We start from the raw sequence: 288358 nt of genomic DNA on the forward strand, positions 1-288358 counted from the left end.
AGTACTTCTTTTATGTGCTTCTGCTTAACTCTAAACACACTTCAAACTTAGTGCTTATCAACTTTGGCATTGCCTATCTCCACTCCAGTGCATGGGGAGCCTTTGTATTTCAGCATGCACCATTGGATCTGGCTGTGGTGGGTTGAGTAAGAATGGCCCCCATAAACTCATATATTAGAATGCTTGGTCCCTAGATGGTGGAACTGTTTGGGGAAAATTAGGAGATGTGACTCTTTCACAAAAGATATGGCCCTTTCAGCAAATTAATGTCCCTGGAGGTGGGCATTGAGGTTTCAAAAGTCCATGCTATGCCCAGTCTCATTGTCTGTGTCTCTACTTTATGCCTATGGATCAAATGTAAGCTTTCAGCTACTGCTCCAGCACTGTGCCTGCCTACCTATGGCCATGATTGTCATAGACCCACCCTCTGCACTGTAAGCAAGCCTCCAATTAAATACTTAACTTTTATAAGTTCCCTTGGTCATGCTGTCTCATCAGCAATAAGAAAGTAAGTAACTAATGCCCATTAAATATTTGATGAAGAAAAAAGGAATTGTACAATAAGTTAAAAGGAAGATGAACTTAAAGGGAATAAATGTAATACATTTCTCACAGGTCCTAAGGACCAGGATAATAAATTGTGTCTTCACACCAGTCCATGTGAAAACTAAGTAGATTTGTGGTTTGCCAGTGACTCACATTAGAGCCAAAAATGGGATATGACTGTCAAAGTTAGAACAATAACTTTTACTACCTAACCCTTCACAGCTAGAGTTCTTAAGAGGTGATTCCAGACATCAGCATGAGACAACCTTGAGAAGTCATGTAGAGCATTTCAAATCTAAGATGGCATCCAGTTAGAAATTATATAAAACTTCCATAATTGTCAAGATGAAAAGGTGACTGAGGACCATTGAGGGATGCTATTGATTGAGAAGACCCATTTTACCTTCAAAGAAAAGTATGTGTTTAAATTTGATGAAAAATTAATACCTATATCTTTAGATGGATAAAAATTAATATCTGTATTCCACCATTCAGTGATATTCAACATAACCTCACCATCAATCTATTGGCAATGCTAAGGCTAAATACAAAGCTCTTGAATAACTCTGATTTTTAGTATTCCTTTTGCCTTTTCAGGTTATGCCAAATTTCTCTGTTAGCCCAGGCAGTGCAACAAAATATCTATCAGCTATCTATCTATCTATCTATCTATCTATCTATCTATCTATCTATCTATCTATCTATGCATTTGTCTGTCTGCCTAGAGGTCTTTCTTAACATCAGTTCCTCTTGTGCTAGGACTCTATTGTAAGTCCACATGGATGAGACTGGACTCGCATCTCTGAACCTTTCTATGGTGGTTTGAATGAGAATGGCCATGGTAGGCTCATATGTTAAGATACCTGGTCCCCAGTTGATGGAATTGATTGTGAAATATTAGGAGGTGTAACCTTGTTGGAGGACGTGTGACACTAGGAGGCAGGTTTTGAAGTTTTCAGAAGCCTATGCCATTACCAGTTAGCTCTCTCTCTCTCTCTGGCTCATGCTTATGCATCAAGATGTAATCTCCAGCACCATGCCTGCCTGTCTGCTGCCATGCTCCTCACCATGATGGTCATGGATTCTAATCCCTTGAAACTGTAATGCCCAGATTAAATGCTTTCTTTTATAAGTTGCCTTGGTCATGGTGTTTTATCAAGCAATATGTACACTAAAACACTTCTACTCATCAATGAAAGGTTATAGTAAATAAGTTAATTGCCCAGAAGCTTCTGGCATTGAGAAAACCACTAACTGTTGGGCTTCTTAATGTAAATGAGATTTTTATGATGCCCTTGCTGGCCCTGTGCTTTGGACACTATGAACTGGAATTGTTGGTGACTCCTCGAAGATTAGCTTCTGCATCCCACTTAGTATCATCAGTACTATACTGTTTTATTTTGAAAAGCAATATTATACCTGCAAAAAGAGCTTCTCCAAAAAACCACTTCATCGTGGCTTGAAGCCTACTACAGTATTTAAAGCACACTCCCTACTTGATTACAGCCTATAGATCATTTATTTTGTCAAATATCTGTGGTCATTTTGAGCCCAGGTTTGCCTTTTCCCCAATTGCAGAGGATACATACAAGCTCCTACACTGTCAGCGACCAGGCTCCCTCCCTACACTTCTTCCAGGCAATTAATGTGTGCTCAGGAAATGCAAACTCATTCTAATATATGCCTAAGTAAAACAGAATTAGGAATAGAAGTAATAAAACAAATAACTAAACCTTAATGCCTAAAGAAGATAATTGCAAGCTTCTCGATAGCACTGATAATCTCATTAGTGCATATCAAGTGTGGACTTGATTCTCTGAAAGCACTCTAAAGCATGCATAAATGTGTAACAAGATAAAATTCAGATAGTAACATACATTTTAGTTATCCAGAGATAGTTTATAATTGATATCTGTCTGAGTCCAGACTAGAAATCAGCAAGTTATTTAAAAATAACACCAGAGAAACAGAATGAATTACTTGCTTGCTCATTGCCATTAAAACACTAAAAATTTGTGTAACATAAAGATGTGGCTTGGGGGATGAAGAACCAATAAACCTAGGAGAAAAGGACAATGAAGGAAGGTGAGAAGGGACATATAGACACCAGAATGTTTGGTGCTAATGATGAATATGACAAAAACAAACAAAGAAAACAAAACAGGACAAAAACAGACTAGGGCAATGACAAGGGTACAGTGATCTGTGTCAGTGGCTCAGGTATGTCTTCAGGGATGGACTGTAGATATTTGCACTCCACTGATTTGACCCCCCAAAAAGATAAATGAAGGCAAAATGTTGAAAGGAAAAAGAAAATCAGAAAATGAAATTCCAAAGAAACTAAGGTGAAGGGGGAGAAAGCATGTGGTAAAAAAAATATGAAGCTAAAAATATTGTAGATTTATCTATTTTAAGAGGTGCTTGATGTGATGAGGCAACTCTAGTCATAATTATGCACTCAATTCCTAATTCAATGCCCATCACATTATGATTGTTCAAGATTTGTATGAGTCAGGATTTGTGCGTATGTACATACGCAGGCATACTTCTATAGAAACATGGGGGAGGGCTAAAAATTCTTCTCATTAGAGAAACAAAAACCCTGGTCAAATGTATTCCTGCCTCTGTTACACCAAACCCCAATAATGCCCCTCTTCTCAGGACCATGGCTTTCCTGTCTATATAGCATCCATCTTGCTCTGAGTCAGCTTGTACTAGTCACTGTATTTTCTGCTCACTCCTACAAGACAAAGAGCAGTCACATTATGTTAGCACAAAGGAAGACACACAGTAGGTACATGAAGATACAGAGCATCTGGATTAATTGAGTGGAAAATCACAGAATTCATTTTTAATTGAGCTCTTTTGCACTTTACTAAATGAGCTATTGACAAGTTTTCTTTAATTTGCAGAAGAGTGTAGAAGAGATTCTTCAAAAAACTAAAAATAGATGTACCATATGACCCAATATGTTTTTAGATAAATAGAAGCTTGATTTTTTTCTTCAAGGAATTATGTTAAGTTACAAAATAAGAGTAGCAACCTTCCAGCATGATGGCTGAAGGTTACCTTTAATTTCTTTGGGGAATATGTACACAGGGCTGTTTATTGACCCCCTTGCTACTCCCAGAGAGCATCCTGACCCCAGAGGTCATATTGAGAACTGAAAGATCCAAGGACTAGTCAACCTACAATAGTCATAAAAACTTTGATTTACACATCAATTTTGAGCACATATTTTAGGTCAAAAGCCCATTTTAAGGCATCATTATCAGAAATAATTTTTTGTCTTCATATAATATTACAGGGTCCCAATGTTGTCTGTAGGGTGGATATTATCTTGCACACTGAAAAGAGTTCCTAGAAGTTCATTGGCAGACCAGGGACTTGAAAATGATAATGGCGCCTAAATTTGAATAGCACAACCTAGTCTAAAAATACCTCATATTCATTGCAGCATGCACGTCTCAGAGCCATCCTGTGAGGTATAATTTAATCTATTGGTTTTAAGATTAAAAATTGCAGTTCAGAAAATTGAAGTGACCCATTACTATTAAGTGAGATATAAACCTGTAAATATTTCAAATACTAACTCTGTCTACAAACTCCTGTTCCTCAGACTCACCAGCAAGAACATCTTGCCATACTCCCCGTGATAAATATTTTTAAAGCTCTTATCTTTGGGCTCCTGTCCACGGCTTATTCTTCTTACCCACGAACCTTCATGCCAGGTCTGGTCAGATGAACATGAGAAATTTACCCACTATAAGCTTCATTTCATCTCCATGAAGCCATTTGAGGAAATACATTTTAATAATAATGTATGCCTATTTATTTGTGCATTTTATTAAACTGTACTTTTCAAATCCAGCAAAGTTCTGGGCCTAGTGAATATTCCTATTTGGAATTTCTGTCTGACTAAAACCTCCATTTCTGCTGTATCAACTTCTATCTTATCTTGGGATTTAACTCAAGTTTAATGGTCTTTGTTTAAACAACTGATCATCATTTTTTTGCACATTCCAGTTTCATGGGTCTAGCTACTAAAATAATTCAGTTTATTTCTCTGTTTAAAAGTAATATAACAAAAGAAAAATATACTTTCATATCTTCATATGACACATACTTATTGAGTCACTTATAAGCCACATGCTCAGTAGGTATTCAAGACACAAAGGTTAGTACAATATAGGGCATTGCCTCTGGACATTCATAAAGAAGATCAGATGCATTAAAAATGTATTACTATACTATGGGACAAGTATTCTAATAGTTTACTCCTTTACAGTTCCCCTTAGTGACAGTACTGCCCATTAGAAGACGATATATAACAGGTTATAGCACTGTGTGGCAATGTCCTTCGTGTCATAAAATAAGTCATCCCCCCCGTTGTAAGCATGCTTACTTTACTTCCCCTATTCCCAAACCTTCCTAAATTTACTTATCTTTACTTTTTAATAGCATCATCACCCAGCTCATTTCTCTTAATTGATAAGGTTTCCTTCCTAAGTCTTTGGTTGTTTTATGTTTTGATTGTTGTTCTTCATCCATCTCATTTGACTTCTCACGATCATGTTTAATCTAGAAATCCCAACTGTCTCTTTTTCACTTATGACTTTCTTTTATTCTTTCATCCAGTCCCATGCTTTCTGCTATCATATATTCACTAATTATATTGAAATAAGCATTTGTAGTAATAGTCCTTACTTCTAGGTGATTTTATTGTTAGATGTAAAAAGATATTTTCTTGCTAAACATCTTAAATATGCAAATCTACTTCCAATAACAAAGAGTTATATCTAAATGCCTAGTTTACTACCAACCCTATTTATTACCTATCCAAAGTGCCAATTTCACTGAAGCTGAGAAATCATGATTTAAAGCAATTATAAGTACTTAACATTCCCAAACAAATATTTTGCTTCATTCTCAAACAACAATTTTGAGCATATGAAGTAGGATATGGTTGGACATGTCTGTAATCCTAGTACTAGGAAGGCTAAAACATGAATTCAAAGCTAGCTTAGGCTACATATTGAGACCAGTTTCAAAAGAAAAACAGAACAAAGAAAAGGAAAGAAAGAAAGAAAGAAAGAAAGAAAGAAAGAAAGAAAGAGATGAGAAAGGAATGAGGGAAAAGAATGGTCAGGAAGGAAAAAACCAACAGAAAAGAAGGCAAAACACACATACTTACATGTGTGCATCCATCCATCCATAATATATACCCCAAACCTATACGCTCAATGACTATTTGCAGAAATGAACAACAGTAAATCATCTCTAGCATCTGTGGCCCATATTCTGAAAACTGGAAATCAGTTTTTACTATTTCTCTTGGGCATTCTCCCCAGATATCAGCTACATCTCCTATTTCTCTATTTTTGACAAATATCAAAATTGTTCAGTTTTGTTAATTTTTGCTGCCCCAATCCAAGTTTGGCTTCCAAAATCATCCTATTTCAATTACTGAAAGAGCCCCCAACAGGTTTCATTGTATATCCTCTAATCCATTCTTTATACTAAGTCCAAAGAAAACCTTCTGAAGTATAAATCTGCTTATGTTACTCCAACATTTTGCATCTTTCTGATTTTTTAAAAATTAATATATAATTATGTTATTACCCTCTTCCCTTTTCTCTCTCCAACTTCTCCTATACAGCCCCTGCCCCTTTGCTCCCTCTCAAATTTATGGCCTCTTTTGCTTTGTTAGCATTACACATACATATGTGCATAAATATATAAATACAACTTGCTCAGCCTAGTGTTACTTGTATGTATATGATTTCAGGGTTGATCAATTGATATTGGATAGCCAATTAAGGGGCTTTTCCTTGGAGAAGACTATTTCCCCAGCACTGAGCAGTTATTAGTTGCCTGTAGTTTTTGTCTATGACTGAGGTCCATGAGATTTTCTCCTTCCATGTTAGTGTGTATATTAGCATTGCCATTGTTCAGGACTTGTTTAGGTAGCCATATCACTGAAGCTTCATGGGTTTAGCTTTCCTGACATCTCTAAGGGACACAATCTCACAGTAGATTTCTTGATCCTCTGGCTCTCGAAATCTTTCTGCCCCCTCTTGGGCAATGTTCCCAGAGCCTTAGGTATTGGAGTTGGGTTCTAGATGTATTTCTTGCACCTGACACCCCACTATTAGTTGTTCTCTGCATTTTGACCAGTTGTGGCTGAGAAAGGAACACATGCTATTATGAATGCTAGGCAAGCACTCTGCCGCTGAGCTTTAACCCCAATTTATGTAACTTTTCATGTCTACTTAGAAGTAGTACCACTTTATCATAGTATAGATGTGGGCAAACACATGGAACAGGTGTGGTCAGTTAAACATGCAATATGATATTTTACCATATTTTTATCAACGAAATGTGTATTGAAATCATACTAAGTTATCATTCCATAGTTTTCAGAATAGCTATAATAAAGAGACTGAGAATACAAAGTGCTGGTAGGTGTGTGGATAAGCAGGAATGCTCACACACCTGTAGTAGGAATGTTCACTGGTTCAACCCCTCTAGGAAAATGATGTCATCTACTAAAGTCGAACATCTATTTCCCTTATAATTCAGCAGTGTCACTTCTAGATATAGATCTAAAATAAAAGATGTATACAAAATACTAATTATAAACACAAATGTATTCACATATATAATGTTAAGTATGGGATTATGAATTAGGTGGCAGAGCTATTGTGCAAATTGGTTATAAATATTTCTTTGCCATTTTAAAATTTTATTTTATTTAACAATTTTTTATTTATTTTACATACCGACCACTATTTCCCTTCTCTCCTTTCCTCCTGTTTCCTCCTCCCCCACTCTCACTCACCCCCTCCCCATCCATTCCTCCATCTCCATTCAGAAAGGGGCAGGCCTCCAGTGGGCTTGCACAAAGCATGGCACAAGCTGAGGTAGGACCGAGCTCCTTCCCCTGCATAAAGACAGGTCGAGCTAATCCAGCATGAGGAACAAGTTCCCAAAAGCTCGCAAAGTGCCAGGGATAGGTCCTAATCTCACTGCCTTACAAACAGACCAAGCTACACAAGTGTCACACACTTGCAGAAGGCCCAGGTCAGTCCCATGCCAGCTCCCTAGCTGTTGGTTCAGAGTCCATGTGCTCCCACAAGCTCAGGTCTGCTGTCTCTGTGGGTTCCTCAATCATGATACCCCTGGCTTGTACAATCCCTCCTCCCTTTCTTCAGGAGGATTCCTAGAGCTCCACCCAGTGCTTGGCTGTGAATCTCTGCATCTACTTCCATCAGTTACTGGGTAAAGGCTCTCTGATGACAATTGGGGTAGTCACTAATCTGATTACAGGGGAAGTCCAGTTCAGGAACCCTCTCCACTATTGCTGGGAGTTTAAGTTGAGGTCATCCTTCTGGATTCATGGGAGTTTCCCTCGCACCAGGTTTCTCCCTAATCCTAAAATGCCCCCACCCCACATCAAGATGCCTCCCCCTCCCAGCACCCCTAACCTGCTCCTTCAAGTACTCATCCCCAAGTTTACCGAGGGGGATCTCCCCTATGCCCCCCTCCCAGGGAAATCCATGTACCCCTTTTTGGGCCCTCTTTGTTATCTAGCCTCTCTGGGCCTGTGGATTGTAGGTTGGTTATCCCGTACTTTATTCCCAATATCCACTTATGAGTGAGTACATATCATGTTTGTCTTTCTGGGCAAGCGAGATGACTCAGAGGTTAACAATAATGGCTGGTCTTTCAGAGGTCCTGAGTTCAATTCCCAGCAACCACATGATGGTTTACGTCCATAGGGTCTGACTCCAGTTTCTGGCTTACAAGCATACATGCAGGCAGAACACTGTATACATAATAAATAAATATTTATTTGTCTTTCAAAAACATTTATTTGTGAGTGATTGGTTGAAGAAAACTAATTGTTAAGGAGAGATATACATTTCCTATTACAGGCTCAAGCTATGATTTCCCTGTAGGACCATTTATGTAGACTGACCTTCATTCCTATCCCAAAATACAACCAAGTTGTATTCTTGTGTCTGAGCTGAGATGACACTCATTTCAAGAAATACATCCTGTTAATCTTTTCAGAAAAAAAGCATTTTCTTGTGTTGATTCTTTGTATTGTATGTTTCAATTTAATTAATTTCAGCTCTGATTTTGAATCTCTCTTCCTGTCTACTTTGTCTGGGGGAGTGGTTTGTTTTTCCAATGATTTCAGCTGCATGATTAAGTTATTAATTTGTATCTCATATGTTTCTGTTCTGTGTAGGCACTTAGTGCTGTGAATATTTCTCTCAGAATGCCTTCATTGTGTCTTATGGTTTTTGGTATATTGTGTTTACATATTCATTCAATTCTAAGAATTTTTAATTTCCTTCTTGATTTTCCCCTTGATCCAATTATCACTCAGTAGTTTGTTGTGCATGAGTTTTTGTACTCTCTGTAGAAAGTTGCTGCTGATATCCAGCTTTATTCAGTTGTGGTCAGATAGAAGCCAGGGTGTGATTACAATTTTCCTGTATTTGTTGAGACTTGTTTTGTTTCCTAATATGTGGTTCATTTGGAGAAAGTTCCACAGGCTGCTGGGAAGAAAGAGTCTTCTTCAGTGTTTAGATGCAATACTCTGTAGACATCTGTGTAGCAAGCTTTCTTGTTGGACTATGTTTGGATCACTACACCCCCAAATAATGACACTGAGACTTATTATTAATTATGAAAGTTTGAACATTAGTTTAGGCTTGTTTCCAAGTAGCTTTTTTTCCTTTTTAAAATTTGAATTAGAAATAAGATTGTTTTACATGTCAATCACAGTTCCCTCTACCCCCTTTCCTCTCCTGCCTCCCACCAACCTCTATCACATCCCTTTTCTTCTCCCCAGGGAGATTGGGGGCTTCCATAGGGGATCTTCAAAGTCTGTCATATCCTTTGGGGCAGGGCCTGGGCCCTCTCCCATGTGTCTAGGCTGAGAGAGTATCCCTCTATGTGGAATGGGCTTCCAAAATCCATTCATATACTATGGATAGATACTGATCTACTACAAGAGGCCCCATAGATTACCCAGGCCTCCTCACTGACACCCACTTTCATGGGGTCTGGATCAGTCCTATGCTGGTCTCTCAGCCATCAGTCTGGGGTCCATGAGCTCCCCCTTGTTCAGGTCAGCTGTTTCTGTGGGTTTCTCCAGCCTGGTCTTGACCCCTTTGCTCATCAGTCCTCCCTCTCTGCAACTGGATTCCAGGAGTTTAGCTCACTAGCTCTTTTATAAAAATTAAATTTATTTATTTATTTTACATCCAGCCCAAATTTCCCCTCCCTCCTCTAATCCCAGCCTTCCCCCATCCACCGTCTGTTCCCACCCCCCAATCCACTCCTCCATTTCTGTTTAGGAAAGGGCAGGTCTCCCATTAGTATCAACAAAACATGGTATATCAAGTTTAAGTAAGACTAAGTATGTCCCCATATGTTAAGGCTGGACAAGGTGAGCCAGTGTGAGGAGTAGTGTCCGAAAAGCCAGTAAAAGAGTCAGAGACAGCCCCTGTCCCCACTGTTAGGAGTCCCACAAGAGGACCAAGCTACCCAACTGACACATATATACAAAGTTCCTAAGTCAGTCCCATGCAGTCTCTTTGGTTGTTGGTTCAGTCTCTGTGAGCCCCTATGAGCCTGGGTTAGTTGATTCTGTGAGTTTTCTTGTGGTGAACGTGACCCCTTTGGCTCCTACAACCCTTCTCGCCCTCTTCTTCAGGATTGCCTGTACTTTGCCTAATGTTTGGCTGTGGATCTGCATATGTTTCCATCAGTTGCTGCATGAGGCCTCTCTGATGACAATTAAGCTAGGCACCCATCTGTTCACAGGAGATGGCCAATTCAGGCTACATGTCTGCTATGTCTAGGAGTCTAAGCTGGGGTCTTCCTTGTAGATCCTGGGAGATTCCCTTGTACCAGGCTTTTTACATGACCCCCAAATGCATCCTGTTTCCAGTAGTCTCTTTCAACATTCTCCTCCTCTGTCCACTTACCCACCTGCAGCCTCAGTCCACTCATGAAATCTCTTCTATTTCTCCTTCCCAAGGAGATCAGGGGTGCCCCAGCCTCTTGTTACCTAGCCTCTCAGCGGCTGTGGATTTTAGCATAGTTCTTTATTTTACACCCAATATCCACTTCTGAGTGAGTACATACCATATTTATCTTTCTCAGCCTGTGTTACCTCACTCAGAATAATTTTTTCTAGTTCTATCCATTTGCCTTCAAATTTCCTGATGTTATTGTTTTTAACAGTTGAGTAATGCTCCATTGTGTAAATGTACCACATTCTCTTTATCCATTCCATTATTGAGGGACATCTAGGTTGTTTCCAGGTTTTGGTTATTACAAATAAATCTGCTATGACAAGTGTCCTTGTCGAATGATTGTGCGTTTTGGGGGTGTATGCCCAAGAATGGTATTGCTGGGTCTTGTAACAGATTGATTCCCAGTTTCCTAAGAAACTGGCATAATGACTACCAAAGTGGCTGTACATGTTTGCATTCTCACCAGCAATAGAGGAGTTCCTCTTTCTCCTCATCCTTGCCAGCATGAGCTGTCACTTGTGTTATTGTTCTTAGCCATTCTGACAGGTGTAAGATGGAATCTCAGAGTTGTTTTGATGGGTATTTTCCTGATGGGTAAGGATGTGGAACATCTCCTTAAGTGTTTCTCAGCCATTTGAGATTCTTCTGTTGAGAATATTGTTTAGATCTTTAATTGGATTATTTGGTTTGTTGATATCTAGTTTCTTGAATTCTTTATGTATTTTGGAAATCAGCCCTTGGTCAGATCTTTTCCCATTCTGTAGGCTGCTATTTGTCCTATGAATGATGCCCTTTGCCTTAAAGACTCTTTTCAATTTCATGAAGTACCATTTATTAATTGTCAGTCTTAGTGTCTGTGCTATTGGTGTCCTGTTCAGGAACTTTTCTACTGTATCAATGCATTCAAGATTATTTCCTACTTTCTCTTCTATCTGGTTCAATATATCGGATTTATGTTGATGTCTTTGATCTACTTGGACTTGAGTTTGGTGTGTAGATATAGCTGTGGATCTATTTACATTCTTCTACATGATGACATCCAGTTAGACCAGCACCATTAATTGAAGATGCTTTCTTTTTTCCACTGTATAATTTTGGTCTCTTTGTCAAAATAGGGTGTCTATAGGTGTGTGTATTTACATCTGGAATTTTGATTCAATTCCATTGATCCACCTGTCTGTTTCTATGCCAATACTATGTGGTTTTTATTACTATAGCTCTGTGTAGAGCTTGAAATCATGGAAGGTGATACCTACAGAAGTTCTTTTATTGTATAGGATTATTTTAACTGTCCTGGATTTTTTGATTTTCAATATGAAGTTGAGTATTTTTCTTTCAAGGTCTATAAAGAATTGTGTTGCGATTTTAATGTGGATTGTGTTGAATCTATAGATTGTTTTTAGTAAGATTGGCATTTTTAGTAAAATACAGAAGGGCCTGGACTGGTGTCTTATAGATTCTAAGAGACCGTGGATGACAGCCCAGACTACTATATGCAGCAAAACTGCCAATCAGCATAGATGGAGAAAACAAGATATTTCATGACAAAATCAAATTCAACAACATATATACACAAACCCAGCTCTACAGAAGGTACTAGAAGGAAAGCTCCAACACCAGGAAGGTAACTGAACCCACAAAAACACAGGAAATAAATATTCTCACAGCAGTAAAACTCAGAGAAGGGAAATACACACACACACAGAGTCACAGACAGACAGACAGACACACACACACACACACACACACACACACACACACACACACACAAACACACACACACAATCTCTACCAACAATAAAATAACAGGAATTAACAATCATTGGTCATTAATATCCCTTGATATTAATGGACTCAATTCACCAATAAAAAGACACAGACTAACAGAATGGATATGAAAACAGTATCCATCTTTCTTCTGCATACAGGAAACATACCTCAACATCAAAGATAGATATTACCTCATAGTAAAGGGTTCGAAAAAGGTTTCCCAATCAAATGGACCTAGGAAGCAAGCTGGTAAAGTTAACCTAATTCCTAACAAAATAGACTTCTAACCAAAATTAATCAAAATAAATGCAGAAGGGCATTTCCGTTTCATCAAAGGAAAAATCTGCTAAGATAATGTCTCAATTATGAACATCTATGCTCCAAATACAAGGGCACCAATATTTGTAAAAGGACATTACTAAAGCTTAAATGACACATTGAACACCACACACGAATAGTTGGAGACTTTAAAACCCCACCATTGGACAGTTTGTCAAGATAGAAAGTAAACAGAGAAATAACAGGTATCATGACTCAAATTGACTTAATAGGGATGACTCAAAGCAATTCCACTAAAATCAGGAACAAGACAAAGTTGTTCACTCTCTCCATATCTATTCAATATAGTGCTTGAGGTTATAGCTAGAGTAAGAGACAATTAAAGGAAATCAAGGGGATACAAATTGGAAAGAAAGAAGTGATAGTATCATTATTTGCAGATGATATGATAGTATATATAAGTGACCCCAAAAACTCGACCAGGGAATTCTTATAGCTGATAAAAACTTTTAGTCAAGTGTCTGGATACAAGATTAACTCAAAAATATCCATAGCCCTCCTATATACAAATGATAAATGGGCTGAGAAAGAAATAAGGGAATCAATACCCTTTATAGTAGTCTCAAATAATATAAAATATCTTGGTGTAACTCTAATCAAGCAAGTGAAAGACCTAAATGACAAGAGCTTCAAGTCTTTGAAGAAAGAAATTGAAGAAGATATTAGAAAATGGAAAGATCTCCCATGCTCATGGGTCAGTAGGATTAACAGTAAAAATGGCCATTTTACTAAAAGCAATCTACAGATTCAATGCATTCCCCATTAAAATCCCAACTAGCTCTTGTAACCTCATTAACCAATATTTTTAAATCTGTCCCGTCACTTAGTTACATATCCTTAGTAAGGCACATCAAGTCTCTGGTAAAATCCACATGCCTAGTATCCTCCTTCTCTTTCTCTCTCTCCCTGGAAATCCTGCCTAGCTTCTCCTACCTAGCTATTGGTCATTGAGCTCTTTATTAAACTAGTCAGGAGGTTCCCTAGGCAGAGACACATCTTCACAGTGTATACAAATACTCTGCAACATTTTCCCCTTTTTGTCTAAATAATAAGGAAAGGGTTTAACTCTAACACAGTAAAACTGTATATAATAAGAACAATTATCACATAAGAATTACATTTACAGTTCTAGTCCATTTGTATTTGGCAATTTCATAGAAAATTCTCTATTATCTATCCTATCTTGATGAGTCCGAAGTTTTATACCTAAACCACTTTCTATCATAACTTGTATTGCCATCCTAAAAATAACTTTTTAGACTTTCAAAATATTTTCTTAGATAAACAACTTCAGCTTTTATGGCTCTCAAACTTTATAAACTTTATATATATTTTGTAAATTTCTCTTTTTTAAAAAATTTGGTAACAAAGAAAGCAGTATAACTATCTAGTCTTCAACCCCCATCAGAGACCCAAGAAGGATAGAATATTACCTGAGTAAACAGGAAGTGCAGATCAAACAACTTCCAAAACTACAGTAATGATGGAAACAGCTGCCTGCCTGGACAGTCACTCCAAGGGTCCTCTGAAACCTGGGGGCAGACATTCAGCCTACAGGTGTAGAATATCTGACAGACTTTTCTGTGAAGCAGGGAATTTTGAAGGACTATCCTACCTTGTCTTGGCAAAGTCAGGCAGTTGTCTTCTTTTGTGTCCTGCTTCACAATTCCTTTTTTGAAGTAAATTGGTGCTGTCAGGAGCCAACTTGTCTCACTGTCATAAAAAGCCTTATATTATTAAAACATTGTAAATGCCATATACTTTAGGTTTCTGAAGCATTTGAAAACCATATATCTATTTAAAATATATCTCTGTTTGACCTTTAAAACATAGCTAACATGACCATAATTTTGATTTTTGTAGAGAACTAGCTACTAACCTGTCTTTCTTTATTATCCAAAATAGCATTCAAGGACTAGAATTTTATATTTTTACATGAGCTGCATGGATACAATACCTTAAACAAAATAGAAACATATGCATATAACAAAATAACCTTAAATTTGTATCAATATACAAAAATATCTTAAACAATACTAGAAACAAACAGTAGAAGAAAAATAACCTTAAATTTGTATCAACATACAAAAATCCATACCAATGCAAAATATTTGAGACTAGTAGTTGCTTTTCTAGTTTAAAAGTAGATTCGATAATCTACCCTTTTATCTTATCATTCCTATCCCCCTTTTTCTTTTCAGAACAAGGTCCCTGAATCTAATCTCTTTTTCGTACTTCCTCCTTGACCATGGCCAATAACAAAGCACCATATAGGATCCAGACAACCTGTGTATTTCCCATCTTTATATGGCTTTTCCCTTTTATATTACTTTATTCTCTCTTTAAAGACTGCACTTTATTATTTTTAAACTACTTATTTTTCTATGATGGTCTATACCCATTTTCTTTTTCTTCTTCACAATCTAAGCACATTTTAAAGCATGCTCTATTTTTTCCAGTCTGCACCTGATGTTCAGAGCTTCTGCAGAGTTTTTCTGATCACATGAGTCAAACCTTAACCTGGTGGCTGGATAATCCCCCTTCATGTTGATGAGACCAGAGCCTCATGCCTGTAGCCCTGGCTTGGAGCTGGTCTAGCTGCTGTTGCTCTGGGAGTTTTCTAGGTCCATGCTGCAGTAGGCATTTCTACCTAGTTTCCTGCCACTGAGTAGCATACCACCAGCTGCTCATAAACCCTATTCAAGTGCTTGGTAGAAGGGCCTCTTTTTCCCTACTTTCTCTTTTACTTTTATTTAATTAACATTTTTTTTAAAAAAATTGAGAGCTATGCTTTTGTATGCTCAAGCATCAATCCTACCCAAGACACTGTGGTCTCCAGAAAGCCTCAGTTATTTTTTCTTTTGCTTTTTAAAGGCCCTATGTGGATTTACATGCTCGACTTCGGGCACCAAATAGAGCAAGCTTTCTTATCAGACTATCTGGATTGCCAGCCCCCAAATAATGACACAGAGACTTATTATTAATTATGGAAGTCAGCCTTTAGTTTAGGCTTGTGTCTTACTAGCTCTTATAACTTAACACACTTAAAAAATATCTACATTCTGTCACATGGCTCAGTCACCTCTCCTCAGTACAGCATGTCTGACTTGCTCTGAGTCTCTGGTGAAATCTGTGCAACTAGATTCCTCCTCCTTTTCCTCTCTCTCCCTGGAAATCCTGCTTATCCTCTCCTGCCTAGCTATTGGCCATTAAGCTCTTTATTAAACCAACCAGAAGATGCCTTAGGCAGAGACACATCTTTACATTGTACACAAATATTCCACAACACATCTGTTAGGTCTATTTGATTTTTGATGTCATTTCAAAAAATCATATGGAAGCCTACTGTAGGAACATAGATAGATTGTGTGTGTACCTGTGTAAGAGAGGGGGGAGAGTTAATTTTAATGTAGTAGGCTTATAATAGGACAATAATATACCTACTAGATCCAATAGGATAACAAATGAAAAGTGTCCCCTTTTTTTGTGGTTGTTGGCTAGTGAAATCCCATAGATTCCTCAACATTTCAGGTTAATGCCACCCTCCAGAACTTGATGGCAAGACTCTATTCCTGAAAACACCAGATGCTTGAATTACTGAACATGAAGATATTAAGCTGGTACTGACAAGGAAACTGCGTTCCTACTGGCTAGCTTCCATGGTGCTGGAAGGTTCTGTGCATGATATCAAAGGAGAAAATAATCATCAGCTTTATCCTGCTGTGAACCCTGTGGCCTAAAATAATGAGAGGCCTGGCAAGATATCTCCACTGGTGTAATAGTGGCTTGAGCATCATGAGAGCAACCAGCCACTTTCTGATTGACTTTATGTACCACTCCATAAGATGGAACCTTGGCTGGAATCATTATCATGCCAAGAACCTGTGTGTAAGACAGATATTGGACCCCAGGAGAGAACCTAAGAGTATTCTTTCTAAATGGACACATAGTATTAAGCGGACTCTTAATGACTCCTTATTGTTATACCTATAGATTAGTGAATCTCTCAACCCTCATCAGAGAAGCTTCTATTTGCAGTAGGTGATAATTAACAATATGACCCACAATTGGCTAAGATGCAAAGAACAAGAGGCTAAGGAATTTTCACCACTAAATAGAACATCTATACTGTACCACCTCCTCCCAAGACTCAGGAATTAATATGAAAGAGGGAGCCGTAAGACTGTAAAAGTCAGAGATGATAAATGAATACAAGGAGATACTGTCATCTGCACACAATAAGACAGATGCACATATGAACTCACAGTGTTTATGACAGCATGCACAAGCCCGGTGCAACTTCAAACCAGACCAAACACTACTATGGAGAGAAGAGGTAAACATAAAGTTCTAACTCTAGCCCCTATCTGAGGAGCTTTTGGCAACTGATGACTGTTGAGAAAGAGAAGATCAATTTACTTTAACAGTGTTGCCACTGTCTTGGTGACCACACTCTAGTGAAAGACCACACATATACAAAGACTAGATTTGATAGGGAGGGAGAGAGGGAGAGAGAGAGAGAGAGAGAGAGAGAGAGAGAGAGAGAGAGAGAGAGAGAGAGAGAGAGAGAGAGAGAGAGAGAGAGAGAGAAAACACACATAGTTAGGGAAAAGGCAAGAAGACAGGGGAGTGGGGGAGAGGGCAAATATGGTCCAAACTCATTGTATGAGTTTCTCAACAATCTAATTTCTAAAAAGAAACCTTTTCACAGCTGATACTTAATATCATTCTTTTCTACCACCAACATCCTGTACTATTCACCCTCACATAAACCTGGTACACTGGATAATAAATTCTTGTTTAGGGTCTTATTTACCATGGTAGTCTTAGCATCTGTCACATGTTCTGGCATATAATAGGCACTCAATGAAAGCTGCTAAATGAATAAATCAAAGAAAATTCATTTCTGTGAAGCCATTTCAACATTTCCCAGTGAGAACATAATGCTCTTTCCACATTCATAGCACCTTTTCAAGGTGCTCTAGTCTAGGCTGCCTGGTGTGATAACTAGACATATACTGGCCGCTTCCCTTGCAATATTCCATGCTTTAGGGGCCGGGGTGATGGAGGCAAGTAATTGACCTAATTTATCTTTGTATTTTTTCTGCGACCTACCTTCTTCCTTATTTAGATAAAGCAGACTTCAACAAATGTTTGCTTGGCTGAATTGAATTTCTCTGCTCTCGAGACCTATTGGCACAGAGTTTAAAAATTAGTAATGATTGGTTCATGACCTGGAAACAAAAATAACCACTGCACTAGAAAAAAATGATATTATAAAAACAGATTAGTGACTGGGAAAAGCAGAGAAAATGAACATGTAATATGAATAATTATCTTCTAGTTCAAGATTTTGTAGATAATTTAAGGAAGGTTATTCTGTAGATATAACCATAATTTTGTGGTTATGTTAAGTTATATGATTCTTCTGCTTTTTCTTTTTAAGTTGCATATTGTATTGATTAGGTGAAACTAGAATTAATTTTAGAGAACTAAATGAGAGAATGCTGAGATACCATATGAATACATACAAACACACACACACACACACACACACACACACACACACACACACACAGCTACCTACACGTGGAAAAGGTCATAAATTAGACTTCTTTGTTCTCATCTATTATCTGAAAGATCGCAGTTAACGGAGATGAGTGGCAGCATAATGAATACTGAGTGACACTTTTGCAAGCCACTGATTTAAACTAAAGGCATGCATATTCAGTCTTTGTAATTTGTTGCTTACATTGCACTCTTGCCTAATCACAACTTTTAAATTAAATGGAGTGTTGCAATCCACTCCACTGCCCTCCCAGATTTACCTCTTTTCTTTGCACAGTACATCTTCTATATAGCTTCCAAAAGTTTTCTTATAAAACATAAAGCCCCTCGTGCATGATCATTGCTTAGAACTCTCCAATGGCTTTCCATCATATGAGAACCAAATTCAAAACTGGTACTTCGGCTTGGCAGGACCTGGGTGACTCAACCTCTACCTACTCCTTTGACTATTCAACCTTCTCGTGTCTTCTTTCCATTCTGTGAATAATTCACACTCTTGACATCTGTTGAATTTCTGAGTCCTGAGTGAGTCATTTCCTTGACTTCATTTAGTCATTTGGGATGTGGCTATGTAGACCTACAATCGCAGCAAGTGGGAGGCAGGTGCAGGAGGATCACAAGTTTTAGACTAGACGTGGCTACATAGTAAAACTCTGTTTCAAAATAAACAGAAAGAAAAGTATCTCTGTATCCCATTTTAATCACTTTCTAAAGCATTACCTTCATAGTCCTTGTCACTACATAATGCCATTATATGCTTCCTTATTGTGTCACACTCTTTAAGAAAGCAAGTTCTGGTCAAGAAAGGGCCTTATATAGTACTATATCCTCAGCAGCCTGAATAGTGTGCTTCATTTATTGAAGATGCTTGATAAGTTAGTGAAATAAGTTATCATGAAAAGCACTTAAGATCCTTTATAGTATTGTTAGTGCAATGGCTTGCCCAGAGCTGATTAATTCAACCTGGTTTAAATTAATTGACTGTATATTCATTTCTTTTATTTACTACCGATGATTCTCTAGAACCCAAGCATGTGTGGAACATAGTAGATGCTGAACTAACAAAGGTTAAATGGCTGAAGACATTTCACATCTTCTTTGTGCATCACTGAGATAGAAATAGGTGCTGGAAAAGGGGGTCACAGTAACAAGGAAAGCAGTCCAGGAACCATTTGTTGACTGCCAACAGGCTAAGGCAAAGGCCAGGACTAGTCTCCATGGCAACCATTCAATAGAAAGCATAGGAAGGAATCTATATTAACCTCCTTCTTGGGCCAATTAGAAGCTACAAAGATGATGAGAAAAGAGAGAGGCATTTTTTTTCTGAGGCTCATGTCACCTCTTCTTTTCACTAACAGGGCATAGATCTCCATACTGCTTGCATGGTAGGTTTGGAGAAGGAGGCCTCTCCATCAATCTTGTTCCCACTAGAGTGTTTGATGGAGGAATGAGCAAAACACCAGTTACCAAGTAAGGTGATCCCCTGGGGCCTGCCTGAATCACTGCGGGGGAGGAGTTTCCATGGAGAGGGCTACTTCCTTTAACTCTGTTAGGCCTGGATAAAAGGTAGGCATGAGGAGGAGGAAGGGCCTGAGGTTGGATTAAAGCTGAAGCTTGTAAAGTAGGAGACAGGCTGTGCAGCACCAGCTGTTCATTATCTAGGTAAGTATCTCCTGCTACCCTTGTCTGACATCCGGTGACATCTTTATGAGAAATCCTACGGTTCTATAAAGACTATTCAAAGATTTTTGTTCTAAAAGCACCAACTCCAGATTGCTGCATTAGTTATTCTTCTCACTGTCGAAAACACCTGACAAAAGCAAATTAAGAAATGAAGGTTTATTTCAGCTCAAGTTTTAAGAAAATATCTTATATGGCCCATCATGGAAGTGAAGACAAAAGAGCAGAAGCATGAGGCCACCAGCCACACCTTATGTGCAGTCAGGAAGCAGAAAACAAACAGGAAGTAGGACCATGCTATAAAACTTGAAGGCCCACCGGCAGTGACCCACTTCCTAAAGCAAAGCTGCACCTCCTAAACATCACACAAACCCTCCAAATTAGCACCACTAGCTGGGGAACAAGGATTTGAACGTAAGCCTGTGAAGGATGCTTCACTTTCAAAACACAACCGTCCATAGTCCTCGCTTAGGAATTCTGAACCATGGAGCATTCTTACTGACCTCTGTATCTTTAGTCTAACTTTCACTAGGTGCTACCAACGAAACATGTAATGTTAACACTTAATGAAATGAGGCCATACCGCTCTCAGGTATGGGTGAGAAAGTTTTTATTGTAGGTAAGAGAGAGAGTACAGCCAGCGGCATCCGGAAGAGTCCAAAACAGGGGCAGAAAGTAGTGGACTAAACAATCAGCAATCTGAACCCGGCCATGGGAAGGCCGGTAGCAAGAGAGGAAGTGGGGTGGAGGGGCAGGCAGATCAAGAAAGCCAAGAGGGCAAAGAGAACCAAGAGCGCACGTGGCCACGGAAACAGCAGGTTTACACAAGAATCAGAAGCTGGAGGAAGGGAAGCCCAGCCCAAAAAGAGAGAATTTTATGGTAGGGGGGTGGGGTGAGAAGAGCTGAGAGGAACCACAGGTACTGAGAGAGCCTGCAGGCCAGCATGTGCTTTGGTATGCAAATAGACACCACAGCCATTTGTCCCAGGCTTCCCAGGGACCTGACAAACACAAAGCACCCTTCCTCTAGTTTCCCTAGGCCAACCAACAAATCCTTAAAGCTCAACACAGACACAGCATCCACGATAGAATCTCCATTATCTAGTCCCCTATATATATAATCATAAGCTCAGCCGTATTTCAATTTCCTGGTAAGCAAACTTTCCCCAAATTTCTCCCATGAGTGGTGGTTAAAACGCAGTCCTTTGGCATAGGTACCTCAAAATGCAAATTTCTCTGATAGAATAGCATATGAGACAAAGTTGGTCCTGATACCGAAATGCTGATGTTTCTAGGAGTCCTTGCAAAGTATCAGATAACTGAGAAAAATAGGGTACCAAAGCCAAACTCCTTGAGGGCTGGGACCCTCACTGATCCATTCACTTCTACAAGATGATCCTACTTTTATTGTGTTCTCAATCCTTTCCAATTTTGTTTACTCAGAATGCCCGTTTGCATTACATGCTAACTCTTCCAAATACATATATGCATGACCAATGTGGAAATTGTACATCACTGCCTCAAGTCCTCGATTTCGAATTTTGCATGCAATACAAATTGTCCTTTCCAAGAGTAAGGGAAGTGCGCACTTTCTCTCTTCTCCCCTCTCCTTTTGACTGTTGTCTTAAAGTAAAGGGAAAAAGAAAGCAGAGTGGAATTCAAACTGCTCAAGATCTTAGATGGGAATAAGAACTGGCAGTGTCTGAAATTTCCAGAACTCACTACTGGACAGAACCTGTACAGAAATGATTTGAGAGTCACACTGCAACCCTACTGGGAATTTTTATGATCCTCTAGCTCAGCAGCTGTCATCGCTGAGCTGCTATTAATCAGCAAGGCTCTATTCTTCATTCGTCCTTATAATAGCTTCAATTTTCCCTATCCACAGGAAGAGCCATAGGACAGTGTCCTGCTCACTGAACTTCACCCAATCATCTCTTTATATGCCAGACAGGCTTACAGCCACCCATTTTGTATTAAAGCCACTTACAGAGAGGCAGAGACAATGGTCCTGTGAACTTCTTTCCACTAGGTATGTTTTCTCTTATGATTTCTTGAAGGGAGGAGGCAGTTGGAAGCTTACCACGCCTTTTCCGATAACTCATCAATGACATTCTTATCCAGAGAAGGGCCTACAGGCTGTCACAACTGTCTGTTTAAAAGAAATCCCTGGAAGAAATCAAGCTATTGGAAATCAGGTTCAAAGAAAAGTATTTTGAAGTTGGTAGCTCCAATTTATCCACTATCTTCCCCTTTTGCCAATAGCATAAGCAACCCTTGCCTTCTACATTAGTGGTTTCTGTCCTTCAGAGCATCGATAAGTGAGATCATGAAGTGATCTCTGCATTTTAAAGCGTATTTATTTTGAGTCTACATCGTGTTCCCCACAGCATATGCATATTTTCTCTTATGATTCAATCCTGCTTTACCTGATCATGCCTCCACCTTATTGTAATGGAAATTACCTGAGTGGGTTCCATTACACCTACCTCTACTTTGTACTTTACCATGATACTTCCTTCTTCCTATCCCTAATTTTCTCTGCAACTGTTATTTGTATCCACCCATCTGCACTTTCCTTAGCACTCTGTTGTCTATTCCTCAATGCTCTTTTTTTTTCTCAAGACAGGGTTTCTCTGTGTAGCCCGGGCTGTCATGGAACTCACTTTGTAGACCAGGCTGGCCTATACTTTACAAAGACCCGCCTGCCTCTGCCTCCTGAGTGTTGGGATTAAAGGTGTGTGCCACCACCTCCAGGCAAAATTTTATTTTATTTTTTGTTTTGTTTTTCAAGACAGGGCTTCACTGTGTTGGGTAGCCCAGTGTTGAATCTTATCAGGCTGGCCTTGAACTCACAGAGCTCCACCTGCTTCTGCCTCCTGAGTGTTGGGATCAAAGGCGTGAGTCACCACTGCCCTCCTCACCACTCTTAGCCTTTTTTTATGTAATCAGCAAGCCTATGGAATAAGATAATGCTTGTGGAGTACATGGTACAGTTCTGACACAGAATGACTGTTCATTATCATAGGTCTTCCCAAATATTCAAGCTAGCATCAACACAAGCACTCATGTGTATGCAGCCACACACACACACACACACACACACACACACACACACACACACACACGAGAGAGAGAGAGAGAGAGAGAGAGAGAGAGAGAGAGAGAGAGGCAGACAGACAGAGACAGAAAGAGAGATAGAGACTGAACACTCCATTTGGCTCTTTCTCAGAATCCTCAGCATTTACTTCTTCATAACAATGAACAGCCTTGCTCACTTTCCTTGCATTCCCGGAAGTTTCTGTTATCCATCTTTAGAGATACTATCCATTAGTGTAGCATCCTACTACTTCTTTCTCTTTTCATAACTACCCTAATCTCCCCCACAACTGTGGTCCTATCCCAGGGTCCACAAATGAAATCACTTTTTCTCTGTCTGCATCCTTTCACAGATCACTGGTACTCAAATTATAGTCCATGTATCAGTGCCCATCAGTAAACTGTCAGTTATAATGGACCACAGAACGATAAGCAGCATGTCTAGAATATAAATCACTCACATCACTAAGCATATAAGTTACTTCTCCTGGCATTTTGATAAAGATTTCTAATAACAGAAGAAGAAATGTGTTTAGTTGAAGCATTGTCTCTTCCATTATATGGTAATGTCATTTAAATTTCCTTTATATATTTTAGGAAGCTTCTACAGTACTAGATTTCCTTATGGATTTTCAAAAAATCTTTAGTATTAGTCTTCTCTTTCCACATTCCTTCCTTTACCATGCTCTCCCACACTCTCCTCATTTAATCTTTATATTTTAGTTTCCCTTTTATACCTCCAGGTCCCTGGTCCCTTATGAGCTACCTAACCTCCAAAGGTATTCTTAATGAAATGCACATGTATAAATCTTATCCACATATAAGAGAAAACATGAAATGTTATCAAGATGATATTTTAAATAGTTCTATTCATTTATCTGCAGATTTCATTTTCTTACCAGCTGGATAATATTCCATTGTGTAAAACATGGACCACATTTTTATTATTAATTCATCAGTAGATGGACATCTAGGCTGTTTCCAATTTCCAGCTATTAAAATATATAGCAGTAATGAACATGAATGAGCAAATATATCTGTAGTAAGTTATAGAGTCCTTTGGATACACAAACAAGAGTAGTATAGCTAGATCTTTTGTTAGATTGATTTTCATCTTTTTAAAAAATAACTGTCATAGTGCCAGAGTGGCTGTACCAGTTTGCACTCTCATTTGCAATGAATAAATGTTCCCCTTTCCATGCATCCTCACCAGCATGTGCTGTCATTTGTTTCATTGATTTTAGCCATTCTGATGACTGAGGTTGTTTAACATTTCCTTTTTCACTGTCCATTTCTGTTTCATCTTTTGAGAACTCTCTATTTGGTTCTATACACTGTTTTTAGCTGGGTTATTTGTTTTCTTGATATCCATTAAAATTCTTTATATATTTTAAGTATTAACCCTCTATTAGACATTAACTTGAAAAGATATTTCCCATTCTGTAGTCTGATGCTTTGTACTAATTACAGTGTCATTTAAGATACAGGAGTTTTTCAGTTTTATGAAGTCCCATTTATCCATTGTTGTTCTTAGTGCCTGTACTATAAGTGCCCTGTTCAGAAAGTCTTTTCCTGTGCCAATGAGTTTGAGACTATCCCCCACCTTGTCTTTTATCAGATTCAGGGTATCTGGCATTATGTTGAGGTCCTTGGTTCCTCTGGAGTTTTGTTTTGTGCAGGGTGATGGTTATGGATCTATTGACTGTCTACATGCAGCTGTTCAGTTTTATCAGCACCATTTGTTGAAAATGCTGACTTTTTTTCCCAGTGTGCAATTCTGGCTTCTTTGTCAAAAATAAGGTGCCTATAGTTGTGGGTGCTTATGTTTGGATCTTCAATTCAATTCCATTGATCTATGTGTCAGTTTTTAATGTCAATACCATGCTGTTTTTTGTTACTATAACTTTGTAGTATAGCTTCAAATCTGGGATGGTGATACCTACCAAGTAATCCCCCCATATCAGGAATGGGTCACACCTTGTTGAGTCACTTGCCAAGGGGTCTCATAGACCTCCTCAAACATTATAGGTTATTTCCACTGGTCACATGCCACAGTCTGACAGTAAGGCCCCATTGCTGAAGAAACTATTTATTTATATCATCAAATATGAAGAAATCAAGCTGGTACCCAATTAGAAGCTTCATCCTTATTGAATAGTATTCATGGTGCTGGAAGGTATGTTGCACACTAACAGAAGAAAAAAGTAATTATTGATTTCACCCAACTACAAACGCTGCAACCTACAACGCAGACCTGCCTGCAAGATAAACTGGTACAACAGTGGCATAAGTATTATGGGAGTAAATAACCATTTTTAGACATTGGATTAAAGGCTTACAGCATGATATGGAACCCATGCATACTTAACACTGCTAAAGTGGCTAAGAACCTGAAACTAGATAGGCCATGGGCCCTAGGGGAAATCATATTACTATTCCTATGCCAAATGAACATATCAACAAAATGACTCCTAATGACATATTGCTATACCCACACAGCAGAGCATCACTCAACCCTTCTCAGAGAAGCTTCTTCTTAAAGTACATAATAATTCACACAGAGACAAGTGGACAATGAGAAGAGAATTTAGCTTTTTTCTTCTAGACTGTTTCCAGTATGTGTTCATAAATACAGACTATGCACTCATAGAAAACTTAGGACATTATTTTATTTTTTTAAAAAAATTAGTGTAATTTATATTGTATAATATGAACATCATTATATTTAATGTATCATCCTCAAATTGTTTCTATTCTGTGCCAATGCCATAGAGATAATTTTTATCTTTTAAAAACACTGAAAGTTACCCAGAGTGTGGTGGCACACACCTTTAATTCCTGCACTTGGGAGGCAGAGGCAGGTAGATCTATGTGAGTTTGAGGCCAGACTGGTCTACAGAGTAAGTGCTAGGACACGCTCTAAAGCTACACAGAGAAACGCTGTCTTGAACCAACCTTACAAACAAACAAAAACACTGAAAAATTTTAAATCTTCATGAGAAAGACACATATCTTATTTAGCCACTTCCTGCTAATAGATAATGGTGGAACAACATTGATATATATTCCACAAAGTGCTATATTGTCTTTGGGGATATACAAGAAGTCACAGGTGGATGAATGTAGAAGATGGTGATACCAAAAACTAATAGAAACTGGATGTCTAAATGATTGTAAGAATCAGAGGATATTTCTCCTCACTGACCGCATTGACTGTCAGATAAACAGACATGTCTTTATTCTGTCAATTCATTGAGGCCCTAGGCTTGTTAATTACAGAAGCGATTACTGCTTCTCTTAGCTCGTTTTGAGAAAATAGGTTTCATAGACATTAAAGGCCAAGTGTTTGGAGGTTAAAAAGTGACTGAAACTTAGGTAGCCACAAATGTATAGTTGTCTTAGTTTTTTTTTTTTTATTCTATCCAGAGCAATGCTGATACAACTAAATTAAGTAAAAAAGAACCATGTGCTTTAAAGTGAGTCTAATCATGATAAAGAACTTGTACATCAATCTCTAAAGTCCTTGTAGGTGTCAAAAGCCCTATTCAGAATTTCTGCAAAATATTCATCTATTTTAATCACACTCATATTTAAGCCAGCTTCTCTTGAAGTATCAGCATTAAAAACCATGTCTTATGCATGTAACTTGATAGTTCATTTGGCTTAATTATTGATATTACAAAAGTCTTATTTCATGTTTATTTTGTGACAAATATATAGCAATTCAGTTATGTAATGGGTAAAATTGGGCTTATGGACCTTGCTATCTTTAGCAAGCTCCCCATGTTAAATACAACTTAGGTTCCAAGCTTTCAAATACAGGCATTTAAAAATGCATTAAAACAACATTTATTCTTTGCTTTTCCACATGTCTAAATAAATATCCCATAAGCACATAAAAATTAGGAACATGCCATTTTTATTTCCTATCCTGATGGTCCCAACTCATGGCCATACACACAGTGTATTTACTTGGAGAAAACAGGCTCCATGCCACTGAAGGGAAAGCTAAGAGCTATGTGCCTGTTGCTTTTCCTTTCTCTCTTTTCCTTTCTCTCTTATTTTACCACCATAATTCATAAAAGAGGAGAATATCATGGCAAGTGACTAAATGTGTTAGTCATCTTTCTGTTTCTGTAACAAATACTTGAGATAATCATCTTTTTTTAAAAAAGAAAAGAGGATATAAATTTGGAAAGATGTGTTGCAGGGATCCAGGGATGTTGAAGAGAAGGAGTTGAGGTGGATATAACTGAGACTGTATACATGTATGAAATTTTCAAATAACAAAATAGAAAAGGTTTATTTTTGACTCATAGGTTAGGAGAGTCAGTCTGTGGTTGGTTGGCCATATTGCCTTGGAACCATATTTAGGCAGTGTCATAGTTTTGCCAACAAGGCACAAACATAGACATACCCAATAAGAGGGAATATCAACTAAGGAATTACCTCAATCAAATTGGCCTGGAGGTAGGTCTCTGGGTGGGGGAACATTTTCTGGGTTGTTGATTGATGTTGGAAGGCCAGCCCATCATTGTAGGCACTTCCATCCTTAGTCAGGTAGGGCTAGTTTGCATAAGAATGGCTGCTGAGGAAGCCACAGAGAGCAAGCTGGCAAGCAGTGTTCCTTCATGGTCTCTTCTTCTATTCTAACCCTTATATCCTGCTCTAGATGACAGACTACAAAGTGTAAGTCAAACTCATTCCACTACAAGTTCTTTTGGCCAATGTTTTGTCCCAGAAATAGAAATCAAGCTAAGATAGGCAGTGTATTGTGGAAGGAGCGTGTCATAAAGCAAAACTGCTCCCCCCATGACCAAGGAACAAAAGAGAAAAAGAAATGGACAGGATCCTATATTTCCCTTCAAGGACATGCCTCCAACTATGCAAAAAACCCTTCTAGTCCCTCTCTCTGAAAGGATCTACCACTTCCCAACAACAGTACCAAACTGGGAGCCAGGTGTGTATAACAGGGGCCTTTGGGGAGGAACATATGAAAACGGAAGCATCCCTCTTACTCCCTGACTTACCTTCTATGCCTGAATCCTGGAGATAGAGTGATTAATTGGTTGATATCTAGTTGTGAAGACAGTATCTGGCCATTTAATATAAGTAGTCATCATTATGATCTCCCGAGTACACATCAGATTCCTTCAGTTAGGAAGAAAAGTTGAGGACCACTGCCTGAGACTCAGCCTGTGTAAATTTTGGGTTTTAGTTTTTACACTTCCTTGAGGAATGAAGATGGGCTCAGGTGTGCTCCTCATCCTTGACTTATAGTCTCCTTACCCAAAGAAAACACATCGATAAAGTAATGTAGTGTGGGGAAATGCAAATGCTTCTGTGAGGAATAAATGCCTTAAGTAGTAACATTCTCCCCCAAATGGGGACAGGGATACTTTGAGTCATGTATAAGCTTCCAGTACCAAAGACCTCAGTATGTGTGCAAAACTTACGCTTCAGAAACGATATTCAAAACTGTGACCAACCATTCACCTGCTCAAAAATACATTTTCATGTAGGTATGTTCACTCATATATGCCATATAAACTATACAATAACACACAGAGAGTTACTGTACACTAGGTACAAAATAAAATAAAAATCACCACAGCTGTCTATATCAGTGTACAAGAGATACCCAGGGCAAAGTTCATTATCATTGGATTGTTTATGAATGCACATTTCAAAGTGAAAATAAGAGTAGTCTGAACTCACTGGTCCCACTTCTTTTCTGAAATTGTTTCTCATCCCACTTGGAGTGGGATTCTCCTGCTACGATTCTATTGAATATTCTCTTTACAGTCACTAATGCCCAGTATGTGGAATCTAGTGGCCTCTGCACATGTCATTTCTTGACAATGTGGTTCAGACTTTCCATTTCACTGAAGGTTCCTCCTGTCTCTCTGAATATTCATTCTTCTATTGTGTTGATGTCTGCTACTGTGTGTCTACCCCTTCAATGATCCTGTTTCCAAAATAAATTTATAAGACGCTTTTCATGTCATTCTGCAAAATCTTAGGAAAGTCTTCTCATGATTCCAGATGCACATTGATGAAGTGTAAAATTTTATCTCCAACCTGCACATCACACTTTTACCATAAGCCAATATATTCAACAGCCTACTGGATTGTTCCAACTGATTTTTATTAATGACATTGTCACATCTCGAGTCACCTAAAATAGAAAACTTAAGAGTCATATAAAACATTTTCTTCTCCACAGTGAATATATTCAGCTGGTCACAATATCCTAGTGTAGCTTTTTCAGAATTGCCACTTAATCATGTCCCATCCTCATTTGTTTCCACTGTCATTGCTTTTCTTTGAAACCTTATCACTTTTTACATGGAGTTTAGAACTACTTTCAGTATTTTGGAATCCATTTTTGCCTCCTTTAAATTGTCCTTCTTATAGTTTCTTGAGTGAACTTTAGAAATTGCTAATAATGCCTGCATCACACTAGAGTGTTCAATGATAAATCTAAGTACTTCGGCGTCATGAAAGTTCTTCATAATAATGCTCACTTCTTATTCTAGAAAAAAATCATCTAACATTGATTCAATCAAACTGAGTTTCTTGTAGATTCTGAACATGCTATGCTTTTTTAAGGTATCTGTGTCTTTACACATACAATTTATGCAGTTATTTAGGTCTAGGATGATTTTTCTTTGCCATCATGTTTTTTGAGACAAGGTCTTGCCACATACAGCCATGGTGGTACTGGAACTTGATATGTAGACCAGGCTGGTCTCAGGATTACAGAAATCTGCCAGCCTCTGCCCCCTGAGTGCTGGGATTGAAGACATGTGCCTTCATGCCCAGATTCTTCACCATCTTTAAAAGATTATCTCCATGCTAAATGTATCTCCAGTTTCCTAGGAGCAAAGAAATAGCATTTTAGCTTCCAGACTAGTACCTTTTCCAGGCATCTAATCATCACACTTACCCTACTATACCACCTCAAATTGCAAGTAGCTGTGACCAAAGAGAAGTGTGTGTGTGGAACTCCAAGTGCATTAAAAACAGGAAACACATCTTAGGTACTTTTTGCCTCAGATACACAGTGCTTGCTTAAAATTTGGTGAAAGGATGAATATAGTTGGCCACCTAGAAAACCACTCTCCACCTCATGTTCAAGCAACAAGACATAGATGCTTGCATACAGACCTATGAATTTGAAGTACAAACATCTCGGCTCATGGTGAGTGACTATAGAATTTTATTTTGAAGATGCCTAGAGAAATAACAGAAGGTTCTTTAGCTGTAACCCAGAACTACAACAACCAGAAACAAAGTGACTTAGTTACTTATATATTCTCTTTTGTTCTTTATTATGTTCATTCTTGGCACTAAGAAGGAAAAATAGTAGCCATCTAGACAATTGTAGAAGTAGAAGTAGAGGACGGAAGTATAAGTTGACATCTTCGGTCTCATTTACACAATTTTGTTTACATGGACAAGAGAGAACACACATTAGATGTTGTCAAGACTATGAAATCGTCACTCATCATTCTTGTCTCTAGAGAAGGTGAATCACTTGTATTAATTCTATTCTCTGATTTACCCTCAACCCCTTCACTAGTCACATACAAAAAAAATTTCTTAGGGTAGGAAAGTCAATGATGTTTTAGTATATAGTCCATCATTTTTTCAAATCATTGTATCAGAAGTATATCTTAATGAAACTTAATATAACACAAAAGAGATTTACAGAATAAAAATCTATTCAGGACTTAGCAGAACCAAAAGGGCTAGAAGCAAAGAATATCAGTTCTATAGGTGCTGCCATGGCTAATGGCACAAAGGAAACAAAACACCCCATGGAAATCTCAACTAGGTTTGCTGACTGATTTGGTTGTTGGAGTCTTCCTTTGTTCTCAATTGATGTATACTAGAGAGAATATGCAGTGAGTACCTGGGAAATCAGGGCTTAATTCGCTCTCATATGTACTGAATTAAATTTCACAAAATTCACATGCTGAAATGTAACCCCATAAACCCTAACTAACATGATGGTACTTAGAGATTGGAGCCTCTGGGAGAGGTTATCATGAAGGTGAAGCATTCACAATGGAATCAATGGCTTTATTGAAAAAAGACACCAGATCTGCTCAGGAGATCCTGTCCCCTTCCTCTTCTTCTGGATACCATGCATGTCTCTCTTAGAGTACTCCCTGTTTCCCAGCCTCTCTGGCAGTGTGAATTGTAGGCTGGCAAACCCCTGATCCATATCTAAAATCCACATATGAGTGAGCACATACCATGTTTGTCTTTTTGTGACTGGGTTGCCAAACTCAGGATGGTTTCTTCCAGTGCCATCCATTTGCCTGTGAATTTCAAGATTCCATTGTTTTTTTTCTGCCGAGTAGTACTCCATTGTATAAATGTACCACATTTTCTCTATCCATTCTTCAATTGAGGAACATCTTGGTTGCTTCCAGGTTCTGGCTATTACAAATAATGCTACTATGAATATAGTTGAACAGATGTCCTTGTTGTATGAATGTACATCTTTTGGGAATATACCTAACAGTGGAATTGCTGGATCTTGTGGCAGACTAATTCCCATTTTCCTGAGGAACCACCATACTGATTTCCAAAGTGGCTGTACACGTTGGCACTACCACCAGCAGTGGAGGAGTGTTCCCCTTTCTCCACATCCTCTCCAGCATAAACTGTCAATGTTTTTTATTTTAGCCATTCTGATAGGAGTAAGATGGTATCTCAGAGTTGTTTTGATTTGCATTTCCCTGATAGCTAAGGATGTTGAGCACTTTCTTAAGTATCTATCAGCCATTTTAGAATCCTCTACTGAGAATTCTATATTTAGTTCTATACTCCACTTTTTAATTGGATTATTTGGTGTTTTGGAGACTAGCTTCTTGAGTTCTTTATAAATTTTGGATATCAGCCCTCTGTCAGATGTGGGGTTGGTGAATATCTTTTCCCAGTCTGTGGGCTGCTTTTTTGTCTTGCTAACTGTGTCCTTTGCCTTACAGAAGCTTCTCAGTTTCAGGAAGTCCCATTTATTAATTGAGGATCTCAGTGTCTGTGCTACTGGTGTTATGTTCAAGAAGCAGTCTCCTGTGCCAATTTATTCAAGCATACTTCCCACTTTCTTTTTCTAAGAGATTCAGTGTGACTGGACTTATGTTGAGGTCTTTGATCCATTTAGACTTAAGTATTGTGAATAGTAGTAGATATGGATCTATCTGCAGTCTTCTACATGTCAGCATCCAGTTATGCCAGCACCATTTGTTGAAGATGCTTTCTTTTTTCCATTGTATAGTTTTAGCTTCTTTGTCAAAAATCAGGTGTTTGTAGGCATGTGGGTTATTATCAGGGTTTTCAACTTGATTCCATTGGTCTACCTGTCTATTTTTGTGCCAATACCAAGCTGTTTTCAGAACTATAGCTCTGTAATAGAACTTGAAGTCAGGGATGGTGATGCCTCCAGAAGTTCCTCTATTGTACAGTGTTGTTTTGGCTATCCTGGGTCTTTTGTTTTTCCATATAAAGTTGAGTATTGTTCTTTCAAGGTCTGTGAAGAATTGTGTTGGGATTTTGATGGGGATTGCATTGAATCTGTAGATTGCTTTTGGCAAGATTGCCATTTTTACTATGTTGATCCTACCTATCCAAGAGCATGGGAGATCTTTCCATTTTCATTCTCAGCTGATTTCAGAGAGGGAGCTGGGAGAAAGAGATGGGGAAAAGAGGAGAGGAGAGGAAGAAATAGGGGAGCAGGAAGGTTGAGTTGGAGGTAGAATAGAGGAGAGCAGGATGAGAGATATTGTAATAGAGGGAGCCATTATAGATTTGAGGAGAGATCAGGCACTAGGGAGAATTTCTGAGATCTGCAAGGATGACACCAACTGGCAATACAAGCAATGGTGGAGAGGCTACCTTAAACACCCTTGCATGATAATGAGATTGATGACTACCTTATATGCCACCCTAGAGCCTTCCTCTAGTGGTTGATGTAAGCAGAGGCTAAACACTAAACACTAAACTGAACTCCTGGAACCCAGTTGCAAAGAGGAAGGAGTGATGAGCAAAGGGGTCAAGACCAAGCTGGAGAAACCCACAGAAACAGCTGACCTGAACAAGTGGGAGCTCATGGACCCAAGACTGATAGCTGGGAAACCAGCATAGGACTGATTCAGACCCCCTGAACATGGTGTCAGTGAGGAGGCCTTGACAACCTATTAGACCACTGGTAGTGGATCAGTATTTATCCCTAGCATAGGAATGGACTTTGGGAGCCCAGTCCACATGGAGGGATGCTGTCTCAGCCTAGACACACGGGGCGGGGGGGGAGGGCTGCTCCAAATGATGTGACAGACTTTGAAGATCCCCCATGGAAGGCCTTTCCCTCCCAGCTTAGGGGATGGGGGATGGGGTGGGAGTTGGTGGGGGCAGGGAAGGAGGGAAGGGAGAGGGAGCTGGGATTGACATGTGAAACAGGCTTGTTTCTAATTTAAATAAAAATAAATTTAAAAAAAGACACCAGAGAGCTGGCTAATGCCACCCCTTCCTACCTTGAAAGAACACAGTACAGGAAGAAAGAGCCATTTCTCGAGTCTGACCATCCTTACATCCTCATCTCAAACTCCAATTCTTCATAACTATGAGTAATAACTGCCAGTTGTATCAGCATCCTAGTCAGTGGTATTTTGTTATGACAGCCTGTGCTAAGATAACATTGTACACTTTCTCCTACATAATTTGTAATGAATGAAGATAGTGTGTACTACAATATCTACTCTCATTTCTGCTTACTCTTCTGCTCCTCAAGGAAAAGTCTCAAATTGCACTGAGGTCTTTGTTTTACTTGTTTGTCTTTTCTAGGCTGTATTCAAGTGAATAATCAAGACATTTCCAGTCTTATACTCTCTATTCCTGAAATTCTACTGAAAGATTGTAGATAGGGTCACATTTTCCTGATTTCCACCTGGAACTTTCATTTCTCCTACAAGCAAGTTTTAAGCTTGCAATGAGAAGAAAGATGAACATTCTGAGAAATAATAAAGCACAGGAGACGGGCTCTGAGATCTGGAGGCAAGAATAGGAAGAGATAGTCAAATAATTGGGAGGTAATGTGACCAAAGAGGTGATACATCTTTCCAAAAGTGTGAAAATAGCAACAAAGAAATAGGAATGGCAGCAACTAATGTATTGCACATCCATGGCTCTTCTACAGCCCCAATTTGTAGCGATACAATCTTCCTCACAACTTGATTGACTTGGAAAGCACCCATGTGAAGAATTCTATGGTAATGAATGTATCTCCTTTACAGGACTTCCTAAGGAAATTAAATGAAAGAACATAAAGATATTCCTTAATGTGGAACTAACTATTCTTGCAATGATCATTCCATGAATGAGACCTATTGTAGCTGTTATTGTTGGGAGTGGCTATTGCTTAAGTTAGGGTGTCCCTATGATAATAATGTGATACTAGCAGTATTATATTTTCTCTTTTGGTGATATCAATTGTAACACAGGGGGTTACAAATGTGTTGAAAACATGATCATGCTACAAACCTTATTGGTTGTGAGATTTAGTCTCTAGAGCAGTGGTTCTCAACCTGTGGGTCACGACCCTTGGAAGTCAAATGAACCTTTCACAGGAGTAGTCTAAGAGCATAGGAAAACACAGATATTTACATTGTGATTCATAAAAGTAGCAAAATTACAGGTATGGGGTAGCAATGAAAATAATTTTATGGTGGAGGGTCACCACAACATGAGGAACTGTATTAAAGGATCACAGCATTAGGAAGGTTAAGAATCACTGTTTTAAGCTGGGCATTAGTGGTGAACGCCTTTAATCCCAGCACTCAAGAGGAAGAGGCAGGTGGATCTCTGTGAGTTTGAGGCCAGCCTGGTCTACAGAGCGAGTACCAGGACAGCCTCCAAAATAATACAGAGAAACCCTGTCTCAAAAAACAAACAAACAAACAAAGAATCACTGCTTTAGAGTGAGTAAAAAAAATTCTGTGGACTGGGAAAAACTGAGCACAGTAAAGATGTCTACTTCTATCTCTATAACAGGAAAATTAAGTTTTTATATTTATTAGTGAGGCTCCTAATCCTTTACTCCATTTAGTTCTTAGAGAGTTGCAAACTCTAAGCAGAGTATTGGTGGATTCTTCTTTGAGAATGTGATAAACTCTAGGAAAAAAAGGGTGTTGATATCAGCAGGATGTGGTTACACATACCTGTAATCCCAGCATTTGGGAAACTGAGATACAAAGGATCGTACATGTAAGTAAAGACAGCATGGGGTAAATAACACAATTCTGCCTCAGATCAGAAAAGAATCAAATAAGTAAGTCTTTTTAATGCAGGTGGGATTATATGCCTTGTTTATAAGATAGCAGAAAAGACAAAGTTGCTAACTTAACATTATATAAGGTCTGCCTTAGCAGAATAAAGCCAGGACCTTGGTTTAAGGATTTGGTGAAATTAGAGGTAATGCCAGAGAAACCTACATGACAAAGAACTGCCAGAAGCCTTAAGGAAATTTGACTAGCACAGTGAACAGGCAACAAAGTGTCAAGACTTCAGTCATATAGCCATAGGAAAATAAATTCTGAAACCAACCTGAATAATCTTGGGAGCAAATTCTTCCCCTTTATAAACTCCAAATGTGATTGCATATATTGATTTTTATGGAGAATCTGATAAAAAGATCCAATTGCATACACATGAATTCTTGACAGCAGTTATGAGTCTGTCAATGTGTATTGTTTAAATCACTAAGTTTGTGGCAACTTGCTACACTGCAATAGAAAGTGAACACACTCCCAGCCTCAAGTACTAAGTAGTTTGTCCTTCTAATTAGATTTTTAGGAACTTATTCATAAACATATATATAAATAATCATAATTTATATGAAAGCAGCTCCTAAGCTAACAAACAAACCAAACACAAGAAAAACATGGGGAAAAAAGAATCAGATCAACATTAATGACCACCATTATCTTCAAAGAGATGAGTGAATATATTGCATCTACCAAACAAGAACAATGTGTTATAAAAAAAAACAACTCAGAAAACAAAATTGTTCTTAAAATTCCTGTTCATGAATCCTTATCATAATTTGTTTCATAATAAAAATCATTACGGTTTTGTCTCAGGTTCCTGGAACAGTTTCTAAACCTTTGACATTTCTTCAATGCTAGACAACTCTTTGTTCTTCATGTTAAGCCTCTAGAACTGTGTTTGAACTTTTGTCAAAGAGGTGATTTAGGGTGGGCCCCTGGATTATTATTTCAGGAAGAAACCTGGCCTCAAAATACCAAATAGCATGATTAAAGGATTAAGGCTTTGAATTAGATAGTATCAACCCAAACTTACCCCTCTCAAGGTATAGGAAGACTGGAATTGGAGAGTTCAATTACGTGTTTCAATCAACCAGGCCTATGTAAGCAAACCCCAATAAAAACTTCAGTTTGGGCAAGCCTCCTAGTTGATGAACATTATTGCTCCAAAAGGATGATACATTTAGATTTCATGGGGAAAAGGCACAAGAACTCCACAATAGAGACTGTTGCAGGCCTCATCCTATAAAGGTCTTTTCATTTTGTTAGTTATGATTGAATTGGTTTTATAGAACTCTTTTATAAAAAATTGCTACCATAAACCTAATACTCACATGAGTTATGAGTTATTCTAGAGAATTTTCAAGCCTCAGAGCATTGTTGAAATTCCCAGATGTGTAGACAGTTGGTTCTATGGTTGAATATTTTATGGATGCTTGGGACCTTGTGGCTGGCATCTCAAGTGAGGAAAACCTTGCTGGGTACCAAGCCCTTAACCGACAGAGTCTGCACTTTAGATAGTGTCAGAATTATACATCAGTATCACAGAAGAGTTAGAAGGTAAGGCTGAGAAAAATTTCCAGAAGTTAGAGCAAACAGGCAGGGAAAAAAAGGCAAAAGTAGACTGGTGGCACACACCAGTCATCCTAGCACTTGGAAGGCTTACAGCAGGAGGACTGTAACTTTGAGACCAGCCTGGACTACAGAATGAGACCCTGCCTCAATAAAATGTAGCCAGCAAGTTACAGTACCATAGACAGAAATTCCACATAAAGAATTACATGAAGTCTAAAAGACAATAGAAAAATCAGAGAAAAACTTAAGTAATTCAAAAAAATTGCCAGCGAGTTTTAAAATGGAAAGTATGCACAGTGTCCAACATAGTAGGAGGTGCTAAGTATGCACAAAGAGATATTAATGAGATGTTGTACACTAATTGCCAAGCAAAGAAAGTAATAGGTTCTAGAGAAAAACATTATAAGAGATCAGCAATTAGCATGGTTTCAGACATCTCAAAATTTTTATAATTTCCTTAACAATATCTAGAAGAATATTGTGAAATACATTTGCAATTACTAGGGATATCAGAGAAGAAAGCTTTATGGGTTTAGAGAATAATTGGAATAGATTGCAACAATCTCAAAGGATTTCTCCAAGAAGATAAAATTAATAGAAGAGTCTATCTTCATAAGTTTGGTAAATATTTAGTCAACTGAGGAATGGGTTGTAGATGAGCTACTACTATATGTATAAAAGTAAACATAAATAAGACTGTTATACCGGGTGTTGGTGGCACAGCCTTTAATTCCAGCACTCGGGAGGCAGAGGCAGGCAGATCTCTGTGAGTTCGAGGCCAGCCTGGTCTCCAGAGCGAGTGCCAGGATAGGCTCCAAAGCTACACAGAGAAACCCTGTCTCGAAAAACCAAAAAAAAAAAAGACTGTTATCCCTCTCTGAAGAGTGGATGGGGGTTGGGGTGGGAGAAGGTGGGGGGGGGAGCGGGAAGAGGAGGGGGGGAATTAGGATTGATATGTAAAATAAAAAAGATCATTTAAAAATAAATATCACAGAACCATGAAAAAATAAGACTGTTATCAGCTCCATTAAAACAAGCATATATACAAGAAAAGTAATCAAAGTATGCTATATAACTCAGCTATAGAATGTGCATAGTCACAATAATAAACACTCTGAATAATGATCTAACCAAATTTTAGGTAATTGTGCTTGGACAGTGGTAGAATGGGAGGTTTCTCCCTGTGTGTGGAGACTGAAGGTAATATTGATCTAATCTCTTTTCATAAAGAAGCAATAACCTGAAAACTTATGAATTAGCTTTATAAGTATATTATTTAGCTTAGCAAATCTGTTCTAAATAGTTTCTTCTGGAGACCAGATAATGAAAAGGAGGGTTCTTACAGATGTGATTATATCACAAGTAATTGAAAGTTTTATTAGAATTAAATAAAGTTTTGGAAAAATAAAAACTAATTTTAAGTGAAAATTCATGAAATAACATCAAATTGCTTAAATTCTTCATCGACTCAGCATTGCAACTTCTCAAATTTCTATGGTCCTTTACAATCTGAATCCTACCTAATGAGCTTACTTCATCTCATGGTACTCTTGCCTTTGATCTTCAGGCCTTAGCCACTCTGGCCTTCTTTCTTTCCCACAAACAAGTTTGTTCTCATCTGAGAACCTTTATTACTTGCTGTTCCCTCTGCCTGGAATTGTTTTCTCTAGATCATTTTAACGCTGACTCCTTCTTTATTCAGGACTCATCAGTAAGTGGCTTCTTCAGAAAAACACTCCATAAACATATAATGGCAAACAACCTCAATCAAATAAAAATTGAAGTCCAGTCTCTAAGTCAGTTGGTCGTGCTTTGGCAACAATAGCAATGCAATGAAGATAAAACAAAAGTTAGAATCTAGTCTAGATTAAAGGAGACTAAAGAGACAAAAACTTAAGTGCAATCTATAATTTTATCCCATTTTTACAAAGAACCTGTATAGAGATCATTGTTTTGGCAAATGGAGAAAATAAGAGTGTGTATTGTATGTTAAACAATATGAATTTACTGTTGTTAGTTTTTGTGCATTTGATTATTACATATTATATGAAGGAGAATGTCTCTTTTCCTTATGAAATACATACTGAAATACTTCTAGAAGCAAAATCAAGATGTCTAAAATTAACTTTGAAACAAGGGGTTTGGGAGAAGGAAGGAGGGAGGGGGATAGAGGAAAGAAAGGGAGGGAAAGAGTGAGAAAGAGCGAAATGGAGCACATATTAAGCAAATACAGCAAAATGTTAATGTTTGGTGAATAATGGTTAAAAAAATACTTGAGTATTCATTTTATTATTCTTATACTTTCCCAAAGTGTTGAAAGCTTATCAAGTGAGTAGAAAAACAATTTTGAACTTTATCTAGTAGCTTAGCTGTTGATATTTGTGTTGGCAAAGTTATTCAAAAATTGTTTTTAAACTATACTATAAGTGTAAGCAAATGAATAGGTAAATCGATCCAAGAAACCTTTTTATGAACTTCCTATCCTATTATCCTATTTGAGTTTCTTTTGCTGTTGTTGTTTGCATCAAACTTACCATTTTCTGAAACAATTTCTGTGTATGTACTCCTTGACTGTCTAATCCTTGACTGTGTGTATCACTCCAGCCCTATACTTAGATGTTATTTGAGCAAGGATGGTGGTGTGTTTTGTTTATTGGTGATTCACCAGCATCCAAACAAGTATCTACTGTGTCGTTGATATTTAATATTAACTGTGGAATGGATGAATGAGGAGATCCCAAGGAACTCTAGAGTCAGGCAGTGTTGTCTTTATCCCAAGGCTAAGTTAATTTCTTGAGACTCAATTGTAAAAGGGTTTTGTTATTGTAGAGTTCTATGAAGCTGAAAGGGGACACTTGGTCTAGTTGTAGCATGTGGAATGTGACTGATGGGAATAGCCACTTCCAAAATTTGCAGTAATCCCAGCGGTTACAACCAGAGGAAGTAGAGTTAAAACCAAAAGGTACCTGGTTATACATTCCTGAAACTCCCTCTCTCTGTTTCTCTTTTACTGTGTGTGTATGCCTGTGACATACATGTGTATGTGTATATGTGAATGTATGTGCATATGTATATGATGTATATGTACATATGCGTGCATGCCCTGGCACATACATGGAAGTCAGAGAACAACTTTCAAATGTCAGTTCTCCCCTTCCACCTTGTTGAGGTAGAATTCCTCTTATTTCTACTTTGTTTCTTACTCAAGGCTAGGTGGGTCACAAGCTTCTGAGAAATTTCCTGTTTCTGCTACCCAACACACTTTAGGGGTTCTGGAATTACAGATGTATACCATCACATCTGGTTTCTTCATATGGGTTCTGGGGATTAACTTCAGGTTATCAGACTTGACTGACAACAAGGAGTCATCTTTTTGGCCTGAAACTGGTTGTTTAAATGTGTTAATTTCATCTAAAACAGTTGAATTAAGTGACATCTTGTTCCTATAAATCACTTTAATTGCATAAATATTTTCATCGTGATTCCTTTTCACACAGAACCCAAAATAAGTGTGCACTTTGAGTTTAAGTCTCAATGAAGAAAGAGAACTACAGGGACAAGGAAGCAGCTAGGAACAGAGTGAGTTATCCACAGAAGGAGAAGAAAACCGTGTTTCTAACAATTCAGACGATGAGCACTTTTGTGTTTGTCTTAAGTTTCTTTCCCTACTAGTTTCCCTCACCTTTATAACTTTCTCTCCTTGGTTTGATAAAAAAAAAAGAGGTGTTTGTGAAGAATGGTAGGGCACCAGTGATCTCTTGGGCCACTGTCCACTCCCACCCCTGGGGAGTATATTCTCTTCTACTCTGAAATAAACAGTCTTCTATACCACGCGCTGGGTGGTTTGGTCTAAATTCTTTGAACAGAGATCATAAGGTCTAGGGGCCATGGGGATCCAAGAACAAGATCCTAATGATAGCTTTTTGTAGTCCCACCAAGTTAAAAGCATAGTTTCTTCATCATCATTGTGCCATCCAAATCCCAGGAATTGCCAGCTGGATTCATCACTTCTGTTTTAAAACTTGTGAAGGAGATCCTCCTGAGGAATAATTTCCTTTGGATATTTGGGGAAGTCATTAAATGGTATTGGTATTAAATCCTTGTCTAACTGAATAGTGATTAAAAGCCTGACTGTTTATTCCTTTCTGGTTAAAAAGCTAATCCTTTTTAAAATGTAAAAGTATTTATTGATGATACACTTATAGTATGCATTCTCCTTTTCTTTACTTCATCTCTTCATAACACCTTTCACAGTTTTACCTTGCTACAACAGAAATGATGATTTGACTTCCTAAAATTACTCACATAACAAGCATCCATATTTTTATAGAAGTAAATTAAAATGTTTACGTTTTTACCTGTTCTATGACTGACAAGAGTGACGAAATAACTTAAAAATTTCCTCTTATTTCCTCGGTTAGAAAGTAGCATTAGTACACAGGATTTATAATGGCTTTGGGTGGTTAATTTGTATTTATTCATCATATAAAAGAAGTTTGAAAGTCTGGTTTTAATCAACATTTAATTCTATTGAAAAATGAAAATTTCTATCTTATTTAAACACTAGACAATAATTTGCACAGGATTTTGTTGACAGTAAGTTTACAGAAGTAGTTCATGTTTGTTCTTGAACAATTTAGAAAAATATAAGGTATATATAGTTAGTTTTTATATGTTTTATATACTAGTTTTATGTGTTTTTATAGTTTTGTAGTTAGTTTTTATGGATGTAATGATTCCTGTATCAAAAATATTTTGAGGGAAAATGCATTTTTACTGAAGAGCTTAAGACTTTTTTCCTTGACAAAATTCCCTAAGCAATACTGCAATTATCAGCCAGGCAAGATATCTTGAAAGGCACTTAGATCTTGGGGTTAACCAATAGCTATCAAATTTGAATCAAGGCTCTCTCAAGAGGAGGGAATTCAGGCCTAGTCCTGAAAACCTAGACCACTATCTGTGGCTGGTGAGGCCATGAAACCAAGAGTAGAACCTACTACTGCCACTTTCCTAAGCCAATATAATTTCTAACTGCATTCTAAATACTTGAGCATATCTCTCTCCCTCTCTCAATCTCTCTCTCTCTTTCTCTCTCTTCCTCTCCCTCTTCATGTATATAATGTATATATATAAAAATAGATAGATAGATAGATAGATAGATAAAGATATAAGTGTAGCTCTCACCTTTCATCAAAGAAAGTAGGCTTTGATGTAGAGGAGGAGAGTAGCATCTGGGGGTGGGTTGGGATATGATATTGGGATTAAAAGTGATTAAAATATATATGCATGTATGAAATGTCATAATGGCAAGTAATATATGCTAATAAAAAATTAAATCTACATATTAAATAAAATTTACATTTAAATCTAAATTACTTGTAATACCAAACACAACCTAAATGTTTAACAGGCATCTTTGATTGTGGCCAGCGTTTCTTTTATGTTCTCCTATATTCAAAATGAAAATTCATTCCTTATATGGGTCTAAGACTGCACCAAAGATATCAGTTATGACAGCTGTTAGGTCTTTGGGCTCTCACCCACTTCAAGTACTTCTGAATTTCTAGTTATCTCCTCTTTAAGAGGATGATTGTAATAATTTGCAACAGTACATTAACCATGTCAGAGATAGTTCTTTCATCTTAAGAAAATGATTACCAGATGGGATGTTTTGCAATGGCCTTTTAATTCAACTCAAAATATATATTCCTTAAAATGTTACTAATGTCTCATCTGCTCTATATGATGTACAAAATCATATTTCGATCATAGCAAGCATTATCCTACTTGGCAAAAAGCTTTGGAAATGAATCTTTAGATTTCCATGGTGCAACAGGCTATGTCTATTATAATCTTATTAATAATACTATTAGTCTTTCAGTATTTAACAGCTGTTTTAATTTTTTTTTCCATACAGGGTTTCTTTGTATTGCTTTGGAGGTAGTCCTGGCACTCACTCTGTAGAACAGGCTGATCTCGAACTCACAGAGATCTACCTGCCTCTGCCTCCCGAGTGCTGGGATTAAAGGTGTGTGCCACCAACACCCAGCTCTGTTTTAAATTTTTAATCTCCTATCCTTTACAGTTTCTTGTTCTCAGATGGCCTAGCAACAGTTCAACTCCAACTGTTTAGGTGTCTTGGCCATCTTCTGAGACCTGAAGAACTCTCTACATAGCTCAGGATAGCTGTGAACTCACAACTCTCTTGCTTTAACCTCTGGGATGCTGTAATTACAGGCATGGTCCACACACACCTTTGTTCTCTCTCTCTCTCTCTCTCTCTCTCTCCATCCTTTCTTCTCTTCTTCCCTCCTTCCTCTTATTTCCTTCTTACACTTGTTAGATGAGTTACATTGAGTTACAACCCCAAAGTTACCATTTTTCTTTCTGCCATATCTAAGCCATAGTATGTCAAAGATGTTACAAAGACCTGCAAACAGCCCTCAGATCCACAACCATCTCACTACTACCTGCCTACAAAGACTTTTTCTCTCACCCTCCGATCGTTTATCATTAGCTAAAATTTCACATTAGAAAGTCCATTAGCATGATTTGTCCGTGAATAAGCTAGTAGAGTGGAGCCCAATGTACATGTAGGAGGCTAAGCTGATTTTGTCTGGGGCTGGAGCACAAATGTTGGCAATACAGACCTAAAATTACAGGTGGCAGCAGAAATGAAAAGTGGTGATTCTACAAATGACTCCAAATGAACTGGGTATGACTTCAAGGAAACAAAGTATGTAAGTATATGCTTCCAGAATAAAATATACTGCCGAGAGTAATTTTTCTTGCCAGGCATGGTGCCGCATGTCTTTAGTCCTAGTGCTCAGTGAGTTCGAGGCCAGCCTGTTTTACAAAGAAAGCTCCAGGATAGCCAGGGCGGTTACACAAGGAAACCCTGTCTCTGAAAAGCAAAAACCAAACAAAAACCAAACAAACAAATAAACAAAGAATATTTTTTCCAACTGAGTGGTTTTACCATATCACTACCATGCTAAAACAACTTCTATTGGATCAATTATCTTTAAAACAAAAAAGTGTAGTCTTCAAATACTTTTGACACCCTGTACTTCTATTACTTACTTTGCCCTAACCTCTCTGCTCGACCCTTGGTATGGTCCCCTGTTGTCAGTCAGCCCAGCTCACTCTCAGCATAGATTTCCATTGTTTCCTTTCTCCTTTCCTACAAATATTTTATACTTATCCCGTGCTGATCTTTGTTAACTGACTAATAGAAATCGACTTCAAGATATGCTTCTTTTCAATAAGTCATCCCTACTTTACTGACAGCATCACTTGACACTTTGTGCCAGAATACACGGAGCTACAGGAAGAATTTACACAACCATTGTCTTACAGCCTCCAGGTCAGCACTGTGATCTGGTTTTTCTCAGATGGGAGTTGAGAGACACAAGTTCTAGATAGCTGTTCAACCACCAATTATCTCTGTGACCTAAGACATAGTGCTTAATCTCACTGGACTTGTGTTTTCTTGTCTATATAAGTCAAGGGGTAGGAATGTGCAATGGAAGTCCAGACTTCCTTTCTCACACATTTGTTATGAGGCTCAAGAGAAATAATGTATTTAGGTGTAGTTTAGAAGTCAAATGCATTGTATAAACACAACTTTTAAATCTACAACCCTGTATCGCTTAAGCCCTGGGAAACCTGAGTGAAGAGATAATGGGTTTGCATTCTAATCCCATCTAAAATGTCAGACTCACCTACCTTCCCCATAAATGTTGTTTATCACCTCATCTCTATTTTATTTAGAAGATTATTACAAAAGATTCTATTTTGGCTTTGAATATTGCCAAGGTGGCAACATGGGGAAGATAGGCAGCTGCTAAGACTCAGAAAAAGGCACCTAATTCATTCAAAATTTCTGTAAAATGGAGAACTTAAGAAATTTAAAACTATTGGTCCAGGGCCAAGGGGCCCTCTAGCACTGCATTATCACTCAGATTCAATAATGAAAATGAAATGAGAAAAAGAAAGAAGAGCTGCAGTGTTGTAATGGTTCTCTGGCCTCTGCTTAAATGATCCTTGGCTACCTGAAATACCAAATTCTGCTGAAAAACACTGCAGAAAAAAAGATACCCTACCCAGTAACCTGTAATGCATGAGCTGATTAGCAAACATTTCCTAAATCTTTCTCTGACCTCATCGCTGGATTAGAGTTTGAGGAAGATACACAGCATCTATTCTAAGCAAAGCTTTTTCTGGTTTTGCTTTTAATAAAAACAGGTTATAGAGGGGAGGAAATATACTAGTTGCAACAAAAGTGCCTCCCAAATCAGGCTCCAATCAACCATTCTGATTCCCTGTTACCAAAAAAGACATACATAGAGCATTGTATTCAAAGCTAGTCAGAAGAAAGAACAAAACAGACAAATAAAATCAGCTCTTTCTCTCAAACTGTGACAGACATCTTTTGAAGCATGGAGAATTCATTTTAAAAGACTCAAAACTAATCATAATACAATTCCAGTAGTATATAGACCCAGCAACCTACCCAAGTGGAGCAAAAGCTGGACACAAACAACACCCAAATGATCTTGGAGCAAGAGATCACACCATAAATTTCAGACTCATTATGACTGAGCATAGACAGAATTATAAACAAGAGTTCGCTGAATATACATACAGTGATGACTCCAAGTTGTCTCCTAGTGCTGTCGTGCTTGGTGACAAAATCGTCTGTGTCAAAACCCAAAACGCAATCTTATTCTGTGACTGCATAGCTTTCAGCTTTTCTGACTCCATGTTGAGGCTTTGTAAAGGAAACATTTAAATGCAGGACCCAAGTTCCTTCGAAGGATTTTTTGTTTGTTTGTTGCTTGTTTTGTTTTTACCAGAGTGTAAAAACCTGGAAAGTGACCCCAAGCCTAGGTTTAAAACTGGATAGATGTAACACCTGTGGGTTTCAGTTATGGACAGTCATGGTTAACACAGCTTGGTGTGTGTGTGTGTGTGTGTTTTGAGTGTGGGATCAGAGAGAGGAGAAAAATCCCAAAGAGGGGGAAGCAGGTCGACACATAAGATGGATTTATTAGAAAAAGGCCTGCCAAGTAATAGAGTTGAAGGGCTCAGCTCCCCCGTGTTTCTCCCATCCTAGAGGTTAGAGATGGTCCCTGTGCTGGGCTTTGTAGCTGTCAAGCAGTGTGACTTGTATTTAGAATGATAGGTTTAAGTAAAGATGCTGCAGCAAGTGTCAGAGAAATGCCGACTGCATCATAGATTCTGGTCTTTGGAGAGGGATATATTAGACTGCCACAAGTGGCATTCATTGCTAAGATGTGATGTCGAGAACAGAAAAATACTGCAGATTCTAGAAAATAATTGGTGACTATCAGCTAACAAAGGAATAGGGACCAGCCGATGTTGCACTCTGGAAAAAGATTGATGGAGGAGGGGCTGCAGATGGAGGGCTGCCATCCAAACTGCAGCATTCTCTGTGTGGGAGATAAATTCACTTGTCATATTTCAAATTAGGTTTATAGGTATTCCTCCCCCACCTAGCTGTGGCTTGATGGGAAGACTTCTCAAATTTTAATTCTATATGGCAGCATATTGGCGTCTAAAGTCTAGGTCTAAGATGATGGTTTGTAGGTATGTGTGCATGACTAACAAGGACAGAGCTTCTAAAGTCTCCTAATGTCGTTGGAGGGAAGGGTGCTGCTGCAGCAACCTGTCCTTTTTGCAACACATTTTTCCATCTCTGATGTCAGAGTGCTTCGTGAGGCTTAAAAATAAAAAAAAAGAGGTGTGGGTGTTGGAATTATTTTTTTCTCAGTCCAGGACATGACCACACACACACACACACACACACACACACACACACACACACACACACACACACACACACACACACACACACACACAAGTTAGATTAGAAGTCTTGCAGATACCTAGGAAGTCCAGCTTAAGGCAGAAGACAGTCTCTCCTATGGCAAAGCCTAGCTAGACAGATGCCAGATAGCTGCGGAGATCAGCACAGCCTCAGCTGCTGAGCTCGCAGCCTAGCCACCACCACCGCCAGGGCACACACTCTCTCGCCTTGCTGTCTGGCGCGCTGGGCTGCATCTGCAGGCTGCAGAAAGCCAGGGCTCCAGTTCTCCCTCATCACACTTCGTTCTCAAACACCTCAAAACCGGTACGGAATAGCAACCTCCTCAACTAATGTGATTTAGAAAACCGCAGGCAAAATAAAATAAACCGGGGGCTCAGAAGACTATCAGAGGAGGTTCTCCCCACCCCATCCCCGTCTCTCTTTTCCCAATCTCTGCAGGCTAATTTCTTTTCCTGGGTTAAATAAAAGATATTACTTGTCCATCCTGACTTGGAGATTGGTAAGGAAGTGGATAGGGAGGGCAAGAGGTTGATCCCAGGCTAGATCCACCTGCTGCTGAAGTGAGAGGGCGATTAACTACCTTATGGAAGCTATTAAAACCAGCAGCGGCTTCTGTAGAGTGTAGAAGGATTGCAAAGACCCTCAACTTCTCTCTCTCTCTCTCTCTCTCTCTCTCTCTCTTCTCTCTCTCTCTCTCTCTCTGTGTTGTGTGTGTGTGTGTGTGTGTGTGTGTGTGTGTGTGTGTGTGTGTCTTTGGCTCTCCGTCTCTCTGTCTCTTCCTTTCTATCTCTGTCTCTGTCTGTCTGTCTCTGTCTGTCTGTCTCTCTCTCCCCCATTTTTGTCACTAAAGAGTTAACCCCGGCCGGGCTCCAAGTCCTCCCCACAAGCCACTTCACTCCCCCTCCTCTTTTTTGCCCCCCTCCCTTCCCGCGCACGTCGCTAAGAGGTCATCAAGCGCTCTGCCCAGTCGCGTTCTCAAGTCTTACTCTTTCCCGCCCATCAAACCCGTAGCTGCTTACGAAGAGGTGTGCGCTCACCAAGGGGCGTGTTCCAGCTCCGGGAGACGTTGCGCGCCCCTGGGTTAGACCTCAGAGCTGCGCTAGCCATGGAGCGAAGCGGGTGCAAAGTTTGGCACCCTGCAAAGGGATGTCAGATAAGAGTGGGCGAACCGCCTGAAGGCTCTTTAGCCTTCCAGTTTTAGGGGCGCTGGCTGCCTGGACCCCAGACGGCGTGCTGAAATGGACGGTGTAGATTCGGCGGCCCAGGGCACTGCCCAGCCTCAGGATGGAGAGCAGGCGGCCGAGTCCCCGGAGCAGCCGCCGCCGCCTCCCGCTCCGCCGCCGGCTCCTCCGCCGCCGGCTCCTCCACCAGAACCAGAACCTGAGCCCGAGCCTGCTCTGGGACCCTGTCCAGAGGCGATTCCAGAACCAGACACAGAACCAGACACAAAATCAACTCCAGAACCGGCCCCGGAGCCGGACCCAGGACCAGACTCAGAGCCGGACCCAGAGCCGGACCCAGAACTTGTCCCAGAACCGGCCCAGGAGCCGGTCCCAGAATTTGCCCCAGAGCCGGCCCCAGAGCCGACCCCAGAACCTGCCCCAGGTCCAACCCTAGAGTTGGCCCCTGAACCGACTAGAGAGCCTACCCCCGATCGTGACACAGGGCTAGCCCTAGAGTCAGCCCCAGAACCTGCCACGGAGAGGGCCTCAGAGTTCTGCCTTGAGCTAACTCCAGAGAGTCCAGAGATGAGTTTAGCACTACAACTGTTGCAGCTTCAGTTGATCGCGGCAGAGAAAGGTCTAAAGCCATCTCCAGTGCCATCGCCCAGACCGCAAATAACATGGTCCAGAATAAAGGTAAGAAAAAGAACCCCGGGGGGGGGGGCGGCAAGGTGAGGTCGGATGGCTATGGAGTTTGCATCCATTTGGCTGCCACTCACTGACCAGAAAGATGTAGGAATGGGAGAGCCTAGGGAAGCGGGAAGTGGTTGGGAGGCGGGAAGCAACATGTGGGAAAAAAAAAAAAGAGTAAGCTGCTTGGGGTTAGGAAAAGAGGAGACAGCAGAAGTGGGAGTCAGAATTGTTTCCCCCATGGGAGGAAGTGACAGTGCAGTGGGCATCTATATCTTGAGAAAAGCCTTGAGAGGCACCCCCAGGGAACGCAAGATACCTGAAGTATTTGGGGCTGGCTCAAGGTACTTAAGTGGATGACACTGAGGGAGGAAGGAAATGGGATACACCTCTGCCATAGTCACTGCCGCAGAGGCCCAAGCTGCAGAGCCTCTGCCTGCTGGGCCCCCTCCCTGCCACTGAGGAGGAGGGGGCACATCAGCTGAAGGTATTCTAGGGAGGTCCCTGGTGCCTCAGTCCACTGCAGGGCCCTGGTACTCCAGGCAGAGGTGAGGGGAAGGGCGGCGCCCACGCGCACTGCAGGGGAAGGGCAAGGTTAGCTGGGAGGAGGGGGAGAGCATGCGTGTGTTGTAGGCACCATTCTGTCTGTCTGCAGGATTTACCAGCAGGTAGGTGCAAACACAGTGATACAGAGACGCAAGGCGTCACAAATCGGGCAGCTGTCATCCCGAGCCAGGACCAGTTGGAATAGTACTGCAGTCTGTGTTTAGAGACGTGAAAACACGAGTTGGGTTTTGTGAGCAGAGTGTGTGAACCGCAACTTTCATCTCTCCCGCTCTACAGCAATTCCTTGTGAAACACTGCACTTAACTCGGGGCGGGTGGGGGGGGATATGAATGAAGGGTTCTCTGGCACCAATCGAAGCTAGAGGAGGGAGGAAGGTTTTCAATGTCTACCTCCCATCTATCTGATTTTCTCCCGTTCTCCGGTCCACACAATCTAAAACGTGAAAATTACGATAGTGCCTCACTTTTGCTGCCCCCTAAGAAAAACTCACAAGCAAATAAACACGACATGCCAACAACGACAGCCCCATCCTGCTGCTTGGCAGGGCTAGGGACATGTCTTGGGGATCCTACTGCTGTGGACTGCACACTTGTAGAATGCAGACTGCAGGGGTGTGGGGGTAGAACTGGCATCATGAAATAGCTTGCCAGGTATCTGCAGTGATAAAGTCTGCAGTGAAAGTTTCAAAGAAGACAAAAGGTTGGAAATTTATTTAAATAAATACAATGCAGTGATAGTGACCTGGACAATTAAAAAATCAGGGATGGCTCTTTAACCTTCCAGCAGATACCCTTCCTCGGTGAGATTTCAAGAAAGTGATGGTGGGCAGCTAACCAGGAAGGTCATCCTAACCCCAAGGCTAACTGTTGTCTCTTTAGAATGGTTTGTACTAAACTGGTGAGTGGGAGATGAGCAAGAATCACCTGACCCGTGGCCATCTTGAGTGAAATTTGGGAACCAGGCTGAATAACTGGCCTAGCTCTGTAATTACCTGGATGATCTGTGAAGGCATCTTCCCTTGGGCCTCAGGAAGGCAGACTGGGGGCCAGGACCCCTTTTCCCAATCCCCAGTGAAAATCATTCCTTATCTCTGAAAGAATATTCTACCAGCTTGACTGGAAAATGTCTGTTGCCAGCTATAGAGGATCAAGGCAAGGGAATCAGGGTAGTTTCATTTATATTGTGCAGATCCACATATACTGGCTGGTGCCTCACTGATGTGAGACGGCATTCATAGGAGACAAAGACCCCAGGGGGTTGACTTTACCCTCAAAAGAGTCAGGCATTTGTTAACTCCCATTATCTATAGAATGGAGTTAGGAACCCTAACTATCCATCAGGAAGGACCTGTAAATAAACTACTAAAGGCTCCTGCAGATTCCAAGGATGCAAAAGATGTAGGTAAATGCTCACATCGATAAGGAATTCAGTTCCTCAACATCTCCCATGCAGATATGCAATTGCCCTCTGGTGCAGTTAGCAACAGTTGATATTCAGTGATAGGGTCATTTTCTTCTGCATTATTTCAAGCAAGTGGCACCTACAAATAGCTGACTTGCATCTTAACATTCAATACAAATAGATTGTCTTGTTAGCTGGGGTAAGTGTGTTCTCAAATACTGCCTCCTTGAGGAAATCTTGGAAAAACACAAACACACACACACACACCATCTCAAGTCTCAGTTTCCAAAGAAATCCTTCAAAGCAAGCATGAAACTAGCTTGTAAATTTAAAAGAAGAAAGAGGCAAACGAAAGTGGCTGAGAATATGACTGCAAGTTTTTCCCAGGTAATATTGCTAGCTGGTATTTCAATAAACAAACAAATAAATAACCACCATTTTCCTGTACTCTGTTCTCTTTGGAGCATTTGGTAAGGTTTCAGGACCTACTAGCTGCAGTTCTATGCAGACACTAGAGACTGCTAAAAGGAGGCTCATGCTTTCTTTTGCAGTAGCTACCAGGGTCACAGGTTGTGAACCAAACCTATCTTCTCCCCCCCCTTTTACAATGTTCTGATTCTCAGGAAATGCGATTTGGCCTCCCACCTGGTGGCAGGAAATGTAAGTAAGGATGTGTGAATTGGTTCTTTAATGACATCATGACTCTCTTGGGGGGCCTGGGACTTATATGAAGTGGATCATAGTTGTTTCTCTCTCCTCACTTGTGCCTGAAGAAAGATGGTTTGTATTTTTGTATTTTTGATTTACTGGATTTTGAGCAGTTATAAAATTATAATCACACAGTATGAGTGACTGATGAAAATGTGGGGAGAAATACACATTTGTGACTTATTTGTGGGTGGATGGGTTTGTGGATCCCTGTTAATGACTATGCAGTAATTACCTTCACCCAGAGCTATAAAAATACAGCTTTTTCCCACAGAGCTGATGCTTTGGGCACATATTTCCTAATAAACACAGAATTTTCCAAATATTATCATTATGTGTGTTTATTACTGAGAAAATAATTTTTATTATTTTCTGAAAATAAAATAAAATTAAACTAAGGTTTGGTACCACCAAAATAGCAAACATTTATCATGTATAATATTGGGAAAGTTTTTACTTGATTATTTTATTAGCTTACCTGTTTCTGAGTTTCTCAAAAGTAGGGATTATCTTTCTCAATGACTGGTGCAATGCAGTACTCCTTGATTTTGCTCAATAAGCACTTGCTGAAGCTTGGAACCTATCAACGCCATTTCCAGCAACACAGAGATTGCTGCTGAGAATAAATAAAAATAAATTCTCATCAGTTCAACATGAGAATTAAATGCTTATTTAAATAGCCTGATATAGATATATACATGTATATATCCCTTAAAGAAATGAAGTCAATTTAATAATATATTAAATACTCCAATATATATATAATAGACATGTATATATGAATTTGTATATATGTATGTATATATATATCTGAAAGAAAAGAAGTCAATTTACTAATATTCATAATTGGCATTGAAAATATGATTAAGAGAAATATTACTAGCAATTTTTAAATGTTAAAAGTGTCTTTATCTCAGCAGCAGCAGACTACTAGTGATGTTGTTGGTTTCAGGGGTAATGCTTTTCTTGAGTGCACAGAATATCTGCAGTAACCACGAACAGCTTTAGGGTTGCAGATTCAGATATTTAACCTGTTGAAGGTCAGGATGAAATTACTTTCTTTCCTCTTAGGTTATTTTACCATTTATTTGGTATATTCTGAGAGCTCCTGAGTATTTACTGCAGAATGTACTTGAAAAAATAATGAGGTATTTGGTCAGTGCATCTTTTCTTTCTGAATGTATAATTCTTACGTATTTATAAAGATCTCCAGCTGGGGCTTCTGAAGGTCTGTAGTCCAAAACGAAGGACAGAACCTTTTCCCACAATATCTCCTGAGAAGAGGGGAAAATCTATGGAGGCCAAAGAGCATTGTAAGAAGGCTTGCAAAATATTTTCTGCTAGTATGGTACTTTACAATTTATAGAATGATTTCCTCTGTGTTGGTGACTTCTTTACTACTCTGAAGAAGGCAGTAGGATAGCTAAGGACAAAGACAAAGCCAGATAGCTAAGAGTGTCTATTGATTAATTTATATGTTGTGGAGCCTTTATAATATTAATACATTGTTTTGTGCAACACATAGGATCCTCATTTATCTAGAGACAGAGCTGACATATTTCCAAAGTAATGATTCCTGTTCCACTTCTGGTGCTCCCAGAGGGGCTAGCATAGAGCAAGACCCTGAAAAGAGTAGAAGTGTGAGATTCTATTCATCTCAGAGACACTTAGGGGTCCAGAGGGCAATAAAGAGAAATCCTGCTATGGAAAGGGACAAAGTGATCAACATTGCCAATGCCCACAAATTATAACTGCCTCCTTGAAGAAAAAGTAATTGTAAGGATTAAAAAATAAAGAAAGCAATATATTTCAGGGAGATGTCCCATCCTCATCAAAGCAAATAAACTTTAGTCCCAAAATAAAAAAAATCAATGTATGAGTATTTTATTAAAAATAGAGATACAAGCACCTTAGTTATTAAAATTGATCTCTAATCAAAACTTATAAAAAATTTCTTAGCCATCATCAAGTCCCACAAAGGAAGTGAAAAGGAGAAACTGTCTTAAACAGTATTTGGACTCTTTAAAAAATCATGGCATTTATACATTTTGTGTGCACTCCTTAGCCCATGCCTGTTCTTTAATGCAAATTATGGAGGTGAAAACCAGTCCTCTGAAGGAAATCTCTAGCTGCCTCTGAGTTGCTCCCTAGCAAAGCTCCCAACATTGTTTCTTCTGGTTCCAGAGATGTCCAAGACAAGCAAGTCCCTCAAGACAGAAAGGAGGTGAGCAGCTGTCAGGAGGAAGGGCAGAGAGGCACTTCATTTAGGAGGGGCAAAAGTTTGAGACTTAATTAATGCTGCTGGTTGAACACACACTAACCCACAAACTTGTGCACATTAAAACGGCTAATCCCACGATACGTGAAATACATGTTTTTGTTTAAATTGGTGTTATTTATTTGGTTTTTGGTTTTTGTTTTTTGAGAGAGGGTTTCTCTGTATGACAGACCTGGCTATTCTGGAACTCGCTCTGAAGATCAAGCTGGCCTTGAACTTACAGCGATCTCTCTGCCACTGCTTCCCAAAGGCCTGTGCAACCACTGCCCAGCACATCTGTAATTTTTAAAGACAAGGAAAAGTAAAATATTATCCTTCAGTTTCAAGATAATGAATTGATATCCCCCACAAACACATAAAGAAGGGAATTGCAAAATTATCAAAAGATTCTCTTAATTTCACACACACACACAAAAACAAAGACAAACAAAAACATCTTTTATTCATTCCTATCCCTAATGGTTAACTTCATGTAAAAAATGGGAAGTATTTTAAAGAGTAAATACTCTCAAAATCCCCCATCAATGGAATGTCTTGTCTCTTTATATATCATTCTCTTCTCCCTCTCCATTGTCTCACTGTAGCCCCAGATGGCCTGAACCTTGTTTTGTGTATAAAGCTAGACTCAAATTCATGCCAGTCTACTTGCCTTTTCCTCCAGCATGGTAGAATTACATATGTGGATCTAGCCCCATGCATTTTCACTTAAAAATAAGTAAATAGTAAAACAAAGAGTCCCTGATCTGATAAACATTTAATTTCCAGGGAAAAGAAAAAATAAAAGAAATAACAACTGCTCCCAGGTGACGAAAGCACAATTGCCTAGTCGTCTCTTTAAAAATTTTAGTTTTTAAAGATGTGTGTGTATGCGTGTGTGTGTGCGTGAGCATCTGTGTGTATGTGCATGTATGCACTTGTGTGCATATAGCTGCCTGTAAAGGCCTGAAGATGACATTATATACCCTGGAGCTGGAACTACAGATGGTTGTAAGCCACCTGATATGAGTGCTGGAAATTAAACTCTGGTCCTCTGAAAGAACAGCAGGTTCTCTTAATATCTATGCTGTATCTCGCCAGCCCCAAGAACCTATTCACAGTGTAAAATTGCTGTGAGCTTATGAGGCTTCCATCTCTCACTGGAAGACGAGGCTTGCTAATTAGTCTAGGCTGCCTGGTCAGCGAGATACACTCGAGATACACTTGAGAGATAGTCTCCCCAGCACTGATATTACGTGTATATTCCATCACTCCTAGCTTTCCATGTGGGTTTTGGTAATGAAACTCATGCTTTCATACTTGCACCAGAAGCACTTTATACCTTAAGTTACCTCCCCAAATGTAACATGTGATAGTGGAGGGGCTATTGTTAGTGAAATAAAACTAATTCCTCTTGAATACAAATGCCCCCGCCTCATAAAGGGTCATGAACTTTGCTGCCAAAATATATTTTAAAAATGCAATTTTATTTGTGTGTGTGTGTGTGTGTGTGTGTGTGTGTGTGTGTGTGTGTGTGTATGTGTGTGCGCGTGCGCACGCATGCACACATACACACAAACCTGTTCCACAGCGCCTTTAATGCTCAGAGGACAATTCTAGGGAGTCAGTTCTCCCCTTATATCATGTGAGTCCTAGGGATTGGACTCTACTCATCATGGTTGTTGGTAAGCATATTTACCTACTGAACCATCTTACTGGACCAGTTTTTTAAAGAAGGAACAAAAAAAAAAACAGTTTCTAGTGGGAACTGAGCCACATTCATCCAAACTTAACAGCTTTATTATTAATATATTATTCTTTTAAAAAATGAGTGGCAGATAGAAAAAGTAGGGAAGAAACAGAAGCAAATACCAGAATGTCCATTTGAGGAAAGGCACCCCCAACCTAACAAAGGCCGCTACTTTCTTTCTCAAAACAAGTAAGTGTATTTAGACATGATCAGGTACGTTCTGGGTGGTATAGCCATTTGGGAAATGCATTAGAATTAGAAAGGGGAAAGAAGGTAGGGCACACATAGGAATTTTAAAACCTTTTTTCTTTTTGGCCAACAAAGATGTCCCCACGTTTACCAAAGTTCTAGATACTTTTTTCCAGTGGGAGATGAGGAAGAGATTAAGAAAGAAGGAAGGGAAAGATGGGAAGGAAAAATAAAATGAGAGCAAGAGTCTCTGGTCGACATAGTAAGCTCCAGGACAGCCAGGACTACACAGACCCCGGGGGAAGACAGAGGGAGAGGGAGAAGGAGAGGGAGAGGGAGAGGGAGAGATAGACAGACACACCCAGAGACAGAAATGCAGAGAGAGGGAGAAACAGAGATTGACAGAGGAGACAGTGAGATAGACAGAGACAGAGACAGAGATTGACACACAGGAGACACACACACACAGAGACAGAGACAGAGACTGTTTCTGCTCTAGAGATGAACTCAGGGCTTTACTGTGCTAGCCAAGCACTCTACCACTAAGCTACATCTACATACCTACCCGATCTCTACTGCTTGAGACAATGTATATTGTTCCTGGCCAACTCATCTCAACCCACAACAAAGTGGAAAAAACCACAAAAATTATATGACCTCTTCAAGAGGTAGAAGTACACCCAAACATTATTTGTATTTTATTCTCTGTGCTTTTGTTTTGTTTTGTGCTTTGGATTATGGTACAGGGTCTCATGGAGCCTCAGCTTGTCTCCAGTGCAGCTAAGGCTGTCTTTAAGCTTATACTCCACTTTTCACCTCCAAAATGCTGAAATTACAGGCACACGTGCCTTGCTCTTTTAAAATGTTTTTTTTTTTTCCAAGACAGGGTCTCACAATGTAGTTCTGGCTGTCCTAGAACTCGCTCTGTAGACCAGGCTGGCCTTGAACTCACAGAAATCCACCTGCCTGTGCCTCCTGAGTGCTTGGATTAATGGCACGAACCTCTATTCCCAGTGCTTAGATGTTTATTTTTAAAAAGATTTTGTGTTTTATGTGTATGTATGTTTTGACTGAATGTACATCTGTGTACATGTATTGCAGTGCCCTTGATGACCAGAAGAGGGTGGCAGATCCTCAGGAACTGGGGCTACACATGTTTGAGAGCCATCATGTGGGTACTGGGAACCAAATCTGTGTCCTTTGCAAAAGTATTCCAGAGCCCCTCTTTTTGTAAAAGAAAAAAGGAAAGGAAAGGGCTTTTAAAGGAAAGGTGCCTTGAATCTAACTTTATAAAACAAATTATTTAACAGTGGAAAAGGCACAAGCTTCATGATCTGAGCTTGATCCCTAGAATCTAAGCTGGAAGGCACCTCTCTCTCTCTCTCTCTCTCTCTCTCTCTCACACACACACACACACACACACACACACACACACACACACACACACACACACACAGAGTCATCATCATCATGTGCACTTTTAAAAAGAAAGGGGAAGAAAAGGGCTTTCCATGGAAGGCCTCCAGTGGTATTAAAACTTGTGGCCATGGTAGTGTTTCTCTATAAGTCTATTTTGTTTTTGAGACAGTATCTTGCTCTGTTTCCCATGCTAATCTAGGGCTCACAATATTCTTGCCTCAGTCTCTCTAGTCTTCCAATTGTACATGTGTACCACCTTGTCTTTCTTCTATTTTTAAAACTCGTTTTTTTCATTTTTTAGATTTATTCACTTTATGAGAGGAAGAGGGCATAAAATCCTCTGGAAATGGAATTATCAATGGTTTTGAAACACAATGTGTATACTGAAAACTGAACCCAGGCCTTCTGAAAAAGCAGAAAATTCTCTTAACCATTTAGCCATCTTTCCATCTTCTAAAATATTTGCTTTTAAATTGCTATATGAAGTAATAGATTTCAATATGACATTTTTATCCATCCTTAATTTTGGCTAATCTTCCTCATCTACTCCTCTCCCTCATCCCCATGCCTGATTCCAGTAATCCTTTTTTTCACTTTCACATCTCATGTGTTCTATTAACCTCTTCGATACATTTCTTTAATATCTCCTTTTCCACTCTAATGCAGTTAGAGTTTCATGACCTATAACCACACTCTCTCTCATAAATGCAAACACACACATATTCCACCAACAGTGAATAAAAGTCCTTTCCCTACATCCTTATCATCCCTTGTTGTCATTTATTTTCTTGATGATTTTTCTTATTTGGGTGAGATGGAACTTCAAAGCAGTTTTAATTTGCATCTCCCTAATGACTAAGGATGTTGTACATTTTTTTAAAAGTATTTACCATTTTTAATTATTTTTTGAGAACTGTCTGTTCAGTTCATTAGCCCATTTGTTCATTGCTAGGGACCTTTTTGTATTTAAGTTTGGAGTTCTTTATATATTCTACATATTAGCCTATTGGCTGTAATATAGCTGGAAAATATATTTTCTATTTTGTAGAGGTCTGTTTTTCAAAAATGAAACCCTCCCACCTAAGGAAGTACTTCCTTGGCACCATGAAGGTAAGAAGAAATAAGAAAGAAGAGAGAGAGAGAGAGAGAGAGAGAGAGAGAGAGAGAGAGAGAGAGAGAGGACAGCAGAATAGAAAAAAAAAAAACCTTTATCCTAAGAGGAAAAACACTCAAGAGAGAACACATTTTCAAAGATAAAGATAAATTCTCCTAACCCAATACAAATTGGCTATAATCTCAATAACATCATTGAACATTCTTGCCATAAAGAGGTTTTTCAAAACAAAGAGAAAAATAAAAGGTCTTTTTTTCAGGCCTGACATCTGATAACAGAAAGTACCCTGTCCACCCAGCCCCTCCGCAGACTCAGGAATATAAAAGGAAAGGTAATAAATACCCTTTCTGAACCATGCCAGTGAACCTCAAATTTAGAACCAAAGCCTAAAGGGCAGTACATATTTAATCCCAACCTGGCATCCGCCCCCCAAATAATTTTGACTACATACCCCATCATCCAGGAAAGCTGAAAGCTCAGGCAGGCAATCCTCTCTAAACAAAACAACAATTAGTAAGGTAAATCCACTGAAAAAACATAGACTTCCTTTCCATAGCTGACCAACAGGACTTGGCTAATGGCTACATTATTATTTCATGTAATACCACAGTGAGTCTAGAGTTTAAAATAGAATTTAAGACAGTAACATTCTTACTACTAACTCCCAATAGGACACATACCTAGCAGGCAGTGACCCTTACCCAGTCTCATCATGGGGGCTGACATTACTATCTTTGAGCAGGCCTCTCATCGTGTTCTGGTTTCAATGTCTTTTCTTGTTGGGTTTGATTTCCATGGATTCACAAAATACTATTTATAATATGAAAGAATTTTAAATTCACATCTTTATTTAAAAATAAATTGGGCATTTGCTTTGTTGCTGTATTGCTGAGCATTGTGCTAAAAACAGTTTCCTTACCTGTTCAAAGGATCACATGGATGATACCTACATTTAGCAAGAGTGATAAATGATAGATCCAGATACCTCATGCTTTGACAAGGTATTCACTGTGAATAACCAAGTGTCTCAGTACACCACATCTCAAGCAACCAAGCAAACAAAAATTCAGCATAATGAAGCTGTACTAATTTCTGAGAACATGAGGAAACAAGAAATCTTCTAAAAAATCAAACGAAAGTCTTCTAGCACTCCATTGAGAAATAATAATTGTTAATACCTTGCTACATTTTTCTGTTTGTTTCAGTGAATATGTTCCTGTAGTCTACATAGTAAGACTTCAATGAATGTACAACTATATCTTTCCTCATTCTCAATCACCTCTCTGCACATGCAGTTATTACATTGTGTTAATTATTTTTGGAAACGTGATAATTTTCGCTTAAAGTTCATCTGGTTGAGCTTCTGTATGATATGATTAATATGCATGCAGTTGAAATGCAACTGAGGTATGTATTTTCTGTTTAAAGCAGTATGAGTACCCATTCTGCAAAGAACAGTTGTTATGATTGCTTCTGTATCAAATGGCAGCTTCATCTTGTATTTACTTTTAACACTCTGGTAGATATTCAGATTTCATTTGTTCAGCTAGCTTTTGTAATTTTTCCTTGAAGAAAAGGAGCTGAAACAACCCCCCTATTCACTTCCTCATGTAAGTTCACAAAAGAAAAATATCTAAATTTCTGCAACACTATTGGACCACTTTTCATGATATGCAAATTAAAAATCAGACTGAATTTGAGTAAGCTGGTAAATGAGGTACCTAGGTGCCAGAACAAAACTGAGAGTGGGGTTATTTGTTTTACCACATGCTTTGCCATAGTATTCACTGTGTTAAAAGCTAATTCTCTCAGCATTCTTTTTGCAGACATAATGGAAACCAATGTAATGCAGGAAGGTATGCTAATTTCAGAAAATATGACTGATGACTTTGTCTATAATACACAGTTATGTTTCATATTTAACTAGGTACCACTGACTGGGAAAGAAAATATATCCCACATGTGATGATATTACCAACAGTTGTGAAGAAATAGGAGATTCAAATCCATCCAGCTTTCATTAACCAAATGTAGTAGACAATTCAGAATTAATAAACTATATACAATCCAAACAAGGTTGAATTTGAAATTTAAAAGGCAACTGTAATGCATTACTAAGTCAGATGAGAATAATCTTCAGCCTTGTCTCTAGCACTTAGTAATTTTCATCTTCCAAAGCATTATAACATTTACCATTTAAGCCTTTTGTTTTAACGAGTTCATAAAAGAGATTATTGGTCCCCAAGGACAAGGATTCCTACCTCATTTCCCTCAAGCACAGGATCAGGGACAGAGGCTCCTAATCAATACCTACTGCTTTGCAGAATACCTCTGAAATGAGTCAGTGGGCCTGGAGACTAATAAGGACATGCATAGAGCCCTGCTCATCAGAATCAACTGACTACATTTCCAACCATGAGCTGGTCATGGTAATGTACATTTGTAATGTCAGCTCTTGGGAGACAAAGACAACAGTATTACTGCAAGTTTGAGGCAAGTCTGGGCTGCATTGGAAGTTTCTGGTCAGCCAGGACTACCCAATGAGACCCTGATAATAACAATAACAACAAATTCAAAACTTCAGTACCTTTTTGTTTTCCCCTGCAATATCTCTACCTGTTCTCTTCTGGGATTTTTGAAGCTGGAGTCAGGGAATAAAAACTACCTGGTGAACAAAACTTGCCTAGCAAGGCCTGAAAGTCAGGAAGGGCTTCCTTTAACCCTGTGCTCTGTCAGTCTCTTGAAGTTGGAGAAGTCTTCACTCTCTAAACCCTGCCTCTAACAGTTGTCTCTTGAGTGCTTACATTAGAAGGAACTTTAGTGTTAATCTGCTTTGATAAACATCATCTGCATTTATGATCTACATTTAATATCCTTCCATCATTTATTTCCCTCACTAACATGTTCCTTAGTATAAAGAACAATGTGATATTGTTTTATTAAAACACCTAAGCATAAGCCGTAAAGATATTCCTTTCTGTTGTTTTGAATTTTTGAGACAGGTTTGCACTCTATGCTTTGGAACTTATGGGTCTGGTGAGCTTCCTGCCTCTGCTTCCCAAGTTCTGGAACTACAGGTATGAACCACACAATGCCTAGCCAGCACAGAATTTTTTATTTCAAAATCAAGTTGGTACCCTTCTCACAAACTTCAATTAGTACTTTCTATGACCCCAATTTTTCCTCCTATCAGGCTTGAGGTAAATATAGCATTTTTGGTTACTGTTCTTCCCTTCTTCTTTGTCTTACTCTTAGTAGAAAATAACATATTCTGCCTGACTGCTTGGACTAATGAAAGTGCTGGTCTTGACATATATATGGCCTCTTTTGTTTTAATATACTTAACCAGTGACAAGATCTCCAGGACCTTTTTTGGGGGGATGGGTGGGTAAAATTCACTTTAGTCTCACATGGAATAAAAGCACATCAGTTAATGGGCTTCTTATCAGCTCTCACCAGTGAGTCCTTTTTGTAGAACTTCCAAAAGAGCTTTACTTTGCCTTCCTAGCAGCACGTTTTAAGAATTTCTTGAATTTTCTTCTAACAGTAGAAAATAAACCTAGGAACATTGAGAAGTTGCTTGAAAGAGTGTCTTGGTCATAAAAGTCCCACTCCCTTTGAGCCCATGGTGGCCATTTTCATTCAAACCACCACTTTCCACTCCCTGGCCCCCAAAGGCTTATAGCCATATCATAATGCAGAAATGTATTTAGTCCAACTTCAAAAGTCCCCAAAGTCTATAACAGTCTAGATTCTGTTTAAAAGTGTAATGTTTGTTTTGAGACTCGTGGCAATCTCTTAACTGTAATCTCCCTGTAAAAATCAAAATCAAAAATCAAATCTCATACTTCCAACATAAAATGGCACAGGATATATATTACCATTCCAACAGGGAGGAAATGGAGCATAGTGAGGAAATACTGGACCAAAGCAAGACAAAAAACCAGTTGGACAAACTCCCAACTCTGCATCTCCATGTCTGATGTTCAAAATGGTCTTCAAATCTCCAAATCCTTTCAGCTTTGTTGACTTTAATCCACTTTTTTCTCTTGTGTTGTGTCTGCATCCTGTTAGCAGCTTTCCTCAGCAGGTATCCCATGGCTCAAGCATCTCCAACATTGTCTCTAAGGCAATCCATGATTCATCTTCATAGCTTCACACAATGCCTCTCTAGGCCTCCATTCAGGGACATCCTTGACACCTGACTGGACTCAGGGGCTTTCCTTAGTCATGAAGGGAGATTCCATAACCTCTTCCTTCCTTCCTTCCTTCCTTCCTTCCTTCCTTCCTTCCTTCCTTCCTTCCTTCCTTCCTCCCTCCCTCCCTCCCTCCCTCCTCCCCCTCCCTCCCTCCCTCTCTCTCTCTCTTTCTTTCTTTCTTTTGGTTTTTTTAGATAGAGTGTCTCTGTGGCTTTGGAGGCTGTCCTGGAACTATCTATTGTAGACTAGACTGGTCTCGAACTCACAGAGACCGGCGTGCTTCTGCCTCTTGAGTGCTGGGAATAAAGGCGTGTGCCACCACTGTCTGGCTAACCTCTTTCTTTTATCATTGACTCTAAAGCCAGAACCATGTGGCTGAAGCTGCCAAATTCAGCTGCTAGCTGGGGTTGGAACACGGCCCTCTCATTCAAATACATTCATTTCCACCAGCTTTCTATTTTTGATTGTTTCCTTCACTGCCTAAGCTTTGCTATCCTGGAAATAAATCTGTAGATCAGGCTGGCCTCAGACTCAGAGATCTGCTTGTTTTTGTCTCCTGAATGCTGGGATTAAAGATGTACACTACTACACCTGACCCTAAGCTTTTCTTTAATTCTTTTTCACAAATTGGAAGCTTAGCTGGGTGGGGTCTTACCCTGAAGTCACCATCCCTTTTCTTTAAGCTTTTGATCTCCTTGAGCACTGGACTTAGCTCCATTACACTTCCTGGTGCTCCTTTTCTCCTCAAACTGTATGTTTTCTGTTTTTACTTGCTCAACTTGCCCCTTTTCATTATAGATCTGCATAAGTATGGCCACTAATAACCAAGCAACACAGTCAATATTAAGCTGCCTGAAAATCTCCTCTGCCAAAGCTGTTAATCCAAAACTCTTCAATCTGCCTCAGACAGATTTTTTTTGACAAGGGTAAGAAGCAGCCATATTCCTCATCAAAATATCACAAGAAGGGTCTCTAGGTGACATACTAATTTTCTTCTCTGAAACCTTTAACGGGGCCCCCACAGTTCAAATCACCCTCAGCACTATTGTCTTCTATGCTTCTACTAGTATGGGCCATTAAACCCTGCTTAAAGCATTCCACTGCTTTCCTAATCCAAAGTCTATATTCTGCCAAGAAACAAGGTTAGTTATATCACAGCAATACTCCAGTCTATGTTAGCAATGTATGTCCTAGTCAATGTTCTGTTACTGTGAAGAGACACCATATCCATGGCAACCCTTATAAAGGAAAACATTTAATTGGTGCAGGCAGACATGGTGATTGAGAAGGAGCTGAGAGGTCAAAATCCTGATAGGCAGGCAGTAGGAAGATAGAGACATTGGGTATGGCTTGAGCTTCTGAAACCCCAAAGCCCACCCCCAATGACCTACTTCCTCCAACAAAGCCATACCTACTCCAACAAGGCAACACCTCCTGATAATGCCACTTCCTATGAGGCTATGTGTGCTATTTTCATTCAAACTGCAATAGCAGGGCCTTTTATCCAATGTAGTACAACATCATAGACTGATTGTGTATGACAATTAAACCACTTTAAGTACTGGATGATATTATATGATACATGTCTTATAATACAGCACTTAGAATGCCTGAAAAATTTGACTGTGTTTTTTTTTAGATATATAAGCTCTCACATCACAAGGTTTTATATAGTGAGAAACCACGTTTAGAATCCAGTAAAAACCTATCAACTTAAGTATTACAGACTCTTAGAATGTGTTAGAGAGTGAGATCATTTAAGTAGTGTTTTAAAAAGCATTTTAGAGCTGGGTGGGTGGTGTTCACCTTTAATCCCAGCACTTGGGAAGCAGAGGCAGATGGATCTCTGTGAGTTCGAGGCCAACCTGGTCTACAAAGCTACACTGAGAAACCTTGTCTCGACAGATTTTTTTAAAAAGCATTTTAGTAATAGAATTTTGTTGTTTTCTTAATGAAATTATAAAGGAAAGTGATGTTAAGATAAATAGTGATTCTTCTCTTGTATACTAAAAGGAGTTTGTAAGTGAATTGCCTTCCCGATTATTTACTTTAGGCTGATACGACCATGAATTTCCACACCTAATTCATTACTATATCTTTAGCAAGGAAGCTGGCAATACAGCAGTGCACTGAATAGAAAAAAAGAAAAAGAAGCAAGTTAGAGTTTAACATTTGGCTCACTATATTCTGAGATAGATAATACACCCATGGCAATATGGCCACTTTTTGAAAAACTTTCTACATCTCTTTCACCCGAGAATGTTAGAAGAATCTCATAAAGTGGGTTTTCATGGCACTGTTTTTGGTTATAGGAGCATAATTACTGGAAGTTGTGTTCCTGAGCAAGGACATCACACCAGGTAAACTGCAAATATATCTACAAATACATGGTAAAAGCCAGTATAAAGCTGTAAGCCTCTGTAAATATTTAAGACAGAAAAGTTGTTCCAAGTCCTATAAAATGGGCCTAAGTGTAGAATACACATTGATTTTATAAGAGGCCCCAGTGTGCTATAAACTGTACATGAAGCATATAAAAGAGCCAATTGTACATAAATTGGATGTACTGTTTATTATTGATTCAGAATTTACACTCTGCCTGCATCCAGAAAGCATATGAAATAGCTTACAAAATCAAGCGCAATAAAAGAGGGCAATTGAGCACAAATACAAACAGGGCAAAACTAATTCAAAGCAGCTGTGTATAAGACCTAATCACATACGTGCTAGGTATAACATGAATTACAAATTCAATTAGGAGTACTTTTGTTCTGCTGCTTCTGCTGCTTGGGGGACTTTAGGGAATGATTTGAAAGATTTAGGCCTCTTTGAGTTGGTATTTGAGGGAACTGAGCTGATACCTCATTTTATGCATTACATCTTCTTCTAGCAAGCTGTAGCAACCACAAAATGAAGACACAACAGACTGCTGCCAAGACTGTGCTGTGGGTGTTAATCAGTTGGCCCCTATAGATGGCTGCGGGCTTGGGTTACTTTGGCATGCCTGCATTTTTCTAGCATTCTAGTGAATTTTACTATACAGCACATTGGTGACCTTTCCAGAGAAAACCTTGCTCCATGATCCTTTGTAGCTGGAGGTGCAAGAGTTTGAACTCTGTAAGAATAAGATCTTTGGAGCCCAGCCATGGCTTGCCCTTCCACAAATGGTCGCAGAGCTCCCTTAGAAAAAACACAATAATATCTGGATCAAAAAGTAGACTTTAATCTTTTATTTTTAATGGGCATATGTTGATTATTTATACACACACACACACACACACACACACACACACACACACACACATATATATTGGGTAGTTGGATTTCTAATAGCTATATAGAGTACATAATGATCAGATCAGAGGAACTGGCATATCTGTCATCTCAGGCATTTTACTAGAGAATTAGACTTTAAACACACACAAAAATAGGAACATGCAAAGGATTATTTATTACACTATAATTCACGTATGCTTCTTATGACCACTTTCTATGCTTAGGTATGCAGATAAATTTTAATATATCTGACCCTGAAGAATGCTTTGTAATTCATATGCCTTTCCAGTAGGTGATGGCATGGTGACTAGGTAGGACTGTCTTTTTAAAAATTTTATTCTTCTAACTTAATATGCAAAATAAGGAATTTCATTACAATATTTTTGTAAATATATCACTGAATCTTGTTCTTATTTGTCCCCTCTCCCCATCCCTCCTCCTTCCTTTTTATTACTAGTTCTGTTCCTTCCTCCAAAGGTGTTTCCTTCTGCTTTCATATCATATGAATTCATATGTACATAGAGCTCTAAATTCTGCATGTAACAAAAAATGTGATCTGTTGTCTTTCTTCCCACATTATCTTCTCTTGCCACTACCTCCCCATCTTCCTCTCTCTCCCTTTGTGCTTCCTTCTCCCCTTTCATAGACCATAAAGCTATTGTATCTTTCAAAGTGTTAAAATTTTTCTAACTTTTCATAGAGGTACTGTATGTACTTGGAGCAGTCCTTGTATTGACCATGTCATCTTGAATTATTAACCTTTAGTTTTGAACATACCTATTTTTGAAAAATGAAAATAATGATCTATCAATCACCCCCCCAAAATTTATTAAAATATTCAAGCATAGCCAAACTAAAGAGTTGTTTCTTTTTTACAGTACTGGGATGGACCCTAGGACATACAAGACATGCTGTTTACCACTGAGCTATAGACAAAGTCACAAACTAAAGTATATTATATTTATTTTTATATAAAGGTTATATTTATTATTTATATTTACGATATAATGTCACAAAGAGTAGCATTAAGCAAATAGCTATGTCTCATTTGGTAATTTGGCAATCTTCATTAATCTTAACTGTTAATCAGAATTTAATCTAATCTAGTTATGGTATTTTTTTTCTTAATTGGAAAGCTCTTGACTCATTATCTTAGTGTAAGATTTTTCTTGTAGGCTGTACTTGAATTTGGAGACAGGTGTCCAGTGTTGTTTTTTTTTTTTTTCATCAGAATTGAGAAATAGCAACGAAGATTTGATGTTCCTTTGGTAGTCCAAGTTGCATCCAAGTGGCGTCCCACTGATTACAGGAAAAGCCTTAATTTATTATGCTAATGCCTCTGATCAGATTAGCAGCATGAGCTTGAAAAGGACTTAGCCAGGGAAAAGAATATCAAGAACAGAACTCCTAACAGCCATCTTATATCCAATCAGAAGGAAGACCATTTCCCTTCAATGAAATGGGTAACTTCTACCATTTCTAGAATAGATACAGGCATTATTACATTATAATTTTGTCATTGTATAGTACATTAAGGTGTCATATCTAAGGTGCCATTTTCATGTCATAGATATTCTAAGTATGTTTTTATCCTAATAGTTGTCTGGTAGATGGCCATCAAATTCTCTAACAAACTCAATATATTACAACAATTTCTGACAAGTGCAAATAAAGTATCTATTTTCTCTAGTGTTTACAACATTATTTTATGAGTTGACCTCATACTAAATCTTTACACTTAAACAAAATGCATTCCTTAATAAGTTGCAAGAATTCAATAATCCATATACTCAGAACTGATTTCTAAAAGTAGCTTATTCTATCTCATATCACATTTAATATAAGCATAATTTTTAAACAAGAACTTATAAAAAGGATTAAAATTTGGAATATAAGGGAACATATAGCCATGGATGCATGGTGGTACATTCATCTGAATAGCAATTTAGGGGAATATTTAGTCTACTCACATAAAATGAAGGGAGGGAGGGAAAAGGGGGCATGCATCTCTGACTGTTCTGGCACCTTCTTGCCCAGCCTTCTATTTAATGTGTTTTCAGGCAGTGAGTTTCCTAAAGTTTATATACTGTTATGTGAGTTAAATTAAAATCCCTTCACTGGAGGATTACTGCTGGCAAATACCTGTGCTATGTAGATGTGAATCTGCTCAGTCGTGTATGGCTGTCTGAAAGAAGCAAGATTTGAGCAGTATCTAAAGATCTGATAATTTAATGGACAGTTATTTAAACAGAGATTGATGAGGCAGAAGGGATGTATTTTTTAATTAAATGTTTTTTAAAGATTTTATTTATTATGTATACAGTCTTCTGCCTGCATGCCTGCAGAGGGCACTAGATCTCATTCAACGTGGTTGTGAGCCACCATGTGGTTGCTGGGAATTGAACTCAGGACCTCTGGAAGAACAGTCAGTGCTCTTAATCGCTAAGCCATCTCTCCAGCCGTTAATTAAATGTTTTATTTATTGACATTTTCATATATGAATACAATTATTTCCACATTCTTTCTCCTCCTCTGACTCCTCCCATGCCCCCCAATTTCTCTCAAATTCATGACTTCTTCTGTATTATTGTTCCATTTATCTATGTATATGTATGAGCATATATAATATGTATGTGATACATATGATTACAATCTGACCACTGAGTCCAATTAGTGTTGCTTATATGTAAATGTATTTAGGTTGACCCCTTGCATTTGGATAACATATCAGGAGGCTCATCCTTGGAGTAAACTTATTTTCCCTCTCCTAGAAGCTACTGATCACCTGTAGTGCTTTATCTAGCCAAAGGAAAGTTACAAAAGAGTGCCAGAAAGATTGTAAGAGCTAAAGGACCACAATGTTTGATGCATGATAGTGTCTTCTAAACAGGATGGAGAAGCTGTACCCATCAATTCTCAACAATATAGATACCTAGGCAAGACCCACATAATGAGAACATCAGTCAACTCAGATGAAGGGATTTTATATGACCACACCCCTGGGTCAAGCACTCCAGGCAATCAATAGTGGCTGAGAGGAGAGTCTTAAGTACAGACAAAGGATGATGATAGTTCATCAATCCTACAGGTACTGACATTAGTGGAAGTTTTAGTGTATCAGTAAGAAATGCTGGAGAAACTAGTAGAAGTCATACTGCCATCTATCTTGAATGCCAGGTGAGGGAACTTGTGTTCTGTTTTATAAGCAGTTGAGAATCTTACAAGGTTTTTTCTTTTCTGTTTTTTTTTTTAGTTGAAAATATCCATTTAGGTTTAGATTTAAGAAAAACTCTCAAAATGTAAGATGGAGTGCACAGGATGACTTTGTAGATGAGAACATCCATCTGGGTGTAAGTAAGAGGTACTGAGGACTTAAATACGCCACAATAGGTCCAGGGAGTAGTTAGAAGAGATGCCTAGAGGATTTAGTCTATAGTTGATTTCATGTGGATGACTTCAGAAAAGATAAGATTAGAAGATGATTCTGAACTTTCTGGCTTGGAGCTGGAAAGTTTTAGAGAACACAAGAACAAGAGTTAGAAGATTAAGAGTTAGGTGAGGTTTTGAGTCTGAGATATTGGGGAAGCTGGAGCTCAAGTTGGTGATTAGAGAAAATCTAGAACTCAAGAGGTAAGACTTGTATGTGCATGATTTTCCATGAAAGGTGATCAAAGTGGGAAATGTCCACCTACTACCCACTTTATCAAAAGCAGTGAAATTTGCCAGGCGTTGGTGGCAGACGCCTTTAGTCCCAGCATCCGGGAGGCAGAGGCAGGTGGATCTCAGTGAGTTCGAGGCCAGCCTGGTCTCCAGAGCGAGTGCCAGGATAGGCTCCAAAGCTACACAGAGAAACCCTGTCTCGAAAAACCAAAAAAAAAAAAAAAAAAAAAGCAGTGAAATTCAACCAATAAAGGGAGGTGTGTGGGAACAAATGTCTTGGGAAATGGGTAGGGACACACACTTGAATTAGAGGGTATATTAGATGGTAGAAGAAAAGGAAGAATATGTGATTTTTAAAAAGAAATATTAAAATAATTAATGTGTTACTGAATAAAATGCAGGTGAGCTGCTTTCTGGGCTTTCATGATCCAAGTCTTCAAAAGTACAGAAAAATACTGTTTAGGGGAAAGAAAGCACAATAATTATCATGCTACTGATAGGAGGAGCATGAAAATGCTTTGCTTCTGTTAAAATAATGAGAATATAAGTTTATCAAATTAACATATATCAAAAAAGATTATCTATAAAAATATATCTATCAAAGATTCAGTTTTAGTTTTACACACCTAATAACTATTAGATAAAAAATAGAGCAACATTAAAACATCTTTAAAGAGAGCAAGCTAAGATATTTAGGATATTATTTGTTTATTCTGAAATGTTCAGGGAAAGTAGAAATTTTCTTCTAGAAAGCTTGTCCTAGCCAGTTACCTTTGTCTTTCAAGTGTAAGTTGTATGAAAAGCATTCTAAAATAAATGGCTGCAGAGGGTGGAGGAAACAAAGAAAAGTCAAATCAAATAATCAAGAGATAAACTAATAAAAGGTTTAATAGGGTACTAAAGGACCAACCATTTGTTAGTTAGGGGGAGAATAAAATATGTAAACTCTGCATTCTCATTTGGAAGACAAAAAGGTACATGGAGATAGGTACATAGTAATTCAAGCAAAGTTGGCTTGGATGTATATGTGGAGTACAGATAGTGGAATTTCAACAAATGGTGCTGGAAACATTGAATTTCAACATGCAGACTAGCATACTAATGAAACTAGACTTCTGTCTTTGACCCTGTCTAAACATCAACTCAAAATGGATCAAAGACCCTAATATGAAACTTTAGAACTCCTAGAGGAAAAAGTGGGGGAAAACATTTCAAGATATAGACATAGGCATGAATGTTCTGAAAGGGAACCAGATAGCATAGGAAATAATCCCAATAATTGATAATAAGAGTGCTTGAAACTCAAAAGCTTTTGCACAGCAAGAAAATTAGCACTTGGGTGAAGACACAGCCTACTGAGTAGGAGAAAATATTTGTCATCTATACATCTAATACAGGTTTAATACTCAGGATATATAAAGAACAGAAAAAACCTAAATATCAAAAAGACAAATGATTAGTTTGTTTAATTAATTAATAGGCCTGTGAAATTAATGGACAGTTCTCCAAAAAGGAAGTACAAATGGTCAGTACACATATGAAAACATGATTAAATATTCTTAGCCACCAGAGAAGTGCAAATTAAAACTATACTTGTTGTCAAGGCTGATAACCTGAGTTCAATTCCTGGAACCCACATAAAGGTAAAAGGAGATAACTGATTCAACAAAGTTGTTCTCTGACAGATCAACACACCCATACTGTAGTGTGCACACTAGAAATTCTTTTTGTCTGTTTTGTGTACCGCTTGGCATACCTCTGGAGGCCCTTGTCATGCATTTGTAGAATACTACTACTACTGCTGCTGCTACCTTTCTATGTGCCTCTGACATTGACGTTGGAGTTTGTGTCTTCAGAGCCTTTTCTCCAATAAGCATATGATAACCATGAAATGATATGGCACTTTTTTCTTTTTTTCTTTGAATTAGAAACAAGATTGTTTTACATGTCAATCCCAGTTCCCTCTCCCTCCCTCCCTTCCTTCCCTACCACCCCCCCCAACTAAAACCCTATCTATCACATATCCTTTCTGCTTCCCCTGGAGGGTGAGGCCTTCCATAGGGTGTCATTAGAGTCTATTATATCCTTTGGGATAGGGCCTAGGCTCTTGGCTCAGGGAGTATTCCTCTATGTGGAATGGGCTCCCAAAGTCCACACCTATGCTAGGCATAAGTACTGAACTACTACAGGAGGTCCCATAGATTTCCGAGGTCTCCTCACTGAAATCCACATTCCTGGGGTCTGGATCAGTCCCATGCTGGTTTCCCAGCTATCAGTCTCGGAACCAAGAGCTCCCTGTTGATCAGGTCATCTGTTTCTATGGGTTACACCAGCCTGGTCTGGACCCCTTTACTCATCACTCATCCTTCTCTGTAACTGAATTCCTGTTCAGTTCAGTGAGTAGTTGTGGGTGTCTGCTTCTACTTCCACCAGCTACTGGATGAGGACTATCAGGTGGCATATAAGTCAGTCACCAATCTCATTATCAGGTGAGGGCATTTAAGGTAGCCTCTCCTTTGTTGCTTAGGTTGTTAGGTGGTGTCATATGGCAGCTTTTTAATGCACTATTTGATTTTTTTATAGTGCCTTAATCCAACACCCTATAACCTGGCATTGTCATCCCAGTCTCATCAATTTATCCCCATTGTACAGATGAGAAAACCTAAGGTAAAGGACTAAGGATAAGAGTCAAGTTTAAGTTCAAGTTTAAGTTCAAGATGCCCAAATTCAGAATAAATCTCCAGTTTAACTACTTAGCCAAGGATAGTCACTTTGATCCCAGAAATTATCCAGGAACTTGTAAATTAACTAAGATAGCAGAGTTGATGTGCTATGGAAGTAAAATAAATGAAAAATGTTAATAAAATAAAATAAAAAGATAATGGAGGATACCTGCCTTCATTTTAGGACCTTCTTTAAAGCTAACCAAATCCAGAGACTTAAGATGATATATACTTTTAAGGTATTTATAATGACTAATTAAAGCTAACTCTTAAAATGCTTACAATGATTCATCATTTAAATTGTTTGATAATGCCCGAGATGAAAATTCTCAAAAAGTATTTAGTTCTTGAGATTAAAACTACACTATTCTTCAGAGCTAGAGAGATGGCTCAGCAATTAAGACTTGAGCCCAATTTGGTTCCTGGCACCTACACAGTGGTTAACAACCATCTGTAACTACATTTCCAGAAGATCCAATGCCATCTTCTGATCTCATCAGGCACTGCACACAGTAGCACATAGACATATGTGTAGGCAAAACAACTATAAAAAATTAAAAATAAATCTTATTTACAAACATACTAGTCTATTGGCATTGTCCCAGAATTGAGATGTAAGAGACAGATTCTATGCCTTTGTGATTTGAGGAAAACCTTTTAACCTTTCACTTCATATTTGAAAACAAGCAGATTTCTTTTTTTTTATTTTATTAGTTCTAGTTAGGGAACGAGCTTATTTCAAGTCCCTTCTCCCTCTCCCTCCCCTCACCCCCAACCCTCCTTCCCCACCCCCAGTCTACCCCCCACCCCATCCACCCACCACTCCCCAGGCAGGGTAGGGCCCTCAACTGGGGCTCTGCAAAGTCCACCAAGTCTTCCTATGCTGGTCCTGGGCCCTTCCCCATGTGCCCAAGGCCAGAGTGTAACTCTTCACATGGGATGGGCTCTCTTCTTGCACCAGGGAAAAATACTAATCCACCACCAGAGGCACCCTGGAGTGCAGAGGCCTCCTTATTGACATCCATGTTCAGGGGTCTGGATCAGTCTTGTACTGGCCTCCCGGACAGCATCTGGGGGCGATGTGCTCTCCCTTGTTCAGGCCAACTGTTCCTGTGGGTTTCTCCAACGTGGTACAGACCCCATCGTTCTTCATTCCTCCCTCTCTTCAACTAAATTCCCGATTTTGGCTCATTGTATATCTGTGGATGTCTGTCTCTGCTTCCATCAGCCACTGGATGAGGGCTCTAGGATGGCATAAAGAGAAGTCATCAATCTCATTTTAGGGGGAGGGCTTTTAGGTTATCCTCTCCACCATTGCCTGAATTGTCAGATCGTGTCATCCTTGTAGGTCTCTGGAGATCTCCCTGGTTCCAGATCTCTTCTCGGGCCTATAGTGGTTCCCTCTGATATGGTATCTCTCATCCTGCTCTCTTTCTTCTAGTCTTCCCCCAACTCAATGTTTCTGCCCCTCCATTTCCTCTCATCTTCTCCTCTTCTCTTGCTCTTATTGTAGCAGCTCCTCCCCCCCCACCCTCATGCCCCCAATTAGTTCGGGAGTTCATGCCACTTCCATTCCTGGGGACCATTTATCCCTTAGAGTCCTTCATGTTTCCTAGTTTCTTTGGTGAAGAGCATTATATACTGGTAATCCTTTGCTTTATGTCTAAAATTCATATATCAGTGAGTACATACCATGTTTGTCTTTTTGTGACTGGGTTACCTCACTCAGGATGGTTTCCTCTAGTGCCATCCATTTGCCTGCGAATTTCAAGATTCCATTGCTTTTTTTTGCTGAGTAGTACTCCATTGTATACATGTGCCACGAAAACAAGCATATTTCTAATCAAGATATCTAGGAAGCATTTTAAAATTGTACGTTCAAAGATATTTTGTCTTACAATTTCTGTAGAGTACTTTACATACCTTCAAAATGCATGTAACATCAAAACAAAGTAGAATTTTTCAGAAAAACAAGTAGAGAGAACTAAGGTGTAGCTCGGTGATAAAGCCCTAGGTTTGAACCCCAGCATGACAATAAATGAATAAAAGAATAAATAAACAAGTATATGAAGACATGGTTAGAACAAAGATTATTGCTATTTAATCAGCTCAGGACTATGTTTTACTTCTACCTCTGCCCGATGTAGTATTACCACAGCAGTCTAAATCATATCCTAGGGTACTGTCTGTGCAGTGGTATAGCACTAAGATGGCTATCATCAATGAGAGGAAATTTTCCAAGATAGTGAAGAAGGCTTTTTCTATTACATTTCCCACCTTCATATACTGACTATGGGAGGGGAAATGCCACAAACATTTTTGAATACTATTTCTATATCCAACATTTTAATGTCATTGTGAATAAAATTGACTTATTAAGCTCTACTCCTACCAGAGTAATAATGCCTCTGCTCCATAAATAGGTATAAAGGTGTGGAGTGTGAAGCTAAAGTAAAGGAGTTTCAGTGTTGTTAGTGGACTTTAAAGGAAGACACAATGGAGTTGAGATCCCAGCCTAGTCTTTTCTTATCTAGGTGACCGTAGGCAAACCCCCCATTTACCTGGTCTTTTTCCCATTTACTTTATGAAATGAATAATTTTCACCTTACAAGGTTGTAAGGATCAAATAAAATTAAGTACTTAGGCTAGTGCTTTGTAACTAGTCAATTCCTAAACACAAGGTAGCTGCTATGGTATTTGAGACACCGATTTTGTTCAAAACAAATGCTCCACCTGCCCTCTACCACTGCTCCCCTTCCATTTCAGAAGTGTGGCCCCCTATGCTGAATAAAGCAAAAAAGACAGGAACAAGAGTATCATTGCTTCTTGACAATGTAGAGTCACATATCCTGTACTATTTCTACATTTTCTTCATTGTTGATGTTTTTCACTACTGGTGATTGAATACAGAGCCTTGCATATTCTAGGCAAATACTATACCACTGAGTTACATTTCAAGCCCCTTACTGTGGTTTTCTTCTTCTGGTTAAAGAGAAGTGTCAAGAAAAAGAATTGTGTTTCAGCTCAACAAGGACTTTTAAGAACTTAATATGCCTTAGTATGAATGTGACGATGAGCTTCTTTAATCATGGAATGAAGAGCTTTCAAAGAATAGTATTAACTTGACGGCATCTTTTGAAGAAACTTCTGCAGAAATCTAAGTGCTGAGAAGTTATTTTCTCTTGGAGGCCCACTTAGGTAGATAATTCAATACTAATTCAATATCCATATAGTTCCCTGTTAGATGGATGAAAGAAGGGCATTAAATTCCAAAGCTACCTTTGTCATTCTTTCACATTGACCAAAAAAAGTTGTTCTGGGTTGCCTTTTCCCTTTTGTAGCAAGAGTTGTTCTGAATCTACTACCAAATAATACTGACAAATGTATTTTCCCAGGATTGCCTTGTAATTTGACATTACAACATAGCAAACGTGACAGATCCAGTATATGATATATGCTTTCATATCTAAGGGAAGAAGTGGGGAAGAAGACAAGGGTGTCCTGTCTTCTTCAGATAGTGATAATATTACATTTTGTACTATTAATAGACTAGAGTTCTGGCATGTTTTTACAGCCTTAACAAAGTTATCCATGATCCTGTCACTGGATGAGACTTGTAGAATTAATTGTTAATTGGTAAGGGAAATAAGCAAAGATGAAGGTATTTATCCCATGATATATTTTAGCTGTCATAGAGGAAATTCATAGCAGAGTGTGTCTCTGATCTTCTGGAAATTCTTAGACTCAGTAGTTTAACATTGGCATTTGAGTGGTTGTGGATGTAGCCAAGTTGGTAGAGTGCTTGTCCAGCATGCATGAAATCCATAGTTTTAGCACACACCACCACATAAAACTAGGTGTGGTGGTGTACAGCTGTAATTCCAGCATGCTGGAAGTAGAGGCTGGAGGATCAGGGAATTTAAAGCCAGCTTTGAGTACATAGCATGTTCAAGGCTAACCTGGGCTACATGAGACTCTGTCTAAAAAAAATTAAGTTAGGTGACATTTGAATTCAAGGTATTTTAAAATAAAGTTTATTTTTAAAATACTCATATATTCATACTGCATTTACATGGCTCTCAGTACCCTCTTCTCCCTTCAAGCCCTCCCATGCCTCACATTCACAGTTTCTTTTTCTTTATTATTGTTATGTATATACATAGTCATAAACAAATGAAGATATATGTAAATACAAACCTCTGATTCCATTTAATGTTTCGAACATACGTGTGTGTGTGTGTGTGTGTGTGTGTGTGTGTGTGTATGCACGCGCATGTGTGTGCGTGCGCACCCACACTCGTGTGGGCTTAAGGCTGAACACTTGGTATTGGACTAACTAATAAAAGGACTCATTCCTATGGAAGACGATTCTCCCTTCTCAGAAGTCTTTAGTTGCCCATAGCTCTTCATCTAGGGGTGAGGCTCCATAAGATTTCTCTCTTCCACAGTAGCATGTCAGTTGGTGTCATTGTTCAGGTCTTGTTTAAGCAGTCATATTGTTGAGTGCTCATGGGTGTGGCTCCCCTGTCACATACAGAAAAGACAATCTTACAGCAGATGTTCTGGTCTTCTGGTTCTTAAATTTTTTTTCCATTCATTTCTGTGAGGTTTCCTGAGCCTTAAAAGTAGCTCTTGTTACTTGTGTTGTAGACGTGTCAGCTGTGGATGGCCACCCCATAGTCAGTTGTTCTTCAGATTTTGACTAGTTGTGGATTTTTGTGATGGCCTCCATCTGGTGCAAAAGAAACATTTTTGATAAGGAGTGAGAGCTACACTTACTTGTGGCTATAAAGATAAGTAGTTAGAATGCAGTTAGGAATTATACTGGTTTAAGAAAGTAGCAGGTATACTTTTTCCTGAAGGTTATATAACCTCACCAACCATGGATAGTGGCTAGATTTACAATACCAGGCATGAATTCTCTCCTATTGAGCAAGTAAGCCTTACATCAAAATAAACAGTCATTGGTTATTACCAAGCTATAAGTGCCACTATTGCATCTTTAGGGATATCATACCAGCTGTATTTGTCATTTTCATGGTTAATAGGTGTCATAGCTGTATAGGACTATTGATTGGTTTCCTCCCTTGGCAGCTTATATGCACCTTTTGCTACTTTGAAAGCTAGTCCTTGGGAAGAAAGCTTCCAGGTTAGATCCAGTTTGATTCCTAGTAATGTGTCTGAAGGGTATGGTGTCTTCAGCAAACCTTCCAATTCTGGGGAGCAACCAAGGACAAAAACAATAGCCTATATTGTTTGGAGGGGTTCCTTGGACTCTCCCAACCAGCAACTCAAAAAGAGATTTCTCATGCCTGGTACTGGGCTTCCTTTTAGATTGTCTATGGCTCTTGGGGTGGGAGGAATTATTTCCCCAAATGGCATAACTTCACTATACATATATGCATCTATATCATAATATTTCAGGTAAATATAAAATAATCTAATTCTCTATGGTTTTTCAAACATTGTTAGTGTTGTTTATCCCTCCTTCCTCTTTCTCTCTTTGTATTTTCATCCCCAACTCAGTAAAAGCCTCTGCCCTATTTTCCCTATTTTCTCTTTCATATCATCCAGGGCTATTATGGTAGACAATGCTGCTTTTCCATGGTTATATTTTCTAAACACAGCTCAGAATTGAGGCAAATGGTTATAAATAGCTGTATAGAGGCAGCATAGTGCTTGTGGAAAGTGTGAAGTAGCCCAGCTTATGTGTTACCCTACAGCAGGATCAGGTTCTCTCCCCAGATGACACAATGGAAAGCTGCTACTTCAAGCCCACTAGTGGAACAAGGTCAGCAAAACGGGCAGCAATATTTCAATATACACCAGCACTCTACCCGCCTGCATTAGTGCCCTGTAGATGAAAACAATGACTACAAACTAAATAGCTATATGATGAGATGCGACTGCTGGAAGCTTAGAGGATGAAGAAAAGCCTCTGGGACTCAGCATGGTTGGATTGTCGACTTGTACTGTGAAAATATATGTGTGGACCATTCGAAGTCACAAGCTTTCAAAAACAGGATGCTATTTGACACATTTAGTCCAATCCAAATCTTTGTTGAAAAACAAAATCAAACAAAAAAAAAAACAGGTGGCAGGAATACTGGGCTAGAGTGGCTTCAAGGCTAAGATTTGTATGTATGACTGGTGCTTATCTGTAACACAGAAAGCTAGTGACTGTATTTTCCATGATCTGAGAGAGAAAAACGATAAAGTTCAACTCTAGGTCAAAGGCATTCCTAAAAAGGGGACCTTGATTTTTTTTCAGGGTGTTTTGTGAAGGAAGTTACAGCAGTGTAGTCTCAGAAGTCAGCCATGAAGACAGTTGTAGGGGCTGCTGGATGTCCCTTTGCATGTACGGTTGAGCAATCATGCCCATTTTGTAAACTGCAACATAGAAAAGAGTAGTGAGCCAGTTTAACTTGGAAGACTGGAACATTCTACTGTTGACTTTTCTTTCTGAGGAGCCTGGACATTAAAGTCTATGCATGACCCATCACATTCTTTCTCAGAAGCATTATAGAGTTTCTGCTTTCTGGCATATGGCTTTTTCTATCTCTGGACACAGAGAGGAAAAAGAAACAAGTGATTAAACTATCTAGCTTGCTCTCTCATCAATGTCTTCTAGTCCCATAACAGAGCTCTTCCTTAGCAGTTTTGGTGGTTTCCACCATAGCAGGCATCCCCTTTACTCTTTGGTCATTGATGGGGCATTTGAGTATTTTGTCGACTTTGGGAGGACCTTTCCCAGCCTTCACTTGTGCAGGGAAACTGTGCAAGCTGTGATGAAGGAGAGGAGCCTTCAAATGGGTAATGTCTCAGAGGCTTCTACTTCCCCTGTCTTGTCTCTGGACTATCACCCTAAGGGGCATGTGCTTCTTGTTTTTTTATGAAACCATGTTGTAATTCTCACTTTGAAACTGGGACTTCCTGTCAAGCACCTTCAATGTACTGGTGACTACTATAGAGGGCAACTGATCCTTGTCTTGACCCATTAAGCTGCTATTAGGACTGACAACAGTGATCACTGCCTTACACTCCCGTGTTCTAAGATAAAAGGGCCCAAGACTCAGTGTACGTATAGATGTCATGTAGTTCATTCTCATATCCTAACAATTATTTTGGCAGAGTTAGTCCAGAACCCATGTCCCTACCTTCCCCTCACAGGTCTCAGGGCAGCTAAGACTATTATTCCTAGGGAATCCTGCAGAGGGAGTTCCAGGTTAGGGAGTAGGAACCTTTAGCTTTTGTGGAATCTGGCTTCACCACCTTTGGTATTCCTTGGACTGTGACTCACATAACACACCTGACTATAAAGGGAGCTTAGTCATCTAGTGCTCATTGTGGCTCTTTGTAGTTAAGAAGGTTTTTACAGACCTGCAAAAGAGCAAAGTGAGTCTATCAGGAAGCAGACTCTCTCTGCATATTTATGCACATTAAGATAGATTTACCTCTGCTAGTCTGTTGGTCTTCATTTTAGTATGAGTTTGTGTTTCTATGTAGGAGTTAACATTGTATTTTTTAGTCAAGTCCTGTGAGAAACATCTCAGGAGAAACTAGTACAGCAATTTGTTTAGAAAGTACTTCCCACCTCCAGATGTCCCTAAGCAAGCTGTGCTGATTACCCCCCCCAAAAGGGGGCCAATTCAAATCAAAAACACTGGAGAAAGCTCCCAGAAGATTAAATAGCCTGATTTAAGATCAGCCATCTAGAATCTAGGGTAAAGTATTAGTGCTGTAGATAGAGATCCTGAAGATGAAGTGGAAAGACAAAAAGGAAATTTAGGAAAACCTTTTATAGATGATCCTTTTCCTTAAAAAGGATATTGTAACTCTTGCTATGGTGCCTAATTTATCTCTCAATGTCGGAAAACACACAAGTAGTTCTTGAATTTGAGCTATCCAAGAGTCTAGGAACATTATTTTGTGTTTAACAAAGGTTCAAAGGTCTATCTAGAGCTGGGGGTTGGTGGCGCACGCCTTTAATCCCAGCACTCAGGAGGCAGAAGCAGGCAGATCTCTGTGAGTTCGAGGACAGCCTGGTCTCCAGAGATAGGCTCCAAAGCTACACAGAGAAACCCTGTCTCAAAAAACAAAACAAAACAAAACAAAAAAAAAAGTGTATCCTGATCCCAGTAATAAACTTCTTACAATATTTACCTGGAAATAGACTCAGAACACATAGTGTGCTGAGTATTTATTTTTAGATCATCATTATGCCACTTCTTTGGAAAAAAAACATCATGTAATCCCAGAAGTCTTTCAAAACTGAATATAGGAAATTTGGACCTCTGTCTCATCATTCTTAGCTTCCCACTGAAAAGCCAAGCAAGTTATTTGGACTCTATGTCCTGAATGCAAGTGACTATTGTGAAGATAATGGGAATTAGCAGTTATGTACTAGTACAGAACATATGGCATCAGAAAGCCAGTCCTGCAATAGCCTAAGCTGAGCCTCAAGAATTAGCCTACATGATAACTGGTCAGTGCTTGATGATATAAGCTAGAATCTGATTTTCCTTGTAAAAACACTTAAAGTCAGTCTTCCCCCATGAGTTCCCTGTGATTTTTGACTCATGTTGTCTTGCCAAATTAGAAGTGTTAGGCATTTGTTAGGCCTTGATGCTCAAATGATGTAAAGGTAAATACTGTTTTTTTTTTTCTAGAAGAAAAGGGATTTTATATTTTAGAAGATTTGCTGTTGTGTTACCACATCAATTACAAGGTTATATAAATCTAAATCCACAGATTTATATAACCTTGTGAATACAGTAGTTATGCTTCCTTATTTAATCTACATGGAAGTAAACATAATTTGAGGATTCATAGCTTTCTAAGCTATTTCTCTTCTGCTCATACCAGTTGTGATAAATAAACTAACTGGATTATGTATTTCCATGAATTGCACCATAGTGTAGATGAAGTAATAATTATGCACAAGTATAATCAGAGCAGCAAGCTCTAATACCTGTAATTAGATCAGCCAGTGAATGTACACACGTGTATGCATGTATATGTGAGCACACACACACACACACACACACACACACACACACAGATACATACAATATACATGTGTACCCACATAAACACTTCAAAAGATGTGAACACCAGAAAGAATTGCATGGGGAATATTTCTTCAAAACTAACATATACATACTATACAACATTATGCTATGAAAAAGCATAATCCATAAAAATAAAAATCTGGGGCTGGAGAGATGGTTCAGTGGTTAACATCACTGGCTGCTCTTTCAGAGGTCCTGAGTTCAATTCCCAGATACCACATGGTAGCTCACAACCATCTGTAGTGAGATCTAGTGCCCTCTTCTGGCCTGCAGGCATACGTGCAGACAGAGCACTCATACACAAAAAATACTTAAATAAAAATTTTAAAAATAAAATAAAAATTAATAAAATAATCCCCATCAAAATAGAAAGCATTTCTCTTTCCTGTGAAAGGCTGTTAAAAGAAAAAATATAAATTACAAATTAGTAGAAAAATTTCTTCAAATTACTTATCCAACAGAGGATTAGTATCTAGGGTCTATAAAGAATTCTAAAATTTCAACAACAAAAAAGCAAATTTTCAGCTGGGTGGTAGTGTTGAATGCCTTTAATCCCAGCACTCAGGAGGCAGAGGCAGGCAGATCTTTGTGAGTTTGAGGCCACCCTGGTCTGCAGAGTGAGTTCCACCACAGGCTCCAAAGCTACACAGATAAACTCTGTTTTGAAAAAAAAGCAAATTCTCCAATGGAAAAATGGACAAAAGACAGACACTTCTATACAGACGTTTCATCCAAAGGGATATATAGATAACAAAAAACACAAAAGAGATGTGGGATAATAATTAACAATTAGGCTAATGTAAACTAAGACTATAGTAAGATACCACTACATAATCATTAGAATATCAAAAATAAACCATAGTGACAGTAATACATGCTGAGAAGTCTATATAGAAGCTGCATTTCTCGAGTATGGCTGGAGAAAACTTAGAATAATGAAGCTACTCTGAAAAATAGTTTGGCCAATTGTTTCAAAATTTAAAGTTTATCATGTGACCCAGCATGTACACCATTGGACACATCCTCCAAAGATTTAGGTATTTATTTTCAGGCATAAATGTGTATTCAAATATCCATAGTGGCTTTATTTAAAATAGCTAAACACTATAAATGACCCAAATGTCCTTCAGTGAGCGAATAGTTAAACGAATTATGGTGCATCTGTATAATAGAATACTCTTAAAAATTGCTGACTTTAATGAGCCTAAGTATTAATGAGCCCAGTTTCCAGAGGATGTATACTGAATGATTCCATTTCTGTAATAACAGGGAAACAAGGTCTAGAGATGGTGGGAGCCACTGCTTAGAGAGTAGATGGGGCAGAAGGAGTGAGCATGTATAAGCAGACAACTTAAGGGAGTTGTGTAGTGATATGATTCAGTATCTTAATGTGGTAACAGTTACCCAAAACTGCACACATGTCTCATTTTGTTTGTTTGTTTGTTTTTTGAGACAGAGTTTCTCTGTGTAGTCCTGGATGCCCTGGAACTTGCTCTGTAGAGCAGACTGGCTTTGAACTCACAGAGACCTGCCTGGCTGTGCTTCCCAAGTGCTAGGATTAAAGGTGTACGCCACCACTGCCCAGCTCACATTAAATTTTATAGAGTTACACACACACACACACACACACACACACACACACACACACACACACACACACACCACACACACATTCATGTAACTGATGAAATCTGAATAAGTTAGTAGACCATATGGACTGTATCAATGCAAATCTCCTTTTGATATTATATTGTAATTATACAAGATATTTGGCAGGATTGGGTGAAGGATGACTGGGATTTCCCTGCATACTTATTTCTTGTGAGTCTATTAAATACTATCTAAGTACAACAGTAACTTTTCTGAATGCTTTTGCTTTTTATGCAGGAAGTAATTTATTTGCTTTGTATGTAAAGATGAATTCCCATTTAGTCATATCTGTGTAGTTTTGTGCCTCAAACAGTAAATATCTAGTAGTATATAAACAAAAATTAGTAGAGCCTATGACATAAAGATTATTAATTCTCACATGCAGGGATATCAAAGAGACTAAATATGTTCCAGGGTTTGGTTTGGGGTTTCTTGGGGGTAGAATCATTAATACGTTGTGGGAAATAACCCTGAAGTGATCTCCAGTGGTCTTTACCTCCTAGTGTTTACTTCTTTGTATACTTCCGTCACCTTCAGAATAATCTGAGTCTATCACTCTATTTTCTATTCAATAGAACATGGAATTTAATTTAAATGATAATGTTGCCATCAAGTAAGCTAGGCAGTCTTTTCACTTAATTAGCTGTACAGATAAACAGCCATGAAATATGTCATGTTGGGGAAGCCATGTAGCAAGGAACTGTGGGTAGCTTGTACATGGTAAGCAGGGCTTCCAGCATGTAACTGAAGCCTTAGTGATGAAACTATAAGAAACTCAATTCTGCTAACAACTTGAGAGAGCTCGGTCTGATGAAACCCTGAAGCAGATGACTCACACAAGCTGGACTTCTAACCCACAGAAACTGGGAGATAACAAATGGAAGTTACTGCTACATTTGCAGTAATATAACCTGTACATCATTCCTCTGTAGAGTCCTAGCTGGAGCAAAGGCCACAATCCACACAGACCTACTAGGAATGGTCTCATCAGTGTGAGATAGAAGAAAAGTCAGAAAGAACAGCTCAACACTTTATTGCGATCATGTCTTGACATAATATCTTTTCTTTTTCCATAGACATGACTGAGACCAGAGTTAAACTGTAATGAAGAAATAGGACTATTTGTTTAGGATTTTGTGGTAATTGGTTCATAGCGATGATATGACTAGTGATAATACATTTATACTTGTAAAATGTCTAATACATTCATTGAAATATATTTATGTAAGGTTGAGTGATTTGTCTTCAATTAAGAAAACAGCACCCAATCTCATATGTAAGCAAAACACCCCAACTTAAGCAGAGTGACTTTTTAAAGTTGATATATGACTACTTAACATATTTCTTAACTCTTAGCTGTTCTGAGTTATTTATGAAGGAATATTCTTGTGGTTGTGAAAATAAATGAAGTATTTTCATTCAAAAATTCAAAACAGCCTCTAGTAGGATTGGAATACAGAACTCAACTAATGATATTGCTACACCCATATATCAGTGCATTGCTCAACTCTCATCAGGGAAGTTTCTTTTTGCAGTAGATGGTAAATTAACACAGAGACCCACAACTGGACAACATGCAGAGACAGAGACTTTGGAGCACTCAGCCCTAAATTGGATATCTTTGTCTCACCTAATTCCTCAAGGCCCAGGGATCTATATAGAGGAGATGGAGGAAAGACAGTAAAAGTCAGAGGTTTTGGATAACTTCCAAAAACACCCAAGCATTTTCTAGACACAACAAGGCAGATGCACATAGGAATTCATAGAGATTATGGCAGCATGCACCAGACAAAAATCTTAGTATAGAAAAGGGGAAGTGAATACAAAGTCCTATCCCTAGACAAGGATCTAGCAATTGATTTGACATGTTCTAGGAGAGGGAAAGTGAATTTCCTTCAGTGGAGTGACATTGGGTATACCAACCTCATGTCACCAGATAAGAAAGACACGAAGAAATAAGAAGGCCCATCAAGCTGGGGATAATGAAGTAGAAGTTCTTCCCTTCAAAGAAAGCCATGAGGGTTGCAGGCAGACAGCATTTCCTTATAACTATCCTCTTTGTAATACCTAGAAAAAGTTCATTAGCATAGACTATGCCTGTCCTCCATGTACTAACTATATTCAAAATCATTTTGTTTTCTCACTGCTCTTGTGTTAATAAAGCAAAAAAATTAGTTGTACCTGGCAGAATTCAAAGCAATGTAGAATGAACAGTCCCTTTATCTGTAGCAAAGATAAAATGATGAAAATTTTAAAAAGGAAAAGAGTAGGGTTATGGATGTGGCTCAGCAGTGGAGCACTTGCCTCGCATGCATGAGATCCTGGGTTCGAATCCCAGTACTATAAAAAAGGAATTAGAAATTAAAAAGAAAATTGTGCCAGATGGTGGTAGTACACACCTTTAATCCCAGCACTCAGGGGACAGAGGCAGTTGGATCTCTGTGAGTTTAAGGCCAGCCTGGTCTACAGAGTGAGTTCCACGACAGCCAGGGCTACACAGAGAAACCCTGCCTTGAAAAAATAAAACAAAAAAAGGAAAAGAAAAAAAAAACATTTGTAAGGAATAGCTTAAGTATGTTGCCATCCCATATTGCTGTGAGCAGGGAAATGGTTTTTTAAAGGCATAGTTTACTACAACTCTCTTGAGACTTCCAAATCCTCACAAATAAGAACATGCATTCATCGGGTGTTGGTGGCTCACACCTTTAATCCCAGCACTTGGGAGGCAGAGGCAGGTGGATCTCTGTGAGTTCGAGACCAGCCTGGTCTATAAGAGCTAGTTCCAGGACAGGTTCCAAAGCCACAGAAAAACTCAATCTCGAAAAACCAAAAAAGAAAGAAAGGAAGGAAGGAAGGAACAAAGAAAGAAAACATGCATTCATCACTCATCAGTATGGAACTATATGTTTAGATTTCCCCAAAACACATGAGTGACAAAGAAGAATAAGAAAGAATTTGGGGCCTGGGCATAAGCTCAGGGGTAGAGCACCTGCCTATCACACACAAGACCCTGGGTTCAACCCCTATCACTGAAATTCCTGGCAAGAGTTCTATTTTGATTTAGTGTAAATACATGATGGAAGTTGTTATGTAGATGCAGGCTTCTGGGATCTCTCCAGCAACATCACAGATAAACCTTACTCTTCAAACAGTTTTCTGTGCTATAAAATGGTCCTTGTGACAGCAAGTCATACTATATTTAACTAGCTTTAAGTTCTCAAGGTTAGACTTTGAAAGGTCTAACATTGGGACCTTGCTGTATAATTGGCCAGGAATCAGAACATACTGTGAGTATAGTTCCTACTAGGTAAACAGTGGTGATACTTCACTCTAGTCAGATTTTATCAGTTCTTGAGTCTGTGTTTCCCCTAGCTATGGGTAAAGGCATACAATAGAGGAGGATGTTTTCAAATCATTCAGCCTTTCAGGTCTTTGAAATTTTTCTTTTTGTTTTAATACAAACACCAGAGAGCATTATATTTGAAATGTCAATGTTCTACATTTAAAGAGACAAAGACACTCATGTTCACTAACTGTTCTAATGCAGCTTTCTCAAACCTAACATTCCTTTCCACTTACCTTAGCTATTTGTACTGACATAGCTGTTCTGCTGATGTTTGAGGTTCAACTTTTCCAAACAACCTCACATCTCCCTGCAGATGAGGGTCTTTATGTAGTTGGCAGGCACAGATTCTTTTACAGACTTCAATTAGGTTTTCTATTTGTAATCTTTGTTTCCTTTCCCAGTGATCCTTGTTCTTTTACTTGTGAAAAGTAAAGAATCTCTGCTTCCATGAACTAAATGCATAAAATCCCAAAGTAGCGCAATCTCTGGTTTACTATAGATCCACTGATCTTGTGCTATTCATACATAAAGTACACCCCAAATTTAGGACAAAACATTGATATCCCACTAAGCCACAATACCCTGCTGTAGCCTCACATACAGCTGCACTTGTATTCCAGTTCCAGCTCCAAAAGTGTTACCTTCCCAAACACAGAAAGAAGCACATATTACTTTTCTACCCTCACCGTCCATGATTTCATGTCTTATCTTCATCCTTTTTAGCATTAAATGTAATTACATTTGTTTTAACAGATTAAAATGCTGAGGCTTATAAGTTAGGTGACTTTCTCAAGGACACACACCTAATGGGGTAAGTTACGGGTCAGAGTTTCAAATCCACACTTATCTGAGTCCAAAATCTACATTCCTTTTTACTATACTAAATTTGTTTTGCCTAAATATGTGCTCAGATATATCAAAATATTCAGGTGTCTCCTGCAACAGTTACAGCTTTTAAGAGCTGGTTGATAAAAACTGGATTCCTGGACACTTGAAAATACTCTTTTTCTCATTGTCTTCCCTGGATGTGATTTTTCCCCACTCAATTTGACTTTACAAACATTCTTCAAATGTCTCCTCTGGGTAAGTTGTGGCATTGTGGGTACTATTCCTGTCAGACATAACTCAGCTATACCCTGTAGTGTGATTTATCAAGAGAATTGCATGCTGACTTTGCCTTCTCAACCTGCTCAGTTTTGACATAATTTGTGTCCTGGGATAAGGGGCTATGCATGAAGTCTTAAATTTGGTAGGAAGTCATTTTTTGTAGTATTTTTTCCGTTATATTTTGGCTTCCCTTGATAAATCAAATGCCAAATTTCTATAACCTTATGCACAGTTCCTTTTAAGGAGATGGCAGCATGGGGAAGTGGTATAATTTGCTTATATTGTATGTTACTTCTAGCATCAAATTCCATACAAATATTGCTATACAAATGGCGAATGAACTTTCGCTAATCTTGTATAGCCTCACAAACTATCCACCTTCTCACATGCAATCCACCTTATCACCTGCAATCGATATTCAGTTTTCATAAGAGATGCACTGGCAGTGGCTGTAGCATGGAATGTCTATAAATTCATGTAGGCTTTGGACTCAGGCAGGCTTGAATTCAAACTCCTCACTCTTTGGAACAGTGTATGATCTTGCAGAAGTGAATCTACCATTCTTCTAGTTTCCATGTCTGTAATATAAGAGAGATAACACTACCTTTCTGTGTTGCCCTGTTAGCATTAATGAATACAGAGTACCTAGCAGGATATTTCAGAAAAGACATACATGTCAAATGCTAGTCTGCTTAGAATGCTACTCTTATTTACACAAATAAAGAGATAAAGGGGACAATAAGGGCACAGCTGAGTCTCTGTGTTTCTCCATGCTTCAGGGTTCTTTTCTGTGCACAATGTCATTAGTGAATTTGCTTCAAACTGAACTCTCCCTTGCCCCTCCCTTCCTTAAGTCCTGTTCCCAATTAAAGTCCCTCCCCCTCTTCCAGGTCAAAATTGCCAACTGTTTATTTTGTGTGTGCACAAGATTCAAGACTAATTGTTCTTCAGATTGCCACTGATGACAACACTCTTCCCATTTTTAGTGACTGCTGCTTTGTCCCTAGCCGCTGGGAACAGAGAGCTGCACACATTGATTAGTGTATAATGTAAGAGCCAACCAAACGGTGGTGTAGAGACTGTTCCAGGACCAGTAGGAATTCTATGCATCATTGGTGGGGGAATGAACATCTCATGTCTTCCACAAGTCTGTGAGTGTTTGCTGCCACCCCAAGCTAAGCCTCTCATGTAATAGAAATGTACTATTCTTGTTTCTTTGCTTTGTTTCTTCCTCCCTTTCCAGCTCTATCCATGATCTAGTTCTTCTGGTCCCCCCTCCTCTTTCCTCCCTTATTAGTTTATTTGTACTTTTCTGGTCACCATTTTTGGATAGGCTAGCATGAGCTGAATAGCACAAGATTCAGACTCTAGTCAGCCTTGCTTAAGTCCTGAGCAGTGGGTATTTGATTACTGTAGTTAGTGGCCATTTAAGAACAGCCTTAATCTCTTAAATACAGCCTGCCTAGAGAGGAGTGGTGGTGATTTTACAAGGTGTTTGCCCACAGGGAGACGTTTTTTATAAAGTTGCAGATCTGGGCAGTGTTTCATAAACTGTGAAAAGGGTAGCAGTGGACCTTCGGGTCAAGCATCAGAACCAGCTGTGAGAAGTGGCTGCCTGGAGGGGAGGCTGCTGTAAGACAAGCACTCCAATATTTTTCAATAAGAGCCTTATGGGATGTTTTTGTGCATCAGTTGCATGACCAAATTATTTTTTAAAATGTTATGAGGAATCACTCGAATCACAGAAGACTTTCCCTTTGGGTCCAGCATGGCATTCTCTTCATTAACCCAGAGGATGTCTGCTGGTAGCCCATTTGATTACCTCGTACTTCCGACCAGTAATGATGGCAGAGGAATACTACAGAATGGCAAGAAAGTAAAAATCAGCTTTTGATCTACAAATTACTTGTTAAAATAGTATCACTCACAGAAAGTACACAAAAATCTGGAGATGACTAGCAATCTAAGCAACAGAGGAGAGGCTACCTTAAATGCCCTGCCTGATAATGAGATTGATGACTGTCTTATATGCCACCCAATAGCCCTCATCCAGCAGCTGGTGGAAGTAGAAGCTAAACAGTAAACTGGAATCCAGTTGCAGAGAAGGACGAGTGATGAGCAAAGAGGTTCAGACCAGGCTGGTGAAACCCACAGAAACAGCTGACCTGAACAATGGGGAGCTCTTGGTCCCCAGACTGATAGCTGGGAAACCAGCATGGGACTGATCCAGACCCCAGGAATGTGGGTTTCAGTGAGGAGACCTGGGAAATCTACGGGGGCCGCCTGTAGTAGATCAGTACTTATCCCTAGCATAGGTGTGGACTTTGGGAGCCTAATCCACATACAGGGATACTCCCTGAGCCAAGAAACACAGGGGTGGGCCTAGGCCCTATTCCAAAGGATATGATAGACTCTTCTGACCCCCCCCCCTATGGAAGGCCTCACCCTCCCTGGGGAGCAGAAAGGATATGCAATAGGAAGGGTTTTAGTTGAGGGAGGTTGTAGGGGAGGAGGAAAGGGAGAGGATACTGGATTGACATGTAAAACAATCTTGTTTCTAATTCAAATAAAAAAAATCTGCAAAAAGATAAAGAAAACAGAAAAAAATCTGGAGATGAAGTAAAGAGAGGCTTGTACCATTTTATTGAGTGACCCTGTGTATATCACTTTCACGAGTCACATTGATCCAAAAACAAAGTATTTCTTGCCTTGTTTATCCCTTAAAGCTGACTTCAGAATCAAATAAAGGTCTTGAAGATCAGCCTACAAAAAATGTTATATAAATTAAATAGTGATTGCTTAACTACTTTAGCTTTTAATATTAAAACAACATCGGCACAAGGCCAACAAGCTTTGATTTCTACCAACAATCCTTCTATCAGATGACTTCAAGTATGGTCTCATTTCCAATAAGGCTAGGTATTTAAATTTTTTTGTTTGCCTGAGGAAGTAACTGGTCATTCATGAGGAGTCTTAGCATTTCCATGTATTGATCCTTTAGAAAAATTACTCAGTCTTTCCAAGATGTGGTCTGTGAAATGGGATTATCATGACATCTACCTTTTAGAATTGTTTTCAGGGTCAAAAGAGATAACTCATACAGTATTTTTAGTAAGAGTTTTTCCATAATAAGGGCTCAGTGAAAACGAGCAGTTATGAGTATTGCTCTTTCCTTGTAGTTGTTACTCCAAGAAGCTTGAGACAGGTAGCTTCTTTTTCTAGAGATTTTTCACTTTTGTTACCAAGTCAGTGATTTATCTGGAACCAAGGCCCATGACAATGTTTTTCTTTGACACATTAATAATCATTGCTCTCCCCTCCCTTTCCTCTCTAGGTTTAGTGATCTGTGGAACTGCTAAACTGTAAGGCAATTTTGTTCATGCAGGGACAGTCTTCTTAAAGACAGCAAGACTATCCACATCTTCAAGGATTGAGTGGAGCATACTTTCATCTGTGTATATTCATGCACCATACCCCAAGACAATCCCACCCTTGAGCTGCCCTTAAATTTGACTCTGTTCTCCCCCTCATTATTCAGTCTCTCCCTCCTACTCTCCTTCTCCTTCTCCTCCTCTACCCATTTTAACCACTTACACACAAACACTAGTGAATTCACCTGTTTAACCTTTCCTAGTCTACCAGTGCCACTAGAAGCAAGTAGACTGAAACTGGTTTAACACCTGATTCTGTCTGCCCTATTCATAATTATTCTCAGTGCCATACCTTGAGGCTAAGAAGATCTTGAAATCCAAATGTCCCCTCTTTATTATCTAGCCACTTTATCAAGGACTGTTTGTCAGTTGAGTAGCTGATGGGACCAGTTTAGCAATAAGGCAATCTGCCCAAAACAGAAGTAAACATTTACTACCCAAGAACATGTGGTCTTTCTGAGAGACATTTAAAGACGCAGTTGGATAAATCAGAGCACAGACAACAGAAGTTGCATCTTCGGTGTCCTGCTGTTCAAGTGAGTTGTAACCAGATGAACCACGTATTTGCAAGGGTTGCTTTTGGTTTTAGGTTGAGAGCATATCCAAATAACTTTTAGATATTTATCATACTTATTAGATAGAGGCAAAAGTCTTCAGATTTAGGAGTTCCTAATTGATCCTAGCATGTTGTTACAAGGTGAAACTTGAAAATATGTGAAAAATTGGGATTATGACATTTCAGTTACCTGACCAAAGGACTGTTTCTTTTGTTTCTTCCCTGTTTGTGAAATCATTTGTAGAACATGATCTTTTTCAAGAAATTTAACTAGACCATTTGCAAGCATTACTGGTCCATTCTTTTTCCTTCAAATATTAAAAGGAGGCCTCCAGGAGGGCCTGACACTCAAATCACATCTTGATGACTTATACAGATGCTTGATGAGAGGCAGGCAAGTAGAGTCAAACAGATCACGGTTCAAATCCCAGTTCTGATATCCACTCTGACTTAGAATTAGTTACCTAACTTCAAGTCTCAGCTGTGCATCCTCTTCATCTGATGCTTTCTACTTTCACCTTAAGTGAAATAATGCAAGGGGAAATAGGCACTTGTCAGCTAGAATTAACTCTTTTTCTGTGGATGGGAATAGTCGAACTGAAACTTAGAGAAGAACTTGTCATTTTTTCCTGCTTCTAATGAGGCCATCAAGTGAGCCTTAATGGTGGGTTCAGTGATCTTAGAAGATCAGATTGAGATAAAGAGGCCATGTAGCTTGCTAGTGGCAGCCTACAATATGCAGTTTGAGCAGAGAGTCCTGAGAGAAGGAAAATGTTAGAAACTTCATCTTTGAAGGGTGATAATCATGTGAAAGGGGGAAGGAAAAAGCATTTGGAAGGAGATATTACTTTGTCATCTTGTAGAAGTTCATGGTATCAGAGAAGTAAATTGGTATTCTGGCCTCTCTGATCCTGGACAAGTTGAAGACCAAGATCCAAAATATTCTGGTATTTTTTCCTTAGAGACTTTGTATGAACCCAGAACTCCCTTTTCAGCAAGCAAGCACTGTTGTAGCACCAGGAGCTCCTGCTAAACTTTTGCTTACATTATTGCTTTCTCATCTTTCCTGATTATAAATTTCTACCTTCTTCACAGTTTGAAAATAACCTTCCTCCCCCCAATGGTGGTCTTTACTTTTGTGCATTTGTAGAGCAAAGCCAACCTTCTGCGGGAAGCTACCTTTCCACACAAACTTCCAATTCTCTAACTCCCTTCTCCCACTCAGGAATATTCTTGAAGTCAACCCATTTTTCCGATGGTCTTTTTTTTTTCATTTGTTTCCATGCTTCCCCTTGAATCCCAGAACTCTGCCCATGTTCCAGGAGGTACTGTTAATGTGGAGCAAATGCAATAGCTGTGGTTACATGAAACCCTCATCACCCCTGAAAAGTTTTAAGGAGCCCCAATCCCATTGAAATAGGCTGTCCTAAAGCCCAGTCCAGGTTCCCCCATCCATGTACTGTTTGATTTGGATACCAGCAGCCCCCCTGCGATCCTGATTTTTTTTCACCTCCAGCAAGATAGGGTTAGCTCTGAAAGTTGCAAGGCAGTTTTATGGTGAGAGCATAGACTTTGAACTCTGTAGGCCAGCACTCACATCCCAGCCCTGTCAACAAGCCATTGTAAGATGGCTTAGTTATGGGTGCAAGCCGCTCTGTAAAAGACAATCATTACCATGGCTCTGCAGGGCTGGGGGTCTGCTGAGTCCTGCATTCTTCCCAGTTATTGTTAGACCCAAGTCAGTTACCAAATGCCAAGTTATCACTTTCTGGACTTTGGCAACAAGGGCCTAGATTGTTTATCTCCTCCCCACCCTTTAAGCAATTAGTAATTCTTACCATTCTTAGAAAACTCAGGGAATTAAAAAAAAAGGAAAGAGGGGTATACTAGAGATCAGAGAAGACACAGACTAACAGGCTAAACTTTTAATGTTTCTGTCACTGAATTTCCTGCTCCCCCTTTTAGCTATCCCAAAATTTCTAAGTGTTACAACTTTAATATCCCAGTGGATTCCTTTTTTGTCACCAATTCTTGATATTCATCTTACTGATTGCTCATGTCAGGGAACGACACTTATATGCAGAGGATTATTGAAATGTTGTTTAATGGAAGGAGATCTGAAACCACCACCCATCAATAGTAAACCATATAAATAAGTAACATTCTATCTACACAATGAGATGTTATGCAATTGTAAAAACAAATGAGGATGCAACACATATACTGAGATTATAAGCGCTCCCTGATATATTAAATGTAGAAATCCAAGAAACATTGTACTCAGAAGTCTATGAATTACACTGAGAATGAGAATAGATGTGTATCATACATTTGTACATGTTTGTAAACTATCTTTTGAGTGATGTGCAAAGGACTAGTTAAAGTTTTTTACATGCTTTAGAAAACTAAATAGAACATCATCCTAGGTTTTTCTATTTTTTACTGGCAACGAATAGAAACCTGGATGATCCCCAACATTTTTTCCTTAGCATAAAATGCAGTAGAAGTAGTTCACTAGTCTGTACTGCCTTGTCAGTACTAGGATGACTCACAGCTCTTAGTTTGTCTGTGGCTGTCCTGAATTTAGGGCTGCGACTCATTAAAAAAAAAAAAAAAAAAAAAAAAAACAGGCAGTACTTCTCCCTACTTCTCATCCTTCTGTTATAGCACCCAGCCAGCCATGGACTAAAGTTCTCAAAATTGGTACAAGTAGAGTCTCAGCCTCACAATTCACAAGAAACAAGGAACCCCGAGTGGCAGATATATGCTCTGCAGGGTATCCTCATCTAACTGACAAGGAAATTGAGGCTCAGAGAGGTTAAGTGATTTGCCCAAGGTCACACAGCTAGTAAGTGCTGGAGCCAGTCTGTCTGACTCCTGCCAAATCAACAAGACCCTGGGGAATGTAAAGCTTTCACAGAAACAGTGGCTCTGGCCTTTCTTAAAGCCTAAAGCACCCAGAGTTGCATTTTAACTAAATCAAACACTGTTGCTCTGAATCGACTTTGGCAGGCCCATTACCCCCACCCCCAAAGCAAAGAGAATAGATGTTCTGGGTTCGGAGACTGAAGGAGACAAAAAGCTTCAGAAGCTGCCCTCATAGTGAGGGTTCAGTTCTTATTTGGCGAGGTGATCATCCGTCAACTCAGCCCAGCCTTCTTCACAAGAGCAGTGAGAGCAAATAGGACCGAAGCATATGTAGCAGGCTGCTAACAGGTACTGGTGCATTGTCGTGATGTTTGCCTACTGTTTCATTGGGTGGGAGTGCAGATCAATTTGGCTATGTAATAGGGGCTCATTTTACGAGGAAGGAGAATATAATTCCCCAGATCCTCACAAGCCACAGAAAAAAGAGACATAGCAGAGAGCCGAAACTTTGGGGACTTGGGAGGAAGATAAGAAAAGGTCATGGCCACAGCTGTGCTTGCGCTTTCTCAATTAAGCAACAGGCAGAAGTTAATTGCCTGTAGGTAATCAGGATCCTATTGAGATATTTTAGATGTTTTCTAAATATGGAGCAAAAGAAATGCTCTCCATTGGTATTGACAATTTATGTGCGCCGAGTCTTTGAGAGTATGATGAAGAAAAAATCCCTGACCCTGGGCATGGGGATTTCTAGAAGTAATGGATTTAAGGATTGACTTATCAGACAGAATCCAAAATGAAATGAAGCTAGGTTTTCCAATATTCTAGCCTTTCTTCAAGAGCTCTACAGTTTTGATAGACATTTTGTATGAACACTGTACACGGGCCCTGCTTACCTATGCTTCTGCATCCAGCACTCTCGGGATTTGAATGAAACTTAGTGCATCTGTAGTGTTTGAATTGTGGGACTATAGATGTATTATCGACCAAAATTATCACCACTACAGCGCAGTCTTCCTGAGTTATGTGGGTTTTAATGGCACAGCTGGCAGGAAAGCCTGAGAGACCTGTCTGCAGTGTGCTCAGGTTAAGAAGCATCAGATCGTGGGTGGCATGGCTTTTCAGTATGTACAAGGACCTCGTTAGCACTAACTTCTGCCTACTTGGTACAGTACAGATATTCACAACAGGAATGTGACAGATTAGACAAGGAGGATTATGCCTCTTTTTATTAAATCAGTGATGTCTCCATAAATATGGTCAAGAAGATTTTGTTACTTAGTGTCCCATTCCTCAGTCCTTTTATAAGTAACTTAAAAACTGTTCTGACAAACATTTCAGCCCCAGGATGCTGCAGTCTCCAATGTTTTACAAAGCAGAGCATTATTTAAGAGGAAAACTGTCAAATTATTTGGTGATAACCGAAGAAGAAAAATATCTGGGTAAATCATTTCAAGGAACTGTGGAAAAAATATTTTCAATAAAAACTAAAAGTAACAAAGAACTAAGCTCGTGGATTTTTCCATAGGGCAGAATTAACTAGAAGATGCTACCTAAATATGAATTCTAATTAATCTTTTAGTCACCCTTGGATTGTTACTTCAAAAAAAAAGCAGAACTTCCTTCATGCTCACCATGGAACATTATGTCTCTAGAATGATAAGGATGGCTAGTTGGCCCTTGGGGGAGGCTCATTAGCTCAGTTCTACTAATGACTGTTCAGAGCTGTTCACAGAACGCAATCCCAATTTTAGCTATCTGTGATCAGGTCTTTTAGGACAAAGTTTAGTGGGGGTTGGGTGGGGTTTGTGTTCACTGCGTAGCATACATACTAATTAACCAGGCATTCCCACTTTTCTTGTCAGAGGGAGAAAAAGCAGAGTCCACCACCATTTTGTAATTGCAGGTTGAGAAAAATAGTGGAGAATTCCAAGCCTTCAGATTTACTATCAGGAAATTATAGACCACACCGTGCATGGCAGCCCAGGGAGGGTAGTGAGATGTGCAGTCTGCAAAAAGCAAATGGCTGGGACGCATGGGAAGTTCTCCTGGGACAAAGGCAGAGCTCTACCCTTAGCACATCTATCTAAAGGCTAGCCTTGCCTCTCTGTTTGCTCCTTCCAATCACCTCACAGACATTTGTTCTGTTTGGTGGTCCCGAGCAGTCAAAGTCATTTTCAATGTTTGTATCTCATTGACTTGTAGAAATTCCCTGAAATTTGCTTCTACTTGTTCAAGCTATCATCCTGAGGTTGCCTTTAGAAAAAAAATGTCAACAGTTTATTTTAAAACACAGAAATACACTGAGCTGAAATCTGGAACCTAGTTGAAGAGAGGGAGGAATGAAGAGCGAAGGGGTCTGTACCAGGTTGGAGAAACCCACAGAAACAGTTGGCCTGAACAAGGGAAAGCATATCGACCCCAGACGCTCTTTGGGAGGCCAGTACAGGACTGATCCAGCCCCCTGAGCATGGATGCCAGTGGGGAGGCCCCTGCACTCCTGGGAGCCTCCGGAGGTGGACTGGCGTTTTGCCCTGGTGTGTGTGGGGGACTTTGAGAGCCCATCCCACTTGAAGGGATGCGCTCTGTCTCTGGACACATGGGGAGGGGCCTAGGCCCAGCACAGGAAGATTTGGTGGACTTTGTGGAGCCCCTGTTGGGGGCCCTACCCTGCCTGGGGAGTGGTGGGTGGATGGGGTGGGGGGTAGGTTGGAGGTGGGGGAGAAGGAATGGGGGTGAGGGGAGGGAGAGGGAGAGGGGACTTACATGTGAAACAAGCCTGTTCCCTAACTTGAATTAATAATAATAATAATAATAATAATAATAATAATAATAATAATAATAAGTAAAAAAATAAAAAAAAATAAAAATAAAACAATGATTGGGTTAGTATGTTAAGTTTTTCTAAGAGGGAGTAGAGTTTGCAAAGAAAAGGACTGTGGCCACTTTTAGTTCTTAGATATCCAGGTTTGGGTACTCATATATGTTTGCCTAATGATATAGAGCCTGTGTTTAGACATTATCTCTACTGTGCATAAATTACATAGACATTATCTGCCTCCAACTTGGTAATGTGTGTCTTCCATGAATAGACTTCATATGCATGAGTACTAAACTTACTGAAACCTCCTCTGAAGTGATAGCAGCTATAATTCAGACATTGCAAACTCTTTGCCTGGCAGCTAGCCATAGCTTGAAAACTGTTTTCCTTGCATTAAAATGTTTTTTCCCATTAGGTGCTACCATTGAAAAATTGTAATATCTTCATATAATAAACCAGGGCTTGCAATTATGAATAAAGTGCCTATAAACATTTGTGGTGCAGATTTTTACAATGATTTAAGTTTTGCGTGTACTTGGTATATTCCAAGGATTTCGATTGCCAGATCATACCTTGATTTTACAAGAAACTGACAAACTGTCTTGCAAATGGCCTATAACATTTAATATTCCTAACAACAATGAATGAGAGTTCCTATTACTGCACATCCTTAGTACTATTTGATGTTGTTGGTATTTTAGATTTTAGCCATTCTAATTCATGTATACTATATGTATATATAAATTTTAAAGTTACTTTCTTCATGCTTGCTAAATATTACACTGTGCATCTTAACTTACCAGAATCCATTTCTGATTTATAATTTATAGTAATATATATATATATATGTATATATATGCATGTATATGTATATATGATATATAACTTAAAGTGATATGCAGAAACTTTGCTCCTACACAGACTTGCTAGCTTGAATGGCTCCTTAATAGTGCAGATGGCCCAGAGTTAAGAGTACTTTACGCTCTTCAGGAGGAGCCAAATCCAGTTCCCAGCACTAACATAGGCCCTGGAGTAGCAGTTGTATTTGGGATGGCATGTGGATGGAAAGGATGTAGTCTAGAGATAGATAAAATAGGAATATGAGAAAGGTAATTATTTTTCCTTCTTGCTTATAATAATATCATAAAATAGCTGCCAAATGCCTGGACTAAAATCTGAATCCTCTTGGGATATTACATGCCCAGGTTACAATGTAAAAAAAGATCTTGGTTTAATAGCCCATTTTTAAACAGTGAAGGTGCTTTTCAGAAAAGAAAGTAGATATTTAGATAACCTGGTAGGCTCAGTTATAGGTCTTTAAACTAAAAATAGGGGAAGGGAAATATTCAATAAACTGATAATACCACATGTGAACTCCCTCCTGTGGAACAGGGCTTAAGTCCAATCAGAAAGTGATTGGTTAACTCTACAACCTTAATGCTTCTATTGTACTAGTGGACACATCTTGCCATGCAGGTCAGTATTATAGTATGCAAAATCTGGAACTGGATTAGGTGATTGATGTCTTTTCTGGAAATACATCTTTTAAACATTATCAATCAATTAAAACATTTAAGATATACTAGTTAGGCTAAACAAAACACTTCTTTGGCCACATCATAGTAAATTCTGATTTAGATGATGGAGACTTCACAGGAAAAAAAAAGAACCTTGATTTGGTGAATTTAGTTGTCTGGCTCTTTGTCCAATTAGTCTGGATGAGTACTTCCGCAGTCCTTATGTTGGTTTGTTTTCTATAACATAACCCAGAATGTCTTCAGTGATGAAGACAATACGTAGTTTCTGTATCCGGTAGGATCAGTCTGTTGTGCAATAACTGGAAAATCATTGGCCAGACAATGTGCTAAATAAAGTAATCAGAAGGTCATTGTCTTTTGGAGTCCTTTTTATGCTTGCTCCGTCAACAGTTGGTGAATCCCCTGAAGGCCTTGATAAGAAATTTATATTTGGTTCTAAAAATATTAGGAAGCTATTGGAGGCTGGTGAGCAGTGAAGAGACGTAATTCAACTTAGTATTCTAAGAAGAATCTTCTAAAGGAACTGATTGGAAGGCTGTATCTAGGGCTACAGCCTTGTCAGTTTAGGAAAAGCTGCCTTTCCTGAACGTAGCCGTTTCCACTGCTACTTGCACTCTCTCGGGATTGTCATTTCTATATTTATATATGTTTGCTTTTCTCTCTACTTTTACCACAAATGGAGACATTCTCCATTGCTTTTGAGCAATATATCCAAAAAATAACTTGAAGGATATGCCACCACAAGCGTTTTATAGTAAGAAAACCAATGCCTTTTCTGTTGGAACTAATTTCCTTGTGTTCTTGCCTGGCCTACAGGCTATTATTCATCAGCTATATAGCAGAGATAGAGTTTTCCAGATAAGTAATTTTCCCATCTGAGAGAACAAATAAACACTCTCACAAATTCATCTAACCTATCTATTGCTATGTTTGTGTCTTTCAGAAAATACTGAAGGAAGGACCCCTGCTAAAGAACTGTAACTCCTTCAAGAGATGGAAGCTTAGATATTGCATGATTCAAGGACAGAAGCTCTACTTTGCACACCATCCTTCGGTAATTATAGAACCCTTTCATCTGCATGAGTGGGTGGGTGCCAAGAAATATGTGGGTACGGAGAAGTCCATCAATAAAATAGAAGTTGAAACCATCTATTCTACCCTTAACTAATCCAAATGAGTGATAGTAATTTTCCTTTGCACTTCCCTATGTCTCTTCATTTTTGTGGATTTCCTAGTTAGTTTCTATATCCAGAGCTGCCTACAAAATTTGTAGTACTAATGAAAATGCAGAACCCTTTATTCAAAAACCAGGAAAAATGTCATTAATGGTACTAACACAAACTGTTTATTTATACTAAAATATAAAGCATTAGCTTATGGTGTTTTAATTTGGTATTTAATGTTATTCTTAAAAAATAAATAATTACTGTGAAATTTGCCATTTAATTTTCATTTGTACCATTCCAGTTTTAAATATAAATATAAGAGCATATAACTTACATAAAGAACAACCATCATTATATAATTTGGGTTAGTAGCTCTTACATGCAGATATATTTTGTTTTCAGCAGTATCCAAAGCTAGCTCTTTCTTTTTCACTTTTTTATATTTTCACATTCTGCCAACAAACATTTTCTGAGTAAATGGAAAAGGCACAGTAGCTTGCTCTAGCTTTCCTTTTCAGCATTAATGGTTGCATAATACAAGGACAGAATAGGAATAAGAATGAATAGAATAGGGTTCCTTGGTTGCTTGTTTCTTAAAAAAAAAAAACAAAATAAAAAAAAAACACTGCCTTTTCTTCGTGTTTGTAACAAGTTCTGGCTCCAACAGAATGTGTGGACTGTCAGTATCCACGCCTGCTCAGTCATAGATATAAGTATTTTGTACTTGCATTACCACCATGATGGAAGCCACTGAAATTCTAAGTTCAGGTATATGATAAATACAATTAGAATGACAAAACACGGGCAGGCATGCGATGATACATGTTTCCTATATCCATGTGCACAGCCCATGTTCTTATTGGGCTTTATTTACAAAGCACAAGCCCAAAAATCAAATGATCAGGAATTTAAAGATGGCAATAATAAAGCATTAGACCAAGTCCTAGGCCATTCTGAACGTGGAATGTTATATGACAACACAGGTTACATAGTGATCAAATAGCCTTGTCTATATTGACAGTACTGATTTCCTGCTGCTAGCTATACCACATTACATACACCAGGAGATACAGACCGCAGACTGGCTGTTACAAGGAAGATAGACAAAAGCTGCCACCCAATAAATTAGGACTTAATAATAATTCATACTACAAGTTCCCCAGGTAGGCTATATTTTGTTATCTTATCTAGCACTAACTTTATATTTGGATGAGTCTGCTGACCAGCCCAAGGCTTACTGCAAATCTACAGAAAAGATTTAGGAAAGTTGTGTTTCTAATTAGTTTTTTTTTTCTATTTGCCACATGCCATATCTACAAAAGTCATAAATCTTAGCCCTCAAGACAAATAAATGGTTGGATCATAACTGCCAAAAATGTTTGTCAGTGTGTGTGTGTGTGTGTGTGTGTTTATCTTTTAATGTCTATTTGCCTAATTAATCAGGTGGCTTCTTATAATTCTCCCTCTATATCTTTCCAGTTTGCACACTGTGAAACAATTGATCTGTCTCAAGTTGCTTTGGCCGAAAGTAGCTGGAGAAATCTTTGCCACGGTTTTTGTGTAAGTAAGATTGAGAATAATGAATGGGCATGGGTGGGGCTAGCTAAGAAGTAGTGTTGTTCTACCTATTTGTTCTATTTTGGGGGATATCAGGGTTAACAAGTCTTCTTTGATTGCAAAGCACTATTATTCATACAAATTTCCACTAGCCTAATGATAGATAAGATGAGTACTAATCATGTTCTCTATCAACGGGCTGCTAGAAAGCCAAGCTGACTTCAAGGGACAAGGGGCCTTTGACTATTATAGTGTTTAGTTGCTCTTCTAGGTAAAAGAAGTATCATCAGGAAGGGTTTCAAGAGACTGATAAGTCATAGAAAAAATTAGAATAACCAAGTTTCATGGCATAATTTCCTTTGTCAGGATAAGTAATCCACAGTGAAATCTAGCCCATAGTGAGGCTGCAGATGAGAATACTTCTGAAAAAGCAGAAGTGTCCAGGGCTTAGTGTGCTTGGGATATTGTACCACTTTGGTCATGCATGAAAATCTAAACCAGAAGAATCACTGAAAAGTGTCAAGTTCACTATACCTGAACCTTACCTTCTCCAAAAATTGTTTTCCTCAGCCTCATCAGTTGATTTTATTAGGGTTTCTCTTGAGGTTAGGCTACCCCTTATCATATTGGAAACACAGGGCTGTTGCACATCAGATCAGATAAAAATTGGATTTGAAATGAAGGAGTGACTATAGTCATTATCCTAACCAGCTCCTATGCCTATCCACCACAAAATCAAGTGCTACATGCAAAAGGAGACAGAAAATGCATGTCAGCATGGTTAACACTATCTTCAGTTTGAGACAGCCATCATTAAAACAAGCAGAGCCATTGAAGCAATGACTGACACCATAGCCAATAGTCTTCTCTCTATCTGTCTGGAAAAAGTTGAAGTTCTTATTGTCTACATCATTAAGACCTTCAGTACTGGATCAGTGAGATGGCTCATCAGGCATAAGAGTTTGTCATGCAGGCTTAGCAATCTGAACTCAATCCCTGGATCCCATCAAGGAAGGAGAGAACTAACTCCTAAAAATTGGCCTTTATACATGGTCTTTGCCACATGTATACCTATACTCACATACATCTTTGTACACACATATCATACACACACAATAATAGACAGACAGATAGGTAGATAGATACATAGATAATAGATAAAATAAGACCTTCAGCATGGCTTTGATACTGTTCCTGGCTGGGTTCTTGCACTTATCCCTCCTTGCCCATGATAAAGGAACTGGATATTTTGACATCTTTTTTGCCCTCAAACAACAAGAGAGGCACTCTGTTGAAGCAAATACACTTTCATTACTTCTCAAAGGGCAGCAGTGAGCAAGTAAATATTTTAGGGAAGCTCATTTTAGAAATGGATGACACATAGCTTTGTGTTTAAGAACGTGGATTCAAAAATCAAAGAATCTGCCTTCATTTTTTTAACTTCTGGGTGACTCTAGACAAGTCATTTAACACCCTTGTCTTTGTTTTCCTGGGTGTGAAAGGGGAAGAATTACAGTGTCCATCTCATGGGAATGTAATGAAGATTGATTGAAATGATAGTCCTAGAAGTGCATTGGAATAGTGCTTGACACGCATGAAATAGTATTAAAGTGTTAATTATTACTATTATAATTATTATTGTCTTGAATAGTTATGAGAGTAGCTGAGGGTGGCTCTGGAAACTTATGTCTTATATTCAAGAAGTGGCTAGGAATATACTTGGTACCTATGTCTAATTTTGTAGAGAATTTGAAGACTCAAGGCAGGGTGCTTTGTTGGTGAAAATAAACTAATAATATGATGTTTTGTTTAGGTTATCACACCACATCGAAAAATCTCCCTGGTTGCACCCAGTCGGAAAGACATGGAAGAATGGATTAACGTCATAAAAACTGTCCAACAGGGAGAAATCTATGAGGTAAGGCAAAAGGTAGCGAATACACACAACTCTCAGGAGAAAATGCTTAAGTGATTACATTAGGGAAGTTGGTTTTCAAACAAAAAACTTTATAGGAAAAATTAATTTAGGTTCAGACCCTGGTAACCATGGAGCACTGTACATATCTGGTAGATATGTCATGGTATACCCAGTAAATGAAATCTATGAGATGTATTATGCAGCTAACTTAGATGTCCATAATTGTTAAGAAAGGTGCAATTGGCAGTTTTAATTCCTGTCTTCAGAATAACAAAAGTAACATTTAAAGAAACTGAGGCTGAGAAAGAGAAAGGAATCAGATTAAGGAGAAATAAGCACTCACCCACATCTCATCAGGGTTCTTTTTCTCCTTCACTGTCTCTAAAATAATCAGAGCTACTATTCAGGCAGTGATCTGGCCTCAGCTAGCTCGTCTGTAAATCTACCACAATTATATCTATATGAGATGCAAGATGGAAAGGATAATATCATCTATTTACTTAGAAAAATGTCTATACGTAGTGAGGCTAGATAATGTTTTTGAAAGAGTATATAAATCTAAGGGAAATTTTGAAGTCAGAGTTTTGGGTGGGATTCATACAAAGTCCACCCTAAACCAAAACTCTTCTCTGAAAGTCTTGGCAATAAAGGAACTAAATGAATATAGTCTTTAAATTTCTTGATGTTACACAGCATGCTAAAAAATGTAATCCAGAAAAATATAACAAAAAAGATTCTTAATGTATTACATAACTAATAAAGATAGAGGGTTGTTTTGGGCATTTAGTCTGGAGCAGTGTGCTCAGTAATAATGAGGCTTAGGAATTAAAAATAATGCCCTTAAGAAGAACCATATTTCCTTATAATCTAAGATTTTTCAGGATTTTGACTACTCTGTGTTATAGCTATACATTGAGCTGTTCATGACTATGATAAGGGTAACATGCCAATATGACTAAGCTGGAGCCTCCAATACACCATGAAGCCTTCTTACAGGCCTACAATGTATAGTGTTTAATTGAGAGTCCTCATAGACTCTGATGGCTTTCATGTGACTTGGAACTTAGTATTGATCTGTTTTTCTTCTCTCTTTCATTCTTTACTGCTGACTCTCACTCTCAAGGAACAATGCCTTTCTCTAAGCTTATTTCAGTTCAAACTGGAATGTTTCTGACACATCACACAGTATTTCCAATTTCAAAAGAAGTCATGTAGGATATTTTGAATTTTAATTATTAGTTTAGGAATGCAAAAATCCTACAAAAAACAGAAAATAGATATGTGATTATTAACTCAATTGAATTAAACACCTTGTTATTGACAACCCAGCACATACTAGAAAAGAATAATTTGCCTGTTTATTCTCTTGGAAGAATTGTAGAGTTGCCTCGGTGACATAAATATATTAAGGAACACTTTCAGCTGCTAGAATACTCTCACTACTAGGACCTTAGCATTTCATCTTGTTTGAAGCTTAAACAAGCAAATATTTCCTTTTTGTATGTACCTTCTCTAACAGTCTTTTCAATCTTCTGTCACCAACAGTGCATGACATTTGTAGTGACCAAAGATTAATCAAGGGTTTAGTGACCTAGTAAAGTAGTGACAAATTGGATAATATATTGTAAACTATATTTATTACCAGATAGTTCTGGTGCCAAATGTGGTGAAAAAAAGGTAGAATTCTAGTTCCTGATTCCAGTGAGTGTTTAGATAGTTAGGGAGACAAGATACACACAAATAGATGCTAGTACGTAAGAGATACAAAAGCAGTATAGGAGTGCAGAAGGGGAAAGGATAAGCACCTGGAGTTCTCTGGTAAGAATTAGTAGAGAAGAAACTTGAACCTGGCCGCGAAAGATAAATGGGACTTAATTTGTTGCAAAGGTTTGAGCCAGCAGAGTGCCCTGAACACAGAAACTGATCCCTTTGAAATGCAATGGGCCATGCCTGGGAAATGTTTAGAACTGTGAATACAAGAAGAAGAAGAAGAAAGAAGAAGAAAGAAGAAGAAGAAGAAGAAGAAGAAGAAGAAGAAGAAGAAGAAGAAGAAGAAGAAGAAGAAGAAGAAGAAGAAGAAGAAGAAGAAGAAGCAAAGCCAGAGAGATGAACTAGGCCTAATGGCAGATGTTTTTCAGTGCCAGAAGAGTTGTATGATTTAGAAATACAGAATAGAGCAGCTGGGGAGATGGCTCAAAGGTTAATGCTTGCCAATGAGTGTGAGAACCTGAGTTTGGATCCCAGAACCCCCACATAAAAAGCTTGGCATTATAGTAGATTCCTTTAAGCACTGGGGCCAGAGAGGTGCAGACGCAGCTGGATCCCAGGAGTTAATTGGCCAACCAGTGTAGCTAAGATGGTAATGTTTAGGGTGCGTGAGAGACCTACCTCACAAAATAAGTTAGGGAGCAATGCATGTAGATACTTGATGGCCTTCCCCACACTTGCATGCAGGTACACCTGTACATATGTATGTCACATATGTACAAACATGTGTACCCCCCCAAAACACAGAAGGGATTAGACAGGGAAAACTAGAGGCTAGAACTTTAGGGAGGAAGTTACATATCACCTCAGGCAAGACAAAGTTAAGTCCCAGAAAGATAATAGAAAAGGGGACAGATAGTAAATGATAATTAGTAAATAGTGGAGTAAGAAGAGAAGCTAAATATAAGAAAAAGACAAAGTGGGACTGGGAATAGAAGTCAATGTTAGAATATATAACCTACCATGTGAGAGGCCTTTGGTTTCATCTCCAGCATTGAAAGAATATGGTAGGAAGGAGTTTTTGACAGGAAGTATTGTTCACCTAAAGGCCCAATCTTAAAATGTTTCTGTTTTTTCCTCTGTAGTTGTTCATCTTTCCCCTTTATTTAAAATAGATTCATTGCTCATACAATATATCCAATCCTCTCTGGGCCTACAGGTTGTGGGTTGGTTCTCATTACTTAATGGCTAATATCAACATATAAGTGAATACATAGCATATTTATCTTTCAGAGTCCCAGTTACATTGCTTAGGATGATGTTTTTTCGAGTTCCATCCATTTACCTGCAAATTTCATGGCATCATTTTTAAATTTTTATTTATTTATTTATTTTTAACAGCTGAGTAATACTCCATTGTGTAAATGTACCACACTTTCTTTATCCATTCTTCTGTTGAGGAGCATCTAGGTTGTCCCAGTTTCTGGAGATTATGAGTAAAACTGCTGTGAATATAGTTGAACAAATGTCTTTATGGCATGGTGAAGTGTCCTTTAGGTATATGCTAAATAGGTATAGATGGATATTAAAGTAGATCAATTCCCAACTTTCTGAGGAACTACCATAGTGATTTCCATAGTGACTGTACAAGTTTGCACTCTGACCAGCAATGGATGAGTGTTCCGCTTGTTCCACATCCTTGCCAGCATGTGCTGTCACTTTTATTATTGACCTTAGTCATTCTGACAGGTGTAAGAAGGAATGTCAAAGTTGTTTTGATTTACATTCCTCTGATGGCTAAGGATGTTGAACATTTCTTTAAGTGATTCTCAACCATTTGAGTTTCCTCTATTAAGAATTCTGTCTATATTTTTACCCCATTTTTTATTGAATCTTTTGATTTTTTTGATGTCTAGTTTGAGTTTTTATATATTTCTTGGAAATTAGTCTTCTATTGGCTGTGACGATGGTAACAAACCCTTTCCCATCCTGTACACTGCCACTTTTGTCCGTATGGCATTGACCTTTATCATGTAGAAGCTTTTTAGTTTCATGAGTTTCCATTTATTAATTGTTCATCTTAGTGTCTGCACTAATGTTGTTCTATTCAGAAAGTCTTCTCCTGTGCCAATGCATTCAAGGCTATTCCCTTCTTTGTAGCACAAATTCCAATTAGCCTTAATAATAAACCTTGAAGTCAGATATTGGGGGGAGCTGAAAGATCAGAGAAGCAAAGCAGCCAGCCACTAGCTCTTATCTCTACCTAAGACTGAAAGGGCGATCCTGTCTCCATGAATACTCAGACTGAATGCTCAGACTGAGTTCCTTTGTCCTCCTGCCTTAAATTCGTCTCTCTACCCAGCCATATCACTCCTGTCTCCACCTCTGTAGTACTGGCATTAAAGGCATGTGATCCCAAGTGCTGGAATCACCTTTGTGTGAGTTCTGCTTCTCTTTTAGACAGAGTTAATGTCATGTAGCCCTGGGTGGCCTTGAACTCCCAGAGATCCATCTGCCTCTGTCTCCTCACTGACACCCACGTTCAGGGGGTCTAGAATAGTCCTATGCTGGTTTCCCAGTTATCAGTCTGGGGACCATGAGCTCCCTCTTGTTCAGGTCAGCTGTTTTTGTGGGTTTCACCAGCTTGGTCTTGACCCCTTTGCTCATCACTCCTCCCTTTCTACAACTGGGTTCCAGGAGTTCGGCTCAGTGTTTGGGCTGCTGATTTTTATGAATTAATTTTGTATCTAGACACTTTGCTGAAAGTTATCAGCTGTACAAGGTCTCTGGTGAAATTTTCAAGTCAGTATCATATCATCTACAAATAAAGATACTTTGATTTCTTCCTTTCCAGTTTGTGTTCCATTTGTCTCTTTCAGTTTCATTATTGCTGTAGCTAAGACATCATTGGCTAGGTATGGAGAGAGTGGATAACTTTGTATTGTTTCTGATTTTAGTGTAATTGCTTTGAGTTTCTTTCCATTTAATTTGATTTTGACTATGGGCTTGATGTGAACTACCTTTATTATTTTGAGGTATGTTCCTTGTATCCCTAATCCCTCCAGGACTTCTGTCATAATGGAATGTTAGATTTTGTTACAGACCATTTCTGCATCTAATGAGTTTATCATGCGTTTTTTGTCTTTCAGTTTTTTATATGGTGGATTACATTTATTGTGGGGGGGCTTTATATTGAAACATCTCTTGGATGAAGCCTGATCATGGTTGATGATTTTTTTGGTGTGTTCTTAGATTTTGTTTGCTAGTATTTTACTGAGAATTTTTGCATCTATGCTCCTAAAGGATATTGGTCTGTTATTCTCTTTCTTTGTTAAGTCTGTATATGGTTTGGAAATGAGAATAATTGTGACCTCATGAAATGAATTGAACAACGTCCCTTATGTTTCTATTCTATTGATGACTTTGAGGAGTATTGGTGTTAACTCCTTTTTGAAAGTCTGGTAGAATTTTGTGTTAAAACCGTCTGTCCCGCTGGACGTACACCTTTAATCCCAGCCTTGGGAGGCAGAGGCAGGCAGATCTCTGTGAGTTCGAGACCAGCCTGGTTTACAAGAGCTGGTTCCAGGATAGCCTTCAAAGCCACAGAGAAACCCTGTCTCAGAAAACAAACAAACAAAAACAAACAAAAAGTCCCATCTGTCCCTGAGCTTTTATTGGTTGGAAAATTTTTAATGACTTTCTATTTCATTGAGCAATATAGGTTTATCTAAATTGTTTATCTCATCTTGATTTTTATTCATTTCTTTTAGATTTTCCAATTTGATGGAGTATACTTTTTAAAATGTGTCCTTAAAATTCTCTGGATTTCTTCAGTATCTGTTATTATACCCCTCCTTTCATTTCTGAATTTGTTAATTTGGATATTGCCTTTGGTTAGTTTGGATAAAATTTTGTCTATCTTGTTGATTTTTTTCAAAGAAACAACTCTGTTTCATTGATTTTTTATATTGTTCTCTTTGTTTCCATTTTATTCATTTTAGTCCTCAGTTTGATTATTTCTTGCCATCTAGTCCTTTTGAAAGTGATTTCTTGTTTATGTTCTAGAGATTTCAGGCAGGCTCTTAAGTTACTACTGTGAGAGTCCTTGATTTTTTTCCCTTATTTTTATGTAGGCACTTAGTGCTATGAACGTGCCTCTTAGAAGTGTTTTCATTGTGTTCTATAAACTGGGGTTTGTTGTGTGTTCATTTTCATTCCATTATAGAAAGTCTTTCATTTCTTTATTTCTGTCTTGACCCATTTTTCATTCAGTAGTGAGTTGTTCCGTTTTCATGAGTTTGTAAGCGCTCTGTTGGGTTCCTGTTGTTGTTGATATCCAAATTTAATCTGTAGTGGTCTGATAGGATGCAGGGTGTTAGTTCAGTTTTCCTGTATCTGATGAGACTTGCTTTGTGTCTTAGTATTTGGTCAATTTTGGAGAAAATTTCATGAGGTACAGAAAAAAGATTTTTTGTTTGGGTGAATGTTTTATAAATATCTGTTAGGTCCATTTGGTTTATAATGACAGTTAGCTTTAGCATTTCTGTTTAGTTTTTGGTTGGGTAAACTGTCTGTTCAGAGAGGGTATTGAACTCTCCTACTAGTAGTATGTAAGGTTAAATATGTGATTTGGACCGTAGTAGTGTTTCATTTACACACTTGGGTGTCCTTGTGTTTTGGGCATAGATGTTTAGAATTTCAGTGTCCTCTTGGGGGATTTTTCCTTTGACTATATAATGTCCTTCCCTACCTCTACTGATTAGTTTTTGTTGGAAGTCTATCTTGTCATATTAAAATGGCTACACCAGCTTTTTTCTTAGGTACATTTACCTGGAACCCCTAGTAGCCACATTTGTCAGGTCCATAGAAAATTTCCTAAGATGAAATATAGAGCCAACAGATTTCCCTAAAAACCAGAGAGTAAACATAAACCAAAGAACAAAACGCCCACTCAACAAAGACAAAACCAGTTATCAGCATCTAGAAATATAGTCATCCCAACTCAGCGAAAACAGTCAGTAACAGCCAGTACAGTATATCTCCACTGGAGTCCAGAAACCCTACTACTACAGGCCCTGAATATTCCAACATAGCTGAAGCACAAGACATTAAACAGTCCACATGGAGATGATAGAGGATCTTAAAGAGAAAAATGAATAAATCCCTTAAAGAAATCCAGAAACACACACAGAAAAAGTGCACATAAATTAATAATACTGTTCAAGATCTAAAAATGGAAATAGAATCAATAAGGGAAACCCAAACAGATAGAATTCTGGAAATGAAAAATTTAGGAATACAGGAACTATAGAGACAAACTTCCCCAACACAATACAGTAGATGGAAGAGGGAATCTCAGGAGTTGAAGATACAATAGAAGAAATAGAAAACGTTAAATCTAAAAAAAAAAAAAAAAACTCCTGACACAAAAGATCCAGGAAATCTGGGACATAATGAAAAGACAAAAATCTGAGAATAATAGGAATAGAGGAAGGAGAAGAAACCCAGCTCAAAGGCCCAGAAATAAATTTCAACAAAATTATAGAAGAAAATTATACTAATCTAAAGAAGCAGCTACCTATAAAGGTACAAGAAGCATACAGGATACCAAATACATTGGACCAGAAAAGAAAGTCCCCTCATCACATAATAGAGAAAACAATAAACATACAGAACAAAGAAATAATATTAAAAGCTTTAAGGAAGAAAGACTAAGCCACATATAAATGAAGACCTATTAGAATTACACCTGACATCTTGGGCTGGAGAGAGCCGTTAAAGGCTAGGCTTTCAACCAATAATATAAGAATTACACCTGACATCTCAATGGAGACTCTAAAAGCCAGAAGGACCTGGACAGATGTGTTGCTAAGTTTAAGAGATCACAGATACCAACCCAGACTACTATACCCAGTAAAACTTTCAATTGCCATAGATGGAGAAAATAAGACATTCCATGATAACACCAAATTTAAGCAAGATCTATCTACAAACCCAGTCCTACAGTAGCTGCTAGAAGGTAGACTCTAGCTTATAGACATTACTACTTCCAAGAAAACACAGGGAATAAATAATCTCAGGCCATACCAGTAAATTCAAAAGAGGAGAAACACACACACATACACACCACCACCACCAACAACAACAAAATAACAGGAATCAACAATTTTTGGTCATTGATATCTCTCAATATCAATGGTCTCATTTTCCCAATAAAAAGACACAGACTAACAGAATGGATGCAAAAAACAGGATCCACCCTTCTGCTACATTCAAGAAACACACCTCAACATCAAGAATATACATTACCTCAGGGTAAAGGGTTGGAAAAATATTTCCCATGCAAATGGACCTAAGAAGCAAGCTAATGTACCCATTTTAATATCTAATAAAATAGACTTCAAACTGTAACCGGATGTTTCTCTCCCACCCACCAGTTCCTGAATATCCAGCCACTCAGAGGCTGTTTATTTACTACAAACTGTTTGGCCTATTAGCTCACTCTTCTTATTAACTAGTTCTTGCATATAAATTAACCCATTTCTATTAGTTTATATTTAGCTATGAAGCTCGTGGCTTGTTACCTCACATCTTGTTTCCCTGGTGGCTGCTGGTATCTCTCTGACTCTGCCCTTCTTCCTGTTTCTCTGTTTGGATTTCCCACCTGGCTCTATTCTGCCTTGCTATTGGCCAAATCAGCTTTTTCATTAACCAATGACAATAAAACATATTCACAGTGTACAGAAAGACATCCCACATCATCAAACCAAGAATATTTATTTCTTATACTTTCACATACAGAAGAAAGAACATTTGTAAAAATGTTGCATAGAAAATTTCTTTTTCTTTTATTTTTCCTAACAGGGGATTGGGTCTAGGGCCTCACACATGCTATACACCTACCTACTTCAGCCTTCATCAATTTTAAAAAGACTTTTTTCCTGTGATCTTGCTTGGGGAAGGCTATTTCTCCCTCTCTCTCATTATTCCTTAGTTGCCAGCAGTTGTTTGTGTAGAGTGAGGCCTCCTGGCTTTCCCACTCTCTCTACATTACCATGTCTACCATTCAGCCCAGGGTTAGGCAGTCCTGGTGAAACTTTATGGACATATCTTCTTCCATTCCTGGGAAACATAGTCTCACAGCAAACTCCCAGTTCCTTTGGTTCTTACAATCTTTTCCCCACCTCTTCTGCAATGAAGATAGGTATATATGTATGTAACAACAGTTAATGAAAAGAAAAGCTATGTATTTGAAAAAGAGCAAGGAGGGGTATATGGGAGGGCTTGGAAGGAAGACAGAGAAGGGACAATCGATGTAATTATATTATTATCTCAAAATTTAAAAAACAATTATTTTATGATTTTTATTTTAAATCAGGTGCTTACCAAGTTGCCCAGGCTAGCTTTGACATTCTGTAGCCTAGACGGGCATTGAACTTTTGATAGTCCTATCTCCATAGAAACTGACATAAAAGCCCTGTACTACCAGTCTCAATAACTCTAACATTATGTAATAGTTCTGCTTTTAATTTTTTGAGAAATATCTATACCATTTTTTCATAATGGTTACATTATTTTCATTTTAATAGTCAAGGTTTCAAACCTCCCTTTGTTCAATATCCTTTCCAACACTTTTTATCTCTCATTTCTTTTGATCATAACATTCTATCAGGAATATGTTGGTATCATGCCATGGTTTTGATTTGCATTTAGTGATTAGTGATACTAAGCATTTTCAATTGACTTTTGCAAAAAGTTTGTTCAGGCCTGTTGACCTTTCAAAGGATTGTGTTTTATTTTTTATTACTTTCTTTTAAGAAACGAAAATCCAATTAAGACATTTCCTCCCTTTTCTTTCCTCCCATCAATCTTCCCTTGTACCCCCACCTTGCTCCCTCTAGAAATAATGGCCTCTTTCTTTTTGATTTTTTTCATTATATGTGTGTATGTATATACATACATAGAAAGTTTAGGATTGTTTGTATGTATATGATTTCAGAGCTGGGTGATTGGTATTAGATAACTAATTAGGGGTTAATCCCTGGTAAAGGTTATTTCTCCTGTTCTCAGCAGTTCTTAATTGCCTGTGGGTCTTTATTTATGGGTGGCACCCCATGAGATTTCCCATTTCCATGTTAGCATTTCTATTGCTGCTGTTATTGTTTAAGTTTTGTTTAGGCAGCCATATTATTGAGGCATCATGGGTGAACTTCCCTGTTTTTTCTAGGAAATACAATCTTACAATAGATTTCCTGGTCCTTTGGCTCTTAAAAATCTTTCTACCTTCTCCTGAATGTTCCCTGAGCCTTGGATATAGAAGCCGTGTTATAGATATATCAGTTAGGATTGCCCCCCCCCCCGTCAGGTGTTCATTGCATTTTGACCAGTTGTAGTTTTCTGTAATTGTCTATGTCTATTTGCAACTCTCTGTGGGTGTAAGAATAAATATTTAGAATGTAGTTAGGGATTATGCTGGTTTAGTAAAGTGACTCACTATCCCTGAGTAGTTGGCTAGGTTTCCAGTACCAGGCATGATTTTCCTCCTTTTGAGCAAGCCTGATAGTGTTATTAGTTACCACCAAAACATGAGTGCCACTATTGCACTCTTAAGTTTATCATGCCATGCTGGTCATTCTTGTGTTTCATAGGTGTTGCAGCTGGTTAGGATTAGATAGCTTGCTCCCCCCCCCCACCTTGGGAGCTTTCATAGCACCTTTCAGTACTATGAAAGCTAGTCATAAGCAGATTTTCAGGTCACATCCTGCTCAGCAACTCCAGGGCCTATGTCCACAGTACAGGGTGTCTTCTGCAGTAGGGACTTACCATCAATCTCTGAGAAACAACCAAGTGTAACTGCAATGGCCTATAGTGTTTTAGGAATCTCTTGAACTCCCTTAAGCAACAATTCAAGAAAGTGTTTCTCATGCTTGAAATTTTATTAGTCTGTAGCTCTTGTGGAGAATATTGTCTGCTTGAGTAAGATAACTTCATTTGAATTATGTATATGCATAGACTTGCATGCATTGTGTGTAATTTAGGTAAATTAATAGTTAATATGATTCCTTATGGGTTTTCAGACCTCCTTGGTGTTATTCATCCTCCTTGCTCTCTCTCCTTTTGTACTGACCTCTTTGCTCCACTGCAATTAACACCCCCTCATTTTACCTACTTCCTCCTTCCAAATCACTTGTATCATTTTATATTCCTCTCTAGTAGTACACTTGTTTTCTTTGTTTTCAATTGATTTTCTTACATATTTTGGATATTAGCTCCTCAGATTTACAAATATTTTCTCCCATTTTGTAGACTCTCATTCACTTTGTTTATTCTGCTGTACTGAAGCTTTAGTTTAGTATCATCCTATTAGTCTGTTTTTGCTTTTGTTACCTCTGCTTTCAAGGTCATGTAAGGACAAACGTTGTCGAAACTAATGTTATGCCTTCTAGGTTTTAGTACTTTTGCAGCTTTGAGTCTTTTATCTGTATCTTTCACTTATTCTGATTTGACTTTTGTCTATGATACAAATGACAAATTTTATTCCTCTGCATATTGACAGACAGTTTTCCCTAAAGCATGTGTTGAAGAAAGATGTCCTTTCTCCATATTGTACTCTAAAAACCTTTGCCAAAACTTGATCATAAGTATATGGGTCTATTTTTGGTTTTCCTGTTTCATTGGTTTATATCTTTTTTTAATGCCAGTACCATGATGTTTTGGTTACAATCACTTTATGTTTTCAAATCAAGGAGCATGATGCTTCTAGCTTTGTTCTTTGGTTCAAGATTATTTTGGGTTCCATACAAGTTTAAAGTAGTTTATTCTGCGTCTGTGGATATGACATTGGACTTTTCATAGGGACTGTGTTGAATCTATAGACTGCTTTGCCTATTATGAACATTTTCATAATATTAATTCTTCTAATCCCAAAACATGTATCTTTCAATTTATTTGTGTTTCCCTGATTTATTTCACCACTGTTTAATACTTTTCACTATATGGATCTTTTACATATTTGGTTATATTCATAGCTAAGTAATGAACTTTAAAATTGCTTTTGTAAGTAGGGTTATTTTCTGAATATTTTTGATAGATCATTATTAGCATATAGAAACACAAATGTTACTTTGATTCTGATTGTATATCCCACAAATTTACATAACTCACCATTTTTAATGTTTTTTCTAGTCTGTAGGCAGTAGATATAGTAGAACCAGATCATCAGCAAATGGAGACAATGTTGTATTTTCCTTTTCTATTAGAATGGTTTAGTTCTTTCTCTTTCCCAATTGTTCTGCTAGGACTTCCAGTACTGTGCTCAAAAGGAGTGACATTTGTCATTCTATTTTGTCCTTGATCATAGAGGGAAAGCTTTCAGCTCTTCACTATCAAGAACTGTGTTGTGGATTCATCATAAATGGTCTTTGTTATGTTTAGGCACATTCCTCTTGTTTATAACCTGTTGAAATCTATCTAGAAGGGATGCTGTATTTTGTCAAATGCTTTTTCTGCAACTATTGAGATGGTCCTATTAATTTATACTTTATTTATCGATTTGATTATGCTGAACTACTTTGAATCCCAGTGAAGAATTCCCCTCGATCATGGTTATCAAACTTGGTTTGTTGTATTTTGTTGAGGATTTTTATATCTTTAGTCACTAGAGATATTGGCCTGTAAGTTAATTTATTTTTGTAATAGCCTTTCTGTTACTTTAGCATCAAGGGAATACAGGCCTTGTAAAATGAGTTTCTGAGTATCGTTCATTCTTTGATTCATTAGATGATGATAATATTTTTTTAGTATTTCTTCTTTACCATCTTGTGGTTATGAGGCACAAACTCAGTGCCTCATGAACTCAAGCCAATAAATTTATCACTGAATTACAACTGCATTCTTTCTGTCTTCTTTGAATGTTTGATAGAATTAAACAGTGAAGGTTTCTGGACCTGGGATTTTCTTTGGTGAATGACTTTATTATTTATCCAGTCTCATTACTTGTCATTGTTCCTCTCTGATTTTCTTTTATTCATGACTCAGTCTTAGCAGGTTGTGTATAACTTGGAATTTATTCATCTCCTTCTTATAGGAGGTAAAGTTACTGACAAGTTACTTAAGTGTCTGGCAAAGACTTACTTTCTATTCCATTTGCAGCTATCATTGTGTTGTGTCTTTATATGACAAATTAAGAGTGAGAGAATTCTGAAGGTTCTTATATAGGAACCAATATCATTAGTCATGACTCCACCCTCAGAACATCATCATTTCCCAAAGGCTCTCTGGTAATGTAACTACATTAAGAGTTAGGATTTCAGTAGAGTGGGGGTGTTACACAAACATTCAATCCATCAAAAATAAGAGTCTGATTGGAGCAATGGAGGGTGTACTTTAGAGATGATAAAAATCAAACACCAACAATTAGGATCTGAAAAAATTATGACAACTGACCTTTCTTAGCAATTTGTATGCCAGCTATAGTTTTGACTCTGTCTTCAAATTTGATTTTTAAAAAATCCGTATCAACTAATAGAAATGCCTGTAATGACATACTGTGACATACAGTCCATGGCTGCTATAACAAATTACCACAAACTTTGGGACTTAAAATAGAAAGATTTACAAACTGGGTATAATTTATAAATCACTATAGTCTTAACACTTAAGAGAAGTTTGAGGTCATCCTCAGCTACCTAGCAAATTTGAGGGCAGCCTGAGCTACATGAAACCCTGCTTTAAAACAAAACAAAACAAAAACAAAAACTAAACAAACAGAAATGTCTTCTTTTACCTTGGAGGCCAGAAGTCTGAAATCAGAGTGTGAATAGAGCCATGTCTCTCTGATGGCCTTAGGGGAGAATTCTTTGCCTCTTCCTAGGCTTTGGTGGTTACTGGAAATCTTTGGTGTTCTTGGGCTTGCCATGTGCCTGTCTAGTCTCTCTGCCTCAGCCTCAGCCTCAGCCTCGCAGTGCTTTCCTGTGTGTTCATTTGTTTTGTATCTTCCCAAGTTGGTCTCTCTGTATGTTTCTGTGTTCCAATTTCTCCATTTTTTATAATATTACCAGTAAGGCACCAGCAAGACTCCTTGTATTTTTTTTTATGTACTCGGTGTGTGTTCCTTTTGGGGGACACATCGAGTATTTCTCCTCTACCTGTGGACATGTAACACCTCAAAAACAATATATCTGCTTCTAAAACCCCATAGTGGAAATAGTGTGGGATACACATTCCCATTCTGAAAGGGAGAAAAATGGAAGGACAAAAAGTTTTGTCAGCTAAAGGTTCAAGTTCATCATTTGAACACTCTGTTTTCAGTCAACAGTACAATGAAATGGTTCTCTTCTGCTCAAAAAAGTATCACCTTTCTGCCACTCTCCCATAATGCTTCTTGTTTTCATCAGAGACTGTACCAGAGGCAGTTCATATTTCTAATAACATTCTTCTTAAGGCCGTATAGTCTTTTCAGTACTATCTGTCTCCAAAATCGTAGTATTTATATTACTAGACTACTGTAAAACCAGTTTGATATTTTTAGTATCTGATACAGAAACATGTACATCTCAGTTCAAAAATCTGTATTCATTTTCCAGTATTGCTGTAGCTAACAAAAACTGAGTGTGCTGAAACAGCAGTGACTTACTCTCTCCTATTTCTAGCAGGTAGAAATCTGGATTTGAGTTCATGAAAGGGTCAGAGCCTCTTTGAAGGCTCTAGAAAGAGAGCACTTTGTGTCTTCCTATAGTCTGGTGATTACAGACAAACCTTCCTATTTCTTGGCTCACCAGTACATTAGTGAATCTCTGCCCCCACTGCCACATGATCTTCTTCTGTGTGTCTGTGTGCTCTATATTATCACAAGGTGTTCTCTCTATTTACACCTCTTTCCATATTTTCTTATTCTTATAAAGGCACCAGTCCTTGAATTAAGTCCCACTTGGTTACATCTGTTAAGATAGTGTTTCCAATAAAGTCACATTCATGGGTACCAAAGGTTAGGACTCGAACATAATTTGGGAGGACATACTGTAGGATGTTTGTCTCCTACCGGCCAGTTTCCAAAAACCTACTCGGAGGCTTATATTGATTACAAATGCTCAGCCCATAGCTCAGGCTTATTACTAACTTGCTCTTATATTTTAAGATAACCCATATTCCTTATTGACACTCTGCCACATGGCAGTGCCTTTATTAACATGGCACGTTCATCTCCTGCTCCCTCTGCATCTGCTGGTGACTCCTCTGACTCTACCCTGCCTCATCCCATCAGTCTCAGTTTGGCTTTCCTGCCTACTGTATCCTGTTCAGCTATTGGCCTCTCAGCTTGTTTATTAAAAAAAATCACAGCCAAACATATTCACACAGTGTAAAGCAATATTCCATAGCAACCCACAAGTCAAGCTACCACACCTACAGGACTAGATACATCAAACTTTCCTCACAGAATAAGATGAACATTTCCTTAACAACTGAACCCAAGAAATGTCCTTTATCTGAACCCAAAAAATGATCATTAAATATATATTCCTTTATAGTTACTACATATTCAAGATACCAAGCAGAATTCTTCATTTCTTCTACTTGGTTCTGTAGAGCCTTGTATAGTCCTTAGAAATTTATTTTCACAATGCTATGACTGTCCATTTGAGAATTTCTTTTCTCCAATAGACCAGGTTCCTTGATATATGTGACTTGTTTATCTCCATAGTGCCAGTGCTTATTATGTTAAACAACATCTAGTCAGAGGTTGCTAATAATTTGGAGGGAAGAGAAGGAAAATGGAAGGAAAAAAGATGTTTGTTTACTTATAGCCTTGGGAATTATAAGCTCAGAGTGCTAATGTCAACACTCTCTGCCTTTTATTCTGGTGTTCCTAGGCCTATAGTATTTCAGGTGTCAATATACAATAAAATTCACAAAGCAATCCCAAATTATTAGCTCATCAGAGTAGCTTTTTCTACCAAAAAACTTCTGCTTCAGTTAACATGTAACCAGCATGACCATGGAGAATAGAGATCAGAGAGCACTATGTGCAAGCTATGTCTTGGATGGGTAATTCCAATAAATAGACTAAGTTTGAACTTAAGTTTGAGCCCTCAACAACAACCCCTTTAATGGACTGTTGTCAACTTCTATCTGAGAGAATGTATTGTTCTTTCAAACTCTTACCATTCCTTTATAATACAGCCCATTATAATAACAAGAATTAAAAAGAACTTTATGAGTCTATGTCTAAACTTTTTTTTTAAAAAAGGGCAGAAAAGAAACTGAGATATTCATGGGAAAAGACAGGGAAAGTCCTATGAATATATATATATATATATTATATATATATATATATATATATATATATATATACAGTCAGGGGGATTCAATGCCTATACATCCATACATCCATACAACTCAAGCCATTGCTGATACATGAATATGCCTTTCCTATAGAGGTGAAAGTCAGGCTGTGATATACAAATGCTGTGTTCTCAGGCATGATAACAAAACTTGTCAAACTTATTAGTATGAAAGAAGACACTAAACAGAATGCCATCATAAGGGCAAGAGCAGTGTCTTGTTAATGATCATATCTCAAATGCCTTGGAAAGTTACAAGCATATAATAGCAATTCAGTAAATATTTGTTTAATAACTTATTGGATGATTAAAATGATTAACCAGGAAACTACTGTAGGTAGTCAAAGCGTGATTTTCAAAATAAGAAAAAGTTCATGAGAAAAGGATTTAAAGGTCTTTCAAGAGTTGTCCAAGTAAAGCAATGTTCTACTCACTTGGTAGTTGTATTATGAGGAAGAGCTAAAACCTTGAAGGTATTCCTTAGCTCTGTGTGTGAGCCCTACCACCTGCTTTTCTTTGTCAGAGCATTTGGATACCGCACAATTTCTAACTCACTCCTTTATTTTGTTTTCTATTTAAAGAGAACCAAGACCAATCAGAACAAAATTTGCTTGGACTAAACTAATATAGTGACTGAAGACACTTCTGTCTTCAGCTCCTATTTGAGATTATTCCCATCTATTTCTTTTACCATTCAGAGGCCAGAAACAAAATGAAATAAAAACAAAAAGTGGGAACTGGACCTACCAGCCCTCTCCTTCACATGCTTTGACACCTACACTGTGGGTTATTTTAGCCCTAGCAGCAGATTTTCTGGTCTTCCCGAATCCATCTCTGTGATTAACCCTCCATTCTTTCTTCTCTTTGATTTGCTTCAGATACCTCCAGCTGAAAACAACCCTTTCCTTATCGGAATGCACTACTGGTATTCCAGCTCTAGCCCTCGGACTCAGTTCTGCAATGTTTGTCGCGAGAGCATTCCTGCCTTATCTCGAGATGTCATCATCTGTGAAGGTACCTTTCTGACTGCTTTAGAAAGCAGAGCTCCCTGGATAGAGCTAGGCACGCAGGGTCTCCTATGGCTTTAGTTTACCGATCCAGTCGAAATCGTTGCTTCTTGTGTGAAGGTAATTCTAAGGGAGGGAAGGAGAAACTAGCATTAAGGGGTGTTCTCATGACTGAAAATAGAGGGTTGGATATAGGAAGATGGACTAAGAAGGATTGAAAAGTAAGAAATTGTTTCTTTCTTACTGTTAATTTTAATGTAAAATGAATAATAAGAAAGCTTAGTTAGCAAAGAATTGAAAGGAACTGGTTCACATTAGAAGTAGGCCTTTGGAAGTGGGTCAAAACTATTTAGAAAACACTTGAATTCTAACCTTTAGAGAAGCTTAGGCAAGGGAATTAGAATTTTCATTGTCACTAGACTCACACCTATTTTTTTCTTCCTCCTTTCACAGTCTGTAAGGTGAAATCACACAAATTGTGTGCTTTGAGAGCAAGCAAAGACTGCAAGTGGAATACTTTGTCCATAACTGATGACCTCCTTCTACCCGCTGACGAAATAGTAAGTAACAGCCATATCCTCCCACAGACATCTTCCCCGACTCCTTTCAAGTCATGACACACAGAGACAGGAAGAATTCTTCCTGACACTAGACAAGCAAAGTAGTCTCTTCCACAGAATCCAATGACCCAATGAATATCAATGAGTTAAACCCCAACTCCCACCTTCCATTAGTCAGTAGCATTGAGGGCAGATCCATGAGACTTTTATCTAATGTTCTCCACGGGTAGTATGATTATCCAAGCTGTACCTTCTCTTATCACTAATTTCTATTTTTTGCTTTTTTCCACTTCAGGAAACCATGCCTCATCAATGGGTAGAAGGAAATATACCTGCCAACTCTCATTGTGCAGTATGTCATCGAATCTGCGGTAGTCATCACAGACTTCAAGATTTCCGCTGCCTCTGGTGTGACTCCACGGTGAGTCTCTTTTCATATCTTTGGTACTTAAAGAAGCTTATTGCTAGAGAAGAGGTAGATTGGGGATTGTCTGTAACTATACAGGGATAAATAGGTAAATAGAGACTCTTACACCAAAATGCATTATATAGATTCCATAGTACAAAGCCCAGTAACTTGCCTTTCCTATATGGCTATGGAGTCTTTGGGAGAAAGATTTAAAAGTGTTTGTAGTCTGATGCTTCTTAATTGATGAAGGCATCTTGGCAATGAGAAAAGCTGAATTCTCAGATGACAATATGAGCAATTAGAAATAAATTCTGGAGACTATCATTAAGAAAGGATTCCTTCCTCATTCATTACTACCTATAAACTTACAATCTTTATTAATGGGTATTAATGATGATAACAAATTATCATTGCCACTATGTATTGAATATCATCTATTCATGATCTCAATCTTTAGAACAACATTGAACTAAGCCTCATTGTCCCCATTTTACAGATGAGTAATGTGTGCCTCAGAAAGTGAACCCAAGGTCATATAGCCAGCAAAATATAATGTCTCAATATATAGTTCTGATAAGACCATGTTCCTAAGTACAACACTACCATGTCTTTGAAACACTGGCCCTCAACTGGAGGATAATTTTGGCTCCAAGAGACATTTTGCAATATCTGGAGTCCTTTTTGATGGCCAAAACTGGACTAGACAAGAAGGATGCAACTGGAATCCAGTAGATTCTTCAAAACGTATAATGCACAGGATAGTATCCTATAACAAGGAACTGTCTGGGCCAAAAATAAATCAGTATGACAGAGATTGAGAGACCCTGATCTTGACTTTCTAAACTTAGACGCTTCTCTCAAACTGAGTTTTCTAAGAGAAGAAGAAACTGAAGTGAGCTTCTTCACTGAAGAGTCTGTCCACTGGCCTCCTGTTAATTGCCTTGAAATAGCCATGTCAGGCTCATGTCCCTAGAAAGTGTAGCTGTTTAGGATGTGGAATGAATGTGAAGAGGTCTGAAATCTAGGAAGAGTGACAACTTGTGGGGAAGTCTGCTTTAACACTTCCCAGCTATTTGACCTTGGGTTAAGACCCTTTAACTCTGTGGGCTTTCATATATGCTCATTTATAAAATGAACTCAGTGATGCTTTTCCTGCCACATACAATTGTTCTAAAGATTGAAGTATAAGCATCAGGATTAGGACTTTGGAAATTCAACTAAATTTCCCATTCTGCGGGCTACTCAGATTGTGTCCTAAGGCCAATGACATCTCAGTACCTGTAGTTGGGAATCTTCAGAAGGACACCTTTGAAAGGGCCAGAGTTCTGCATACTCAGGGATATTGTAGTTTAACAGTAGAATGGTGTGGGGTGGTGCCAAGTGAGTTAAGGTTTATGTAGATAGTACAAAATTTCAGAAAGGGAGAATTGAAATATAAGAGGTCTAATTCTTGAAATGGAACCAAAGACTAATCAGTGTTCTTTTTTGTCTCTCCCCTTCCTTTTTCTCTTGTGCTCTTATCGTTGCAGGTGCATGGGGCCTGCCAGAGGCGTTTTTCCAAGGAATGTTCCTTTGGAAATCGTCGCTCGTCAGTTGTACCGCCTACTGCACTGAGCGACCCCAGAGGCGATGGTGAGTAGATTGACCTTTACTTCAGAAACACACTGGGAAGGGAGGGAAGGTATAAAGACTGGGAAGAAGGGCGGGAATTACTCTCCACAACTAGTAAAATATTTGGGTGAAATGTGAATTTGTATGTTTGCATAAAAAAACCTAACAGTTATTCCTTCAACCTTTTTAATGGCAAATGCTGTGTTTTGGTGTATGGGTGTTATGTATGGGCATGTTCTCTGTAGACTGTCAAAATTGTTTCCAATTGTTCAAAATTAATTTCAGCTTTCTTAACATTTTTTTTTAGATTTTCAAATGCTACCTTATCTGGGAAATGGATTTCATAGTTTTTTGAACCAATGTTTCAAAACCTATTGAAAGCTTAGGTTCTATTATATTTAAATGGAAACTAACACCAAAATTGTAACTAAATATGAATCCAGCATGGTTATTGCCCCAGCACTCTTCACTGATATTTTGTCACTTCCTGGATAATTGTGGTTTATTGAAAGTTCTTTTTCACAAAGTTCTTGAATCCTGCAAAGGGAGATCTAAAGTAGACATTGTACAGCACCTAATCATGATTAATTCAGCAGGGTCTTGGTGTCTTGGTCTAATGCCACAATTAACAATTGAATGGAACATATGTTAAGTATCAAAGAAATAATAGAGATACTCAGATATCAAATAAGTGTTAGAAATATTGACAAAAATATGGGTGCAGACAAACCCCAAGCTATTGAGTGAGTCATTTCCAGAAGTTTCTGAAGGCAAGTGTAAGCATGTGTGTCATAGTACCATATAAAGACACAAAGGTAAATTCACTCAGAGATGCATGAATGTATTATTCTCAGATCTATTCAAATATTTATCTTCATAACATCACCCACTAGACAATTGACTAAAGAGGAGAAGAAGTTGATAATTTGATCAATGAGAGATGGTTGACTGGATAGAAGAATGAAGAGACCTAAGAAAGGTGGAATTGACATATGGGGAAAAGTAACAAGCTAATTACCTGAGCAAATTCAGGCTGCTCATGAAGTCAACCTACTTTTTTTCTTGCCTCATTACCATGCATTCATCCCCTCCTTTTATTGAAAGTAGATTCTTCATACAATATATTCTGATCATAATTTCCTCTCCCTCCATTCCTCCCAGTTCCTCCTTACCTCCCCGACTCTCTGGAACCACTCCCTTTCTATCTCTCATTAGAAAAGAACAGGCTTCTAAGGCATAACAATAAAACATAACAAGATAAAATATAATAAGATAAAATAAAAAACATCTCATTAAATTTGAACGAGACAAACCAACAGAAGAAAAAGAGCCCCAAAAGAAGGCAAAAGAATCAGAGTCCCGCTTGCTCACACACAGGAGTCCCATAAAAATACTAAACTGAAAAACCATAATATATATACAAAGGACCTGGTACTGACCCATGTTGTCCCTTTGCTTGCTGGTTCAGTCTATGTGAGTTCTTATGAACTTTGCTCAGTTTTTTTAGAGGACCTTGTTCTCCTCATGTCCTCCATCCCCTCTGGCTCTTGCACTCCTTTTGCCTCCTCTTCTGTGTGGTTCCCTGAGTCCTGAAGGGGAGAAATTTAATGGGGACATCCCATTTAGAACTATGTGTTCCAAGATAGTTCTATCTGTGTATAATATCTGGCTATGGCTCTCTGTACTTGTTACCATCTGCTACAAGAGGAAGCTTCTCTGATGATAGAAATCAACCTACAACCTTGGGTTTTATGCTCCTGTTTCCTTCACTATTATCTGGAGATAGTTAGCATCCCACAAAGTCATCCCAACTGTATATTAGTGGGGTTAGTAACTATTCTTTGTGTCCAAGTCAAACATGTTCTGTGGTTTCTGTCATTGTAGAAGTTGTTTATATCCGATGTGAGGCTGTTTTTGTCCTACATCACTTCTGAATCTTGTTATGGATCATCAACTACCGGCACTGCTTTATTTTACATAGACGTGCCTGGACTGGCCTGTTATTTTGTGTCATCTAGTGTGCTATGAAGCATCATTTAATTTTGGGTTCTATGGAGGAGCAATCATGGTCCACTTGGATATCATGCTGACAATCCTTTTTTTCTCCTATGTGTTACTTAGCCTGGACTTCCTCACAAAAGGCTTTAAAGAACTCTTTCTTCTTAGCCTTGACAAATAGGCCCTTCAAGAGTAGGAATCCTTCTGAGTCCATTCTATTCTAGGGGAATATTCTGCATTTCTCAGTCATGGAATCTTAATGATGTATTAAGGTTCATATGTTCCAACCTTTCAGCCAAGCTAGAAATCCTTTCTCCAGCAACCAAATGATGACCTTCTGAGGCAGCCTTTGACAGGGCTGTTGTGCATCCATTCCTGCATTCACTGATTCAGTCAAGAGGCTCCAATTGATTGACAAGGTCTCTAATTACCCACTTTTCTCTACTCCATCTATTTAGTAAATTCCTTTAGGGTCCAGCTCAAATCAAGTATTATGTTCTATTGCTTTTATGATGGCCTCTTTTCACTTCCCCAAGTTAATTAGTTCCTGTGCAGTAAAATAAGAACTCACACAGTGGTTATAAACATAATCATGCATCAAATTCATTGGGAAGGATTTATTAAAACACAGATTTTTGGTCCCTACCCTCAGAGGTTTTAATTCAGTATACCTGGGAGATGCCCAATAATTTGCATTTCTGAAAATTTCTTCGATGCTTTCTATGCTATTGGTTCATACATGCTCCATTGTTTACTCTGTGGTCTTAAATAAGTTACTTAATGTGGTTTCTCCTCATTTCTCAATTTTTCCACTATTACTAAAGTTTATTTAGCAAAACATTTCATACAGAAATATACATGACTCAATATTGATGTCCTAGTAAAACAGGCCCTAACAATACTTCCATGATACTATCTCCTCATATGACCACGATTCTACTATTATTCTTCTGTCCACTGCCATTTCTACACATTCAATGATCACATAACAACATTCATACAGACAATAAATCCTCACAGTATTTCCTAGACATGTCTGCTGCCACTTAGTGTTGGCAACTCATTCTCCATAAACTTGTTCAACCTGGAAGGGTGGATCTAGCTCATGGTGCCATTTGTCATTTCTTTTCTCCAGATAGGAAATGATAAATACTCAGGTACATTATAAAGGTTAAATTTATTTAAACATCATTAAAGATTACTTCAGTAGTATAGGAAGGGCAACAGTAAGCAAGACTTATGCCAATTTCGCATCCTTCTGTGGAGTGAAGACAGTGAACTGGAGTGAAACTAGTTGTCCCCTGGATTAGGTGATTGTATTAGTGCAGCTGAACAAAAACATGAGCTCTTTTTAAGAGATTCTTCAGGGTGTTGATTCATATGCTAAAGCCCCTTTATTCTTTTCACACTTGATTCTGCCAAGCCAAGTCTCTATTGTTCTGTTCTAGTATATTTATGTCCTTGAGCCTGAACGTGAAGACCAAGGTGCACACTTACCCATCTGTTTACTCTGACTCACATGACCATTGAGGTCATTTTCTACTCTTTATTCTGTCATCCAATAGTTCTTTCTCAAATTTAGGGTACTCAAACTTTCCATGCCAGCTTTCTGTGCTCTCACCTGAATTACAGAATAAAATTGTGAAACGGCACAAGAAAGTCCCTTGAAGTTGACATCAATCACTTAAAAGAAAACTTGTCAGTCAGGATGTTTACTTGATTATGAACCTATCATTTCTACACTCCAATTCACTATGCTGACTGTTTTGTTCATCGCTGCAACACACTACTGTTACACATATGAAAAGATGACCTCTTAGAGAGCTTAAGCTGTTTACTGTAGTTTAGTGAATATACTGGGAGGGTAACCACCTATAACATACAACTAATTACCTCTCTTATAGAAATATACTATGAAGTATAGTACATGCTCAAAGCTGCCAGATGATTCTGAAACAATAAATTCCACTGTACTCTCATGGTTATTTAACTTATAGATATCGTTAACATAATTTTCAGTTTCTTATTTCTTAATTCTTGACTGGCAAATATATTCACATAGACTAGTAGTTTTCTTTTTAAAATTAATACAAAATCCTTACAAGAAAATCTTAAATGTGTCTTTTCTCTGATCTCAATTTCCTATATCCCTCACCTCAGTGTATTGGTTACTTTTCACTTTGCTATGATCATATATGTCACAAGAAGCAACGTAAAGTAAGAAGGATGTATTTTGGCTTGCAGTTTAAAGGAGTCCAGTCTAGTCCATCATGGTAGGGAAAGTATGGCAATGGGTGACTCTATGGTGGCAGCAACATGTGAGCTTACTTGATCAGTGCAGACCAAGAATTGGAGAGATGGAGGCTTAAACTGGAGCTGGACAATGACCCTCAAAAGGCCTGCCAACCTAGTGGCCCACTTTCTCCAACATGTTCATACCTTCTAAAGATTATTTACTGGCACCTCTGACTAAGGACACACACCAGTCTGTGGGGGATATTTCATATTCAAATCATATCTCTTGGAGTCTGCATTACTTGTTGGGATACATCAGAAAACATCTTGTGAACTGACTCATAATGATTGGCAGTTTCAATCTCACCTATCTTTCACATTGCTTCCTCTAAGCATCTTGATGTCATGTTATCAGGTCCCTGTCATCTCTCTGATGTCATGCTCTCCAACTTTTCCTCTCACTCACTCTTTAACAGTCATACTGTTCCCAGACAACTTAGACTACCCTCTCAAGGTCTTAGCAATTTTTCTTGTCCCCCCAAAAGCCTCTTCCTTTAAAACGTCTGAATTACTCACTCCTTAATTTGCTTGAGTATCATTTTAAATGTCACCTTCCCAGAGAATTAATCTTGGCCACATTGCTTAAAAGAACAAGCTCTACTCCCTTTCAATGTTGTTTTTCTCCATAAAACATTATGTTTTATATTTATCTTGCCTTCATTAAAATAAAGAGTTGTATTTTGTCCACCAACATGAACAAGAATGGGCACAGAGAACATCCTCAATACATATTTGTTGAATGAACAAATAAATGCATGCATGAATGAATGTGTGATGAGTGAATTAATGTAGAGATACCATTATATACCATTTTACCTTTCATTAAAAATTGCTGATAAGGGTATTGTAGTTGTTCATGGAAGGTAATTATATCCAAGCTATACTACTAATGAAATATAGTAGATTCCTCTTGTGGTTGCAAGTTCTGGCAAGCCTTGGAAATGTGGTGCATAACTGCTTATGATGCCTTTTAAAACCACCAGCCAATTAGTGGGAGACAGTCCATAGAGGAAGCTGCCTTTTATTTTGCCAGACACAACAGATAATATTAATGTTTGGCATACCCATGCTACATAGGAGTGAGTTACATGATTTTTCCCTATATGTTTTTTTTCTGGAGCACTCCTAACAAGCCATGATCTCAGATGTTTGAGGGCCTGATATATGTTGATAGTCTTTCTCCTAAAAGGGATTAAAAATTGTGAGTAGGCTTTAAGACTCACCACAAGCTGGTAGGATTTTACTATATAGACTGCCATTTGGTCATTATAACCAATTCTCTATGAGTAGCTTCAATGTTAGAGATTAGTAAAGGCCTCTCTTATTCAAACAATTTATCTGTAGGCTCATTCTGCCATGGAATTGGTGTGATAATGTAAACTGCTCTTTCTTAGCCTTATAGATGTGATTAAAGTTCTTGGCTTTGCCTTATATTGATGTATTATTGTGCTAAGAACTCTGTTGTTAGCTCTTGGCTTAATGACAGTCTTTCTTTCCCTTCTCTCTTGTCCTGCTCCATTCTCACTATGAGCACTGAGCTGGACCAAGCAGAGTAAACTAGCTTGAGGGTTGCTCCTCCTCTTGGGCTCTCAACCTTATCTTCATTTTTCCCACAGAGTTTTAATAACCTTTGGCTGGTGTAGCAATTTCTTCATTAACTGTCTTCCAACATATTTACTTGTATATATGTCCATCTCCCTGTATTCAGGTCAAGGGCTATATCCCTAACAATATCTAATATATCTGGTATACAATACTTTCTCAGAAAATGATAGGGGAATGCCTAGAAATAGCAGAGCAAACATGTTTACTTCCCTTTTAATGGTATTCTCACTTTCCCTCTATTCCTCAATAGCAAAAGATTGGGGCTGGCACTCAGAAAGTCTGTGTAAAATGTGATGCTAGACCATATCGTATCTTGTCTCAATTGCCCTTTTTCTTTTTTCTTTTTGTGTGTCTATCAGGCCAATTAGTGGTATCGCCTGACTTCTGGGATCTTGACTGGCCACTGACTTGTTCCTGTCCCTTGCTCGTCTTCATCAATTCCAAGAGTGGAGATCATCAAGGGATCATCTTCCTCCGAAAATTCAAGCAGTATCTTAATCCATCTCAAGTATTTGACCTGTCGAAGGGTGGACCTGAAGCAGGGTAAGCATGGGCTAAGGGGGTATGGTTGGCTTTACAGAATAGATTACTGGCCCTTTACATTGTAGGCTATAATAGTTTCCTGGGATCAGTCCTTGTACCCCAGCATATATACAAATATATGACTCTGGAATATTTTACCTTTTGGCCCTCTCCCAGAAATCTCTTCCATCACTTTTCCTGCTCCCAAACTTGCTTCATTTTTTTCCAATTGGCAAGACAGAAGACTGTGCTCTTTGAAGTCAGAGGAAGAAGCAAAGGGGTGTGTCACTACAGACTTGTTTTGCTATGGGATCACTTGACAGTTCAGTGCTGGTTCCTGGAAGCCACTGAAAACTATGCAAAGTATTCTTCCTGAGACGCAGCAGATAGCTAGGTTATTAGTGGTTTCCAGAGAAGAGCTAAGCATAAAATAATATGAGCTGAGGCTAGGTCTGATTTCTGAGATTACCTTGTGAAGTTGTGGTCACAAATATACACAGATTCAGAGGCTAACGCAAAGAGAAGGCAGATGGCCTTGTTAGAAGGATGCTAAAGCAGAAGTCTTTAGACCCTACGTACTGTAAGAAATAGGTATAAATTCCAATTAGTCATGATTATTTCATTTTCCCCTTCTTCCTTGCAGCATCTGTATGTTCAAGAACTTTGCTCGTTTTCGTGTTCTGGTTTGTGGTGGAGATGGCAGTGTAAGCTGGGTCTTATCTACAATTGATGCCTATGGATTGCATGATAGGGTAAGTCCCTGGCTGAGTCCATTTAATTGCTAGAAAGAGTGTGGGGGGGTATGGAGCTGTGTGTTTCAAGGAGTTCCAAGTCTGCACTCATCTTATCTACAAGCTTAATAGTTAACTTGGCCAGTCTAAACATGCTCACTTGAGACAATTCTCTAGTTGTTTCTGGGTGAAGGAGAAATAAAGGAATGGACATGAATGAGCCTTCTCTAGGCTTCAAAGTAAAGAGGTGAAAAAGAAGAATGTTCCAATTTTCTTGTGAGAGGAATGATTTTCTTCTCCCAGTCTCTAGAGAGGCATAAATCTTCCTCTAATTTTCTCCATCTCTAGGCCTCCCCTTACTCTTCTGAGTCCAGAATCTTTGTCTCCTGAAGCATCCCCCCCCTGCTGGGCCCCAGCTCAAATAGAAACGGTAGTTATAGTCTTCATTTATAGGTATAGCTATGACTTGCAATAGCCCAGAAACTGAGTTGGTGATGATGATGATGATGATGATTAATGGGGTCCAATTCCTTTGAGAAAATATCATTCGACACCAAGTACCCTCTTGCTAAACTTCCTATAAAGAAATCCTTTAAAACCCCTGGTTATAAGGCCTATTTCTGCCTATTCCTTCCCAAAGAGCACCCTAATGTCTTTCAGTGAGTGAGACATGGTGGAAGGACTGTCGGAAAAGCTTGTCTCTTTTTGTTCTTGCAGTGTCAACTGGCAGTCATCCCACTTGGAACTGGTAATGATCTCGCTAGAGTCCTTGGCTGGGGAGCATTCTGGAATAAAAGCAAATCACCAGTGGATATTCTCAACAGAGTAGAGCAGGCTCATGTGAGGATTTTGGACAGGTGAGTGACCAAAAGGACGTATCCTTGTGCCTCTTCTATTTGTATCATCTTAGTCCAGAAAAGTGCCATTTTCCTGTGGTGGAAGTGCAGACTCATTTGGAAGATCTTGTCTATTGAGAAATTAGAGAGCCATGAACCCCTCAAATATTATAGAAGCCCCTCTCCTCTGCTTAATGATCATAGAGCAGGGGCTTCACAGATACATTTCAAGGGTTTGGTGCATGTTATTCAAAATGTCACTTGTTATTAGTCCAGTGGAAGCATACTGACTCGTGAGAAATAATCTATCATATTATCAGGTTCTCAGAGAAACTTTAAAAAGGGGGAGGAGATTCAGCAACAATTGGCTTTATTTTCTCTGCTCCAGAGAATAAAGAATATTGTCCTCCCATATCCTGAGAAATAGGACTGGTATGGGTTTCAAGATACAAATCTGGTACTATAACAGAGTTTCTTATTCTGTAGCTCTTGGACAAGGATCTGGCATAAATATTTAATAAAAATATTTCTGGTGCTCATAATGCTACCTCTGGTTTTAAAACATTGATTTCTGACAGTCCTGAAAAAAATTCCTTCCATCACACTAATCTAGGGATGTCATGAATCCTCTTTTATGTATACTTTGAGGTCAGGTATACTGCTTGAGTATACCCTGTAGCCCACTTCCCCAAACACATGAATGGTTTGAACTCTTGTACTTCAAGTGTTGATTTCACTGGTAATTAGCAGAAACCTGAATAATATTTGTGTTTAAATTTATTTTAGATGGAGTGTGATGATCCGTGAGACCCCCAAACAATTCCCACTGCTAAAAGGACAGGTGGAAATGGATGTGCCAAGATTTGAGGTGATTATTGGTCAGCTATAATTCAGAGCAAACATTTTATCACCCATGAAATAAAAAGAAAAGCCTAGGAGGAATATAAAGTATTTCCATGGACTTGATGAGGATGAGATCTCTGAGGACAGGAGACATCAATCAGCAGCTATTTACTACAGATGTTAGGCATTAGGGATATAAGTCATTTTAGTTATTTATTCATACATTAAAAATTGTTTGTGAAATAACTACGGCATATGAGGCACTGTATTAGGAAATGTTACTTACACATTAGTAGATAAGGAAGAATATGCCCCTTGTTGCGGACCTCAGAGTATATTTAGAGGTAGAAAAAGTAAAAGTATTAATAAAATACTACATGTATATCTGCATGTCCCTCTGTGAGCTGTCATGGAAAACATCCAGAATGAGTGCCATTTCAGCATAGACCTAAGAAATATCAATAACTAGGAGAAAAGAAAAAAAGGGGGCTTTCTTAGTCAGTGTTCTATTGCTGAAGCGATGCCATGACCAAAGCAGCTCTTTTTTCCTCCATTCTTTTATTTAAATTAGAAACAAGATTGTTTTACCTGTCAATCCCAGGTCCCTCTCCCTCCCCTCCTCCTCTGCCCCCCACTAACACCCTACCTATCCCATACCATTTCTGCTCCCCAAGGAGAGTGTGGTCTTCCATGTGGGGGTCTTTAGAGTCTGTCATATCCTTTGGGATAGGGCCTAGGCCCTCCCCCCGTGTGTCTAGGCTGAGGGAGTATCCCTCTAAGACCTCACACATCAATATATAATTTGAGCTGGCTTACAGTTTCAGAGGTTTAGTCTGTTATTGTCATGGCAGGGATTTGGTGGCACACAGGCAGACATGGTGTTAGAAAAGTAGCTGGGAGCTCTACATCTTGTTTCTTGGGCACCAGGAAGAGCTACTGGGACTAACTTGGGCCCACCCACACTTCCTCCAACATGGCCACACCTAATTCTTTCAAATAGTGCTACTCCCTAAGCATTTAAATATATGAACATATGGGGGCCATTCTTATTCAAACCACCACAAGTCCTGTTTTTATACTGTTCCAAGAAAGGCTGTATAATATTAACAGAACCGAAACACATTCATAATATCCAGGGAATGGTGACCAAGGATAGAACATGCAAAATGAGAGACTAGAGAAGTAACCAGGGACCAACCCAGAAAGGGCTAATAAAGCATGTTAGGAAATTTGGACTTTTATCCTAAGTGCAGTGAGAATTCTACAAGAGTTTGGGGGGGTTGTTTACATGTATGTGGGGTAGGTATACATGTGCACAGCACACAAATGTGGTTGGAGATCAGAGGACAACTTCTGGTTTGTGTCCTTAGGCACCTTCCATCTTTTTGTTAGACATAGAGTCTCATTGGCCTGGAACATCACAGCGTAGGCAAGGCCAGCTAGCTGACACAACTCCAGGGCTCTGCCTGTCTCTGCCTCCATCTCATCAACCCTGGGTGTATATCACTCTGCTGTGATGGGAGAGCTTGTAGGTTCAAGATACCTTTATTCAGATTAATACCAGCCAAACAAAAGCTAGAGCATGCCAGGGGCAGCCAAGCAGTGAGGGGGAGTAGAAGGGGCTTCCATGTGCTCGCGGTTCCTTAAGAGCCCATGCCACATCATCCTGACCTCACCTTGACCATGTCTTGACAGGCATGGCTTACTGTCCCCTATAATTCCCCTTTTAGTCTAAAAGAGGATTAAAACTTAACAGTGTTAAGTATCCAAAATTAACAATCATAAAGGTGAAATACAAGAAGTCTGCTATTGCATATCCTAATCATGTCTATTTCAGCTAAACCCTAAAGTCATCTGAAAGAGGGGTGTCCAACCTGAACACCTCCTTCCAATCCCAACCCTAAACAATAGGGAAGTTATTCCTAACTAGGCTTACACTACCCTAATAGACAATAATGGGGGATGGCGGCATAGCATCCTCCAAGTTACTTCCTGCTGAAATGGGACAATGGTCCCCCATTGAAATCTCATTATATTTGCTTTACTGCATGCCCAACCAACTACCCATCATTGAGCAGTAGCCCATGGTGGGTGAGGAGACAAATCAGGGACTAAAGATCAGAGGCAAGGGGAAAAAATGGGAGGTGCTATTATTCAGACTAGAGATGTTAGTGATTTAGGTTTGTGACTAGATGAGGAGAATTGGACAAATTTGAAACATACAACATACAAAGTATAATTATAAGGACATGGTAGATGCTTGAACTTGGTAGTGATAGTATTAGAACTTGTAATTAGGAATACAGACTACCTGGAATCAAATCTAAGTTCTGCTACCGATTGAGTCTCTCCTGTGCCTCAGTTTTCTCTTCTATTAAATGGGCATATAAGTAATTTTTCCTCTAAGGGTAGATAATGAGAGTGCATAAAAATGATATACATATAACTTTGAATACAGTCAGTCACATATTCAGTACTATATGATTGGAAGCTGTATTGTTAGTAACCTTATTCAAAAAGTAATCTTTTGCTATTGGAAAGTTATGAATCAGAATCACAGATCTATTGTTTTCTACTAATATATGAGGCTTTTCTTTTTTGTTTTCTTTTTTTTTTGGTTTTTCAAGACAGGGTTTCTCTGTGGCTTTGGAGGCTGTCCTGGAACTAGCTCTTGTAGACCAGGCTGGTCTCGAGTTCACAAAGATCCACCTGCCTCTGCCTCCCGAGTGCTGGGATTAAAGGCCTGCGCCACCTTTTCTTCTTTATTTTTTATTAGTTCAAATTAAGAACAAGCTTGCTTCACATGTCAATCCCTTCTCCCTCTACCTCCCCTCCCCCCAACCCCCACCAGCTCCCTACCTCATCCCCCCTCAGCTCCCCAGGGAGGGTAGGGCCCTCCATGGGGGCTCCCCAAAGTCTACCACATCAGGGTTAAGGTTGGGGTTAGGGTGCCTCTCTCATTTTTAGAATGATTTTAGGCCCAAGATTATCTGTAGGTACCTTTAACAAGAATTATTTGAGGTTTTTTTCCAGAAAGGCAGTTGAATTTCTGGTAAAGCAGGTGGTAGAGGTGGGTTGAGGAGACAGCACTAAGCTTCTGAGACTGGACACTCTGTTTTCCCTTAGGCTGCTGCCATCCAGCGTGTACAGACTGCAACCACTGAGTTGAACAAAATCCTGAAGGCCAGGTACTCCACCGAGGTGGTCATCGCCACTAGGTCAGTCTTCCTTTGTTCCTAATCCTTTGGGTATCATAGGTGCTGATATATGAGGCTCATTTTGATAGCACAGGGTTTTAAGGTCAAGGAAAGTATGTATCTGTCTTTTCTAATCATTTTCACTCAACTCAAATTTCCTGAGTAGAAAATTTAAGGTGGAATAAGATGAGATTGGAGTGAGGAGTCATGCTGCTAAAAACTGAGACAAAATTGCAAGCAGGTATTTGGAAAGAAGGCTATAGAAAGGACATAAAACATTGTAGACAATCCAACAGTAAACACATTATTTTCTATCTTTGGCACTGGAAAGGGGCTCTCCAATGCCTGTGGGTACCTGCTTGTTTGCTTTTTATTTTTAAATTTGTATTATTTGCCAATTAAAGCTCTATTTATTTTTATAGGTTACATGTATACACAGTACAAAATCAAAAGCACAAATGTCTCCCATGCATTTATTTGGCAATGTCAAACTATTCTTCTTGGTTTTGTATCCCTGTACTTTAATTATTCCCAAATTGTAGCAATGATTTTAAATGGGTAGTAGCATATGATATGCATTGTTTTATAAAATGGTTGACTCATTTAACACCACATCCTGGGAATCATTCCTTGTTCACACATCAGGATTTTTCTTACTAAAATGTTTCTGGAAATTTCATACATGTATACATACAATAAAATGCAATTTTAGCTCCCCCCATTTAACCCCATCATAGACTCCTATACTCCCAATACTACCCCAAATGTATCTTTATTTTTGATAATCTACTAATCCAGTTAATGTGATCCATATATGCATAGGTGACCAACCTCTAGAGTATGGGAAACCTCTTAGTGGCCACATCCTCATTCTCAAAAGCAGTGATTCTGCCTCCTTCAGCAACTATCCACTACCAATAGTTTCTCAATAAGGGTTGGGCCATTGCCATCATCAATCCTGGGATTTGGCTGGCTTGATGTTCTGAAGGTAACCACAGACACTGTGAGATCCTAAGTACAATAGTCATGCCCTACGCAGAAGACAACACTTCATCGAACTCTTCCCATGCTGTCTTTTACTGTCTCTCCAATCTTCTGTCATATCCCTGAGCTTTAGAGGTAGTAGGATTATCACACGTCTTTGGTACTGTACAATCCATCATTGATTCTCATGGCACTGACTTTTGTTATAAGACTGCATTAAGTGTTGCCCATTGCCAAAAGAAGCCTCTCTGACCAAGGCTGAGAGCAGCCCAGGTTATAAGGTTCAAACAAATATTTAGAAGGCAATTGGACAATATTACCATTTAGCAAAACAATAACAGTGGTTTGTACCCTAGGGCCTATATGACCTTACAAGCTATGGGCTCTTGTGAGGGCTACAGTACCAGGTCTGAAATTACTTCCTGTGAAGCAGACCTCAAATCCAATCATAATTAATCTCCATGCCATTTTCACATCTGTGGGCACACACTGTAGCATGCAGGACTCAGCACTGGATGAGATCACCAATGTCTTTCCTCCCCCAGCAGGCCTGCATAGCTTATAACACTATGAAAGGTGACCAGCAGGAGAATGTTTCCCAGGTGTTTTGAAATTGATTCCTCTATATCATGCAGCCAAAATATATGGTGTTTCCCCTAATAGAATCTTACCATGTAGCTATGGTAGGTAACCAAGGGCAATGGCAATAGCTTGTGTTGTTTTTGATACCTCTGATGCTCCCTGACCAATAATTCATAGGGAGGTATCTCATGCCTTGTAATGAGATTTTAAATAATGAACCATGTCTTGGTTCATCCACGTAGGGCAATCCCATTCTTACTGTTTCTTTCTAAAACTGCATTTTTAAATTATCTTCTTAACAAGTAGGTTTTCATATTTTTCATAACATCCTTAGTTTTTGTTTAACTTATTCATTAACCATTTTCTCCGTCTTATCTTTCACTCCCATTCCCTTTTAATCCCTTAACTATATTCCCCATATTTAACCATTCTTGTATTTTTTGTATTTTCTATTTATATTTTCATTTAATTATAAGATTTGAAAGCGTTTCTTCTCCATTCTTATTTTTAAATAATTATTTTTTTATTTTACATTCCAACCAAAGTTTCCCCTGCATCCTCTCCTGCCACCACCTCCCTTCTGTCTCCTCTATCCATTCCTCTTCCATTTCTGTTCAGAAAAGGTTGACTTCCCATGGATATCAACCAAACATGGCATATCATGTTGTGGTAGGACTAAACATCTCTCCTGTATTAAGGTTGGACAAGGCAACTCAGTATGAGGAATAAGTTCCCAAAACGCCAGCAAAAGAGTCAAGAAGCCCCTGCTCCCACTGTTAGGAATCCCACAAGAAGACCAAGCTACACAACTGTCACATATATGCAAAGTGCCTAGTTCAGGCTCCCTGATTGTTGGTTCAATCTCTGTGAGCTCCTATGAGCCCAGGTTAGTTGATTCTGTGGGTTTTCTTTTGATGTCCTTGACATCTCTGGCTCCTACAATCTTCCGCCCTCTCTTCAGCAGGATTCCCTGCTCTGCCTAATGTTTGGTTGTGGGTCTCTGCATCTGTTTCCACCAGTTGCTAGATGAATCATCTCTGGTGATTATTGAGATAGGCACCAATCTGTGCCTAATAGCAGAATATCATTAGGCATCCTTACTTTGACTTTTTTTCATCAGTCATGTTTGGTTCTATCCTAGCTCTCAGGGTCATCTAGCCTCTTGGTCCTGGTGCTCCAGGACTCTAGTGACATGTCCTCGGGCTGGACCAGTCATTGGTTGGCCACACCCACAATCTCTATGCCACTCTTATCCAAGCATATATGCCATAGGCAGAACAGACTGTAGGTAGAAGGTTATATGGCTGGGTTGGTGTCTTAATCCCTCTACTGGTAGTCTTGCTAGGTCAAAGGAGATGGCATGTTCCAGCTACATATGCCCTGTTGCAAGGAGTCTTAGGTGGGGTCATCCTTTTAGATAATTGGGAGTTTCCCTTGCACCAGGGTTCTACCTCACCCTGAAATGACCCCCTTTAAAGTTGTCTCTTTTAGTACTCTTCCCCCCACCCATCCCTGAGATGATCCCTCATGTTCCCATCCCCACTAGCTCCCACTCTACCCACAATATCTCTATTTCCTCTTCCCAGAGAGATATGTGTGTCCCCAGTTGGGCCTTCCTTGTTACCTAGTCCCTCTGGGTCTGTGGATTAGAGCACATTTATCCTTTCCTTTACAGCTAATATCCACTTATAAGTGAGTAAATACCATGTTTGTCTTTCTGGGTCTGGGTTACATCACTCAGGGTGATTTCTTCTAGTTTCCACCATTTGCCTGCAAAGTTTCATAATGCCATCACTTTTAACAGCTGAGAAATACTCTATTGTATAAATGTACCACATTTTCTTTATCTGTTCTTCAGTTGAGGAGCATCTAGCTTCCAGGTTCTAGCTACTATAAATAATGCTACTATGAACATAGTTGAGCAAGTGTCCTTGTAGTATGATTGAGCATCCTTTGGGTATATGTCCAAGAGAAGTATAGTTGGGTCTTAAGATAGATCAATTCTCAATTTTCTGAAAAACTGCCATATTTATTTCTAAAGCAACTATACAAGTTTGACTTCTACCAACAATGGAGGAGTGTTCCCCTTATTTCACATCCTCTCCAGCATAAGCTGTCACTTGTATTTTTGACCTTAACCATTCTGACAGGTACAAGATGGTATATCAGAGTTGTTTTGATTTGCATTTCCATGATGGCTAAGGATATTGAACATTTCTTATATTTTGGTTGTGATCTTGGCTGAGCCATCTCTCCAGCTCTGAACATTTCTTTAAGTGTTTATCAGCCATTTAAGATTATAATGCTAAGAATATTCTGTTCAGATCTGTACCCCATTATTAATTGGATTATTTGGTTTGCTGATATCTACTTTCTTGAATTCATTGTATATTTTGGAAATCAGCCCTTTGTCAGATGTGGAGTTGGTGAACATCTTTTCCCAATCTGTAGCCTGCTGAGTTTTCCTATTGACAGTGTCCTTTGCCTTACAGAAACTTTTCAGTTTCATGAAGTACTATTTATTGTCAATCTTCATGTTTGTGCTATTGATGTTCAGGATGTTGTCTCCTGTGCCAATGCACTCAAAGCTACTTCCCACTTTCTCTTCCATCAGGTTTAGTGTATCTGGATTTATATTGAGGTCTTTGATATACTTGGACTTGAGTTTTGTGCAGGTTGATAGATATGGACCTATTTGCATTTTGCTACATACTGGCATCCAGTTAGACCAGCACCATTTGTTGAGTAGATTTTCTTTTTTCCATTTTATATTTTTAGCTTCTTTGTCAAAAATTGGGTGTCCATAGTTGTGTGGATTTATGTCTGGGTTTCAATTCAATTTCATTGATCGACCTGTCTGTTTTTATGCCAATACCATGTTGTTTTTTATTGTTATAGCTCTGTAGTAGAGCTTGATGCCTTTGGAAGTTCTTTTATTGTACGGGATTGTTTTAGTTATCCTGGGTTTTTTCCTTTTCCATATGAATTCTTACTTTGTTCTGTATGTTTGGTGTTTTGATTATTATGTGCTGAGGAGTCTTTCTTTCCTGGTCCAATGTATTTGCTGTTCTGTATGCTTCTGGTACCTTTATAAACATCACCTTCTTTTGGTTAAGAAAATTTTCTTCTATGATTTTGTTGAATATATTTTTCTGGGCCTGGGAGCTGGGAATCTTCTCCTTCCTCTATTCCTATTATTCTTATGTTGGGTATTTTCATAGTGTCCTAGATTTCCCAGATGTTTTGTGTCAGGAATTTTTTTAGATTCTAACGTTTTCTTTAACTGATGTATCTATTTCTTCTATTGTGTCTTCAATGCCTGAGATTCTGTCTTCCATCTCTTGAATTCTGGTAGCGAGGCTTGCATTTGTAGCTCCCGTTCACTTACCTAGATTTTCCAGAATTCCAGTTTGTGTTTTCTTTATTGCTTCTATTTCCATTTTCAAGTCATGAACAGTTTGACTCATTTCTGTCAACTTTTTTCTTGGTTTTTCCTCCAATTTTTGATTGTCTTTTCTTCTATTTCTTTAAGGGGTATTTTTAATTTCTTCTTTAAGGACTTATATCATCTTAAAATTGGTTTTAAGGTCTTTTTGTTGTGCTTTGGCTATGTTGAAATATTTAGGGCTTTCTGTAGTGGGATTATTGTGCTCTGGTGATGACATATTGCCCTGGCTGTTGTATTCTTACACTTATATTTAGGCATCTGGATTTGGAATGACTATAGATCTAGGTACCAATTTCTGAATTTGTCTTTATTAGATGGATGTTTTCTTTCTTAGTTTCTGTTTCCTCTCTGGTCTTCTGGACCCTGTGATTCAGTAGAGGGTCTCTGCCCATATTGGTGGTTTGACTTATGATGGCCTGTATGGCCTCTGTTCCAGCAGGGAGTTGCTGCCCAAGTTAGGGGCTGAAGATATACCTATGTATGTGTATTGCCTCTGATCTGGCTGCAGGAGGGGCTCTTCTTGGGTCTCAGATGCTGGCCTGGATTCTGGTGGTGTAGAAGCCTTCTGCCTGGTTTTAGGGAGTTGGCTTTGTCTCTGGGGTTCAGGGTTCTGGCCTGGCCTCTGATATGATAAGTTGGAAGGCCTTTGCCAGAGGTGTGGCTGAGATATGGTGATGAAAAGAGGATGGGCAGTTGGAGTTATGTTGGGCACATTCGATCTGGGTTGGAAGCAGTATTACCTGGGGTTCAGGTGCTGGCATGGTGTCTTGGGGAAGAGGATGCTCCCATCAGAGGTGTGGACTAGGACATGTCGGAAAGGAGAGGAGGGGCAGTTGGGATTATGTTAGGAAGGCATTTGTGGGGCAATGAGTGGGTGGCTTACCAGGTTCTCAGGGAGCTGGCCTGGCCACTCATGGGGTAGAAGGATTTAGCCAGATTGTGGACCTGGATATGGTGATGAGGAGAGGGAAGTGAAGGGGACTCCTGCACAGTGGGGGATCCCTTCCAGACCCTGGATTAAACACAAACCACACCCAAACACCTGTTTTCAGAGGTCCTTTATTAAGCATGGAAGAAAAGTTAAAGTGGCTGATTTCTGACTCAGACAGAAACAGCAGCAAATGACTTTGCAGGTATAATTTTTTAAGAAGAGGAGAAGGGGAGGTCTATGTTAGAATGGGCTAGGATGTGGTGGTAAGGGAGGTAGGGGATGAGGGAGACAGGGAAGGGGACAAAGGAAAGGGGACAGGGATATTTGTCCCAGAGGGACAAATAACTGCCTCTGCGTAGAGGGGAGACAAAACACATAAGCAAATGGTGGTTTGTAAAGGAAAAGGTGGAAGCCCTGCATTAGGATGAGTGTTGAATTTTAATTGGGTATGTTAATTAGGTGAACCAAAGGGGGCTTTTGATAGCTGAATCTTGGTAGTCAGCCTCAGGAGGAGAAAGTGAACAAATAAGGGAATAGACCTTGCTGGCTAGCTTTAGGCATGCAATCTAATGGTTTTTAGCAAGGGAGAAGGGTAAGGACTGCCAGAGCCACATGTTCAAGTGGGCTGGTGTTCCTTCAGGAGGGGTAGTTGGGATTATGTTGGGCATGCATGGGAAGGGTTGGGGGCAGTTTTACCTGGGGTTTGGGGTGCTGGCCTGGTCTCTGGGGAGTGGGAAGTTTCCACCAGAGGTGTGGGCCAGCATAAGTTGGCAAAGAAAGGGGGTGCACTTGGAGTTATGGTGGGGGATGCAGTAGGGGTCTGGGGATCAAGGAGTTGTGGCTTACCTACTTTTCACAAAGCTAGCCTAGCCTGCGATGGGGTGGAAGGCTTCTGGCAGAGGTGTGGGCCAGGATATAATGAAAGGTAGTTGGATTTATTCTGGGCAAGCACGGGCAGGGAGGGGAGCAGTCTTACCTGGGGTTCAGTTGGCCTGGCTCTGGGGAATGGCCTTAATTTCATTTTTGACTCAATTATTATTCAGTATTCTGTTATTTAGTCTCCATTACTTTGAGTTCTTTCTATAGTTTTTGCTGTTATTGATACATAGCTTTATTCCGTCGTGGTAAAATAGAATACAGGATATTTCATTTTCCCTATATTTTTGAGGCTCACTTTGTATCTTGATAGGTGATCTGTTTTAGCATGTAATTCCTATGGACTACTAGAAGAGTCTGTATTCTTTAATGTTTGGGTGTAATGTTCTGTAGATATCCCTTAGGTCCTTTTGACTTATGATATCATTTAACTCCAATGTTTCTCTGTTTAGTTTTTGTTCAGATAATGTTATTGGTGAGGGTGAGGTATTATAGTCCACAATCATGTTGTAATCTGTGATTTTATATCTAATGGTATTTTTATCAATTAAAGAATGAGAAGAATACTATACTAGCACATAAAATATATTTTAATAAAATTATAGAAGAAAATTTTCCAGAATTAAAAAGATGACATGCCTACAGCACTCTAAATTGACAGGATAGAAAAGAAACTCCTATGACATATTACAGTTAAAACATTAAGAACAGAATAAAGGATATTGAAAGAGCTTGCAAGAGAAAAAAGTCAAGTCACTTATAAAGGCAGGATCATCTGAAGAGCACCTGACTATTTGGGATTTAAAGCCAGAAGGGCCTGGAAACATGTATTCCAAATTCTGAAAGATCAAAACCGTCAACCCTGATTACTATAACCATCAAAACTATCTATTAAAATTGAGGGAGAGATAAAAATCTTCCATGATAAAAATGGATTAAAGAAATTTCCTCCTTGAAATCTATCTTCCCCTTTCCCACCAATATTCCATTTCTAGTGCACAGGTAGTCCACATCAAACACTCAAATCTAAGGATTTGATGTCAAGATCCACATAGGAAATGTTTAACTCTCTGGGTATTTGTTACCCTACTCAGTGTATTTTCTTTCTTGCTAAATAAAATTTCATTGTGCTTCGGTACCAAATTTCCATTATCCGTTTCATCTATTGATTAATTCCATATCTTAGCTGTTATGATTTGAAGGAGAAATGTTCCCCCATAGACTCGTACATTTAAACCCTTGGTCCCAATTGGTATTTCTGAGCATGTTAAGGAACATTTAGAAGGAACAGCATTGCTGGATGAAGCACATCACTGTGGACATTGAGTATTGCTCTATAGAGTATTGCTCTATTTCCTGATAACCTTGTCTGCTTGTAGGGCATGACTGAAACATATTCTTTCAGCTTCCTGTTCCTGCTGCCACAATTTCCCTACCATTATGGACATCTAAGTCTCTCAAACCATAATCCAAGATAAACTCTTTATTAAGTTGCTTTTGGCCATGGTATTTTATCACAGTAACAGAAAAGTAACTAATATACTAGCTGTTGTATTGAGCACTGTATAAATGTAGATGAGCATGTGTCTCTGTAGTAGAAAATAGAGTTCTTAAGGTATACACCCAGAAGTTGTATAACTCAGTCATATTGGTGATCTATTTGTAGTTCTTTGAGGAACTGCCACACCGATTTCCATAGTAGTGGTAACAACTGGCACTCCCATTTAACAGTGCATGGGGTTTTCCAATTTCCTACATCTTTTAAAGCATTTGTTGCCTTTTATTTTTAATAAGACTTGGGTAAAATGAAGTCACAAAATACTTTTAATTGCTAACAGTGGCAAATACTTCAACTTTTTTCTTAGCCAGTTGTATTTCTCTTCTGAGAAAACTTTCTTCATATTCATAGTGCACTTTTTAATTGTGTTGTTTTCGGTATTTAGGCTTTTTAAAAATATATTGTATATTTGGTCATATATACAGCTGGCAAAGATCTTTTTTGCCATTCTCTGTTGCAGTTCAGAAACTTTCTAGATTCATGAAGTCACACTTATTGATTGTTGGTCCTATTTTCTGAGTTATTGGGAATCCTATTCAGAAAGCTTTTACCTGAGCCCATATCTTTAAGTGTATCCCCTCCTCTTCTAGAAGTTGCAGAATTTTGGGCCCAACATCAATATTTTGATCAATTTTCAACTGATTTTTGTGCAGAATGAGAGAGAAGGATCAAGTTTCATTCTTCTACATGTATATATCCAGTTTTCCCAACATAGTTTATTAAAGATGCTCTTTTTTCTATGTGTATTTTTGATATTCTTATATCAAGAATCAAGTGACTAAGCCAGATGTGGTGGCACACAGCTTTAATCCTAGCACTTAGGAGGCAGAGTTAGGCAAATCTTTGAGTTCGAGGCCAGCTTGCTCTACAAAGTGAGTTCTAGGACAGCCAGGGTAACCTGTAACACAGAGAAACCCTGTCTTAGAAAACAAACCAACAAACAAAAAAAATCCTGGGGAAAATGAGGACACAGGGAACATATCTACACATGGTAAAAGCAGTATAATAAAGGAATCCAATAGCCAACACCATTCTAGCTGGAGACAAACTCAAAACATTTCCACTAAAATCAGGAATGAGACAAGATTGTCCACTCCTCCGTCTCCATTAAGATAGTACTGAAGTCTTAGCCAGAGCAATAAGATAAGTGAAAGTCATAAAGGAATACAAATGAGAAAGGAAGAATCAAAGTACTCCTACTTACAGATGATAGGATTCTATACATGGTTTAGCTTGAAAAGTCAGCAGTCAATTTACCTTTGCTTGTGACTTGGCTCTTCTAATTTTCAGCTGTCAATATACTATCTTTGTTCTGTACAGTTAGTGTTCAGCTGTAGAAATGTTTCTTTTCTGGTCCTGTGTGCTGCTTTGTGTATGTCTTCTATCCTGAATGAGTGTCTGTCCCTCTCAATCAGGGAAATTTTCTTCTGTGATCTTATTAAAAATATTTTCTATGCTCTTTGTATGAAATTCTTTTCCTTCTTGTATGATAATAATACATAGGTTTTGCCTTTTCATGGAGTCCCAGAGTTCATGCATGTTCTGTTCATGCATTGTTTTAAATGCATCATTGACTTCGATCCAATTCCTCTATGGTAGTGCCTCTCAACCTTCCTAAAGCTGTGACCCTTTAATACAGTTCCTCATGTTGTGGTGACATCCCAAACATAAAATTAATTATTTTCATTACTACTTCATAACTGTTATTTTGCTACTGTTATGAATTGTAATGTAAATATCTGTGTTTTCCATTGATCTCAAGCAACCCCTATGCAGGGTCATTTGACCCCCCAAAGGGGTTGCAACCCACAGGTTGAGATCAGGTGCTCTATTCTGTCTTCTTACATTGATAGTCTATCTTCTACACAATTCATTCAGGGTTTTTCACTGAAGATTTTATTTGACCTAGTGTGTTTTTCAGTTCCGTCATTATTTTTAGTTTGAGTTTTCCATCCTTTTATTAAATTTTATTTTCATATCCTATATTGACTGCCTTGTTTCCTTCAGCTGTCTGTGTTCTCTTTGAAAGTATTGGAGTCCTCTTTGAGACATTTTTACATATGTATAATTATTGTTTTGAATTCTGCATCTGGAATTTTGTCTAAGTCATTTTGACTAGGAGTCATGAGTTGGTAATTTTGTGGGGAGATAAGCTGACTTTGGTTTTCATGTTACTGGGGTTTTTGCACTGGGATCAGCCTTTTGGGGTGACATTGTTGGTTAAGATTTTTTTGTGTTTATTTTTATTTTTATTTACTTCTGGTTTCCTCTCTTCTTCCAGTGGGTATGTTTGTAATGCTCAGGAGAAAGTAGATTTTAGCAGATGTGGTGATGTTTTCATTGGTTAGACTAGTGTTCCAGGAACCAGGATCTATCTCCAAGCTGAGGGTTGATCATTGTCTGAAGCACCTATCACTATCCAGTAGTTAAACACCTCTGATAATGAGGAGAAAGTGACTGCAAAACAGACACTTATTAAGTACTGATTATTTTAGGGAATAAAGGAATCCCAATGCTACTAGATATACTAATATATTAGTATGAGCAGAATGGAAAGGAAAACGAAGGGAGGTAAACAATCGCATTGTGTCGTTACTCTGGAAGTAGAGGAAGGAGGTATTCATAGGACTGGGAATATTCGAGGCAAAGAAAAAATGAGGTTAATATGTGGGAGTCCCAATTAATGGTAGCCTAAAAAGAGGAGGTAAAGATGTGTATCCCAATGCCATAAACAGTGTCAGCCTGTGGGCTTTAGGAGATGTAATGCTAAGGAATGGATATGAGGAAAGAAGAAACAAAAGAAAAAGAATGTAAAACAGCAAAAGGTGTGAACAGTAGGGGACAGTGTTGGCCTGCTAGAATGCCCTTACTGCACATTATGGATAGATAGCTGTAGAAAAGGGAGGAGAGTTGGATGGAAGTCCTGAATGTTTATTTTTGTTCTCTTTGTCGGAGCCACTGCTTTTTCTCCCTGGTCCTGGGCCTGGTCATACTCTGTGTTGATTTTTACCAGTCCAATTCTTCCCTTGTAGGCTTCCAGATTCTCTTGTATGTAGAGTTTTCTTGCTTCTGTTCTGTGGGTAGCTGAGGCAAACTCCACCATCTAGCCACAGTTGCTGTATTCACACAAAGTTAGGTGCAGCTGGTGGCTGGGTGGTGCCTACAGCAAGCACAGTTTACAGCTTTGTTTAGTTCCCACAGCTTCCCCTTTTCCCACTGGGGCACTGATGGTGGCTCTGGCAGCAGTCACTGGGAAGCCCTTCTGTGAAATCCCCACCAACACCACTTTTGTGGCTATACTGGTAGGGTTCATCTAGCTTATTTTGCATCGAGTAAAATGTCCACATGGTGGTGGTGGCTGCATTGGTTCTAATCACAGCAGCAAGTCTGAGTCACTAGTGGAGATATTCTATGGGTCTGATGGTATCTGAGTTTTGGTAGGGTGTTGATCAAATAGACTTTAGGACTGGAGAATAAGCTGACTGATGAGATGATAACATATTTAGATTCCTTTTAATTCCTTAACTGTGATAAGCTACACATGCTCCAGCATGGCTTCTTGTCCACCATCTTATGAAGAAGTTCTTATTGATTGTTTTTATTCCCAGCATGATTTCAGTTTGGCTTTTCTTCAGATTTGTATGTTTTTCTTAAATTCCATTTTCATATCTTGTATGGACTTCTTTATTTTGTGTATCTCTCTTGTTTGAAAGAATGATTGCAAGTATGTCCAAATTCTTTCGCTGGATTTTCTCCTCTGTCATTTTCACTGGAGGCCATTAATATGAGATCAGTCATTTTTTGTGTGTGGAGATATATTTTCTTGGATTGTCATGTTATGTTTTTGTTTCTGCACTGAGATTTGAGTGTCTGAAGTTAGTCCATTGAGTTAGAAGTGTGGCTGGGGAACTGATACTCCAGAGATTGCTTCTATTTCAGGCCCAGGAGCTAGGGAATCCATAAAAGTGTGGCCAAGGCTCTCTGGGGACTTCTTACCTGTGGGCATCAAGAACTTGTGAGTGACAGAAATTTGCTTTGAGGGCTCAGAATCCTAGGTCTTGCCAGCACCAGAGGTTAAGGGAATGGTGGTGGTTTCAGCCAAATGTTCAGGGCCCAGCGACTGACATATTACCTATCAGTGCCTGGGAAGGCAGCAGGTTGGACCTGGTATCTAGTGTCTTGTAACCTAAGCAACATACCCCCTCCAAAACATTTGGGGCACTTGTTCTTCTTAGCACTCTTGGGAGCAAAGATTCTTGGCCCATCCACTACATTCTCATCTGAAATGCACTAATCACAAAAAGACACTTACTTGTGTCATTGCATTTATATTTTATCAGGTAGCCTTTGAACTAAAACTTGTTGGCTCGATGTGAAAATGTTAACCAAATAAATTCTCTTTTTCTGGTAATTTATAAGCATCAGTAAAAAATGCTAGTACATCTCTTCCCATGTACATCACTTGGAAATAAGGTGAAACTGAGCTCAGGTGGGAAACGAGCATATTTTATCATGGGTACAGGGAGAATAAAACAACGAAAGAAGGATGAGAAGTTGGAGAGAGGACAGAGAAGGAAGGTTGTATTGTGAAAGCGATTCAGAAGGAGGAGGAAGATAGATAGTGATGTTATTATAAAATATTAAAGGGTTCTGGATCTCATGGTTTCTATCACATCTGTCATCTACCTCATTTTTCCAGATTCCTGTGCTCAGCAGTGGAAGACTTTGTGGCGGACATTGTAAAGGCCTGGAACCAGATAAGACAGAACAATACAGCAGTTCAGTCTGTGATTTTGAAAGTAAGCTCACTTTCCTAGTGTCTCATCTCTTTGTGATCCAGGACTTACTTTTCAAGAAAACAATGGGGAATCATAAAGTAATGGCAAAGTTGAGTAGCTGGTAAGCCCAGTCTCATCACCTTCATCTTTTCCAAATGAAGACTGGCACTTTTGCTTGCATATGCACATGCCATGTACCTAGGAATAAGCCGAGAATCTGCCCATGAATAGACACAAGTGTACATTAAGCATCAGTGAGTGAAGTTAATACACCAAAGCATGCGTGAAAATATATGTGCATAAATCCACAATGGGTGGAGATATGGCTCAGTAGAATGCTTGTTGTACATCCATAAGACCACAGCACTACAAACATATGCATATAATAGAAATATGCCAGGTTTGGGATATGGCTCCACAGTTGAAGTACTTCCTGTGCAAATGTGAAGACTGGAGTTTTGATCCCCAGAAATCCATGTAAGGGTGAGCATTGTAATTCCAGCACTGCAAAGTAGAGACAGGGATCCAAGAACAATCTGGCTGGAGATTATGTATATCAGGGAATTGGGAGATTGATTCGGAGATATTGCTCAATGAATGGGGTGGAAGAGTGATCGAGGATAACCCTGACAGTAACCTCAGGTCTACACACACATACACACACATACACACACACACACACACACACACACACACACACACACACACACACACGCAAAAACATGCATACACATGAACATGTACACTACACACACATTAAAAAATGGAAAAAAGAAATAGACACACACTCACTTTCTATAACAGTACCTAGCACATGACACACACCTTGTGGCAGGGCTTGTTCTAAGTGCTTTAATGTATCAGTTTGTTTGATTCTCACAGTAACTTGTCTCAAATCACAAACCACTAAAGCAGCTATTCTCAACCTGTGAGTCTTGACCCCTTTGGTGGGTTTCACAGGGTCCACCCATCAGATATCCTGCATATCAAGTATTTGCATGACAATTCGTAACAGTGGCAAAATTCTGGTTATGAAGTAGCATTGAAATAACTTTATGGTCGGGGTCACCAAAACATGAACTATATAAAAGGGTCACAGTATTAGAAAGGTTGAGAGCCACTGTGCTAAGTAAAGTTTAAATCATGGGGAAGATGCACATCTTAGAAATACATGGGTGTGAAGACAGACACCAGCACTATGCAGAGGCACACCAGCATCCAAAGAACCATGCATATGAATACACTCACATGAAAATGTTTGTATTTCTTCATGTTCCACACAAATTTAAGGGCCATCTGGACACGAGAAAGGCTGTGTGAAACATGCATAGATACCCGAAGCTGCTCAGAAACAAAGACAAGATGTTTAATTCCCTAATACTCTTTGGGCATCAGCACAGCTTGAATTCATCACCTCACATATTGATTTCTATGTTCCATGTTTCTGGCATATTACTACCCTCCAGCCTTCTCCAAACCATCACTATTCCTCATTCCGTCCTTCATAACAATACCCCGTTTCCTTCTTCCCTCTATAGAGTGACCTGATGTATGATAAACTCAGTATCCTTATTGACATCCTGGCTGAGGATGCAGATGCTACTGCTGCTGAGGAAGGAGCCACAGCATATGTAGAATGTGCCAGAGCACATGGAAAGCCCTCCGTTCCTCAAATAAACCACATCACAAGGTCCAAACTGGAGTTGTCTGCAAGGGCTCACAACCTCCAGAAGTCCTTGAAACTCATCATATTCCAGGTTGAACAAGGTAAGGTGCTTAGTGTTGTTATGACTAGGATAGGAAAAAGTAAAGGTTCCTCCTATGAATGGTTTAATGATCTCCCTTAGTCTGGGTTTGCAATCTGCCCCCCTTCCCCCGACAACACTTGACTCAATTCTGTGTTTAGGTTGTCTTCCAAATCAGTCCTCTGACTGTTGATTTGCAAAGCCTCAGTACAGATACACTGTCATTTTGACTTCTGCTCTCCTGGCCCTCAGTTCCTATACTTGTCTATTTTGGGAACTGGCACTCATCCTAAATGGCTACACGTGATGTAGGTGACACCACTGAAAGCTCTGTCAGCCCTCACTTCTTGTCATGGAAATTTTTCCGTCTTCTCCTGTCATTTCACCAACCAAGGATGATCAGCAGCCTGTGGCTATTTGGAAAGAAAATGGTGTTCATCTTTGCGTGCCTTGCACACCAGTAGTCAGTCTTGCTGACTTGCCAGTGATTGCCATTGCCCAGAATTTTTGACAGTCTCCAGACTTGCAGCTTAGTTTGAAGTTCTAAACTTCTGTGACTTCTTCATATAACATTTTTGATGACCACTTCATCTCTATAATGCTCCTTTGAAAAAATGAATTCAAAAGACGCTGTGAGATAAAGTGTGTTCTAACTGAACTATTAGAATTGAGCAGAAGTCCCATGTAACATGGAATTCTTACCTGCTATCCTTTGGTGGTTATCTGTGGCACCTTCCCCTGCCTTGGTACCTTTAGGAGAAACCTTAGTCATGTTTCTGACAATAGACATCTCCCTTTTATGCTGTGGAATAATTAAATAATCTCTGTTTCTATAGTTAGTTTTTGGGAATTAAACAATCATTTTGTCTCTATTTCTGTAGTAATGAATATCAAATTAAATTGACTTGGCCATAGCTGTATCACAATCTGTCTTTAGGATGTTCCCTCAATACATGTTAAGTTTAAAAGTTGCAGTTTGTGATCATGGGATAAATAAAGACTTGGCAGTAAGGTAGTGAGTGAACATACGAGCTTTGGCACAAGCTGAACACATGAGCTGTACAACATATGGACTTATAAAAAAGTAACATCTCAAATGTCCTGGGTAGTAGGGTGAGATATTTGAATGAAGAGTAATGGGCCAGGGAGATAAATAGCTCAGTATACAATATACTCACTGCACACAGCTAGCAACATGAGTTTGAATCCCCAGAGCCCATGTAAAAGCAGGGTGTGGTAAAAGGCACATCTGTAAACTCAGCATGCCTGTATGGGGAAATGGGAGGAAGAGACAGGAGAATCACTGGAAGCTTGTGGGCTAACCTGGTGTATTGAAGGGCACACAAGCCAGTTAAAGATGGTATCAAGGGGAAGTCAGGAGGACGAGTCCTGAGATGTTTACAAAAAGGGTGTTTGGTTGCCAAGATTGAACCAGATGAGGTCACTGCATGAACAGCTAGGTGATCACTAGGTAAAGCATAGGGCACCTAGGTGCATGATAGGCTGACCTTTAAAACCATTGCCTGGCTCTCTTCCCACTCTGTGGTTTTTTACTTTAAAAGATGCTTGCTGTGAGATAATAAAGGAGTTCCTGCTTGACTAGACTCCCTGCTGCATCTGATTGTCTCCAGGATCCTAGGAGGCTGGGGAAAAGGCGAACAGTGCACTTATCTTTCCTCCTTTGGGCTAAGACCCTGCAGTATATATAGCAATAAACAAGAGATATCTTATATCAAGCAAGGTGGAAAATTACAACTGATTATGAGGTTGTCTTCTGACTTCCACATGTATGTTGTGACATGCAAGTACCTGCACACACACACACACACACACACACACACACACACACACACACCATGCATCCAGACATTTCACATATGCATATGAACACATGTGTAGCATAGTCCTAGAGGTTCAAGTCTGAACAAATGTCATGTGAGCATATGTACTAAAAAAATGGAGGTAGAAGGGAATAGTGATTTCCACCCAGGTATTCCTATTACCCTTCCCAAGCATTTACTCACAATTGTATTGCTGTGTGGGTGACAGAAAAAGAGTAATGATGAAAACAGAATGACACTATAAAAAGTGTGGGAGCAGAAGAGGTATCATGAAGGAAAACAGGGGAGGAGTCTGTCTACCTACATATAAATGCTCAGAAACTGTTCCATAAATGTGACTAATATCCTTCTCTACTTCCTTTCTTCCTTCCACTTTTTCTCTGTAGTTCTGGATGAAGAAAGCAGACAGTCCTTATCAGTTAAGAACTTCTCATCAGCTTTCTTCCTGGGAGAAGATGACTCAGAGGACTTTACTCAGATGAGCCCAAGACACCGTAAGGATCATTGTTCTCCCATTCTAGCCTTCATCACTGCCACCTAGTTTCCGGGGAATACATATGTTTTCATGCATCTGCCTTTAGACATGACCCCACTCTATACTGGAAAGTCCTCACTCTTTTACAGAAACACCACACTATGTCATAACAGTGTCCAAAGCAATGACTATGTTAGACATTTGGAAAATACCGCTCTGATGAGAGCCATGATTTGAATTTGTTTTCACTGCCAGTCAGCAAGCACCTCAACTTTACCCTCTTCTCAGTGAAAGTCCCTCCCCATCTAAAAGGATCTAAGGAGGCCTCTGTGGCATGAGAACCCTGATGTTTATTTAGACAAAAGCCATTGATCTTGACCCTAATCCACCTGGGAAAATGGGGCTAATTATAAGTGGGAGAAAGACCTTCGGTTTGCATCTGACTCCAAAGTGATATTTTTTCCTGTTTAGGTTCTTATTATGACACCTTATCTTCTATACCGTCTCTCAAAAGTGAAGACCTAGATAACCTTAACTTAGAACACTTATATTATACGCCGGAAACGATGTAAGTATGCAAGCGTATGACCTTTTAATAGCTTTTCTGTCTCTCTGGTTGGTAACACAGTCTCACCATATCCAGAGCCAAAATCTGATTCTACTTAACTAATTGTGTGACCTACCCAGGCGCTTAACCACTGTAAACCCTGTTTTTTTTTCAAATGGAGTGAAGATAATTACTAGACTTTGCACATACGCTTGTTATAGTTGTTGAGTTTAGATGTGAAAAGTACTTGCATTGAGCTGTGTTATTTCATACTCATAGTTAAGTGCCATGTACATCAGCAGTTACTATCATAAACACATAATAAATGTTAATTATTATGTCACAGGACTTATTATCTCAGTGTTGCCTTTAATTGAAAATGGTTGAAGACCCCCCAAAACAAATAAATAAATGGAACTGCATAGGAAATCCAAGGACACTTACTCCACCAGTCCTACTTCTCTAACATAACCCAGCAGCCAAGTTCTACAACACTAAGTTATCTTGAGTTCTCTTAGATCATTTGGGTGGGATATTAGAGAAACTCCAATTTCTCACTGTAGTCAAGGAAGGTAAAATTGATGTAAGTTTAGAGATTAATTTAAATCTCCCTATGCTTGAACAGTCAAACTATACTCTTTTCAGTTTCTCAAAAGAAGGAAACAACCCAGCAAATGTTTCTTAAATAGTTTTAAAAAACAATTCTGTTTGGGTTTCCTTCAAACAGCCCTCCACATCCTTCACTCCACCACTCATTTCTGAGGGCTCATGGGTCTGCCTCATGAATTGTGATAAGCAGTGCACTGGCAAATTTTTAATACAACCGTGTAAAAGGAGTGCCTCATTTATCCCTAGTGTAAGCCTTCCATGGTAGCTTACTCCAAGCAACTGAGATTTCTTTGAGTGCAAAATTGGGAATGAGTATGCACAGTTTACATGGGATAGTGTGAATTGATTCTACAATGCTCTAGCATTAATGTTGACACCCTAGATGAATATAGGAAACTAAAAATTGTTTGTTTCACTGTTGTTGTACCCTCTTTTACCAGACTTTCCTCTCAAATGTGAAATGTGTATACCTTTGTTTTCTGGTGTGAAAGTGCCACGAAGGAGTCAGACATCACTGAGAATAATAATATAGACTTAAATAATCAAAATATATTTGCAACTAAGATACTCAAAAATTAGTTATGGGGATAGCCTATGACTGTTTTACTCTATTTGGAGAAACAGGATACATATTTGAGGCCTACAAATATAACTAATGTTACAAATTTGGCTTCTTTAATATGAGCCACAATCTCTCTAAAGCTTCCAGAATGTCTGGACATTTTCTGTTAGAACAAGTTACTCTTGGGTACAAAAACAATCTATATATACCTTTCACGAACCATATGGCTTGTACCCAGTGGAGGAGGCCTTCCCTTGGTGATTTTTCATCAATAAGATGAAGTCTGATACCATGACACTAGTATTTCTTTCCTGCTTTAGTGTCTGCTTTTTTCCCTGTCTAATTTCAGACGCTTGAAGGAAAAGTGTGTCATGAACAACTACTTTGGAATTGGACTAGATGCAAAAATTTCTCTGGAGTTCAATACCAGAAGAGAAGAACACCCAGAACAATACAAGTAAGTAGCAGAGGCTCAGCTCTCTCTATAAATACACATAATCATAATACACATATATGTATTCATACATCAGACAAGCAATGGAAAGACCAAGATCCTTGGGAAATAAAATGCATTGGTCTCAACACTAGCCTAGTGGGGACAGTGTCCCCCGAAAGTTGGGTTGCTCTGTGATAATCAACCTGCCATCATAACATTCATGCTTCCATTCCATGGTTCACCCGTGTAGATTTCTTTTTAAATAGAGTTACATCTGTTACTGCTGTTGAGAACAGATTGCTTTGAACTTTGTATTGTTTCTAAGAGATTAACTGGGTCCTAGTAGGTGCTCCAAATCAGTTTTTGCTTGACAAGGCTACAAAGTATCCAACTTACTTCGTTGTTTCTTGGTGTTTCAGATTGGGTCCTCTGGACCCATTTATTAGTATTGGCCCGCCTGGCACCTTCTGGTAGTTTTATCCTACAGATATACCTTAAGGCAGCTTCAGAGTTCTTAAAATTAAAAGTGTGAGTTAAAGGGACCACCCCAGGCCTATGTGGGACTGACCTAAGCCCTCTGCATATATGTGACATTTCTATAGCTTGACCTTTTTGTGGGACTCCTAGCAGTGGGAGCAGGGGCTGTCTCTGAGTCTTTTACTGGCTTTTGGGACCCTATTCCTCATACTGGGTTGCCTTGCTCAGCCTTAATACAAGAAGAGGTGTCTAGTCTCACTGCAACTTGATATACCATAGCTGGCTGATATCCATGGATGGCCTGCCATTTTCCAAATGGCAACGGAAGAGGAATGGTTGCTGGGGTATGTGTGTATTGGGGCTACTGGGAAGAGGGGAGGGAGAAGAAACTAGTCAGAATGTAAAATAGATAAATAATCCGGAAGGTGGTGGCACACACCTTTAATCCCAGAACATGGGAGGCAGAGGCCAGCCTCTGTGAGTTCAAGGCCAGCCTGGTCTACAAAGCTACAGAGAAATCCTGTCTTGAACCCCCATATAAATAGATAGATAGATAGATAGATAGATAGATAGATAGATAGATAGATAGACAGACAGATAAATAAATATTTTATGAGGGCCACCCCACCCCTGCTACTGCTACTAGAGTCTCTTTCTCAGAAAAGACCTGGGATGAGGGCAAAGTATGTTACCAGATATGAGATTCATAAAGTTTCTCTGAGTTTATTAGTGTCTTTTCATTTCCTTAGAGGGATGTTTTTTAGTATAAAAAAATTGAATTTACAAGGCCTATTTATTTTTCTTTATGGACTATGTCTCTGGTGTCATACTAATCTAACTCAAACTCTGAAAATGTTGTTTTCTTCCAAAATTTTATTGCTTTTGGTTCCTAAATTTAAGTCTGTGATGTACTTGGAATTTTTGTTTGTTTGTTTGTTTGGTTGGGTTTTTTTTTTGTGTGTGTGTGTGTGTGTGTATGGTGCAAGCTAATGCTTGAGATTCACCTTTTTGCATCTTTAGTCACTCTTCTATTGTATGAAGAGACACAATGACCAAGACTAGATGTTAAGATATCATCATTGAAAATAAAAATAGTTATATATAGATATAGATATTTTATTTGTTTGTTTTTGTTTTTTGAGACAAGGTTTCTCTATGTAACAACTCTGGCGCATCCTGGAACTCCTATTTGTAGGCCAGGCTGGCCTCAAACTCACAGAGATCCACCTGCCTCTGCCTCCCAAGTGCTGGGATTTAAGGTGCACGTCACCACACCTGGCTAATTTCTAATAACACACTGAGTCCAAATAGTGGAACTTGAGCAACTTACCAGGGAGGATAAGAAAATTTAAGTGTATCCCAGAAGAATAGGTTGGGCAGGTAAATAAGGGATGAATACAATTGGAATTTCTCAAAGAATAAATTTAAAATATAATATTAAAAGCAAATTTAAAGTATAATATTAAAAACAAAACAAAAAACTTGAAAATAAGATGTTTTCTCCTTCTTGTCTTTCCCTACCCACTTACCACTATATCATTCACCTTCTGGCTATCTTTTTCTACCTCTCTTTCTGTAGTAGCCGCCTTAAGAACAAACTATGGTATGGTCTCCTGGGAAGCAAGGAACTGCTGCAGCGCTCCTATAGGAAGCTGGAAGAGCGGATACACCTGGAGGTTAGTAGAAAAGGATATGTTTTCTGGGCATGGTGAAAGGAAATATTGTGCCCTCAGAAATCACCTTTCCACTGTGTCCTTGGTTCTTCTCAAATTTAACTCTGGGAGTCTTGCTCACAGCCATGGGGACAAGGCATGATGTTTTGGGGCCTTTTTTTGCGGGGGGAGTTCGAGACAGGCTTTCTCTGTGGCTTTGGAGGCTGTCCTGGAAACTAGTTCTTGTAGACCAGGCTGGTCTCGAACTCACAGAAATCTGCCTATCTCTGCCTCCCAAGTGCTGGGATTAAAGGCATGTGCCACCAATGCCCAGCAGCATGAAGTTTTATTTCTATTTCTATAAGAAAATGATAGTGTGAGGAGAAGACCAAGCCCCTCCTCATCTCTTTAAAAGATCCTTGTGCTGGTATCTGAAAAGCCAAGCAATAAGAGCTACTCTTTTCTTTCAGTGTGATGGAGAAGTCATCTCCTTGCCAAACCTTCAAGGCATTGTAGTGCTCAACATTAACAGCTATGCTGGAGGTGTCAACTTCTGGGGAAGCAACAGAGCAACCGCAGTGAGTGTGGAATGAGGAATGTGGTGGGAAAGAGGCATGGCTTTCCTAAATTATCTCAGAAAGGATTGTGAGGCTAGCTGGAATGGAAAGTAGACAGTGGGGAAAAGATGAGATAGGCTTGAATCCTCATTAACAGTATCTGTAGGTTCAGCCTTTTAAAAAGTTGCCATTCTAGAGCACAAGAATCAAATAAGAACCTCAGAATTATGCCACGTGATACCCGGGTTTTGACTTCTGTTACTGGGCCTGAAAGACATTCAGAAGATTACCCCAGGAGGCCATGTTCTTCATCCCAAGACAGTATGTCAGTAAAAACATCTCCTGGAAAACTAGCCATGAGCACTCTGCTCTGAGTTTATCTAAGAAGTCCATGAAACTGATAGAAATGTCTTTGGGGTTCATAGTGCTACACTGGACAGGGAAGAAATTGGCTGATTTGTCATCTCCAAAGGAGCTCAAATGTAATTGCAAGCATGATTCTCTTTTATAAGATTGGCTTCCTTACCTAATTTTAGCATAGTTTTCTCACTTCCTCATATGCTAGAAAAATATGTAACCAGTAGTCCTCAAGACATGTTTATTTATTAGAGATAAATATGGATTCTTGGGAGAACTGTGACATTATTCTTCATTCTTAGGAATATGATGCCCCTGCAATGGATGATGGGAAGCTAGAGGTAGTGGCAATCTTTGGTTCTGTGCAGATGGCCATGTCTCGTCTCATGAACCTGCAACATCATCGAATTGCCCAGGTAAGCAAGGGTTGGATGAATACAAAGATTGGATAAGAGTTCTAGATTCTATCCAAGGATACAAGGTAATCCTAGCAATTGCCTGATTGTAGGAGATCCTGGGTAGTGGAAGTAGGCAATCTGTTAGGCAGTAAGGTGGTGAGTGATGTTAAATCCAAAAAGTTTGAAGGTATTATATGCTCCTTCTCCCTGGGATGATCTGATGCATATCTTCTGCCAGGGCCTCTTCTAATACACATTCACACTGTGACCCAATGCCAGATTAACCCACAGTACTTTCCTCATTTTTTCCTTTTTTTCCTCTCTCTCATTTTCTGATAGTGCCATGAGGTGGTGATAACTATTGATGGTGAAGAAGGTATCCCTGTGCAGGTGGATGGGGAAGCTTGGATTCAGAAACCAGGCCTTATCAAGATTAAATACAAGAATTCTGCCCAGATGTTGATGAGAGATCGGGTAAGAGAAAAGTTCTACTTGAGCTCCTACATTGCCTTATGCATAGCTATCACATTTCTGGTCAAGAAGAATTCCCTAAAGGGAGCTCTGCTTACCTCTTGCATCAGGCACCTTGAATGATGGTTAGAAATACATACTCCTAGGTCTCACAACAAACTTGCTGAACTGAATGGAAAGGGGTGGTTCCTAAGAGCTTACACTTGTAAACAAGATCCTCAAGACATTTTTAATATATAAAAAGACAGTTGCAAGACTCTGTTTCCCTTTCAACAAGGTTGTCCTCCATCCTACACTGCACAGAAAACTAAAGACCTTTGGTGGTGGAGAAATATACTCTTCCAACAACATTTCCTGCATTGAATATGTTCTCTTTGGACTCCATAAGATTCTGTAACATATTGCATTTACAGATGTCACCCATTTCAGCTAAATAAAAAGCTACAATGATGGCAAAGATGTCATTATTGATCATTTGTTCAAGACTTGGAGACTATCTTTTGAATTGTGAACATAATAATATCAATAGAAATGGAGGGAATGCCCTCCTAGTAAAATTCCAACATTGTTCTGGGCACATTGTATCTATTGCATGACATCATAGGTTCTTTCAAGAACCCTCTATTGAAGAGAAACTTATTTCCATATTGAGAGCTTAAATAACTTATTAATAGCCACACAAGCAGGACATGAAAAAGCCGGATTGAAAAATAAGTTTTGTATGTCTGCATCTAAATCCCATCACAACATAATATATACATTTGAAAAAGAATAGAGCACAAAAGGTATTCCTCTGTCTTATCCATCACCATGTCCTCATGTCTTACAAGCCAGTGTACTGATAATAAAAACTAAACTACCTTATACAGAAGATACATTGACTAAAAAGACTGGAAGATATATAAATAGGGACATAAGGGAATGGATAGGGATGTATTCACTCCCCTTTCCTACCTATGCCCCATATTAATTACCTGCAAAATGCCACACTCATAGACAAATCTGCCACATGTCCTCATAGCTACAACAATCATTACAATTTGCCGTTGTCTTCATCTCTAGGACTTTGAGAACTCAATGAAAACGTGGGAATGTAAGCATACTGAAATCCAGTCTGTCCCACCACCCCATTTGGACTACCAGGAATTTCAAGATAGCCTCTCTGATGGGGAGTATGCCCAGATGCAGCACTTGGCTCGGCATGCAGAAAACCTCATTAGCAGGTAAGAGGACTGGACGTCAACAGGACTAGGAAACCCAAAAATGGATAGGGAGAGACAGTCAGTTGATGTCTGTTGACTCCTGAGGAGCTTAGCTTCAGAAAGTAATCTCACTTTCTGAAGCTTTAAAATTAGGGCCCTGACAGTCCATGCAAGAAGGATTCTTTGTGTTTAACAATAAGCTAGTCTTCACACTCCCCATTAGAGCCAGAGGTGAATTTTCATTTCTCTTTGCTTTTAAGACCCAGTAGGAGTAAGAATTTATTCTTGGCCCAAAAAATGGTTCATGAAGTGAAGGTGCTTGTCATCAAGACTGGCCATCTAAGTTTGATCCTTAGGACCCCACATGGTAGAAGGAGAAAATCAACTCCCTGCAACTTGTCCTCTGACATGCATGTGTGTGTGCCCACACTAACACATGTGCAAGCATGCACACACGCACGCACACGCGCACACGCACGCACACACACACACACACACACACACACACACACACACACACACACACACCCTGGCATGTATGTGCAAATACACAAAAATTAATGAATTAATTAAACATTTTGCTTGCTCTTAACTATTAGAAAGACCTCAAAGTTTCAGCAAGAGTCAGCTATGCTCCTCTATTTTAATTTCTCACTATATTCAATCTCCTAGTATCTAAATCAAAGTTTAAAAAAAACATGAACAAAGGTGAATACTTAAAGAAGAATAGAAACATTTTCTAGCATTTTCTTCACTGGATACCTAGTGAGAACAGAAATAGCAAGAGGGAATAGAGTTCAAATCCAGTACCCAGGGTTTTTGTTTCAATTCTTATCCTAATCTGCCAGCTCCTCACACTATAAATCCATACCAACAAACTCATCTGGTTTTGCTTTATTACAGACTTAATGACCTGAGCAAGGTCCACCAGCATGTGTCTGTCCTCATGGATTCTGTGAATGCCAGTGCTAACATACTGAATGATGTGTTCTATAGCCAGGACAATGATGAGGCAGGTGCAGCTTCCTGTACTCCCATTGAGGTAAGGAGAGAAATAAGCAAATGAAATTAAGGAGCCAAACTTTAAGAGAAAGGGGGTTGAAAGGAAAGGGAAACAAAAATTGAATGGGAAATATATGCAAGTGTTAGGGTAGAAAACTGATGGGTAGAGTAGATAAGTGGTTGGGGTCATGGATTCCTAGGTAAAGTGTTTGCCGTGCAAGCATAGGTTACTAACTGAATTTATACCCCAAGCATCTGCATTAACATGTCAGGCATGGCAATATGTATCTTCATCCCAATGACTGAAGGCAGACACAGAAGGATCTCAGAGGCTCTCTAGTCAGCCAGTCTAGCCAAATCAGTGATTTCCAGGTCCAATGACAGACCCTGTCTCAAAAATGTAAGGTGGACAGCAATTAAGAAAGACATCTCACACTCATCTCTGGCCTTTACAGGAACACACACACACACACACACACACACACACTATATATATATACACACATGTATATGCACATTTACACACATATAACTACACAAAAATAGAAAAGTGAAGTAAAATCGAATGGATAGGAATGCAGGCATTTCTTAGGTTGTTACAAGGCCAATGTGGCTGCTGGGGAAATGCCATGACAGAATTCATCATCCTGAGAAGCAGGTAGCTAGCCACCACATTGGCCTCAGAGTGAACCAGTTAATGAGTGGAAAGAAACATAATCTTTGACCCCCCTCATCCAGTCAACTCCCTGTATAATTGTATAAGGTTATACCTGTCATTGAAACCAGAGGTCCAAGATGCTTTTATTTCCCTCTTGACAGGTCCAGATCAGACATTTAGCATTAAGTGTTCCATCCCATGCCAATACTCACTGTCATAAGATTTGAGTGTTGCTTTTAAAATGTAACTTTAGATTTGGAGATGTATCTTTTTGACAAAGAATGGCCTTGGATATAATCCCTGAAATACATAAATATATACATGCACACATTGACACAAAGGTTCACACACAGGATAGGGAGGAAGAAGAGGAAGGGATGGAAATGGAGGGAGGGAAGGAAGGAGGGAGGGAGGGAGGGAGGGAGGGAGGGAGGGAGGGAGGGAGGGAGGGAAGGAGGGAGGGAGAGGAGAGAGAATTTCATTAATAGGTATCAATACAATAGGATCAGGATATGTTCAAATGTGAATTAAGTTTATTTTAGGCCAGGTCCTAGTTGAAGGAGGTCCAAAGGCCATGAGTTTCAAGAAGAGATATGTATGGTTAGACTTATTTCTATGTACCATGGGAAAGGTAGTTTTAACCTAGGGACAAGTCTGATTTGCAAATTTCCCTCTGGTTTGCAAATCTCCTATTTTCCTGTTACCCACTGTATGCAATCAATGATGCCGAAAGCTAAGCTGTTTTGTGCCTCTTTGCCCGGCACACCAATATTGTTGCCCATTAACCATTGACAGCCGGTGTCGATTGATTGGTGTTCATGCTGTGCCAGCTGTGCTGTATTTTTAATATTACTTTTCCACCTACAGCAATGTCCTCTAGTCTGTTCCCTACCTTCCCATGGAGAAGCCAGCTGCATGCTTACTAACCAGCTCCTCTATCTTGTCCTTTCCCTTCCACTCTTCTCCTTTCTTCTCCTCTCAGACTCTAAGCAGAAATGATGCAGTAGATGTTACATTTAGTCTTAAAGGGCTCTACGATGACACCAAAGCTTTCCTGGATGAAAACTTGGTGAGTTCAGGGGGTTGGAGCATGGGAGGGAAAACATCTCTTTTGAATATGGCCACATTCTGTGTTTGGTTCCAGGGTACTAGAGACGTGTGATCATTGTAAGCAGGTGCTTGCCTGATGATTCCAGTCACGATTGCTGTCATCCAGTGTTTGTCACCTAAATGTGTTACTGTATGTGTTATGCCAATCCATTAGGACTACTGTATTTTTTGATGAAAGTCTTTCTCTCTTTGGTCAATGACTCCAAGGTCAAGAGTAGGCCTACTAGATGCCGAGTGTTCTTATTGTACTTGATACAGCCACATGTGAAAAGAGTGAGCTCCTCAGAGAGGCTCTTCTCTCAAGTTTGTAAATGTCACCTTCTCCATGGAGAAAGTAACAGGAAATAGAGGGAAGTTTTGAGGGCTCTGAGCTCAGATACAAATTAGCTACCTACCATCTGTATTATCTCCCTAACGCTGCCGTGACTAAGTATCAAATAGTTAACAGAATCTTACCATATCATCATTCTGGAAACTCCAACATTTAAATCCAAATTATCAGCCAGTCTATGATCCCTCTGAAAACCCTAGGGGAAACTTGCTTTGCTTTTTCCAAGCTTCTGGTAATTTTTTTCTGGCAATCTTTGTTGAACCTTATCTTATAATTAATCACTCTCGTCTTGTTTTTCCATCTTCAATGTCTCTGTATTCATATGGCCATATTCTGCCAGGGCCATTGATAGTAATGAAGTAAGACTTGCCCTATCTAGTATGACCTCAAATTAACAGTGAATTACAAATGCATTGACTATAAATTCACATAAGGGTACATTCTAAAGGACTGGGGGTTAGGACATTAACATGTCTTTTGAGAGGAACACAACTCACAACACTAACTGTGTAACTGCACCTCTTTGCAATTATTTCTCTTCTCTCCAAGATAGGAATTGTATCCCACCTCTACAGTTTGTTTAGAGGATTTGTATAAATAACAAAGTATTGTAGCTTAAGTGCCTAGAAGTATCAGGTACATAATTGCGGGCTCAAAATATGGACTTTAAAAGTACTAGGGAGGGTGAACTATGACTTTGAGGATGACATTAATTGCATGCTTCTCATAATGTAATGTCCATGCATGGGCACAACTGCTTATAATAATCCAGCTTTGATTTGTCCCCAAGGCAGGTGTTGTGCTTACTTTTGATCTAATTAAAGTTTAATTTGAAGAAGGGCTTCTGAGATAAAATTGTAAGAATGCCCACTGCCTCTTCATTTACATATCTAATTACCACACTGCCTCAGAAGTGGAATGGCTAAAGCACTCAGACCATACCATTCCATCGATCATCTGGGCCCCAAGCCAAGTGTATTTCAGCTTTGGACAATTTCAATTGGAATTCTGAACTCAATTGTCATCTCAGTTCAGTCATCAGTAAATATGGGAAGTTGGCCTCTTGTTGCTTCTTAGGCTTTCTTGATGCTCATAGCTTGAAAATTGGGGCATGCTAGGCAACAGCCCAACTTGAATATATCCTACCATGAAGGGAGGCTTCCTTCCCGTAGGACCTGTGAGACTCCACACATGGTGTACACATCAAAACAAGGCTAGCAGGCACGAAGCACGTAAGAATTACCATGCATCTCCAGAAAGGCTGTCACAGACATGAGATGGATACAAGTCATATTTCTTTGGGGGATTATTCTTCTTAATGAGAAAGAATGTCAGTAAAAAAAAAAAAAGAGTAGTTTTGGCGGGGTAGGCTGTATCACGTTTCCATTGCTGTAATGAATACCCAAGACAATCAGTTGAAAGAGCTCTGTTGCGGCTCACAGCTTTGGAGGGCTTGGTGCATGAATGATTTGCTCCTTTGCTTTCAGCATATGACAAGGCAGCACATGATGGTGAGAATCATGTAGTAGATTAAAGTTGCTCACATCATGGCTAGAAATGAAAAGGAGTGTGATTAAAGACCTGCTGTCCCTCTCAAAGGCATGGCCACAGTGACCAGAATATTCTGATTGGGCTAGACCTCTTAAATGTTCCACTTCCTCCCAATAGCACCCGTCTGGGCCTTGGGAGGACATTTTATGTAAACTGTAGCAGGGATATAGCTTTGTAAAAAATTACAGTGAATCCTATTCACTAATTCCCACTTCCCTTATTTGGCATATGTTTCTCACATGCATCTGAGCCATGATGTACTAATGTCTTAAGCTGTAAAGAAGGATAATTTATTTGTTAGTGTGATTTTTTTCCTTATGTCATGTTCTGACTTACCATAACCTCCCACCCCGCTCCTTGTCCATTCAATTGCCACATATTTCCAGCACTAGCTATTGCTACAGAAGTTAAGTATCCTATAAATAGAAAGAGACCACAGACATGCCAAACTAAAAGGAGAGTGCATGGTAGAGATGAACACTTGAGAGATGAGTCCAGGTTAGATTGCTGTGTGCCTTCAGCCCTTGAAGGCTACATACATCAATTTACTTCCACGTACCCAAATTATTATACCTGTTAGAATATGAATGGTCTCCCTGTACCACTGATTTGGAACTTGGAGATGGCCTCAAAAGAATCTATTATAAGGCTCCCATGTATCACACAGAGTTTATCTTGTGCATGCTGGGAGGTCAGCAGTAACCACTTAGACAGGACAAGCCATCTGCAAACATGTTTCTTAATCATGGAGAACACATAGCTAGAAGATATAGCACAACCTAGAGAGGCAGGCCCTCTACCAGGAAGGTAAAGTTAAGGCAGTCTTTCCCTAAAATTCTCACTTTGATTTGCAAACTACCTTTTAAATTACAATGTATTCCCTCTATCATCTTCATACTTTATATGCCCTTTGTGGAACTGTATTGTATAAAAGGGAGACCACTAAGTTAGACAGATTCTGTTTAGCCCCGTAATCTTTTTTAAATACATGTGTTCTCTCAAATATTGTGTCTCGATCATAGTTTCCCCTCTTTCTTCCTTTCCTCCTAGTCCCTCCCCATTCCCCCCCATTCCCTATCCACTCCTCCTCCATTTCCCTTCAGAAAATGGCAGACCTCCCAGAGATATCCACCAAACATTAGCCATGTAATCTTGAACATTAAACTTCTTTGATTATGCTTTCTCACTTAGGAAGTGAGAATAATCCTACCTTGTAAGGTACTGTGAGGCTATTGGGGAGAGTAAGTGAAATTATGTATCCACAGTACCTGATATACACTGTGTGCTCAGAACTTAATGATAGCTCTTACTTAGGAGGATGCTGATGTGGCTTCAGAAACTGCAAGTCAAGAGTGGGACCCTTGTTTTAGGCATTAAGCTAAAGCAGAAAATACGGTGTTAATTCATGCTGGAGAAAGACCTTCACTTGTGGAACTGAGCATGCCCAGATCCAAAGAGAGCTCAGAGATTCTATTTTCTGGATCTTCTTATTGAAAAGAGAACTGTCTAAAGCTAGTATTACTTTTGAGAAGTTAACAATCTAATTATAGGCCAAATGAGCTACAGTTTGTCATCCTTATAGTCTCTTGGCCAAAATGGGCTGCAGTATGTTACCTGCATGGTCTGTAGGTCACTAGCATGGACTCAGAGTGAAGTCTAAGGCAAAATGCAAGGAATGTACACTGACTGTTCTCCCTGTCTATGTCAGTTGAGAGATGCTGGCGATAAGGCCATACTTCAAACTGCACTGGATGCCATGAATATGGAATTGAGAAGTGTTCTGGAAATTGGCTGGTTGAGTCAAATCCTTCTTCCAGAGGTGCGTAACATGGGAAGTGGGAATTTTCCCTTGTTTTAAGGTCTGATAATATGGGTCCATACATGGGATGGTTGTAACAGAGGCCCAATGCAACCTTTAGCTTTAGCATTAATGCAGCATCCTCTTCACCATAAATGGACAGAACAAAACAACAAAAATGAGCAAGTAGGTGACCATGGAAAAATAATCGTAAAGAAGTCCATTCTAAAGCAAGAAAGAATAAGGAAGAACACGTTGTTCTCTGGGTTACTAGCTCTCCCTGCTCAGTGTCTGCTGCCAGAACTAAACCAAATCTGGTACATACTAGCATAGCCACACTGGTGGTTTGCAGACAGCTGTTGTAAATAGTTGATACCTAGGCTGTCATGGCAGTCCAATCTTCCAAACACCTCCTCTTCCTGATGTTACCCCCCCCAATTGTGTCTCACAGCCAGTATGTGGCATAAAAGGAAAATCAAACATTGTTATAGATAGAATATAGTTGCAGAGATGCTGTCTATGAGTATTTTCCTAAGATTGGAAAACTCTTATATTTACTCAGAAACCAAGTATCCCAAAGATGGCCACCTACATTGAAGTAAAATAGTCTCTTTGTGATCTGACAGAGATTGTCTCAAAAACTTTCCACCATAAAAACATTCATTTCAAATCTTAGGATACCTGACTACCTCCTCATAGCTATTTTATAACTCCAAATGCCAGTTGTATGCATGTGAGAGTCATATAGGCATCTTTGGAATAGTGCAGGGGCAAAGTTACCATTTCAGAAGGAAAATCATGTGCAAATTCATCTTAAAACAATGGTTCTCTACCTGAGGGTAAGACACCAAAGACCATTAAAAATCATAGATATTTACATTATGATTAATAACAGTAGCAAAATTACAATTATGAAATAGCACTGAAATAATTTTATGGTTGGGGGCCAGCACAACATGAGAAACTGTATTAAAGTGTCGCAGCATTAGGAAGGTTGAGAACCACTCATTGTCTTAAAAGGTTTACCAATCTCTGGTGATTACATTGCATTACAGGGTCTTCATGGTTTTATCAGTAGCCCTCTGGGGAAGGAAGGCATACTGTTAGACAATAAGCAACACAAATTCTCACTCTTCGTTCCATTACCTGCCTCAGAAATCTCCCATTAAACTCCTGAGCTAAGCAAACTAGCTGGATATTGAGAGAAATGAGACAAATTCAGCCTATACCCTGGGGTCCCAATTTACATGTGAGTCTTCCTCACCTGGAACAAAAAATCTCTTTTCTGAGCACCAGTATTTCCAGAGAAGTAAAGCCCTGAAGAAAGGGAGTAGATTGAAAATAGGTCAAGGGGATGTTGATCACACTAAACACCCTTAACTTGATTATAGAAGATCAGACCCACTTTTCTGAGGGAGAGCAGGACCAAGGTCAATAGTTTATTGGGCTTTTCAGGGCTCTAACTGAGGGTAAGGTCCTGTGTTCTTTCTTGAAGTTGTTTATAAAAGGCAGTTCAGAAGGCCAGGGTATCCAGCCAGGAGCAGCACTAGAGAAGAAAGGGTACAATGGGAGTCATTACAGGATAAGGGGGAAGATAGGCTCGGCCCCTTCTCCTGATGGAAGGGACTGAAGGCATAACTGATCCTGAAAGGAAAATTACCCACAAACCTCTTGTAATGTGTTTGGCTAGATTTCCTGAAAATAAATCAACCTCAGGATCGTTTTGCTAGGAACAAGAGTAAGAAACCACTGAGCCTTTGCTTTTTTTGTTTTTTCTCAACACACTTAAAAGAATACACAACTTTGTTTCCACTTCCTCCTCCTCTACCCCTACTTGCACAACCTTCCCCTAAGTCTGAGCCTTTGCTTAATTTCTAATGCAGGAATGATCGTAGCTATTTTCCCAGGTTGTTTTGAGGCTTGTGTAAAGAGCATTTACTGATATATCCAGAGAGGCACATGGCACACAGCAGGCTCTTTCTGAAGCTCATTGTCTTTATTAAGGTATATGACTAGTGAATATGGGCAACTCTCCTCCCTGGGCTGAGGAGATGCACCTGCTTTCTGGAGCCATCCTTGTCCCTCACTTTAAAAAGCCCTTAAATCCGTTTCAGAATATCAACTAATATTTTGACCTTACTCTTGCTGTGGTTTCCCAGGAGCACTCTTCTGACACTAGCAGTCTAAGTCGCAGGTTGAAAGTTAAATTCCCCAAGTTGGGGAAGAAGAAACATGAAGATGAAGAAAAACCAAAATCAAGCCGTCGATTCCCTGCTTTTCTTGGTAAGTCAATTTCACAGGCATAGAGGACATGAATAACAGCTTGAATACCTCTAAGAGACTTAAGAGCACCCTCAGAAATGTTCATGGGTGTGTTGGAAAGTGAGACTTCGGGAGGAAGCCAATATTAGGTGATGCCAAGTGAATTAGAGAATGATAGAATACTGACTGGTAAAGGGTGAGCCTGAGAAGGAATGGTGCTGAGTGGGCTGGATGGCCAAAAGGAAAACTGCTATCAGACAGGTATCATACTGCTTGACCCAGTCCTAAGATAATGGGGACAGGTTTATTGCCCTGTCAAAAATCGCTTCTCCCTGTTAAAGAGAGTTCCTGGATATGCAAATCTCATACTATATAAATTTTGTTTTTTATACCGTTCTCCCCTGTAACTTGTCTGAAGTGTTGTAAATGGGAAAGTATTAAGAAAAGAAATGGGAATGGGATGTAAAAGAAGACTCTACTGGAATTTTCAGTTGTCCCAATTCTGATGTGCATGATCTCTCCTAAATTTGAGGCTTAGGTAACATGGACGCTTCAAAGATATAGCATTAGCAGGCATGTGAAAACATGGTGAGAGGATGACTGTTTTAGTTTTAGTGAATAAGGATTTTTCGGATGCCAGAGAAAAATCTTTTGCATCTAACTATATTTTTCTTGGGTGTGGTCCAACTGATTTGATTCCTTAAAAAGTTGACATTTGGAAATCTCTGGTGTTTGAAAGGATTTTTGTAGACTCAGATTGAGTCCATAGTAGTTGCATAGATAATTGGGTTCTAAGAATTAATCCTATTTGCATTCAGTTTGCATGGTCTCCAGTGGCTTCCTCTTTGAGTCAGAGATGGTAGCTACACTAGGAACAAACTAATCTGTCTGCTACTACTCTTCCCCCTCTGTGTTTCACACATTTAAGCATCTGGCAAAGTACTAACTTCATTGTTTCTATACCTTGCTTTCTTTGGCTCTGAAGGCAGGTTCTGGCGTCGCAGAAATCGTGACAATGCAGAAAAAAGTGATGACCCTCCAACACCTTCAAGTTCTCGGCTGTAGTTCCTGAAAGCTGGAAGGAGAACTCTCAACACAGAATTCTACTAAACACTCTCAAAACCTCAAGAAAGACTGAACTCAATTATATCAGAACAAACATGAGCACCACCAAGAAAGACCCTCCAAATCCTTATACTAATATATTCTCCCTGGACTTAATCAGATCTCCTTAGAGGGTTACATTTTTCTCGTTGGCCAAAGATTCTTGTTCCGAGTTGTCTTGTTCAGTTCTCCTTCTCATTGTGTACCTTGAGCAACTACAATGTTTATTGGGGATAGACTCTTTATGACTAGCCCGGGATCTATAAGAATTTATGGGAGTGAATCTCTTTAGGAAGTATTGGAATGGGTTTCTTTCACTAGCAGAGAAACTGTTAACACCAAGGAATGAATGAGTAACCAGCTCTCAGAAAGATGAAGAGGGGGCAGGGCATTCAGGCTTGGTTGTGTTTCTCTTCCAATCCCTGCCAATTGCAACTTGAAATTTCAAAAGATGACTCCTAGTTGGCTCAAGAAGATGAGAACTAGGTCCTGGAGGCTTATCCACTTTTCTGTTATAATCATCATGTGAATCTTTCCTTGTAGATATGAGTCTCTTCTCTCCTTTCCTCTCCCCTCCCTTTCCTTCCCCTCCCCTCCCATTTTCTATCCTTCTCTTCCTTGCTAACCTTCCTTCTCATCCTGGTTCCCTTCTCTCTTCCCTTCTCTTCCTCTACATCTGCTTCGCCCCCCTCTCCCCATAAATTCTTTGTGTTTTCCCATGTGTACATGTATATCTTTGCACATGTCCAGGTGGTGCTCTCGTGGCTGGGTGGGCCCACTGTTTGGAACTCACCCCTCATAGCAACCATACAGGCTCTTGTCCTTTTGCCTTGATCCTAGCCTGCATGTCTCCATGGAGTGCTTGCCTGCATTCTCGCTGGATTTTTTAACTAAATGTTTTGCCGCTGTGCTGCAGTATAGATTATATACAGAGACATAAAGATGTACATATATATTCATATATATATTTTTAAGAACTGAAAATACAACTCGACCTCTAAGTGACCCTCTAATTTATTGTGATAACCCAGGAATCCCTCCCCTCCCCTATTACCCCACAAACATATACAACTCTGCCAACTGCCCTAGTTCTTGGTGGAGCTTCTAATCTTTTGGTGCATTTTTAGTGTCTTAGAATTAGCTGGAGTCTACTTATAGCCCAGCTAATTCTGACATCCACTTAAAATACTGAGCCAGGCCACAGAAAGGGAACAAAATCACCAATGCCCTGCAGGAGGGGCCAAGCTGGCATGCTGCCATTTGCTCTGTTTCTCCTGGCTCTGTATCAGCAACTGCCTGAGCTTTCTTGCCCCTTCCCCCAGTAAAAAAGATATCAAAGAGCTCTACCCTTTAGATGTCTACGTTAGGGCCTACCAACCCACCACAGCCTGTGGCCTTCCCCATAAGCTTAATCTAGGCCTGCAGCTATTGGATAGGCTGTTGGACCACTTTTCAAATTACCTTTAAATATCATATCTTGCCCCCCCCTTTCCCCTGAGTATAAGAGGGGCAGTCAGGGTGACCAGAAAGAGCATTGAACTGGGGAAATAGAGGCTAAAAGCCTCAGCTTTCCCCTGTTCTGCATCCAAGTTTTTCATGAAAAATAGTAGTCCTAAATTGTTCGAAATCATCATTTGAATCTTTTTTGTTTTAAATGTGCAATCTCGGCCAGCTAAAACTTATAAAAGTCCAGTGCTCAGAGAAAATGTCTCTGGTCTGCCTCTCATCTCCACCCTCAAGTCATCCCTTTTTCAAAGTGTCCCTTCCCACTTCTCAAGAAAAATCCAGAAAACTGCCCTCTTCTCATTGCTCAGCCAAACTTAGCGTGCTCAACTATCTGACTCAGTCCAATGGCTGGTTCACTGAGGTGCACAATCTAGACTCCGATCACTGGTTCTCAACTTCCTGGAACTCCACCAGCCTAATCCACTCAAACCAGCTGCCTGTGTTCCACCTCTTCACGGGTGAGAAAAAGAGACTAACAATGGGGTAGACCCCCAATGTCTGATAGCTGTGCCAAACAAAACTGTCCTAGCTCTACAACTAGAGAAGAAATCCAATGGGAAAGAATGACAGAAACATTTAGAACTTACATACCAGAATGTGGATGTGCCGACAGTGTAGGTATTTAAGTGGAGTGTGTTGTTGCAATGCCTGGTTTTCTCTTATCACTCTTCGGAGGAGGAGGAGGTATCAGATGAAACCACCAAGGTCATTGTTGCTCCTTGGCTGCAGAAACTAATGCCTGCACATGCACACTCACATAGTTGGGAACCATGTTGAATTTTCCTAGAAGAGTCTTTTCCAAAATGGATCATTTATAAATAAGCAAACTTAAGGAAATAGAAGGAAATCCTGGGAAACAGTAGCCTTACCTTGGTAACGACTAAGCAGGGCTATGACTTGTAATTATTTTTATCATAAATGATAGTCAACTGTAATAGGACTCCATCTCTGCTTATTTTGCTGAAGTGCTGTAGGTCTTTGTGTATTGTAATGCTGCTGTTGCTCTGTTGTACCATCTGAATTCCCACTCATTTCCCACCCCATCCTCCCATCTGAGTCAGAATGATATTGAATGGCACATATAGGATGGGGACTAGAGCAAAATTGATAAGCTAAGGAGCAAGTGTGGCTTGTTAAAATGGTCCAGATACCATCTGAATTGTTTAGTTACCAATTGTTCCCTGAAAAGGGAAGCTGGCATGCTAAGAACTTGTTCATACATCTACTTGGAAACAAAGCAAGAATGGATCTCTCTGTCTTTCTCTCTCTCCCTTTCTCCCTCCCTCCCTCTCTCCTTCCCTCCCTCCCTCCCTCCTTCCCTCCCTTTCTTCTCTTTCCTCCCTCCCTCCCTGTCCCTTCCTCCCTCTCTCTATCCCTCCCTTTCCCTCCCTCCTCCTTCTCTCTGGAGTTTCCTTAGCCCCTGAGAACATGGGCCCTTTTCAGGATTTCATTGTTAACTATTTGAAGTAATATAGTTGCTCAGGTGGTGGAACCAGACACCAAGTATCCACCACAGTTATGTACAGAAATCATTAAGAATCAAAGCTCTGGGGTTTGATTGTATCTTTGGTACCACTGTCTGTAGAATTGATTGTCTTAATCCTTGGCCAGAAGTACACCAGAGAAAGAAATATCCGAATAGAGTTAAGTTGCCACCAACCACTTCTGGCATCAATGCTATAGAAGGCCAACGTCTATCCATTAAGGGCCTCTATTACACCCAAAAGGGCAAGGGAAGAAAAAAGAGGATATTTGTATAACAGAAACTAATACCAAAGAAATCAGACCCCATTCACACGTTTTCACTGAATAAGGGACCTTGATTGGCTATATGGTTTGTGGAGTTGCATTTGTCTGCTTATCTGTAATACATTGTTGTTCACTATTATGTGTTCTGTGCTTTCTGAGGCCCTGAAAATTAGTAGCAGGGCCAGGGCCTGGTCAGGGGAGGAAGCAGGAATAGTCATGGAATAATAGGAAAAAATGTAGAAGGAAAAGATCCACAAAGTGTGCCTATTCCTTTTAGCCCTCCTCACAAAATGGAACACCGGTCCTCAAAGTAATCGCTTCTTAAAATATTTTAATAAATGGATAAATATCACCAATATCTGTGTCTCATTTCTTTCAATGGGGTAAGGGGAGCAGTTGAATGGGGCTTGATGTGAGCTATTAGATTGGGGTGGTCCTTCAAACTCAATAGGCCACCTATGGGTACCAGTGGAAGGAAAGACTAGGCAGCAAAACACAAACCAAGACTGGCCCTTCAGGTTGATTATAGTACTAAAGGAGCCCCTGAAACTGCTTATAAAATCTAGTTGCAAATCAGGACATTTCTGTGGGGAAATACCTGCCACTATAATTTCTCTGGAAGCTAGTTCTCTGAAGATACAGACAGATCTCAGTAAAATCAGTTAGTTAGTGCAGGGATAGATTAGGATGAAGGAGTATACACCAGGCTGCTAAAAAGAAGTAGAAGACATCTTGAAAACATTTTAAAACGCAATGCTCTCTTAACACAATCAACACTCCTCTTCCTTCCAAAAGAGTTTGAGGTTGGGAGGGTTCTGTTTAGATCCAAAATTGGTTAGTTCCACCACTGAAAATAGTTTAGAGCCATTGAGATGGTATAGCAGATAAAGGTGCTCATTGCTAAACCTGATACCTGAATTCAGTCCCTAGAACACTCCTGACTCCCATATGTTGTCCACTGACCACATACATGTGCTATGGCATGTATATACACCTACAATGTAATAAAAAATAAAATACAATAATTTCTGCCACATACGTGGTTCACCTTGGGAATCCAGATATTAAGTACATTAACTGCACAGTCAACTAAGGATGTAGCAGACCAGGATTCCACATAAAGTGCTATAAGAGTAAGAATTCAAGTCATAAATCCTTAAGCTGCCAAATACTAAAAACGATTCCTTATTTGGAGACAATGCATTTATGACACTCAAGACCACATTTCGGGCTATCCCTATAAAAACTACATTTCTGGGCTTTGGGGGAGGGTGGATAAACAGTTCTGCTGTGGAGGACATAGTAGGCTATGCCCCATCATCCATATTAAAACTTTTGTTTTGCATATAGCAGACTATTGATACACTATCAGATTGGACATCTCATCCCAGTCAGAATAATGAAGATCAACAAAACAACTGACAACAAATGTTGACAAGGATGGAAAGCAGGGACCCTCATTCACTGTTGGTGGGACAGAAAACTAGTCAAGGCACTCTGAAATCCCTGTGGAGAATTATCAAAACGCTAAATGTAAATATACCATACTACTCAGCCATTCTACTCCTTGGCATATGCCCAAAGGATTCAACATCCTCCTACATAGATACTTATTCAGCCATGTTCATAGTTGCCCTATTCGCAATAGCTAGAAAATGGAAACAGCCTAACCGTCCTTCAAGTAATTAACAGATATTGAAAATGTGATACATATATACAATACAATATCATTCAGCTGTAAAGAAAAATGAAATCATGAACTTTGCAGGTAAAGGGAGGCAACTGAGCCCCAGAAAGATAAATACTTCATTTCTCTCTGACCTGTGATTCCTACCTCCAAATCTTTCGTGACTGTATAAACTGGAGTAACAACATAGACCATGAAAGTATAAAGGAATTGTAGGTGGGGGAAAGATCTCTAGAGAGTGGGATGAAGGAAACAGGTGACATATGGAGGAAAATGGACAAAATGGGGGTGGTATTTAATTGGGGATGAGGAAGGGAGATAATACAGAAGGAAAGGGAGGAAAGGGGGAAAATAACAGTATGGATGTTTAAAATAGCCAGAGAGGGCAATAGTTGTATTTAGCTAAAATTACATATATAAATGTGTGAGTATATATACATAGTTTAAATCAAGTTATACCACTTGGGATGATAATGTTCTCCCTGAGAGCCATAAACTATGTGAAAAAAAACCAAGTACTAAACACAAGAAATTTCCTTTTAAGTTTTTGGTCAGAGATGTCCAAGAACAATTTAGGCTATTGTTGTTGCCTTTGCTTACTTCCCAGTAGTTGATTTAAGTCCTTACTGCTGAAAATGCCATGCACTTCAGACATAGGACTCAGGATGCAAGCTGGATTTGACCTGAAACCATCTTCCTTGAGGACTAGCTTTCACAGTACCAGAAGGTAACATGCAAACTGCAGTTAATACTCCTACACAACTGTAATGCCTATGAACCACAACATTGACCACAGCAAGTCAGCCCTAAAGGTGTATCTTAGCTACTGTTATTGCTGTGAAGGGAAACCATGACTAAAACAACGGTTATAAAAGAAAGGATTTAGTTGAAGGCTTGCTTGCAATTCAAAGGGATAGTCTGTGATCATCATAAAGGAAATAGACAGGCATGGCACTGGAGAAGTACCTTTACATCCTGATGAGCAAAGAGAAACACTGTGCCTGGTATGTGTTTTGAAACCTCAATGCCCACTCCCAGTAACACTATTCCTCCAACAAAGCTATACCTTCTAATCCTTCCCAACAGTCCACCAACTGGTAACCAAACATTCAAATATATGAGCCTATGGGGGCCATGCTCATTCAAACCACCACAAGTAACAATAAGGGATAATTGGACTTAATGGCTATTCAACAGAAGGGAATTCATGAATGGTACTATTGACCTAGGCCACTACTCATGGCTAGTGAGGCCATGGACCCTAGAAGAGGACACACTATTGCCAGTTTCCTAAACCAGTAAAATCCTAACTACATTCTAAATATATACACTTATACCCACAGAAAAGTATGGCTCTCAGCCCTCATCAAAGAAGCTTCTCTTTGAAACAGACAGAGGCCATTACAGAAAGCCACAACAGGTCAAAATTCAGAGAGCTGACTACGGTGTGCCCCAAATGATACATTTGCAACATGACCTCTATACCTAAAGCTCAGGGAACACTGTAAAAATTGGGAATGGAAGATTGTAAGAGATACAAGGCCAAGAAGTCTGCTACAGGATTTGATCTTTTCGATATGACATAGCAACATCTGTGAAATCTCAACAACATGACCGCCTAAACAAGATCTGAACAATAATAACACCAATTCACACTTCAACTTGGGTGGGGAACATCTCATAGGGCCCCACCCCTAGATGACTTCTCAGAAAGAAAAAGAATTAGTCTTCCCCAGAGACGAGACCTCTAACTGTTTATCCAATACAAGCATATGCATCCAAGACATATGCATATAAAACATACACATATAAGCAACACTAAACAGACTCAACATGTTACATTTATGCACACACACACGCACACACACAATATATATATATATATATATATATATATATATATATATATATATATATCAATAATTAAAGAAAAATGTCATGAATTAGATTTTAATTAAATAAAATTTATTCTAATCTAATTATATATTGTTATGATAAATATTTCCAACAAAAGCTGCCTGAGCCCCACCGCCATGTGTGTGCTTTACGCCAGCCACCCACCTGAGTTAGGCCCAAATGAATACACAGAAACTTGTATTAGGTACAATGCTGTTTGGCCAATGACTAGGATTCCCATCTGCTAACTCAGTCTTAATTATCATAAACCTATATATTTTATAAGACTTATCTTATCGGACACCTTATTGGCGCCCCTCCTTGCCAGTGGCTCACATCCTGCCGCTGGAGGAGGCGAATGGGAAAAAGGGGGCCTTTCCTGTTTCTCCTTCGCTTAAATATGAGTCTCCTTGCTATGTCACTTCCTGTCTGGATCAGCACTTCTCTACTACATTTCCCAGAATCCTCTTTGATTTCTAGTCCCGTCTAACTTGCTGTCTCATTGGCCAAACAGTATTTTATTTAACAATCAATAAGATAAACATACACAGAAGTACTTCTCCCATCAATATATTTTGTTACTTAAAACAATTTTTACATTTAAATATATTTTGATTACATTCTTCCCCTCCTCCAAATTTGTCCAGATCCTCTGCTTCCTCCCTACCCTACCTACCCAACTTTAAGTTCTTTCTTAAAAAACAACCCAAGAACTCAATACAACAAGAAAATGCCCAAATACTAGAAAATAAAATACAATATCATCAAAAAAGAGGGGGAGACCAAACTGTAACCAAATAATTAGGCCCACCAAAATAACTGTGTGGAATCCATTATATGTTAGCCAATTACTCCTGAGCATGAGATCTGCCCTGGAGTGGTTGATATAACAGTGTTTTCCCATTGGAGAAAACTGATTTTTCAGTTTCTCCCAGAAGGTATGAGTGACAGTTCAGTTGTTACCATTTCCCCTAGTGGCTAGGTCTATATTCATCCATTCATATATATATATATATATATCAAAATAAAATATAATAAGATCAAAAACTATCAATCTAAGTTGGACAAGGAAAACATAAGAAAAAGAGCCCAAGAGAAGGCACAAGAATGTGAGACCCACTTGTTCACACACTCGGGAATCCCATAAAACCACTAAAATGGAAGCCATAATACAAATATATAAACACAGAAGATTATTCTAATTTTAAACAAAAGAGTAAAATTAATTTTCCCGATGATAAAATTCTGTCCCCTTTTGGTGCAGAATATGTATTCATCATCAGGATATAGGATGGTTCATATATGAGAGAGAGAGAGAGAGAGAGAGAGAGAGAGAGAGAGAGAGAGAGAGAGAGAGAGAGAGATTTATGGAATCTCCCCTAACATTATTCAAATATAGGATGGTTTCTACTGTTTCATGCATGATTTTCATATTATTCATTTGTAATCACACCTTAACCCTGCCCCTAACCATTTATTTATTTTCCATGGTTTTTGGCTTTTGAGACTGTCAATCTGTGACCTTTGAGTCAGGAATAATTAACAGCATAAACTCAGCATAACGCTTTCAGTTTTTTCCTAATTGTAATCAATCAATAGTTTCTTTTTACAAAATTGTTGCTTCCAAGTGCAACAAAGAAAAAATAGGAATGAGCCATTTTCCAAGTTAGGGTTAGGGTTTTCCCATTATTTTTGGTACTGCTTTCTGGTTTGATTTAATTGTGGTTATAAAGTACAGTGTGTATTATTTCAGTCCTTGTGAATGGGTTAAATTTGTTTTCTGATCTGAATTTTCAATTTTATCATTCATTTTCTGTTACATATTTCTTTTTTGTTGTTGTTACTCTTTTTCAAATTATCCTGTTGTCTTTCAGATGTTTTGGAGTTTTTAGCATCTCATTTTATCTGTTATGGCTATAGTATATTTGTATATTTTTAGTAGGATCTCTAGGAATTATAAAATATATAATATATGATTTTATACACACACATATGTTTTTCCCAGAATTTTTAGGATCACATTTATCCCCTCAATTTCAGTGTATAAGCCTTACTAGCATATCAGGTCCCTTACACCCCTTATGTTATGCTATGGCTGTCTTATGTATTGCATCCATATATTCTTAAAATTGTTAGAAAATGGAATTTCATAAATTTTACCCTTTTTAATTTAAATTAGACACAAGCCCACTTCACATGTCAATCCCAGCTCCCTCTCCCTCCCCTCCTCCCTTCCTCCCCTGCCCCCATCATCTCCTCACCCCATCCCCCTCTGCTCCCCAGGGAGGGTGAGGCCCTCTGTGGGGGATCCCCAAAGTCTGTCATCTCATCCTGAGCAGGGCCTAGGCCCTCCTCCATGTGTCCAGGCTGAGAGAGAGTCCCTCTGAGTAGAATGGACTCCCAAAGTCCATTCGTACACCAGGGATAAATACTGATTCACTGCCAGTGGCCCCATAGATTGTCAAGGCCTCCTCACTGACACCTGTGTTCAGGGGTTCTGTATCAGTCCCATGCTGGCCTCTCAGCCATCAGTCTGGAATCCATGACCTCCCCCTTGTTCAGGTCAGCTGTTTCTGTGAGTCTCTCCAGACTGGTCTTGATCCCTTTGCTCTTCACTCCTCCCTCTCTGCAACTGGAATTTGATTTTCAATTGTCTAATTTGCTTTTGCAAAACTCAAGATGGGAATATTCTATTATGTGTATTTCTCTCTCTCTCTCTCTCTCTCTCTCTCTCTCTCTCTCTCTCTCTCTCTCTCTCTCTCTCTCTCTGCGCTCGCGCGCGTGTTGTGTGTGTGTGTGTGTGTGTGTGTGTGTGTGTGTGTGTGTGTGTGTGTATGCGCGCGCACACACTCACACACACGTGCATATGGATGTTTGTGGTGTATGTACACTTATGTGGGATGGAGGGTACACAGGCCAAAGAAGGATGTCTTGCCTATCAGTCTCCACCTTATTTCCTTGTGACAGAGCCTCTCACTGAACCTCGAGCTAGACTGGAAGCCAGTAAGCTTCCTGATTACCTGCCCCACACCCAGCACTGAGGTTATAGGTACGTGTTACCATCCCCAGCTTTTTACGTGGGATCTGGAAATTTGAACTTGGGTCCTTATGTTTGAGCAGCAAGTGATATTACCTGTTTACCAATCTGCCCAGCCTATAAATTTAATTTATACACTAAGGATTATTTTAGCATTTTAAGAGCAGATTCTGCTTGTTATGAATTTTCTTAGTTTTTCTTCACTTAAAATTGTGTTTGAAATTTTGCCTTCATTCCTTAAAGATACTTCTGAGCTGACAGTTGTTTCCTTTCACTATCTGGGAAATGTTGTCCTGCTTCCTTCTCATCCACAGAGTTTCTGATTGAGATCTGCAGGCATCTAAATCATAGTTTCCTTACCCATACTGCATCATGTAATTCTGTCTGGATACTTTCAAGATTGCTTTGTCCTGATTATTCAGCCATTTTACTATGATTTATATAACCATGAATTTCTTTTTCTTTACCATACACTTCAGATTCACTTATTTTCCTCAATATGTAGTTTAATACCTTTAACCAAACTTGGGAACTTTCAGCCATTATTTTTCAAGGATTTTTTTCCAGTAATATATATTTACTTCTTCTCTTCTATGATTCAAATATTATAATTTATATACCTTTCATTATTGTCCCACAAGTCTCTGGAGTACAGGTTCCCTTAGGCTTTCTACCAGCTAAGATCCAGTGTCAGTTCCATTTCCAAAGTCTCTGAAGTGTTCTTCAGGTCTATTTGTTGTGTGTCACTGAGTGGTCAGTCTAACTCTTAGGTATCTATTCTCTCACATTTCAAACTCTTTTGTATTCTTAGTATCTGATCAGCATTTGCTCAAATTTTCAGCACACATCTAGGGGCACATAAAAATAATGTTTATGAGGTTGTTTTCTGGTGTTCTTACCTCTCCACATTCCTTCCAGTTCCTGGTGCTTACTCTTCGGCTGTCTAATTGGAAACTGTTTACTTCTTCAGTTTTGCCACTCTTAAGATGAGCGGTGGGAGAACAGAGTTTTAAAAGCATTGACATGTGTCTCTCCTCTGTTGTGGCAGCAGGTTAATCAAATAGAAATTACGGATCCTGTCCCTGAGGATACTAATTTGTAAAGGCTCCTACTGCTGTCACTGCTGTTGCCACTGAATGATTAGAGAGAGGGTGGGATATAGGAGAGAATAACTTGGATTCCCCCTATCCTTCTAATCTTGAATCATCTGTATCATTTCTCAGGCCAAAACTGGATTCCTACTGGAAGTATTTGTTCGTACCATGGTGCTTTACTGCCAGTTTTCTACCTGGATTAATCTCAGATCAGAGAATACAATAATCAAAAAAATTAGGAATGCCATTACGAGTTTGTTGGTTATTCAAATTCTGATTCTTCTTTAACAGGCTGGATGATGTTAACTTTGAGATCCTCCTATCTTGTCTCCATGTGTTCTTTCCAGGTCTTATTGAATTCAGCAGGAGACAAATGATACGAGATGCTTAGCAATCTCATTCAGAATTCAAAATTAAATTTATAGCCTAAAACTACAAACAACCCAGTGTCCAACAACCAATGACAAATAAACAAAATGGGATATATTCATACCATGGAATATTTGGCAATAAGAGGAAATGTAGTACTAACAATTGCTATAACACAGATGAACCTTGAAACTATCATGCTCAGTGAAAGAAACTAGATGCAAAAGGCCCCACATTGTATGATTCAATTTATATGAAATGTCCAGACAGGAAAATTTCCAGACACAGACAGAAAGGAAATTGATTGCCTGAAGCTCGATGAAAGTGGGAGTGGGAGATGAAGACTGACTGCTAATCAATTTTGAGTTGCTTTGGAGGGTAATAAAAATGTTTCAGAATTACGTAGTGATAGTGGGTATCCAAGTATGTGATTACACCAAAAATCACATGCCCACGCTTTATTTAGATGCATTATAGGATATTTGAAATATAGCTTACTGTAACTGTTCCATGGGCTTATACAGAAAATTAGTGACTAGAGTCATCAAAATATGAAAGCCAGTCCTTGATGAAGAAATGGCTGTGGTTCTTTAGCAAGGGCCAAAATAGCAAGATCCAGTTACAAAAGCTACCCTAATTTTGAAGTAATAATTAAGCTTAAAATTAATTATAAAGCCTTTGCAACAGCAAAAAAAAAAAAAAGATAACTGATGATTTCGTTAGTACCTCTAAAGAACAGAGTTGGAAAAGGGGAGGGAATAATTCACTTAGTTACTTCTTCCCCTGATGTGAAGCTTGGGATTTAAAAGGCAGTAGATAATAGATTGGGAGAGTATATAAGAGAAAGGAGAGAAGTGAGTACAGTTCCAGTTCATACCTTTTCTTCCCATCCAGTCGCTTACAAGACACAAGTAGCTGATTACTGAAGGCAGTCACTGCAAAGCAAGTTGCTTTAAATAAAGGAATAGTAAAAAGTTACACTGAAAGCTGGTTTGTGACTTTATCTCTTTCAGTATGAAATCTGCCAGCTAGGTAAACTGTGTCTGCCTTTTTCAGCTGGAGACCTAGAAGCTTTAAAGCAAGGCCTGAAATGAAATTCATTTTTACATATGAAATGAGTTGACCTAGCAGCCTTGACATTAGGAGCTAGCCAAACTAACTACAAGTTAGCATCAGTACCTTCAGAGAGCCAAGAAGGATTACTTATAGCAGGAAATAGAAACCAAATGGCCACCGGGTGTTGGTGGCACACACCTTTAATCCCGGCACTTGGGAGGCAGAGGCAAGAGGATGTCTGTGAGTTCGAGACCAGCCTGGTCTACAAGAGCTAGTTCCAGGACAGCCTCCAAAGCTACAGAGAAACCCTGTCTCGAAAAAACAAAAAAAAAAAAAAACAAAAAAAAAAGAAAGAAAAAAGAAAGAAACCAAATGGCCCATGTGTCAATCAAAATGACAGAGACTTACTGCTACCTGGGTCGTTACCCTAGGTTCCTTTGGTCTCGATGGCTTTATTGGGGGGTGGGGGCAGAGGTCATAGGTCTTTAGCTGTCACACAGTCACACAGGACAGCATTACATCTTCAACTGTTGCATAGGATGATATTGCCCTTGGGCTGCCAGGCAAAGAAGGTTGGAAAGATTTTCCTATGGTGGAGGAACTTGGGGAAACTGATATACCTTGATGAGGCAGAGTAGAGCAGTCAAGTCAGTGGTGTCCACTGTTTGGCCAGGGTTCTTGAGGCAGAGGACAGTTGTTTTGTCCAGCAGTTAGCATCACCAAATCCAGGAGGAGTTGTCTGTGCCCTATCATCTCCTTTGGAGACCTTAGTATCACTGATAAGAACTGGCATTTCTGTCTATTGCAGGAATATTTTTCATTAAACACTTTTTAAAAATAACTTCTTTATTGATTCTTCAGAGTTTCACATCATGCACTTCAATTCCATTCTCCCAGTCCTGCCATCTTGCCCTTATCCCTGCCACACACACCCCATAAGGAAACAAATAAAAGTAAGCAAGCAATCAATCGAATAAAAGCAAAAACAAAAACCAAAAACAAAGCAAAACCCACCACAACAGAAAAATCTCTTTGCTTTTCCTCCTTTACTGCTTCGCCAACACCTCTTCATTTGTCCTGCTGGCAGTGGAGGCTTCGGTGTACCATACAGTGTACCTCTTTGTCCCATCAGTTTTACTGGCAGATATCTATTGCAATGAGTCACTGGTCTGGTTCAAGGCCTCTGGTTTCTAGTACACCACCATCACTGGATCCCCACCCGAACTCCTCTGGGATGTCTTGTGGCTGCCATGAGATCTTGCAGGTATCATCCCACAGGACCAGTCCTTCACCAGCTCAAGCAGGACCTAGATGGGGTAGATGCTAGGGTGGGTCAACCCAAGGCCTGACTGTGGGCCTGGACAGTAGCCAAGCTGGTCAGTCTGGGCCCCTAGGGCTACCCCCTTCCAGTGAGTGGGTAGAGTCAGATTGTCTACAAGCAAGACCTCAGGGTTGGTTCACCCTGGCCTATGGTGAGGTGTGGGGGCCAGCTCTCTTGCTATAGTGTCCAATGAAAGGCAAAGCCAGCTTTCCCAGGGCCATCAAAGGGCGTGGCTGCTCAATATGGCCCTCTGATTTCATCTCACATGGTTCCTAGGACCTCCTGATGTGACACAGGCCACAGACATCCACACAGACACTGACTGTAGCTAGACCATGGACCCAGACATGACCTTTGGTAGCAGCTTGAGTCCAGTAGACATCCTGGCTCTGGGTGGAGGGACTGACCACCCAGGTGGGAATGGTTGTGTCTCTAACTTTAGATCTCTATGTGACCTTTGGTGGCAATAAAGGACCCAGACCTCAGCACAGACCCCAGCCACGGTAGAGCCATGAACCCGACATGGCCCTTAACAGTGGCTGGGTCTGGATTTTACCACTGCCCCTGCAGCAATATGGCCCTGAGATACCAACATGGCCCTTGACCTCTAGTGTCTATACTGACTTAGTGGCTAGCAGGAGCACCGCTCATCAGCACAACCCTGGCTGCAGTAGGGCCACAGACCCTGACATGGCCCTCAGTTATAGCTCAGGCCCAGACATTGAGTAGCAGCTCAGTCCACTCAGATCTAGATGCATCCTGGCCCTCAGAAACAAACCTGGACTCAGGTGGTTGATCTGACTCTGGGCATCCCCATGGTGCTTGGTGGCAACAGGAGCCCCATACATTAAACCATACCCTGGATGCTACAGGGTCATGGACCCAGGCATAACCCTTGGCTACAGCCTGGGCCCAGATGACACCATAACCCCAGGTAGCATTGTAGCCCATCCTTATCTGTATGGTTGCTGTTGTAGCATGGCCCCAGACTCCTCATTAAATACTTTAAATGCCATATTAAGCAGATCTCTGAAGAGTTTGAGGACTATTATCTATTAAGTATACCTGATCCAAACAAACTTTACTTTTTAGTTACTTGTTTCCGTCTTAGCCTTGAAGACATATACAGGAGGCTAAATGCGGTGGTTTAAAAGAAAATGGCCCCCATAGGCTCATAGGGAATGGCACTATTAGCAGGTGAGACAAACCACTTACAGTTGCATGGCAATGAAGATTAAGAACTCTCAACTCCAGCACTATGTCTGTCTGCATGCTGCCATGTCCCATTATAATGATAATGGACTAAAACTCTGAAGCCCAATTAGATGCTTTCCTTTATAAGAGTTGCCATGGTTGTGGAGTCTTTTCACACCAACAGAAACCTTACTAAAGATACCAAATAGAGCTTATCCCTGTAAATGAATTACATTTGGAGTTCTGAACACATTAAATGTTTGATCATTTATAATGTGATTGACCAGTAACTTTCATGTATTAATTATCTTTAACAGTTAAAAGTCAGTTGCTTTTAGATTGTGAATTTATAATTTTATTCCTGTTATGCTTGAGCCTTAAAATTATGAGTGGAGGATTAAATTGAAGATTCCTTAGCATCAAAATAAAACTTTAAACCATAAATAAAGTCCACAGAGAGACTGGGAAATTTACAAAACCACAAATACCATCCACAGAGAGACTGGGAACTTTACTTTTTGATTCTTTCATAGTGAATCAGCATGGAATATTACTTTCTTATAAGACTCACTGTCAAGATGCTGCTGAGGCCTGGTAGCAGTTCTGCCTCCATCCACTGGCCCAGGTAGGCCAGGGCCTGTTTCCAGTTCTGCTTGTGCGGCCCTGCTGCGAAGCATCTGATGCCAGGGGTCTGCTCAGTGGATCCGAACTCAGTGGTAGGATCCAAAACACCCAGACACTGCCAAGGCCCTGGTGACAGTGCCACCTTCATCCAAGAGAAGAGGACAGGCATTAGAGTATTGGAACTGTTTGCATCTGCCAGAAGGGAACCTTGGTCCCCTACCCACCAGGAGAGGAAGACACTCCTGCTACACCCACCAGAAGAAAGGATGAGAAGAGGACAATGTAAAAACACATTCAACAACAGAAAACCCAATATGACACCACTGGAGACTAGGAACCATACACCAGCAAGACCTGAACATCACAATCCAGATGAAACAGAAGAGAATGACCTTAAAAACATCTTCATGAAAATGATAGAGGACCTCAAAGAGGACATGAGAAAATCCCTTAAAGAAATGGAAGAAAAAACAAACGAAAAAATACAAGATATCAACAAATCTTTCAAGGAAACAGTTCAAGACCTAAAAACTGAAATAGAGACAATAAAGAAAGCACAATCTGAGAGCATGCTGGAAATAGGAAAGCTGGGTAAATGATCAGGAACTACAGACACAAGCATAACCAACAGAATACAAAAGATGAAAGACAAAAATCCCAAGAGGTGAAGACACACTAGCTGAAATAGATTCATCAACCAAAGAAAATCTTAAGTCCAACAAATCACTATCCCAAAATATTCAGGAAATATGGGACACCTTGAAAAGACCAAACCTAAGAATAATAGATACAGAAGAAGGCGAAGAAATCCAACTCAAAGGCCCAGAAAACATATTCAACAAAATCATAGAAGAAAACTTTCCCAACCTAAAGTAAGACATACCAATGAAAATACAGGAAGCCTACAGAACACCAAATAGACTGGACCAAAAAAGGTCTCCTCACCACATAATAATCAAAACACCAAACATACAGAATAAAGAGAAAATATTAAAAGCAGCAAAGGAAAAAGGTCGAGTAACGTATAAGGGCAAACCTATCAGAATTACACCTGACTTTTCCGTGGAAACTCTGAAAGCAAGAAGGTCCTGGATAGGTATTCTACCTACACTAAGAGACCATGCATGCCAGCCCAGACTACTATACCTAGCAAAGCTTTCAATCATTATAGATAAAGAAAACAAGATATTCCATGACAAAACCATAGTCAAACAATACATATCCACCAATCCAGCCCTACAGAAAATTCTGGAAGGAAATCTGCAACCCAAGGAAGTTAACTACAACCAGAAAAATATAGGCAATAGATAATCCCACTTTACCAACAGCCAAAAGGAAAAAGGGATAGAATCCCACACATAATTTCACTACCATCACCAAATCAAAAACAAACAAGAATGAATCAATGGTCATTAATATTCATCAACATTAATGGTCTTAACTCCCCTATAAAAAGACACAGATTAGCAGAATGGATAAGAAGACAGAATGCATCCTGCTGCTGCATACAAGAAACACACAACTACAAAGACAGACGGTACTTAAGAACTAAAGGTTGGGGAAAGATTTTCCAATCAAATGGACCCAAGAAATAAGCAGGAGTAGCAATCCTAATATCCAACAAACTGGATTTTAAACTAAAATCAATCAAAAGAGATGAAGGAGGTCACTTCCTACTCATCACAGGAGAAATCCATCAGGATGAAGTCTCAATTCTGAACATTTATGCCCCAAATACAAAGGCATCCACATTTGTAAAAGAAACATTACTAAAACTCAAATCACACATAAAACTGCACACACTTATAGTGGGAGACTTCAACACCCCACTCTCACCACTGGACAGGAACACCAGACAGAAACTTAACAAAGAAACAAAAGAACTAATAAAAGTTATGGCACAATTGGACTTAACAGATATCTATAGAACATTCCACCCAAATACAAAACAATTTACCTTCTTCTCAGTGCCACATGGAACCTTCTCTAAAATCAACCACATACTTGGCAACATAGAAAACCTCAACAGGTACAAAAAAATTTAAATAATCCCCTGTATCTTATCAGACCACCAGGCTTTAAAGCTAGAATTCAACAACACGAATTACAGAAACCTGCAAAGTAACAGCCAATGGCACAATTCCTGAGTCAAGGAAGAAATAAAAAAGGAAATTAAAGATTTCCTAGAATTCAATGAGAATGCGGACACAACACACCCAAACCTATGGGACACTTTGAAAGCAGAGCTAAGAGGAAAGTTCATAGCACTAAAGTGCCCACATGAAGAAACAGGAGAATAACTGAAAGCTTTAGAAAACAAAGAAGCCAATACACCCCAGAGGAGCAGACACCAGAGAAGCTAGTAAACAAGGAGGACTCTATGAGAGACATAGAAGGGGAAAGGGTCAAGATCGCCTGAGCAAATTGGGAGCATGGGAGGAGAGGAAGGGAGCTTGGAGAATGAGAAGGGGAGAAGGGGGGGAGGACATGAGGGAGCAGAAAGGTTGAGTCTGGGGAAGAATAGAAGATAACAAGAATGGAGATACCATAATAGAGGGAGACATTTTAGGTTTACAGAGAAATCGGGCACCAGGGAAATGTCTGGAGATCTACACAGATGACACCAGCTAACAATCTAAGCAACAGAGGAGAAGCTATCTTAAATGCCCTCCCCTGATAATGAGATTGATGACTGACTTATATGACACCAGATATCCCTCATCCAGCAGCTGGTGGAAGTAGAAGCAGACACCAACAACTTATCACTGAACTAACTGGAATCCAGATGCAGAGATGGACTAGTGAAGAACAAAGGGGTCCAGACCAGGCTGGTGAAACCCACAGAAACAGCTGACCTGTACATCGGCGAACTCTTGCTCCACAGACTGATACCTGGAATACCAGTATGGGACTGATCCAGACCCCAGGAACATGGGTTTCTGTGAGGAAACCTCAGAAATCTGCGGGACCTCCTGTAGCAGTTCAGTATTTATCCCTAGCATAGGTGTGGACTTTGGGAGCCCATTCCACATAGAGGAATACTCCCTGAGCCAAGACACATGGGGTTGGGCCTAGGCCCTATCCCAAAAGATATGATAGACTCTGATGACACCCTATGGAAGGCCTCACCATTCAGGGGAAGCAGAAAGGATACGTGATAGGTAGGGTTTTAGTTGGGGGGGTGGTAGAGGAGAAGGGGAGGGACAAGGGAACTGGGATTGTCATGTAAAACAATCTTGTTTCTAATTCAAATAAAAAATGTTAATAAAAATACTCACTGTCTTAGGGTTGCTATTGCTATCAAAATATACCACAACCACAGAAACTCTTATAAAAGAAAACGTTCAATTGAAGTGGCTTGCTTACAGTTTCAGAGGTTCAGTCCATTATCATCAAGACAGGGAGCATGGTGGCACACAGGCAGGTGTGGTGTTGGCATAGTAGCTGGGATATATCTTGCAGGCAACAAGAACTTCACTGAGACACTAGACAGTTTCCTGAACATAGGAAACCTCAAAGCCCGCCCATACAGTGACACACTTCCTTCAACAAGGCCATACCCACCCCAACAAAGCCACACCTCCTAATAGTGCCACTGTATGACATTATGGGAGACATTTTCATTCAAACTATTGTATTCAATTTATCCAAATAACTAAACCTTAATAAAGCTAGCAAAGACAAAAAGGCTGAACATATATCTGCAAGTCAGTTATTTTTAAGCTGAGTTGACCTTAGGAATTTATAAATCTTATTTATCTTATGTCTTATGTTGTTCCTTATTTAATTTTTTTCTAAAAGCCTGGTTTTGAGCAGTTAGCAGAGACATAAGTAGCTAGACATACTCCTCTAAGTCACTTTCTGTCAACCTCAGTATATCTTTATAACATTAGGAATTTATCATCACATAAAATCCATCCTAATCTAAAATATTTGAGACCTCCAATTGTCTTCCCAGTCTAAAAGGGAGATACAATGATAAAGAAGTTTTACAATTGTTCTCTTAATTGGTTTGTGATCATCTTACTAAAGATGGTAGTGAAGTTATATTCATGTACTCTTTTTTAACTTTAGTATATATAGCTTCCAACCACACAGTTGCTTTCATTCTGATGAGGTCATCAGCCAAGATAGAGGCAAGTCACATGGTTGCTAATTAAAAACATCTATTTTTCTAAACAAGAGTTGAGTTGAAGTTACATATACAGTAAGTAGACCTATTTTTCTAAATAAGAATTGAATAATGTATAGCTAATTAAGATTCAACCTTTTGTTACAAAATTTAAGCTAATTTTTCTTGTTACAGATTTTACGGATTCTTTAACTACACCCAAGTGAATTTACACACTATGAGTTAAAGACTGTTTATACAATAGTCTTAAAAGAGTTCTTCAGAGCAGAGCACAGAGAAATTGTAGAGATAAAGATTTTTGAAGAGTGGAAATTTTAAAAAATCTTAGAGATAAGAGATTTTTGTATCATCTGCTTGTGTGGATCAAAAAGTTATCACAATATTTAAGAACTTGGAAATTAAGTGTACAATTTTTGGCCATTAAGCTGTACTGAGGTCAAACCATTTGCAGTAACATGAGGCTTTAATGAAATCTTTGAGTTGGAGGATAAAAGGAAAAGTGGATCTCAAAACAAGCTCCTCTGATGGGAAAGTTCCAATAAGCTCCAAGAGGGAGATGAGAGACAGAGAACAGTGTAGCCATAAGGGACAAGGGTTTCAAATAGGAACTCTGTCTGGGGGAGGGTTCTAATATCAGAGAGGCCACAAGGGAGTAGAGAAGCTATGGAACTGCAGCTCTTGGAGGAAGCAAGGAAGCTCCAGGAAGGAGCTGAGAACAACTGAATCAGAGGGGGCAGCATCTTAGTGGATAGTTGTCCAGGTGGTGGAGCTCTGGAGGGTGTAGGACATTCCAGGAGCCAGAGAGAAGACACTTACTCAGACTTCAAAGTAAAATCAACCAAAAAGATACAGAAGGACATTTCATATTGATCACAGGAGAAATATATCAAGATGATGTCTCAATTCTGAACATCTATGCCCCAAACACAAAGGCTCCTGCATTTGTAAAAGAAGCATTATTAAGCTTAAATCATAAATCAAGCCCCACACACTCATAGTGGGAGGCTTCAACACCTCACTCTCACTGCTGGACAGATCTTCCAGACAGAAGCTTACCAGAGAAATAAGGGAACTAACAGATGTTATGACTCAAATGGACTTTATAGACATCTATAGAACATTCCACCCAAACACAAAAGAATATACTTTCTTTTCAGCACCTCATGGAAACTTCGCAAAAATTGACCACATACTCAGCAACATAACAAACTTTAACAGATACAAAATAATTGGAATAAACCCCTGTACCCTATCAGATCACCACAACTTAAAGTTAGAATTCAAAAGCAATATTAATTTCAGAAAGCCCACAAACACATGGAAATTGAACAACGATCAACTGAACCACCACTGGGTCAAGGAAGAAATAAAAGACTTCCCAAAAATTAATGAGAATGACCTCACAACATACCCAAAACTTATGGGACACAATGAAAGCAGTGCTGAAAGGAAAGTTCATAGAACTAAATGCCTACATAAAGAAACTGGAAAAATTGCACACTGGTGTTATGATAAATCTTTCTGCCACCCGCTTGAGTTCTGCTCACTGTGATAGGGCCCCAAATAATACACAGAGACTTCTACTAGGTACAAATGCTGCTTGGCCAATGACTAGGATTTCTCATCTGTTAGCTCAGTCTTAATTATCATAAATCTATATATTTTATAAGACTTATCTTATTTAGAATGCCTTCCATTGGTATCCTCATCCCGGGATCACATGGTGACTCTGGAGGAAGAGAGAAGGGGCCCACTTCCTCCTTGACCTTGTTTATATATGAGTCTCCCTGCTATGTCACTTCCTGGGGATCACCACTTCTTAACTACATATCCCAGAATCCTCCTTGACTCCTAGTCCCGCCTAACTTGCTGCCTCATTAGCCAAACAGTACTTTATTTATCATTCAATAAGACACACACAGAAGCACTTCCCCCATCACACTAGTGAATTACCAGAACAGCTAAAAGCATTAGAACAAAAAGAGGCAAACTCACCCAGAAGGAGTAGACGGCAAGAAATAATAGAATTGAAGGCTGAAACCAATAAAATAGAAGCAAAGAATCAATGAGGTAAAAATTGGTTCTTTGAGAAATTCAACAAAATAGACAAACCAAACTAACTAACTTTATCCAAACTAACCAAAAGGCAGAGAGAGAATATCCAAATTAACAAAATCAGAAATGAAAAAGGGAGGACATAACAACAGACACTGAGGAAATCCAGAAAATCATCGGGTCATACTTCAAAAACCTGTACTCCAAAAACTTGGAAAACTTTAAGGAGATGGACATTTTATAGATAAGAACCACATACAAAAATTAAATCAAGAACAGAAGAACAACTTAAATACACCAATAAACCCTAAGGAAATAGAAACAGTTATCAATAGTCTCCCACCCAAGAAAGACCCAGGCCCAGATGGATTCAGTGCAGAATTCTACCAGAAATTCAAAGAAGATCTAATACCAATACTCCTCAAATTATTCCACACAATAGAAACAGAAGGAACATTGTCAAACTCTTTTTACAGTGCTACACTTACACTGATACCCAAACCATACAAAGGCACAACTAGGAAAGAAAATTACATACCAATTTCCCTTATGAATATAGATGCAAAAATCCTCAATAAATTACTGGCAAACCAAATTTAAGAACACATCAGAAAAATCATCCACCATGACCAAGTAGGACTCATCCCAGAGATGCAGGGACAGTTCAACATACAAAAATCTGTCAATGTAATCCACCATATAAACAAACTGAAAGAAAAGAAAACACATGATCATCTCACTAAATGCCGAAGAAGCCTTAGACAAAATTCAACACCCTTTCATGATAAAGGTCTTGGAGAGAATAGGGATACAAGAAACATATCTAAACATAATAAAAGCAGTATACAGTAACCCAGCAGCCAACATCAAACTAAATGGAGAGAAACTCAAAGCAATCCCTCTGAAATCAGGAAAAAGTCAAGGCTGTCCACTCTCTCCATACCTATTCAATACAGTACTTGAAGTTCTAGCTAAGTGGAGAGAAACTTAATGCAATTCCTCTAAAATCAGGAACAACGCAAGGCTGTCCATTCTCCATATCTCTTCAATATTGTATTAGCTAGATTGAAGTGCTAGCTAGATCAGTAAGACAACAAAAGGAGATCAAAGTGACACAAATTGGAAAAGAAGTAAAATTGTCACTATTTGCTGATGATATGATAGTTTACATAAGTGACCCGGGAAAAACTCTACCAGGGAACTCCTACAGCTGATAAAAACCTTCAGCAACGTGGCAGGATACAAGATTAACTAAAAAATCAGTAGCCCTACTATATACAGATGATAAATGGGCTGAGAAGGAAATCAGAGAGACACCACCCTTTACAATTGCCACAAATAACATGAAATATCTTGGAGTAACTCTAAACAAACAAGTGAAAGACCTGTACAACAAGAACCTCAAGTCTTTAAAGAAAGAAATTAAAGAAAATACCAGAAAATGATAAGATCTCCCATGCTATTGGATAGGTAGGATCAGCATAGTAAAAATGACAATGCTACCAAAAGTAATCTACATATTCAATGCAATTCCCATCAAAATACCAGCACAATTCTTCACAGATATTGAAAGACAAATACTCAACTTCATTTGGAAAAACAAAAAACCTAGGATAGCCAAAACAATCCTGTACAACACAGCACCATCTGGGGGCATCACCAACCCTCACTTCAAGCACTATAGAGCTATAGTAATGAAAACAGCTTGGTATTGGCATAAAAACAGACAGGTGGACCAATGGAATCGAATCAAAGATCCCAATATCAACCTACACACCTTTGAACACCTAAATTTTGACAATGAAGCTAAAAATGTAAATGGAAAAAAAGAAAATATGTTCAGCAAATGGTGCTGGTATAACTGGATGTCAACATGTAGAAGAATGCAGATAGATCCATATCTATTGCCATGCACAAAACCCAAGTTCAAATGGATCAAAGACCTCAAAATAAATCCATCTACACTGAACTTCATAGAACAGAAAGTGGGAAATACATTTGAACACATAGGTACAGAAGACCACTTCCTAAATAGAAAGTGGCAAGACTTTGAGAGCAACGATTAATAAATGGGACCTCCTGAAACTGAGAAGCTTCTGTAAAGCAAAGAACACAGTCTACAAGACAAAACGGCTCCCTACAGAATGGGAAAAGATCTTCACCAACCCCACATCTGACAGAGAGCTGTTCTCCAAACTATACAAAGAATTCAAGAAACTAGAAATCAAACTACAAAATAATCCAATTAAAAAATGGGGTTCAGATCTAAATAGAGAATTCTCAACAGAACAATCTCAAATGGCAGAAAGTCACTTAAGGAAATGCTCAACATCCTTAATTATCAGGAAAGTGCAAATCACATCCACTCTGAGATTCCATCTTACAAGGATCAGAATGACTAAAATCAAAAACACCAATAACAGCTTATGCTGGAGAGGATGTGGAGAAATGGAAACACTACTCCATTTCTGGTGGGAGTGCAAACTTGTACAGTGGCTGTGGAAATCAGTATGGCGATTTCTCAGAAAATTAGGGATCAACCTACCTCAAGACCTGCAATACCACTGTTGGGCATACACCCAAAAGAGGCACATTCACACCACAAGGACATTTGCTCAACTATGTTCATAGCAACATTATTTGTAATAGCCAGATCTTGAAAATAGCCTAGATGCCCCTCAACTGAAGAATGAATAAAGAAAATGTGGTATATTTACACAATGGAGTACTACTCAGTGTTAAGAAACAATGACATCCTAAAATTCGCAGACAAATGGGCAGAACTAGGAAAAAACCATCCCAAGTGAGGTAATACCAAAACCAGAAAGGCAAATAGAGTATGTACTCACTCATAAGTGGATACCAGACATAAAGCAAAAGATGCACAGCCTACAATCCATAACCCCAGAGAAGCTTGAACCCTCTTCCAGAAACAGATGGAAGCAGATGCAAAAATCTACAACTAACCAATGGGCCAACCTCCTGTGATATAATCGAAGTGAGGGAAGAGCGATAATATGAACTAAGGAGTGAAGACCATGATGGGGAAACCCACAGAGGCAGCTGACCTGAGTTAGTGAGAGATCACTGACTCAGGTCTGACAAATGGGGAACCTGCATAAGACCAAACTAGACTCCCTTGATATAGGTGACAATGGTGTGACTGGGACAATATATGAGGCCACTGGCAGTGGGTCCAAGATCTAACACTAATGCACAAACTGACTTAGTAGAGCCCATTCTGTATGGAGAGATACCTTGCCCAGCCTAGAAACAGGGGTGTGGGGGTGGAGAGGGGCCTTGGTCCTGCCTCAACTAGATGATAGGACAGACTTAGTGGACTTCCTATGGGGGGGCCTTAACCTCTCCAAGGAGCAGATGGGAGGAGGAGCATAAGTGGAGGAGTGGGAGGAAAGGAGGGAGGAGGAACTGGGATTGGAATATAAAAAATAAATTATTAAAAAAAAGATTGTTTCCTTCTGCTGTCTACCCATCTCTTCCTCCAATCAGTACAGGTGGGGCCTGTGGATCTGGTGGTCACTGATTTGTCAGCAGAGGATGGTTGGTGGAGCAGATGCTGCTGCCTGGTTGTTAGGGGTGCTGTTGGTGGGGAAGGGGCAGGGTCTAGTGGATAGAGAGCAGGGCTTTCCAGCTGGGAACTCAGACACACACCTGTTACGATAAATCTTTCCACCAAAAGCTGCCCAAGCCCCACCGCCACATGTGTGCTTTACGCCAGCTGCCCGCCGGAGTTAGGCCCAAATTAAGGTACACAGAGACTTGTATTAGGTTCAAAGCTGCTTGGCCAATGACTAGGATTCCTCATCTGTTAGCTCAGTCTTAATTATCATAAATCTATAAATGTTATAAGACTTATCTTTATAGAGGATGCCTTTCGCTGGCACCCTCTCTTGCCGGTGGCTCACATCCCGCAGCTGGAGGAGGGAAGGGGAAAAGAGGGAACTTCCTGTTTATTCTTGCTCAAATATGAGTCTCCTTGCTATGTCAATTCCTGCCTGGATCACCACTTCTCTACTACATTTCCCAGAATCCTCTTTGACTTCTAGTCCTCTGTAACTTGCTGTTTCATTGGCCAAACAGAACTTATTTAACAATTAATAAGAAAAACATACACAGAAGTACTTCCCCATCACACACCTGTTCTTCCAGGTGTGGGAAGAGGTCTGGTGGTCGCTTGTGTGGCTTGTTATCTTATCCAACAACAGCCCCCAGTATTCCAGGAAGTTATCTATCCTTGGGCAAGTGGGGCTTACAGGTTAGAGACAGCTTTTCCCCCTTACAGGTACTCCTTTTCCCACAGGAAAGTGTCTGTCCTTCTCTGTTTCAAATAAACCGTCCTGTCTCTTCATATCAGAAACCTGTCTCTTCTGCCTTCTGTCTCTTTACATTGTCTTGGAATGCTAACATTTGGTGTTGAAACTAGAGAGCATCTGGGGTCCATGCCCCACAGATGGGGGTGCCTCCACATCCTCTTTCTGGCACCTTTTGACTTTCTTAGCTGTGTCTACTCTTAGGACCTGTTGGTTCAGGTGTACAGATACACACCAAGCTCACTATATAGACTAAATAGCCATCCTTCTATCTGGGACCTCTGGTCTTTGTGGCCTTTGTCTCTATGCGTTCTGCAGGTCCTGTGGATGAAACTTCTGGCATTTGGAGCTTTATTGGAGTTCTTTTTCTTATTATTGAAAATGATTATTTTCTCATACTCCTGATCACAGTTTCCCCTCCCTCTACTCCTTTCGATTCCTCCCCATCTCCCCTTCTATCTTGATCCATTTCCTTTCTGTCTCTTTAGAAAAAAATAGGCTTCAAAGAGTTGACAAAATATAACAAAATAAGATATAAGATAAAAGAAAAACCATCACATCGAGGCTGCACAAGGTGATCCAACAGAAGGAAAAGAGCCCTAAAATAAGGCACAAGAATCAGAGATCCACTCATTCACACAGTGAGCTAAGCTGAAAGCTATAGTATATATTCAGAGGACCTGGTGCAGACCCATGTAATCCCTGTGCAAGCTGACTTAGTCTCTGAGTTCATATGACCCTTGCTCAGTTGATCCAGAAGGCCTTATTCTCCTGTTGTCCTCCATTTCCTCTGGCTCTTATATTTTCTGTCTCCTCTTCCATTGGGTTCCCCGAGCTCTGAGGAGAGGAATTTGATGGAAGCATCCCATTGAGAGCTATGTGTTCCAAGGACTCTGTGTAGTGTCTAACTGTGGCTGTGGGTCTCTGCATCTGCTCCCACCTGCTGCAGGAGGAAGCTTCTTGATGATGGCTGAATAAGACACTGATCTATGAGTATAGCAGAATATAGTAAGTCATTTTATTGATACCTTTTTAGACCAGTAGTGTTTGGGTATCTAGTCTTTGGTTCTTGGTTACCCAAGCAGTGTCAGATATGGGCTCTGTTTCATGGAGTGGGCCTTAAGTCAAATCAGACATCGGTTGGCTACTCTCAGGAGTTTTGTGCCACCATTGCCCTAGCATATCTTGCAGGCAGGACAGATTGTGGCTGGACAGGTTTTATGGCTGGGTTGGTATTTACATTTCCTTTTTGGCAGACTGCAGAGTACCTTCCCCCATCAGAGACACTAGAACATAGGGGTGAAGGCTCTATGTAGGCATCTGCTTGACTTGTCCATGTTCAGTGAGTTGTGCGGGTCTTGTCCTCAGTAATGGTGCCCCATGGTCAGTTTGTCTTGGCAATAGCCTGAGTTGTTTGGGAATTTCCATGGGAGTTCCTTGAAGAAAAACTCAATTGAATGCAAAACACTCCCTGGTACTAAGAGCCTTGTTTGGTGACAGAGATGGCAGTTGGAACTCTGTCTCCCCCATCATTAGAAGATCTCATTAGGATTGTCTTCATATATTTCAGGAAGTTTCCATTGCACTGGGTTTCCATATTATTCCTCAACTGCCCCTCAAATCCAACTGTCTCTCCCTACATGCCCTCTCTCAACTCTATCCTGCCTCCCTAACTGATCGCTCCATTCCTATTCCCTCCCTGTCCACCCATAAAATCTACTCTATTTCCCCTTCTGAGGGAGATCCATGTGGCCCTCTAGTCCTTGCTCTATACTTAACCTCTCTGGGTCTATGGATTATAGGTTGGTTAACACATATTTAATGGCAGTTTTTCTTCACCTTCATCTCTCCTCATACCTTTCTCTGTTTTGTTCAGACTTTGGGGCCCATTCTGGTAGCCAAGTCCTTGAAAGGCACTAATGGTTCTGACTCTGGTAACTATGATCATTCAATACCTTGGCTGAGTCTCTTCAAGCCCACCTGACTGGTAGACCTGTCAGTCCATCAGTCTCATGAACATCTATCCTCCATCAGCTCTCTTTTTCTTATAAAATATTTACATTTCTCTTTCCCCACATCTCTCTGTTTTGTTCTGACATAGTCTGACCTCCAGATAAGAGGCCAATTCTCCATCAGAGCATACCATACATCCAATGCAGCCAAATGGCAGGACAAAGTAATTCATGGGACCCAACTTGGAAGTGCCCTGGTTAGCTCTTGGGGGTGGGAGAGTTCCGCTCTGTCTTGTCTTGAGATCCATTCAGGTTAGGGACTCCAGGAATCTCCTTCTATCTCACCTTTAGACTTGCTCAGCCAAGAGTTTCAGTAAGTTTCCAGGGTTCCATAGTCAATTGGCTTCTGGAAAGTATGAGTTTATGGATGCCCCTTCTACTTTCCAGGCCTGTTCTGTCAATCCTAGACTCAGGGGATACCACAGGAGTCTGTATTTCCCCAAACCTGTTATGGGTTCCAAATTATCTGTGCTAAGACACTCCTTAACCAGTTTGTGGGATAACTTAAAGGAAATCTATTTAGGAGAATTGAGACCAGCAACTTTCCTTCACCTTTTAATGCAAATCTGGCCTCAGTATATAATGGACAATGACAATTGTTGCCCAGAATTCAGTACTTTGATTTTAGTATCTTAATTGATATAGATAGCTTCATAAAACTGGATGCAAAATAGTCTGAAGCCTCTTACATCCATGTTTTTTTGTTCTCTGGACTGACCTCTCTGTAACTCTTGCTCTGCTTATCCACGTTTCCTCTGCCACTGTCTTACTTTGGGTTTATATTGCTGTGAAGAGACACCATGACCACAAAAACTTTTATAAAGGAAAAAATGTTTAGTGGGCTTGCTTACAGTTTTAGAGGTTTAGTCCATTATCATCATGGTGGGACATGGCAACATGCAGGCAGACATAGTGCTGGAGGAACTGTGATTTCTACATCTTGACTCACAGGAAATGGCCTGTCTCACTGGGTGTAGATTGAGCATGTATGAGACCTCAAAGCCTGCCTCCACAGTGACACACTTCCTCCAATAAGACCACAACTACTACACCAAGGCCACATTTCGTAATAGTGCTACTCCCTTTGGAGTTATTCTCTTTCAAACTACCACAGCCACTGAAATCTTGATTATAACCGCCCCCTTACAAAAGGCCCTTCTCCAGTTTCAACCCTGCAGATGAACCTACACCATATAAGCACCCTACAGATCTCCTACCAGCTCCTACACCAGTTCTCTTGCTCCTCCCCAGTTCCCCATCTCCCCCTCCCCTTCCATATCACCTCTATCCACTACCTCTACTATCTCAGGAGAATATCCTCCATTGACTCTCCCTATGTCCCCAGAGGCCCCAGTCTTTTCTCATACACACTTGTTCAGGACATATGTTTCCCCTGTGGGAAGTAATGGAGGGGTAGGTTGTTCTGCTTACTTCCACATTATTTGCCATAGCTGAGATGGACCACACTGAGGAAAAACTGTGGTCCTTCTCAGAAAACCCTTTACATTACAAAATAAGATTTAGCAGACTCTGCCAGATTTACTCACTCACATGGCAAGACATTTATTACATATTCACATCTACCCTGACAGAAGATAAAGAAAACCCAAGACTATGTAGACAGGCTATTGTTGCAGGTGACCCTGATTGGACACCCCTTGGGGGAGGGGGTGAGAAGATGCAGCACCAAGGACTCAGGCACTGGGAATCAGTGAGTATCAGGGCATGCGGCAGACTCATTTATTAAGGAAGTTAGACCTGCCTTTATCCTCCCTCCCAAAGTCCCATTGACTTGTGTGGCTGACTCTGCTGCATTGTCCTTTCCTCATTGGTGTCTCTCTGGGTCAGGTGTCTCTTCACCAGCAGTCTCTAGGTATAGAGGCCGACTTGGCTCAGGGAGGAAGTGCCTGCCTCACGTGCTCATGCAGGCTGGCCCGGGCACTTGTGGCTTGGGTAGGCTGGCCGCAGTTTCTCCTACAGGCTATACCAGGTAAAAATGAATAATCCCTAGGAGGAGTAAATACAATATCCATAGCCATCCCAATTGGAACTACCTGGTGAATGGCCTGGTGACCCAACACTTTTAATTATGAATTCTTGCCCAGCACAAGGCATGTTAACAAAATATTCATTCAAGGGTAAATCTTCAGAAGTCAAAAGAAATAACTCAGGGCTCATCAGAGAGCCCCACCCTCTTTTTAAAGTGACTGACGGATACTGTCACTGAATTTACCAATGTATACCCAGAATGTCCAGAAGGAACCTTCCTTCTTCACATCCACTTCATGGAACAATCAGAACCTGACATTAGACACAAATTCTAACAACTCAAAAGGGTCTACTGACATCCCAGAATGAACTCCTCCAAACCATATTTAAGGTCTTTAATAACAGAGTTAAGGAAACGAGAGAGAGAGAGAGAGAGAGAGAGAGAGAGAGAGAGAGAGAGAGAGAGAGGAACAGGAATGTGAACAGGACTGAAAAGCCCAATTTCAAATTTGGGTCTTGGTCCTCCAGGGGCACCACCTCTCCCCTCCTCTGACTCAGCTCTCAGATACAAGTTTCTGTTGGGTTCCTGCTTCATGGAATTAAAAGCCTCTATTCACATCCCCCCACCCACTTAGAAACAATGTCCATCTTTCTCTTAACAATGGAACCAGATGGTCTTTTCTCCAGCCATCACCTGCAGTGAATAGATGAAAGGCTCTAGCTAATGGGGTTAGCTCGTTAAACAACTACAATAAAAGATTCTTTGCTTTTGCATCGAAATGGGCCTCTTGGTGACTTTGGGGCTCAGAAGTTGGGCACAACAATTGGGGTCTTGCCCGGGATTCCCCCAAATCCACCATGATCCCCTTTTCCCTGAGTCATGTGGCGCCACACAAGGTAACATTTGTTTTGCCCAGGCAAGTTCTGCTCCCTGTCTCTGGCGGTTGAAGCTTTTGGTCTTTGTTTCTCGTTGTTTGGGCTCTGGTTTCTGCGAAGCCTGCGGGCTGTGTGTTTCATCTCCAGCAGGTTGGCTGACTGGTTAGGCAGGTTTATGTTATCTGATCTGCTGCTGCCCTCAGCCTGCTTCAGTGCTGGCTTGGCAGATCCTGAGCTCTGTTTTGTCAGTTTTGTGATTTTGTGTTTCTGTGGATATGCTAGCCAAATCTGTGGGTAGGGAATGCCAATAGGCCCTTGACAGATGTGCTATAGGGGTGAACCTGCAAGGATTGTGAGGACACTCCAAACCCTCATTCAGGGCAGTGGTTCGGGTGGCAGCCGAACTGATCCTCGGTAAGTGGAACCAGGGATCGTATCGCCCAATCTGTAGGAGGGGACTTGGTCAAGGACCAAGTTGCCTGCCATTTGGTTAGCCATCTGAGATTCTGAATAGGGCCCTAGTCCATCTGTGTTTGGAATGTGCTGTACGTTTGTTGTACATTTGTGCTATGCATTTGTTAAGCCTTTCTTTGTCCTGACTCTGGCACCCAGGAGGTGCCTCGGCAGAGCTGCTGCTCTGGACTCCAGCTGGGTGCTTTGCTCCAGCTGCAGTGGGCATCTTGGCTGAGCCTGACCAGTGCTGACAGGTCTATCTCTCTCTCTCTCTTGGTTCTCACCTGCGTTGGGGCAGGGAAGCTGCAGAGATCCCTCCACCATGTGCCATGGTTTAGAGCATGCTGTGGTAGGGAAGGAACTGCCTGGCCTTCCTCTGCCAGGTGCCCCTTCCCAGCACATGTGGTGAGCAGAGTATCAGGGCAGGCAAACTGCGGGATCTCTTTGTGCTGTCTGTTATTCTTTTGCTTAAATTAGAAATTCGAGAGATGGACATAAACTATAGAGAGCACATTAACCAGTTTATTATAAGATGGGAGAGCTAGAGGAGGAGAGGAGAGAAATGGAAGAGAGAAGAGAGTAAGATAGTAAGAGAGAGTGTAAGTGAAGAGAAGGGCGGAAGAGAGAAGAGGGGAGAGGTAGGGGTAGGTGCAACTTTTTTAAAGGGAAAATTGCACATGCGCACTGAGGTTCAACACGTGTGCAGAGTCCTCACACAAGTCTGTAATGCATGATGTGATGAGTGACTTGGTGATGGCGCAGCACGTCCCTATGAGTGTCCCACCCGTCATCAAGGGGAGGGGTCAGCCTGGTGTTGCTCCTAACACTGACTACATGGGCAGAGGGTCAGGGCTTGCCAGGTCTGTGCCCCATGCACATGGTGTGCTGGCGAAGGAGCCATCTGCCAGCTTTCCACCCCCCACCAGATCTCTCTAACCCGAGCACATAGCACTGGGGCAGGGGAGCCATTTGGCAAGATCTGGTCTTTCCACAGAAAGAAAATGATCTTAAAGTTATTAAAACCACAAGATGGAAAGGGAAATGTGAATTGCTTGCTGTGGTTTTTCATATCTACAAATAGTGAACTTTAAAAATTGGCAATATAAGTTAAAATTTTAACCATATTAGGTTAATTCTGTTTTAAAAGTTCTGTTTATTTTTCAAAAGAAAATTATATATGCTTGTTTTGTTAAACTGTTCTATCTGTGTTTTCTGGCATAATCTAAGTTTTGTTACAAGCATAGAGCTAAAATAGAAATGGTGCAGGTTGCCACCATTTTGTAGTCAGTCGCTTGGCAAGCTGGTCACATGACTGGCTGGTAGCCACTTTGCTGAAGTTGAAAAAAAGATACTTGCACCACCATCTTGACTGAAGGTGACCATGTGGAAGTTAGGAGGTACCATCCTATAAGCAAGTTTTTAATTAAGATTTAAAATGTTAATGCTTCTATACACAGTAATGCTAAACTTTGTAATTTAAGTCACCCAGATGATAATGGTTTCAAAGGTATAAAGGGTATTTTTGATATTACAGAAAAACATTCAGGAATTTTAAATATCTTTTTAAGAACAGTTTTTAAAATGTTTAAATTTATAAGATTAGAAGATATTTGTGCTTTTAAAATGTCTTTATTGTTGATGTTTGTACTTAAGTTAAAGAGCTTCAATTTAAAATCATTTTAAAGCTAAACCTGACAGTGTAAAGTTCTAGTTTTTTAAAAACTGCTAACCTATTGTGAGATGTTAGGGAATACAGTTAATAGCCATCCTTATAAATGAACAAGTTTGTTAATTTTAGTCATGCTAAGTACTAATGCTTAATTGCAGGGATAAACCTTACTTAGTCCCTTGTAGGTTTTCAAAAGTTAAGCTTAAGCAAGCAACTAAAAACAAAGTTGCCTATTCAGAAATTTACCCAGAGATATAGTCTAGTCAGCTTCTGCCAGACATAATGAATTTACTTTTGCCTTTTATTTCTTTGTCTCTAATTTCTTCTTTCACTGACTCTGTCGTGCACAGCCTGTTTGTGGAATGGCATGCCCTTCCAGGGCCCGTTAGGGCATACGTTTCACACAAAAACCCTGATATGCTTGGATCTGCTTCTTGTCACTGGCAGTTTTAAGTCTATTCTGTATCTTTAAGTATCCTGTCTATTTGCTGCAACATGAAAATCAAAAATCAAACTCTGGTTCTTCCTTCTTACTTTTATCCAGTCATGTTTCATATATCTATATGTATGTGTACATGTAGCTACTGTTTAAGGAATGTAAGTTAACTCTATATGCAATTTAAATTCAACTGTGCTAAGTCTCAAATATTTTGCTAAGTTAAAACCAGTTATAGTCGGAATGGAAATTAATTAATTACAGGGATAAAACCTTACCTAGCCTTACCTATTGCTTAAGACAAGTAACTAAAGACAAACTTTGTTTCCTGAGATATACTAAACAGACAGACAAACCTCTAATTTTTCAGAGACCTGCAGAATATGGTATTTAAAATGTTAATTTAAAAGTTTATAATATCAGCCAGGCATTGGTGGTGCACGCCTTTAATCCCAGCACTTGGGAGGCAGAGGCAGGCAGATCTCTGTGAGTTCGAGGCCAGCCTGGATTCCAGAGCGAGTGCCAGGATAGGCTCCAAAGCTCACAGAGAAACCTTGTCTCGAAAAACCAAAAAAAAAAAGTTTATAATATCAGACTGCCAGATCCTGACAGTGACCCAGAGTCTCCAATGAAGATTATGAGTCACCCTGGTTCCTGCACCTGGATTATGACGACGCTGACCAGTGAACAAGATGCTCAGATGCAATACCTGCTGCCAGGACCTGGCCCAGACTGTGGACAATGCTACTGGACACTGGAAAATTGATTGTACCCCCTTTGCCTAGACAAAACAAGGTCAGTCTTTTCCATGTCCCTCTTCCATAGAGAGAAAAATAACCTCTTACCTTATAGGCCTGGCGAAGATTGATGCTGTTCTTTGATACTTCTGCCTCCAATACTAATGGAGGGACTTGGGTATGGCTAACTGTATATGGACTGGTCCATGTCACTTTTTAATAGATTCAGAAACTGTATGAAATTTATCCTTCCCAGCTCTCTGAAAGTATTAATGGTTGTCAGCTTGGCAGCATCAGGCAGCCAAATCTACAATACTATAGTCAGCTTGGTAGCTCATTTTATATAAGTAAAAATCAGGTCTTAATATGGCTCCTCAATAAGGATCTAAGGATATAAGAACATAAAAGTTTTAAAGATAAAAAAATTCAGATCTGTCACAAAACAGACTTCAGGAACAGGTATTTTAGGGTTTATCTATGTAAAGATAGTAAAATGCAAGTTATGAAGGTCTGAGAATATAAGATGTATGAAGGTCTGAGGATGGAAAGGTCTAACAAGGTGGATAAATGCAAGTTATGAACATATGAATGTAACATATAAAGGTCTGAGAATGGAAGGTGTAAGATGGTAATGTAAGATAAATGAATTAGAGTTATAAAGGTCTGAGGATAAAAAGGCTTAAATGATGACAAATAAAATGAGTTAAAAAATTCAAAAGAATGAGACATGTTCCAGATTTCTCTCTTTCTTATTATGCTACTGTTCATAGCCTTAACATTAATCAAGAAAGTTCTGATAAGCTGATAGAGCAGTGACTACCTGCTGTTCAGTCACAAGCTCTAAGTTTTTAGATTTAAATTTTAGTTGTCCTCTAAGTATAAACTTAAAGGGCTCTTTTCATCAGGCTAAAGCACCTCTGTCCAATCCACACCTGGCTCTCTGGACGGAAGACAAATGTCCACGCTTCTAACCCAAATCTGTAGTTTTTACTAGGACTCAAAGGCATGAGCCTTCCTGCTGTTTGACAGATGCCCAATATCTGCTTTTTTCTGCAATGTAGATTGCAGTACAGAATGATAATGCTAATATGTCTAAAACTGTTGTGTCCTTTTGTATAATAAAGTTCATGTAGGCTTCAGAGGATCAAAAGTCATAAAGCTTAGATTCACTTCTCACGGGTCAAAAGGACTCCAGATAAGTACAACCTATGTTATCCCACCTGTCTGTTTCTAAGGATGGGACTTTTTTCCCTGGTCTTCGGACTCCCCCCCCTTCCTGATCACTAAAATTGTGGGTCTCAAGAGTTCCAGTTAAATACATAAATTTTACCTTCTGTCCCAGTTTAAATATGTCTTAAACAGGTTTCTGCTTCTGGCAGATGCATCTGAGCATCAGTTGCTGACTATAGCCTGCAAGCCCTGGACTTGCTGTGGATGTGAACCAGTGCAGCCGATGTAGACACCCCCTGTGTCTTCAACAGAGTCTGCCATCCAGAAGCTTCTTTGATGGATGCCCCATTGCCTGAATTCCCTTTATGCTTTTGACTAGCATTTCAGCCTTCTTGAGTCCCTAACAGTGCCCCAGAGTCAGCAGGAATTAGCACAGGAAAGAATATATCACCCATTTTCCCTGATTGAGATGCTAAGTCAAAAGGAAACAATGTGACAACAGATACAAATGTCACTCCCTCAGAAAAATCTTTCAGATAATGACAGGGCCTGTTAACACCTACCAGGCAGGACTCAGGATTGAGTCCTGTCACCAGTACTTCAAGAAGGGTGGATGAAGGAACCAGCCCCCTGCTTTAGCAGCCATGACAGGCTGCAGAAAAGACAAGTAGGCCTCTGCAGCACATCTGACATTGCCATTCCTGTTCTACTCACTAGGAGGTCAGATACCCTCGTGGCAAGGAACCAATTAGAAGTTAGCTAATGGGGCTGTGCTTTTACATCTCTGAGTGTACTTTACGTATAAATGCACAACAGTGACATGCAGAGCATAACTACCATCCTGAGAGGGCCTATAGGCCATAACAACCAGCTGACCAATCAACACAGGACAGGTCATTCAAACCAAGAAGCCCACCAATCCTGAGACTGTTGCATACCCCTAGACACTCCCGTTATGCTACCCAATATATTCCCTCTTCCTCGTGGTTTCTCGTGTTTTTTTCTCCAGCCATCTGCCTAGGTGAAGGGATGAAAGGCCTGGGCTAATGGGGTTAGCTTGTTAAACAACTACAATAAAAGACTCTGCTTTTGCACCAAAAAATAAAAATAAAAATAAAACAATGGAACCAGACTCAGGGGATAAGACCTCATCTTCTAAAACGCATTCTTATCCTATATTACTCTCTATTCAGCCTACTGCATGGGACACTGCTAACCCTTCCATAGCCTACCATCACTCTCCTGTCCTTGTTTCTCTGAAAGACCTTTCCTCCTACATAACAAAAGTATAATACTCCCTATCCACAAAACATGGAGACACCTAATCCTCACCCCCCCCCAATTCACCAACTCTTTCAGGCAGGACTCCTAGTTTACACACACTCCTCACATAACATGCCTATCCTGGGGGTAAAAAACAAAACCAATAGCAGCAGCAGCAGCAGCAACAACAAAACAAACACAAATAACAACAAAAACTAATAGGTTCTTCTGCCTGGCCAAGACGTTAGAAAAATCAACACAGCTTTAGTCCCTACTTTGCCAGTAGTCTCCAACCCCTACACTCTCTTTTCATCCATCTCTCCCAGTACAGCTAGTTTTCAATTTTTTACTTAAAATACAATCTTTACTATACTCTTACACCCATCTCTACTCCTCTGGTTGTCTTCACTTGTGAAAACCCCAATATTCTAAATTCCCAACAACCTACTTGGACAGTCCTACCCCAGGACTTTCAGAATATCCCCTGCTTCTTTGGTCAAGCCCTGTAAAACAACCTAGCTTCCCTAGACCTTGCTACTAGTTTCCTTCTGCATTATGTGGATGACCTTATCCCCTGCAGATCAACCCACCAGGTCAGGTTCTGCCAATCCATAACTGTCCTCAATGCTCTGGGCTATCAGGTATCCAGAGAGAAGGTACAGGTCTACATCCCCATTCTTCACTACCTAGGCCACTTTCTCTCCTCTAGGAGCCACTCCACCCCCACTGCTTGGACTCAGGAGCTGGCAGTACACCCTTTACCTAAGGTATAGAGAGACCTAGGGGCTTTGCTGGATCTTTGGAACGTTTTCAATATCTGGATGCCTACTGTCTCACACATAGCACAGTCCCTCTAGGAGGCCACTAAGGGTCCCATAGAGGAATCTTAATGCAGGTTCTGGCAAAAGGCTTTCAGCAGGCCAATTGGGCTAACTAATATGATCTGAGGGCAAATGAATCAGTTCATATACATACTATTCATCTCATGGCTCTTTATTCTTCAGAAAAGTTCTTCCCAAAAGTTCTCTCAAAAGCTCTGTTTAACCCCTGTGTTGGTGGCGCACACCTTTAATCCCAGCACTCGGGAGGCAGAGGCAGGCGGATCTCTGAGTTCAAGGCCAGCCTGGTCTCCAGATCGAGTGCCAGGATAGGCTCCAAAGCTACACAGAGAAACCCTGTCTCGAAAAACCAAAAAAAGCTCTGTTTAAGATTTCTCTCTAAAAGCTCTCTCTAATGATTTTCCCTCTATAAACTCTCTTTTAAAGTTCTCTTTAAAAGTTCTCCTCCTTAAAAAATTCTCCTAGATCCCACAATATTTCCAGTTTAAATGCACACAGACACAATTAACAACTCTCTGGTAATAGCAAGAATATCAGGCATGCATGTCTCTCAGAACCAGGAAGGAAGATAAGGTCTTGATAAAATCAGGGCATTTCATGTCTCAGAGGGAGACATGTAAATGTCCAGGCAAACTTAAGTCTCAGAGGGGACATGACTTGCAATGGGTGCTTGTAACTGATTAAAGGGGACTTCTCAGTGCTATATCAAAAGGAAAAACTATAGTGTAAGATCTGGAGGCTGCGCAAGACAAGAAATGGGGTGCCCCTACCACTGATGCCCCAGTAAGAAGGAATTTCCTTCCTCTGGGGCCTTTTTGAGAATATAAATCACACATTATATATTCTATATATCAAGATTATATAGCCAAATACATAGCAACAGATATTCTGGAGTCTGTATTTCTTGCAGACTTTGCAAGGCAAGTTTTCTCCATCTGAAGTTAATATTCATACCTAGAATATTAATCGCTACTTCTGTAATAAATGATAAAGGCTCCAGGCAGAATCTCCCTTGTCTTCACAGTCTCACCAGAGCTGTACAGACAGCATAAATCCTCCCTTTCTTTGGCCTCTATCCTGAAGCTCCTGGACACCCTCTGACCCTCTTTTCCTTCAATTCAAACAGGCACGAGAGCTAACAGTACTTTGTCAAAAGGCAGGAGATACTTATTCTCCTGTACCTTACTTGCCAAAGAAGCTGGATATGGTTACAAAAGGCTGACCCCTGTGCTTACAAAGCTTGGGTGCTACTGTTGTCTACAGCCCATTTACATACTCAATTCACACTCACTCAGGGATCTCCTACATCATCTCCTTACACTGATCTTGGGTACAGATCCTCCACACCTTTCTTCTGGATCCCAACCTCACCTTTAAACCCTCCCCTACACTGAACTCAGCTACCCTTTTACCTGCTATCTCTTCAGCCATCCACTCAAATAACCCACTCATTCCTCACCTGAGATTCTATATCTCCCCATGAATCCCTTCTTACATATTCACAGTTATCCTTCCACATAGACCATGGACTGGTTCATGGGTGGCAGTTTCAACAACAACAACAACAACAAACATCCCTTTATGCAATTGCATATGCCAATGATACCCCCACTCCCTACCTCACATAACTCTCTTCCCCATACCACTTCTGCACAGATATAAATGACAGCTCTAACAAGGGCCCTCACTCTAACCAAAAAATAAACAGTTTAACTTTTATACTGACTCCAAGTACGCCTATAACATTATCCACTCCAACATCCTAATCTGAAGACAGAGGGGATTCCTAACACAAAGAGGAACACCCATTGCCAATACAACTCAGAAACTCCTACAGGCAGCATTGCTACCCACTATAGTCTCAATAGTACACTGTAGGGGACGCCAAAAGGATAGACAATACATCTCTCTGGATAATAATATGGTAGCCATTGAAGCTACTCTCACACATCTGGATCTCAGGAGGTAGAAAGGACCAGAAACCCAACCCCAATACCCTATATAGTGGTAACACATATATGAAGCACCAAGCTCCATGCACTTCTTCATACTCAATTTTTTGGTTTTTCGAGACAGGGTTTCTCTGTGTAGCTTTGGAGCCTATCTTGGCACTCACTCTGGAGACCAGGCTGGCCTCGAATTCTCAGAGATCCACCTGCCTCTGCCTCCCTAATGCTGGGATTAAAGGCGTGAGCCACCAACACCTGGCTCATACTCAAAAGTTTTTACCTACTTATGCTCCATATTCCACCCAGACTCTGCTCACATTCCTCAAACAGTACTTTCCAGTCCTGCAACAGCTAAGGCTTTAGTAGCTCTCCTTGACCTGTAATAATCTGCTTGTGTGCTGACCTCCAGTCTAAGGTCAGGCCACCACCCTTCCTCACTCACCAGATAATAGGGCTTCTACTTACCCCATACTGGCACATTGACTTCACACATAATAAGACTCCAGTAAAGACACACAAACATCTCCTGGTTCTGACAGTGTCTCAAATTGGGCAGAGATTGGTCCTACCTCCAACAAAAGAGCCTCTACCGTCACCCAACTCCTCTCAAAAATTATTCCCCACTCTGGCCTCCCACCTCCATCCAGTCTGATAACAGTCCAAAATTCACTTCAGTTACTTCCCCAAACCTTTCTTTTTGTTTTTGTTTTTGTTTTTCAAGACAGAGTTCCTCTGTGTAGCCCTGGATGCCCTGGAACTCACTCCATAGAACAGGCTTGCGTTAAACTCACAGAGATCTGCCTGCCTCTGCCTCCTACATGCTGGGATTAAAGGCCTTCCCTGGCCTAGATTCTTTTCTTAACACACCCTGGAAGTTCTACATGCCTTACAACCCACCCATTAAGGAATGAACCACCTTAAGAAAACACTGATTCTCTCCCTAGAACTAAAGTTAGACTGGGTAAAGTTTTGTCTTCTAGTTCTTTTGAGAATATGCTCCCTTGGCCCAAAATCTACACACATTGGCCTCTTTGAGGTCACATATCTTACACCTATTATCTCTGAGTGCAAATATCCAACAGGCTCTCCTTTGCCCCTGAAGACACCATCTCAACTTTTATCCTTTTTCAGTCAGCAGCTATGAAAATAACTCACCTCCTTTCCCCTACCCCTTTCTCAACTGAGGCAGGAGACACAGGCCTCCAGATAGGAAACCTGGTTTAATTGGCAGAGGCCCACTGCCCCACCCTGAGCTCCCAATATGCAAGACCCCACAAAACTAGTCTTAATAACACAGCTACTAAACTCGAACAGTGCCCCTTCCTAGATACATGTCTTCTATCTTAAAAGATCTGCTTACATATACAGAGCACTCCTAAAAAGACCCATGACACTAAAATTCACTTAAGCTCCATTCCATCCCAGAAAAGCCAGATGACAATGACCCCAGTGCTTACTTTCTTCCAAAAGGACTTCCAGAATGATGTGTGGTTGATGCAAGGGCCTCAGAACCCTCCAGGAGTTGCGGTCCTAGGAAATTTTATTCAGTATACCTCTGACGGAATCCAGTTTTTCTCTATCTTTCTATATCACTGCAACATCTAGATCTTATTTAGCAATGTTATTGCCATTCTTCTCTTGGTGGCCTTGCTGTCTAAGGCCCTGGTGACTGAGATTTGGGGAGAGAAACTCATCTGGGTTCTCTTTTACTTGGCTAACATTATAACATTAGGGGGTGTCTGGAGCCATCCCTTCTTCAGAACCCCTTCTCAATTATTTTTTTTTCAGATTTTTTTTTTAGTGGAGAGAGAAAACAGGTGATTTTAAGGTACTTTGACTTTAGAGTTATCTCAGTTCCTCAAGAATTTTTCAGAATCCCCTCTCAATTAAAATCCTTCTTCCTTTATTTTCAGTCCCAACTCCGACCTTAACCCCCCAGATCATGTTTCAAACTTTAAGGGAAGTTACCTTGTTCTGGAATCCCAGGCAACAAAACTCCTGAGACTGAGGAGGAAATGATGACTTTTCTATAGTCCTTAATAAGACAACTTGTATGAAGGAAGGCCCCTATTTAGTATATTTCAGATGGTACCATGACTTCTTGGCAAGGACATAGAACCTAATTGTGCTGATCTCTGGATCTTGTCATGACTCCTCATCAAGAGAAAAAGCAACATTGTAGTTATCTATGTACAGTGGGGTTCTGGGTCCCACTGCTGGAAATTGTGGACACCTGCCTGACACAGTCCTTTCTGAAGCATCAATCTTGTAACAATTTTGCCTCCCATGGTTGGGGACCCCTACCTCTAATGATTATATCACATCGGTAGCCAGAATCCCCTGGATATCCATCAGGACACAGACCGGAAAAAAGCAAGGAATAGTATGGACAATCAAATTTTAAAACCTTACAAACTGGGGAAAGTAAAATTTTGGCCTTGGATGATTAACTAATGGCAAGGACCTCCCTCTAAAAGTTACCCTCTAGCTGTATGTGAAGGCTGTACACATTTCTGTTCCTATCCATACCTTAGATCTATGGGGAGTCTTGATTCCTCTTTCCATTGATAAAAATCTCCCCTCAGAAAAACCAAGCCAGCAAGAATGGAAGGAAATTTATACCAACTACATATTTGACAGAGGATTAATATCAAGAATGTACAAAAACTCAAAAAAACTAAAATTCATGAAAACAAATAATATAATCACAAATGGTTTGCCCAGGCCAGTGGTAGTGGCACACACCTTTAATCCCAGCACTCGGGAGGCAAAGACAGGCAGATCTGTGTGTTCAATGTCAGCCTGGTCTACAGAATGAGTTCCAGGACAAGCAGAGCAACATACAGAGAAACCTTGTTTGAAAATACAAACAAAAAGAAAAAAACAGGTTGTATAATTGAACAGTTGTCAAAAGAAGAAATATAAATGGCTAGTAAAAATTAAAAAAAAATATTCACCACAATTAGCCATAAGGAAAATGCAGATTTAAACTACTTGAAAGTCCACCTCATTCATCTCACAGGCTAAGTTAATTGATACAAAAACAGGATCCAGCCTTCTGTTGCATACAATAAACACACCTCAACATCAAAGACAGACATTACCTCAGAGTAAAGGGTTGGGAAAAGATTTTCCAATCAAATGGACCTGAGAAGCAAGCTGGTGTAGCAATCCTAATATCTAACAAATTACACTTCACACCAAAACTAATCAAAAGAGATAGAAAAGAACATTTCATACTCATGAAAGGAAAAAATATACCAAGATGATGTCTCAATTCTGAACATCTTTGCACCAAATGCAAGGGAACCCACATTTGTAAAAGAAATATTAATAAAACTTAAATCACACATGGAACCTCACACAGTAATAGTGGGAAATTTCAATACTCCACTCTCACCACTGGACAGGTTGTCCAGAAACTTTATAGAGAAATAAGGGAACTAACAGTCATTATGACTCAAATGGACCTAACAGATATATCTACAGAACATTTCACCCAAACACAAAAGAATATAACTTTTTCTCAGCAACTAATAGAACCTTCTCCAATATTGACCACATACTCAGTCACAAAGCAAGTCTCAACAGATAATAAAAATTTAAATAAGCCCCTGTATCTTCGGATCAGCATGGATTAAAGCTGGGGATCAACAACAACAGAAACTATAGAAAAAGCCTAAAAACTCATGGAAACTGAACAATTCCCAACTGAATTATCACTGGGTCAAGGAGGAAATAAAGAAAAAAATTAAAGGCTCCTGAGAATTCAATAAAAATGAATGCGTAAAATACCCAAAGTATGAAACAATGAAAGTGTTGCTAAGTGGAAAGTTCATAGCACTAAATGCCTACATAAAGAATTTGGAGAAATCTCATACTAGCGACTTAACAGCACACATGAAACCTCTAGAACAGAGGAAGCAAACACATCCGAGAGGAATAGGTGGCAGGAAATAATAAAACCAAGGACTGAAATCAATAAAATAGAACCAAGGAGAACAATACAAAGAATCAATGAAACAGGAATTTGTTCTTTGAGAAAATCATCAAAATAGACGACCTTTATCCAAACTAACTAAAAGGCAGAGAGAGAATATCAAAATTAACAAAACCAGAAACAAAATCAGGGTCATAACAACAGACACTGAGAAATATGGATAATAATTAGGTCATAGTTCAATAATCTGTACTCTAAAAAACTGGAAAATCTAAAAGAAATGGACAAATTTCTTGATAGATATCACAAACCAAAAATTAAATCAAAACAAGATAAAAATTTAAATAGACCTATAACCCCCAAGGAAATAGAAGCAGTCATTAAGTCTTTCAACCAAAAAAATCTCAGTTTTAATGCAGAATCATAACAGACTTTCAAAGAAGAATAATACTCCTAAAATTATTCTACAAAATAGAACAGAAGGAACATTGCCAGATTCTTTTTATGAGGCCACAGTCACCCTGATACTCAAATCACAAAAAGATGCAACCACAGAAAGAGAATTAAAGACCAATTTCTCTCATGAACATTGATGTAAAAAATACTCAATAAAATACTTGAAAACAGAATCTAAAACACATCAAAAAGATCATCCACCATGGCCAAGTATGCTTCATAGGCTTCATTCCAGAAATGCAGAGATAATTCAACATATGAAAATCTGTCAATATAATCTACCATATAAACAAACTGAAAGAAAAAAAAACCCACATGAGGATCTCATTAGATTCTGAAAAAGCCTTTGACCAAATATAACTTCCCTTAATGATAAAAGTCTTGGGGACATCAGGGATACAAGAGACATAGCTAAGCATAAAAAAAGAAATATAAAGCAAGCCAACAGCCAACATCAAATTAAATGGAGAGAAACTCAACGCAATTCCTCTAAAATCAAGAACAAGACAAGGCTGTCCACTCTCTCTATATCTATTCAATATAGTACTTGAAGTTCTAGCTAGAGAAATGAGACAACTAAAGGAGATGAAGAGGATACAAATTAGAAAGGAAGAAGTCAAAGTATCAATATTTGCAGATGATATGATAATATACTAAAAAGTCTATGAGGGAACACCCACAGCTGATTTACACCTTTAGTGAAGTGGCTGGATACAAGATCAACTCTAAAAATCAGTAGCCTTCCTATATAAAAGCAATAAACATGCTGAGAAAGAAATCAGTGAAACAGCACTTTCACAATAGCCACAAATAATACAAAATATCTTGGGGGTAACTCTAACCAAGCAAGTGAAAGATCTATATAACAAGAACTTCAAGTCTTTGAAGAAGGAAATTGGAGAAGATATCAGAAGATGGAAAGCTCTCCCATGCTCATGGATCAGTAGGATTAACATAGTAAAAATGGCCCCCTCACCAAAAGCAACCTACAGATTCAAAGTAATCTCCATCAAAATCCCAACACAATTCTTCACAGACTTCAAAAGAACAATGTATCAGGCTTTTTTTTGGGGGGGGTCACCAACTAGCTCCCAAGTCAAAACACACAGACTTAAGATTATTAGTTATGAATGCTTGGCCTTAGCTTATGCTCCTTTCTGGCTAGCTTTTTTTCTTTAACTTAATCTGTTTCTCTACCTTTTGCCTTGGGGCTTTTTACTTTTCTTTCTGTATGTCCTACCCTGTGTCTGCTGGCTGGCAACTGCCTGGCTGGGCCCAGGCAATCTCCCTCTCTTTCTCCCTTATTCTCTCCTCTCTTCTTCTATCTCAAACTTTGATTTTCCTTCTACTTTTTCTTTCTGCTGACCAGCCCCACCTATCCTTCTCTTGCCTAGCTACTGGTTGTTCAGCTTTTAATTAGACCAATCAGGTGCCTTAGGCAGGCAAGATGCAACAGCAACACATCTTTACATAATTAAACAAATGCAGCATAAACAAAAGTAACATACCTTTACATAATTAAGCAAATGTAGCATAAAATAACATACCTTTACATAGTTAAATAGTAATTCCCCAGCATAAACAAATGTAACACATCTTTGCCTAGTTAAAAATGATATTCCACAACAGAACAATACTCAACTTCATATGGAAAAACAAAACATCCAGGACAGCTAAAACAATCTTGTACAACAAAAGAACTTCCAGGGGGTACCATCATCCCTGATTTCAAGCTCTACTACAAGCTATACTAATAAAAACAGCATCTTATTAGTATAAAAACATACAGGTGGCTCAATGGAATCAAATCAAAGACCAGACATAAATCCACATACCTATGGACACCTGACTTTTGCAAGAAGCCAAAATTATATGATGAGAAAAAAATAATCTTCAATAAATGTTGATGGTCTAACTGGATGTCAGCATGTAAAAAATGTAAATTGATCCATATCTAACACCCTGCACAAAACTCAAGTCCAAGTGGATCAAAGACCTCAATATAAATCCAGATACACTAAACCTGATGGAAGAGTAAAGTGGGAAGTAGCCACGACTAGGAAACAACTTCCTAAACAGAACACCAATAGCACAGGCATTAACACTGACTATCAATGAGACCTTATGAAACTGAAAAGCTTCTGTAAGGAAAAGAAAATACACTGTCAATAGGATAAAATGGCAGCTTAGAGAATGGGAAAAGATTTTTCACCAACCCCATATCTGACAGAGGGCTTATTTCCAAAATATATAAAGGGACTCAAGAACTAGACATCAACAAACCAAAGTAATCAAATTTTAAAAAATGGGTACAGATCTAAACAGAGAATTTTAAACAGAAGAATCTCAAATGGCCAAGAAATACTTAAAGAAATGTTCAACATCCTTAGTCATCATGGAATGCAAATCAAAATGACTCTGAGGTTTCATCTTATACTTGTCAGAATGGCTAAGATCAAAAATGCAAATGAGCTGGGCGTTGGTGGTGCACGCCTTTAATCCCAGCACTAGGGAGGCAGAGGCAGGCGGATCTCTGTGAGTTTGAGGCCAGCCTGGTCTCCAGAGCGAGTACCAGGATAGACTCCAAAGCTACACAGAGAAACCCTGTCTCAAAAAACCAAAAAAAAAAAAAAAACCAAAAAAAAAAAACCCCGCAAATGACAGCTCATGCTGAAGAGGGTGGAGCAAGTGAAACATTCCCTCCATAGCATATGGGGAGTGCAAACTTCTATAGCCACTTTGAGAGTCACTATGGTGGTTTCTCAGAAATTTGAGAAGAATACTGAAAGAGATGATTGGAAAGGGTGGCATTTTGGGGTCAGGTAGAAACCTGGTGCAAGGGAAACACCCAGGAGTCTACAAGGATTACTCAAGCTGAGACTCCCAGCAGTAGCAGATACATAGCTTAAACTGGACATCTCCTGTGACCAGGCAAGACTTCTAGGGAATGGACTGGGACTTCAACCCTGATACATAACCTTTGACCTACAGTATGTGCTAGAGTTATAGTGGTGTGGAGATTGTGGGAGGGATGACTGGTCCAGCCTGAGACCCATGCCATGAGAGTGACCCCATTCCTGATACTGCTTGGAGTGGCAGGACCCAGAGGCTGGGTGGTCCAGAGAACTAGGTGAGAATCATGCATAAATGGAGAAAAATATGAACACAGTGATGCCGAATGATATTCTGTTATACTCATAGAATGGTGCCTAGTACAGTTGTCATCAGAGAGGCTTTATCCAGCAACTGATGGAAGCAGATGCAGAGACCCACAGCCAAACATTAGGCAGAGCTTGGGGAATCCTGCTGAAGAGATGAGGACTGTATGAGAGGGGTCAAGGACACCACAAGAAAACCCATTGAATAAACTAACCTGGGTTTGTAGGAGCTCACGGACACTGAACTGACAACCAGAGAGCCTGCATGGGACTGACCTAGGCCCTCTACATATTTGTGACAGTTGTGTAGCTTGGTCTACTTGTGGGACTCCTTGCAGTGGGAGTATGGACTGTCCCTAATGCTTTGTCTGGCTTTTGGGAGCCTATTCCTCACACTGGGTCACCTTGTCCAGCCTTAATACATGGGGAAGTGCTTAGTCCTACTGCAACTTGATATGCCATGCTTTGTTGATATCCATGGGAGGACTGCCACTTTCTGAACAGAAACAGGAGTGGATTGGGGCGGGTGCAAAAGGGAGATGGTTGGAGAAACTGGGAGGAGAGAACAGAGGACAAACTTTAGTTGGGATGTAAAATAAATAAATTTAATTTTAATTAATAAAAAGTAAGCTAAATAATTTATAAGTCAAAAAGAGGTGACATGATAGTAGGATACATGTTATATGAAAGTTGAGGGGAGTAATATTGAAGATTTAAAGGCTTAAATGGAGATTGGGATGGTATGATAGGGGAGAGTAGGGAGTAGGGTTGGTAAGGATGTATGAAAACCTCTTATGGAAACACACTACTATGAAAACTAATTAAAAATGTAATGAAATGATGGAATTTTGAATACATGTACCCAGTATTGATGGACAGTGCTTGCCCCAGAAGACATAAATTAAGTTAAACCCCCGTACCAGGTGATAAATACCTTCCTATGAGTTATTGTTCAGAGAGGCTCTAGTGCTATCCATACCAATACAGGTATTGCCATCATTCTGGATTACCTACCATAACTAGATGTTGAAGCCATATTGCTTAAGATACAACATACTTCAATTGTAGGGCATAGAGAAATAATGCTGGAACTCATCTGAAAATTCCCTCTCTGCTAGTCAACTTTCATAGTGCCAGAAGATGCTACACAGACCACCTGGAAGATGCTATGCAGACTAGAAAAGTCATCAATGGTGTTACTCACTGGTAAACCCTGAGTGCTAGAATATCAACCTTCTAGTCAATATGTGCCCACTATTGCAACAGTGACATGACTGTTTTCAGAATAACCAACTACTTTCTGATTAATTTGAGGTCTGATATACAGGAAGAACTCATATTTAATACTATAAACCTAGTCAAGAACTCATGAGTAAGAAGTCATAGTCCCTAGAGGGGAACTTACTACTGTTTGTTTGATAAATGGATATGTTGTCAAAATAACTTCTAAACATATTTATAACAATAGATTACTGTTGCTCTTAACCTTAGTCAGAGAAGCTTCTGCCACGGATAGTAGTTCATGCAGTGACTCACAACTGGTCAAAGTTCCAAGAATGAGTGCTAAATGTTTCACCCTAAATGGGACATCTATTCAAACCTCCTAAGGCTCAGGGAACATTGCAGAAGAGAAAGTTAAACAAATGAAAGAGCCAGAGGATGGAGAGGAGTGCTGTGAACTGCTATCTTCTGAACATGACATGGTCATTACACTCATGAACTTAGAGCAGCTGTAGTTATCTGCACACAACCTGCACATAATCAAGTCAGCCCAGTCAAAATTCCAACAGGAAAGACTAATTGGACTAATTGGGTTACAAAACAGAGAGAGGACATGAAAGTGGGAGGAAGATATCCTGGGAAGTGTCTAGTGGGAATAGGAGAGGGAAGTTGATGTACCTCTGCATAAAATCACCAGAGGTTAAATAAAGGACAAACAAAACATAAAAGTAAGAGCTGGAAATTGATGGGGGATGTCCTTCTGTATATGTTTCTCTTACTGGTTGATGAATAAAACACTGATTGGCCAGGCAGGAAGTATAGGTGGGGCTACAAGAGGAAGGAGGAGAGGGGGGCAGTGAGCCAAGATCACGTGAAAATATGTAGATTAATAGAAATGGGTTGATAATTAAGACAGAGCTAGCCAATAAGAAGCCCTAGTTATTGGCCAACAGTTTATAAATTAATATATGTCTCTATGTGCTTATTTGGGGTCAAAGATAAGGCGTACCTGGTGGGAAGGAAACTGCAGCAACAGGAAATATAGTTCAATGGTGGCATATTTGCCTATCTTATATGAAACCTTAGGTTCAATCCCCAGTACCACCAAAAAAAGGAAAGGGAAAAAGAAGATGAGAGTTCAAGTAATCTGCTGTGGCAGATATTACTTAATAGACTGTGGGAAAGCCCTAGAGGTGAGACTGAGAAAAAGGCTCTTGGCACAGGGGATGTTTAATTTCTTTCCTAGCAAATAAAGTTAACTGTTTCAGTACACATCACCTCAGAGATAAGGCTAGAGAAAAAAAGAACTTCTTGCAGTTTTATGAAAAATGATTGGATAACTGGTTGGTGCTTGCATTTATGGAAAATTTTGATTATATAACTAGAAATATCTTCTTTTGGTAGACAATAAGGTTCACAAAAGATTTCAATGTGTCCTACAAGTTGTTTTTGTTTTCAAATTTAGACAGTACAGAGCTGCCTTTTGGAGGGCTTATTTTTTCTCCTTTCACCATTGAAGCAAAAGTATATAAAGGATATGAGACTGGAACTAATAAGTATTTATTCTACCTTACTATTAGTTGCTCTGGCTCTGAGCTGTTGAGGCTTGCCTGGGGAGGAGAATCAAGTGCCCTTCTTCTTGAACTGTGTACCACTCTTTTATAGACTCACTTATCAGTTCACACCTAGATGAATTCCTCTTCCTCTAAAGGGAAAAGAATCAGGAGCCCTTCTTGAACTGGGTGTCACTCTCCAGGATCATCCTTTTATAGACTCACTTATCAGGTCACACCTGGCTGAATTCCTCTTCCTCTAAGGAGAAAAGCTCTAAAGAGAGACGGAAATTGGATAAGTTAGGTTCTGAAACAGGCTTTGCTGGGTTGGAAAACAACCTTCTTCATGGGGTGCCTCAGCAATAAGAGTGCTTGTGAGTCATTCTAGTAACCATTGTATTTTTATTAATTTTTTTAACAACTAAAACAAACAGTTTCTTTTCTTTCATAAAATCATTTTAAAACATTTACCTATTCACAACAATATCAGTTTAGGAAAATACAAAGAGGAAAACTGGAAAATTTTAAACGTAAACAAACAAATGCAGCCTATGTGTATGTCTATTCTGACATCTGCTGTCAGAGGTCCTCAGCTCAGTAATGACCACAGCAAAATCTCCTCTAGAGTGTTCTTGTCCAAAGGAGGTATTTTGGAGACTTCAAAGAAGGCCCTGCAAAAGGAAATGTGGTCTTCTTAGAGGAAAATAATCCAAAGCGAAAAAGGTTCCACAGAGGAAATGGCACATTAGAGCCCTTGGTTTCCTATCTGGCTTTAACTGTAAAATAGAAAGGAAGGTGTGAAATTTCTGAATCCTCTTTTTTAAAGTGAGTTTTTTTTTTTCTAGGCCCACTGTTTTAAAGACTTTCATGAGTGAGCATAAACTCAGCTTTAACTGGAGTTTGGTACTTACTCTTCAGCATACTTCTCATACACATTCTTCAGGCAACTATGGGGTCGGAAAAGTAGTGAATTGTTCAGCTTTCTGACCAAGGTCTGAAGCTCAGCTATCTCGTAGCCAGTGTAATGTTCCAGTAAAGGAATCTGAAAAAAAGAAGAATGAACAGTAACTTCTACTATTGAAAGTATACTCTTGCTTCCAACTATGCTACACAAGTCTAAACATCCCATTTCTTGTTTAAGCAGAGGAGATACTCAAAACATTTCAAAGACTCATGAAATACAGATACTAAATAATAATCATAGGGTAGCACCTAAAAGAGTAAGTTTCAAACACAAACTTCTAAGATTATTGTGTCCAAGTACTATCATTTATAAGTTTGCCTTAGTTATAGGTGTTTATGTGAGCTAAAATCCACCAAAGACCTAAGGAATAGGACTAGTTTTAGAATTTTACCCCAAACACACCACACTCATTCCTTTAGTACCTTCACATCTTTTCACTTACTACTTTGCCCACATCTGATATCTCCTCTTACAAGTTCTACTTGTCTTTCAAGACTGAGCTTTAAAATGACCTCTTCTGGGTATGGGTGGGACACTGAAACATATGATATGAAAATAGATGGGAGGGATTCTGAGGGTGGAAAGCTTTAATTGAGGATGGGAGTAGGGGTTGCAGGAAAGCAAATCTGAATGAGTTAATTACTTTAAAAACATAATAATAATAAATCTCAAACAGAGATATCCTGCGTGAGAGGATAATATTGCATCCAGAAGCCATAGGCTAGTGAGCAAAAATGCCAGTGCCAGGTGTGAGATACCTCCCTATGAATTGGTGGTCAAAGAGGCCTCAGATGCCTCCAAATCAATACATGCTATTGCTGTTGCTTTTTCTCTGCTCACAAAAATTAGATGGTAAGTACCTACTACTGAAGACTCAACACACTTTGGCTGTAGAATATAAGGAAATTGAGTTGAAACTGAACTACTAGCTTCCTTCCTGCTGACTAGCTTTCATAGTGCCATAAGGTGCTGCCAATTAGGAAGAAAAATTATCAACAGACTCACCTAGTAGAGGACCCTGAATGCTACAATACTGATCTGCCAGACAAGATGCACCTACTGGCATATTAGTGGCATGATTGTTATAGAAGTAAACAACTACTTTCACAAGCCTGTACTATATATAAACCTGGTCAAACTGGGGTGATTCCTAGTGGGAAACTTGATACTATTGTTTGCTAAATCAACATAATGTCAAACTGCCTTTTAAACATTTATGCTTTGGCATCTAACCTCTCCACCTAGCCAGATCCTGCATAAACTTTTCCAGGGTCTAATATAGTGAATCTTCTTGGCCTTCTACTGCATACAACCTGCCCAACCTTCCAGATCTAGCCTGAATCCCACATCCAATGCTTCTGCTTAGTCTGCCTTCTCCTGCCCACTCCAAAACCAATCTCTAAGCTTTTGCTAGAGCCTGTCCTGACTGCCCTCCAAAACAAAAGGTTCTTCCCATATATATCCAACCTTTCTGCCCAGCCAGATATACCCCTATCCTCCAGGCTTAAACCAGGATGCACATCCATCAAAACAGTCTACCCCCCTGTCCATCTAACTTCATTTCACCTAAGCCATTTCCAACCTCTAGGCCAAACCTATCCCCATATCTTCCTTTCTTCCCTGATCTGCTGTATCAGACACAGAACTAGCAAAAGAAATCCACATCACCATATCTCATTACAAAAATGCAAACAATATGAAAGATAAAAGCAATTATCTCCCCTCCAAAACTTACCAATCCCATAGAAATGTTTGCTATTGAGAATTACCTAGAACTCCAAGACACAGTTTAAAAGAACAAATCATAGTCTCCATAAAAGAATTCAAAGAATTTAAATTACTAATTTCATCGAAATGTTTCACCAAGTGATTCCCAAGAAAACAAAAACATAAAGTTGACAGAAATGACAAAGATAATCCAGGATTTGAAAGTAGACTTCAGAAAAGATACAGAAATACTGAAGACTCAAGCTGAAATGAAGATGGAATTGAAAAACCCAATAAACCAACTAGAAAACTTAAATGGAAGCCTTAGAAGTGTAATGAATGAAGCAGAAAATGAAATATCAAGACTTTAAGATAAAATAGAACATATAGAGCAAATAAGCAAGGAAATGTGAAAAATATTTTGAGCATAGGAAAGGAGATACAGGGAATGTGAAACAACTTGAAAATTCAAACTTTTGAATTACAAGCATGGAGAAGAATCCCAAGAGAAGGGCATAGACCAGATCTTCAACATCATATAAGAAAACACCCCAAAACTAAGGAAATACACATAAAAAAGCACACACAACATCTAATAGACAGCACCAGAAAAGAAAATCCTTCCAGTATAGCATAGATAAAACACTAAGTATAAAGTACAATGAATGTTGAAAGCTGCAAGGAAAACAAAAACAAAAACTGAAGTCAGATATAAAAGAAAATTTATGAGAATGACAGCTGACTTCTTAATGGAAACTTGAAAAACAGAAGAGCTTGGAGCAATACATTCCAATTCCTGAAAGACCATGACCAACCTTGACTAATATATCCAGCAAAAATATCTGCTGTAGTTGAAGGAGAAAGCCAGACTTTCTAGGATATGAATATCTTAAAATTTTTATTTTCAACAAACATCATCTAAAAAAAAAACAACATAGGAAGCAATACTTTGGGCTGAAGAGATCAATGAGCATAACCAAAACACAAAGCCATAATTAGTAAGATACAAAGTACCACTTAGAACACAAACAACAATACCAAAATAAACAATACAATTAACTCACACATATTTCAAAAATAACTTTAAATATTGATGAACTTAATTTTCCAATGAAAGACACCAGCTTGCTGGACAGAACAAGAAACCAAATCTACCCATCTCTTGTTTTCAAGAAACACATCTTATCTTTAAAGATAGTCACTACTTTAAAGATGAACAAAAGTACTCTAAGTAAGTTGGACCTAAAAGCAAGGAGACATCACTATCCTAACAGCAGAAAAAACAGACTCCACACTAAAAGTAATGAGAAGAGATAAAGACGGACAATTCACTATAATCAAAGGAACAGTTAATCATGAAGAAATATATATATAATATATATATATATATATATATATATATGCACCAAACTCTGGAGTGCACAATTTCATTTAAAAATTACTACTGAATTTAAAGACACAGATTAACTTCAACCTAATAATAATATGTGGCTTCAATACCCCACTTTCTCCAATAGACTAGTCATCTGAACAAAAATTATACAGAAAATCATTAGAAATAGATGTTATTATACACCAAATACAGATAGCTACAGAATATTCCACCCAAACACAAAAGAATATCCATTCTACTCAGCAACACATGGAAACTTTTCTGAAATGGGCCACATTCTGGGGCACAAAACAAATCTTTAAAAATTCAAAAAGGCTGAAATCACTCCTTGAGTATTATCTGACCACAATAGAATAAAACTTAAAATTTCCACAGCCCCAAAAACTTTAGCAGAGGCCAGAGTGGTCCTAAGGACCCAGGTAAGATACTGCCCACCATCTGCTAAACCCCTTTAAGCCCATCCAACAACCCTAGACTGTACCCCTACCACTGGGCTCCATATCCCTACCTACTACTTTGGAAGGCTTTACCAGAGGCCAGCCATGATCTAGAAACCCAGGTAAGACACCACCCACCACCTTGACCAAAAGCTAACTCTAAATGGATCAAATATCTAAACTTGAAACCTAGAATCCTGAAACTTCTAGAAGAAAATATAGGCAGTATCCTACATGATATATGTGTGTAGCAAAGGACTTCCTGAATAGGACTCCATTTGCCCAAGAATCAAGACCAACAACTGACAAGTGGGACTTCAGAAATCTCAAAAGCTTCTGCACAGCTAAAGAAATATCACCTGGAAGAAGAGGAAGTCTACAGAATGGGAGAGAATCTTTGCCAGTGATACCGTAACAAAAGATTAATATCCAGAATATGTAAAGAAGTAAACAAAAAACCCAAATAGTCAAAAACAAATAACCCATTCAAAAATGCACTCAGGACCTGAATAGAGAGTTCTCAAAAGAAGAAAACATGGCTAAGAAACACCTCAAAAAATGCTCAGCATTCCTAGTAATTAGGAAAATGCAGATAAAACAACTTTGAGATTTCATCGTATCCCAGTTAGAATGCAAAAGATAACAGAAATCTGAAATACTGAAACTGCTAGGAAAAATAAATACAATTGGTACAGGATCACCCAACTGTCTGTGTGGCACTTCCTCAGCATTCAGAGGTTTGCTTATCAAGAGTGGCTCAGAATTTCTAGCTACAGAGGGCTTAGAAATGTCTCAACTAGGGCATTGTTATTTGCATTGTTACTAATTTGATTATATGCTACACATCAGTAAGAATTCAAAGTTCTCAAAAGTTGCTTTTCTCTACAATATTTTATAAAATTGAGGAAAGTATCAAATATGAAGTTTAATTACACAAGGCTTTCTACTTCAGACAATAGCACTACAGGCATGCCCTAATATACGCATAAACAGATCTTTTCAATATTCTATAGTCTCTGGGTCAGTGTTTCTCAAACCCTATACCAATAAGATCTTTGAGAGTACAGTTCTGCTAAGGAGACTGCAAGGGACAGGGATGGAATGGGGTAAAGAATAGGAAGTGAGCCCATCATAGCCCCTATGACAACCAGAGTAACTTCACATTGGTCTGCTTTGTAATTTTGGCTTTTCTGGGATGCTTTCTTTAGAACAAAAAGTGTTACAGTATTGTAACTAAGAAAAACCAAATATTTAAAAGCAATCACTGTAGGAAACCTTGCCATACATTGTACAAGTATTAAAGAAGCCATAACTATAGGAGCATAGCAATTTTGTTTTAAGAACTTCCCACACTTCTAATTTTCACCCCATCTTGTGTGTGTGTGTGTGTGTGTGTGTGTGTGTGTGTGTGTGTGTGTGTGTGTGTACATGTATATGTACATGTGCAGGGCAGAGGAAAATATCAGGTGGTCTTGCACTATTACTATCCACCTTATTCTTTGAGACAGCATTTCTCACTGAACCTAGAGCCATGCTGGAAGCCAGCAAGTTCCCAATGATTCTCTTGTATTGATAACCTTCACCTCTCCCTATCATACACACACACACACACACAGACACACACACACACACACACACACACACACACACACACACACACAGAGAGAGAGAAAGAGAGAGAGAGAAATAAAAAATAGCCATGCATAGTTTTTTACATGAGTGCTGAGGGTTTGAACTTAGAACATCATGCTCTTAGCAACTAAGCCACCCCCATCCATTTACACAATTGTTGAGATTCCTCATGTAGAGGGCCAAAGCAAAGGAGGCTGCAGCTAGCTTTGAAGGCTTCTCTTGGACATAATCATATTCCTGCAGGGTCATCTCACAGATGAATCGGGACAAGGTTAGTGTCTTCATGCTAGCACAGATACACTAAAGGAAATAAGAAGACTAGTTAACAATCCATTTAGAAAAACAGTAGCAGGCAGAAGAATCCCTTTCAAGTTATCCCATCTCTAGTCCACATGGTTCTCTGCTTGAACAAAGTACTTCTCCTGCTACCATGACCCCATTTATAGACTCCTGCCTGAAAGGCCTTCAAGGCATGCAAATGGCCAGGCCCATCCCTTGAGGACTTCCAATTGCCAGGTTATACCCACAGAACACACTTAACTGCCCTAATGGCCAGCCCCAGCCCTACACTAGAGTAAAAAGCCCAAGTTCTGGGTTTGAAAACCTACCAATACCCATTCTGGAAAGCCCCTCACCCAGAAACGCTATATTAACCCTGTCTTCTGCTTAGTTCTCTGCTGCTTCTCACCTAATTAGAGGCAGCCAACCTCCTGGGTTTTCCCCTCCTAATAAATCTTTTGTGTGAGATTTGTTGTGTGGTCTGACTGCAGTATTCCTTAGCTCTCAACTGCCAGGATACCTTTCCCTTCAGAGCTGTAAGACTTTGAGGACACCCTTCCCCACTGGAGCAGAGCTGTCACACTTGCACTGAGGAAACCTTTCCTCTAGGAACAGAACTGTAACACTTACACTGTCTATAAAAATGCATTCACTCCAGGAGAAGATTATGATACTGGCATGGAGATTGGTTATCTTTAGGGCCCCTAAATTATCATGTGGCTCTCTTTGCTGGAGTAATCATCCTTTGAAGGATCAAAGTCTACCAACTGTGATTTTTAAACACAGTCCTACTCTAGGAGATATTTCAGTTCCAAAACATTCCCTTCCTTTCTATGTTCAAATATTTTTAACTTATAACACACATAAAACATATATAAAACAATTTTAGGATATAATTAATAATTAAAATGTGATCTTCCCCATAACCAATATTCAACTAAGGAAAATAATATTGCCAGCATTTCCCCAAAACATATGCATCTTCTGCTGATCAAAGAATATTTTTACCTCATCCCCTAGTTTGCCCTTATCCCAAAACTTTATAGGTACACCACAGAAATTTATAACTTGCTTCACCCCAAGCATCTGATAAACAGCCTTTCACCAATAAGTCTACCAGCCACTATGAATGCAGAAAAGATCAATCCAAAAGTAAAATAACTAAGCTATATCTCTTCCTGGTTACCGAAGCATATCTACGCAGAAAATTATATGCAGTGGGAATATTGATGTCAAAGTCGAGGGTTTTCAGGATATTCATTTCCAAGGCAACCATATCACGTTGCTGATAAAGATCTTCACAAATGTAAAGGAACTCTGGCAGAGAAGGTGGATAGGATTCCTGTGGATAGAAAGGAGACACAGTCATCTCTAATTATGATAAAAGGAAGAAGGGGAAAGAAGGGGAAAGAAGTGAAGGAAGGATAAATAGGAGTCAACCACATTTCCAGACAGACTTTTGGGGCAGATCTCAGAGTCAGTTTTAGTTAATTTGGATTTCTCAACAAAAAAAAAAAACTAACATAGAAAAATGAGAATAGTTGCCTGTCCCTAAACTGCATTGATATCTGAGAGGATGGGGCTAAATGTTATGGTCTCTTATAATGCTAAAAGCAGCCTAACATTACACAGCATCTGAAAATAGGAATGTGCCCTCCTGATGGGTGAGAATCAGAAATCAGAATAGAGATATCTAAAGCCTGCTATTGGAAAGGAACAGAAGTAAGCCAAAGAAAAATGAGCTAGAGATAGAAGAAATATGCATGGTAGGATGGAGAAGAGCTGGGAGTTTGAGTGTGCTGTTCTGGGAGTGTCTTCCCATGTTGTGTTCTCTGGAGGTTGAACATTGGTAAGGGGAAATTATGGGGGTATAGAAAGAACCTTCATATTTTTCTGTGACCCAGAGCCCACTGTCCACCCCAACTGTATTTTGCTCTTTACCTCTTTACTGTCCTTCCCTCTTCTTTGTCTCCCTCTCCCTCTATTCCTCCGCCCCTTGTGGCTTCATCAGTTCACATATCCCCATATCACTAGTTCCTTTCTTCCACAATCACCCCATTCCCACACCTCCCTTAACTCTTTCAGGTCACCTGTATCATTATATTTCCTACTCTATCTTCCCCCTGCCTTGGTTCCTTTTTGCTTTCCTGCTTTTTGCAGTAACTCCAGGATATACTCACAGTTAAAGATTTGGAGCTAAAACCTACAAACCAGAGAACATGTGGCATTCATCTTTCTTTGGTCTGGGTTACCTCACTCAATATACTATTTTCTAGTCCCATCCATTTACCTGCAAATTTCATGATTTTAGTTTTTCTTTACAGCTGAATCGTATTCCATTGTGTATACATACCATATTTTCATTATCCATTCATCTATTGAAAGACATTTAGATTTGTTTCCATTTCCAAACTATTGTGAATAGAGACATAATATATGTTGCTGAACACATTGCTTGTGAAATAGGAATGTCAAGTACTTTGGATATATGCCAAGGAGTGGGTCATATGGTTCATTTGTTTTTAGCTTTTTGAGGATTTTCCAAGCTTAATCCCAGAATGGCTGTACCAGATTTCATTCTCACTAATAGTGAATTGGGGGGTCCTTTTCCCCACATCCTCACTATCATTTATTGTCAGTTGTTTTGTAATGCTCCCCTCAAAGCCACAGACGATCTAGCAAACCTCTCTGAATCAGGCATGAGAAACCTCCTTTCAAGCTATTGGTCAGGGTAATCCAGGAGATTTCCAAGACAACATAAGCTACCACTGTTACCTTCAGCTGCCTCCTAGAGGTTGAAAGAAAGTCCCTGTTGCTGAAGACACCACACATTTTGAACATACACAACTCTGAATGAAGAATTTGAACTGTATTTGACCTTAGAGCTTCCTCTCAGAGGTCTAGCTTTCATAGTACCAGGGGGAACTATACAAGCTGCCAAAAGAGGGAAGCAGTCAATAGTCCTACCCAGCTATACTACCTGTAAACCAAAACAATGACCAGCATGGCAAGATATCACCAAAAGTGCAATAGTGACACTCCTGTCTTGGTGGTAACCAACAGCTATCTAATTAGACTTAAGGCCACCACAATAATATCTGCTACTGGAATCCTAGCCAACTTCCCAGAGCTAGTGAGGTTATTGATTTTAGAGAAGAACCCACTATTGCTGCTTTTCTAGAGCAACATAATTCCTAACTGCATTCTAAAACTTATTCTTATAACCACAATAAGTGTAACTATCACTTTCATCTAAGAAGCTTCTCTTTGCAGCAGTGGAGAGCATTAGGGAAAACCACAAATGGTCAAGATACAGAAATCAATTGATCACATGGTACCGACTCCCCAGTTGGTATATCTGTAACACAAGTCCTACACATAAGGTTTGAGGAATATTGTGGGAGGAGGGATTGAAAGATTGTAAGAGACAGAGGACCAGGAAAGCTGCTGTGAGATGTGTCTCCAAGAAACGACAGGGAAGCTGTATCCATGAAATCTCAACAATGTGACTGTCTCAACAGAAGCTGAACAATGACAACACCAACAGACATGTTAATGTGGAAGCAAAACATCTCACAAGCCCCACTCCTACACAAAGAACAGCAGGCAATTAATAACTGCTAAGAGATGGAGAATTAGTCTTACCCAGGGATGAGTCCCCCAATTGGTTATCCTATACCAAGTGGTCAGCCCTAAAATCGTGTACATACAAGCAATATTAAATGGACTCTCGGGCTGTATTTTTATATTTATGTGTGTATATAAATAAACAGTAATAATCAAAGAAAAAGAGGACATGAATTTGAAATGGAATAAGGTTTGGGGAATGGAGGAAGAAAATGAAGTGGATAAATAATGTAATCACATCTGAGTTAAAATTTATAATTTAAAAAACTTTTTCAGGGGCTAGAAAAATGGCCCAGCAATTAAGAGTGCCTACTGCTATTACTGAAGACCCAAGTTTGGTTCCTAGTAGCCACATCAACAGGCTCATAGCTCCAAAGACATATGACATCATTGATTCCATGGACACCTGCATTCACATGTGCAGACTCCCACACAGACAAATGCACATTATTAGGAAATAAAAATCCTTTACAAAGGTCTTCCAGTATTTGTAAATCCTATAAGGGGAAGACATCCTTCTCCCACAGGCCTTAGTAGATAGATGCCTTCTGTTCTGACCACAGCAACAAGAGTACTTTGGATTCCAGTCCTTTCTTCGTCTTTCTTCTTGCTCTACCTAGGCCCAGCCTTTGAAAATAAGGTGTTGAACAGTATCTGTAATGATAAGTACAAAGGGGCACTTGAGCAGGGGAGGAAAGAGATAGAGAAGGAGGGACCAAGAAGGTAGAAAAAGAAGCAAGGAAAGGGGAAGAGAGGGATCAGACACACAAAAATAAAAAAGGGGATGGGGAGCCAGCAGATATACCAAAAGAAAAAAATAGTTTCAAAGTTATTTGAACCTTTTACTGGAAACTGCTACCTCCTAAATAAAGGAAAGATTAGAGAGGTTAACTATATGGATTATGAGCATGAAGAAAAGGCCAGTTGTCTTTATACTGTTACTTCAAAAATAACTATTTCACATAAACCATTATAGACTCACTATAATCTACATCAACCATTTTATATTGGCTGTCTCCAACAATCTGTTTTGTTTCATTATAGGTGCAGATAGGTTCCCTTAGACAAGGATATAGCTGGTGGAACAAGAAAAGCTTGGGGAGAGGGGCAGAAAATGACCTATCAAATTAGGCACCCGTGCCCATAAAGTATCTTTAAAGACTAAACAAGTGACCCTTGCTGCTCTCAGGACAAATATACCACCAATGCCAAACAAGAACTTTCCAGAGTAAGGAAATACACAAAATTTTGGAAAATATCTGCACATAGATAAATTTATAGAGGTGCATATACACAATTTTACTTATATGTGTATGTACACATACATATTCATTCTATATTTAGGACGGATATTCTGTAAGTGCTCTCAGACCTTATGGAGTGAGACTCACCTCAAATTTGGCTGCAATCATGTAGGCAGTGGAACCAAGGAGTTGTAGGTTATCCTTTTTGCATTGTGCCTTCATTAGGTAGTGATCCACTAGCTTCACAGTCAAATACAGGGTCTCATGACTCATCTGAAAGGATGTCTGAAGGAACAAAGAAGATAGGAACCTTCCTATTTTCCAAATAAACAGCCATCTCCAAACAAATCTAGAAACCTTGACTGTCTGGAGCACCAAGGACTGCCCCAGCCAGTTTGTACTCTGCTAGGAATGTGGAAACTACTTCAGAAAGGTACCGACATATACCTCTGTCTAATGCCTTTAAGTACCCTGCAATTATCTGTAATTATCCTTCAGACAGATAATCAACCTCACAAGCTATACAGTGTCTGTGAGTGACTTGAGTCCACATTCCCTCTCTCTCCTGGATCTCTAACACTCAGATTCCTGCTTTCCTCATTTGTTAGTAACTTGTAATCTCCACAGAGATGGTGTTTCTTTAGATCCAAAACACAGAGACAGGGCTTAAAGTCAAGTTTCTAAAAGGTCCATCTTCCTTTCTAGAAGTTCTAGTAAATAATGTCTTGCTTTCTAGTTTGTAGAGTCAACTCACAATTTTTGGTCTGTTGCCCCTTTAATCTCCCAAACCTATGAATAACTAGACAAATCTTTCTCATATTATATTGCCCAATCTCCCTGTTCCACATTTAAGGACATCTGTAAATACATTAGGCTCTCTCTAATAATATGATATCATTAGCCTATCTTAAATTCAGCTGATTAGCAACTTTAACATTTTCACAGGTACTGGTGATTCTGTCATGGGCATTTTATTTTCCTCTCCACAGTATCCAAATGAATGTCTTAAGATAGGAACAGGAAGAGATCATATAGGTGAAACGTAATGCCTACAATCTTAAGTAGCAAATTGAAACCAGATAATCACAAACACACACACACACACACACACACACACACACAAGATTTTTTAATTCAAAAGTAATATAATATACTAGACATGACTAATACAGACCTAAAACCTTAGATTTTTAAGACTAAAAGCCGAAAAAGAAATAAACTAAAACATGTAAACTATTTAATCTTTTTTTAAAATTTTGTATTTTAGGAGCCCATCCCACATGGAGGGATACTCCCTGAGCCTAGACACAAGGGGGTTGGCTTAGGCCCTATCCCAAAGAGTATGACAGACTTTGAAGATCCCCCCCATGGAAGGCCTCACCTTACCCGGGGAGCAGAAAGGGTATGGGATGGGTAGGGTGTTATCTGGGGGGCAGGGGAGGAGAGGAGGGAGAGGGACCTGGGATTGACATGTAAAATAATTTTCTTTCTAATAAAAAAAAAAAGAAGCGCTCTTATCTGAGGGGAAGTTGTTAGACCAGTTCTATCAAAAGGGCTAGTTAACTGAATGAAGAGTTTATACAGATAAGAGAATCACAGAGCCATTAAAAAGAACACAGTAGATCCATACTTATATAAAAAGTTTACTTGTATTATTTGTGTGTGTGTGTGTGTGTGTGTGTGTGTGTGTGTGTGTGTGTGTGTGTGTGATTGTTTTGACATGGGGTCTCATGTAGCTCACACTGACTTAAAACTTGCTGTGAAGCTGAGGGTAGCATTGATCTCTTGATCTCTTGCCTCCACCTCCCAAGAACAGGGATTGCAGGCTTGTACCACAACATTCATATTGGGATTTGCTTGTTTTTTTTTAAGGTTTTTATAATTTATTTATTCTTTTAAATTTCAATTTACATTTCAACCACAGTTCTACCTCCCACCTCTCTCATGGGGGGGAGGCAAGGGGGGTGAGAGGAGGGGTGGGAGAGATCTGTTTGTTTGTAAGAAATGCATATATATATATATATATATATATATATATATATATATATATATCACAGGCCTGTGATCTCAATACTCAGAAAGCTGAGGCAGAAGGATTTAGGGTTTAAGGCTTAAGATTGCATGTGTACTATTGATATAAACAAGAGACAGCAGAACTTTAACAACAAAATGTACAGAAAACGACCTGAAAGGATACACTTCAAATAATGTATAGCTATTACCCCTAGAGAATAAAGAGTACCAAAACAAAAGTAATTTGCTTTGAAATCCAGCCTCTGTACTTGGCTAAAGCCAATTATCTGCATAGTGATCTACAACTTGTAAAAGTTGTAACCCAATCAAAGAAGCTGAATTTACAGTCAATCAGAAGCTAAAATCTACCAAATTGTCAATATATAAGCCAAAGGCCAGTAGCAGCCATCAGGTTTTATAATTGTATTTACTTGTCTTCCTGTCTTATTTGCCATTTAAATAATAAATTCCTAGAAATCAGAAATGGTAGTTTCTTCAGCTCTATAGATCCATTGTGTTTTTAGCATGTTTAATTTGAACTGAAAAGGAAAACAACAGCTTCTCAAGGTAGCAGTTGCCATGCTTACCTGTACTTCCACCAACCAGTCCACAAGAATGGCTCTCATATCACTGGTGAGTTCCATCTGCCTGTCCATGTATTTCATAACTATGAACTTTTCCTGACAGTGTTGAAAAATAAATGTTAATAAACTATTCTTGTGCTTCAAAATTTTAACAATTAACTTCTTTTTCATGGTTCTAACACACTACTTTCAACTGGTATCAGATGTGTGCATATCAGAGTATCCTTTTCTCAACAAGCTCAAGCTACCTTTGGGAAATGGACATATAAAATATTTAAGTATCAGAAGAGATATTGAAAACCCACCCATGGATGTCAATGAATACTAAAAGAGTCATAATATTTCTTTGCTATCCAGTCTAAAACACAATACCATGCTGTGCATATCAATGTTTTTTCTACTTTGACATACATATGTAGTACTCAAATGTCATGTAAAGCTCTATATTTTGATTTAGAAAACTAAGCTTAGCTTGTCCATTTATGACAAGATTTCCAATAAGACCTACCAGAGCCAGTCTATCCACCTGCCTGACCCCTCAGACACCCCACTGGCCATTCTGTGGACCATATGTTACCCTGTGAGCTCAAACTCAGGCATGGACCCCAGAGCTAGTCTGCAATCCACCCCATTCACTATGCTACCCAGAGATCTCATGGCTCCTATGAGTATAATCTCAGGTATAGATCTTCAGCCCAGGAGCAGACCATCTGTAGCTAGAAGATTCTTATGGCTGATCTTCAGATGTCTGCTCCTGGGCTCAGAAGTTGCACCCATTCCTAGCTTAAATGAGACTACTTATGACATTCTATTTAAACATCAACAAAGTTGCTCCAATACCGAGCTCAAAGCATCATTCAGCTGGACCACAACCTGGCAAACTGGAGTAGCAGCAAACAAAGATCCAAATAACCACAACAACAAAGGTGTGAGAGAGTCAATATCCATAACAAGAAAAACCACCAACGTTTTAACTCCAGATGCCTAGATCACATCACAAAACCAAACAACAAAAACAAACAAACAAAAACCTGCATATACTGATTGAAATTCTCAAAGAATTAATGAAATATCTTATATTGTTCAAAGAAGACACAGACCCAGATGGACAGAGAGATGGGAGGATCTGGGAGTAGATGAGGGAGGGAAAACTGTGATCAGACTACACTATATGAAGTGTGGTTCACATGGTAAAGTATTATGATGCCAAGAACATATGGCAGCCAGGAATTACAGAGACTGAAGGGTCTATGGTCCCCAAATACCCTCTACAAGCTTTCTTCTGATTATTGAATCTCCTCTTATAAAACCCACCTCCTCACTGGGCGTTGGTGGTGCATGCCTTTAATCCCAGCATTAGGGAGGCAGAGGCAGGCGGATCTCTGTGAGTTCGAGGCCAGCCTGGTCTCCAGGGCGAGTGCCAGGATAGGCTCCAAAGCTACACAGAGAAACCCTGTCTCGAAAAACAAACAAACAAACAAAAAACCAAAAACCCACCTCCTAAAGGTTATGCTATCTCCTGGTATCTCCTCAAGCTAGGGACCGAGCCTTTGTGGAACATTCTAGGTCCAAAGTATAGATTAAGAAATCCTGGGAAATCTGAAATGTGTTATCATCCAGGATACCTTGTCTATGTTTGACATATGGAGTTAGTATATTATTGTGTAACTGAACCCTTTATCTGAGGGATCTGATGTGAACTTTGGGTGCTTAGTATGAGAATCTAATCAAACTGTTGAAGAGTCAATATGTTAGAGAAATGGTCAATTGCTACCTCACAAAATGTTGTACTAGCTTTAGATAAAAAAACAACTCTAATCTCTAAAAAATAAAAAGTACAACTTACTTTACCTTTAAAAAGAATATACTGTATAAAAATCTATTTTCAAAGAAGGAAAAAATTCAGATTTCATCTGATAATTCTAAGTCAGGACTCAAAAAAGAGAAAGAAATAAAAGAAAAAGAAACCCAAAAGAGATTTCTCCTGGTTTCTCTAATTTACAGATGGTCCTGAATTATTTCAACTTAATTTTTATACTTTATGATAGATAAGAAGCAATACACATTCAGTAGTAACATAGCTACTGGTTTGATTTTGATCTTTTTTTCAGGACTAAAAATATGTGGTACAATCCTCTATCTCAATGCTAGGTATCTTCACCAATCTACATTTTACAGTGAACACTGTGGCTGAGACTAGATATTTCAATTTACAGTGAGTTTATTTAGATTTTATCCTCTTCATATGTCAAGAAATATCTGTACATTAGAAAAGGCATGGAATCTAAAAATCAAGTAATCAGTTCTCTCTAGAGAGAGTGTGTGAGATATTCATTTACCATCATATATAGAGTCTGCTAAAACTTCTACTTGGTAGATAATCTTGTTTTTCTGTTTCATTGAAAAAAGAAGAAAATTTGGAACTAATGAATATTTAAAGCAGACTTTCATTTTCAAAGGCAAAGAATCCTGCACCAAATTGGAAAGTTGAAACAATGGGTGTGATTATTACATACAATGTCAGAAACATGGGAAAACAAGGAAAAATATCTCAGACAGAAGTTACTCAGAGACAAGCTACTTATGATTTTTATGTCTTAGATGGTCTGATCTGCAGTTAGATGTTGCCAGGTCATGGTCTTCATGGTAATCAGACTTTTGTTTGTATTTCAATTCTACCATGTAATGTAGATGACTCTGGGTAGTTTACCTATAATGTAAAAAGGAGATAATAATCTCCACCATCAAGAAACTTTTGGAAGATTTAAGGTAATGTCTACAAATCCTTTAACATAATGGTCAGCTCACAATACACTACCAATAGATGGTATTCGCAGATACTGTTGTTTTCTACATCATTATCAGACCCCCTTCAATTTATAAGCTGAAGGAGAGAATGAGAAAGAAATGAGAACTAGAGAGCCCTGTCTACCTTCAGCAACCTATATACCCACCTCTCTCTGCCTCAAGTAAATGAAGATTTCCTTGATATATACAGAGTTGAGTGCTGGATTACGGTCTTCCTTTTCAATACTTTCCGCTGTGTCACTGTCGTCCAGTATGATTACCTGTATAGGACAAATGACAAAAATTTTGAGTACATGTCCCATAGTTCTTGGCAGGAGACTAGTTTAGAAAGAGACAGAAGGAATATTTTGTGCATGTTAATGTATTTGCTTGTATTGATGATTTATGTACTTTTACTGTATATAAATTTTGGCTTAAAAAAATCCTCTCTTCATCCCTGCCTACAACATGTGTTGAGGTAAAAGGTGGCACAGAGATTGTGGGAGTGGCCAACCAATGACTGGTCCAGCCTGAGACCCATGCCATGAGAAGGAACCCACACTTGACATTGTCTGTAATCCCAGGACCCAGAGGCTGGGTGGCCCAGAGACCTAGAATAGAACCAAATATGCCTGGGAAAATGTCAATGAAATGATTCCTAATAATATTCTGCTATACTCATAGAATGGTGTCTAGCCCAACAGTCATCAGAGAGGCTTCACCCAGCAACTGATGGAAACAGATGCAGAGACCCACAACTAAACATCAGGCAGAGCTTGGGGAACCCTGCAAAAGAGGGGAAGGAAGGATTGTGGGAGCCAGAGTGGTCAAGGACACCACAAGAAAATCCACATAATCAACTAACCTGGGCTAATAGGAACTCACAGAGTCTGAACTGACATCCAGGGAACCTGCATGGGCCTGACCTAGGCCCTCTGCATATATGTAACAGTTGTATAGCTTGATTTACTTGTGGAACTCCTAGCAGTGGGAGTAGGGGCTGTCTCTGACTATTTTGCCTACTCCTACTGGGTCGCCTTGTCAAGCCTTAATATAAGGGGAGGTGCCTAGTTTTACTGCAACTTGATATGCCATGTTTGGTTGACACAGTTGAGAGGCCTGCCTTTTTCTGAATAGAAATGGAGGAGTGGATGAGGGGGCATAAGGGAGGTGAGAGGCAGGAACTAGGAGGAGAAGAGGGAGGAGAAACAGCAGTGGGGGTATTAATAATAATAATAATAATAATAATAATAATAATAATAATAATAATAAATCATTTTAAAAGGAAAATATCATCGAAAGGACTTCAATATTCAAAACCATATAAAAACTATCTTTGGTAAAAAAAATAGTTTGTCTTAAATTAGATAAAGCAACTTACCTAAATTAGATAAAATACCTTGCCTAATTTAAGAAAAAAGAGAAATAAATACATACCTCAGTCTGTTTTTCACCCACAGCTGACTGAAGATCTTTGGAAGCAGATTCACATGGACTGGAATTCATGACAGGATTGAATGTCTCCTCAGTGGGCACAAGAGCATTGGAATTGCCTGCTCTGCATTCTAAAGCATTGGTGGGCATATAAGTGTTATTATCTTGTGGAAAGGCAAGGAATGATTTGAAAAACTCCTCTTCATCAATAATACTAGTGTCTTCCAAAGCTAGTAGATCTGTAAAGGCCAATTGGTCTGCAGCAGTGAGTCCCTCGTGCAGTGCCAGTGTTTCTATGGACTCCTCAACATCTAATATATTTCTGGTTACATCATCCTTCTCAATGTCAGGGTTATGATCAGAAGTCAAAATCTCCTTGGGACTTGCCTTCTCAATGCTGAGATTCTCTTTCAAGGCTAATGGTTCCTTCAGGGTAGCCTCTGTTTTTTTGCTAGGGTTCTCCTGCAAGGCCAAGGGCTCCTCCAGAATAGATTCTCCCCCAATTCTAGGTTTCTCCATCAATTCCAATACTTCATTCAAGAGAACCTCTACGTTACTGGGTGGTTTCTCCTGAAGGGTCAAGGCTACCTTCTCCACATCGGGCTTCTTCACTATGACCAGCAGCTCCTTCAGGACAGTCACCAGGTCAGCTCGGGTCTGCTCCTGTGGAGGTAATGGCTCCTTCACAACTGCTTCATCCTTGATGCTTGCTGTCTCCTGCAAGGGCCAGCATTGATTGATTGTGTCACTGGTGTACTTATTGAGGACAGCCTCCTCAGTAGAATTATCTTGTGTGATCAATGGCTTCATAGGGACAGCCATTTTCTCCATACTGAGTTCCTCCTGAAAGTGTAAAGGTTCCACAGCAGCCTCCACCATAGGGCTGGGATAGCTTTGAAAGTGCAGTGAATGATAACTAAAGGACCCATCAACTTCACCACTGCTGTTCTCTTCCAATATCTTCTTTAAGACAAATTCCTGCTCTAGAGCAACGGTCCTCTCTTGGCTCGATTCTGCAGAGGAAGGATATCTGTCCTTACAAAAGAGCTTTCTTAAAAAGGCCTCTTCTTCAGAAACACTGTCCTGTGAGTCAAACAGTTTTCTGTGGGAGTCCTTTTTTCTATCAGTCTTCTCTTGCAAGTCCAAAGACTTCTGAGATTTAAAGGTATCTTCATAAGTATAACTATAAGGAGAAAATAGCTCTGGAGAGAAGAACATATTATCATCATTTAAAGTCACTGATTCCTTACTATATTCCCCTTCTTGACTGGCGGTCTTCTCTGCGGCCAATGGCATTGAGGGGGGTAGTTTCTGTGGAATGGAGGACTCTTCATTCAGTGAAGATGGATTCTGTTGGAACCCAGTTATAGTTTCATTCCTAAGTGATCCAGGCTTTGTAGAGAAAAAATTCCTGTTTGCATCAACTTTTTCCAGCCACTCTGCCTGTGCTGGCCAGAGGGGGATTATATGAGTAGCACACTTTGTTTTCGGTATAGCTGTATTTTCTTTCTTAAAGGGTAGTGGCTCCTTAGCCAGTGACTCTGCTCCTAAAGTGGTTGTCTGTAATACTGGTGGATTTTTTAAATGTAACATTGTCCCTTGAGAAAAAGTCTGCTGCATCTCTAGAGCTAAATGCTTATGGGTGAAGGCTGGCTCCTCCATGATGCACCGTTTCTTAAAAGCTGAAGTTAACTGACAATGTGACTCCTCCACCATGTGACGCTTTCCTGGGGCACAGAGCCTCTTTGACCTGGACAATATCCTAGGACTAGTGTGCCTCTTTCGTAATGCAGATGGCCTCTGGATAGGGGGCTCTTTCTCGATGGTAGACTTCTTGAAGGACAATGGCTCATTAGTAACTGGCTCTTGCACTGCAGGGTTATTGACCAAATGTCTCCTTTTAGGGAGATGCCGCTTCTTCTTTGAAGATGAGTGCTTTTTCACGCGAGGGGCCTCTTCCATGCTACGCTGCTTCTTCAAAACTGGAGCTACGGGAAAATGCAACACCTCTTCCCTAGTAGTAGTCTTTTGCAGAGTCAAGGACTTCTCCACAGTGGACATCTCCAAGCCAGCAATGTGCTTGTCTGGCAATGCAGATAGCCCCTGGAAATGGGAATGTTTCTTGGTGGTAGACTTCTTAAATGGCTCATGTTCATGGGTGACTGGTTGAACTCCTAGTGACGTAAAATTAATGTTGCTCCCCTGAGTGTCACGATTATTTTTAGAAGAGAATAGCTTTTTTGTATGGGTTGTTTCATTGGTACTATGTTTCCCTTTCAAAGTAACTGGCTCTGTCAAAATGTCATCTTTATTATTTGTATTCTCTTGTAATGGCTTCTTCAAGATGCTTGCCTCCCCTTGAGCATTATATTTCTCTTGCAGTAAAGATGGTTCCTGTATCAAAGACTTCATCTCAGTGGCAGGATGCTTTTTCTTGAAAGATGGCTTTCTAATTACTGACTTCTCTCTAGTAGTCACCACCTTTAATTCTAATGATTTCTTCCTGAATGAACTCTTCCCCCTGATAATATACTTCTCTTCTTGAATAGCAGGTTTATTCTTTAAAGATAATGGACTTGAGGTGAAAGTCGCCTTCGAGGTGAGAGTTGACTCCCTGGTGTCAGGCTTCTTTGAATAAATCACCTGTAAATGGAAATAATTAGTAGAATTTTAGTCTTTCCCAAACAATAGCTTTTGGTGAAGCTGCATCTCTGAAAATATCTCTGAAAAAAATCTGATTCCCTAAGCATACTACCTCCTCAATGATCTCTGCTTCTTCAGGCTCATCCATCATTTCTGAAGTCATCGGCTCTGTATCAAGCCCATCATAAACTTCAGTCTCTTCCAGCAACATTAGTGGTGGCTCCATTAGAAATGTCTCCTGATGATATGCACGCCTCTGTAATGTCTTCTTCATAAGGCTTGTCTCTTCAGTAGTAGGTTCCTCATTTAAAACTAATGTCTTTTCAAAGACAGATGGTTTCTCAGTAGTTAGTGCTTTAGAATTGGTGGGTATATCCAGAATAAACTGTTTCTCTGTGTTTGACAGTGAGGTAACAAGTCCCAACTTAGAACTGTAAATGAAACAAAGTGGGTAAGAATAATGTGACTCCTAGTCCTCATCCACTATTTCATTCTGTTGCTACATTAACTAAAAGAAAGGGAAAGAGCTTCAACACCAATATAGAAAAAAATATACAAACCATACCAAGCCAAGTTAGTAGCACACCATATAGTTTCTATGCTTACATCCTTATAATTTTCTACTTTTCTATGAGATCCATGTTATACTTTCTCACATATGGCTTACTACCATTATTTATATACAAAGTCTCTATTATAATACTTACTTGGATGAGTTACCTGTATATGTATTGATCACTTTCACTAGAAACAGTTATTTATCTTTGCCTAACTGCACCATATCGCTAATGAAATGCAGGTTGAAATTATTGTTTGAAGGCTAATGAGAGATGAAGGCTGGTAATTAACATTAATGGTTCCTAACAACATTCTCTGCACCAAGGAGTATTCTGAAGGTGTTTTCTTAAAAAATGAAATAGAGAGATCAAAATAGAAATGTATCACATATGTCAATCTAAAGCTCTGTTTTAAATAGGATTTCATAATTAATGAGTGATTAATTTAACATAATCTAATCATTTGAAGACTACAAGTCAAAATAAGAACTAAAAGGAAGTAAAACCACCATCATGAACTCCAGGTATAAATGCCTCTAAAAATTCAATATCATATGATTCAATTCACATGAAATATGTAGGATTCTAGGGTGTAGGGCAGTGGTTCTCAACCTGGGTGGGGGGTTAATCCCTTTGGGTGTCAAATAACCCTTTCACCCAAGACCATCTGGAAGCATAGATATTTATATTACGATTCATAACAGTAGCAAATTTTCAGTTATAAAGTAGCAACAAAAATGATTTTATGGTTGGGGATCCCCACAGCATGAAGAACTGTATTAAAGGAGGGTTACAACATTAGGAAGGTTGAGAATCACTGGTGTAGGGAGAGTTGGAAAGTAAACTCCTAGATAAAGTTTGCTTTGAAGGTGTTGACACTTTATAAAGTTACACAGTTGTGATAGCTCTAGAATTAATTTTTAAATCACTGCATTATAAAAGATAACAATTGGGCTGGAGAGATGACTCAGAGGCTAAGAGCACTGGCTGCTCTTCCAGAGGTCCTGAGTTCAACTCCCAACAACGACATGGTGGCTCACAACCATCTGTAATAAGATCTGGTTCTCTCTTCTGGCCTGCAACCATACATGCAGGCAGAATACTGTATACATAATAAATAAATAAAATCTTAAAAATAAAAGATAACAATTGATTAAAATTGCCTTAAAAGATTCTGCTTAGGACATTTAGAAGTCATCTCCAAGTCTTCGGATAATCTAGGTACAATAAGAACATGCATTGTCAGGAGCTAGCCTGCCAAGATTCAAATCCTGTGTCCTCATTTAGGACCCAGGTAATCTTGGGCAAATTAATTCAGTGCTTCAGATTTCCTACCTATAAAATGAGGATAGAAGTTATATCTCTTTAATAAGTTTGTTGTGAAGAGCTGACAAAATAATATGCTTAATGACACTTAAAGGAATGGGAATGTTAAGAGCAGTTCAATGGAATTATATAACAGTTCATTAGAACTATACAATTTAGATAAAATGAACAAATTTGTAGAAAGTAACACACTACCAAAGCTCATTAAAGAAGAAAAATTAATTAGACTTGTATCTCATAAAAGAATTGAATTAGCAACCCAATAAACTAACCACAAAGAAGAGTTCAGTCTCAGATGGCTTAACTGGTGAATTCTACCAAAAACTTAGAGAGAGATTAAAACCAGTTATTCATCAACTCTCTTAAGAAATAGGAAAAGTGGCTCTCTCTTCTCCAGCAGAGCAAGATGCCCAAGGGAAAGAAGGCCAAGGGGAAGAAGGTGGCCCTGGCCCCGGCTGTCGTGAAGAAACAGGAGGCCAGAAAGGTGGTGAATCCTTTGTTTGAGGAAAGGCCTAAGAACTTCAGCATTGAGCAGGACATCTAGCCCAAAAGAGATCTCACACACTTCGTCAAATCGGCTGCAGCGGCAAAGGGCCATCCACTATAAGCGGCTTAATGTACCTTCTGCCATTAACCAGTTCACCCAGGCCCTGGACCAGCAAACAGCTACCCAGATGCTCAAGCTTGCCCACAAGTACAGGCCAGAGACAAAGCAGGAGAAGCAGCAGAGGCTGTTGGCCCATGTTGAGAAGGCTGCTGGCAAAGGAGATGTCCCAACTAAGAGGCTACCTGTCCTTCGAGCAGGAGTCAATACAGTTACCACCTTGGTGGAGAACAAGAAAATCCAGGTTGGGATGACTGGTTGACCGGAAAACATATATCACCGTTGCCTTCACACAGGTTAACTTGGAAAACAAGGGTGCTCTGGCTAACCTGGTGGAAGCTATTAGGACCAATTACAATGACAGATATGAAGAGATCCGCCGCCACTGGGGAGGCAATGTCCTGGGTCCTAAATCTGTGGCTCGAATTGCCAAGCTGGAAAAAGCAAAGGCCAAAGTTGCTACTAAACTGGGTTAAAAGTACACTCACTGCTAAGTTTTCTGTACACAAATACAAACTTATATTCAATCTTAAAAAAAAAGAAATAAGAAAAGTGGAAACAGAAACTGGGTAGTGGTGGCACACACCTTTTAATCCCAGTACTTGGGAGGCAGAGGCAGGTGGGTCTCTGTGAGTTTGAGGCCAGCCTGGTCTACAAAAGCTAGTTCTAGGACAGGCTCCAATAAGAAACCCTGTCTCGAAAAAACCAACAACAACAAAAAAATAAAGGTAGAAACAATTTCCAACTCACACTTTAAGGCCAGTGGTATTATGATATCAAAAGAACGATAGTGTCACAGGACAAGAAAATTATAAACCATTTTACCTCTTATGGATATAGATGTAAAAATGCCCAACAAAATACTTGAACAACAAATCCAGAAATGCATATTTAAAGGATGATCCACCATAACCAAGTAGATACCTTAGAAATACAAAGTTATTTTAACATCCAAAATTCAAATATTATAACACACTAATAGAACAAAAACAATGTCATTATTATCAATAGATCCATAAAAATCATTTCATAAATTCAACACTTTTCACAATAAAAACCAATTAGCAAACTGTAAATAGAAATGAGATTCTTGGGCTGGCAAGATGGCTCAGCAGGCTTATAAAGATGCTTGCTGCTCAGCATTCAATCACTGTAATGAACAGATACACATACATACATACATATATACATACATACTCGAGCAAATGTGAAAAACTTAAAGGAAAGGCAAACACTAAGTGGAATCAATAGGGTGTGTGTGTGTGTGTGTGTGTGTGTGTGTGTGTGTGTGTGTGTGTGTGAGTGTGTGTATGTGTGTTTATCTAAATAAACAGAGGGAGAGATAGACTGACCATTGGACAGACAGACAGATGGGTAGACAATGGACAGACTGACAAAAGACATATGATGGACCAATGGACAGACAAACAACAGATAGACAGAAATCATGAATTCTAGGAATTCTAGTGGAGATTGTTGGTAGGATGGGATACATGAGGAATTTGACAGGGGAGAAGGGCTAGAAAAGATGCAGATATGGTACACACATGCATGAAATTCTGAAAAATACATTTAAAGAGGAAATGAGATTCTTGAACCTGATAAATGACATCTATAAAAACTCTAAAGTTAACATAATATTTAATAGTGACAGAATAATGCCTTCCCCTAACATCAGCAAAAAAGGCAAGGATGACCAAATCTTGGCACTTCTACATTTTACAACACTCTAGCTAAGACAATTAGATAATAAAATTAAATAAGGGCATCCCTATTAGAAAGGAATAATCAAAATTATTTATATTATCACCTAAGACCTTATATAGAAAAATCCCAAGGAATCCACACAAAAAATTATAATTAACAGATAAGTTAAGCAAGATTTCAGGATAAACAATCAATACACAAAAATCACAACGATAACTATTCCAGATATGAAGACATATTGTAGAGCTATAATACTAAAATTCATATAGTACTGGCACAAAAACAGACATGTAGACCAGTGGAACAAAGTAGAAAACCAAAACATGAGTACATGTTACTAGAGCCATCTGATATTAGACAAAGAAACCAAAAATATATATTGAAGAAAAGAGAGTATCTTCAACAATGGTGCTGGGAAAACTGAATGCCCACACACAGAAGAATATATATATATATATATATATATATATAATATATATATATATATATTAGACCCAAATACACCAAGGCTTCAATTTGAAATCTAATACTACTAGAAGAAACATAGGCTTTACTAACAAGATATAAAGGTAGAAAAGGACTTTCTAAATAGAACTACATTTGCTTAGGAATTAAAGCCAACAATTGACAAGTGGGACTTCATAAAACGTAAGGCTTTTGCACAGCTAAGGAAACAAAAAATCAAGAAAAGATAAGGCTCACAGAATGGGAGAACCTGTCTGCCAGCTACACATTTGACAAAGGATTAATATCCAGAATACATAAAGAAAACAAAAAAAAAGAGTCAAGAAAACTGGGCTATGGATCCAAACAAAGGGTTCTCAACTGAAGAAATAAAATTAGCTAAGAAATATCTCCAATGTGTTCATCTGTAGCAATTAGGGGAATACAAACTAAACAACTTGGAGATTTCATATCATCCTAGTTAGAAAGGCTAAGATAAATTTAAAAAAATTGACCATATGCTGGTTAAGATGTGGAGAAAGCAGAACCCTCATTCATTATTGGTAAAATAGAGAAGCCAATCAAGAAATCAGTATGGAGAATCTTTAAAAAGCTAAAAATAAATGTACCATATGACCCAGCTATACCACTCCTTTGCCCAAAGAACTTAACATCCTGCTGCACAGATCTTTCTCAGTTACATTTGTAGTTCCTCTATTCACAATATGTAGGAAATATAAACAACCTAAATGTCTTTCAGCAGATGAATGAATAAGGAAATGTGATAAATGTACATGATGATACACAAAATTTGCAGGGAAATGGACTAAACTGGAAAATATCATGTTGATTGAGGTAACTCAGACCCAGAAACAAAATGCTGAATGTTTCTACCATCTGTGCTTTATATCTCCAAATCATCAGATATGAATATAGAACCTGCAGTAACCAAAGAAACTAGAAAAGTGAGAAAAGACCATTGATTGTGAGGCTAGAGAGGGGACTAGCAGGATACAGGTGACATGAAGGGGGAAAGGAAAAAAGGGAGGGGTCCTGAGTTTGGGAGTGGGGAAGGAGATCAATATAAAAGGAAAAGAGGGAGGAGAGGCAAATGTCATCAAGGATATTAACAGAGGTCTTGAGGAGTTATTTTATTTTATATTTACCTAAAATGTTTATTTCCCTACAGTTATGCCACTTGGGCTGATGATGTTTCCCCCTCTCTGCAAGAGCCATAGACTAACAACAACAAAAACACACAGAACCAGGCATGAGAAACCCCCTTTTATGGTGTAGGTCAGGGGAGTCCCAGAGACTCCCAAAACAATACAGACTATTGTTGTTACCCTTGGGTGCTTCCCATAGGTTGAAGGTAAATCCCTATTGCTGAAGACTCCACATATCTTGGACACAAGACTTAAAGGATTTGAGCTGGATCTGATCTGAAAGCTTCCTCCCGAAAGTCTAGATTTTATACTACTAAAAGCTGTCAAAGGAGGGAAGCAACCTACAGTCTTACTCAGCTATAATACCTGTAAACCAAAACAATGACCAGCATGGCAAGATATCACCAAAAGTGCAATAGTGACACTCCTGTCTTGGTGGTAACCAACAGCTATCTAATTAGACTTAAGGCCACCACAATAATATCTGCTACTGGAATCCTAGCCAACTTCCCAGAGCTAGTGAGGTTATTGATTTTAGAGAAGAACCCACTATTGCTGCTTTTCTAGAGCAACATAATTCCTAACTGCATTCTAAAACTTATTCTTATAACCACAATAAGTGTAACTATCACTTTCATCTAAGAAGCTTCTCTTTGTAGCAGTGGAGAGCATTAGGGAAAACCACAAATGGTCAAGATACAGAAATCAATTGATCACAGGGTACCGACTCCCCAGTTGGTATATCTGTAACACAAGTCCTACACATAAGGTTTGAGGAATATTGTGGGAGGAGAGATGGAAAGATTGTAAGAGACAGAGGACCAGGAAAGCTGCTGTGAGATGTGTCTCCAAGAAACGACAGGGAAGCTGTATCCATGAAATCTCAACAATGTGACTGTCTCAACAGAAGCTGAACAATGACAACACCAACAGACATGTTATTGTGGAAGCAAAACATCTCACAAGCCCCACTCCTACACAAAGAACAGCAGGTAATTAATAACTGCTGAGAGATGGAGAATTAGTCTTACCCAGGGATGAGTCCCCCAATTGGTTATCCTTTACCAAGTGGTCAGCCCTAAAATCCTATGAGCAACACTAAATGGACTCAGCATATATGTAACAACACTAATAAAAGTAAAATAGGATATGAATTTGAGAAGGGATGGGGACCTGGAAAGGGCTTGAGGGCAAAGAGAAGAAGGGAAGTACTACTTTTTACTTAAAATTTAAAAAAATTGGCTAGGAGGTAGTGGTGTAAGCCTTTAATCCCAGCACTTGAGAGGCAGAGGCAGGAGGATCTCTGTGAGTTCAAGACTACCCTGGTGTACAAAGATACACAGAGATAGCCTGTCTAAAAAAATTTAAAAGACATAGAATGTTATGTGATTATAGTGAAGTCCCAAAAATGATAGGTATTACTCATTATAGTGCCATTTTAGGTCCATTCTACTAAACCCTGAATAAAAAGAAGAATGTTTGCCTCTTGCAATCCTAACATATAGGAGACTGAGACAGCAGGATCAAGAGTTCAAGGTTGGGCTGGAGAGATGGCTCAGAGGTCCTAATTTCAATTCCCATCAAACACATGGTGGCTCACAACCATCTATAATGAGATCTGCTGCCCTCTTCTGCCATGCAGGCACACATGCAGGAAGAACACTGTATACTAAATAAATAAAATCTTAAAAAAAAAAAAGAGTTCAAGGTCACTGTGGGCAACATAGTAAAACCCAAGTCTCAAAGAAAAGTTGTATATGTTTAATAAATTTTTATTGCTAGCCAAAATAAGAAGGACTAAGAAGAGTACATAGAAAGGCCTCACAGTAGCTTCAAGAAACAGGTTTCCTAAGGGTAATTTTTTTTCTAATCTACTTAAAGAAAAACCTCTAATAACTGAAATGCACATGTTTGGAATGCAAGGAGATAGTAATTTCTCTCCAGTAGCAAGAGGAGTATCTCCCAAAGTTTCTAATTAGATAAGCAAACTTGTGTGCTATTAGCTAGCTGCTGAGATTTTGTGAAAAGTTAGGTTGACTCCATGCACCCCCACATAGACTATCTTGTAAAGGAGCTAAATCAAATATGATATCTGCAATCCAATTCTGCAATGATGACAGCATTTTCAATTTCTTCACTAACACACATAATCCATGGCAAAAGAAAGAGAGAAGAGACATATAACTCTATTAACCACAGATGGTCTTCTATCAGAATTAGCACTGTGCCACACTAAAAAATATTCTTAATGGAGACAAAATGATGTCACAGTCTCACAATCATATGAGACAATGGCAGTTAAGTCTTCTCTTACGTTTTTATCTGAGTAATTTCACCAACTTCCTTGCTTGTCCTCTTGGAAACATGGTTCCTAAGCTCTGTATTGTCTTCCTTCTTTAACTGGACAGTTTGACTTTGAGAAGCCTAGAGAAAAGGGGAGCAAATTAAAAGAATCACATATTATCCAATAAGTGGTTCCTATAAGAAAGTCATGACAGGTTCTCCATCCTAGATAGATAATTTGGATGTTCCCAGGAGTCACAATCTAAAATTTTCATAACAGATATGGCACTGGGCCAACCAGCCACAATGGGAGCTACACTAAGCAATCAGTACAATGATACTGGTACATATAAAATAGCATCCATAAGTGTTCCCAAGAGATAAAGGATCCAATTGTGATTTCTATGCCAGACATGCTGGTTCACGAATAACTGAGAAAACAGTTTCTTATGTTTTTACTTAAAATGCACAGAGAATATAGGAAACATGACTAATATTACTGTCTAGTTTTGCCCAGAACAGCTAGTTACTCATAATAAACCTTTAACACAAATCTACTCATGATACCACCATCCTATTTTGTCAAGGAGTATTTATTTAATATTTGTCTCTCAAGATTATACACTACACTAATCCCGACTACTCTACTGAGCAGTAGGAGAAATCGTGAATCTGAATGGTGTCAGTAGAAAGTCAATTTAAAAGTTATACCTTTAAAATGAGCCTGATTGTATTTCAAATATTATGACAATCACATTAAATAAAAAAGGAAAAACAACACAAGAAACAATTAATCTAAGTAATTTATAAGTACATTACTTGACTATATATTCCCAGACAAGATGGGTTTCCATGGAGTGGATATAACAAATAAATATGAAACACTGTTTATTATCTTTATTTTGTGACATAAATATGGAAGAGTTGCTTTGAAACCTCTGCATTACAGTGTTGAATAAATATCTTGATGGTCTGACCTCATGACTGGGATTAGTGCCCTTATATGCAATTCATTAGGGAATTTTCTTGCCTTTCTGCTATATGAAAACATAGATAGAAAAGAGGATTTATGAGGAATGATCTTCATTTTGTATTTCCTAGCTTCTAAAACTGTAAGTGATGTATTTCTAATATTGGGGCTGGTGAGAGATGGATTAGTGAGTAAAAACATGTGCTGCTCTTCCAGAACACCTGGGTTAGATTCTCAGCACCCATATGGCAGCTCCTAACTGTTTGTAACTCCAGTTCCATGGTATGTGACACCTTCTGACCTCTGCATGCACCATATAAGCACATAAAAATACTCATAAAATAAATAAGAAATATAAATTATGTGTGTGTGTAAGTTATTCATAGTTTCTTCTAGAAGTCCAAGTGCACAAAAATAACTTGCCCTTCTGTGGAATATTAGTTGAAGATGTGTTACCTTTATTTATGCTGTGGAATATTTGTTTAATGATGCAAAGATGTGTTGCATCCTTTTATGTTGCATTTGTTTAACTCTGTGAAGCTGTGTTATTTTGCCTGTCTAAAACACCTGATTGGTATAATACAGAGCTGAATATCCAATAGCTAGGCAGGAGATGTTGCCAGGCGAAGAGAATGAATAGGAGAGAGAAGAGAGAGAAAAGGGGAGGAGTGGGAAAAGGAGGAGGAGAGAGGACACCAGGGGCTAACCACCCAGATACAGTCATCCACAGAATAAAAAGGAAAGAAAGGTATATAGAATAGGGAAAGACAAAAACCCAGAGTCAAAAGGTAGATGGGATAGTTTAAGCTAAGAAAAGCTGGTTATAAACAAACCAAGGTAAAGCTCGATATTCGTAAGTAAAATAAATCCCTGTGTATTTATTTGGGAGCTGGGTGGTGGGTTCCCAAATTTGTGTATTTTTTTGTAAATTATTTATCTACCTTGTTTCATCTAAATTCCTAGAACCATTATTTAACAGGATAGGAAATGAATATATATATATATTATATATATATATATATATATGTGTGTGTGTGTGTGTGTGTGTGTGTGTGTGCATATGTAAAGCTGAAATACAAACAATTAACATGTATGTTATAATCTTCACAAAAAGATTGTATTAACAGGGATCCAAAGCAGAGAATTTTGTTCAAACCATCATTTTTCATGGGGTCAAACATTGTCTAACAGAAGTATTTTGACAGTCACAAAAATACTTTACAATAGAGGGCAAGAACAGTTCACCAAGCTTCTCTGTAGTCTAAGTGAAATAGACTTAAAAACCAACATTGATTTTCATCTGTCAAGTAGAGATGAATATAGTATCTATTATATGTTGTTATAGAAAGAGTAAGTGGCTTAATAAAAGGAAAACTAATATAGTAATACTCAAGACATCATAAGCGCTCATTAGGCATCAATTATGATTTTCTAAGAAAAATTACTACCTTTGTCCTACTCTTACATTAACTTACCAACACTCTACTATTTCTGATTTTTTCATAACACCTTAATCTTATTTAAAGTTAGGTGACTGTTTGTGGCATAACTAGACAGTGAACTCAAAGCATGCCTCTAAACTGGCAGTGCCACTGATAAGGACCAAAAGGACAGCCTGGGATCAACTCAGGCTGAACTCTCCTGGGTATGAATCATTTGCCTCTGCTAGCTTTTGCTAACCGCCATATTCCACTTCAAAATTTAGAGTTAGTCACGTCAACTGTTTTTCTGCTCTACCATCTCAGCCCAGTTTTCCTTCCTCACCTACTCGGCATCAGCATTGTCCCAGAGCTCTCTGCTTGGACTCTCTTGTTTGCTCCACAAGAGTCTTACTGGTATGCCACAGAAGGGTTGCTATTAGGTAACAAAAACCTAAACTAAGCAGTCCTCAGAAATCGTGTAAAGCGGGTTTCTGTTTGTCAGGAAAAGCCATTAGTTCCCTTATCCTCCCCCAAAGGTCAACTATCAAGCACAAAGAGCATCTAGTTTCTGATTAACACAAGCAGTCTACTACAGATCAAATTCCCATGTTAAATCCCATGTTTTTCTGGCCTGCACCTCTCCTTCCACCACTACCTGTCCCCATAGAAACTGACTAGGTTTTCCCTTCGACCTGCGGTTTTCTGCCCTCAAGAAACAGCCTGGAAGTTCGGTTCCCCAAATAAATTGCCTTTCTACCCATGGTCTCACTGTACCTTACATATGGTGCCAGAATTTGGTACCAGAATCAGGAAGGGACACTTGGGCCCTGAAAGCCTGTTCCCTCTTATAACCAAACCAAACTGTCAACTTGGACCTCCTAGGTACAGATCAATGGCCTCTGCTGGCTTCTGCCACCCACCACATTTGACGCCAAATTTTAGAGTCAGTCTCTTCAGCTGTTTTTCTCCAGTACCTGATCAATCTACTTATCTCTCCTCACCTACTCAGTATCCTCTTGTAACTTCCTGGTTTCTCCCTCTCTCTCACTCACTCACTCACTCACTCACTCAACAAGCATTACTGGTGCAAGGTGGCATACCATGTCACATGAACGAGGGATGCCTGTCCACATGATCATGGGAATGTCTCTGACAAGAGTCAGGCCCCTAGGGATGCCCTTAGATTAAGACTGTCCTATGGCACTTAGCCCTTACCATATCACTCACCCTACACCTCTACTCCTATAATATTGGTGTTCTTCTTTGCAGGGAACTCAGGCCCTTTCCTAATTCTCTGACCTCTTCTTTGCCCTGCTTCTGAGATTTTACTGACACCCTTTCTTCAAGGGTGTCTTCCTTCCTCCCTCTAACCACCCATGGGATCTTCCCATTCAGAATTAGACTCATCAACTCCTTTTGGCTGACTTTTCAAATTTCTTTCCCTATTTGGACTTAACTATTTTTTAACTGCAAATGCAGTTTGGCCTCAATACAAGCTTGATCATCAGCTTCAATGGCAAGAAAATGGCACATTGGATTTAGAAATTTTCACAGATTGTGACAGTTTCTGCCATGGAACAAGCAGAGATGGTCTGAAATACCTTTGCTTCCTCCTCTCCTCTCTCCTTCTGATCACTGGGTTTAGTCTTACAGAGATTCAAATGCCTTTGGGGTATGGATAATACTAAAATATTTTCACATGCTGTTTTACTCTACTGAAAAGCTGGCTCTGGGAATGGGATTTGGCCTGCACATTTTATACCAAGCATGTCTGTCTCCAAGGCCACTGTCCTGGGTCAGGATACCCTCTGACTCTGTGACAGGGAAAAGAGGGACAACAGGACAGCCCAGGAAAAATGCCCTGTGTGCTTGAGAATAGCTAAAAAATAAACTATATGCAACAGAGATTACTATTTCATAGTTCAGGGTATTTAATTTTTTAATAAAGAGAAATTTTACATATAAAATTAATATGGCTAAATGTAATCACATATGTTTAGCCCTCTGAATCCACTCCTCTTTTCTTGGTTTTGTTTAGAATGTTCTGCCATTCAAATTCACAGATATCTTTGAACCTTCTGCAGAAATGTAAGCTTTCTTTGTCTTGGGATCTGTAAGATCATCGGAGTACGGTTTAAAAAGTCTGAAAAATCCTAAGCAGAGCTAAAGGTAGCTTAAAACTTGTAACAAAAGGGGTTGATAGTTAAAAATCTATGTGCAAGTAATCTTAATTTGCTACACCATACCACAGATGTTACTTGGACTCAACTCTTATTTAGGAAAATAGATTTTTTATTAGACTAAGGAGATAATACCAGGCCTCCAAGATGGTTTCTTTTATTTTATTTTCCTTAGATATTTCACATAAGGATGTTTTTTGTTTGTTTGTTTGAGACAGGGTTTCTTTGGTTAGCCCTGGCTGTCCTGACTTGCTCTGTAGACCGGATGACCTCAAACTCACACAAAGTTGCCTGCTTCTGCCTCCTGAGTGCTAGGATTAAAGGCACGTGCCACCACTGCCTAGCTAAGGATGAATTTTTGTATGATGATTTTTGTCCTAAGAGTGGAACACTATGAACAAGTTTTATGGAAAATAGGATTTAGGAACAACATGTTTGATGATTAAGGTTTACAAAATTACTAAGTTTATAATGGTCTATTCAGTTTAACAGAAACTGATTTAAAAACATATGTCTAACCACTTATATCTTTGCTAACTTTGTCAGGTTTTAGATATTTGGAAAAATTATGCCATAAAACCTGCAATATGTTTTAAAATTACACTATAAAAGGGTCAGGAAAATTAGGTTCCTAATCTCCCCCATGGACTGCATTTATGGTTTAAAGTGTATTTTCATACTAAATTTAAATTTAAAACATTATAAATTTTAAGGCTCAAACTTAACAGAGATAAAATTATGGAATCCTAATCTTATAAAAGTTACTAACTTATTGTAAACTGCTAATGATAATTAAGACACACAAATTAATGGTCATTCACCTTATAAATGATCAAATTCTTTAATGTGCTCAAAACCATGTTTGTAATGATGCTAAATAAACTGTAATTCATTTACAGGTACAAGCTTGAAGAGAGAAACCAATTTTTATTTCCCATTATATTGTCTTCTGTATATATTGTCAAAGTTAAGCCTGAAGCAAGTAACTGAAAACAAGTTTAAGTAAACTTAAAGTTTGTTCAATGTAGACGATAGCCCCAAACTCTCAGAGATCTTCTGAATATGGCATTTAAGGTGTTTAATAAAAGGGAGGAGCAAGAAAGGCCCCCAAAAGCTTCTCATGATAGACAGAAATAACTGCTTCTGGCAGCAGCTCTGAGTTCATTTCCAAAGAAAATTGAGTTCACCTAAGACCTTGTTCAAATGTGGCAACACCAGTTACTGGATAAAGAACTCACCTCACCTCACCCCACCCTGTACCAGGATCCTCCCCAAACTGTAGATAGGCAGGACACTGGAGAGTCAACTGTCCCTCTTTGTCTCATCAGAGACAAAGTTCCTCCTCCACAGGAAAATCTCTCAGGTTTTCTGGGCCTGGTGGCTGAAATTTATGATGCCCTGAAACCTTAGTCCCCAACAAAACCATCAACGATATCATGGAAGAACCTAGGGTAACTGTTCAGATAGTGGGAAATATTCATTTTTAATTGATATGGAGGCCACTTGGTCCATACTTCCCATTTACTCCAGTAAGTTATCCTCCTCAGATCTCTGATGAGTGTTGATGGCTGGCCTCACCAGTCTATGGCTGCAGGACCTCTCCTCTATAGTTTCATAAACATGAGAGATAGTTTTGAGTGTCACTATCACTGGGCTAATTATAGAATTTAAATCCTGGGATACAGAGGTGATGAGTGATAGTCAATCCTACAGAAAAGACAAAAATGGTCTTGCCCAAAACTCTAACAGTGCTTGAACTGATAAAGCTACTCTGGACTACAATTATTCTATTATAACTCATTTCCAAAGCCTAGGGAACTATCTCTGGATTTTAGGGAAATATAATCTCCCATAGTTTTGTAGTTATTCACAATTCTATATACTAGTCAGTGTTTAATGTCTCCAGAGAACATATAAATTGACCCAAATGGTATGTTCCAGTAAAAAGAGCCTCTACAGCTTGTGAAACTGTGTCACACTGATTCCAAATAAATTCTGCTGTCAACATTCCAAGAGAGTCAAGATCTGCTGGTAAGCAGGAAAGATCACTCAGGCAAAGAATATCTAAGGCTTGTATAAAACTACAAAAAAGAATGGGATTAGCATACTCACATTAGTGAGATCTTCAAAAGCTGATCTCTTTTTTGCTGTGTCTTGAAATGAAGGTGAAGATGTTGTTTGGTTATCCTCTCCATTCTGTAAAAATAAGAGGCAAATGAGTATGGTCAACTGTAAATAAGCCCTTTGGAACTTTAGCTCATATTCAGAGCTTGAATAGATTCCACAATATGTATAATAAATCTTATGAACTACAATAGAAGTTTATTTTGGTACCTATAGATGTTTAAACAGTCACTGAAGAATATAGTCATTGATGAAATGTACAAGACCAAATGATCTTCAGTAGAAATTTCAAAATGAGTAAAACAGCTTGGTGAAGCTAATTTATTATCTTTCTCTTCCCATAGTTATGGCTATACTATCCAAGATTAACTATCAGCACTACTAGGTAATACTTCCAAGTAAGTTAGGTAAATAACACAAGTAAGTGTCTCTTGCACTAAATGCACTGAGTTAATGCTTACTCACTAAGGCCAATAGTATACTGGCCCAGAATCAGCTCTCTACTAAATATTGACCTTGGAAGAAAGAGTCACTCAATTTTGGGGACAATTTTCTTATCAGTAAAATTGGTATGATAAACTACCTTACAGAGTATTTATGGATTACAAAAATAGAACATAATTTCAAAGTGGTTTTTGTAACTGTGTTAAGGATGGAACCCAGAGTCTTGTACATCCTAAGCAAACTCTCTACTCTAGAATACATTTTCCAGTCTGTATAAATTATAAATGGAAAGAAATGGTACTTTAAGCTGGGTGTTGGTGGCTCATGCCTTTTAATCCCAGCACTCAGGAGGCAGAGGCAAGCGGGTCTCTGTGAGTTAGAGACCAGCCTGGTCTTCAAGAGCTAGTTCCAGTAGAGCCTTCAAAGCCACAGAGAAACCCTGTCTCAAAAAAAAATTGATACTTTAAAATTATGTAGTCCTGAGTGCTTGTAAACATCACAGGAGAATAATTTATTTTAAGAAAATAGTTTGTTAATACAGAGTATCTCTAATTGTTATTTGATGTGTGGGACTTATGGAGAAGAGATGTGATAAAGGACAGAAGGAAGTTGCATACTTTAAGCAACAAGGATTTTCTTTTTAGGTATTGTGTATCTGTACATACATGCCTTACCCACTCCCAAATGACTAAGACTATATGTGAAGGGACACTAGCTCACAAGAACATGTGGCTCTGGCAGGCCTTGCCCTTCTCCCCATTTCCTCTACCTTGATAAAACACACACATACACACACACACACACACAAAACTAGATCACATCCCTAAAGCTAGCCATCAAGGTCTATTTCCTTATTTAGTCACTTTCTCCTCCTGAGCCTGACTACCAAGGTCCAGAAATCCAGACCTTTTGGCTCACCTAATTAACATAACCAATTAAAATTAAATACCTCAGCCTAAGACAGGGTTTCCCCCTTTACTTTTATAAACCAACATTTGCCTATGGACTATGTCTGTCTCCCCTCTATCCAGAGGCAGTCCTTGTCCCTCTGGGACAAATACCCTGTCCCCTTTTTCCTTGTCCCCTTTCCCTTCTCCATCATCCCCTATTTCCTTTCCCATCAGATCCTAGCCCATTCTAACACAGACCTCCCCTTCTCCTCCTAAACATTATACATGCTGCTGTTTTCTGCCCGAGTCAGAAAGCAACCACTTTAACTTTTCTTCTCTGCTTAATAAAGGACCTTTGTGACAACACTAAACGAGTGTTTAGGTGTGGTTTGTACCTGATCCAGGGTCTGGGAGGAAGCCCCTGCTGTGCTGGTGGGGTCCCCTTCACTGGTGCTGTGACAATGATAGTCCAGTAACGCCCCAACCCTTTTTCACATGTTCCAGTCCTCCTGGAGCCTGACTCCCTCATCCAACAGTGGCTATCCTAAACAGTCCCCAGGTTATCAGGTGGCAACCATAGTGTGTCTGGTGTTCTCCACTCTGTCCTGTGGGATAGGGAGACTGCACCCCACCATGACCTTCACTGGTTACAGAAGACTTGCAGGACTGGCTGCTAGCTAGGCTCATTCTATGTAGTCTGGTTTGGTAGGCAGCTTCCCCCTTTCACTGCCAGAATCTGGTACCCTTCCCCACTCTGAAAAATCCTGTTGACCCATCCCTGATTCCCAGACCCACAGGGCTCTTGACTCACTGGGTCACTCTCTTGGTGATAGTGCCTGGGTGACAACACCCTCCCTCTCAGAGACTATTCCTCAGCCTCTCGAGATACACAGGGATGTGTGGTATTTCAACCTTTGGCCCACTAGCACCAAAAGTTATGTGTTCTGCCTCCTCCATTCCAACTGGGATGTCTCCTCCAGAATCCCAAACCGATACATCATTCAGACATCAAATCTCCTAAGCTCTATAGTATACTACAGTATACATGCTCAGCCTCTATAGCCACTAGATAATCAATCTAAATGACCCCCACACACACACACCAGCTCTTAGGATTCAGGATCGCTACAACTTTTGTGAGCACACAGAAAAATAAAGAGCGATACTTTACATCTCTGCTTTCTCTCCTGTCTGTTCCAAGCCCTGTGTGTGACTCCTACACTTTCTGATTTTTCCCAAACTCCATTGTAAGTCTTAAATGTCCTATTTAACCCTTTGTGCACTACAGGAATACTGACTGCCATGCATTCTGTGCCCACCAGCTGTTGTGCTGCCCATGTAGCCAGTGCCCCCTACTCATCCTCAGGTGCCTTCCCAACAATACCCTTCATTCTCCAACTTCCCCACTCCTCCATCCAGCTATATTTCACCAAGGCCAGACAGACTAGTCTCTATCTCCTTGGTGCCCACTTCCCCTCCCCCACTTTCTCTGCCTAATTCAGCTCCATGGTGCTGCAGAGCCCAACCCTGTTAACCACTTCATAGGTCACACCCATTAGACCCGAACTTCAGTGGCTGTTATAGTACTCTCTGCCCATAGGTGCTGAAGTTGCCCTCAACTTCCTTCCATCCTGCCTGAGCTCATCAGTGCACACACACAAAGCACATCAGCCTCTCCAACACTCTGTAACAACAGGTCACTCCCTTCCCTCAAGGAACTGCAGTTTCCTTAGGCCCAAATCAGGGCCACAGAGGCTCCCTTAGGGCCTCTGGGCTTCTGCAATGTCCCTATGATCTCTCAGCTTCCTCCTGGAAGAGCTACAGGTTTTCTAGGCCTGTGTAGGGATATTGCAATTGCCCAAACCACCTCCACTACTTGTTCCAGCTGTACTGCTCCAATAGCTTCTTCCTTAACCCTCACTCCAAAAGACCCCTCCTTTCAGCCATGCTCCTCTCTCCCTTCCTAAAGTCAAATTCCCCACTGTTGATAACCAAGCTATAATACAGTTTATGGCCTTGTGATAACATCTTACCACTGCCCTTTTCCCACCTTAACCTTTTCTTGTCCTGGCATTGCCCACAGTATAAATTGTTAAAGATAATTAAAACATACAAGTTAATTATCACTTATCTCATAATAATCATATTATTTAATATGTTTATAATCATAGTCATGATTAAAACATAAATAAGCTTAATTTAGGTATATATTTTTTTTTCAAAATTAAGCCTTTGAAACAAGTAACTACAAACAAAGTTTGTCTAGTCCAGGTACACTTAATAGATAATGGTCCTTAAACTCTTCAGAGATTTGCTACATATAGCATTTAAAATGTTTAATTTTTAAAATAGCTTTTTGTAATAGAGAGACATACCAGCTCCTGGCAGCACCCTAATCTCCTCCAAAGAAGATGATGGGCACCGAAGAAGTCCAGCTGGAGATTGCTTTAAATGTGACAAAGCCAGCCACTGGGTAAAAAACTGCTCTTCACCTTGACTGCTGCCATGACCCTGCCCAGACTGTGGACAACCAGGATGCTGTGGAGTTGATTGCTCTGCTTTACAAAGACAAGGTAGGCTGGTCCCTCCAAGCTCCTATTCCACAGGAAAGTCTATCAAATCTTCTGGGCCTGGTAACCAAAGACTGATGCTGTACTATTACCTCTATCCACAATGACCATGGAGGAACCTGAGGTAGCTATGTAGGTAACCAGTAAGTCTCTGTCATTTAAATTGATACAGCCATTTAAATTATACTTCATACTCAGATTTAATCTTCTCAGCTCTCTGATGGTACTGATGGCTAACTGTAGCTTTAACAACAAACACCCAGCTGCCTGGTCAGTCAGCCCATTTCATATATACAATTTAACTTGCTGACAGGCTTCACACTAAGAAAGACTTGCAGTTTCTGAAGGTTATGAGAAACAGACAAGTAAGTTATATAGGTCAAGGAAAATAAATGATACAAGTTATGACAGTTCAAAAATGTGCTAAGGTCTGAGATACAAAAGTTTAAGTAAGTCATGAAGGTTTAAACAAGTCATTTTCAGATATGTAAGTCCAAAAAATAATTTAAGATATATTAAAAAGTTGTTCCAGATTTCTTTCCTTTTCTCTAGATAACCCCTCTTCTTTATCCATAGTTAGAATACACAGCCAGTTCTCCAGACCCTCCCAGACTTGCTCCTTTCAAGGTTCCTTTTTCTTCCTTATTCCATCATGCCCTAGTCCCTTACCAAGAAAGTATTTCCTCTCCAGGATTGACATAAATTTTGCCTTTTACCCTGACAATAACTCTTAGGACACTCCTACATCCCTCCTCTTCCTTTCCTCAAAAATCCCCAAACCTCTCTTGCCTTCTGTCTCCTCCTCTAGTCCATTTCACTGTATGGCATACCATCTCTCCTTCCCTTGCTGTACACTGTAAACCCCCCTTTGAGTATGAAAGACCCTTCTGCCTATATCTCCAAACCCTAATACTACCTACCCCTAATCAGCCTCTGCCTAGGCCTCAAACCTGTCATTTCTATGCCCTACTTCCTCATCCTATACTACTTCCTGACAGTCAAAAAAAAAAAAAAAAAGAACCTAAAGAGACCTTCCACCTAGTCCAGGAGGACCTTAACTCCATTAACATCCTTTGTCCCTTTATACTCTTAAGTCTCCACAACCCTTAGGATATCCACTCTGTCATCACTGACAATACCTCTCACTTTCCAATTCTAAATCTTAAAAACACTTTCTTCTCAGTACTCCTGGATGTTCACTCCCAATACTTTTTTTGCCTTTGTATAGATGGTTTCTGATATTCAACAATCCTGACAACTGACCTGGTGTCCTTCCTCAGGGATTCAGAGATAGTCCCCGACCCTTTGGCCAAACACTAGCTTTACACCTGGCCTGTCTTCCCCCTTTTCCTCCTGCCTGCTTCAGTACAGAGATAACCCCATCTTTTACAGTTTGTCCCTCTTTAATAATTAATCTAACACTGCCTTACTGCTCAGTTTCATCAGCTCCAGAAGTGACTGGCTCTCACCATCCAAATCTCAACTCTTCTCTCCCAAGTCACAAGTTTTAAATTTCCTTTCATGACAACCCAGACACCTCACTTTAGACAACCTTGCCCATCTCCACTCCTTATCTCTGCCCTCATGGCCAATTTCTTCTGCTCATGGATCCCCAAATACTCAGTCTTTAGTACATCCTCTATATACCAAGCTGTTTCTGACCCCCAGTAACCTCTCCCTCCCATTAATAAACAATTCCTTAAACTCAAAAATACTCCCTTTTCAGATGCAGCCCTCTGGCTCTAAGATCTATACAAACTTTCCCATCCCTTTTGAAATTAATTTTTATTTAAATTAAAAACAATCATATTTTACATATCAATCCCAGTTCCTTCTTCCTCCCGTCCTCCCACATCCCCCCACCAACCCCCCACCCTCATTCACTTCTCATGGAGGGTGAGGCCTCCCATGGGGATCATCAAAGTCTGTCACATCATTTGGGGCAGGGCCTAGGCTCTCTCCCGTGTATCTAGGCTGAGAGAGTATTCCTCCATAGGGAATGGGCTCCCAAAGCCCATATGTGCACTAAGGATAAACACTGGTTCCCCTGCTGGAGGCATCATAGACTACCTAGGCCCCCCAACTGACACCCATGTTCAGGGGGCCTGGTTCAGTCTCATGCTGTTTCCCCAGCTGTCAGACTGGGGTCCATGAGCTCTCTCTCACTTGCTCAGGTCAGCTGTTTCTGTGGGTTTCCCCAGAATGGTCTTGACCCCTTTGCTCATTACTCCTCCCTCTCTACAACTGGATTCCAGGAGTTTAGCTCAGTGCTTAGCTGTGGGTCTCTGCTTCTGCTTCCATCAGCTACTGGATGAAGGCTCAAATGATACCATTTAAGAGAGGAGAACATCAGGGACTAGGAAGGTCAAGTTGGGAGAAGCACAGAGGAGAGCAAGGAAAGAGATACCTTAATAGGGGGAGCCATTATGAGTTTAATGAGAAATCTGGCACTAGGGAGATTTCCAGGGATCCACAAGGATGACCCCAACTAAGAATCTAAGCAATAGTGGAGAGGGTACCTTAAATGCTCTTCCCCTATAATGAAATTTATGACTACCTTAAATGCCATCATAGAGCCTTTTCCATCCTTACACTTCCAAAATACATAAACACATTCTAGGATCAACATTTGCCCCTGTCATTTACCTCTCTAAAACTCTCAAAGACCTCCTACTCCATCCGTTTAAAACACAAGAGGGTCCTCTAGCTACTTCTGCCTACACTTTTTACATGAATGACAGTTCCTTCCTGTCAGATAGCCATATCAGATTGACCCCTTCATTATTAATATTCATCCTTACCCTCTAGTTCCTATACCTTCAAGATCACCTACCTATTCCCTATAAATATTATCTCTTCTCTCACACTCAGCCTGTAAGGTCAGGATATCTTTAATAGGTAAATGCCAACCAACAGGAATCCAGAGCTAGCCGAAGTGGCAGAGAAAAAAAGGGAGCTTGTACCTTGGCTATCCCTTTAAACCTTTTTCCACGTCACCCTGACATCACCTTGACCACACCATCACCTTAGGAGGTGTGGTTATGGTGTCCCCTACACACACCCCTACTTTTCTTCTGTCCAAATGATTGCCAAACATCCACCACCAAGTGACTCCCCTAAAAATTCATTAACTGCTTAGATGTCCTCAAACATCAAACACTCTGAACAAATTCCACACTCCCAATTACAAAACATAGCTAAGTCCAAGCCATCCCCTCTCCAAAACACACACACACACACACACACACACACACACACACGTGCGCGCGCATGACCAAACCCTTACTTGGGTCAAACTTTCTCCTGAACTTCATTGATATATCCTTCAATGTCTCCCATTGTTTTCTTGGTGCCTCCCTTCAATGCCCTCTCCTTACAGTTCCTCTTACAGGTGATACTCTAGTCACCAAGGCCTAACCTCCCCACTAATGATCACCTGTTTCAGGCCGGCCATGCAAACTCCCCTTTGGGACCCAAACCTCCCCACTAATGATCACCTGTTTCAGGCCAGCCATCCAAACTCCCCTTTGGGACCCAAAGATAGATCCTTTCAACCTCTCTACCCAATTCCAAAAATCTGTTCTAGACCATCCCTTTCACCATTTGACAAAAGCTTCTCAAATGTTATTCTCCCCTACAAAACCAGACCCTGCATTCAGATGACAGTTGTTCCCCAATTAACGGTATACAGCCAATCTAATTTTTCCTGACTCCTCTCAAGAGCTCTCAAACTCCAGACAAGTACTCCTGCCAACCAACAGCCTAAGTTTTCCTGCCTGTTGCCTATTCCTAAGAGTGGGATCTCTCTCCATTTCCCTGGTCCTCAATCTCTTCCTGTCCCTGGTCTTGGGATTCCTCTTCCCAACTATCAGGACCATTAACCTAACAGTTTCAAATGTACAGCCAAGAGAAAGGGTTTTCTAAAACCCTTAACTTTACCTCTGTCCCTAGTCCATCTGTCCCAACAGATTTCAAAATAACTACAGAGTCCTCCAGCAACCCCAGTACCAGCTGTTTCCTCGGAATCCACATCCTGGTCTAGCCTCACAGACCACACTTCCCTACCTTCGGATGGTCCTGCAGAACCTGAACATTGACTGACATAGCATGAACTTCCTGACCTTGACCAACAACCCAGCATTGTTCTTATCCCCTAAGAACCACAGCAAATGCCCGCAGGAAGCAGCCAGAGAGAACAACATCCATTTACCAAACATCCAGCCACCTAATAATAAAACAACAAAAAATAGTGGGAATGAAGGGAAACTAGCTCACTTGAACATGTGGTTCTGGCAGGCCTTGGCCTTCTCCCCATTCCTTCTACCTTGCTAAAAACCATTAGATTACATTCCTAAAGCTAGCCAAGGTCTATTCCCTTATTTGGCTACTTTCTCCTCCTGAGCCTGACTACTAAAGTTCAGCAATCAGAAGCCCCCTTTGGCTCACATGACCAATTAAATTAAATACCTCCACCTAACACAGTTTTTCCCCCTTTACTTTTATAAACCAACATTTGCCCACGTGCCACATCTGTCTCCCCTCTATCCAGAGGCAGTCCTTTGTCCCCCTGGGACAAATACCCTGTCCTCTTTCCCTTGTCCCCTTCTCCTTCTCCCTCATCCCCTATCTCCATCACATCCTAGCCCATTCTAACACAGACCTCCCCTTCTCCTCCTCTTAAAAATTATACATGTTGCTGTTTTCTGCCCGAGTCAGAAAGCAGCCACTTTAACTTTTCTTCCCTGCTTAATAAGGGATCTCTTTGTGAAAACAGGTGTTTGGGTGTGGTTTGTGCCTGATCCAGGGTCCATGAGGAAGCCCCGGCTATGTATGGGTTCCCTTCAATATGGAGCTAGATGTTAGGTGAAATTATTCTTGTAGCATTTTTATCTTTTAATAATTTCTATTTGGTGAATATCTATTAAATCTCAGATTTCGCTCTTAAAATTATAAGAGCAAACTCTGTCTTACCTATATAAGGAAGTTCTTACAATTATTAAGAACACTGGGATGTGATCACTTGCTTTGTGTTATCTACATCATTAACAGTATATGACACAGTAAGTGCTCAAAAACTTGGAGAATTGTATTCATGATACAACATACTATTCCAGCAAAAGACAGCAACTCTAGGAGAACTAAGAATTACATCACTTTCTACTTCAGCTAAATAATAAACTATTCATCCTTATCTCATTTATGGTAATTCTAGTAGAACTAATTAGCAAATAATAAAACATTTTTCTTTCAAACTGACTGAAAAATAAACTGTCAGTTTACTTTGTCTTCTAACTCTTACTTAGCATTACTGTTAGAAATAATCTCAATATAAAATTAACAGTGAAAACTGAACTCAATAAAACTTATACTTGGGTGGAGTCTGGGCTTCGAGTTTGTCTCTGGGGTTGCATCCTGCCTCATCCTACCAATGCCTCATTACCACATTGTCTCCACCACCGGAGATCCATACATACCATGGCTCCAAGAAGAAACCAGAAGGCTGGGCTGGGAGAGACAGTGGACAAGCGTGAGAAACTGACGGAGGGCCCGACGGTGGTCATTGAGCATTGTACGAGCTGACACGTGTACAGGCACCGCCGTGCTGCTCTGCTGCCCTGAGCCAGGCTCTCCATCTGCAGGTCCCAGAGCTGCCTGTGTAGGTGAACCCATCCAAGCTGAGGAGGGGAAGCTTCGAGGTGATGCTACTGAGCTCAGACAACAGCTGTGCTGAACTCTTGATTGGTTAAATTAAGAAGGGCCAGCCACGAAAGCTAAAATTTCCTGAGCCTCAAGAGGTGGTTAAAGAATTTAAGAAGTACTTTTCATAAGGATGTTGGGCAGGGAGTCTACATGCTGAGCTTTCATTCCCTGGAAATGTTGAAGCATTTATGATAGTGCATGGCCAAACCTAAGCTATCTGCTATATAACACATAGTTTCTTCCTCACCAGAAATGATGGTTCAGTTGTGAGGCAGCCCTCCAACAAGGCATTGTAAAAGTGTTTGAATTGGTTCAATAAAAGTTAAAATTAAGTATCTTAGAGTAAAATAAAAAAACTTACACTTGCAAAATGTGACCAAAGGAAATTGGGGTTAGAAAACTATGCCCATAAAAGAAAACATACAATGTCATAACTACAATCAGAATATTTGATACAAACAAAAGCTCAAATTTAGGTATTAAATCTTTCCTGATAACTTACATGGGAAAAGTCCCTGATTTCCTACATGAAAATCATTTTACTAAGATGAAGCAAAAATTAATAGAAAATATTTATCTGCACACATAAAAAAGCAAAGTCAGCAGTGTTAGAGAGTGAACACAAGGCCTTGGACCTGATGGGCAAGTGCTCTGCCCCTGAGCTACATGTCCAGCACAATCTAAGAAATGATATGGCCTTACTTCTCTCTGCTTCAGGAAACCCTCTCTTGATGATAATTCACAACTGTTAATATAACTCTTGTTAAAATATATATGGTGATTAATATAGCACATCGTAGGGTCAGAATGTCAATGGTAAACTATCTCAAAGTTAAATCAGGAAAGTTTAAGTGTACCAATACATTCTTGAAGCTTAATACTGCTTGATATCCTATATCTAACATGTTTGGGACTAGAAGTTTCTTAGATTTAGACTTCTTCACATTTGAAGTATTTACATATATGTAATTAAATATCTTCAGAATGGGACCCAGGGATCTTTCTTTTTAATTCTTTTTGCAAGATTTATTTTATTATTTTTAAATTATGTATATGTCTTGTCTATGTTTTGGTATGTGCACATGACTGCAGGTGCCCATGGAGACCAGAGCCATAGGATTCTCCGTGGAGCTAGGGTTATAAGTGGTTGTGAGCCTCGCTATGTGGATGCTGTAAATTGAACTTGAATCCCCTGGGAAAGAAATATACACTCTAAACACTCAAGCAATCTTTCCAGCATCAAAATTTTTTAACTATGTGCATGTGTGTGTTTCTGCAAATGGATATGTGCACATAAGTGTGGGTACCCACAGAAGCTAGAAGAGAGCTTCAGATACCCTACAACTGGAGCTCCAAGCTGTTGAGAGCCACCAGATACGGGTACGAGGTCCTGAACTTCAATCCTCTCTAAGAGTAGCAAAAGGTCTCAACCACGGAGCTGCTTCTCCAGCCTTTCTTTTAAAAGAATTTCATTTATGTATATTCACTGTTCAAAGCAATTAGTTTCATATTGATATTTTGTTCAAGTATATAATATACTTGGATATATTTACTCTTGCATTACCCTCCCCTCTGCATTGCCAAAATTTCATATTTCTACTGCATATATGCCTTACAAAAGTATAGCTTGAAGGCAATTTTATGTACTATTTTTAGTGGACCTGCATTTTTGTATGTATGTTGTATGCATATATATATATATATATATATATATATATATATATATATATATGTATGTAAGGGGCCGTGGGCCCAAAACTATGCTTAAAGCCCACCTCTGTAAGCCTTTTAATGACCTTTAAGTTTGCGGCTTAAAGCCAGCTCTGTGAGCCTCCTGTAACCTGTAATTAGACACGGTTTGGCCAAGTGGAACTGCTAACTGCTTCTGTTCTGAGACAGGGTCTGGGGCTTTTCTGTTCGCTTTTCTGTTCGCTGTTCCAAGGAAGACTGACAAGAAGAATGTTCCAGTCCCAGCAAATAACTGATGTTCCTTCTATTATTCCCCCCAATTCTATTGTTGCAGGGCTATTTAAGCCCACTCTAAGCCCCAGTAAAGCGAGACCTTGACATTGCACAGACGGACTCTTGTCCTTTCTTTCGCTGCTTGGTCTCCTTTCTTTCTCTCGCCCATGACTCTTTCAGGCAGCACCCCTTCAGAACCCTGAATGACTGGACCTGCGGGACGGGTCAAGTGGCGCCTGAACAGGGACCTGAAGTACGGTCAGCTGTCGGACGGCGAAAAGACAGCCCGGGACAAAGAGGATCCTGTAGAGAGCTAAACTCGAGCTCTCTCCAGGTGGAGGTAAGGTACCAATCATTGCCGTCCAAATGCCATGGGTACTTTCATTAGTAAGGAGTTAAAATTCATAACAGAGTTCAAAATAGCATTCAGGGAAAAAGGAGTAAGAGTTAAAAAGAAAGATAAAAAGGAGTAAAAGTTAGAAAGATAAAAAGAAATAAGAGTTAAAAAGAAAGATTTAGTTCATTTTTTTTTTGTTTTATTAATAAAGCTTGTCTATGGTTGTTTTTAATGGGACCAGACATAGCTCCTCAGACCTGGGAAAAGGTTGGGAGAGATTTAGGTAAGATGTATAAGTTAAACCCCGCCCCCCAAAAAAAGTTCCTGAAGTTATTCTTAATTATTGGGCTCTTCTCAGGGACGTCATTCAGAGCCCTGAACTCGTTGGTGAGAGGTCTTGCCTCTTGCTGATTGTTAAAGACTTCCTTCAGAAGTCGCAACCATTGTCATGTACAGAAGATAATGACCGACCTTCCCCAATTCCCTCAGCCCGTGCTCTCACCCTCCGGGGGCTCTGCATACTTGCAAGCCACAGGGGACTCGCTGGTCTGCTCATTGCAAGCAGCATTTCTTAGAGGCGGTCAAGCTTGGGGGCTGCAACTTACAGCCTTGGGAGATGCCGCCATGGTTGATGGCTAATTAATGTATATAAATGCTATTGATACAGCCAGACAGAGACTATTTTTGAGACTTATAGAAAAGAAAAGGCAACATATTTAAGCTTAGAATTGTTCAAATTTTGGATGCCCATATTTCAATGATTGACTATAAGTTACTATGTTAGAAATTTCAATTAGGGATTTTTCTTTTCTACAAATTGATCATAACCTAGGCAAAAGGAGAAATGTGAGACGTATGCAAGTTATGAATGAACGGTGTGGCCACACCTGGATGCATGATGTGATTGTGAATTTATGAATGCGGATGAATGGAAATGCCTAAATTGCCTTGGATATGATTAGAGATATTTACATTGCCTCGGATATTGTTTAAAAAATATCAAAATCACTTTAATAGAGTCAAAAAGAGCATCCAGTTAATGAGTCAATGTCTTAACAGGAAAAATTATGATTTGAGCCCTAGGAGATAGTCAATTAAAAAGTTAGCAAAAGTTTATAGCATTAGCTTAGAGATATGAGGAATCTATGATACTATAAAATTTGGCAGATGAGAGGATATAGGTCTTACTAAATTTTTATGGTTAAAAAAGGACACCTAGAAAATAAGGGTTGATGCATGATTTTGAGAAGGATTTATGAGAAGCCTCAAAAAAGAGCCAACCTGTTAGATTCACAGCTTGGCAGGTCAGCTAACATGCAAGTGAGGTCTTATCAGCTTGTCAACCTCAAAGATTAGATTAGAAAAGGCTACTCAGAAACTCAAATAAATCTAGAGAACTGTTAAAGACATATGTTATATTCTAAAGAAATTAAGGCTTAATAGATAGCAATTGGAAAAGATACTTTAAAAATCTTTAAATGAGTTTTTTAGAAATTGTTATAAAATATTCATTGGTTAAGTATTTTTTGGGGACATCTAATGATGATTTAAATCCTTTAAGTAAAATTCTATAAGGAGATAATGATCCAGATATACCAAAACAGCTAACTAGAAAGGTAGACAAGTTCTATAATTAGAGGAGCTGATTCAGCATCATCAGATATATTGACTATACAAAACCATGGGAAGCTTATGTACTCCCCACAAAGCATAGTCCGATTTCTGGTTTATGGCAGAAGGAACCATTGCTATGGTTGCGCCTACCCGTCCACCCTAAATATTTAAAAGCCTTATTTTAAAGCATTAGCCTACATGGTACAGAAATGCCATATAGGCCTAAATTCCCTTTTTTTATTTTTTATTTTTTTTTTTTTTTGCTTTTGACTAGCATTTCAGCCTTCTTGGGTCCCTAACTTCGTCCCAAAGTCAACAGAAAGTAGCATGGAAAATAATGCATCGCCCATTTTCCCTGGTTGAAATGCTAAGTCAAAAGAAACTCCCTTACATGGGGGAATGCAAATATCTCTCACTCCCTGATGGGGGCGCTGGAGAGACAACAATTCCATGATTGCTCTATGCTGCCCTAAAAGAGGAGTGCTGTTTCTATGTTAACCATTCTGGAGTTATTAGGGATTCCATGGCCAAGCTCAGAGAAAGACTCAACCATCAGTGTAAGGAACGGGAGTCCCAACAAGGCTGGTTTAAAGGAATCTCCACCCTCTTAGGACCCCTACTTATTCTTTTACTGCTGCTTACTTTTGGGCTATACATTCTTAATCACCTACTCCGATTTATTAAAGAATGCTTATCCATAACCCAAGCCCTAGTTCTTAATCAGCAATATCAGGCTCTCAGGCAATAAGCAGGACCATGGGTTTTAGGATTAAAACCTCACAAAAAAAGATGAGGCAATAAAATATTTTAGTTTTCTGAGAGAAAAAGTTTTAAAAGATTTTAGTTCACAGAGAGAAAAAGTTTCCCACAGGCCTTGGCCCATTACAAGGGAGTTGGCCCCAACCCCGGGCACATCCTATGGTTTAGACGGGGGCAATCGCCAAGACAATCCTCTTTGGGTCACACCTGGCTGGCCAACAGACAATCAAGGACTTTCCAGGGTACATTCTATGGTTTTTCCTTTGTAGAAAAGCAAGTCACACCTGGGTGACCACTCTAACATGAGATCATACTTTGTAATCAATCACTTTATGCCTCTTGCCTGTATGCTGATCTGCGGTTTTTCTCTATATAAGGAGCCTGTAACCCTTGCTGAGGTGTGCAGCTTCCCCGATATTGCTGACACCCGAATGTGCATTCGTTCAATGTTTTAGAAAGTATTTTAGAAGAGAACCAAGTATGATACATGTCTCCTACTCTAAGCAACAGTTTAATTGATGGTTTCAGAACAATGATTTATGGGTGATTGTCTTTGCTCAGTTTTCAGGAAGAATTAATAATCAGTTTCTAGCTCATGAACTGTTACAATTTGCACTAATGCATCTTTTGTATTTCCAAAATTATAAAAAGCAGTCCTATAAAAATATACCATGTTAGTTTTAACCAATGGTTCTATTGGGAGAGTCACTTACATAGGTTATTAATAGAAAGGAATAGATAGAGCAGACAGTTCCGGCCTTAGCTCTAATAATCAAACTGCAAGCTGTTATAATGGTCTTTTAAATCCTGGTAAATAATTCATTTAATTTATATACTGACAGTCACTATGTCTTCAAGGATCTTATGTTAATAGAGACAATTCCATACATAGGATCCAATATTAGATTAATTTGAGCAAATTCAAAATGTTATTCACCTAAGAGAATTATCATGTTTAGGGGTCACAATGGGAACCTACTAAATAGGCCTTTCCCTGATTACTAGCCAAATGGAATGAATTAACTGATTAACAAAATCAGTTGATTTGCCTCAAATAGAAAAAGCTCAACAGGCTTGTAACTTTCTTCGTAATAGCAAAAGTCTAAGTAAGAAATTTGGCTTAACCAGAGAGACTGCTGGTCAAATCATCAAACAATGTGGAATATGTCCACAATATGGCTATGGCTAATTTAAGGATGAATCCTCAAGGCCTGCTCCCCAACCATTTATGGCGAATGGATGTGACTCACATTACAGAGTTTGGCAAGTTAAAAATGTGCCACTCCACAAACAGGAGAAGCCACCAGGCATGTTATAAGTCACTGTTTAAGATGTTTTGCTTACATGGGAATGCCAAAAGTTATAAAAACAGATAATGGGTCTGGATATACTAACAAAGATTTCCAGCAATTTTGTGCTTAATTCCCGAGACTGGTGCTACCGGGACAGCCCGTGTGGCCTAGTCCCGCCCAGCGTGCGTGGACCTGCCTGCCGAGCCTGTAGCAGCAGCGGGACGGCTGGGCCTTTGGGGACGCAGCATGCCGCTGACTTGGGGGAGTGAAACGCCTGCCTCCGTGCTTCTGTAGCAGCGGCGAGACATGAGGCTAGCCCACAAGCCAGGCAGTGGTGGGGCATGCCTTAATCAGCCGAGGATAGCCTCTGGCATCCATCAACGGCTCAAAATTATACTCAAGCCTTATGGAAAGATCCCCTAACTTACAAATGGCATGGACCAGATCCGGTCCTCATTTGAGGAAAAGGACATGCATGGATTTTTGATACTCAGGCCAATAATGCTAGATGGTTGCCTAAATGCCTTTTAAAACTAAATAATCCACCCAGGGGAAGCCCCTGAGAAGCCTTCTAATTCTGCTTAATTCTAGATAAAAGATGCTGTCTTTTTGGCTACTTGTGTGTTCCCACCTTCAATTGCCATTGTCGCTGGAAGCCCTTATCAGATCTACAACTACACCTGGATGATCCTCAACCAAGCCAGTGATGCTGCCAATGCTTCCACAACTATTACGACCACCCCCTCCTATTCCCCCATGATAGTTGATTTATGTGCTTTAGCCTTAGGGGCCTCTCCAGACTAGGTAACCCCTGATCATTTTCCCCCCAGGACCTCCCTCCTCCGCTGACCTTATCCTCTCCTTAATTAACCCTACTGTTCAGGCCCCTCATCAAGCCAACCACTCCCTTATAGAGTCTGTTGGGTCTGTTATTCTGTTCTACTAGATTAACTACTTAAATTGTCACCTCTACCTTTTCAAAAACTAACCAGATTCATTAAGTCTCAGATTGACGCCATCCTCGAAAAACTGGTTTTGGTCCACTACCATCGCCTAGAGGCATTAGATTCTGAGCTGCCTGACGACTATAAAAACCCCCACAGTCCTAAAGGACTGGAATTCTCAGGCCTTAAATCCATGGTAAATGCTTCCGCCATGGCCCTCCAGTCTTTTAATGACTCCAATTACCAGGAATGCTGGATTTGCTTTTCCCCTCGGCCGCCCTTCTATGAGGGCATGCTAACTTTCAAAAATCTTCTCTTCACTAATGAGACTTCCTCACTAAGATGGCATTCCGTGAATCATGAGGGCTTTGCCTTAAGTCAGGTCTCAGGCAAAGGCCTCTGTATTAGAGGACCGGAACTCCATTTCCCAGAACCCTTACAGCCAATGTGCAACCAAACTATCATTATTAGCCAGTCATCTACATATGTAGCTGCACCTGATGGAACTTATTTTGCTTGCTCTCAGGGACTCACCACCTTTTTTCCACCTTTCAGTTTCTAGAGAGTAAAGATTATTGTTTTGGTACGGCTGTTGCCCCGCCTAACGGTACATGCCCCGGAGGAGCTGCTCCCTAGCTGGGAGGAGAGGCCCCGTCACAAGAGAGAGCCCATTTCAGCCATCACCTTAGCTGTCATGCTGGGCTTAAGGGCAGCTGGAGCCGGGATAGGAATAGCTTCCCTAATAACTTCCAAACAGCAATATGCACATTTGACTCAATTGTCCCAAGCAGTAGATAAAGATATAAAAGAACTACAAACAGGACTCCAAAATCTAAAGGACTCTCTGGTCTCCCTGTCAGAAGTGGTACTGCAAAACAGGAGAGGACTGGATTTAATTTTCCTCAAAGAAGGCGGACTCTGTGCAGCTCTCAAAGAAGAGTGCTGTTTTTACAAAGATAAAACTGGGTTAGTACAAGATAGTATAAAAAAATAAAGAAAAATCTAGAGGATAGAAAGAAACAAAGATAGCAACAAGAGTCCTGGTATAAAAATTGGTTTTCAACCTCCCCCTGGCTTTCTACTTTGCTACCATCTCTCCTGGGACCTCTTATAGGACTATTGCTGCTGATTTCTTTTGGCCCATGGGCCTTCCAAAGAATGACTCGCTTTATAAAAAGTCAGATAGATTCACTTCTCCCTAAAGATTTTGTCTCTGTTCAGTATCACCGGATCCAGAACCCAGGTGATGAGCAGCATAACGAGCAGAGCAAACCATCAAGAGAGGCTTAATTTTTCTAAACTGTTAAAGGTCTAGTCACAGGCTTTAGAGCCATACTTGCCATCCCTAGGCATGCAACACTGGTAGCCCCGGGTACAAATGGCCGCCTCGACGACGGGCAACTTCCTTCCCTCCTTGACTAACCTAAGACATGGGACCCCTGGATGGCGGGTTTTTATCACCCAAAGACGGGTAAAGTCAGTGAGGTGGCAAGGTCGAACTAACCTAAGACGGAGACAGTCATAAACAAAAACCCCCTAAGAATGCTACCTGTGGCCTAGTCCTCACCTCCCTTCTTTGTAAAGAAAAAAATAAGGGGGAGATGTAAGGGGCTGTGGGCCCAAAACTATGTGGCTTAAAGCCCACCTTTGTAAGCCTTTTAATGACCTTTAAGTTTGCGGCTTAAAGCCAGCTCTGTGAGCCTCCTGTAACCTGTAATTAGACACGGTTTGGCCAAGTGGAACTGTTAACTGCTTCTGTTCCGAGAAAGGGTCTGGAGCTTTTCTGTTCGCTGTTCCAAGGAAGAGCACTAAATGTTCCGGCTGACAAGAAGAATGTTCCAGTCCCAGCAAATAACTGATGTTCCTTCTATTATTCCCCCCAATTCTATTGTTGCAGGGCTATTTAAGCCCACTCTGAGCCCCAATAAATCGAGACCTTGACATTGCACAGACGGACTCTTGTCCTTTCTTTCGCTGCTTGGTCTCCTTTCTTTCTCTCGCCCATGACTCTTTCAGGCAGCACCCCTTCGGAACCCTGAATGAATGGACCTGCGGGACGGGTCAAATATAATGTTTGCATGTGTGTGGGTACACATATGTGTGCAAGTATGTACATGTGCAAATGTGTGCCTGTGGATGTGGAAGCCCAAGGCTGATATCAGAGATCTCTGTTGCTCTCACTATATTCACTGTGGCAGTGTTCCTCAGTTCAATCTAGTCTGCCTACATAGCTAGTATGACTAACCAGCTTGCTCCAAGGATCCTGTTTTTGCCTTCTGAGCACTAGAATTACAGGCAAGCTGCCATGTCCACTCAGCATTTATGTGGATGATAGGAATTCAAACTGGTCCTCATGCTTGCAACCACTTTAATCACTGAACAATCTCCTTGACCACTAGAATGCCTGCAGTCTGACTGTAAACTCCATCACCTGAGATTAAATATGGAATTTTTCACTTGCAGAATTAGGTCATCACTCAATCTGTTTCAGACTCTGAAAATTTTAAATGTTGGATTTTCAAATTATGAATACTCAATTTAAAAAGCACAATAATATTCTTACTGACAAAATGTACTACCAAGAATGTACTACAGCCTCCTGGTAAGATACTTGGAGCTTCTAGAATAAAAAAAAAGTATAGACTTTATTTTAAAAATTAATGAGAATTCTATATTGTTTGGCTTTGGAAGATGTGGTAAATAGCATTGGTTTCATCCATACATATTGAAGTATGAGTATTTATATCTTTTGCTCAAGTCACTTTGGAGGGATGACTGGGATAGAACCTAAGGACTCGGACATGTTAGGCAAGAGCTCAATCTTGAACCAAATCCCTTTTGTGTTTTTTTTTTCCGAGACAGGATTTCTCTGTAGCTTTGGAGGCTGTCCTGGAACTCACTCTGTAGACCAACCTGGCCTCAAACTCACAGAGATCCGCCTGCTTCTGCCTCCTTCGTGCTGGGATCAAAGGTAATTCCTATCCCTGTGTTCCAACCTGCAAGTATTCTTCAACTCCAAGGATTGCTAGAAACAGCCACTTTCTCAAAAGAATACAAGCATCATAAAGGATTCGAGTTCAGCATAAGCACTAAAGCAATGCATAAAAATACTGCAAGATACACTATGGGAAGAAATCATTTGCTTTAACCTTTTCAGCTTGGTCTTCCTCACTGGGCACAATCTTGTTAGGCTGAGCTTTCTCAGGCTCCAGTTTGGAGCTTTTGGCTAGTAGCGGTGGTGGCATCTTAACGCAGATTCAGCAGTGTTTCATCCAAGGCAGAGCTGCAATCAGAAAAAAATGCTTTAAAATATCATTCACCAGAATTACCTCAAAATTCTGGAGACACTCTTAAGAAAACTTAGTTTTTCTATAGCATCTCTAGGAAAATGTATACCTTAAAATGTAGTAGATCTGGGTACAAAACTTTATTCTACTGCAATTAACCCTGAGAAAACAACTTAAACAACAATGGCTTCAGCTGCCTTACCTATAAAACAGAAGTAAGTACACCTATCTCTATTTACATGGTCTTTTAATTGAGACACACCACCCTCTATATGTACCACGGCTGTGACTTGGTCCCCAGTTTAGCCTCCAAAACAGTAGGAACCAATTTACATAAGAGTTGTGCACTGAAACAATCAAATACATTACAACTTATATAGCATGGTTACTACCTGGTGGACTTGATATTTTTTAAAGTTCTGGGCACAGAAATTACGACACTACACAAAAATACAGGAGGATGACTGCATACAGCCATGTATGCATGACAGGCAAGATTGTACCCAAAGCTGGCATTCAATTAGAAGATACTATAATCTAATTCTGTATCTAGGTATCTAATCTAGACACCTAGTCAGGAAAATAAATAGAAAAGATAAGAGCAGAAGGAAAGGAATTACTGAAAATAATGTGTGATAAGAATTTAAGTAACCATATCCCTTAGGAGAATTATAGTTTTGCCAATCTCAGTATGGGATTTTAGTTTATATTCTAAAAGGGTCTCCAAAGACCACTCCCCCAATGGAAGGCCTCACTTTCCCTGGGGAGCAGAAATGGTATGTGATACTTGGATGTTAGTGAGGGACAGGGGAGGAGGGGAGGTAGAGGGAACTGGGATTTGACATGTAAAACAATCTTGTTTCTAATTTAAATAAAAATGGAGAAAAATAAATTACCTCAGTAGTTACACATAAGTGCTGGGAAGTGGTGGCATATGTCTTTATTCCCAGCACTCCGGAGGCAGAGGCAAGTGGATCTCTGAGTTTGAGGCCAGCCTGTTCTACAGTCAGGTCCAGGACAGCCAGGGCTAAACAGAGAAACCCTGCCTCAAAAAAAGGATATACATATGCACCTTACAAGCAGCTACATTATTATAAAATTATTTGTTGTTCGGTTACACAAGAGATCCTTTCAACTCTGAGAGCTGCCCTTCCAGACCCACTCACATTCAATTTCCGTTTTACAGTAGCAAATGAGTGAAGTGAATGACTACCCCCAAACAAAATATTAATCAACACAGACTGGCAAGCACTTTCTAAAGTACTATAAAGTCCTTCTGATCATGTTCAAAAACATTTCAAAAAATTGAAAGGTTGCAGTATAAAGAAGTAGAATGGACACGGGTTTTAGCTTTTGAGTAATCAGGCTTCTAAATCAGCTAATTTACCATCTCTGAGTCTCGGGGACCTCGTTTGCAAAACAACTATAATACCACTTACACAAAGAGGAGTCACTCAGCTCAAACATTAATCTGTATGTATAAAGCATACGTGGTAGGTGCTCAATAAATGTCACATCCTACTCTCCTCTCAAATCCAAACAATTTTTTTTATCTCAATCCCCCAAAACTCAGCCAAGCAGCAATAAAGTTAGATTGGATGCACCTGTCATTTAGTATGCTACATGAAATACCACTATCACCATTCTTGTTTCAAATACATTATGTATGACTTACCAGAGACCTATGTTATGGAACCTTTACCCTTCAAAAGGAAAGAAGAAATGTGGAGTCAAGAGACTAGCAAACTCTCAGCTGATGACTACCGACTAAACCCCAGAGAAAATAAAACTATGCAGATGATGGCTTATACTCATTATCCGCAATACAAAGCATCTGCTTTGAGGGATACATACACTAACTTAGGTAAACTAATACCCCAGCCACCAGAGACAAACAGAAGGGGGTACCAACACTCTCTAAAATATTCTTTTATAAAGGGATACTTTGGGGCTGCAGACATGGCTCACAGGGTAAGTATGAGGATCTAAGTTTGGATTCAGATCACTCATGGAAAAGCCTGACATAATGGTACATGCCTATATTCCCAGAACTGGAAGAGGAGGGTGGAGATGGATGGATCCCTGGTACTCCTTGGCCATCCAGCCTAAACAGTTTGTGAGTTCCCAGTTTAGTGAGACAACTTGTTGCAAAAATAAAATGGACATCACTTAAGGAAGGCACTTGGGCTTTCATCTCTGGCCTTACTCGTGTGTGTGTGTGTGTGTGTGTGTGTGTGTGTGTGTGTGTGTGTGTGTGTGTGTGTAAAATAAAAATAAAAAAAACCATGAAAGGACACTCTTGATTTCTACCACCTACAAAACCTCAAACCTTTCTTAGAGGAAAAAAATGAATACTTTCCCCTTTCCAGATTTTCCATTTCCCCAATATTATGCTGATAACTGTTGGATTCTCTACTGTACATTCTAACCCACACAAGGGTATCAGAGTGTATCTGATCAAAACAGAATACAGGGATGAGTATCAATATCATTTCCCATCCAAGGCAGTGGAATGCAGCAAAGCACTGGAAGGAGGGCACATCACAGTGTCAGTGAAAGCAGCACTGGGGTAGAAAAATGCCAGCCAACACTGGGAAATCTGCACTTGGATTTTCCAACCAATAAAATGAGGGAATATGACCAAAGCTGTCTCCTTGTTCAAAGTATGATTAATGGCATGCAGCATTAGCAAAAGCTGGGAGATTTACAAAGTCCCAGTATGCAACTAAACAGCATCTCCAGGTGTTGTGTATGCATTTTAAAGTTTAAGAGGCACTACTCTGCAGGCCCTTGGGCCTCTTGCCTTCAAATACTCTAACTGAATCTTAGCAGAAGATGTCCCTAGGAAAAACAGAGTTGAAGGGGCCTGAGGAAGAATCAGTAGAAATAAAAGGGATAACAAGAGAGAAAACAAGTTTCAAAACAAGTTTTGATCTGTAGTTCAAAACACATTTTCAAGTGGCATTCTCTGTCTTAGAAATCCATCAGATCTCACAGCACTTATGCATGAACTCAATCATGCATACTTTCACTTGTGAGAAACCGATTGCAGTCATATGTACTAAATCATCTACCTGAGTTGGAACCCACTCATTCGCTTTTCTATCTTATCCCAGTAAACACTCCTTGCTCCAATTTGTACAGGGTTTACAAACAGTTTTGACTTACAGAAGACCAGTATTTCCTTACAGGTATACTGTGCATTCCAGCAAAAGAAGACAGAGTGCAACAGTTAGCTGGAGTGACCAAAGGACCACTAGCAGGTGACAGTGCCAGACAATTGAGCTGACAGTAGAAACCAAAGGTGTCTCCCTCACACAGACATTAAGGAAAGGAGCACGAAAGACCAAAAAAAGAACAAAGATACATGTCCTTACCTACCCAATCTGTCTCAACCAGTCCTGGGCTCTCTCTAACAAGGCTCACTAGAGTTTGCTCCAGGAGAAAGCAAAATGCCAATTGGTTAGTGTGCCAATCAGCATACACAGCTGCTACGATCCCCTGAAAACAAGAGGGAATGGGAAATTTTAAACTGGACTTCTGGGCTACTGGACCTATCATTGGTTTGTGGTTATTTTGTTGGACCAGGCTTGGGGAATAATGTATCTCTGCAAAGACACGTTTTATTCTCCTGGAGGATGAGGAAAGAACTATTGAATAATGTAGTGACGTGTCAATTAAAACAATTAACAACCTTTATAGAGTCCAGTATTAAGTCCTGGAGGCTTTACAAATGACTCTGTAGAAGAAACAGGACATAAAGTTTGGCCCCTATTTTATGAATGAGCACCTGAAGTGCAGAAAGCTAATAGAAAATTAAATTAATCCAGCCCTAGCTCTATGCCAATTGTAGCAAAAATTTTAATTGCTTTACATACTGGCCAAAAAGATAAGCACTTTCATTATTCCCATTTTACAGATGACAGAATGCAGTGTGCTAAGTGCCCAATATCAGAAAGCTACATGGAGGCATGGCAATTCTATGATACATATACTCTCATTTATTTCATTTATATATGAATTTAGTTTTTGAACAAATTACTTAAAGAGCAGAGGCTTTGTTCCCAATACAAGAAAATACAGAGGAGGAATTGACAGAAAGTTTACAGAATTTATAAGCTGCCTAAACCTGTGAGGAGGCAAAGAGAAAACAGAGATGCCAAGGATAAATCCTGGACTTTACCTGCAGGTACACTACCACAGAACCACATCCTTACCCTCATTATTAGCCCATCCTCCTGACAGTCTCTCACAGTGTCTACATAAAAATATTAATATGGGGAAGGGCCCGGAACTCCTGAGCTAATTGGGAGCATGAGGGTAGGGGAGAGGGAGCTGCCAGAATGAGATGAGGAGAAGAGGAGAGGAGGAAATGGAGGAGCAGAAATACTGAGTTGGGGGAAGAATAGAGGAGAGCAGGATGAGAGATACCATATTAGAGGGAGCCATTATAGGTCCAAGGAGAGATCTGGCACTAGAGAGATTTCCAGAGACCTACAAGGATGACATGAACTGACAATCTAGGCAATGGTGGAGAGGATAACCTAAATGACCTTCCCCTATAATGAGACTGACGATTTACTTTATATGTGATCCTAGAGCCCTCATCTAGGATGAAGCAGAGGCAGACACCCACAGATATACACTGAACTTGAACTCTGGAACCCAGTTGCAGAGAGGGAGGAATTAAGATCAAAGGGGTTGGTATCAGGCTGGTGAAACCCACAGAAACAGCTGGCCTGAACAAGGGGGAGCACATGGACCCCAGACTGCTGTCTGGAAGCCAGCATAGGACTGATCCAGACCCCTGAACATGGATGTCAATGAGGAGGCCCCGGCACTCTAGGGGGCCCCTGGTAATGGATTCGTATTTTTTCCTGGTGTACAAAGGAATTTTGAGAGCCCATCCCATGTGAAGGAATGCTCTCTCGGCCTGGACACATGGGGGAGGGCCTAGGCTAGGCCCAGGATGATTTGGTGGACTTTGGAGAGCCCCCGCCGCAGGCTGTACCCTGCCTGGGGAGTGGAGGCAGGTGGGGTGGGGGTAAGTCGGGGGTAGGGGTGGGGAGGTGAGGGAAAGGGAGAAGGGATTAACATGTGAAACAAGCTTATTCCTAATTTGAACTAATAAAAATATTACAAAAAAATATTAATATGGCCAGGCGGTGGTGGTGCATGCCTTTAGTCCCAGCACTCAGGAGGCAGAGGCAGGCAGATCTCTGTGAGTTCAAGAGCAGCCTGGTCTACAAGAGCTAGTTCCAGGACAGCCTCCAAAGCCACAGAGAAACCCTGTCTCAAAAGAAAAAAAATATTAATATGATCCCAGATCCTCTCATTTTTATAATCTCCCATCCATATGACTTCCTGTAAGCATCATCACTATGCATAACTGTGTCCCACAAGGATTAAAAATTAATATGAGTCACTATTCTTCAGTCAATGAAAGAAAAGACTCACCAATCAAAAGCAACATAAAAGGGGCTGGAGAGATGGCTCAGAGGTTGAGAGCACCGGCTGCTCTTCCAGAGGTCCTAAGTTCAATTCCCAGCAACCACATGGTGGCTCACAACCATCTGTTATGAGATCTGGTACCTTCTTTTGGTGTGCAGATATACATGGAAGCAGAATGTTGTATACATAATAAAAAATAAAATTTAAAAAAGCAACATAAAAATCACAAAAGAAGTAATTTAGGTTTACCTATTGCCTTCTAGCTCATCACTAAAAAAAAAAGCAAAACAAAGTTACCTAGTAAAAGGTTTTATAAAAATCATTTTGGTTTTGACATCATAAGATTTCGATATAAAACCTGAACAGGCTTCAAATTCAGGATTGTCACGCCTCATTTTCCAAGTGCTGGGAGTATGGGCATGAACCACCATAACTGGCTCTTTCTGAAAGTTAAAAATATATTTTCCCTTAGCCTTCAAGCCTCAAGTTCATTTAACCTTCTCTTAGGGGAGTAACTAAAAAGAACATGGAGGAAAGATGAGCTAACCCTTAACTCCTTCATCTTCCAATAGACCACCCCCAGTCATGCAATTTGAGCTATCCTTTTGTCCCCCCCCCACACACCCTACATTAAATCCCAATAGAAAAAGTTATCTATTTCACATTAAAATATATTCTAGATGGACCCATGATTTAAATGTGAGAATAAAGCCATGAAAATATAGATAAAAAATGAAAGAATATTTTGATAACTTTAGAGAAAAATTCTTAAATTAACAACAAATAGCTTGATAGCTGCATAGCAGGAATGGAACCTTTCAAATTGGGGTCAAAATTTGTGAATGACAATTGATTTCTCATCGGGAACCACCAGGCCCAATGGAGTAACACAGTGTTTTCCAACAACTAAAAGTAGAGATCTGCCAATTGAGAAATATATACACAGAGATAATATACCTTAGGAGTGAAGGGGGAAATCAAGAGTATGGGAAAGCTAGAGAATCTGTCATCAATAATCTACAAACAGAATGTTCACAAATTAGCAGAAGAAATAAGCATACTATTTTTAAAAGAACAACAAAAATATAATAGGTGGAGTACTGGAACACCAAGAAGAAAAATAACGAAAAGAATAAAAAATAATGGAGGGGCTAGAGAGATAGGTTGGTGGTTAAGAGTGCTTACTGTTCTAGCAGAGGACCTGGGTTCAATTCCTAGCACACACTCACATGACAATTCACAACTGCCGGCAACTCCAGTTCCAGGGCATCTGACAATGAAAAGGAAAAAAAAATTAGTGAAAATATAAAACAAAAAAAATCCTGGTAATTTAATAGATAGAACACTGGACAAGCTCTAGCAAGACAGATAAAGAAGAGAGGGAACTTAATATAAAAAACAACACAGAGAGAAGTTAGAGAGAAGGTGCAGCAGTTAGGAGCACCTGTTGCTCTCACAGAAAACTCTTTGGTTTCCAGTACTTGTATTGGGTGGCTCAAAATGGTCTGTAATTCTAATTCCAGGGGATCCATGTCCTTTTCTAGACTCCAGAAGTATTCACATGGCATGCATGCAACACACACACACACACACACACACACACACACACACTCGTGTGTGTGCACACATGCATGTGTAATCTCACACTTAATAAAAATAAATTTTAAGAGACAGGAATATATTATAGAGGTATTATACACAATAATGACTGAAATCAATAACGTTGTAGATATTGCTAACTTCCAAATTTAAGAAAGTAAATCTTAGTGGCCCCTGGGTATGGTGGCATACACCTATAACCAATAGTTAGTTCAAAGCCAGCCTGTATCAAAAAAATAAAGAAGGGGTTGGGGGAGAGAAACAGAGATGTAGAAAACATAAAAAAAAAACACCAGGAGTAAAAAGAATACCTTTATTTCAGTTATGTTATCATAGATATTACATATGACTAAATTCATCAAGTAATACATATTAAATATTTACAGGTCTTACATTTCAATTATGTTTTAATAAAACTATTTAAAATGGGATACCAAACAGAGCATATCACTACAGACCCTGCTGACATCAATAGAATCAATGAATATTTGTATGCAAACAATCTTGTCAACTTAAATAAAATATAGCAATTCATTGGGAATCACAAATATTCATAGCACACCCAATATGAAACAATTTGAATAAAGTTTAAAAAATATTTTTACTTTTAAAAAATTCAATACATTTATACAATGTTTACTGATGAGATACACCCCTAACTACCTCCCAACTCTCCCTGGTGTCCGAGACCCCATATCCCTCCAAATTCTACATCCTGTTGTTAAATTTTCTTATTAATAACTCTCAGAGTTCAATTACTGCTGCCCATGTCAACATTAGTTCTATGCCTATCTCAAAAAAACAAAAAACCCTCAGGACGTAACATGCTAACTCAGTGATACCAAAACCATCTAAAGACAAGCAGAGAATAGGAAAACTTTCGGCCAACATCACTCATACTATAGAAGCAAAATCCTTAATATGTGCACAGGGCTATAAGCCCACAGTTAAAAAAAAATTAATTTATAACTCCTCCAAAAATTAATCTCCAGTCTCAGGTACTTTGAATGGAGAGATAAAACAAGCATTTAAAGAATATTTAGCATTGCTTTTATGCCTATCTCAAAAAACAAAACCTCGGGAGTTAACGTGCCAACTCAGTGATACTGAAACCATTCAAAGACAGCACAAAATAGGAGAACTTCTGGCCAACATCACACATAAAACATAGATGCAAATCCTTAATATATGTATATAGATAAAAGCCCACAGTTAAAAAATAAAATTTTAATTTATAATTCCTCTAAAAATTAATCTCCAGTCCCAGGTACTTTAAATGGAAAGCTAAAACAAGCATTTAAAGAATATTTAACATTACTTCTATGCCTATCTCAAAGAACAAAACCTCAGGAGTTAACATGCCAACTCGGTGATACTGAAACCTTTCAAAGACAGCACAAAAAAGAAAATCACAGGTCAACATCACTCATAATAAAGAAGCAAAACCCTTAAGAAGATACTAGCAAACATATTTTAGCAATATATTAAAAATTACCAATAACAAATGAATTTATTACAAGGACATGACTTAATCCAAAAATAAAATATATGTAAACCACTATATATACAGATAGGCAAAAAGGAACCTACAGAAAAAAATTATTAGAGCTAGCAAACAAGAAATAATCTGAAATAAAATTAAGAAAAAAATTCTATTTACAATGGCATCACTAAGAATCAACTTAGCAAAAAGTACATTCAAAGATCACCATAAGTAATTGTTGAGTGACTAAGAGTCTGCTAAATCCTAATATAGAGCTGGAAATTTGTTCCTTCACTGAGCGTATCTTTATTTAAAAAAAAAAAAAAACTAAGAAAATTCATCAAATACAACGTGTACGAGTTTCAGAATAGGGAATACTAACAGAGGAATTGCCAAATTCCCCATTGGTCAGCAACTTCTAAAAATGTACTTTTTTTCCCCCCGAGACAGGGTTTCTCTGTGTAACTTTGGAGCCCATCCTGGCACTCGCTCTGGAGACCAGGCTGGCCTCGAACTCACAGAGATCCGCCTGCCTCTGCCTCCAGAGTGCTGGGATTAAAGGCGTGTGCCACCAATGCCCGGCTTCAAAATGTACTTTTCTGAGAAAACATTTTTCTAAAAGCTCCTAGCCCTAGTAACAACGTAAGTCCACTGCCGCTATCCAGGATCCTGATTTGTGGGCACCAAACACTGGTATTCTAATGCTGAAAGGTAACCTCGGAGTGGGACTACCAGTCAAGGCCAGTCAAAACCAAGTTGAAGGACATCTTTGAGGTCCATGTTGCAGGGATTCTGCACCGAAGTACTTAAGGGACCCGAAAGACTTCATGCTTAAACATCTCCTGACAGCCGGGCATTGGTGGCGTACACCTTTAATCCCAGCACTCGGGAGGCAGAGGCAGAGGCAGAGGCAGGCAGATCGCTGTAAGTTCGAAACCAGCCTGGTCTCCAGAGCGAGTGCCACGATAGGCTCCAAAGCTAAGCAGAGAAACGCTCTCTCGAAGGAAAAAAAAAAAAAACTCCTTACAGCTAACAAAGACATTATATAGACTGAAAATAAATAAAGCTTTTTCTCTTCAGGCATTGAAATTCGATGTTTGACAGAAAAATGCCTGAGTTAAGTCGCTAGCCAAATTTCCTCCCCTGACACCAAATATAAATGTGTGAATCAAGAAGGGTGTCAACAGACAATAAAACAAGTACTTTTACTAAGCTAAAGAACCATAAAATTGTTGAATACTGGAAAAGTTCCAATCTATGGAGAAAAAATCGTTATCTACACATTGGAAATGGGGGAAACCCCAACCGAAATTAAAACTAAGGTGGGGGCTATCTGAAGAGACAGTACTAACGGACTTCCAACCGAAATTAAAAAAAAAATAAGGTGGGGGTTACCTGGAGCACTAACGGACTGCCTCAGTATAATGGCCGCGAAACCGCTTTGGAATAACCGTTGCAGCAACGTTCTGGTTCGGAATAACCGTTGCAGCAACGGTCCGGTACCAACTGCTGCTACCAACCGCCGCTACCATCCGCCGCTACCAACTGCCTCTGCCAACGGCCGCTACCAACTGCCGCTAGGGCTTAAAAGGCGCGAAGAAAAACTGCCAAGGGCACTACCATCTCCGCTAGGGGGTGAAACGGAATCAGTGCTTCCCTTCGAAGGACTTTAAACTAAGTGACGGGGTCAAATGATCATAGTAGGAGTTTATATTGATTGGTAAATTATTTCTTGCCTAAATCTCCAGAGTCTAGAAGAAATAAAACACTTATGAATCTCTGAGTGTACCTGTGCACCCCTGCCAGCCTCAAAACAATGGAAGCGTCCAAAAACAAATTTCCCCCCTCCAACCGTCAGTGCGCTAGCTCCCGGTTTATAAAATGGAGGCCCCGCCTCTGTGATGTAACTCCAGCTGGTCGAGACGTGGGTTCGAATCCCAACACTACCAAAAGACAGCCTATATTTTGGAATAAAATAGTACCTGTTTTAATCAACTTACAATTAAGAAAATGAATCATAGAATGATATTGAGTAATAGGGTGACTTGACGAGAGGGTTTTCTGGGACAATCGCATGACTAGATGACGCAGCTTACCAAGAAGAGTCGGGAGCCGGACTTGTTTTTAAATGACATTTTTTTTTCAGGGTAAGCGGTTTTCTGGGACAATCGTGTGACTAGATGAGACAGCTTACCAACCCGAGTCAGGATCCCGGCTTTTTATAAAATGACATTTTTTTTCCAAAGTAAGGTCTTCCTAAATATCTCAGGCTGGTCTGCAACTAGCCCCATAACCTTAGCCTAGGCCAGAAGACATTTCTTTCTTCTTTCTTATAAGGAGTTTATTACCTTATTGTCTTAGCCTCAATGTATTTGATACTATAATTCCAACATTTCTCCCTTCCCTTTCCTCCCTCCAAACCTTCCCATATACCCCTCGCCACTCTCTTTCAAATTCTACTACCAAACCAAACCTGCCTCTCCAAAATAGTTGTAAGTCTAAAAGGAAATAGAACAGTCCTGAGCTGTCTAATTAAGCCTCTGACTGCAGAGAATTTATATTTACATCTGAAAGTTCCCCTATAAAATGTAAAATATAAATGTGAATGCTTACAGATACTGAAATGACCCGTGCTAGATTGTTACTGACAACCATGCTAATTAGGCATCCTTTAATAATGACCAGACCAAGAGTAGGCTATTGCCCCGAGCATTTGAAAAGACAAAAACAAAAACAAAACAAAAAAACCTTAAAAGCACAATCATATTAGTGTTTGAGGGAGCTGGAGCAACCTTGTGACATGTGTCTTTTTTGCAGAGTATAGCAGTATTTTCTAGATACAATACTCCAATTAATTTTGATTTACGTTTCCTCTAATTATTTTCATTTTCTCTTTTAGCTTACATGAGCATTAATTATTTTGGTTAATACAGATGGACCATGGCCAGGGTCCTAGACAGTCTCAAAAGCATTTTCAAGGCAGATGTGGGTATTGGGGGATATGAGACTGAGAAGTATCTAAGCAGACACAAATAAAGTCAGAAAAAGATGGCAATATGTTCATCACTTCAATATTTAAGCCCTTTATTTTTTCCCTCTACTTTCAATCATGAAAAAGGACAGGTGTATATAATACATAACATAATAACATACTTTCTTTTTCACTAATTGTTGTGTGTCTGTATTTACATATACATATATTTCTAAATATAACTTGTTCAATCCCTATAATGCTGCCTGAATGCATGTCTTTAGGGCTGCTGCTTTGTCACTGGACAACAAATTGTTGTGCTGCTCTTCCCTAGGGGACTCCACTTCTGCTCTCAGCTTTCCTCAGTTCCCTGTAGTACTTTTGTAGGGCTGAGGCCTCATGGACTTTTCCCCATCCAGTTTGGCATGCTCATCAGTGTCATCCTTATTCAGCTCACATTTACACAGTCATGTTGGTGAGACTTTATGGGTGTAGCTTCTGCTTTTACTAGGAGATGCAGTCTCACAGCAAACTTCCTGATTAAAATTTTGGCTCTTATAATCTTTCTAGGCCTTCTTCCACAATGTTCCCTGAACCTTGGATACATGAATGTTTCATAGATATGAGAAGCCTAATTTTAAAACATTTTTAACCACAAAAAATAAATGTTTGAGAAAATGGATACTCCATTCACCTTGATTTAAGCACTATACAATACAATGTATACATGTATCACAACATCACTACATATCAAAAATAAAATTATTGCCCAGCATGGTAACTCTTCCTGCCTACATAATTCTATATATGTAGCATACAGGAAACTGCCCAGACAATTTGGGCAGTAACTTTGTAAGTTCTAAGCCAACCTCCAAAACATAGTGAGATCCTGCCTCCTAAAGGTAAAATAAATAAGTAAAAATTAAATAAGGCTGGTGTGTGCTTTTAATCCCAACACCCTGGGAGGCAGAGGCAGGCAGATCTTTGAGTTCAAAGCCTGTCTGATTTACATAGCATGTTACAGGTCAGCCATGGCTACACAAGAAAACCTTTTCTAAATAAATAAATAAATAAATAAATAAATAAATAAACCCCATTTCATAAGACAGTATATGTGAAAGCCAATAGCCAGGACTTAGTTGCAGAGAGGGAAGAATGAAGATCAAAGGGGTCGATACCAGGCTGGTGAAACCCACAGAAGCCCTGGCCTGAACAAGGGGGAGCACATCGACCCCAGATGCTGTCTGGGAGGCCAGTACAGTACTGAACCAGACCCCTGAACATGAATGTCAATTAGGAGTCCTCGGCACTCTAGGAGGCCCCTAGTAGTGGATTAGTATTTTCCCTGTTGTAAGAAGGGACTTTGAGGGTCCATCCCATATGAAGGGATGCTCTCTCAGCCTGGACACATGGGGGAGGGCCTAGGCCCTGCCCAGGATGATTTGGTGGACTTTGGGGAGCCCCTATCGAGGGCCCTACCCTGCCTAGAGAATGGAGGGTGGATGGGGGTAGGTCAGAGGAGGTGAGGGAGGGGAAGGAGATGGAGAAGGGATTGACTTGTTCCTAATTTGAACTAATAAAATAATTACCAGATCTGACGCTAGTGACCTGCCTGCCGGACCCAGTTTGGTGGTGGCAAGTTACAAACACCAAACACCCAGAGGCAGCCCGGCCTCCATCTGCCAGCCCAGGTAGGCCAGGAACTGTTTCCAGTTCCGGTTCATCTTCGCTGCTTAGAGTCATTGGATACAAGTGACCATACGGAGTTCGGCAGCAGGATCTAACACCCTGAAGCCCGGTGACAGCTCTGCCTCCAACTGCCCACCCAGTGGGACCCGGCACGCCCGGACATTGCCGACACCCGGATAACAGTGACACCTCCATCCATGAGAAGAGAACCGACATCAGAGTATTGAATCTGTTTGCATCTACCAGAAGGGAAGCGTGGTCCCATACCCACAAGAAACACTTGCTACACCCACCAGAAGAAAGGATGAGAAGAGGACAAGGTAAAAGCACATCCAACAACAGAAAACCCAATATAACACCACCGAAGACTAGGAACCATACACCAATAAGACCTCAACATCACGATGCAGATGAACCAGAAGAGAATGACCTTAAAAACATCTTCAGGAAAATCATAGAGGACCTCAAAGAGGACATGAGAAAATCCCTTAAAGAAATTGAAGACAAAACAAACCAAAACATACAAGAAACAGATCAAGACCTAAAAACCGAAATAAAGACAATAAAGAAAGCACAATCTGAGGCAATAGAAAAGCTGGGTAAACGATCAGGAACTACAGATGTAAGCATAACCAACAGAATACAAGAGATGGAAGAGAAAATCTCAGGAGTTGAAGACACACTAGTGGAAATAGATTCATCAACCAAAGAAAATCTTAAGTCCAACAAAACCCTAACACAAAATATCCAGGAAATATGGGATACTGTGAAAAGATCAAACCTAAGAATGATAGGTATAGAAGAAGGGGAAGAAATCCAACTCAAAGGTGCAGAAAACATATTCAACAAATTCATAGAAGAAAACTTTCCCAACCTAAAGAGAGACATGCCAATGAAAATACAAGAAGCCTACAGAACACCAAATAGACTGGACCAAAAAAAGGTCACCTTGCCACATAATAATCAAAACACCAAGCATACACAACAAAGAGAAAATATTAAGAGCAGCAAAGGGAAAAGGTCAAGTAACCTATAAAGGCAAACCTATCAGAATCACCCCTGAAATTTCCTTGGAAACTCTGAAAGCCAGAAGGTCCTGAACAGATATTCTACCTACACTAAGAGACCTTGGATGCCAGCCCAGACT

The 288358-nt window shown here is 39.4% G+C and overlaps 2 protein-coding genes and 1 pseudogene across 2 annotated transcripts; 2 read left to right on the plus strand and 1 right to left on the minus strand.

The window, feature by feature from the left end:
* Positions 1–48058: 48058 nt before the first annotated feature.
* On the plus strand, positions 48059–168882 carry Dgkk (diacylglycerol kinase kappa). Its single transcript, XM_027433118.2, has 28 exons — positions 48059–48679; positions 99262–99372; positions 100964–101044; positions 102855–102959; positions 119884–120019; positions 120466–120572; positions 120868–120993; positions 122511–122613; positions 128850–129033; positions 129656–129764; positions 130461–130600; positions 131366–131447; positions 134549–134640; positions 147698–147797; positions 149315–149543; positions 151749–151856; positions 152309–152405; positions 153905–154012; positions 156048–156144; positions 156591–156698; positions 157337–157450; positions 157772–157906; positions 158966–159126; positions 160009–160147; positions 161748–161834; positions 165466–165576; positions 167715–167838; positions 168803–168882. The coding sequence occupies exons 1-28, from the start codon at positions 48059–48061 to the stop codon at positions 168880–168882; spliced, it is 3795 nt and encodes a 1264-aa protein (XP_027288919.1).
* Positions 168883–219282: 50400 nt separating this feature from the next.
* On the minus strand, positions 219283–273976 carry Ccnb3 (cyclin B3). The gene is made up of 12 exons (XM_027433125.2): positions 273881–273976; positions 254208–254291; positions 247556–247665; positions 239547–239868; positions 236798–239419; positions 235528–235641; positions 232577–232669; positions 230124–230261; positions 226292–226447; positions 224977–225126; positions 219605–219735; positions 219283–219364 (listed from the first exon to the last, which is right to left on the minus strand). Exons 1-12 carry the CDS (start codon positions 273974–273976, stop codon positions 219283–219285), a joined length of 4098 nt encoding a protein of 1365 aa, XP_027288926.1.
* LOC103160762 lies at positions 263599–264030 on the plus strand (annotated as a pseudogene).
* Positions 273977–288358: the final 14382 nt, after the last annotated feature.

This window comes from Cricetulus griseus, chromosome X (assembly GCF_003668045.3).
Source record: "Cricetulus griseus strain 17A/GY chromosome X, alternate assembly CriGri-PICRH-1.0, whole genome shotgun sequence".
NCBI classification, from domain to species: domain Eukaryota; kingdom Metazoa; phylum Chordata; class Mammalia; order Rodentia; family Cricetidae; genus Cricetulus; species Cricetulus griseus.

What these genes read in the sequence shown, in the direction of transcription:
- Ccnb3 (XM_027433125.2), bottom strand. Translation starts at nt 273,976, where the DNA reads ATGCCACCACCGCTACTAGCCAAAAGCTCCAAACTGGAGCCTGAGAAA. An exon ending in TGGGTGAAAAACAGACTGAG is followed by an intron (nt 235,642 to 236,797) that starts GTATGTATTTAT and finishes TGTCCTATACAG; the next exon opens with GTAATCATACTGGACGACAG. An exon ending in TTCTGCGTAGATATGCTTCG is followed by an intron (nt 225,127 to 226,291) that starts GTAACCAGGAAG and finishes TATTTCCTTTAG; the next exon opens with TGTATCTGTGCTAGCATGAA.
- Dgkk (XM_027433118.2), top strand. Translation starts at nt 48,059, where the DNA reads ATGGACGGTGTAGATTCGGCGGCCCAGGGCACTGCCCAGCCTCAGGAT. An exon ending in TATTATACGCCGGAAACGAT is followed by an intron (nt 152,406 to 153,904) that starts GTAAGTATGCAA and finishes GTCTAATTTCAG; the next exon opens with ACGCTTGAAGGAAAAGTGTG. An exon ending in GAAGCAACAGAGCAACCGCA is followed by an intron (nt 156,699 to 157,336) that starts GTGAGTGTGGAA and finishes CTTCATTCTTAG; the next exon opens with GAATATGATGCCCCTGCAAT.